The 279,845-nt window shown below is 44.5% G+C and overlaps 7 protein-coding genes across 15 annotated transcripts; 3 read left to right on the forward strand and 4 right to left on the reverse strand.

Annotated features, from left to right (window-relative positions):
* Positions 1-57,462: 57,462 nt before the first annotated feature.
* On the reverse strand, positions 57,463-60,309 carry im:7136021 (uncharacterized). Of its 2 annotated transcripts, none has more exons than XM_048974891.1 (4): positions 59,365-60,309; positions 58,959-59,165; positions 58,351-58,567; positions 57,463-57,792 (listed from the first exon to the last, which is right to left on the reverse strand). In XM_048974891.1, exons 1-4 carry the CDS (start codon positions 60,029-60,031, stop codon positions 57,591-57,593), a joined length of 1,293 nt encoding a protein of 430 aa, XP_048830848.1. In that variant the 5' UTR covers positions 60,032-60,309; the 3' UTR covers positions 57,463-57,590. The 2 variants fall into 2 exon arrangements, with proteins under 2 accessions (XP_048830848.1, XP_048830847.1); XM_048974890.1 differs by having other exon boundaries at positions 58,959-59,171.
* mis18bp1 (MIS18 binding protein 1) lies at positions 60,294-74,833 on the forward strand. Of its 2 annotated transcripts, XM_048974879.1 has the most exons (17): positions 60,294-60,314; positions 60,849-61,586; positions 61,683-61,850; positions 62,244-62,560; positions 62,853-62,926; positions 63,503-63,624; positions 63,738-63,828; positions 64,003-64,133; positions 65,070-65,230; positions 65,806-65,869; positions 66,223-67,585; positions 67,666-67,829; positions 68,409-68,548; positions 69,667-69,812; positions 71,828-71,915; positions 74,330-74,381; positions 74,519-74,833. In XM_048974879.1, the coding sequence occupies exons 2-17, from the start codon at positions 60,929-60,931 to the stop codon at positions 74,626-74,628; spliced, it is 3,849 nt and encodes a 1,282-aa protein (XP_048830836.1). In that variant the 5' UTR covers positions 60,294-60,314; positions 60,849-60,928; the 3' UTR covers positions 74,629-74,833. The 2 variants fall into 2 exon arrangements, with proteins under 2 accessions (XP_048830836.1, XP_048830835.1); XM_048974878.1 differs by lacking the exon at positions 60,294-60,314 and having other exon boundaries at positions 60,324-61,586.
* Positions 74,834-75,281: 448 nt separating this feature from the next.
* tpp1 (tripeptidyl peptidase I) lies at positions 75,282-85,296 on the forward strand. Its single transcript, XM_048974885.1, has 13 exons — positions 75,282-75,430; positions 75,926-75,997; positions 76,523-76,662; positions 77,220-77,370; positions 78,487-78,608; positions 79,046-79,224; positions 80,790-80,988; positions 81,534-81,722; positions 82,254-82,326; positions 82,779-82,899; positions 82,987-83,145; positions 83,926-84,051; positions 84,377-85,296. The coding sequence occupies exons 1-13, from the start codon at positions 75,420-75,422 to the stop codon at positions 84,512-84,514; spliced, it is 1,680 nt and encodes a 559-aa protein (XP_048830842.1). The 5' UTR covers positions 75,282-75,419; the 3' UTR covers positions 84,515-85,296.
* A 508-nt stretch (positions 85,297-85,804) lies between these two features.
* On the reverse strand, positions 85,805-99,692 carry yy1a (YY1 transcription factor a). Its single transcript, XM_048974899.1, has 5 exons — positions 99,020-99,692; positions 90,394-90,556; positions 88,442-88,502; positions 87,888-88,046; positions 85,805-87,518 (listed from the first exon to the last, which is right to left on the reverse strand). Exons 1-5 carry the CDS (start codon positions 99,555-99,557, stop codon positions 87,336-87,338), a joined length of 1,104 nt encoding a protein of 367 aa, XP_048830856.1. The 5' UTR covers positions 99,558-99,692; the 3' UTR covers positions 85,805-87,335.
* A 7,677-nt stretch (positions 99,693-107,369) lies between these two features.
* degs2 (delta(4)-desaturase, sphingolipid 2) lies at positions 107,370-119,981 on the forward strand. Its single transcript, XM_048974902.1, has 3 exons — positions 107,370-107,566; positions 117,025-117,767; positions 119,028-119,981. The coding sequence occupies exons 1-3, from the start codon at positions 107,485-107,487 to the stop codon at positions 119,169-119,171; spliced, it is 969 nt and encodes a 322-aa protein (XP_048830859.1). The 5' UTR covers positions 107,370-107,484; the 3' UTR covers positions 119,172-119,981.
* Positions 119,982-120,074: 93 nt separating this feature from the next.
* Positions 120,075-184,852, reverse strand: evla (Enah/Vasp-like a). 3 transcript variants are annotated; one of them, XM_048974896.1, is made up of 13 exons: positions 184,386-184,852; positions 141,656-141,889; positions 140,732-140,909; positions 131,434-131,497; positions 128,538-128,605; positions 126,188-126,435; positions 125,010-125,113; positions 124,512-124,572; positions 123,125-123,158; positions 122,513-122,573; positions 121,653-121,713; positions 121,171-121,228; positions 120,075-120,925 (listed from the first exon to the last, which is right to left on the reverse strand). In XM_048974896.1, the coding sequence occupies exons 2-13, from the start codon at positions 141,788-141,790 to the stop codon at positions 120,888-120,890; spliced, it is 1,110 nt and encodes a 369-aa protein (XP_048830853.1). In that variant the 5' UTR covers positions 141,791-141,889; positions 184,386-184,852; the 3' UTR covers positions 120,075-120,887. The 3 variants fall into 3 exon arrangements, with proteins under 3 accessions (XP_048830853.1, XP_048830852.1, XP_048830854.1); XM_048974895.1 differs by lacking the exon at positions 184,386-184,852 and adding an exon at positions 172,254-172,389 and having other exon boundaries at positions 141,656-141,824; XM_048974897.1 differs by lacking the exon at positions 184,386-184,852 and adding an exon at positions 145,390-145,820.
* A 6,663-nt stretch (positions 184,853-191,515) lies between these two features.
* eml1 (EMAP like 1) lies at positions 191,516-268,105 on the reverse strand. Of its 5 annotated transcripts, XM_048974592.1 has the most exons (27): positions 267,984-268,105; positions 267,180-267,299; positions 266,251-266,415; positions 229,237-229,419; positions 228,667-228,690; positions 225,707-225,836; positions 221,591-221,629; positions 219,032-219,166; positions 218,847-218,875; positions 216,283-216,309; positions 213,686-213,815; positions 211,000-211,149; positions 208,061-208,130; positions 206,589-206,699; positions 205,724-205,819; positions 205,107-205,241; positions 204,304-204,403; positions 203,772-203,926; positions 198,782-198,907; positions 198,018-198,149; positions 197,735-197,802; positions 197,299-197,387; positions 196,850-196,947; positions 196,160-196,247; positions 193,168-193,263; positions 192,824-192,954; positions 191,516-192,730 (listed from the first exon to the last, which is right to left on the reverse strand). In XM_048974592.1, exons 2-27 carry the CDS (start codon positions 267,181-267,183, stop codon positions 192,605-192,607), a joined length of 2,637 nt encoding a protein of 878 aa, XP_048830549.1. In that variant the 5' UTR covers positions 267,184-267,299; positions 267,984-268,105; the 3' UTR covers positions 191,516-192,604. The 5 variants fall into 5 exon arrangements, with proteins under 5 accessions (XP_048830549.1, XP_048830550.1, XP_048830552.1 ...); XM_048974593.1 differs by lacking the exons at positions 228,667-228,690; positions 267,984-268,105 and having other exon boundaries at positions 267,180-267,470; XM_048974595.1 differs by lacking the exons at positions 266,251-266,415; positions 267,180-267,299; positions 267,984-268,105 and adding an exon at positions 256,282-256,429.
* Positions 268,106-279,845: the final 11,740 nt, after the last annotated feature.

The following is a 279,845-nucleotide window of genomic DNA, read 5'->3' on the forward strand; positions in this document are numbered from 1 at the left end:
TAAATGTATCTGGATATACGTATTGGTGTGTATATATGTACTTTCCTAATTGTCCTGGGTTGTATAGATTGGCACCCAAAGTGGTGTTATAAACCTGTACTCGAGCTTTGGAAACCATTCTGCCTTTTCTGTGGATGCTGATTCGGTGCCAGAATAGTCCGACTTCTTGCTGTTCTTTAGATGATTGTTTGCTTAGGGGTTTTGTTGCATACATGTGGAATTTCAGCTCTCACAGCTCGGCGTGAGGATGTGAGATATTTGTCTTTCTCGCCTCTTAAATCAGGCACATCGAGCAGCCGTGCTTTCGACAGCAGGCTTCTCAGAGCCACTCTCCCAACTAATGCGCAACTTTTAGTTCGTTGTCTCACGGGCAGCGCACAAAGCATCGAACCTTTCACAATATTGATTTCCTGTATCTTCACAAGGTCTTTTGCACCACCTTTCTCCACTCAGGGAAATTTCCTCGACATTTTCCATTTAAAAGGGGGACAAAATGTAAACTAACAGCATTATGGTTAATCTCCTAAGTACTTAATAGGCATTAAAGGCGCGATTGACCGCTTAGTGCACGTGACTGCAGCTCATTATGTGTTATTGTTCGTGCGCTGACCAAGCAGGAAGCAAAAAAAGATAACCTGGAATCTATTGCCTCGTAGAGGAAGGTCATCATCAGGCTATTGAGAATCAGTCCAATTCGGGCACCTTCACACCTATGGACAGGAATCCAAGTTTCCAGCTTTTAGATGGAAAGATCTCTGGATGGACGGCAAAAAAAACTGTAGCTTTTAAGGGGGGTGCAGTGCATCATAACCTGTAAGAAAAAAGTACCAATTGCTTGTCACTGGGACTGTACCCTCAAGGTCTGCCAGTTATACTCTAGCTGCAGGTAAATGTACCTTTTAGTGTAATTTAAGGGACAGAAATTAGTAACATTTTTGTACCGTTGGGGGAACATTAATGTACAGGAGCTGTACCTTTTTTTCTGACAGTGTAGCAGTAAGGCGGAATTCTCTCTCTCTACCCTCCAAAACATAGCAGCAAACCTGCAAATGAGTCTTTCTGAAGTTTGTTTCATAAGATCTACACTGAGGTGTCAGCCTAAAACCCGCAAATTCAAACCTATGGATACCTCCTTATCCCCAATACATAAAATATGCATCAACCACGCCGGATTACCACAGCTAGAATAGTTAAATTTACTTTTTTTTCCTTTTCCCCACAGGTGGAGGATTGGCGTGTTGAAGGTGCAGAAATGCTTTGCTTCTCTTTACTCCCGTGTATGACTTACGCTCTGTACCCTCAAGAATTATCCTGTTCTTCTGCCTCAAGCAAAGACCATCGGAGGCTTCAGATTTTTTCATTCAGTTTTGATGGGCTGCCAACTCAACTGCAGCAGTTGGTTCAGTTTACTGATGTTACTCCTAGAAAAAAAAAATACAAAAAAATACTAAGCTAATGGGTATACAGACTGGCTCACCTTCCCTCAGGGCAAATTAGATCTGGTGAAATATTCAGCTCCTTATATATCTCTTTCACTGCTCATTGTCTCATTTAGGGAAGGTGCACGGTTTGAGTTATTTTGAGGAAAGAGTGAGATTTAATATTCATCGATCTTCTAGCCCTGGATAGGGTACTGGTACACTCCTGCCCTCATATACTGAGGGCAGTTCAGAGCCAGCGCTAGGAATAACCACGCGTCTTTTGTTGGAGTGCCGCCGTTCAAAGATTCCTCATGCCTGCCTGCAGGGGTCGCCACCTTCCTCTCTCTCCCAGTCATACTGCCACACTTGGTCCTGCTGGAGCTTCTCTGAGCCCCTCAGCCTGCCATCTCCTATTGTTGTTCGTCTGTTCCGCACTTGCTGATGTACCTTCCTTATCCCCTCCCTCCTTCTGGGTAAACCACTTGGAGGTCCATATCCAAGGGAGCCCCCCCGCCTGGCTGCCATCCTGCATGCATTTCTGCCTGCCTGCCACCCGCCTGTGGATCCCCACCTGCCCGCCTTCTGCCTAAGCCCCCTCACCTGCCCATCTGCCAGCCTACCTGTGCTGTCTGTCCATCTGCACGAATAACCGTGTCGTCCAGAGCATGATGGGCTTCCTGCTTCCTCCCATGGTTTCTTCCTTCTCAGGGGGTGTGTTTTTGCCACTATCGCCTCAGGCTGACTCTCTGGGGACCTTAGACCTGGAATCAAACTGAATTCTTTGCAAATGCAGGGAGCCCATGCAAACCCCACACATAGAGGGCCGAGACAGCAACCGAACTCACCAACCATTTTCATTCTAAGAACATTTTCTGAACATTACGATTAAGGTGTGGAAACGTTCAAAGTCTGGGTGTCGTTAAGTGCAGTCGGTATGGCCCCGAGTATTTTAAGCCTAACCCTAAATATTTTAGCCCCGGTGCCAATCTTCAGTCAAAAAGACAAAATGTTAAGCCCCAGGTAAGCTTGACTGATTCAATAGCTAGAAACTCACTTGGTTCAAAGTGTCAAGTTTTCCTGATGTTCCCAGAATGTTATCCCACTACTTCAATAAGTACAACTAAGACGAATAATGGTATAGTATAACTACACTGTACTGTATTGTGTTCTTGATGGCGTGGTAGAGCAGTGGGAAATACTGTTGCATTGCATGTCCAAAGTCATGGGTTTAAGGCTGGTTAGCCCCTTTGTGGTAAATACATACAGGGCTTTTATAAAATAGGGTTTTATTATCATAAAATATTATATTTTATTATTATAAAATTATTTTCAACAGTAATTTCGTTAAAAGAATGTTCAGTTATAAATAAAAGATTCTTATAATGTTATTGTGCTTACGTGGAAAAACTTTTGTTAAAATGTAAAACGTGGAAATAACGTTCCATTATCGTCACAGTAAGAACCTTCTCTGCCAACTTTGAGAAGACCTTCACGTAACGTTAGCTAAAGTTCTGGGAGCGTTCCCAGACCCACTGAGCCACCTGGTAGCATACTGTGTATATATAACCGTATAACCATAGTAGCACTTTTGCTATTGGGCAGCCATGGCAGGGCCTGACCTTTCGGCTCGTTCACAGCAGGCAGTCACACCAATCACATCGCCAGCTGGCCAGGCAGCCGTAGAGACAGTGAGGACCATTGTCATGCACACAAGTACAGGAAGTCACTTCACGTCAAAATATAACACAAAAAGATGATTTATGTGTTTGCAGTACTTAAGTATTTATTTATCATATGCATGCCTCTTTGGTGAATTTGTTTCTGAAAAATTAATCCATAACTGTCATGCCCGGCTCGTCCGCTCCTCGTGTGTGCCACGCCCCCTGATTACCCACGTGTATTTCCCTGATCGTCTCCAGCTTTGTCCGTTTCCTTTGATTAGTCCATGTGTATTTAAGTCCTGGTCTGACCTGTTCCCCTTGTCCGTCACTGTTGTTGTATTGCTAGGTGTTGCTAACTGTGGTTAGATGTTCCTGCCTGATGTCCCTTCTTCCCACGTACCTGATTAAACCCCGAGTTTACCCCGATTCTCGCCTGTCTCGCCTGATCTGTGCCCGCCTGCCCGCACAATCGCCGCTCTCCCCGCCGTGATCGTGACAATAACAAATTTGTGTCTGAACAATTATTTCACAGCTACCGCTTTACAGTGTAGGTTACCTCATACCAGTGCTACTTACTGTTATTCCAGTGACCAATATCAGAAAATCAATTATGGTTAATTGAGCAAATAATTGTTTTACTTTACGGGCAAAAAAAAAAATAGACTACTGCTTCAGATCATTCATGAAAGACTTGACAATTAATGTAATGTTTACAGGAATGTTCCCTTGGCTGTTGTTCGAAACTGAAAGTTATTTTTAGTAGAGAAATTGGCTTATCGGTTTCTAACAAGGACATCGGTCAGAACTAAAGAGCACATGCACTCTGGTGAATAAGAGGGATGATTGTCCTGTAAAGCGGTACCTGCAAAATTAGCCATACTGGTAAAAATGAAAACGATACCTGATGATAAGGACACTGGGCTCCCAAGACCACACTAAAATGGATTTCCAAAAACATGTAGCTAAATTGCTGGTATTGTTTGTGTGTGATCCTGTGACAGATTAGCATCTAGGCTCCAGACTCACTGGACACGTATTATGGATGGATGGATTTCAGCATTTCAATATCAAGAGTTCATCCTTGAAAGGCACAAGAAATAGTACGGTTAAGGAATCCATAAGGGCATATTATGCGACTTCAAGAGGCATAGGCCCTTGAATTGTTGGAGGAACTGGCAGTTTCCCTGAATGTCATACTTAACCCCAATCACTCCAACTGTATAAATGCACAAAACTGTCATTTGGATACAAGCGGTCAACAAAATCATTTCAAATATCCTATCACTGTTTATATTACTGTAACACTTTCAACAAGCCCTGGCTTCCGCTTAGTTAAGAACTGCGACTTTGGATTCCTTGATGTGTTATTTATTTTGCATTACACCTAAATACTCCTCTGAGTATGTTTGTTTAAAAAGAACACAATAGAGTCGTCTCAGTTATACAAGCTCGGTTATGACAACATGGCTGACATCTCAGTTTATAGAGTCCTAAGAGCTGGAAGAGAAAGGCCTGGGCTGGTCATGCCCTTCAGGAATTATGGGATGGAGGGAGGGTGGGTTCAAGAGAAGCCAACAAACAGGGACTGTAGCTATTCCTTCAAAACTGGGCTGTTGCCTCTGCCAGCTTGGCCTGCTACGGCACCACGTTGGCCAGAAGAAGCAGGTTATTCTGAACCTGCCTCCTCGCACTTTCCTGAAGGTGGAAGAGCATCAGTATGCTCATATCTATATAAAAAATTTAAAAAAACGAAACAAAATAATACCCACTGAGATTTGGGAAATTCCAGTACAAGGTACTTCAAGGTATCAAGAAGGAAAACACACGCATGTATTTCCACTGAATCCACTTGCGATGGTGAACCGTGTGATGTGGGCAGAGAACAGGGGTATATGTAAACGCAGGGGTAGGTGGGGTCTGGGACAGTGTGCACTGCTGGGACAGCACACAGTAGGTACGATCTGGGATGGTACCCAGGGGGTGCAGTAAGGGATGGTACGCAGTGGGGTCGGTCTGGGATAGGAAGCAGTGTGTGTGGTCTACGATGGCACACAGTAGGCATGGTCTGGGACAGTGCGCAGTGGGTGCGGTCTGGGATAGTGCGCAGTAGGTGAGGTCTGGAACGGCGTGCACTGGGTGTGGTCTGGGATGGTGCGCAGTGGGTGTGGTCTGGGACGGTATGCAGTGGGTGTGGCCAGTAAGCACAGTCTGGGATAGCACACAGAGGGTATGGTCTGGAACAGCGTGCAGTGCACAGAGTCTGGAACGGCGTGTACTGGGTGTGGTCTGGGACGGTATGCAGTGGATGTGGCCAGTAGGCACAGTCTGGGATAGCACACAGAGGGCATGGTCTGGAACAGCGTGCAGTGCACAGAGTCTGGGACGGCGTGCACTGGGTGGGGTCTGGGATGGTGCGCAGTGGGTGTGGTCTGGGATGGCATGCAGTGGTGTGGCCAGTAAGCACAGTCTGGGATATTACACAGAGGGCATGGTCTGGAACAGCGTGCAGTGCACAGAGTCTGGGACGGCGTGCACTAGGTGGGGTCTGGGATGGTGCACAGTGGGTGTGGTCTGGGACAGTATGCAGTGGATGTGGCCAGTAGGCACAGTCTGGGATAGCACACAGAGGGCATGGTCTGGAACAGCGTGCAGTGCACTGGGTCTGAGACGGCCCGCAGTTGCGCCTTTGCTGGGAAAAAAGCAAACCACAGGATGGTAGCAGGAGACCTTTTCCTTGCTGTAATACAGCATGAGCGACAAGCTTGCTGGTCCCAGCTTCTTCTAGGCTACTAGCAGCCGCAAAGAACAAAAACATCAGTCATTAATATTCATGAGACAGGAAATGAGAGACAAGTGGAAGTAATCATTGCATACACCCTGGTCACCTAACCTTTTTCTTTGATAAATGTACTTCAAAACTGCTGTTAATAATGAGTTGTAATCTTGCAATTCATATTTTTTTTATTGCAGTGTCTCTAGATTAAAGGACAAAATCATTTACTTCAGTGTGTTATTAATTTCTCGCATTTATGCGATAATAAAATGTGGTTTTGCAGTTATTACTTGGGAATATAATTGGGTATTGTAATATCAGTCAGTTTTTGGTGGGTGTTTACCTGGAAATTCTCTCTCCCCAAGATCACATGACAAATACTTGTGCAGAGGTCACTAACAGGCAAACTGTGGTCCAGGTCTGGGTCCGGACCCAGAAGCTGTCCCATACAGACCCAGACTGATAACCAAAACAGAAAGTTATGATTGAAAACTTGACGAGGTGCTTCTATTTTAACCGGCGCAGCTTTTGTAGTCTTTATGGTTTATCACTAGAACTGCATTTTCCATGCCAATGAACGTCAAATGCCTTTGACCGCCAAGCAAGCCGCAATTTTGCGTATGCAGCCCTTTGTTTGCGTTAACGTGCCATTAGTGTTAATAGCAGCAGCGAAGCTAACGCCGCAACCAAAAAGCCGTAATGTTCCTAAGAGAGTGGCCGATCTGTCCTGAAATCGTAAAGCTGAAAAGTTTTCAAACACAGTATGTATTATATAACATGATGGATAAATACAGTAGATGTAGTTTGTTGGTGATTTCATGTTCATTGAAGTTTCTGCTTTTTAACAACTATATAAAGTAATGTTTTTGTTATAGAAATCAACTCAGGCGAAACAAAAAAAATAATGTACATTTTCAGGGTTGCCAAATCTCATGAATCTGCCGTGACACTTTCAGACTCACGCAGGAAATCCTACAGCAAATTTATATTGTTCCATTATAAACCTAAAATTACCTACGTCAAAAATGTATTTACACAGTTAAATACCTGAAACAGTTAGGTATTGATTACATGCAATGTTTATACAACTAATAGGCTACTTAAATATATATCACACTAAATAGTGAGACATTATGATCTTCCCGACCTTTGCTTCAAGAAATTTAATCTAACTGGACCCCTCTAAATTTTAGTTGAATACCCCTGATATAGTGAGTGTCGGAAACTATGGATATCTTAGCTGGCTTTTCGGTGGATATCTGTCAGCATCTCATCTGTTAGCGCTGGAGGCTACGCCCAAACCAACTCCGACAACCAGTTTCCATCGATTTCTAGGATTCGCCCGTCAAAGCGGACCAGCACGGGTCGTGATGGACCTTCTCATACCTTTTGGCTTAAAGGGCAACAACACACATGGCATACCTTCTTGGCACTGCATAACCTTCACAGCATGCCTTCAACTTATGAGACATCACGTTCCTACATATGATTTCTTTTGGTCTCTTTTTGCAAAATGTAGCTCCGGTAAATCCCCTGTAACTTTTCTTTCTCTCTCTCTCTCACTTCCTAAAATGGATACCATTTCATCAGCTGAGGGGAATGTAAATCAGGAAACAGATGATCTACGCTATCGCATTGTCAACTTTTGTACGACTGCGTAACAACCAAATGTTGCCAAATACTCATGTCTCACCAAAGTCTTTAAAGAACTATGAGCTTGGTGCAGTGTTTAAAAATGTGAACTATTATCATCTATAATGACGATACACTGTGGGTTCTTCCTGACTGTTGCTCTGTACAGTATGCCCCCCTCCCCACCTAATTACACCTGGAACATAATCATTTTCCCCTTCCTTCCAAAACAACGCCATAGTTTCTACAAAAAAGTGAGAGAACATATCTCTTGTTTTTAATTGGCTGTCCCCTACATAGCTTAGATTTTCCATGCTGACTGGCTTAATCTGGAGTACATGCACCAATCATATTTGACGAGATGCTTTAAGTCAGATATGTGTTTTATCTGCTGCACCCATTTACACTTTAATTCGCATTATAAGCAAACAGGCTGTAGCATTAACTATGGCAATGACCATTATTGTGAAGAACCTCAGTAATACGGTACAAAGAGTGAAAGCCCTAGCATTCAAGTAATGAGTTAAGGGGGGGGGGCGTAGCTAGAAATTCTGGACCCCCTGACAGAATGTCCACCCCCTTACATTATACAGTTTTATACATATCATACTTCTTGCATATTCCACGGCTCCTGTAAAATGCTGGGCCAAGAAACTAGTGCAGTTGTAAAATATCAGCAGTGACACTGCAGCGTGTTAGCGATACAATAATCATTAGTGTGTGCATAAAAGGGTTAAAGTAGGTGTAAGAAATGTGTGAGTTCAGAGTGTTTCACGAGTAACACTTCAACTGTCAGGAAAATTCAACTATCCTGCAGTACTTTAGTCCTGATGTTACTATACCTCTTATCAATAGGAACATCTGACTCAGGTAGAACCTGATTGGATGATGCAGGAGACAACTGCAGTAGAGACAATATGAATATTTTATAATTCTAGCCCCCATTGCCCAGACAGTACCCATTCCACAAGTTTGTTATTTCTTTGTTGCATGAACCTGGATTCTGTTCACTGCACATTAATGCGTGACAAAAGTATGCAATGGGTCTTGGGTTTTTATTTAATCATTTAAAAAATTGGATTTGCATCATAAGTCGATTTACTATTAGCCTACAGCCCTATGACAACATAATTTGCCAGTTAAAAACTTAAAAATAACATAACAGGCTAAATTATCATATATAAAACAGGAATCTGAGCATTATAAATTACTTTTCAAAAATTTTTGTGACATTTAGTGAGAAGATTAGGGACTTGATATAAAAATCCTCTGTAAAATAAAAAAAAAAACTGACTGGAACCATGACGTACGTGTGTGTGTGCATGTGTGTGTGTGAGTGACATTTAAGTCAGGCATGTTTTACTGTTATTTGAGAACCTTAATTTATAGAACAGTCTGAACATATCCTCCTCAGGCAAACCTTCCCAATTAACATTGCGTTTTCCCAGACGGTTATATAAAAAAAATAAAAACAAAAAGCAAACCATCCCATGAAAAGCCGTCCAACTCTCCAATAATTTTAATCTGGGAAACCAGGGAGTTGTAAACAGATTTTATCCGGACCAACCAGCAGAAATTTTTCTTTTCTTCTTTCAGAAAGTCCCTCTAGGGCAGCAAAGCATGGCAGAGCACGTGCCCGACTGCAGCGACATGAAAGATGATGCCTTTTTATTCCGATGGTGGGGGGGGGGGGGGGGGGGGGGCTGGCTGGTGTCACACCTCCCTCCCTAAAGGATGGTTCCCATGCAGAAGCGCTGAGCCCCAGCCCCTCTCGCCACCCCATGATCCTGCTTGTAAATATTTCACATTAATTGGTATTAATTCCCCCTTCTTACCCCTCCCCCTATTTTTTCCCCCATCCTCAGATTTTCTTGCAATGGCTACATTTGCTATGATCTGCGCTACTGTGTCTTTTTATTTTTAATTTCTTTTCCACCAAGTGCTCCTCTGTTCATAATCCCTGCAGATTGCGGTTAATTGTCATTAATTCCCCATAAGATCCTTCCGCTTGCTTTTTTCCAAGCTCAGATTTTATTGCAATGCTGCGAGTTCTGTGATCATCACAGCCCTGCTGGCTTCTTTCTTTCTTTACCATTTTTGATAACTATTCCTGCACCGACTCTTTTGAATGTCCTTCACTGTGAAGCCACACGTGCCAGAACGGCACAGATTCAACTGTACAGTAACACAACCATAGTATTTGTACCTTTACAAAAAAATGTGCAAAAAGGATCATTAACTGGCTCGGGGGTGTGGGGGAGAAATTGTTAAGGACTGTGCAGCTCCAGTGCCAGGTGTCACATGATTTCTATTAGCACCTGAGCTCAGTAGCATTTACAGATGACAGGTGTCTGCTGCCTTGTGCCCAGTGCTGCCTGGCATCGGCTCCCAGTGTCCCCCACGACCCCGTAATAGAAAAGTAGTTGGATTATGAATGAATAGATGAATGCTGTAGAGAACCCTCAGCTTATTAATACTACATATGGCCACCATTGGACTCCCTCATATTGTGGAGTTGCGAGTTTGAGTCTTGCTACCTGTGTTTGTAGAGTTTGCATATTCTTCCCAAATTTGCATGGGTTTCATTTGCGTACTCTGGGGTCCGGCACAAAGAGACGTGCTTTAGGTGGATTGCCATTTCCAATCTGGCAATAATGCATGGCTGTTTGCCTTGCGATGGGCTGCTGCCCCATCTTTGCTGCCCCCTGCCTCGTTTCCCTGTGTTTCCTGGCAAAGGTTTCAGGCTTGCTGTCTCCCGGCACGGAACTAGCAGTTCTGAGCAGTGGACAGACATTTTCTTTTCCCCGAATCAGCATGTTGTATAACTTTATTTTTAAAATATCAAAAGGGTAAAGTGTTTTTAAATCACCAGAACTGGGCACTTTGTCAAGCAGTATTTCCGTAGCTTTTGCCTATCTCTGCATTGTGATTTCTGCACTATCGACCTTTAAATAAATTGCGAGCCTCGGACTGAGAATCCTGTAAACTTCGGGACTAATAAGTGGTTAATATACAGCTTTGCTGTTCTAGGCCCTGAGAGGGAACCAATAAATGCTGTGAGACTCATCTAAAAGATAGTCAAGCAAAGGACTTCATATACTAAAGCTGCATCCCTTAAGAATTGATTTTTGAAAGTGGGAAAATGAGAGGTCAGTTCCTACCCTAAGTTAGAAAGGTGAACCAAACAGCGATTGGCTGATGTCCTGTTGTCCCTCCAGGTCACATGAATAAGCCACGCTGGTGTGAGACACGGAGCCTAAAGCAGCCGGAGGACAGCCAGCCACTTGTTTATGCCCAGACATAACCGCTGCCCAGCTGCACAGATGCAGGCAGACCTGCGGTAATCACTCTCTGCCGTTCCAGTGGCATCTGATGTCCTCAAGCTGCATGAATGGGGGAGAAGAGGCTTTAGTTCACAGGTGACCCCATCCCTTTGCTTTGAGAATGAAAAATTCTAAATGGATATTCAGTACCAGTCAAAAGTTTGGACACGCATAGCTGCCTACAAAGGAGAGTGACAGAGTGTCGCATCGCATTTCCTAGCCACCTGACCTAAAACCAGTAGAAATGATTTTGGAGGAGTTTGACCAGAGAGTGAAGGAAACGTGGCCTACGAATGCTCTGCATAAACGTGGGACCTCCTGTAGGAAGGATGGAGAAGCTTCCCAGGAGGCCACATCCTGAAACCGGGCGTAGAGGAGACAGTAGGGTCAGACAGTCCCTGGGGCAGTTGGGGTTAAGGGCCTTGCTCAAGGACCCAATGGTAGGATAACTCTGCTGACCCAGGGATTTGAACCGGCAACCTTCTGAGCCATATATGTTATTTTATAGTCGTGATGTCTTTATAATCATTCTAAAAGGTAGAGAATAGTACAAATAAACTTTTCTAGATGTGTCCAACCCTTGACTGGTGCTGTATGTCTTTTAAAGATCCGATGGTGAATTATGACCGGTCAAGAAAGATCTCAAGACATCAAATCCTCAGCTCCTACTCTCACCTTTGACCACTCTCTGCCACTATGACCTTTAATCCTATAAGGTAGCCACCCCCCCACTTCTGTATTTTGTATGCTTTTGTGAGGGGGGGTTGCAGGCATATTCCACTGGCATTTATCAGTTTTTTGTCTCTTCTCCCCAGCTATATTTGTGGCAGTGCAGCACAGACATTTTGTCCTTGTACGCTCCATTTGATGAATGCTCTGACCTTTGTGAGATATTTCATATCTTCAGTAAACCGTTACACTCTCTGAGGAGACTTCAGTACATTACATTTTGAGGTGTTTCTTTGTGATACGATCCCCTGTAGGATAGAAACTCATCTTCCCGCTTGTCATCCTGTTGAGCGAATCGGGCACAACACCAGTAAAGGGAGACAGTTAGCAATTCTCTGTTCCTCCATGCTGCACCGAGCAAGTGCGAATTCACCAGTGCAATTCGCTGTTGTCTTCCCTACCTTTACGAATCATCTATCACTTCCTTTCCCCAATCTGTTCCTATCTTTTCCACTTTTTTCATAAGCATGTTTAAAAAAAAGGTTCACGTGAGACAGAAACATTTTGCTACCACTGTCGACTTTTTGATTCAGACCAAGTAATTTTTATTTATAATTGTTTCTCTGCACTTGCGCAATTGGTTTAAAAACGGCCATCCTGTGCAGTTACATTTATTTTTTCCATTTAGTGAAAGCTTTTATCAAAAGGGAGTTACTTTTGAGAAACCAGGGTCAGCCTGTCCCTTGTGCAAAAGCCCAACAGCAAACTACTCTGATGGGATTTGAACTGGGAACCTTCCAATCACAGATACCACATGTTACGCCACTGTACCATCTCACAACCTCAAGAGGGGATTCACCACAAGTAGAAGCTCACCCTGAAGGCTATAGGCACTACTGGGATGTGAACCCACGCTCACCTGTTTACAAGGCAGGTGCTTTGACCCACTTACCCACAGTGCCAAAGCATGGGAAGATGCTGGTGTAAAGGCCTCAAAAGATAATGCTTTGTTAGCTATTGTTGGTAAGCTGCCGAAGTCACCTGCTTAGCATATGGTTCAAGTGATGATGAGAGACAGCTGTAGATACCTGGCATGCACATACACACACACACACACACACACACACAAACATACACACGTGTACATGGACAATTTGGAGACACCAGTCAGCCTGCATGTTATTAGCCTACAACAGCAAATCTGCGCACACAGGGGAATCCTACACAATATGGGAAGACATACAAACATGCGAACTTTTCCCACAAATCTGCAATCATAAGTCAACAATAACTCTCATATTTTGTTTGGTTACTTGTGGGTAAGGTTAGTGCTGGGTAGGGGTTATGGTTGTGTGTGTGTGCGTGTGCGTGTGTGTGTGTGTGTGTGTGTGCATGTGTGAGTGACATTGGGCATTGCCACAGAGCAACCTATACTTAAGCTACACTCCCTGTCAATGGATTAATTTCAGGTTAGAGAACTGATTGCATAAGGATGAGAATGACTTTCACAAGCCACATGAACATTTACCGTTACGCATCAGTGCGCATGTCTCAAGTACTGATGCATGAATATCACTATATTTATATATCACAAATTACAAATTATGACATACACTGACTGCAGAATAACAGCCCTCTGTGTTTAGTGCCTGCTTCAGATTCCATCTTCAGACTGTAATCTGACAGACACGCCAGGAGATCTGATTCTCTGTGGTTGACTCTTGTCTGGGATTCACACAGCAGCTCCGATTAATCCCCTTTAAATTGTCGGGCTCAGACTAAACGCTTTGGTGGTTAGATGGAGACCCAGAGAAGGAGCTGGGGGCGCCTGACCGACAGATGACAGAAGGGGGCTGCGAGCATGACCAGCACTGCATGGAACTGTAACGTGTCATCACAGCGTGACGCACACCTCCCTGGTGTCCCGCCCCCATATTAAAAATGAATGAACATTAAGGAGGATATGGCTAATTATGGTACATTGTATGTCATTTGAAAAGTCTGATATTTATAAAAGTATTGTGTAATATAAATATATCCTGAGCTGTAGGATTATTATTATTATTTTCTGAACCCAGGACTTTTTGCCACAATGTTTAGCTTTTTTTTTTTTTTTTTTTTTTTTAAGATAAGCGGTTATGAACAACATGTTAAGAAATTGTCCACAGCAAATCCACCCATCTCAGTTTTTCACTGGGGCTATTAATTTCTCTTAAGGCTGCTTTCACTGTGTAACTAATATCCTTGGTAGCTACATAACTGAGTACTGTATGATTACATTAAAGTCACCTGTTTCTGCTTTGAATGGAGAGTAAAGGATGTAGTCAAGCCTCCTGGGACTGGTGAGTTTGATCCACGGTGCATGAGTGCTTGAACTGAACGAGTAAAACCAAAGGGGGCTTTTAAGGTGCGGCTCTTGAGAGAAGCATCACAAGCGTGCTGAGTGCTCCACACGGCTCCTGAACACACAGTGTGCGAGACGGAGGAGATGCTGTCCACCATGTGCAGCATGGAATGATCTGGCATCAGGTACAGCAGGACGATAATAGGATGACCCAGATCATGTGACCCAGATCATGTGACGCCAAGGAAGCGCCGCAATGCAAAGTATCATGTGACACCGCAGGGCCTGGAGGTAATTCTGCGTGGGGAATAAGGGGCGACTAGAGACTGAGAAACACCATCCTGACCGGGATCCCAGTTTTATTAGCTGGGGGGCCTCCTAATTGCTGAGCTGGGGGGTGGGTGGGTGGGCGCAACAAACAAAAAAGGAAAAGTGGGTGGCACATTCCAGCAGGGATGGGACACAACATGCACACATCACTTCTCCTTCTAAGTATCTCTGCCTTTAATATCAAACATATTAATCATTTTAAACATATAAACAATTCTTACAGTCATAAACATGGACAAGAGAACACAAAGTCAGACAAAAACAAACTACCTGCGGATGACAAACAAAGGTAATCTGGATAATACCCAGTCTGAATGTAACATGATTTTCATTTTAAATAAGCTGAACTTTTATGCAAGTCTGTAATCAATATATTTAAATGAGGTCAGGGTTAAGGCCATCATTCTGAGCCGGCGCCAGAGGCTCAACTATTCATGCATATTAATGTGCATGTAAATTATCAGCTAAAAGACTCAGAGCCATGAACTCACAGTTTTATGATATGTATCAAGTCTGTGATTACTTGGTCTCACCCCAAGCATTTAGCGAAACTACTATGGTTTTTTGTTTTTGCACATCCCACAAGTTTCAGGTCTGTTTGAAAGGTCTGGTTTTTCTTAACAGGAATACCTTAGGGGGGGGGGTGCGGTTGGGTCATCAATCTAAATTAATAACTCACTTCTTGTCCTGCATGACCTAACTGGAACGGCAACCATAGACCGGGGCAGACAAGTCACTCTGCATAGCCCCCAAAATGGCCCTCTGTGTCTTTAAAAAGCCACCAGAAATGGATCTGATTCACCTGGCTATCAAACGGTCCTGGGCGCTGGGTGTTGGATGAGGATATGGCAGATATGGCTCCGCATGACGCTGCCCTGGATTTCCTGTATAGGAAGGTCATGAATCAGTAAGATATACTGCTGACTGGCAGCTATACTCAGCGATGCACGATGTATATAAAGCTGCTTTTCAATTGTGCATATAGACCTCAATGCCGTTTCTAATCATACCAGTCCGACCAGCAGGTATAACCAGTCTCACATGTTTCCTTAATCCATACAGAGATAAACCCCCAGAGCGGGACTGCAGCAAATCCGCTCCAAATGTACCCCTGCAGATATCGTGTCCAAGGCCTGCCTGTAACCGAAAGAGCGATTGACACGGCGATACATCATCCCAGCCAGCAGTAAAGATCACTGTTGTTGTCTCATGATTTGATTCCATTGTTCATGGGCTACATCAGTTGTGTAATTTAATTAATTACTGGGTTGGTATTTCCACAGGAATGTATCGCCATCCCCTGTAAAAGATGCCGCCGTACCTTTAAGAAACGCATCATGACGTATGAACATGGCGAGTATAGCGTTAAGCCAACTGAAGGGGCATTTTGGAGTCTGTGGCTGCATGCTGATCAGATGTGCTTTGTCTCCCATCGTCATGAATAAATGAAGCCTGAAATGCAGGAATCCCCAGAAAAATGTGAGACTATAACCGGCCCTCACTCAGGGCAAGAAGAGGCTCCCTTTAACCCAGTCTGCCGCAACTCAGAGAGCTTCATAATGGATTGCTCCTCTGTGTGTGATTGTATTGTCACATGGCTAGAATGGGCAGCCGGGGGGGGGGGGGGGGGGACTTCCTGCCAAACCATCAGACGGATTCGTACCCTGGACCTGGAATGTGTTGGTGGCAAAAAAAGTCACAGCACAGAGATGTGTGAAAGTGAAAAAACACTCTCCGAGGTGCGCTTCTGTGTGTGTGTGTGTGTGTGACCTGTTATTTTGACATTGTGGGGACCTCACAAATAGCGTTGGGTAGTGATTAAGGTCATTGTGTTGGGATTAGAGTTTTCCCCATAGAAATGAATGGAGAGTCCCCACAAAGATATTACAAACCTGTGTGTGTGTGTGTCCGTGTGTGCGTCAGTGTGTGTGTGTGTGTGTTACTTACTGTATGGTTATGGTTAGGGCTGGGTGGGGGTTAATATTGTCATAGTTAGCATTAGCATTCTTCACATAGAAGTGAATGACGGGTCCCCATGAAGATATGTTTACCCAACATATGGGTGTGCATGTGTGTGTGCATGTGTGTGTGTGTGCACATGTGCATGTGTGCGTGTGTGTGTGTGTATGTGTGTGTGTGTCACATACAGAATACAGATAAAAAACCTGTTATTTTCATGTTATGGGGGGCACCTTTTAGGGCCCCACTGTGGGAAACTCAGTTTTACAAAAATCTGTGACTGCAATCAAAAAATAAAAAGACTTGCAGCTTGTTAGATACCTAATCTGTGAGTGTATATGTGTGTGGTTGTGTGTGTACATGTGCGAGCGTGTGTGTGTGTGTGTATGTGTGTGTCTGCATGCATGTGTGCTAGCAACCGGATTTCCGCTGGAGGCGATTCACAGTGGGACTCGATGCTAGCGGCCTGTGAGGGAGTCGTGCAGAAACACTTTGAAGTGTGAAAGTTGTGAAGTTCAGCGGCATGGAGATGCATGAGGCCGGGCCCCTGACAGAGGCTTCCCATCAAACCCACCACGGCTCTGTGAAACCTCACTGCTTTATGCCACTTTCATATTTCTCCTGTTTATGGGAAAGAACTGAAAAAGTGGTCAGTTTACAGGGCGGTGATGTGACCTTTTAGACACCACTGAGGGGGTCACCTCCCCAGGACTGTGTGCTTATCTCCCAACCCTGATACCTCGCATGTGTAACTTACAGTCAGGACCATAAATATTTGGACAATGGCACAAGTTTTACTGACCCCAATTTACTGAAATAAATTCCAATTGAAGTTATACAATGGGCATGAACATAAAGCGCAGACTCTCAGATTTCATTTTAAGGTATCCACATTCAAACTGGATGAAGGGTTTAGGAGTTTCAGGTCGTTAACATGTGCCACCCTCTTTTTAAAGGGGCCAAAATTAATTGGACAATTCACAGAAAAGCTATTTCATGGACAGGTGTGGGCAATTCCTTCATTCTTTCATTATCAATTAAGCAGATAAAATGCCTGGAGTTGATCTGAGGTGTCTTCTTTGCATTTGGAAGATTGAGGTGTGAACATGCAGTCAAAGGATCTCAGTATGCAGGTGAAACAGGCCATCCTGAGGCTGCGAAAACAGAAAAAAACTATTCGAGAAATTGCCACAACATTAGGAGCGGCAAAACCACTGATTGGTACATCCTGAGAAAGAAAGAAAGCATTAGTGAGCTCAGCAATGCAAAAAGGCCTGGACGTCCATGGACGACAACAGTGGTGGATGATCGCAGAATCATTTCCATGGTGAAGAGAAACCCCTTCGTAACAGCCAACCAAGTGAACAACACGATGTATCAATATCCAAGTTTCCCATAAAGAGAAGACTGCATGAAAGCAAATACAGAGGGTTCACTGCAAGATGCAAGCCACTCATAAGCATTAAAAAAAGGCTAGATTGGACTTTGCAAAAAAAACATCTAAAAAAGCCAGCACAGTTCGGGAACAGCATTCTTTGGACAGATGAAACCAAGATCAAACTGTATCAGAATAATAGAAAGAAAAAAGTATGGAAAAGGGTTGGAACAGCTTGTGAACCAAAGAACCAACATCATCTGTAAAACATGGTGGAGGCAGTGTGATCCAGCCAAATGTGGCCAAATTGATTAAGCTGCGTTTCATAATACAGATGACAATGACCCAAAACACACAGCAAAAGCAACCCAGGACTTTATTAAAGCAAAGAAGTAGAATATTCTCGAATGGCCAAGTCAGTCACCTGATCTCAACCCCATTGAACATGCACTTTACTTGCTAAAGACTAAACTACAAGCAGAAAGACCCTCAAACAAACAGCAACTGAAAGCTGCTGCAGTAAAGGCCTGGCAGAGCATTAAAAAGGAGGAAACCCAGCGTCTGCTCATGTCCATGAGTTCAAGACTTCAGGCAGTCATTGCCTGCAAAGGGTTTTCAGCTAAGTATTAGAACTGAACATTTTATTTGCAGTTATATTAATTTATCCAAGTACTTATGAGCCCCTGAAAGGAGGGGATTGTGTAGAAAAAGTACTTTAGTTCCCCACATTTTTATACAATGTTTTTGTTCTACCCACTGAATTAAAGCTGAAAGTCTGCACTTCAACTGCATCTCACTTGTTTCTTTTTAAATTTACTGTGGTAATGTAGAGAACTTAAACACTGAAAAACTTTGTCCGTTTGTATTTACGGTCCTGACTATACATTCTTTCATGGGGTCTCATTTATCAACCTTGTGTACTAACAGTTTTGTGTGTAAACCTTGCATGCCCACATTTTTACACTTTTCATGGTATTTATCAATTTCGTTCTGTACATAGAAATGTGCGTATATTTACAAATACTCCAAGCCATGCGTACATACAAACCTCTAGTTGCGAAGAAGCATAACGGATGGGCACATAGGATATGCACAGACTGGCACTTAACCAATTATCACCCTTGATAGATTGACAGATACAATGTTCAAACAAAACATGTGCCAGTGGGCCGTGCCAATAACAAAGAATCGTTGCAAAATCTTATGCAAAGAAAAAATGCATCAATGTCAGTAAATATATGCTTTACTGACGTGTCTGGCGCAATTCATTTTCGGCAACATTCACTTGTCGGTCTACTGCGGCGTACGACACGCATTACTTGCTGCAGCCAGTTAATGCAACCACAAAAATATCTCCTCTTTCTGATGGCCCGGCCCGCATCCATGGCTGATGGAGCTGCGCTGTCAGTGTCACCATCTGGAGTGGATCCTGTTAGGGATGTTTCGCTTATGGTGGCAGCGATTTTACCATGCAGAGGTGACACTGACATGGTGCTTGGGCCACCCCCTGTGGCACTGATGAGGGATCTCTGGGCTGGAATCCTTTTTTTGGGGGTCATTTTCACGTCGAACCATTTCTTCCTCTCCTCCACTGCCGTTCTCATTAGAGGTGACACAACATTATCTTCCCTTTCTTCAGTACCGATGAAGTTGCCAAACGATACCTTTTAGTTTTTTTTATATTATGTCCAGCAAAACTTGCACCTTGTTCCATTGTTTTCCCCAACTGCACAAATGTTTTTTTCTTAATAGCAAAATACAGTTACTTAATAACAACACAGGTGTATAATACAAAATATATTAAAAACAGAAATAAGGATATGAGCCTATAAGTCTCTTACCGATTTTCCTTTCTCCAGCACGTTCTCCTATTGTGCGGTTCGGCATGTTCGACGGAAGTTATATGCCCATATATGGTTAATTGAGGGAGTTTCTTTATTTAAATTAGTCTTGCCATGCATGTGTTGTCACATGGGAGACCCAGGGGTGGTGAGTCGTGTAAATGGACCGGTAGGTGGTCAATTGGGAATGTGTGTGTGTGTGTGTGTGTGTGTGTGTGTGTGTGTGTGTGTGTGTGCATGTGTGTGTGTGTGTGTGTGTGAGCGGGTATACCTATCCTTTTGGGGACACAATGTCCCCATGATGTGATGAATTCCCATTTTAAACTCAATTTAATAAAAATATGTGACTGCAATGAAAAAACTAATAATGCAAAAACTCTTGTATTTTGCTTGGTTACTTACGATTATGGTTAGGACTTATGGTAGGGGTTAAGGTTGTCATAGTTAGCATTAGCATTTTTTCCATAGAAATGAATGAGTGGTCCCCATGAAGATATGTTTACCCAACATGTACGTGTGTGTGTGTGTGTGTGTCCTCTCCCAGGCCTCCAGATGTGGTCAGGCTGCTAACCCTAACCCTAACCCTAAACCTAACCCTAACCCTTCACTGAATACACAGCTATTGAACATGATCAGATGAATCAAATTGAAAAGCTCGTCTGTGCTGATTAATGCTCTTTATAAAAAATAATATGACTGATTTGGCATATAAATTATTTACAAAGCAGATGAGGGTTAGTAAGCTCCATCCCTTCATCCATATTCTAAGCGACTCTCCAGGTCGGTCGTGGCCGTGGATAAGTTGTGTTAGCAAATAATGGCATGAGGATTAAGCGCTTTCAGAGTGAAGGACTACCAGAAGTACAATTCCTGTCGGCTTGTGACTGATTTGCATATTTGGACTGTATTAAAATTGCTGGAAAAAACGATTGTGTATACACTACCAGTATACAAACGATTGTAATTAGGGCAGATTCAGTTCCATGTGACCCAGCGCCAGGTGACCTTCACACAGGAACTTTGCATCAAACCCCCAAATCTTGAGGGTTCTGACTATGGGAGACAGAAAGCTCCTCATACTGGGGAATAGGACAGAACAATAAAGAATCAATGGGCTGGGGTGGGGGGTGGTTCACTCACCCACTAATCTTTGTGTAATCTCACCAGAGCTCCTTTTCTAAGAGGTGCTTCAGTAAATTAGTAAGGCAAGCAAATAACACCCCCCTCCCGCCCTGCCAGGTAACTCCATGCAAAACAAGTGCATAATCAAGGAAGCACTGGGAAATTCCAACCAGACAATCAGGTTTCATGAAATTAGAAATTCAGGCCAAGATGTTATTTCAACCAATCAGTTGTGTATAAAGAGTCACAGTCGCAGAGTACTCACCTAGTTGGTTGAAACAAAATTCTGGTTTGCATTTTTACTTTCTGTATGTGATCTTTCCACTTCTGATTTTCAAGAACATCATACTGGAATCGAGTGTCCAGTGTGTACGTGTGCATGCTTGGTTTTGATTATCTCTCCTCTATAATGCCTCTTTAGCTTTCGCATATCCCATCATGCTTCCCTTTGAAACAAACGCACACATATATACAGTTGAGAGCTTGAGGTCTGAGTACACAGACAGGTTTTTCCGGTGCCCTAGACCATTTCAGGGAGTTAAGGATTTTGTTCAAAATCCCAACGGAGATGTAACTATCCTGCCCAGAGGCCTAACCTTCACCCCCATTTTCTGACCAAAGCTACATTGTGAATTTAACTGAATTCTGAATTGTACAGTTGCCCTCATGTGATATTTTGAGGGTCACTTTCTATGAAAAATCAGACGTTAAAGAAGAATCAGAATCCCCAAACTCCCACTGTCCTCTCCTACTACCTGTTCTGTCTTTATCGTCACGGGTGATTAACCTTAACTAGCTCCTCGCGTGCCCAATTGACCTCCTACTGGTCCATTTAAAGGACTCACCCCCCCCCCCCCCCCCCCCATGTCTCCCACGGTAACTCCCATGCCAGTTCCCGAAATTAACAAGGCACACCGATAAAAGGTCACCCCTCTCAACCCACACACCTGCCTGGAGAGGCTTTCTGCCTGACAGTCCTTTCCTCTTTGGCAGATGAGCCTAAGTGTTCTCTGCTTGGACAGGATGGGGGTCTTCATCTGTGAGGAACGCAACTTTGGTGAGGTCACCAAAGAAGAGTTCATGGAACTAACCAAAGGCAGGATTTTGTGCCAACCAACCAGTTGAATATAAAGAGTCACAGAGTACTCAAACGCTTGGTTGAAACAAAATCTTGGTCTGGATTTTTACTTTCTGGACCTGAACTGTCTGCCTAACCAAGGAAACCAAAGCTTGTTTTACAAATGAATTCCGGCATTGTCCCATGATTTAGGTCTGGACATTTTCCAGAGTTTGCCTTTCACACATGCAGCACACAACAGAAGATTTCCCATGTCAAATGTATTCACACCTACTAGCAATACTCCTTTGGTTTACACAAGGTGTGGCGTTTGGGTAGAGCGTGCAGGAGTCAGGAGACACAAAAACAAAGCAGCTACACTATGTGTATGAAGTGTAAATGACGATTCTTCGTGTAAATGACGCTTCTTCGTGTAAATGACGCTTCTTCGTGTAAATGACCCTTCTTCGTGTAAATGACGGTTCTTCGTGTAAATGACCCTTCTTCGTGTAAATGACGCTTCTTCGTGTAAATGACGGTTCTTCGTGTAAATGACCCTTCTTCGTGTAAATGACCCTTCTTCGTGTAAATGACGGTTCTTCGTGTAAATGACCCTTCTTCGTGTAAATGACGGTTCTTCGTGTAAATGACCCTTCTTCGTGTAAATGACGCTTCTTCGTGTAAATGACCCTTCTTCGTGTAAATGACGGTTCTTCGTGTAAATGACCCTTCTTCGTGTAAATGACGATTCTTCGTGTAAATGACCCTTCTTCGTGTAAATGACGATTCTTCGTGTAAATGACCCTTCTTCGTGTAAATGATGATTCTTCGTGTAAATGACCCTTCTACGTGTAAATGATGATTCTTCGTGTAAATGACGCTTCTTTGTGTAAATGATGATTCTTCGTGTAAATGACCCTTCTTTGTGTAAATGACGGTTCTTCGTGTAAATGACCCTTCTTCGTGTAAATGACCCTTCTTTGTGTAAATGACGATTCTTCGTGTAAATGACCCTTCTTCGTGTAAATGACGATTCTTCATGTAAATGACGCTTCTTTGTGTAAATGACCCTTCTTTGTGTATATGATGATTCTTCGTGTAAATGACGCTTCTTTGTGTAAATGACCCTTCTTTGTGTATATGATGATTCTTCGTGTAAATGACCCTTCTTCGTGTAAATGACGCTTCTTCGTGTAAATGACCCTTCTTCGTGTAAATGACGCTTCTTCGTGTAAATGACTATTCTTCGTGTAAATGACGGTTCTTCGTGTAAATGACGATTCTTCGTGTAAATGACGGTTCTTCGTGTAAATGACCCTTCTTCATGTAAATGATGATTCTTCGTGTAAATGACGATTCTTCGTGTAAATGACTATTCTTCGTGTAAATGACGCTTCTTCGTGTAAATGACGGTTCTTCGTGTAAATGACCCTTCTTCATGTAAATGATGATTCTTCGTGTAAATGACGCTTCTTTGTGTAAATGACCCTTCTTTGTGTATATGATGATTCTTCGTGTAAATGACGATTCTTCGTGTAAATGACGCTTCTTCGTGTAAATGACCCTTCTTCGTGTAAATGACGCTTCTTCGTGTAAATGACGATTCTTCGTGTAAATGACCCTTCTTCGTGTAAATGACGATTCTTCGTGTAAATGACGCTTCTTCATGTAAATGATGATTCTTCGTATAAATGACCCTTCTTCATGTAAATGATGATTCTTCGTGTAAATGACCCTTCTTTGTGTAAATGACCCTTCTTTGTGTATATGATGATTCTTCGTGTAAATGACGATTCTTCGTGTAAATGACGCTTCTTCGTGTAAATGACGGTTCTTCGTGTAAATGACCCTTCTTCATGTAAATGATGATTCTTCGTGTAAATGACCCTTCTTCGTGTAAATGACCCTTCTTCGTGTAAATGATGATTCTTCGTGTAAATGACGCTTCTTTGTGTAAATGACCCTTCTTTGTGTATATGATGATTCTTTGTGTAAATGACCCTTCTTCGTGTAAATGACGCTTCTTCGTGTAAATGACCCTTCTTCGTGTAAATGACGCTTCTTCGTGTAAATGACTATTCTTCGTGTAAATGACGATTCTTCGTGTAAATGACGATTCTTCGTGTAAATGACCCTTCTTCATGTAAATGATGATTCTTCGTGTAAATGACGATTCTTCGTGTAAATGACTATTCTTCGTGTAAATGACGCTTCTTCGTGTAAATGACGGTTCTTCGTGTAAATGACCCTTCTTCATGTAAATGATGATTCTTCGTGTAAATGACGCTTCTTTGTGTAAATGACCCTTCTTTGTGTATATGATGATTCTTCGTGTAAATGACGATTCTTCGTGTAAATGACGCTTCTTCGTGTAAATGACCCTTCTTCGTGTAAATGACGCTTCTTCGTGTAAATGACGATTCTTCGTGTAAATGACCCTTCTTCGTGTAAATGATGATTCTTCGTGTAAATGACCCTTCTTCGTGTAAATGACGATTCTTCGTGTAAATGACGCTTCTTCATGTAAATGATGATTCTTCGTGTAAATGACCCTTCTTCATGTAAATGATGATTCTTCGTGTAAATGACCCTTCTTTGTGTAAATGACCCTTCTTTGTGTATATGATGATTCTTCGTGTAAATGACGATTCTTCGTGTAAATGACGCTTCTTCGTGTAAATGACGGTTCTTCGTGTAAATGACCCTTCTTCATGTAAATGATGATTCTTCGTGTAAATGACGCTTCTTTGTGTAAATGACCCTTCTTTGTGTATATGATGATTCTTCGTGTAAATGACGGTTCTTCGTGTAAATGACCCTTCTTCGTGTAAATGACGCTTCTTCGTGTAAATGACTATTCTTCGTGTAAATGACGATTCTTCGTGTAAATGACGATTCTTCGTGTAAATGACCCTTCTTCATGTAAATGATGATTCTTCGTGTAAATGACGATTCTTCGTGTAAATGACTATTCTTCGTGTAAATGACGCTTCTTCGTGTAAATGACGGTTCTTCGTGTAAATGACCCTTCTTCATGTAAATGATGATTCTTCGTGTAAATGACGCTTCTTTGTGTAAATGACCCTTCTTTGTGTATATGATGATTCTTCGTGTAAATGACGATTCTTCGTGTAAATGACGCTTCTTCGTGTAAATGACCCTTCTTCGTGTAAATGACGCTTCTTCGTGTAAATGACGATTCTTCGTGTAAATGACCCTTCTTCGTGTAAATGATGATTCTTCGTGTAAATGACCCTTCTTCGTGTAAATGACGATTCTTCGTGTAAATGACGCTTCTTCATGTAAATGATGATTCTTCGTGTAAATGACCCTTCTTCATGTAAATGATGATTCTTCGTGTAAATGACCCTTCTTTGTGTAAATGACCCTTCTTTGTGTATATGATGATTCTTCGTGTAAATGACGATTCTTCGTGTAAATGACGCTTCTTCGTGTAAATGACGGTTCTTCGTGTAAATGACCCTTCTTCATGTAAATGATGATTCTTCGTGTAAATGACGCTTCTTTGTGTAAATGACCCTTCTTTGTGTATATGATGATTCTTCGTGTAAATGACGGTTCTTCGTGTAAATGACCCTTCTTCGTGTAAATGATGATTCTTCGTGTAAATGACGCTTCTTTGTGTAAATGACCCTTCTTTGTGTATATGATGATTCTTCGTGTAAATGACGGTTCTTCGTGTAAATGACCCTTCTTCGTGTAAATGATGATTCTTCGTGTAAATGACGCTTCTTTGTGTAAATGACCCTTCTTTGTGTATATGATGATTCTTCGTGTAAATGACGATTCTTCGTGTAAATGACGCTTCTTCGTGTAAATGACCCTTCTTCGTGTAAATGATGATTCTTCGTGTAAATGACGCTTCTTCGTGTAAATGACCCTTCTTCGTGTAAATGACGCTTCTTCGTGTAAATGACGCTTCTTTGTGTAAATGACCCTTCTTCGTGTAAATGATGATTCTTCGTGTAAATGACGCTTCTTTGTGTAAATGACCCTTCTTCATGTAAATGACGCTTCTTCGTGTAAATGACGCTTCTTTGTGTAAATGACCCTTCTTCATGTAAATGATGATTCTTCGTGTAAATGACGCTTCTTTGTGTAAATGACCCTTCTTTGTGTATATGATGATTCTTTGTGTAAATGACCCTTCTTCGTGTAAATGACGCTTCTTCGTGTAAATGACCCTTCTTCGTGTAAATGACGCTTCTTCGTGTAAATGACTATTCTTCGTGTAAATGACGATTCTTCGTGTAAATGACGATTCTTCGTGTAAATGACCCTTCTTCATGTAAATGATGATTCTTCGTGTAAATGACGATTCTTCGTGTAAATGACTATTCTTCGTGTAAATGACGCTTCTTCGTGTAAATGACGGTTCTTCGTGTAAATGACCCTTCTTCATGTAAATGATGATTCTTCGTGTAAATGACGCTTCTTTGTGTAAATGACCCTTCTTTGTGTATATGATGATTCTTCGTGTAAATGACGATTCTTCGTGTAAATGACGCTTCTTCGTGTAAATGACCCTTCTTCGTGTAAATGACGCTTCTTCGTGTAAATGACGATTCTTCGTGTAAATGACCCTTCTTCGTGTAAATGATGATTCTTCGTGTAAATGACCCTTCTTCGTGTAAATGACGATTCTTCGTGTAAATGACGCTTCTTCATGTAAATGATGATTCTTCGTGTAAATGACCCTTCTTCATGTAAATGATGATTCTTCGTGTAAATGACCCTTCTTTGTGTAAATGACCCTTCTTTGTGTATATGATGATTCTTCGTGTAAATGACGATTCTTCGTGTAAATGACGCTTCTTCGTGTAAATGACGGTTCTTCGTGTAAATGACCCTTCTTCATGTAAATGATGATTCTTCGTGTAAATGACGCTTCTTTGTGTAAATGACCCTTCTTTGTGTATATGATGATTCTTCGTGTAAATGACGGTTCTTCGTGTAAATGACCCTTCTTCGTGTAAATGATGATTCTTCGTGTAAATGACGCTTCTTTGTGTAAATGACCCTTCTTTGTGTATATGATGATTCTTCGTGTAAATGACGGTTCTTCGTGTAAATGACCCTTCTTCGTGTAAATGATGATTCTTCGTGTAAATGACGCTTCTTTGTGTAAATGACCCTTCTTTGTGTATATGATGATTCTTCGTGTAAATGACGATTCTTCGTGTAAATGACGCTTCTTCGTGTAAATGACCCTTCTTCGTGTAAATGATGATTCTTCGTGTAAATGACGCTTCTTCGTGTAAATGACCCTTCTTCGTGTAAATGACGCTTCTTCGTGTAAATGACGCTTCTTTGTGTAAATGACCCTTCTTCGTGTAAATGATGATTCTTCGTGTAAATGACGCTTCTTTGTGTAAATGACCCTTCTTCATGTAAATGACGCTTCTTCGTGTAAATGACGCTTCTTTGTGTAAATGACCCTTCTTCATGTAAATGATGATTCTTCGTGTAAATGACGCTTCTTTGTGTAAATGACCCTTCTTTGTGTATATGATGATTCTTCGTGTAAATGACGGTTCTTCGTGTAAATGACCCTTCTTTGTGTATATGATGATTCTTCATGTAAATGACGCTTCTTTGTGTAAATGACCCTTCTTCGTGTAAATGACGCTTCTTCGTGTAAATGACGCTTCTTTGTGTAAATGACCCTTCTTCGTGTAAATGATGATTCTTCGTGTAAATGACGCTTCTTTGTGTAAATGACCCTTCTTTGTGTATATGATGATTCTTCGTGTAAATGACGATTCTTCGTGTAAATGACGCTTCTTCGTGTAAATGACGCTTCTTCGTGTAAATGACCCTTCTTCGTGTAAATGATGATTCTTCGTGTAAATGACCCTTCTTCGTGTAAATGACGATTCTTCGTGTAAATGACGCTTCTTCGTGTAAATGACCCTTCTTCGTGTAAATGACGCTTCTTTGTGTAAATGACCCTTCTTTGTGTATATGATGATTCTTCGTGTAAATGACGATTCTTCGTGTAAATGACGCTTCTTCGTGTAAATGACGGTTCTTCGTGTAAATGACCCTTCTTCATGTAAATGATGATTCTTCGTGTAAATGACGCTTCTTTGTGTAAATGACCCTTCTTTGTGTATATGATGATTCTTCGTGTAGATGACGGTTCTTCGTGTAAATGACCCTTCTTTGTGTATATGATGATTCTTCATGTAAATGACGCTTCTTTGTGTAAATGACCCTTCTTCGTGTAAATGACGCTTCTTCGTGTAAATGACGCTTCTTTGTGTAAATGACCCTTCTTCGTGTAAATGATGATTCTTCGTGTAAATGACGCTTCTTTGTGTAAATGACCCTTCTTTGTGTATATGATGATTCTTCGTGTAAATGACGATTCTTCGTGTAAATGACGCTTCTTCGTGTAAATGACGCTTCTTCGTGTAAATGACCCTTCTTCGTGTAAATGATGATTCTTCGTGTAAATGACCCTTCTTCGTGTAAATGACGATTCTTCGTGTAAATGACGCTTCTTCGTGTAAATGACGCTTCTTCGTGTATATGATGATTCTTCATGTAAATGACGCTTCTTTGTGTAAATGACCCTTCTTCGTGTAAATGACGCTTCTTTGTGTAAATGACCCTTCTTTGTGTATATGATGATTCTTCGTGTAAATGACGATTCTTCGTGTAAATGACGCTTCTTCGTGTAAATGACGGTTCTTCGTGTAAATGACCCTTCTTCATGTAAATGATGATTCTTCGTGTAAATGACGCTTCTTTGTGTAAATGACCCTTCTTTGTGTATATGATGATTCTTCGTGTAAATGACGGTTCTTCGTGTAAATGACCCTTCTTCGTGTAAATGATGATTCTTCGTGTAAATGACGCTTCTTTGTGTAAATGACCCTTCTTTGTGTATATGATGATTCTTCGTGTAAATGACGGTTCTTCGTGTAAATGACCCTTCTTCGTGTAAATGATGATTCTTCGTGTAAATGACGCTTCTTTGTGTAAATGACCCTTCTTTGTGTATATGATGATTCTTCGTGTAAATGACGATTCTTCGTGTAAATGACGCTTCTTCGTGTAAATGACCCTTCTTCGTGTAAATGATGATTCTTCGTGTAAATGACGCTTCTTCGTGTAAATGACCCTTCTTCGTGTAAATGACGCTTCTTCGTGTAAATGACGCTTCTTTGTGTAAATGACCCTTCTTCGTGTAAATGATGATTCTTCGTGTAAATGACGCTTCTTTGTGTAAATGACCCTTCTTCATGTAAATGACGCTTCTTCGTGTAAATGACGCTTCTTTGTGTAAATGACCCTTCTTCATGTAAATGATGATTCTTCGTGTAAATGACGCTTCTTTGTGTAAATGACCCTTCTTTGTGTATATGATGATTCTTCGTGTAAATGACGGTTCTTCGTGTAAATGACCCTTCTTTGTGTATATGATGATTCTTCATGTAAATGACGCTTCTTTGTGTAAATGACCCTTCTTCGTGTAAATGACGCTTCTTCGTGTAAATGACGCTTCTTTGTGTAAATGACCCTTCTTCGTGTAAATGATGATTCTTCGTGTAAATGACGCTTCTTTGTGTAAATGACCCTTCTTTGTGTATATGATGATTCTTCGTGTAAATGACGATTCTTCGTGTAAATGACGCTTCTTCGTGTAAATGACGCTTCTTCGTGTAAATGACCCTTCTTCGTGTAAATGATGATTCTTCGTGTAAATGACCCTTCTTCGTGTAAATGACGATTCTTCGTGTAAATGACGCTTCTTCGTGTAAATGACGCTTCTTCGTGTAAATGACGCTTCTTTGTGTATATGATGATTCTTCATGTAAATGACGCTTCTTTGTGTAAATGACCCTTCTTCGTGTAAATGACGCTTCTTTGTGTAAATGACGCTTCTTCGTGTAAATGACGCTTCTTTGTGTAAATGACCCTTCTTTGTGTATATGATGATTCTTCATGTAAATGACGCTTCTTTGTGTAAATGACCCTTCTTCGTGTAAATGACGATTCTTCGTGTAAATGACGATTCTTCGTGTAAATGACTATTCTTCGTGTAAATAACGATTCTTCGTGTAAATGACCCTTCTTCGTGTAAATGACGATTCTTCGTGTAAATGACTATTCTTCGTGTAAATGATGATTCTTCGTGTAAATGACGATTCTTCGTGTAAATGACTATTCTTCGTGTAAATGACGATTCTTCGTGTAAATGACCCTTCTTCGTGTAAATGACGATTCTTCGTGTAAATGACTATTCTTCGTGTAAATGACCCTTCTTCGTGTAAATGACCCTTCTTCGTGTAAATGATGATTCTTCGTGTAAATGACCCTTTTTCGTGTAAATGATGATTCTTCATGTAAGTGACCCTTCTTCATGTAAATGACGCTTCTTCGCTCTCAGGTGTTTGTTTTCTTCAGTTTCTGCACCAGTTGCATGACGGAAACATCATCAACATGCCCACTTCACACATGGGGGTCAGTCGTACTAGGGAGCTGTCAGGGTAAAGTTTGCTTAATGTCCAGTACAAGTGATTCGGACATTTGCGTTGACACTTACAGCCCCTCCGGCTAATGTCTAGACAAGTGCATGTCTAAAAGGGGCTTAAGACACTGAACCAAAACCAGAAGGCTTGCCAGTCACATCCCAGTCAGCGAACCAGAGAACAAAGGGATCAGGAGGGATCAGAAACAGATTCCAAAAACCCAGCCCAAGATACCCAAACATTCAGTCTGAATGAGAATAACCCAAATCCCAAGAGTAAGCAAAGACGTGTTCGGCAGAGGTAGGAAAATACAGACCAAATCACTCACAAAATTCACCATCACACTGCACAGATGGCCAGATCACACTCATGAGTAAATGAATCAACGGTGTTAAAAACCAGCAAAAGAAAACAGCATAAAATGTTAACATGTTGCATCTTGCACTCATGCAGTGTTACATTCCTTCCCAGAATTTGTCTCTCACAATACATATTCCCCTCCGTCTCTTAACGGGAATTACTTCTCTTCTCATAATCAATTTTAGTTTTTGAAAAAGGGTTTAATATTCCTTTATTTCCAAGACCCTAATTAATTTCTCTGATTGTTACAGGAAATGAAGAAGCTCTGAGGCAAATCCTGCATATTTCCTTGTGCATAATCTATCTTTTTCCTTAAGTGGCACAAAAAAGGCCACTTAATTTTTTTTCTCGCTCTCTCCCACAAATCAACCTTTCAAAAAGGAATGTTGTACCAGAACTGGCTGCTTTTTCCAGCTGGATGGAAGATAGCGAGCCAATCCGGAGTCCTTGATCGATTTAAATTGTGATCATCATAAATATCCGATTGACATAAAAAATCTGGTTGACAAACCGGTCAACAGGGGGCGGATGGTTGGCCAATACAACAACCAATAGGAACCCCGATTACATATTATGCGAGTAAGACCTTTTTACAGTGTCGAACACTGAAAAATGTTGGAGGCACATCTTCAGTTCCTTAGTCCGTCTTCCAAGTACTTATCCTGAGAATGATTGTGTTGAGGAGCCTGGGAGACTATTACTGGCAGCACAGGGCACTAGGCAGAAGTACATGTTAGATGGCAAACCAGTCCATCACAGGGTACATACACACACTACAGGTTCCAATAATCCAAACTACTGAGGCAACCCACATGACAGAAGCAGAACATACAAGTACCACACTCAGAGAGTGTGGGCAGGATTTAAACCCCCAATCCAATCCACTGTGCCACCACCCTCTTAATCCTCATATTTCTATCCATCTTAGCTTTGCTTTTATGGTATAAGTAGCAACCTTAACCCCTGAGCCAGATGGCCCAGGTTATGATGAGAGAGGATGAAATTGTATTTGCTTGCTTTCCACCGCTGGCCCCCAAGTGCTCAGCACGCCACAGGGGTGTGACTCCCCCTGCTGTGGCCTGGACCAGCAGCCTGGTAAGCTGTGTGGGTCAAGGAAGCATTCTGGGAACACGATAAGAAATAGGGATGAAAGGGGGATGAGCGGGCTGTGGGAATCCAGCAATAGGAACTCACCGATGTTTCATGTGACATCAGAGACAATGACCATTGGAGGGCCAAAGCAGATGTAGGCTGCCCACCGCGAATAGGCAGGGAGGGCAAGTGACATCACCTTAAAGGGGAGGGGGGGACGTCCTGGAGATTCCTTGACCGCTCCTCCCCTTCACTCGAAAAGCCTGACCTGACTGGCATCACAGAAAACCCATCTGTACAAAATACAAATATACGAACCTTTGACAACTGACGTGCAAACTGAATAGGTAATCAGTGAAGGGGAGATAATGAAGCAATTAAAAACTGATATTCTGACATGGTGGTTAGCACCTCTAAGGTTAGGGCTTTAAATCGAGCCTGCAGAGCTTGTATACCTGGACAGATTTCCTCCATGTACTCTGGTGTCCCACCCCAGTCCAAAAGTGCTAGGGAAAATGGATGGATTAATGGATGGAATAAGACACACCATAAGTCATGAAAATTCATGTGACACATCACTAGGTGGCATAGTGTTGAAAGATATAAGCTGTGCCCTAATTCAGGGGCTGCACCCTTTGAAGGACGAGGTCGGCTAGGGCTTTGTAGGCCGCATCCATATAAAAATCCACGCAATGAATCTTGGGAAAGGACCTGATGACCCTCTGTGACGTGTAAAGAGCAGGATGCTTTTCTAGGCTGTATTTAAAGGAGCTTTCGAAATGGGACAGCCTTGTCACCCCTTTGTGACACCTTTGGACTTTGAATGCAGCTTTAGAAGGGCACAGCTACGGACATACCTGTACAGCTTGAAACTTGCCAGCTAATGTCCTAGGAGGGATTCTGTAGTGCCTTTAGGACAGGAACTTATCCTGAATCGCTCCAGCTGAGCATAAATGTATGTCGCTTTAGGGGAAAAAGTGTCAACTAAGTACAGAAAACCATTTTTTTATGTCACAGTCTCTTTAAAGTTTTATCTTTGGAACCACGCAGAAGCGAACATTGTAAAGGGGCAGAGAGGCAAGCCGGCGTGCTGTGGCAGGTCTGCAGGACTCGTGTTCGAACTCAGTCTGTTAATGAAGCCCTTTCGCAGAGCCGTCCGTGGGTAAGCTGGCATATCCATCGGCCGTTCGCTTGCAGTCGAGGGCATTCTGAACTTTACTGCTGCTCAACCCGCCCCCCCCAAAGTCAGTACAACTTCAAGAGCTAGAGACATGAATAGTCTTTGGGAGCGGGGGGTGGTTACTTTTAGATATACAGTATATAATCCTCGGGTGAGGCAGAAGCACAAAAGGAATGATAAATTTGGTGAGAATCTGGAAATGGAAGAAGCCCCTTCTAATCATCTGCAGACAAACCCCGAGTCATTTATGAAACCCCCCTTTGCCGAAATCCATGTAACAACCCTGTGCACTTTTTCCGCAAGATAATTGCTCATCCTGTGTTTATTTCTTTTTATTTCTTGGATTTTTTTTTTTTTTTGAAAAAAGAAAAATCTAAGAAAGAAAAACATGTATTGCTATTCTGCACTTTGAGGTATTTTAAAATGCATTTTAGTTTAGTTTAGTTTAACATAGAGGCTGTTATACATGCAGAAAAATACAACTTTTAATAACATTTGTGTTGTTCATCTGCAAAAATCTGAGACTTTTACAGAGGCAGGTATTGCAGGAATAATTAAACGATCAATTAAATAGTCAATATAAAGTATAAAGTATTATCTTTGCCTAGTTTATATATATATATATATAGATATATATATATATGAATGTTCCCTGTGTGTTGCGTATTATGCAATTTAAAGTGATATTTTCAAAACCAGAGCTGAAAATAAAACAAGTGGGAGATCTTCAGTGTTCCAACACCAAATGTTAAACGGTTTGATCACTAAGAGCTTAACATTGACAGTTTGCCAATTCAGGAGTGGTGCTCAGGGAATCCGAACCGTGCACTTTTCAAAGCCAAAATACAACTGTTTCAATGATTTGACTGATATTGTCTTTGGGACAGAATGTTCTAGATTAAATGCTTTCACTTTAACCGTTGCTGTTTGCTGTTACAAACTTACCATCGTTTCGCTGATTGCAAAGTTTATTATGACTCATGAATGACAAGCTACACAATTCTGAAAAACTCCCTTTTACTTGATTTTTCTTTTATTTTTAATACTTGTAATTTTGCCAATAACAACCTATTCTTCACTGAAGAGCCTAAATTAAAAGCAAATATATAAAGAACTGCAGTATGCCATTGTAAATCCTTGTCTGACTTTAAAAGCTTTTCTGAAAAGGAATGGGTACCTTTGTCTGCTGTGTTGTCATATATCACCTTAGCGACATCGGGTCCATAAATCCTGTTTAAAGAGTTTTAAACTGCGGTGGAAAATTGGATATTGTGAGTTACCCACAGCTCCTATCGTTGTTCTTTTAAGAAAGCTTTAGTCTTTAATGAAATTCTTCCTCTAGTATTACATGTAGGCTTTGGAAAATCTCTATCTGCTGTTACACATTTTTGCTCGTCTGTTTCAGTAATTCTTTCTTTCTTGGATTTGATTTTGTTTTGTGTTATTTTAAATACAAAATTAGTCAACTGGCACATCAAAAGGGAGAAGAAAGTGATACAGGCTGGTCAAGCAGCACAACATGGGGCAGAGAGACATCTAGAACTGGAGACAGAACAGGAGGCAGAAGTATGGTTCAAAAGCCAGCTCCAGCATAGGCAACCAGAGAGAGGCAGGCAAGCAGGTGGGACGGAGTCCAACGCAGGTCACAGGACAGCAGGAGGGAGAGGCTTAGCAGCCAGCAGACTCCGTCCAGCTCAGGTCAGCAGGCAGCGGGAGGAACGAGTTAAGCAGCGGGCAAGTAGGACTGAGGCCGGCACAGGTCGAGGGAGAGCAGGAAGTGCAAGTTACTGAGGACATCGGCTGAGGAGCCTGTTTAGATGGCACTGCGAGACCAGGCAGTCATGTGACAGTGATGAGGAAGTTCTTGGGAATTTGGGTAATCTGAGTAGGACGAGCCACGTGCCTAAAGACCGATGGAATGTTATTGAGAAGAGACGCAGCCTCCTGCTGCATCAGAGGAGAGGTTCAGTCAGCAGTACAGGAAAGTGAGAAACAGATCATTGTCAAGCGGAGGACTGGCTGCTCCTCATGGAAGACGGAAAAGCCAGCATGAAGCAGGAAAGGACATGGCCTTTGTGTTTAGGGGTGCAGGGGCTCAAAAGCTCCCCCAGAATTAAAGTTCTATACATGGGTTCCTCTATTGAGAGGCTGGACTCGGACCCTATACTGTATGCATGGAATGTGGAATATGGCCTTCAGAACTACCTCAAATAGAAGTGGAAGAGATATGAACACAACTACCGGATCCATGTTTTGTGGAGACCTCAATAACATGTACGTGAAACACCAGCTGTGTCCTTCCATTGGAACAACAGGGGCTCCAGGGGGGTATTGCATGGGAGTAGCTAGGGAAAGCCAGACTTTCCCAAAAAAGTCAGACTCAAACTAGCGCCATCTCTCCAGTTTTAACTAATCAAGGCTCATACAAGACAGACTTGCTTGGTCTCGCTTAGGGTGCACATCCCAGAAATATAAAAATCCCAAATGAATAGATAAATCGATCAAATGAGTTGGAAAGCGTGTAAAACGAGAGTGGTGTTTTCTTGGAGCTGTATGAAAAATACAAAGATGTAATTGCTAAAAAAGGCAATACTGTGGCCATAAATACAGCCAGGGAGTTGGCTTGGCAATGAATTGCAGACAGACTAAATGCGTAAGTTACATAAATGTTGCAAGCACTTAGTGCAGTGGCATGGTGGTACGGTGGTTTATGCTGTCGCCATAAGCCGTGACAGTTTCTGGATTGATCCCCATAGCCAAGAGGGAGCCTTCTGGGTTGACTTCACGTGTCGTTCTTACTGTATAATGCTATACTTTATTATTTGATTTCTATAAAAGACTTTCAATCGCATCTGTGTGAAATGTCCTGCACGAACAATCGTATCTTATCTTTGTTTTTTACTAATAAACTTTCAAAGTAGACTGTGACTAAACAAAATAGAAAAATATCTTATTGTTCATATTATTTTATAGGATTTTTTAAAAATTTTTCATTGCATTTCATGCTTGACCTTTATAATATGGGTACGCTCCTATTTGAATTATTTTGTAATTAATTGGAATGCTGAGACATGATTTTTTAAAGGCTTTATTTTATTTATTACAGGACATGAGCAGTGAGAGCGCAGAATTTTGTCCGACGGAATAATCTTTTGTAAATCTGTTCACACACGTTCTTTGAGACAACGCTTAACTAAGTGAGGCAGTTAACCTGGTCAGACTTGATCACTCGCCTAAGTCACCTAGGCAGCTCAGCGGGGATTCATTTAAGACACGTTGATGGAATGGAACCCCCACTTAAATGAGCCAGACTTGATGAAATAACTCAGACTTTCCCTTAAGCCTGCTTCGTGGAACACCCCCCAGGCCCTGAACAGTACAGCAAAGGGAACCTGCCGTTTCGTGGGTGAGATAAAGCAGGCTAACGGGCTACAGCTTCCACAAATATTTGAGGCCTTTTTTCTCATTCTCCGTCTCCATTCTCCACATTTCTCCTTCACATTTTGTTAACTGAGCAGCACCTCGCATCTCCAGTGCGGCCAGTGTGCAGCCCATCCTGCTTCTCTGTGCAGCATGCTGTCCCTCCGCTGCCGCATCTTTACTCAGAGTACTCCACTCGATTCCTTGCTGCAGTTCAAAAGTATGCAGCGTCTGAGCTGCTATCCCTAAATTGCCCATCGATCTGCAATGGACGGGTATCTAATCTAGCATGTCCCCATGCCCTGAACCTCCTGGAACAGGCTCCAGGCTCATAGCATGACCCTGTAAGAGACAGATGGATGGATGACATTATTAACTTACTGGAATTCTTATTCAGAACTCGTTCAGGCTGGCAATAATAAAATACATTTAATGACACAGACAGAACAGTCCTTGCTTGCTTTTCTCATTGTTGGTAGGTTGCGTCTGCCCTGTATAAAGGATTACATATAATAATCAAAAAGCTTCACTCCTGGTTTAAATGGCTTATGGTTATGAAAAGTCTCTCCCAGATAAATTGAGATCTATATTTAGAGTTACTGTTTAGATATATTGTATGGCTTAATTCCCCGGTGCTCTCCATTACTTTTTATCCATAGGTTTCTTCAGACTGAAGGTAGTTAATATATCTGTATGTGTGTAGAAGGTGATGCAGCCCTTGTGGTGGTAATGTGTGGGGTAATAACACTGTATTAAAGGTGATCGATGCTGAGCAGTCTATCACGGCAGCTGCTTGTGTCGTGCAGGTCATGTGACGCCTGCAGGTCATGTGACGCCTCAAGGCACCAAAACTGACGCAGATGCCCTTTTCAAAGGAATCTCATGAGAGGCTGAATTACAGAAGGAGCTCTTTCCGGTTACAGCAAAAAAACAAAAGCCAAAAGTAGCTGCGGGAAGCCTGTTAAAATATATTAAGACATTATTTCATGAATTCTTTATTTAAATTGAAGGGTTTTAGTTTTTGGATGAGTGTATTAGTGAACGGACAGCATGTTTATGTACGGCCTTTAGACCTCATAGCTTTTTCTGAAGTGGTTTCCAGGAAACACCAGCAATGAGGTTCAGTAAGCTTTCGCACAGCTAAAAAAATGTACTTATTTCTCTCTCAAAGGAGAAATAAACAACAAAACCAACAATAACTTAATGCACTGTTGGTGTTTCGAGTCTGTTATTCAGCTCATTACATCTTAAATGCACATTTTAAAAAATGCCAGTGAATATGGCACTGGATAATATTCAGGAGGACTCTTTAGGCATGATGCTTTCGGTGGTCTAAAACTTCAGCTTTCAACCTGAGACCAAAAGCCTTGGGGGGGGGGGGACTTAATTAACCAACAGATTGTAAATGACAAATCACTGTCAGCCCAGATGCCAAGCCCCTGATAATTAATGATAATTAAGCTGTGCCATTCACTGGAGGCCTGGGTTAGAGTGATACAGAAAGAGAACCTGCAGCTTTGGCTGCCATTGGATTTGGGGATCTCTGGAAATCCATATCGGCCAGTAAAGGCCTGGATCATTTGGGTCAGAGCTAGAGCAGGCATATGCCACAGATCCCTAATTCTACCCTCATCTGGCAATGGCGGTGCATTAGCACCAGGGGGCGCTTGCCTATCGCTGAGCTCCTGATTGGAAATCAGATGGTACTCCATTGCCCACCGAAGCGTGAGCGCTTTATCTGGGGAAGAGCAGGCTGCAGTATCAGTGACGATTTGAGATGCCTGGTTGCGCGATACTGGCGAACGCGGCAGAGCAGATGATCGCCGGCCACAATAGGGTGCAGATGTGTGGAGCAACGCAGCGGTCTCACAGAGACGAAGAAATGGTGGGGGGGGTCCTTTGCTAAGCATTTGAGATGGAGGGGGTCGCGTTTTCCTGCAAGGCTTCTGGGAGAGTTTTTTTTCATAATTCAGCTAGCTGTGCTAAGGGTAATCACTCCTCTGGTCCCACGAAAAGAGCCCGAACTTCCCCCCTAGGGCCTGCCATCAAAAAGGAAATGTATGAAAAGCATGACGCTGGTATCCTGGCATGTCATTCAGTGTCATGGATAAAGGTGCGTTTGCAGATGGCACCATGCTTCACTGATCCTGAGACGCGGAAAGCAACCTTGAGCATCGAGACTAATTAAAGATCTGAGACGACTGGGTCCTCACTCGGCCGATCCTCACATCTCTCGACATCTAACTACGAAACAGCAGGAGGCGCTGCTGAGATGCTAGCACCCTCACTGATAGGCCTCAGCCTTTGATAAATAACGTGGTAAGGAGACAGTGTGCGGTGAAAGGATCCACATGGCACTGCAGGAGATGAGCAGCTTCTTTCTGACAATGGTTAGACCCTGAGGCACATGCAAGAACCATTTTATTTTTTTTCCTTCCACACTAATTTGTCTTAAGTAAAGTTGCTCGGGGATATGACAGAGATTTTATATCATAAAGCTCAGGTCCTCAGCAACATGTGTCCAGGCGGCAACCTCCGCCACTGGCTCACCGTCTTATAATGTTATGCTATGCGAAACATCATCTTAATATGCAAATCCTGGCTCCGCCGCCACTTCACACGGAGGACGCGGGAGCGCTTGGTGACTTTGATGTTCCTCAGGCTCTCCCCACCCACTACAAGGTGTCCTGCTGTGCATCCACAGCTATTACTGCTCCCGTATCTGTATATCGCTGAGTGTATAAAGCTGAGTATTAAGATCTCCTGCTCTCCCCCAAGCAAGACCTCTCGTGCGTAGGCAGCTGAGCGAGCTGTGACGGTGAGGCGGGGTTTGCGAGGATAGCCTTACGGCCATAAGACGCCACATGTGAAGACCTATAAGATGGTCTCCTCACAGTACCAGTCAAAAGTATGGATATACCTGCTTTTAATGCAGGAGAGCAGGAGATCTTAATTTATCTGTGTTATTGACCTTATACTAAAAGACCTTCAGGCAATGAAATAATACATATCAAATATTGCAATGTGCCAAGAGAAGTATTTCTCTAATTTAAGACTCTTCAAAATAGTCGTCTTTTGCTTCGATGACAGAATTGCAGACTCTTGGCATTCTTTCAACCAGGTTCCAGATTCCACCTGGAACGCTTCTCCAATACTCCTGAAGGAGTTTCCATAAGTTCTGGGCACCAGTTGGCTATGTTGCTCTTACTCTTTAATTCAGCTCATCCCAAACCAGCTCTTTCGACTTTAGGTCAGCGGATTCCCTGCTGACAGTTTTTTGTTCTAGGAATATTTACTGAATGTTACAATTAAAGTATGGAAACGTTCAAAGTGCCCAGCTTTCCTAATGTTCCCAGAACATTATATCAGTGCTACTGCTACTGGTATTAGCAGTAGGCAGTGGTGGCTTAATGGTTAGGGACGCACATTTGTAATTATGAGATTGCAGGTTCAAATCCCTGACCAGCAAGGCACTACTGAGGTACTGTGAGCAAGGTACTGCCCCCTAGCACTGCTCCCCGGGTGCTGAATTCCCCTGCTATATCACATATGGGATAAATGCAGAAAACACATTGTGCTGTGGTGTGTCAACAATGGCAATTAATTGCTAAAAATTAAGACTAGCAATGCAGATGTAGGTACAACCACACATAAGGCTGTTGCTTAACACCTCGAAGGTCATGGGCTCAAGGCTGGATGGCACATTCTCAACATACACGTATAGCACTTTTAGAAAATAATACTTTAGAACAGTTTTTCAACATTAATTGCATTAGAAGGATGTTCAGGTCATAATGTTATCTTGCTGACGTTGACAGAACCTTTGTTAAAATGTAAAATATGCAAATAACGTTTCATTAACGTTACAGTAAGAACATCCTCTACTAAGTTTGAGAAGACCTTCACATAACGTTTGCTAAAGTTCTGGGAACATTCCCGGTTAGCTGGGTATGGGGGCCAGTCATCTGTCACAGTTTTCCATCTCTGAATCAGAATCGAAATCTTTTTTATTCACAGAGAGTTATTGTACAGAGAAGCACAAGGAATTTCTTTTGGTGTGGGTGGAAGAGGTATCATGACATAAGCAAATTAAACCTACTAAAACTAAACATCTAAACGTGAAGATACAAGGACAAATATGTTGAAGGCAAAAAATAAGTCTCTTTCCTTTTTCACAGGATAATACAGTACTCACATAACCTCAAGGTGTGCTTAGGGTCATTATTTTGGTGAAAGACAAACAATTTTCAGAATATGTGTCCAGACTTTTGAATGATACTGTATGCTGTGGTCCATTACATAATACATCTTCCATAAACAATCATCTAGTCGAATGAAGCCTAATTAAATATGGAGGGGCCCATCCTTCCTTTGGCCCTGTATCCAGTACATGTTCAGAGCTTATCCCAGCAAACACAAAGCAGGGGACACCCAGGGTTACCATGAGGTCTAGAGCCCATCCAGGGCAGAACAGGGCACAAGGCTGGGGCAGAGTGGACAGAATGGCAGTCAATCAGGGGACCATGTGCTACACATACACCCAGTCACACATTAAGGCAATGGGGGGAGGCCAGTTAGCAAAGTGTACAGGCAGAGAGGGGGCAGCATTTCAATCCCCAGCACTGGAGGTATGAGGAAACTATGCTACCCGCCGTGGTACCCGAGAAGGACACTGATTTGTAATATAATTAAATTATTTTTAAATTACCAGAGGCTCCGAATCAGCTAGTTTGCTTTCTGGTAGTTTATGGGTTTTCTCCTTTAGATTGTCAGACTGATGCATATTCATAACCAAGCACTGAATTAGTAAAAAGAAAAAGGGATGCAGGGTAAAAATGAAACAGCATTTTCAGATGAATCACTTAATTTGAATTTATGGTATGCAGTGGCGACACTGCCTGCTCTCTTCTAGACGAATTAAATCCTTTCAATGGAATAAAATGTTAAAAAGGGTACGCAAGGGCAGTGAAGCCTTTAGAGACTATGGTTGTCATGGTAATAGGATGATACTGACATAACAAGGAAAAATGTACACTTTGCTGTTATGCTCTCAGAATTATTTCGACCATATCAAGGTCACAGTTTCAGCTCTAATCTGCTCCTTATCTTAACTGCAGGATGGATCATAACGAAGCTGTAACTATCTACACATTTTGGATAAATAAGAAACAAAGTCTAGCATGAAGCGTAATGAGTCTGGCTCGTCCTTTTCAGCTTTGATTTTTAGCTACTCTTTTAACGTAGCACTTCACAGAAAAAAAAACGGATAGAAAAACCATTCTCAGTTATCGTCAGACGGCTATCTTGACAACTTACAGACAGTCCTTATTCTAGGGATGCATCTCTGGAGACCCACCTTAATGTGAGAGCATGACATCACAGACACCTGTGGGGCAGCCTGGCTGAATCTTGTTATCATAGATATAAGCAGAGTGAGAAATTTCATATCAGACCACAGCCAAGGGTGGAAAATCATGCCAAGCTGTAACTCTCATTTATGGTCAAACCTGAGCCAAGAACATCAAGTTTTATCTCTGTAAGATTTTCTCCTATAGACTAAAAATATGATATTCTGGAGGAAGGACACCACAAGCTAACATCGACTTGATGACACGTAATATTAATAATAATAATAATAATAATAATAAAAATAATACTTTGTCCTGACAGGACAATGAACAGAACCACGTTACATGGGACAGGTGAAAGAAGTAGTAATTTTAATTTGGCACATATATGGACAGGAGGACAGCAAACATCAGGTGGGCAGTGGAAAGGTGAAGCATTTCAGGCAGCTGACCAACAGGTGGTGGCCTCACCCCCAACACAGAGATACGGGCAGCCAGGTGGGGAGCTGAGGAATGTAGGGAGTACGACTGAAGACCAATGGATGTCTGGTAATTCTCTCTTCCTGGCTACGCGACGGCGGCGGCTTCACTGAGGCGATCCAGCCATCTGCCGGAGCAGCCAATTTCACAGGCTAAACGGCCGATAATGAACATATGTGCATAGCTGACAAATGAGGAGAATTCAAATGACAAAATGAGAGGCTCATTCTGCCTGCTATTGTCATAGAAACTAATCCCTAAACCAGACAGGGAGTATCTAATACTGGGGACACATAAAGGATGTTGAGAAGCCAGGTATTGTATGTATATACTTATCGAGCCCTAGAATTCAATTTTCTCTTCATTGTTGTGTTTATCGGTACAGCTTCTCTCCAGATGGGTTTCTGACACGCTGGTCTTCATCAGTCAATTTCAAGCCTTCGTTTCTCATCTTTGAAACAAAAATCAGGAGTTAGATTGACAGTGGAATCGAGGCCGGCAGACCTGACAGGGGCGATATTAGAGAGCAGGGAAATGAAAACGGGATGTGAACAACGAGCCAAACATGAAGTGTTGGGAAGGCCCAAGAGCGTGTCTTTAAAATTCAGAGCTCATCCCTGTTACGCTAAACGGCTGCACGATACCCGCGATGACTGGGAAGACTGTCGTCCTGCCTCTCCATCGGAGGTCACAGTGAATTCAATTTCCACTGAATAAATACATCCTCGCCACTTTGCTCGCATAAAGCGTGTTACTGCACGGCGTGGCTGAGCTCCACGTCTAAATTGCCTTCGGTGTGTTTTGGCAGTGACGGCGGGAACTGTTATGGTATGGAGATGAGCGGCCCGCAGAAACGGAGGCTCACCGCAGAACTGAGATGAGATCAGAGCATCACTGAGGCCGGTGCTGGCAGGAAGTGATACGGATACTTCAGATTAGCATCTCTCATCGCCAGGGAACTGCTAGCTGGATGACTGGAGCGTTTAGACGTCCAACGTGGTGGCTCACCATTCCGAGACTCCATCAACGTGACACTGATGGGTGTAAAATTGCTCAGTCCTCTGCTGGTTAATCACCTTATAAACAGCCAATGAGCATGACATTTAACACCGTGACTGGAAAGGTTATACCGTAAGCGATGCGTCGACACGCAGTGGGGATTAGTCTCTGACTTTAACAGATGAACCCCTCATCTTTATGTAAAACATTTATACAGCCTGTGTAATGCTGACACTGTCCCAGGCGGCTGTGCGCAGCTGTTCGGCTTATAAAAAAGCAAATTTCACATTCTTGTTATTTGTGAAAAACAAGATAGAAGCATGTATTTTAGAATGTGCATGAATATATAAAACTTCCATCGACTTCCTAGCTGCTTAACTTGTCATAGATTGGGGGGGGCTTGAAGGTCTGTGGGGGTGGAGCTTAGGGGGTCCGTGGGATGGATCCTATCCCTGGCAGTATGGGTACAAGGAAACTCTTATTCATAATTCATAAATGAATGACCACAGAAATGAACATTAGCAATTTACTTAATAATAAGTTATGTATTACTAAAGTACAAATCATGAACAAATATGGAATTTGGAGATCAGTGGTCATTGTTAACACACCACAGCTTACAACAACGGGATGTGCCCTTTGCATTTAACCCAAATGTGACAATGTGACATAGCAGGGGGCAGCTAATTCAGCACCTGGGGAGCAGTACCACGCTCAGGGAACCTCAGTGGTGCCTTGCTGGTCGGAGATTCGAACCTGCAACTTTTCAATTACAAGTGTGCTTCCCTAACCATCAAGCCACTACCACCTAGAAATACAGCGGCAACCTGAGATAAAAATGCATCATGATTCATTAATGCTGAACAAATATTAGATCAGTATTGATATTGTGTTATTCATTACTTGTTCCTTCAGTAGTTCACAAAGATTTTACAAAATTAACTGATATAGTAACAAATAGAACCTGCTTGAGATAAAAACATCATGATTCATTAACAATGAACGAACATGAAGTCAGTATGTAACTAAGACTTAGTTCCTGGCTAATTAATTCATGAATAATAACATATTACTGCATTATTTGTGCCCCCTCAAGTAAAGTGTTACTGACATGAAGAATGCTGTGGGTAATGATAAATCTATACTATGACTGGAATAATCAGCACAGTTGTAAATATAAATGTCTGATGTATAGACTAAATTAAATTCAGTTGCTATGAAGGAAATACTTGTATTCACTCAATGCCACTCTATTACAGTTAATATGGCCACATTGATTACTTTGGTCATGTGTGATGTGGTGTCCAATGAATACGAAGCACTGCTTCCATAACAGGAATCCCCACATTAACTGCCAGGTTCGCTGCTGGTCTGGGAGGCTCTGCTTCATGAACCCCTGGGAGCCCTGGGTGCCATAACCAGAAGTCATTCAGGTCTTCCATGCTTGAGTTGAAGCTGAAGCTGACCTGAGCTATGCAGCAGGACAATGATCCATGATGCAGCTGAAGGGCTGAAGAGCTGTGGTGAGAGTCCTTCAAGTGCTAAGCACTGACCCAAACCCCGGGTGATGTGTGAGTGTGTGCAGCTGGTAGTCTGTGGTGGTTTACCCCCAGATGTCTGTATGAAGGTGAAGACCAGCAATGCTCCACAGCTAAAGCTAATAGTGTCAGTCAGGGCCACAGACACAATGCCGTGCAGCATATGTCAGCAACCCCAGGTGTGACAATCACAAGCTGCTGTACTACTCAATACTAAAAATAACTCCTAAAATTACAACAATGTAAAAAAAAAGTGGAAAATTAATTATGTTTTTCGATTTGAAAATGTTAATTCAAGTTAATTTCCAAATTTACTATGAGTCCTGTCTTTTTCTCTGTCCGGTTTGTTCTTGTCTCGTGTCCCATGTCAGGCCCTTTGCCCCTGTAGTCCACAAACCAGTGCTTCCACATCTATGAACCCTTTTTCCATGCCTCGGGCTTTGACCAGTCCGCCGAAAGCACGACTTTGAGACCCACCCCATCTGTGACAGGTGACAGAAATGCGACTTATGGCTCGAGACCAACAGAGAGGCCTAGTACCCCCACCCTCTGCTATGAACCTTCTGTGGCGTTACTACAACATCTGCTGTGTGCATTATTAATAATCTCCAGTTTCCCAAGGAGGTCAGGTGTCCGTGTTAAACAGGGTGCCACATCAGCCATGCGCCTGTAGGTAGATCCAAGCCTCCATAGCACTTAAACTCTTCAAACTTTGAAACTTCCAGTTAGAGAGTCCATTACAACCATAGCATATTATGTATTTGGCAACTGAACAGATAAACACCGTATGGTAAAGACTTGAAGAACATCTAAAATCCTTACTGGAATTTCTTTTAATATTCCCTTGAGATGGCCAAAGAAATTTTTTTGTGTGAGCATTAAAAACACTCCTTTGACATTTAGTTCATCATTTATTTAAAAAAGGCCATTTACTATAAAAAAAATCAATGCAAAGCATTTGATGAAGTCACATAGAATTCAGTTGAAAATAACCTTAAGAACTTGGGAGGTTGGGGGACAAAATGGTTGTAAACTAAGGTTTTATGTTTTTTCCTGTATAAGTTCTACAATGTTTTACGTAATTCAGTCTCAGTCATCACATGTTGTTAAAAGCAGTGTCTTTACCCCTAATCCCCTGGTGCAGAATTTTCCTTGAAGATCGTGAGACCATATGCTGTCCTTGTGTCCTTGTGGCAGACTTCCATGGGCAACATAAGGGAACAAGGGAGATCATATCAGGTTAGGGCATCAGGTGCCAGGATGCTGACATCACTATCAGTTGGCGTTTTTAAAAAAATCACTTAAAAATGACTTCCACGGTACCAAGTTCTGGGGTCCCCTGCAGTGGGGAAGGGACTCGAGCTGGGGGGGGACACAGAAAATGGGTACTGGGGACAGAAAGGAAGGGACTCTTTTGAAGCCCAGCCAGAGACTAGGAGCTCGCCCCCTCTTTCAGATTGGGGGGGGGGGTTAGGAGGGCGGAGGAGAAAAATGAACACCATTGATCCCATATGAGCCAGAGAGCCAGCTGCTGCCTGGGACTGGAGGCAGTGCCAGAGGCCCAGATGAAAAGGACTTCTTCCCCAAGGAAAGCGGGCCGTGAATCCTGCACCCTTTGAGCTCAGGGTGTGAGGATCTGCCCAAGGGTAGAAGATTTGCAGACGCTGGGTGCCAGGGAGGGGGGATGAGGTGGGGTTAAATGTAAGGACGTTACTGGTTAATATTACTGGTTCATGTTCCAAAAGAAGTCATACAATTACTGTTTTGAGAATTTCAGAATATATAGATCGGTACGATTTTACATTGCTTTGGATGAAAGCTTGTACTCAATCCCAATAATACAGTACAGAAATGATGAGGAAAATCTAAAAGACTCCGCATTCGAGTGTGAGTGCTACTCACCAATGGACAAGACTATGCTCTTTAATTTACATCACTGCTTTGGCCCTGGGTATCAATGCTGTGAAAGTGTCAGTTGGGCTGTGGACCTGGGTATTCTACTGTCATGTGTTTTAACTGTGCAAACTACCTATTAAAAAAAACTGAATATAAACAAAATACAGTATGTTCAAGAGGAGGACATAACCGCTGAAACACTTTACAATATATAAATATTAAAGGTCACCCATTGCCTTCAAAACATCTTAAATCCGTCTTGGAAAAGTGGACTGTTCTTCACGATACAACTTTGCAGTACAGCTCAGGTACAGCTCAGTTCTTGGTGGCAGTGGAAACGCACCATATGAGGAAACAGTATTTGCACTGCAGGGTGCACAAGATCCAGTAAAACAGCCAGAGTGATCATGGTACCACAAGGTGGCTGCCCATATCAACAGATGCTGCAGGCTGAATCACCCTTTGGCTTAACAGCATAAACACATGCAAACGCAGAAAAAAATCGTGAAGGATGACATTTCGGGCCATATTAACTTATTTCTATTGCTCAGGGTCCAGGTTGACGTTACACTAGTGGCCAAAATTGTCGAAACACTTCCAATTTTTAGAGACGGCAGAACTTTATTCCATTTACTTTATTTATATTATAAGCCAATATTCATGTAGTCATTTTGAAAGCATAATGCCAAAAATGCTAAGCGTTGCCACAATTTTGGCCACTAGTGTAAATGTAGTCTCGGATACATTCGGCTTCGGAAAGGCAGCCCTGCTATAAATTGCAGTTTTGCAAAACTCACAATGCACAGGCTTTCTGGGGACTGGGCCACAGGGAGCAATTCTGTGGTCATTTCCGAGGCCAAATTTCTGTGGTGGTTAGCAGCATCCTGCTAATCTCTCCCTCTCTGTGAGATTCGGCAGGGCTTCTCTCTGCTGATGCACTTTTGCTATATCTAGCAAATGCTACTATGATTTTTCAGCCTCCCCGCAATTAAATATTTCAATATTTCAAGAGGCTACATGCAGGAAGATATATAAAGCAACTTACTTATTCCACCAAGATAATCAGAAAGGCTAATATATACACTTAATACCAATATACTTAGCATGTCAACAACTGACACTGGTGGAATAATGGTACTACTTATACATCCCATAATTATAGGCCGTGCCACATGGATGAGACAGTTTTGACATGTATAAATCCTGAAGAGTGTCAAGTCCGTCTCAGACTGTGTGTTCGGTAGCAGGATCCCAGCCCCTGAAATCTGTGCTTCCACTGCAGGCTGCCAGGTGGTCGGCTGCCTTTGGTGGCAGGCTGGAATCCCCCAATGAGAACGAGTCGACTTGCCAAAATCGGAACAGTTTGGCCAGTGGCTCTGATTTATAGCTCATCTGTTATAAGTTGTGCATGTAATGACTGTAAACACCAGAAAGCTGGTGCCTCATGTCAGTCGAGCACAGATGTTTCTCTCCAGTGGACCGGCTCAGAAAGCGAGATTTATGTCTGGCAAAACAATAAAGAGAAACAATCCGACCAAAGGTGAATGCAAATCCAAACACATGCCGTACCTTCTGCATCTGAATGAGGGTTATGCCATGGAGAGCAGGCTGCCTTGTGGGACAGATACAACAGACATGCTCAATAAAGAGTCGTTTTACTGAGAAACCTTGTCGGGTTGATTTAGCTGGTTCTGGGATGCATTCTCATTTGCAGTATTAGCCATAGTGTAGCTGCAGTAGCCGAGCTGTATCAAGCGGCTTTTCTTCTCGTATGGTGAGCTTTGTGTGCCGCGCGCGCCAGGAGAAATGTCTCCTGCGAGATGTTCCCCTGCATTTCCCACTCTGTGATCTGTATTTTGCAGACCTACCTGAAATTCTGCCAGTTGTGACAAAATGTGGTTTATGACTGATAGAAAGGAAAGAAAAAAATTGAATAATACAAACTAAACAGTAGGAATCCTGCACCCATGTCCCCTGCCTAACAGGGGGTGGCCTGTAGGCCCGTAGACTGTAGTCCAAGCAACTAGAGGATGCAGGACCAAGATGTCTGATTGGTTGCTCCTACCTTTTCTAGTTGCTTGGACCCACCTCCTCTACAATCTATTTGGCTATCACTCTGAACCAATCATTTTTCTTTCTGCCCTCACAACTTTTTATGCAAGTAAAACTACCATGAACCATATTGATGGGAGTCACACGAAGGTGAACACAAAATTAAATCAGCGAAAAAGCACAGACCCAGGCAGGGAATTAATTTACCAGTGTTGAACCCCTAGCCAACATAAACAAAACATATTAATAAACAACCCATTTAGACAGGCAGAACCAATCAGGAGGAAAACCCAGTGTCATATGACTCTCCCTCTCACTGTGGCCACGCCCACTCTTCTCACACTGACCTTCATATGAAGGGTCCTAAATAATGGCTTCATAATTATTCCATAAGCTTACCACATTATCATTTCACAAAAACAGCCATTAATGAGTCACATCTTATGGAAGTCATATTATACAAAACTTTTCAGAGAGTTTTAGCTTCATCTGTATTCATTTTTTCTGTCAGGATTCCACCCTCTAGAATTCATGGAACATTTTCTAGGATCTTATGCATTTGAGACGGGGTATTAAAACCCGCCAACGAGGCTAATGACCGAGGACTGGCAGCTGGTGGCAGAACCACGGCAGTGACATTGTTCCTGCCTGGCGTCTGCCAGCGACAGTGGCGGAATGAATCAGTAATTGCCAATGTCAGTCGGCGAGATTAAAATATTCACCTTTTACGAGCAAATGGCATTTCATTTACTGCGGCACTCTGATGGGTATAATCAGCTCATGATATGCCACAGAGGGGGGATTGCAGGCCTTGCCGACCTGAGAGGCATGCGAGGTAATAAATGTATTCCCATGCATCAGCTCCATCCCCCCTCAGATACATTATCACATTTCATACCCATAATCCTCCAATATATTTCCTGCGAGCAGTAGAGAGAGGGGTGTTTTTTTCCAAGGTGTTATCAATGCGTCGGGTAGTCTGACACTGAGCCTTTTGGTGTTTTCCAAGACTGAGGAATGTTTTTTAAAATAGCTGCAGTTCCACGCGGCATGGAGGGAATAAAACGATGTTAAGAGGATGCATAAGTGTAAAGATTTGTGGAGTTACAGTGGGGCCACTGGCGGCCCAGTCAGGGTCAGCGTCCGTCCTTCCCTGCTCTTCACGGCTTTTCCCCATTTGGCCAGCAGGTGTCGCTGGCCATCCTGTTCCCTCCTCTGTTTTCATGCTAGTCCCTAATGTATTTCCCATGTTTCCTGGCTCACTGCATAATGCAGTGTGTTACGTATGTGGCGCAAACTGTTAATCCTATGGTCAGGGGTTCTTGTCTGTTACTTTGTATTTATTGGTTTTTCTGCTTCCCCAGTTTTTATTATCATTTCTATTTGTTTCTCTGTAATTGGTTTGCCCTTCTTCCGTTTTGATTTTCGTTTTTGTACCTTTCTGTTCGGCGTTGATTTGCTTTGCATTGTAGTGCTACTGTCAGGTGCTCAAGTTCTGTTAATTAGCCACACCTGTTGCTTGTTGTCCTGTACTTTCGTTGATTGGTTGTTTGGGTATAGTTCTCATGGTTGTGTGTATTTAAGTACCTGCCCCTGCTCTGTTCTCCAGTCAGTCATTGTATGTTGAGCTGTGAAGATGATTCTGTGTTGCTTTGTCCTTCTGCTGTGTCCTCCTCCCTTCTTGTATTATTCGACGGTGTTTGTTAGTTCTTTTCCCTGTTTACCTTTTACCCCCCATGGACCCTTTTATTTTGTTCCTTCCCCAGTGTGTTCAGCTTGTTTAATAAACCCTTTTGTCTGGAGCCATAAGTGTATTGTCACCTTCATTTCCAGCCCGCACCATGCCTCAGGTCCATAACAGGGCCCGCAACCAAAGTGGTGGGCAGCTGACATCACAGGGGCTCTCTGTGGAGAACGGGGACTTGCAGAGCCGCCCAGAGCCGGCATGATGGCCGAAGTATCCGGGGGGGGGGGGGGGGTCATCTGACGCTGGTGCAACACTGTGTGTAATCATAGCATCTTTCCAAAGATCCGGCTCAGGGCTGAAAACAGGAAATCAGGGCGACCCGAAGCATAACCACGCTTAAGGCGAGGATGAGCCAATGAAACGGAACACCGTGAGTCACTGGCCGATGCGTGACATCACACGGGCGTGATCTCGCCTCAGTGATTCCGATGTGTGTCAGCCGATGGTGCGTGAAAGTATCACAGCTACTGAGAGAAGCATCACAGCTCCCTCACCCACCAGAATTCATATTGGAGCTGGAGGTCAGAATCAGGCCAGAACGTTCCATCGTTTTTTGCCACACAGTCAGACTGATGTTGTTCCCTGAGAGCTGGCAGGTGCAAACGGAGGCCGTCTGTTTTCAGGACGCTTCTTAGTGTGACACATGACTGTGCCACCCGTATCCAAGCCGCTGGGGTCACAGCAAGTGTACGGGGCAGAGCGGACGGCAGCAGGCTTCTCTGTCTGCGAGATTCAGCAACACTCCTTGCTCTCTCACCTCCTTGGCTGGCAGCATGGCACGCTCAGATTGTGAGGTGTCTGCTTCCCTGCTCGTTACGCTGTGGCCTGGGGTGCAGCTCGCAGGGCTGCCATGAGAAGAGCAAAATTAATGCTAAACATGCGACTGTTTGGCAGGGATGCAAAAAAAAAACCACACCATGCCTTATTTCACAGAGGATCTGTGCCGCATCAATCAGGAGCAATGACAACAGAGGATCATGGCTGGAAGAGAGCTTCTGAATAAAACTTATGATAGCAGGTATCCAGAATGTTCTCCTTCCCTCCCACCAATAAACCTATTAAGGGGGTGGGTAAAACCTGCCGGCTATAATGTAGCAGGTAGAAGGCAGGTTGAAAGAGCTCTTCAGATAAAATTTACTTTTTAATCCGAGCAAGGCGTCTCGAGCGTGACATTGACAGATCCATTGCACATCTTCATCACATTTTAGGAAATGTCAGGGGGCCAGGAGGGAGGAGTTATTTAGTCGATTTTCAGCCGGAGATAATGAAATCAGCGATTATCTGCAACAGGCCGTAATTCCCTTCAAACCCGTAACAAATGGAAAAAGGTTAATAAATCAGTCAAGAGAGAAACACAAAAAAAGCAAAAGTGAGGTACACAGACAGGAAGTGGGAAGTACAGGCAGAAGTCAGTATACCAAATAGATACTGACCAGCTTCTGGTTTAACTTGTACACATCTGGGTGGTCTCTAAAAGCTTAGCTAGCAGGCACACACAACCAAACACATGTTCACATGTCAAGTTCAATACGATGATTCACACCACCAATCTGTTATAGGGCTAAATGAAAAGGAAGACAACTCAACTTCAATTCTGTCACAGTGCTTATACCCATCAGGCTGGCATGTTGACAGGGATCTAAAGGTAAACAAGAATAAATATCTAAGTATCTTAATTTAAAGTTATTCAGGTAGGAAAGATACTTGAGGACAAACAGAATTGCTTCGCAAAAAAAGCCCAGATTAGCTGTCGTCTTTCATTAGGACTGGAAAAGAAACAGACAAGAAAAAAAAATGCTTTTTTAGGGTGTTTGATCTGGGTATTCTTCGGCTTACTAGAAGATTTTAGGGATTCCTGACAGTTCCACCTATATTAAGTCCATCCAGAATCCATACCTGTAAATCCAGTGGGATACAATTACATGCGAGTGACATGCTGTCTTTCAGGCAACAGTTGATGTCAAGAGCATTTAATATTTTAACAGTGACAAATGTTTTTGTGACACATAGAGATTTCACACATGTCAAATGATGCATATTGTAGAAAATGGTCTGAAGGTCAGTTCATGATATCTCCCTCATGTATTGCTTCCGTAACCAGGAGATTTTGTTACCCATCATGCCAAAATCCTTCATACGTCTAACCTTTAGTATTAACGAGTGCTTCTGTGCATCATGGGAAGACTTTCTATTATTTTTTTAGAAAGCTGCAGGTCTCGTGCTCCACTCCTTCTGCAAGGAATCAACAGTGGAACTTATTAAAGGGGGCCATCTTACCCTTGTCAAGATGATGAATTCATCCCTCAGAATCCTTGTTACATTGATGCTGGGCAGATAATGCAGCATTCCAGTGTTACTCTCTGCAGACAAAAATACATTTTGCACTCGCGTTTTCTCGCAATCTGTAGATCTCCCATGTGGCCTGCTAAGTGACTTTTGGTAAGACAGTCAAAATGTGTTTACATCTACAATATGTTATAGAGTGAATGAATCCACACCATAATGCTGTAGCTGCTCATATTTGTGTATAAGCAGAACCAAAGGGACCTGGGAGCCATAGATACCATTTTTATGTTTCTCCAAACAATGAAAAAAACAGACAATCGGGCTTGAACAATTTTTAAAAACCATCTTGATTTCCAGCCTCCGAACACGAGAGGTCACCTCTCACAAAGATGCAGCGAATCAGGTTAACAGCATGCTATGACCCTTGGTCCTTCATGGTTGATGGGGCAACCTGAAGCAGCCGAGTGGGTTCTTGTGCTTCCCTGGTCGTCAGGAGCGATGGGCGGCGATGTCCACTCCAGCCCTCCCACTCAACACAGCCCAGAAAAGATAATTACAGGACATTCGTCTAAAGTCAGATCGGTCTGATTTGCATAGAGCTTCCCAACCCATTTAGACCCTGAGGTTCATCAGATTCAGATGAAAGTGAGAAGTGAGAACTTTGAGTGAGCCGATATAATGCTACTTTGTTTTTACGACGACTCCTCAATGCCCCCTCGCCTGTCAGTCCCGCTCCTCACCCAGACGAGCAGAAGCACCTCTTCCGGCGGCTCAGCCAGCTCCTCAACAGTGGCGTCAAAGTCTCCGCCGTAGGCGAGTGCCATAGCGTTCCCGTTCGCTCCCGGCGGGAGAAACCGCGGCCCTGAAGGCGGCGCGAGTTCACCTGGGACAGCAGAACCGTGTGGCGGTGCCCCCCCCTCCCCCCGCCCGTCTGTTGTACCTCCCTCAGGAGCACCCCCATCGAGAGCACGCCAAGCTGCCTGTTTCTGCCTCCCGCTCCACTTCATTGGCTCCCGCTGTCTGCGGGCGGGGTTAGTACGGCCAAAAACTGGGCCTGGGGACACGTTTCCTCCACCCCGCTGCGCATCCTCCTAATCTTCACATTTCAACGGTCCCCTTTAAATTCTGACCATGTCATCTCATCTCATCCAACCTCATACAGTACAGGGCCGCTGTCTGATCCTGGAAGCTGTCCCGGGAAGCACAGGGGAAGAGCCAAGGGACGCCTTTGACGGGCTGCCAGGTCATCACAGGCCACAAACCCATGCAAAGACACACTATGGGAGTATCAGACACTAATTCAGCCAACAATTTATTTATGGGCTGGGGATTCATACGGGAGCATCTAGAGGAAACCTACACAAACAGAAGCAAGGAATATGAAAAAAGGCCATGCTTTACATTAGCTGCACCTTCGTAATGCATTCATAGAACACTCATAAGCAGCACGCAATTATACCTTAACATGTCTTAAAGCATTGAATTCATAATACTGTCAATGAACAAGACACGATAGCAGTAATATACTTGAAAAACAAACATTATGATCGAATGAAATGATGTTTGTTGTTAATTTATATTAAAGCTGTTAAGGTATGTTAGGATGTTAAGGTATACTTAACTTACTTATACTTACCTTACATGCTGCTAATGAATGTTCTATGAATGCATTATGAAGGCACACTGAATGTTCTATGAGTGAATAATGAATGCATTATGAAGTTGCAGCGTTGCGTGTGAAGAGTTACTGGGGAAAAAAAATACATATACATGAAAAAAATTCTTATTTCCTGACTTTTCTGAGTTAATTAGATATCTTGGGGAAAAAAATCCCAATAAGGGCTCTCTGAACCAAAGATCACACAGACAAGCCCATTAAACTGTGAACTTTGTCCACTTTTGGAAACAATCATATGGAAAAATCAGACTGTTTCTTCTCAGTGATACTTTCATGTGCATGTGGATGTGGGTATAGTGTCATTTATTTATAATAAGAAGCGCTAGACTAAGCTGTCTTCGCAAAGCTTGTTGTATGTTCTTGGATTTCCCGTGGGTAATCTGTAATTGTCATGTTGAAAATGCACGGATGATTAGAGGTAATGGATTATCTTTTAAGGGATGATCTGTTTCAGCTTGATTTAGGCCTGCTCTACCTTTTTAAAGGCCCCAGGCAAAGCTTTACATGGGAGGCACCCCCACCAAGAAAACTGATGATCATTTCACTTCCTTCACAACGCAGGTAATTTGGGAGCCCTTAGGCAGCTTCCGATTTTGCCTATCGCTAGAGCTGGCCCTGGTGGGGGGTGCGTGAATCATAGGTATGGACTTTCAGAGACTTTGTGCGGTGTGAGACTCACTGGGTAATGTTTACTCATATTAGTTTGGAGGACTGGAGCCAAGCACCCAGGCGACCTTGTTCACGAGCAGATCTCATCGGAGATGACGGCAGGGAGAAATGTGTTCGTTGCATAATGTCTCTGGCACGAAGCAGCGCCTTTGGAATCAGCCGCGAGGGGCTATCCATGATGATGTCAGCGATTCCAGCTCCCATCTGCGCCAATCGGACCCTGAACCGTGACATGCACTGGAAGCCACCAGCACCACCCGTTTGGGGCCAGGATTTTTCTGTGAAGAATTTCTCCCAGAAGGTGTTAAGGTGGTACTCCAGGGGCACCCTCCAGTGTTCAGCCATCATAATTAAGGTCACCTGGAGTTGATGGTTTACAATTAACTAATAATGCACTTCCGGCTCCCACCCCTGTGCCAAAAGCTGCCCCAATCCTCCGTCTCCCCCGCTAATTCCAAGTCTCCCTATCGCCTCAGAATGTGTCTGGACCTTGTTCATTGCTTGTTCTCCCTGTTATACTGTTCCCTACACGTATTAATGGACCCTCCTTATTTGAAGGAGTAAGAGAAGGCATTCATTTCGAATGAGGTTATAATCCCCCACTCCTGCAGCTACATCAGGTGCGCAGATTGGTTGTGGTATCATTTCCCATGGTGTGCAGTGGAGGGGCAGCTATTGGACCTAAAAGCAACTCCGACAACCTCTTATACCTCGGTGGAAAAAGAGTAGAGTCTTTAACTCCCAAAAGCAAATGTTAGTGAGCATTCTCTGGGAGTTGGGGGTACGCCAGGTCTGGCTGGCTGCGGATTAATTACCGCAGGCACACATCTAAACTAAGTCACAGCACGATCAAACAAAAACCTGACATTTACATTAATAGTCCAGAGGTGCCATGGCTTTCTCTGGCTAATCTGATTGCTTGGCAGGTTAGATAAATACATTCGGAGCGAGTGGGGGGTGGATCTGGATGAAACGTTTATCTCTTGTAACTTCCATCCTTGCCAACCCAGAGGGGGAAATTTCACATGGAACTCTTGGTGAAAAGGGCCAAATTAGTTTATTTATAAAGATCACTATCTACCGGCTGACAATTTCTATTGCAGATTTTCTTTACAAGATCCATCAAAACATCGGCAATTTTTACAGGTATCTGTGGGGATAACTCTCAGTAGGGATAACAAAAAAATGTAGTCCATCCATATTTCATTAGTTTATCATGTACAGGCCTTGACTGTATCCCAGGAAACACCCTGCTTGAGATGCCAGTGCAGGGCAAAAAAATGACAAAAAATCACCAAATTTCTATACATAACAGATGGATGGAATTTTTATGCTTTGTTCCCCTACATGTAAGTGACTCAGGTTGATGTCATTGTTGCAGAAGTAAAAACTCTTCCTCTGAAGTGCTTTTTACTTCCAAATCTGGCCTCCAGGCCACCCCCCCCCCCACACACCTTTTGGTCACTCTCACACTCTTAGGAAAACCTAAATGCATCAGCCAGTCACTGCCTCAAAGCCCACTGACTCTACAGCTCCAAGGGAGAGAGCAATGGTGGTGGAAAAAACCAGTCTACTTCGTGGTAGCGGTACAGTCATGTGCTCGTGCCAAGGCGATAATGAATTTTTCTAGAGTTCGTTTTCTGCGAAACAACAGCAAAACAAACAAAAACGCTTTCAGCACTATTTGGCAGTGCCCTTGGGAAATGTACAGCGCTGGCAAAGTAAAACTTGGGATGCCTGTCATAGTAATGTAGTGCGGGGCTGGGCCGTGTTATTGTAGACAATGGATTGTGGCATCCATTACTTTCATGGACAACAATCCTTTCTCTGCTTCCTTCCATGACATAGCTGTTTTTGTGTGGCTGCGTCTGATGAGTGCTGTCTGTGCAAAGCAACAAAGCCGAACTTTCCTGCCCTCTGTGGTGTAAATGTAAACGAAATGCAGCATGATGAAATATGGAGATTGGCTGCTTGACTTGATACCTCCAGGTTGTGAGTTCAGTTCCCACCCCTGGCTCTGTACATGTTTTCATGCTCTTCCTATGTATTTGTGCGTCCCCCCCCCAGTCTTAGGTGTGCCCTGTATCTCCAGGATTTGGCTCCAGGTTCGAGACATTGTACCCAACTAATCTCAAGGCTGATTGGTCAGCTCCCAGAATCAAAGCACTAACTTGAACTAAGCCTGAATTGAACATGAGCTCTTAACATACTTATTACACTTTTACCTGCCAGGTCTGGAAAGTGACACAGACTCAACCCTAGGTATGTGATCTGGGAAGTCGAGCTGTACCTTCATTTTAATAGTAAGTCATGTTTGGTAATATCCACATAGCCAAGCCATGCAAGTATACCATGGCAGAATGAATTCTGCACAAATCTCTACGAATCGTTCTGGAAGGTGGGCAGGGCTGCGTTGCTGAGAGCCTCATGCAAATAAGCCTGTTTGAGAAAGACCCTCTTTTTTATCGTGAGCTCTTACCTCCCTCTAGTGGCGGACCATGGTCCGCTCGGCGCATCCGCATCCGAGATTTAAATTCACCCGGTAGTCTCCATAACCTCATCCTGGCCTTTTAGCACACGGGCTATAATTGGGTTCCTAGCCACTGCAACATTTCAGAAAATCCATTAGCGCCACGATTTTAAAACGCCCGTTATCTACACACAATGACTTACGCCAGTACAATCATTAATGAGGGGAGCACAACCAGATGAAAAATGGCAGGTTTTTATTAATGGAGCGAGCAGAAATCGCATTAGCAAACTCAGGATAAACAAAAACAAGCACGATGACAATAACAGAGTGCTTTCCCTCAGCCGTTTATGATCTTTCATAGCACTTAGTACAAATAGCAGCAGCAGGCTGCCGGGTCTCCACAGGGCAGAGAGTGGACTACTTGAACCTCGTGGTTGGTCCGTTCTCGGAACTCGCGGATCAGGCCCAGAAGCTCGGGACTGGGATTTGGGTGGAGAAGCACCAGCTTCTCCAGGTACCGCAATCTGGCCAAGCCCAGGAAGTCCATCTCTGTTATATTCAGGTCCCTGGGTGCAGAGAGAGAATCAACAGCTGCCTCAACATACTGAGCCTGGAATTTTACAGCTATCGGCAACACACTATTTAAGCCATGTGACAGTCTGACAACACGTTTTCATACTGTCTCTGAACCTAAATTCACCCTGAAAAACTGCACAGGATAAGCAGGTACAAGATAGGATAGATAGAACAGGAAGACAAAATGAATTGAAATGATGGATGAACCTAAATCAAATAAGGTGACCACTGTCAAAAATTATGCTGCCTAACCTATTCAAGAAAAAATAATAGGGCAAATTAGGCTCTATGATTTCTACTGCTGGTTTTCTGCATACTAACCAGTTTTGTTAAACCACAATGCATTGCCCTTAATGATACAATAGCGATTAGCCTAAATTTGTCACTGCAGGATCATTTTAGTGTCCTTCCAGCGGACCACGAAGCCGCAATTATTCCTTAATTATTCCACCTCTTATTTTGCCGTTCAAAGTGGTCGCAGTAGGAGTTCTTGAGCATGACTCTGTGAGAGGCTGGGGAAAGAAAGCCAACGATAAGGGGGATCTCACCGCAGACTGAGAGTGCGTAGCTGACAGAAGAGCCGAGGCAGCTCCCGCAGGCACGCATGGCCATCGCTGCTCCACAGGTCCGTGTGCAGGTGCTGCAGCCCAGGAGCCCGCCTGGCCACCACCTGCATCTCACGCAGACTTAGAAACACCAGCGGCAGGGAGAGGCTCGTCAGCGTCCTGGGTATCACACGCGCGTACACATTGAGGGGATAGCCTCCTGTGAAGACATACCAGCCCAGAGCATTTCTAACCAAGTTCTTAAATAGCATTTTCAAAGCCTGCATTGCATAATTGATTCCATTTGATATTATAGGATTCAAATCTGACTCCTAGCACTTCAAAAGTGAAGTTAATGACAAAATTAAGCATGTTGCTTTCTCAAAAAATACACTTAACGGCAGGATGCGTTTCCAGAGAGCATGCATTCCTAGGCCTGGATTCATTTGGTGTTTTTCTGAAAGACTAATCTAAGTATAGATACTTTATTTCTATTGAGAACTGTCAAAGTTTTAATAAAAATGATAAAAAGTAAAAATGAGGGCTTCAAAAATCAGCACAAAACATTATGGATGGGTTGACTTCAGTTTGACATTTACACAGTTATTTACTTGTGACTGTGAGCTCAGTCAGGCAGGGGAGTTTGCTCAGCCAGGTTTTCAGGTGACACCGGTTTGATTCCACAGCCCTGTCCCTATATTCAATGGTCAGACTCTGCAGACACTGGAGACCATCTAAGCCGGCGGGAGGCAGGATGGGGTCCATGTAGCTCAGAAGCTCGAGCTTGGCAAGTCCGAATTCAGCACCACGTGGTTCGCCTGTTACTGCCACACAGGAAAAAGACATTAAATCAAATCAAAGGCTTGTCAGAATTACTCTAAAGATCTGTTTATTGTACATTTGGGACGGGATCATTATCTGAACTGCTTGAAAAACTCAAGATAAAGGAACGATGTCACTTACTTAAAAAAACACACACATTTAAATAATAATGTATAATGGAACGATTTTCCTCACCACTGGGGTCCCGATTCACTTTGGGCAATATAAAATAGTCGTCGGGTAGAGTTCCATATAACACTCCCATTTTTAAAGACAAATGCTTCAGGTGAGGCAGTGATGACAGCATAGTGTGGAAGGCTTTCTTGGGTATAGGTTTATCACTCTCATGATATAACAAAGTGGTGAGGCTAGAGAGCTTTGACACGGCGCCAATCAGATCTGCAGGAGCTCCGCTGAGCTCACATAAACACAGATTCGTTAAGTGGCCCAGTGAAGCCAGAACACCGGCCAGTCCCGGTGGGCACTGAAAACTGCGGATCGCCAGTCGTCTCAAGTCCTTAAAACGTTCAATGGTGCACAGTGTCTTCGGGTTCGAGCACTGCACTATGGTAAGCGATGTCAAAAAAGGGAGCGCCGTCGCAAGCCGCTTCCACTCCTTCACGCCAGCCTTGTGCACCACCACGGAGGTAGTCCTCCTCCGACGCAGAGTGGCCCAGAACTGCGAATCATACGAACGGATATTCTTCAGGACTACCGTGTGGTTTCTCCAGAGAGCCGGGTGGTCTATCAGCACCTTGAAGAACTTGCAAGTGTTCCTAATGTTTCCTTTCTCGTGGGGCTGGAGAAATCGGAACACGTGGAACCACACCTCCTGGGGGAGCTGAAATGCTGAAATGGCCATTATTCATTAGCTAAGTTATTCTAATGATTTTTGCGTAATCATCTTTCATGTCAACATGCGAGATTTCAGTTAATTTGCCCAAAAGTCAATATTTCCCATAGTGTTCCTGTTGCTGGTCAGTAGGGGTCTGTCTTCCCCATTATCACTCCAGATGTTTAAATTTTAGAAAGTCGCTTTATAATGACATTGGTTTGTTGACATTTTATGACGCAAAGACGGTCGTGACGTCATATGTAAGCGACAACCAATAAAATCACTTGTATGGGAAATTCAAAATATGGCGGTGAGTTTTTCGTTTGTTAATAGAGGCTCGTTGCAAGTAAGCTTAAAATTAAATATAATTCCGTGGCAGCCAATCTAGAATTACAGTTAATTATTTATCTTATAATAATGCGAGATTACTTTTGAGAATGCGTCGTTTCATGTAGGTTACTATCCTCCGTTACCTTGCCGGTGTGTCCGTTTAGTTATTACTTGTGCTACACCTGCGTGTTCATTTCTAATAACTAATTATTAAAACTTGCGCGAGTGCTGTTGCTCATAATGTACTGTTAGCTGTTTCAAATACTGAAAATTAGATATCCATGACGCCGTTCTGTCATTTTGAGTTTTCCGTATTCGGGATTGATGCCGTCCCTTTGGTATATTTCTCACGTTCATAAAAGAAGGATGCACTGCTTTATGGTTGAAAATCCACACGGATTTTTTAGCATATGATAGTAAATTGCAACCTGGTAACAAAGTTCTTATTTTATAGTTGTCAAAAACAACTATCTTAACATGATTACCCCGTTTAAAAGACCATCGGTCCAAACAGATGGAGATTGGCAGTTTAAATATATACCAGTACATAAGATCTCGTCAAACACCATCACACCTGTCAAGGATTCGCCGAAGATGGCAGGAAGTAACCGAGACCGACATCCAGCTGAACCACTAGATTTTGTGAAGTTGCCGTCAAACCGTCATATAAAAGTGACGAACTCTACAGTTGCGGATGACGCAAACGGCTACGGTGAAATCGCTCTTGAGTTGAGCTCCATCTCCGCTGACCACAGCTCTCTATTTTTCCGAACAAGGAAAGGACAGAAAATGATTTCAAACGTGATGCACCCTAAATCAGTGGAATCCCCAGCCAAAATCTTTGCTAGGCTGAAAGCCAAAGTGCTGAGTGAAAACAAACTTCAGCAGAAACAAGGTGACACAGCCAGTGGACATCAAGCACCAAATAAGACCCCAAGAAAATTTGAACATCCCTGGATGAATGGAGAAGAGAAGGAACACGAGGAGCTCCACCAGGCTACGTATGATGTGGAGGCCCTTACTTTGTCACCCCTGCCTGCTCCCGAGAAAGGTCCCAGATTTCAAAGTAATCCGACATTAAGTCTGGACATGCAGAAGGAACTCAAAGTGACCCCCAAATCCACATGCCCTTCATTCAAGCTAGTCAGTGAATGTACACCATTAAAATGGCATGGTCCTCCAGCTTCTAGTATCCATTCTTTGGATGATGATTTGTCCACAAATGGGAATACACAGGATGGGCCTTTTGTTGGTAGGTTGCTAAGAATCCTGCAATCTTATTTGTTAGGAACTTCTGCTAGTGTTGGTTGAGTTCTCATTCTTCTCTTTAATGTTCTACCCTTCATAGTCCCCAAAGATCCGGTGAAAAAGGCCCCTTTTCTGTCTTCTCTGAGGCCAGAGTCATCGCAGAATTCTCCAGCCAAGATATTCGCCCTCATGAAGGAGAAGATGGAGCTCCGGAAGCGTCAGCAGGAGGTCAACCGAATGGATAGCATGGCTTATGCTATACGTGCAGGTTAGCAGATGGTACTATGCTGCTGGACCTGTGAATGCTTCCAGTGCATTTGCAGAATTGGGTATTTAAATTATGCATTTTAGCATCTCCTAGCGCAGTGTTTCCCAGCCTGGTCCTCTGGGACCCCCAGACAGTCCATGTTTTTGCTTCCTTCCAGCACCTCTGAGATCCTAGATTGGTGAAGATGTTTTCTTTCAAAATACAGCTTGTAAAAACAATTGCTGAGGTCTTGTATATGCACATCCCAAAGTGGATAAATTCAGCCATGAGTGACATGATGCTGGTATGATTCAGAGATGGTTTAAATTTTGTATGCTAATGCTAATCTGGCTAAGCATGAACGTTCTGGCTGTCATAATGAGTAGGCTTCCAACATTGATCCTCTGTTTGCAGAGGCTGCTCTTGAATCCGTAACACGAAGCTTAATGATGACGAGTGGCGATAAGACTGACAGCGAGGTTTCCCAGGATGTGAACGCTGTGTCGCTTGCCCCCTCGACCGCTGGCTCCTCCCTCAGCCCAGAGGAATCTATAGCCCAGACATTCGAGACAGCCCCCAGAGGCCCCGTCCACGGCCCACTTCCGGACATCATGGACGATGCCCTGCTGCAGAACTCGCCTCGGATCTGCATCCCCAAAAAGAGGGCCGCTATGTTCCAACAGAGAGCCAGAGAGGACTCGATAAAGCTGAAGAGGAGACAACATGGCACCGTAAGAGAGTAGAGGGTCTGCTGTTTTCAGTGGAGTTTGGCACATACGGTTTTCTCTAGCTGGCGTTCCTTGTAGATCTTAATGCCAGGGTTGTTGCCCTTAAGGAAATGACATCACTTCTGGGCAGCAAGAAGCAGTCCAACTAATGGAGAGTGCAGTGTAGCTAATGAAAAAGCAAGGCTGTGTTTGAAATTGCTTCTTATTAATAATAAAGTGCCCTATGTCATGCAATAAATATACCCACAATGCACTGCAAACTATAACAATGAAATGTTCACTTTTCCTTTTATAGGCGAATGAAATTCATTTAAAGGAATGGCAGGTTAAGATGGTGAACAATGGCTTCTTTGTTGATGGCGTACGTGTGTAAGTACAGCTCGGAGCTAATAGCTACAGTTGGTAATGATGAGAAATTATTTTAATAAATAATGTCAGAATCCAGGAGCTGCATTATAGAAACTTCTTAACTTGCAAATCTTAACTGTTTAACCATGGTATCTAGGATTAGCACCTGATTTAGGAAGAAAAAAAGTTAGATGAAAATCAATGTTTCTTTTCTAACCTAATGATAGGAACCTTGTAATCCCCTTTTCCTAACTTCCTAAAATATATTAACAGACCTAAAAGTTGATTGTATTTAGGATTTCTTAACCTGCGTTAAGATAGGATGAAATAAGATGGAATTCCTAAAGTTAGTTAGGATTTGCTTCTGTAATACTTGCCTTATACTCTACCTATCTTAAGACAGGACATTTCCTCAATGCGTCCCCAAGAGCCTGTTGTAACACAGTAGCTTATAAACTGAAAAACTGGGTTTGTTTTCAAGTCAGTAGTGTGTTTGGAAAACATTTAGGTTTTTCCCGAAATGCCAGTGCAGCGGTCATCAGACGTTCATTAGAAGTGCAGCTCTTGTTGACCCGATTTGCATTCTGTATCCCAAAGGGACGACAATATGCCTTGGCATAGCAACATAATCGCAGAGAGAATCTCGAGCAACACGCTGAAGACGATCTCTGGGAACATCTACGTGCTGCTGGGTCGGATGGTGCCCAGTGTCGATAAGTGTATGCTGTCGTCCTATGAAATTGATGACGAAGCACATCTAGATATTTTAAAGTTCTCGACGTAATGGTGACACCCCTACCACTGTGTGACGCTTGTATTTCACCCTGCGTAGCTTTGCCTGGATGGTTGCAGAAGAAGTTCCTCTTTGGCTTCCCTCAAAAGTGGAAGGTTTACCTGCAGGACTGTTTAACAGAGTTGAAAAGGTATGTATGCCTATTTCCTGCAGCTGGATGTCATATTATTAGAGAATGGTGGCCAATATGAAGACAGGTTTTGAAAGGTCTGTAGATGATGGGATGCTTCCATGTACAGGAAGGATAGATGTTAAGGGGTGATGGGCAAAGAAAGAGATCCCTCATGATTATTTCCTCTATCAGTCACAGTTCGGACTCTGACAAAAATAAACAAAAAGGCAAAGGTTCTCATTGGAAACCAGCCCAGAAGCAGAGCAAATCTACAACAAAGAGCCACACGCCCAGACTGTCTGTCTTGAAGACCCCCAGGACCTGTGAGTACTTTGAGGAATTTTGTTTTTTTTTTTCTTTTTCAATTCTTCCTGTCTTGCCCTAAATCTTTGGGAGAGCCAAAACTGGACAGAGGGATCTGAGTGCAGGGATCTGCCTGAGCATTTGAGAAGGCCGCAGGGCCTGCCAGTGAGCTTGTGCACTCATGCTGCTGTGTAGCCATCCTGCCTGCCAGTGACCTTGTGCACTCATGCTGCTTTGTAGCCATGCTGCAGTGTAGCCATCCTGCCTGCCAATGAGCTTGTGCACTCATGCTGCTGTGTAGCTATCCTGTCTGCCAGTGAACTTGTGCGACTCATGCTGCTGTGTAGCCATCCTGCCTGCCAGTGAGTTTGTGCGACTCATGCTGCCGTGTAGCCATCCCGCCTTCCAGTGAGCTTGTGCACTCATGCTGCCGTGTAGCCATCCCGCCTGCCAGTGAGCTTGTGCACTCATGCTGCCGTGTAGCCATCCCGCCTGCCAGTGAGCCTGTGCACTCATGCTGCCGTGTAGCCATCCCGCCTGCCAGTGAGCTTGTGCACTCATGCTGCCGTGTAGCCATCCCGCCTGCCAGTGAGCTTGTGCACTCATGCTGCCGTGTAGCCATCCCGCCTGCCAGTGAGCTTGTGCACTCATGCTGCCGTGTAGCCATCCCGCCTGCCAGGGACGAGCATTTGCTGCAGACGTGAGTCTTTATAAATGCAAGCGCAGTGTGACATAAGCTCCTGCAGTAAGCTGAAACAGTGGAGACACAGGAAGGCATGCCAGCCATATCTAATGTTTTGGACTTCTAGCGGTTGTTTTTTGTGCCATGATTAATTGAATTTCAACATGTATTAAATAAAACAAGAATGAACATGCTAGTTCGATATGCTGGGAGAGAGCCTGGCCTACTGTGTATTATCACTCTTAATGATTATAATAAATACTGTCCCACGCAGTGCCTCGCTCTGCCATAATCGGGAGCGATACCAAGGTGTCTCGCAGCGGCAGACTCCTCAAGCCCCCTCTGGAGTTTTGGAAGGGGGCGCGGGTGATCGTGGATTCGGACATGAACGTCACTATACAGGACAGCTATATGTCCGCTCCCACTCCGCTTGTGGTGAGTGTCAAGATGCCTTGTTAAGGCATCTGTGTGCCCCTTTACCAGGGTTACATGTGGATGGGGTGCTATGTATGGAAGGGGAATGTTTTACTCTGTCTGGTAATAGATAGATGTTTTTGTTTTCAAACATACTGTATATTCAGTAACGCTTTACATTAACAGCACCTTCATGATGCTTTTATATTGCATTCATAAAATGTTCAGTACACCTTCATAATGTATGTATACTTTAACATCCTAACATCCCTTAACAGCTGTAACATACATTTATATAATTAAGAAGCATTATTTAGTAATAACAAAGAATATAATTGTATAATCATGTAATGTTTCTTATTAATGTATTAAAGCTGTTAAGGAATGTTAGGATGTTAAGGTATACTTGCATGCTGCTTATGAATGTTCTATGAATGCATTACGAAGGTGTACTTAATGTAAAGCGTTACCGTATATTCTTTGTTAAATGTACCCACGAAATGTTTTTAGCTGAATTGGTACCTCAGAATGGCCCATAGTGCATATGTCCCCTGCGATGGACCGTTTTACTGTGCATTTTTCTTTTCCTCCTGCAGAATTGGAAGCAAGCAAAGTTTTCCACATCATCAAAGAGCGTAGAGAAGGCGCATTCTAAAACAGGTGTGTGTGTAGGCGAGGAGGTGCTAGCGTTCAGTACTTCCGAGATGTGGCCGTCACGTTTTAAAATATCTGGGCCCCTGCTGCAAGAGTGGTTCATCCACCTGCACCAGTGCCAGATGGGTGACGTCACCATCGACTGCAGTTTATGTAGTACCAAGGATATTTTAATCAGTTAAGTCACAGCCGGTTGTTTTATAATAATAAATTTGTTTAGGGCTAATGCTTTTGTATTCATTATTTTTGTATTTATATCCATGGAAAATGTTATGAAAATATAAAGATTAGGAAGTGTGTAATACATAATCCTGCCAGAAGGTGGCTCTAGGCATGAATTGAATGCTCTGTATTTGCAGAGCGCAGGCTGAGGTCAGCAGAGAGGGGGAGAGACAGGGCTGAGAGTAACTCTGACCTTGGTAGCAGCAAGAGTCCAGGCATTTCTCACAAGCAGCTGCCCGCCCACGACGCAGGGGAGGCGGCCCTTGCCAAGACCACGCGCCAGTTCACAGTGCAGCTGTTGCCCCTGTTCAGCAAGGGTCAGCTACAGGAGTGCTGCCAGGCGAACGGCCTTCATTTCTCCCCTGCTAAGTCAGACCCAGCCCCGGCAGGTACGCAGGGGGTCCACTCTACCAGCCTGAGCGATGCGTGCTTTACAGATGAGCACCAGTGCTGGTCCCAGTTGGAAGACAGTGAGCCATCCGTACCCCGGAGGCGTGTGAAGCAGCGCTTTCGGGCCAGGGACAGATCAAACAAGGAAGCACCACTTCCCAGGAGTTGCGCTGAGAAAGAAGCGACGGACCTGCAGCCTGCGACCCGCTCCAAGCTCTCGAGGGGCAGGGTGGAGCTCCAGAAGGCACGTTTGGATTCGGACACCGACTGCACCCCGGGACCCCTGACCCACACTAGCCGGAGAGTGAGGAAATGCCGCTATAAACATCCAGCAAGCGCTTTGCAGACTGATGACAGCAGCTTGGAGGCAGAAGATCCGGGGTGGCAACCAAAATCACAACTGCGAGCTAGAAAGCAGGCCGAAGGAAGATCGACTCAAGCAGGGGTCGTCAGGAGAGACAGCGGGAGCGACGAGTCCCAAAGGGCACTAAGGGCTTCTTCCAGGGTCAGGCAGGGTGCGATGAGCAGGAGGACCCCCATCCCAGCACTCCGGGGCCGTCCCCGGCAGACGTGTCTGCCGGAACCCGAGACCCGCTCCGGTTCTGCTGTTCACAGGAGCTCCCGTTGGAAGGCGGGAAGCTCCACCAATCCAGACACGCCCGAAGAAGGCCATTGGCGTCGCCTTCAGTCCCACGCAAGAAGCAGCTCAGATTTGGGGAGCAGCGCTGAATCTCCTCACAGCGATAGTTTAATGGATAGCCCCGAGATTTTTGCCTTGCCGAAGAGACCAGATACCAACCGAAAAGTGAAAGATGGTGACAGAGAGAGCTCCCCTGCAGCAACCGCCGCCGACTCCCAGTCTGAGCTGGATGACTTTCAGCCGTCCCCAGAGGACTACGGCCGTAGGAAAGTTACTCGCCTAAAGAGAAATGGTGAGCAGAATCGGCAGAAAGTCGGCGAGTCCCCAGAGAGGATTCGAGAGGCAAAAAAAAACATGGATAAGAGGAAGAACGAGAACGTCAAAGCGGCCAAGCAGAGGAAGGAGGACAAGGAAGAGGTGGAGGACAATGATGACGCCTGGACGGAAAAAGAACTGGACAAACTGCACAAGTAAGTCTTTAATAATAGTTTTAAGTGGTTTTAGTTTCTGAACTAGGCATAAGGATTTTGGAACTTTTCCATTGTATTAGGGCTGTGTCCAGCCTGCCGAAGCACCAGAGTGGATTCTGGGTAAATGTGGCCATGATGGTTGGCACGCGCTCTGCCACGGAATGCCAGGAGCAGCACACTTGCCAGCAGACCCTGAAGGTCCGGCCTAGCAGGAATAAGACAGCCCCCTCGAAGGAGGAACCAGGTACATGCTCCGGGTTTTATGACACACTTGCATAGTATCACAAAAGGACCCCATTCTGTGTCGAGAACCATGCAGAGATTAGCAAATTGTGCATTCCCTTGTCTATGCAGAACTTATGCAGAAAAATATTGAAGGCAGCAATTAAAAACATTAGAAGTCACCTTTTTGCATATCAATATTATATGACTTCATTACATTTTATGAACAAAGACTGCCTTGATAAAGTATTTGCCCCCAGATTCCCTTGATTGTTTCTGATCTCAGTAGAATTCAGCTACCCCCATATCACCCATGTGGCAAAGTAATTTTCCCCCTAAACTTAATACTTGCCAGTGTCACCTTTAACAGCAACAACTGCAATCAACCGCTTGCAGTAAGAGAAAATCTTTGTCAGGGCCTTGTAGGGGATTAGCTTGTCACGGATCAAATGGATATGCATTTTGAATGCCTGACCTGAGAGTGTATCAGTTGTTAGTTGGCAAATGCCTTCAATTCCAATACGTAATTAGCGATTTCGCGTAAACGGGGCGCTGTTACCTGAGGGCACAAACCGGGAATTTCCTTTCCTTTTCTGAACAGCGAAGGAGCCACTGCAGATAACAGCGAAAGTGGGAACGCTGAAGAGGAAGAAGCAGATGAGGAATTTCCTGGACAACATGCCGAAAGACAACCACGATGACGTGTTCACCAGCTCCCCCCTACAGAGCAAACGGGTTAAGGTGCGAAATAAAGTGTCCATCCACGCCATCCACACTGAAATGAGAGATAATGTATATCACATACATGACACAGTGACTAGTGAATTAGCCTTTTTGTGCATATATGTGCAGCAGTCACAGTGTATCAAGCTATTTAGTTGCACACAGGTCAGTAGCAGGGAAAGCGCCATTGAAATCAGCTGCTCCATGTCCGCCATGTTGGAATAATGTTTACGGTGGTGTAGGGTGACCAGGTGACCAATCAGGCAATGAGAAGGTGTAACTGGCGGGATGAAAGCAGGGAAGGGCCACATGATGAGTAGGAGCCTATTAGAGTGCTTTTAGAGTCTGCATTTTCAAATGTCTCCCTTTTCACTCATGAACGTTTAAGTTTTCAGAAGTGAACCACCCCGAAAGCACTGTCGAAAGGCTCAGTTTTTGGGGGCTGCAAACTGCAGAGCAGTGGATGAAATGTAAAAATGGAGACAAATCTGCATTTTTAAACGAAAACATACCACTGTAGACACAGCCTCAGAGGTGCATCTTTAAGCTGACAACTCTGACAGAGGAAATGTGCTACATCCAAGACACCGTTTAAGACATGCAGTTTTTTCCCTAAATGCCATGTCCGGTTTATTTATGTATTACACATTTTAGTATTTAGGTTTTAAAAAATAGAACTAAGTGTTTTTTGTTTCCCGCTCTAAAAATGTTGGATGGACAAATGGTTAATAAGTGTCTAAATACGAGAATTACAATCAGTGGGTTTATCTGTATCCTTCTGACATGCTTCCTCGTCTGATGAAGTACCATCCATCCAACTCCCAGCCACTTATCTGTTACTGGGTCGCGGGGGCCTGAAGCCCATCCCGTGCCACAGAGATCATGAGGCAGGTGGCACTGTGTTGGAGATCACAGGGCACGCACACACACAGTCACACACACACAGTCGCACACACACAGTCACACACACCGGCAGGGTTAAACGGGGCTCGACAGGCCAGCTTGATGTAAACCGTCCCTGGGAATCTTCCTCCCGCATTGCCTCCATCCGACCCTCATTCCCAATAGTGCTGAGTTCATCCAGCCCGCTCTTTTGCCTGACGCTCACTGCTCTGATCCCTCTTAACGACGCGCAGCTGCCTGCACTGTCCACCCACTCGGAGGACCACGTGTTCCAGCAGCTGCAGCAGAACCCGCAGACGCCCAGCTCCTCCGGCTTCCCCCTGGTGAAAACGCCACAGTGTCTTCATATCAGCCCTGGGATGCTCGGCTCCATTAACAGGTAGTGATGTCCTGCTTCACTGAATTATTTACTAGAGAGAATCTTTACTTTGGTTATCTTTTAAGTAAATTTTAGAGTACTAGTTTGTAGCAGTATAGACAGACAATTTTTTTTAAAGAGTCATACTTTGTTCAGTTACCACTGTTTAATAAAGGAAAAAAAATCGTATTGTTTTACCCCCGCTGTGACTCCAAAACCGAAGTATGTACCGACCCGCGATTTTGTGTACCGTTACACCCCTACTAACAAGTAATCTATGGTCCTGTCCACACCTGGCATTAACATGCGTCTCTGTATGCGTCTCGACCGGCTGCTTGTAATTGGATTTCAATTTCCTGCATCTTATTCAAATAAGCACATAAATCACTTCCATATTTAAAATCTGTCGAATATTAAAAGAAGGGAAAAATCAAATGCTATTTGCACATTTCAGGGTAACAAAAATTTTATGCAGAACACCATAATACTGAAAATGAAATAAATAAAAATATCTATAAATAAATGAATAAATACATATTTAAATAATTATCCTTTTATTTTTAAATAATTCCATAACAGGTATTGTATTTCATAATATATCTTTAAATTGTATTTTGTAATGTGATTTTCATTAGACAGTCGTTATTATAAAATTTTATTTCACGTAATTCAAATGTGATTACTTAATTCAAAATATATTTCACAATAAAGTTCAACTTTTCACATTGTACACCTGCATTTGTACCGTGTCAGCACAATACAAATGTATGTGTTAAAAAGCTCTATCAGTACTGAGATATACATTGGGCAGGCTAATACTTTTCTATTTGAGGGTAAAAGGTTCAGTCTGGGATGCATTTTTTTGGTTGCCATATGCTAATATTTTGGCTTTTAATCATAACCAATGAAGTTCAAAATTAGTGAATTTCAGCGAGGAGGTTTATTGTTTCACTGGAGTGGGACTGAAATTTCCCACCAGGAGTTCAAGCCCCCAGGCAGTCCAATATAAAACTATATAAACAATTATGCTATTATTATATGTTTCCATGGACACTTCCTTTTTCTAAGCTATTGAACATACATTGTTACCTACACGCTTCAATTTTTCAATTTTACGTTCATGTAATTTTTACCGGCACGGTTCACCAATATTAATAAAGTTTGGAGCAGCTTTGACGTAAATAAGGAAGCGACATCGAAGTTCACATTAGATATGATCTGTGCAAATTCCAAAACATTTTTAATAAATCACTTCTTACAGAATTAATTTTTCCCGAATTTGTACAGAACATTAATAATGCGCATTTTGACATTTTCATGCGAATGGGTCACGACAGTCTGATATTAAACCAGCATCCCAGCAGATTCAAACTTATTTTTTGCTGGTGTTTGGGGATAAGAGAGAATGACTTTGTCATTGCACATTTTCTTGCACAACGAAATTTGCAGAGCAGTTTCTAGGATGTCATCTAGACAATTCATTCATGTATCTAGACAATACAACTTAAAAAAAGTAATGCACAAAAAACAAAAACATCCGGCTACGTCGTCAGAAGCTCTGAGCCGCAGCGTCTGTATGCACCGCCATATCGCAACAATAATCTAGATGCGTCGTCGTTCACAATGCAGTTTGCTACACAGTGTCCCATTTCTGCACTGGAAGGCATTACGACATAAGTCATATGTTAAATACTGGTCCTGCGTTTAATGAGTACATATGTACTTCCACTCACATAAGGATGTCAGCGGAGTAGGTGGTCCTTCGATTCGCGTTGGAATTGTTATAAGAATGTGACCATATGCGTCCCAGATCACTCTGAATGTGGGGTAAGGATTCTGATCTCAATGCGTCTTAAATGCATTTTGCATTCGCACCTGTAATTAGTGCTGTCCAATTGTGATCGGATCACCCAGGACGTATGTTAATACCATGTGTGAACAGGCCCTCTGTGGCAGCTAATGACACCTAAGTGTTGCGACCGTCTTCGGTGTATGTTGAATTAACTGAGCTTGTGATTTTCTGCCTGTTTTTGAAGAAACAACAATGATAATTATGTGTACAAGCTTCAGAAGAAGATGGGCAAGGACTGGGTCGCGCTTCGTGGACCAGGCAGCCCCTTCCAGGTGGGTGCTGGGGGCCTGCAGGGGGCGCACAGCGCTGTGTGCTAAATACTGCACTTTGACATTGTGACACAGGGACAAATATTGTTCTTGCTGTCACACATTTTACTGTGTTCCACAGCCACTTGTTTTACTTTCCCACTACTGTTTGCGTAGCGTGACATGTGATCCTGCATAGTGAGCCAACACAAACCATTAGAGTAACTTAAATTTAAAGCAGTAGACAGCTCTATATGGCATCAAATAAGACTCACCACAACCTGAATTTGAATTTATTCAGCTGAATTAGAATGTGTTATTCTGAGCTTGACTTTTATTATCTGAATACCAGAACCTGAATTTGAATGTTTACCTGACCTTGAATTAAAGAACCCAAACTTGAATACCAATACCTGAACTTGAATTAAAGAATTCAAATTTGAGTTTATTTTCTGAATTTGAATTTGTTGCTTTTGTGGTAAGAAAATGTCATCATCATGTTGTAAAATTCAGCCCCTGAAAGCAGTAAGATTTAGGTTGAAAAGAGAAAATTTGGGTAGAGAAATTCAGATTCAATTCAATTTATTTGTCTGGAATACTCAGAAAGCAAACGAGCGTAGATCTAATCAAGCGCCATGGTGGCCAACCACAAGATGAGTCACCAGTCGTTTGAGATGGGGTTTTCTACATATGGTAGTGAACATCAAGATATGGTATTTGGTCCATTTTGGCCAGCCCTACAGACCATACAGAGGAGAGGAAGGACATGTGGTTTCCCAAGTCACAAAGTGAGACCCTATGTTTACATGTGACCCAGTTAAGATGTTCTTTTGTGTTTTTAACTGAGCTAGCCATGTAAACTCAGTAATTGGGTTATTAAAAACACACGTAGACACCTTGATTGTTTTATTGCATGTAAACACAGTCATCGTCAGCAAAAAAAAAAAAGTTATTTGCTACTTGGGAAATTCCATATCCCTCATCACTGCTGTATGGTCCATAGGGTTTGGCGATATTGACCAAAAAACATTATCTAGGTATTTTTAGGCAGATGACAGATACACGATAATTTCTGTCAAGTGAGCTAAATGCTCAGATTTAAATCAAAACCACACAAACAGATTTATTAAAATAATATGTGGTCAGATGCAATTGTAGGGCTACCTTACCTTTCGTAAATGTAGTACATAATGTAATATAGACATTTTCTCAAAATTGACAGGGATAACTGATGCCTGTATCTGTTGCCTGTTTCATATAAAAAAGCCATAAGCATTTCACTCCACAATGCCCACAAACAAACTTGTTTTTCTCTTTTTAATATTGCTGTCAAAACGCATGGACATTTTTTTTCTGTTCATAAACAATCTAAAACCCATTTCGCAAATGGCTCTAAAAACAGAAACCTGATGGTCATTGAAAGTATGTGTACTGTCTGGAAAGATCTTTATTTTAAAGCAATAGCCTTCAACAAAAGAAACAAAACTGCAAATTATGGTATGTTTAACATGTGAGCTGTTTGACAATGATTTAAAACAAAATCAACTAAGTAACAATGATCCAACAAATTCCGAGTAAGATGTTAACTGAATGGTTTGATTTTAGCTATGTTACAATTCTGTGCAACATCACGACCACAGCTCTCATGTTGCATACAGCCAGGAAGGAATACTATTAGTTTCTATTCAAAATCTTTAATTGAACTCCAGTTTTAATGCACAATAAAAGTATATAGATATAAACGGTATTGTCATCCACTGTCTTGTTTTGAAACTATATCGATATACTGTAAACAATCGGTATATCACTCAGCCCAAATGGTTTGTCTAGCTTCTTTGTCCTCTGGAAACTTCCGTTGTGTTGTGAGCAGATTTTTATTTTGCATGTGTCTATAGTAATTTGTGTCTTGAGTCTGCCACGTGGCCACTGCATTAAGGTGGTGCATGTAGAAAAACCCCATCTCCGATAACTGCAGACTGTATTGTGATTGGCCAGGATTGTGCATGATTAGATCTATCCTCATTCCTCATTTGCTCTTAGAGTATCCTGGGTGTTATCCCTGATTTTCTGAACTTGGAGTTTTCAACCGGCATTCTCAAGATCTGAATTTTACAACCTGAATTTGAATTTTTATTACTATTTAAGTAACAGAAATTCAAGTTTAGTTAACGAATTCAGTCTTTAATCTAACACGTTCAAGGTTGGGTTCTTTAACTCAAGTTCAGGTAAACATATTCGAATTCACATTCTGGTATTCAGATAAAGAAATTCAAGTTTGGGTTACATTCAGTATTGGGTAAATAAATTCAGATTAAGTTTCAATGAGTCTCTTTTCACGCCATGGCTGTAAATATCATTTACACTCAAGCAATGTAAGAGGCCGGCAGTCCAGAGGTAGTGAGATGTGAGAGGTGTTCATGTGTATGTAACCCCTACAGGACAAGTACACCGTAACACCGTCCACAAAACCGAAACGTGGCAGAGATAATGGTGAGCTTGTTCGAAGTAATGGAAAAGCTGTATGCCATATTAATTCTTGCATATTTTTTTCCTATACATATGGTGTGTATTCTGTGGCTTATAAATTTATATACATGGTAATTTTGCAATTTCTGCTTGTCTTGCAGCCAAAAACCAGTCCCTCCCTGTTTGGGAAATGTTCTCTGGCAAGGACCCAGCTCCTCTACCTTCCGATGAAAGTGGGGATGAGGATTATTACTTTATGGAAGATGACTAAGTCTATTTAAAAAAATGTATATGCTTTAAAGCGTTTTAGCCAGTATGAGATCTTATAAAACTGAAAAAAATGTATGTAAAAATTACTCCTCGTGTAAGCTTTCAGTATATTGGAATTGAACTATACATTTTTTAAAAATTTTGCATTTTCGATGTTGTAATGGAAACTGTAAATATGGAATAAATTTCATTCGTTCCAAATTTAAGTAGTATTGTGTTCAGGTGTGTGAATCTGTTGGTTACATGGACTCGTTTTATGAAACAACGATCTTAGTTCTTTTCGAGTTATGCTCAAAAGCCCATGTCGTCATGTTTTGTAATTGAATAAATAAACGTCTGTAATCCCTAATATTTAAGTAAAGTTTACTAAAGTTTACTGATTTTTATATGCTTTTATCCAAAGATCCCTGCGTAGGTAACATGCTGCCTTAATTCAAACGTTTCGATACGTAATTTTTGTTAATGTGAACAGTTTTCGTTTTGCCGACTTATTTTCTCCACCTCTTTGTCTGATCTTCATGCAACGCGGGAGCAAAAATATAATAATAACTTGTCCTGCTTAGACCGGCATTATAACAGCTTAAACTACTTTTATACACTGACACAGCCGATTGCGAAAGCGCCCCGTGACTGCCCCAATCGCTGGAGCTTTACTTCCGCATTCTGCTCGCAGCCGGCGTCACATGCTGAGTCACGTGACTCGTGGCTGCGCTTCGCAGCGTTCCTGAGTCCGCCTTGAAGTCAGGTTATGGTACCGATATTGTATATTGTGAGGTGCTGATTGCTACTGCAATGCTGCCTCTGTGAGTATCTTGTTTTAACTCTCTCATTTAAGAAATATTTTATGTTGGCTTTTTTAAAAATCCATGAATAAACAATCGTGACCTGAAATGAAGTTACAGTATGTTTAGCTATCAGTCTAATTTTATTTTGGTGTAACATGGAGAGTGTATATGTAATTTATTTATTTGTCGATATTTATTATGATTGATGACCAAGATTTTATCGTTGTCTTGTATGTATCTGCTTAAAATTAATGCATAAACGACAATGGCGCAGTGTGACCTCTTAGCGTGCTGTCACCTTACTAGACTGTATTCGGCATATCATTAAATACAAAAGGCAAATTAAGTGTTGGATCGAATGCTTTTATTGTGTTTTTGTACGTGCACTGTGCCTTAAAAGTCATTTAAATTGAATACATTGTAAATAGTATGGTTTATTTTTTTCCAGTGGCACTTTTAAAAGTAAAACGGAAGCATTGGTGCCTCGGTCGTTCTTACCGTGTGTTTTTCCAGGGTCCCTGTGTTTGTCTTGTTTTGCTGTCGTCCCGTTCGGAGCGCCCACTTGGAGCATGATCAGGACACTTCGTAAGGACCGGATCTGACCGATTTGCGGCATCTTTTCTGTTTACATCAGTCTGCGATGTAATCTGCGATAGCCGATTACTAATCACTAATCTGGTTTTTCTATTTAGACGATCGCCTGTAAAATACCAAACTGCATTAATTGTAGCGATGTTTTCTGTTAGACTGCGGCAAATATCGTGTAATTTAAGGATACTAACCATGTTTTACTGGTCAAATACTGATCCTTAATTTCCACAAAAGTATGTTTGATTATACTGATCTTACCGTAGGGAAAAAAAAAACGTTTGTGCTCACGCAAAATAAATAGCTGCCTGGATTGCTTATTTTGTCCTTAGACGAAGCTATTGGGTTAATTCTTCATTATCGTTCTCTTTATCCCGTTTATGCCTTGTGTGTTTAACATCCGCATTTGGGACAAAAGCATGCTGGGCTGCATGATGTGGAAACAAGTCACTTCCTCAGACCCAACAGGTGCTGCTCATACTGTAGCTCTGCTGAATTGTATATTACCCGGTTTAAATGTAGGATACCTGAGGGATGGACCCACGCTGGAAGGGTAGCCAGTTCAGATCGAGTGGAGCTGACCTTCGCTTTAAGGCAGCAGAATGTGGACAAGTTGAGGGGGCTGCTGGAGAGCGTGTCAGACCCAGATTCTGTACAATATGGTATGTTACACTTAATTTCTGTATCAGTTCAGTATTTTTCTCTTTGTGTAATTCAGCACATTTTCACAACATGATGTTATCTCAAAGCAATTTTTATTATCCCTGCCCAAAGCCCCCAGAGAGTAAGACATACAGGAAGAAACCATGGGAGTAACCAGGCTCAAAGGGAGCCACCCATCCTCCAGGGGAAGGGGACGTCCAAATTATCAAAGAACTGTTATATCTGCTACGGTTTAAGTCCGGGTGTAAATGCAGATTCACTGGCAGCAGGGCAGTCAGAAGCAGCTTCAGAGGCTCAGAGAGAGAAGTCTTATACCAGGCTTTCAGTTTAGGAAGCACACTGTCAGTGCTCTCACTCCAGCGTCACACCCCCATGTGGAGTTGGACAGGACCCCCCCACTCCTGCCTCTCCCACCAACTTAAGCTGCCATAGTCAGAACTTACATATCGCACTCGTTTAAATGTCTGCACTGCTTGTATTTTCTTCTACTTTGGCTAATGTACTTTGTAATCCCCTGACCCTCCTCCTCCCCCCTCCCCCCCCCCCCCCCCCCTAGGGAAGTTCCTAACCTTGGAGGAAGTGTCCTCCCTCGTGCGGCCCTCGGAGCTGACGCAGAAGGCGGTGCGGGGTTGGCTGCGTAGCCATGGGGTCACAGACTGCAGGACTGTGCTCACAGATGACTTCCTGCAGTGTGACATGACGACACAGTGAGCACTTCCATTTTCTCTCACGTACCCCCCCCCCCCCCCCCCCCCAGTCTGTGGTTCCCACATGAAATTGTGTTTTGTCAGCGTATTCGAGTGTCTGCAGTCATCACACCCGGTCACATGCTAGCACGTGAATGCTGACCAACCTAAATGCCGCATTTAAGACATTTTCACACTCTTGTGTTTTCAATAATCTCATATGCCATTTAATAGCATAAGACAACATTTTAAGTCCAGACCAAGATTTTGTTTCAGCCAACCAGTTGAGTTCTCTGTGACTGTGACTCTTTATACTCAACTGCTTGGTTGAAACAAAATCCTGGTCTGGATTTGTACTTTCCGAACCTTCTACTTTGGCTAATGTACTTTTTAAACTATCCCCCCCCCCTTGGAGAAAACAATGTGTAACCAAACCTGGATGGTTTGCAGTCTGTCATGGGTCGATAAACATTAATTAATATGCTGTGAATCCTGTGTTTTTAACCTGATGCAAAAAAAGGAGTCGCTTACTGCAGGTATACATCCCAAAAATGGCAACAAAACATACGCACTTTAGCTTTGATTGTTAACATCTCTTAATATATGTTTGTTTGGAAGCAGTGTAGTTTGATAAATAAGGATCTTTAACCTTAGCACCCTGTCCAGCCGCAGTAGATAAGCGACTTGTGGGAAACAGAACCAACAACCTTCTGTTCTCCGCAAGCTGCTTCTCTGCTGAGGTTGGACAGGGTGCTTAAAAGCGATTGCTCTAGCCTGAAATCCAGCTAAATAAAACGGCTGCAAAATCATAAATTGCTTTTGACGAAAGGTTTAACTCGACGGCCGCATTGTAATGGTAATGAAAGCTATCGCTATTTTTAGTGTTGCGTTTATTAAGCCCCGTTACGCAAGATTTGCAGCACTCGGTGATTATGAGCTTGCGTCAGTGGCCTCCGTGCCTTTTGTGCAGGATACCGGAATTTAGATGTAAATGTGATGATATCTGCTGTGATCGTGCTTCCTCGGCATCCAGTGAGAGCATCGCTGTCAGTGTTAACGCCTTCAGGTTCTGAAGGCTGTAGATCCCCTGTGCATCAGTGGTCCCTTCTGCTCCTGGTAAAGCTGCTCTTTCCGCAGGGTGGCTGAGGCGCTGCTCCCCGGAAGCCGCTTCTTCCGCTACGTCAGGGGCCAGCGTGCCTTGGTGCGCTCGCCGGCTCCGTACTCGGTTCCCGATGACCTGGCTCAGCACCTGGACTTCGGTGAGTGCGGAGGCCCGAGGGAGACGCCGTGAGCGAGATGCTTAAACGGGTCTCTGAAAAGGGCCTCTGTTGGCAGTCTGGGCTAATCGCTCAGAATGACCTTCTCCTCGGATACAGTCGGCCAGGCTGCCTCTTAACATTGCCCATGAATATCTTAAAGTGCAACTAACTCATAACCTTTCAGATTTTTAGCATTAAAATGAACAGGGACTTCTCAAACTCCATGCGAATGCAGGCAGAAAGTAATATATGTAAATCCTGGATGTTTTCCTCCTGGTTTGGGGGAATGTTCTTATCTGTAGAAATGCTTGTATTGTGAGAGTTTATTGCTATTCTTAAAAATCCTGACTAAGCAAGTAGCAGTTATTTTTAATGTTCCCTATAGCCCAAGGTGTCTCACCTGCCTAACAAGCCCCCTGAACTCCTTCTGCCTGCAGTGGGCGGTGTTCACCGGTTTCCGGCCAAGCTGGAGGCCGTCAGCAGAGCCTGGACCAATGGGCAGCGTCCGGAGGCGGGCTTCCACCTGGGGGTGACGCCCATCATTCTGAGGAGCCGCTACAACCTGACGGCGTCGGACGTGGGCTGTGCGGAGAACAATAGCCAAGCCGTGGCTCAGGTACCCGTTTGAGCAACACCGACTGTGAGGGACCCTGGGCATTATGCTAATTCCTATGTGTTTATGAAGATTAAAACCTTCCTAATTAATCTGATTATAGAATATTTACCCTAGAACTAGTTGCTGTAGTACTAAAGTGGATTTTATCAAGGAGGAATGTGTATCAGACATTGTGTATATAGTCGTTCTTTATGTGCCGCAATCCTACATGTCCCAGACCACAGAGGTCCGTGTGCAGACAGGCACCTGCTCTGGAATCCTTATCAGCCCTATCAGTTGAATGTTTATTTTTATTCCTTGCAGCAATAGAGGGCAACCAACGGCTTCTGCCCCATGCATAATAAATGCCACATTCCACCCCCAGCCCCCCAAATCTGTCTTAGTAAAATGCAGCAGTTACATGGTCGTATTGAATAGCTGCTAATTTGAGTAGTTTGGCTGGGAGGAAAAGCCTGGGGATGTAAATTAGGGAGCCGCTTGGTGCTGTGTAGCCCAGCAGGGGGACCCTGTCCTGGGCGGCAGACGGGAGTTGGTGCTGTGTAGCCCAGCAGGGGGACCCTGTCCTGGGGGGCAGATGGGGGATGGCGCTGTGTAGCCCAGCAGGGGGACCCTATCCTGGGGGGCAGATGGGGGATGGCGCTGTGTAGCCCAGCAGGGGCCCCCTGTCCTGGGGGGCAGATGGGGGATGGTTATTGGCATGAAGAGCCTTGCAGTTAGCGACCAGGGCTGCACGCCCAGCACAGGGTCACCAGAGCCTGTAAGTTTCAGGTCTTTGCTGCTCTGAGATGAGCTTGAACTTTTTTTTTCCAGCTGGCTCATTTTGCAGGATCAGTTTGAGTTGCCACCTTATTGCATCAGTAGGATTTTTCTTTTTTAATGTTTTATTCATCCTTTGGCCGTAGCCATGTGGGAAACATAAACAGGATTACAGAACGGGCGTCTGACACAGGCTTCCACGTTTATGAAAAATTCAGTCTGACGGGGGACAGGGCAAATAGGTGATGCGTCCTAAAGCTAGCCATCAGGCTAATCATGCATGTAAGATACATGCTACAGTAAACCAAATCCTATTGTAATAAACCCAGCTGAATTAACAAAGCAGCAAATATCCATTGATGAGCCACGTCAGCCTGCTTACACTCTGATGGTGTCACATGGCGTTAAGTTGTGGCTTCCACATGCCTGAAATGAACAAAATTAAGAATGCTAACTGTCCATAGCTAGTCACCTGCACTGGCCGGCCAGTGCTCTGCTGCTCTTACCGGTTTATGATAATTGGACTTGGCAAAATCTTTCATCATCATGGATGCCAAAACAGCGTCTCCTAAACCGGTGTTTCCCAATCCCAGTTGGTCCGTGTCTTCGTTCCCTCCAAGCTCTCGGCCAGACAGTCCACATTATTGCTCCCACGGGAGCTGGGAAGGACCAAAAACGTGGACTGTCTGTGGGTCCCTGAGGACCGGATTGGGAAACACTGCCCTTGAAGATCAGAGGGCGCGATGCTTTTTGTTAGAACAGACAACGTGGCTCAATGCTTGCAGCCTGACTGAAGCTTCCTTGCACAGTTCCTGGAGCAGTTCTACCACCCAGCAGACCTGGCTGAGTTCATGGCCCTCTTTGGTGGGGGGTTCAAGCACATGTCCCAGGTGGCCCGTGTGGTGGGCACCCAGGGGGGTGGCAAGGCAGGGCTGGAGGCCAGCCTGGACGTTGAATACATCATGAGCACGGGGGCCAACATCTCCACGTGGGTCTTCACCAACCCAGGTACGAGGAGCCAGTGGCTTCGTGGGTGTCTGATATGCAGTGACTTTATTTGCATTGTGTAATTATCATCTCAGCTATAACAAATTGAATAAGCTCTATTGTCCCTGTTCATTGTATTGGTAATAATGAAAAAGTAATGAATCCTCTCTGAAATAGCATGTTACATTGTAAAACTGCAAATTGTGCATTATAATCGCATTACTTCCCAAAACGTCTTTAAATTTTAGCCCGACTGTTTAGTAATTAGGAAAATCCAGCTGACTGGGCCCTTAATTGGACAGGCGGTCTGTTTAATTGTTTTCAGTGAAGCTACCTAATATCTTTCATTAAATTTCATCTCGGAGTTAAAATGAATGTCCTCTGTTAAATACCAGAATCCTTTAGTTGTTGTAGACAGGAAAGCACAGCCTCTCCTGCGCAGAAAGCCTGCCGCCACTCGCAGAAACGCAGCCTTCTGACTTTCCGTTCCTGCACTTATGGCGGAGATTCCATTTTGGCTCCGCCTCCCATTGAAAAGGCCTGCGGGCTGCACCTGCTTTTTCCAGGTCGTCACGAATCCCAGGAACCCTTCCTGCAGTGGATGCTGCTGCTTAGCAACATGTCGTCCGTGCCCTGGGTCCACACGATCAGCTACGGTGACGACGAGGACAGCCTGGCGGCCTCCTACATGACGCGCATCAACGCCGAGTTCATGAAGGCCGGTGTCAGGGGCCTCTCCATGCTCTTCGCTTCTGGTGAGCCAGACTAGCTGGTCTACGAACCATCCGTGTGTCGACCAGCGGCGCCAGGCATAATGTTCAGGTCGAAAAACCATCAGGTCAATCACTCCAGCTGACATTGGACAGTGACTTCAATTTAAAGTGAAAATATTTCTCTGTACAGATTTGTGGTTGTTCCTCCACCTTTGAGATATTAATTGTGACTCTTAGACTGGCGTCATAAAATGGAAAAATGGTATCTTTCCTGATTGGATGTTAGCTTAACATCAAGGATTTCTTTTTTGACTTGGAGCATAAATAACTGAATGGATGGTATTTGATCCTATGGCAACTGAATGTTACCATAGAAACATTGGTATCCTGTGATAATAGCATTGACAGTGTGTGACAATTATCTGCAGCATCATCCCTTGGTTACCAGCAAAGTTGACATGACATTTGTTCATAATAAGCACACACATTTGGGGGGAGCTTCTGCAAAATTTGGTGCCCCCACTGATTTTTGTAGAGAGCATGGATATAAGTCAGCCGGCTGTTTTCATGCAGGTGATAGCGGGGCAGGCTGCAGACACTTGTCCAAAGGGAGCAACGCCTTCAGGCCCAGCTTTCCAGCGTCAAGGTAACCATTCATATTTCAGTCTTGCACAGTTGACATATTATCCATCCATCAGTCTTCCAAAAGCTTATCGAGTATAGGGTTGGGGGGGGAGAATGGGGGTCTGCCTGGAGACTCACGGCACAAGGTAGCCCTCACGCCTGCTCCACCCATGATGATGTCTGGTTGTTTTTGCTAATTAAATAAAGGCTGAGATTCCATAGTCACTGGGCTTAAATAGAAGCTGAACTGACACATGGTCTCTTGGTAAACTTACTAAGAGAAACATGCACTCTTTTTTTATATCATTGCATTTCTCACACAATGTGAGCTGTAATTCAAGCTCAGAATCAGCTAAATTGATTTCTTCTTCAAACTAAATGTAGACTTTGTACTGGCTGCTCATAGACTTTCTTGTTTGCTTGTAGATGTTGAGCTGTCACGTATTATAACCACTTGTCTTGCTCTCTTTTCAGTCCCTATGTGACGACCGTGGGAGGGACGTCTTTCCAGAACCCTTTCAAAGTGACCTATGAGGTCACAGATTACATCAGCGGGGGCGGCTTCAGTAACATTTTCCCGATGCCGGATTACCAGGTTATACTGGCTTGTGTGTGTGTTGTGCTTGTATCCACTGATGTGAAATGGCAGCTGACTGGGCGTTACTCCTGCTCATCCTTCTAGGTTAATGCCGTTAATGCTTATCTGAAAGGCGTACAAGCCCTGCCTCCCAAAACGTACTTCAATACCAGCGGCAGGGCCTATCCTGACATCGCGGCCCTTTCAGACAACTACTGGGTGGTATCCAACAGGGTGCCAATCCCGTGGGTGTCTGGCACATCGGTGAGTCAGCCGAAGGGGGCGCTATGCCATGTTTGTCCTTACATCCTGCTTGCACTCGCTACACAGTCCTGTCTACTTTTGTATTGTTTTGTAATATTTTGTACAGGAAAAGGAGAAAGATATTATCAAGGAACACATAACAATTGCCCCTTCCCCTACCTCCATAATAAATACCTCAATGCTGTCGATAACTCACTGTACTTCCGGAGTGATGACTCTGAGGCTAGGGATCTGTGCCAGCAATCGGAAGGTTGCCAGTTTGAATCCCATGAAATCCAGGAGTGATCCTATTCCGTTGAGCCCTTGAGCAAGGCCCTTAACCTGCAATTGCTCTGTGCTGGGAATGACGTTAATCTATCCAGCCTTGCAAACAGGTCCTCCAACTTTGGGGGTTGGTGGCAGGATTGGCACTGCAGCCACTTCACAATGTTCTATGCCATTCAAACTAGTGTGGTGCTGCCACACAGCTACAGTTGGGTTCACATCTCTGAGGTGGTTTGTCGTGTGGTGGTTGTGGCAACTCCTAACCTCACTACTTTCTGTATTGTTTTGTACATACTGAATTTATACTAACAGTCCTTGTACTGACATGCACTTTTTATACATTTATCAACAATGCATCCACACTTTATAGAACAACCGGATTGTAATTGACTAATGATGTTCAAATCAAGGCTTCATGAAGCATTTGTTGTATTCCCTGACCCCACTAGATGCTTTTGGTTAGTTGCATCATGCCTGCTGCAGAGGGGTGTGCAGTTATGCTGTTTTGTGTACCAGGCTTCCACTCCTGTAGTTGGTGGGATGCTGTCCCTCATAAATGACAAGCGCTTCCTCAAGGGGCTGCCCGCCCTGGGCTTCCTCAACCCTCGCCTGTACAAGCTGAAAGGACAGGCTCTCTTCGACGTGAGTATCCCAAGAATGCCAGACCTACAAATGCATGTTTGTTTGTCTGCAGTTTGACATTTGTTTCTGTACAGTTAGCTGTTCTTATTTTTGGGCATACTTCATTCAGTCTGGCGTGCACTCGAATAACCGTTTGTAAACTGGCTGTTTTTAATGGTGAATCGCGCTGAAGTTTCATAGATCTACCACTAGGTGGCACAAGTTGTGAATAAATATAAAATTTTGTTGCTCGTTTAAAGAACGAGCACCAGATGGCAGCATAATCAACTAAAATGTCTTTCTTTGGTATTGCTGACTCTAGTCCTCCCTATGTCTTTCAATGTAGGTGACCGAGGGATGCCACCTGGGCTGTCTGGACGAACAGGTAGAAGGGAAGGGTTTCTGTGCTGCTCCAGCGTGGGATCCAGTTACAGGCTGGGGCACACCTAACTATCCCTCTCTGCTGGCAGCCCTCATGGACTAATAACACTGCCACCTTATAAAGCCTGAATGCTGCCTCATTGTATCAGACACACTCAGCCGGCCTTTTACATTGGTTTTCGCTTATTTTGCTAAACGGCCTCTGAAATGTCAGCACAGTCTCCATTACTGAATCACTGCTCGCAATTTTCAGTTTTCTAACTCTACAGCACTACTTTCAAAAATTCAGTCTGGTAACCACTCTAAGGGAGGGAAAGTGATCAATTGTTCAGCCTTTTTCATTGTTTTGTTTTAAAAAATGGACAAGGGCCTGAGTGAGCTTAAATACACAAATGGTCTGGGTTGACATCACCTTTTAATCTGGTGCAGTTTTGTCTTAGGCTTGTGTGAAGGGCAGTATGTGAGGGGGGGTCTGCAGATTTTCACTGCTGAAAGTAGCTCTTTGCCAGTGGGTTTTTGTGCTTGTGAAATTGTGTGGTGTGTCCACTGTATGATTGTCTTGAGAAGAGACTACATAAAATGATGGTGATTATGGCAGTGAGATTGATCAGGCTCTGCTTGGTTTTCTCTGATGCATTATAACCTATTTTCACAGACTGTGAAATAGTTACCCCAGGTAAAAATTTATATGTGATACTATGCATGTTAGACTTGGTGGCAGTTTAGGGGACTGGGAATAATGTGCATTTAATTCTCATGACATGTTTTATGTAACTAAAACTGGGATGAATTACAGTGTACATGAAAATTGGGGTTGGAATGGTTTTGGCAAGGATTCAGCAACTGTTCTTGTACTGCAGTTAAAATAAAGTCAGATTGATCTCAGGGCTGTTAGTATGTTTGACCTTGTCTGCACAGATAGCATGAAGGTGCCCAGACCGATCAATGCTGAGATAGCAGGGAAGTGACTGATCCAGCATGGGAAGGAGAGACAGAAAAAGGGTGGACGATGTTCTCGTGTGTCAGACATGCCGCTCATGCTTGGTGGTTCATATCCACGTGGCCTCTCGCCCCTTTGACCTATGCATGGTCCGTTGAGGGCGTCTTCAGAAACACCGCCCTACAATCTCTGTGCACAATCGTGTGAAAACCTGGCATCTAGATGGACTTCAAGGTTCCTCACAGGAACCACAAACTGCGGTTTTCATCTTGTTCCACTGTAGCAGACCATCACTTGTGACCCCGATGGCATTTCCAGGTAGAAAATGAAAACAACTCTTCCTCACTTTGCAAACAAGTACTTTCTGTACTGAAAATAATAAAAAAAACAATACCATTTAAAAACCTGACCACAGACCAACTCGGCATCATAATAAGTTTGATTTAGATTGGGTTCTATGGGAAAACATTTTATTGCCAATTGTGTGTACTTAAGCCTCAAGCAATCATCCATGTACCCATTATTACAGGATCACAAACGGCGTGCTTTTCAGCGCAATCCCAAACCAACCTACGAGCTGTGGGAAGCTTCAGATCTCTCTGCCTACAGAGTGACCTTTTCCATTGAAGGGACAAGCCTGTGACATTTCAGTCCCAAAACCACTACACTGGGCACCCAAAAAGAGGGGAGGGATCCTACAGGGTCAAAGAAAATCCCAGTGAAGGAGCAGGAATGAGTGTGCCTGCTGGGAGGGCACCTGGTCACACCACAGCATTTGGCTTCCAAAAAAGACCCCCGCCCCCCCCCCGCCAGCACTCAGCCATTTTTGTTAATTTTCATCTGTAACAATGGAACAGTCCCTTTTTATTTACCAACATTTTCAAACTAGGGCAGCAAGAACATCACAACAAACTGCACATTGAAACGGCATAAAAAAAAAAGTTACCTCGTCCATCACATATCTGTATCTGGGATTTTCTGTTTTTCTTAACCATAAAAGAATAGGCATCGTCTAAAATGTAAACTTCTAATAAGCGCTTTTAGGACCATCGTTTTATTGCTGGTCGCTGAAATACACGGGATGTACATATTAACACGGGTTAATTAATGCTGCCTGTACAATACATTCTAACAATGCAGCGGAGCACCACGTTTGTTTTCTTGTGATGTGTAACAAAGGACAGGCTTTGCAGTGGAGGGGGAGGGAAACATACACTTCAATTTTTTGCATCTGGCAGTACAGCAGGAGAAATAAAAGTGTCGTGACTAAAATGGTTTTTAATCGGTTAACACTATCTAAATCACATTGCTATTAAGTCTACATGATTTCAATACGGCTGTACGATACAATTATACAAAAATGAGTTAACGGTAAAGAATACACCCAAAGGAAAAAAAATAATAAAACTAACTTTTTACAGGGAAGAAAAAAAAACTCTCAAAGTATGCATGTAGTACAGTAACTGCCAATTTTCTTCCAAGAAGAACCATCACAAGCAGATTTCAATCTTTTCAGGGAAAAAATAAATCACACATAGCATCACTAAGCATATCCCAAAAATAAGTGTACAATATGCACACTTGGGAAAAAAAACTAAATTAAAAAGAAATGATCTTTCTATGCAAAGGGGTGACCAATTGATTTCTTTGGGAGGTGTAACCATCTGGGTATAGGTGCGGAGTCCATCACCATGGTGAATAGGTAACCAGAAGCGGTGGGTTTTGACGAACACCAGCAACGTTGCTTCTCAGAGCTAAATGGGAAGGTTAGCTTAATCTCTACTGTTCATTTTTCCCATTTCCATACTTATCAAAAAGTCTTTAAGGTAAATTTCTTTAAAACTTTTTTTTTTTCCTAGAAACAATGTACAAAGGGGATTTCAGACTTTTTTTCTGAACACTTGCGTTAAGATGCTGCTGTGTACAGGGTTCGACGAGCCTTGGCCACCTGCTCCTTCCACTCCTGGCCATCGCCCCGGCTGGCTCACTGGTTGTTTTTGGCTTTAGCGTGTGTTAGGATGTGGGACTTCAGGTTGGTGGACTGGGCGAACTTCTTATTGCAGCCGTCGAAGGGGCAGACGTAGGGGCGATCTCCGGTGTGGATCCGCACATGGGTGCGCAAGTTAAAGTCCAGGGAAAACCTCTTTCCACAGCCCTCAAACGTACACTGGAGAGGCAATGCGAAGGCGAATGAGAAGTGCCACAAGGTTCCATCAGAACTTCAGTTATTTCTGGATAATCATTAGGACTTCAGTATCACAATATATTATACTTTCTTCAAATGATTCCAAAATATTACCCAGGAGCAGTGCTCTGAAAGTCACTCCAACATAACCTGGTCTTAACATCTTGTTAAGAGCTAATCACCTACGTTCGTCTGCAAAACTGCCCCATTAATCGGAAGATACTATCATAGAACGGTTTTAAATTTGGGGTAATTAAAATAAATCAATTGTGCTTAATTGCTTGGGTGTGAGAAAATGCACTTTGGTAGAGTGTATGCAAGGACCCCCCCCTGCTCAGAGTGTACTCCTACCTGGAAAGGCTTCTCGCCGGTGTGAACAAGCTGGTGTCGCTTCAGCTTTGAGCTCTCCACGAAGGCTTTGCCGCATTCTGCACACACGTGGACACGTGGCCCGTGGGTGTGCAAGTGCTTCCTCATTGCCGAGTTGTCCCTGAACATCTTCGTACATCCCTGAGAGGCATAAAGGGGTCAATTACCCCAGGACACCTCAGAACCACCCAACAGTCGTGCTGTGCCAGGACTGAAAGCATTCTACCCACGGAAAAGAAACCCCACCATTCAACCTCCATTACTGGGCCCATCAAAACAACTCCACAAGACAGTACTGCAAAGACAGGGCGTCTCAAAATACAACATAAATGAAGTACACCACCCACTCAACGATCCAGGAGTTCTCAGGAGCACGTTAATGTGGTGCAGCGTTCCCACCACTTGGTGTCAGCTTAATTCAGCGCTAATCAACACCACCTTATTAGCGCGACGCTAACACGCCAGCTCTGTAACCACCTGGACACAAGCTCAGCAGGTTGAACCAGCAGGGGGCGCTGTAGGCGGGTCTCACTCACCTTGTGGGGGCACGCTATCGTACGAGGTGCGTCGTCCTCCTTTATTTTCCGTGGCTTCATCCTGTGGTGGAGGGGTGGGGTGAGAACGGTCAGTCTGCCAGCCTCTTCCAGGGGGGGATCTCCTGTCAGGCACCCTACCCCGGTCCTTTTTTTACCCCTAATATCCAGCCAGAAATTATGTCTGAGGTTATTTTATGATTAAGGCCGTTATGAGTGTCCACTGAAACAAGGACACTGGGAAAGCTGTTCCTGCGGCTTCACCTCTCATGTCTTGTGAATACCTTCACTTCTCAAACTTGGTCCTCGGGCCCCACTGCCCTGCTTGTTTTCCAGCTATCCCTGCCCCACACACACACAAGTCCCAGCTGTCTTACAGCTTCTGATTGACTGAACGCACCTGATCCAGGTAATCAGCATTGTGTGGGGCAGGGATAGCTGGAGAACAAGCAGGGCAGTGGGGTCTGAAGACCGAGTTTGAGAACCACTGGATTAAGTACAGCATTGCAAGACTGTGATGAGTAAACAAATTTATACGACTGGGATTCAAACGTATTTGGACATGACCATTATGTCATCAATCCAGCAATCCTAAAGGACGTTCTGGATTTGGACCAAACCAGTAAACGATAATCCTAACATACTGTCTAGTGCAGGGCTCAAATCTTAACCTCGATTCCAAATCCAGGCCTTGTTTTCAGTTCTCCCAGGTAGTTAGTTTAAAAAATACTGATTCTGATTGGTCAGAGGCTTCACACCTGGCTCACAGGTAATGGGAGGCTGGAAAGAGAGCAGTGATCGGACCTCAAGGACCATGATTTGAATAACCCTGGTCTAGTGTGTTTGCACTTCAATGTCTCTGTGGTCAGTAACATTTTATATTCTCACAAAGCTTAATCTTAATCATCTTAATCTGATGGTATAAATCATATCCGCACCACCCCAATCAAACAACTTCGTGTCAGATAGATGACTTAATGCCAATGATGGACAAATCCACCCCTATCCATCACAGCCGACATGAGGAGTCTGCGGCAGGCAGCCACACTTAGCCGTTTAAAGAAAATAAGCTGGAATGTGGACATTATTATTCTGGCAAAGAATTCCATCCGGGGAAACGGAGCCCCCCCCCCCGGGGACAGTCATCTGAAAATGTCTGCCCATACGTCCACTTTTGTCCATCTGGTGTGTGACTGGGTCACAAAACGCGATTCTGAAGAAGTGACACCCAGTGAGTTTGTTTCTAATGAAGTAATTAAACAGGCAGCAAGGTCTCACACGCAAAGTTTAAATGTAGAATGTAAGCGGTGGGTGTGACTAACGAACTGCACCATGCTATTCGTTGCTCCCACAAAAGGAAGATTTTCTCCTATTATGCTTTAGGAAATGCATGTTGGAACAGCTACAAAATCACTTGCACAGCTCTGCAGCACTGAGGCATGCATGGCAAGGTGGCAGAATCCAGATTGTGAGTTTAACACAAGTTCAGATCTGTGTCTCCCTTGCCAACACCTGATAAAATAACTCCATGGTTTAAGTTAATAATAAAGCAGGGTGAAGTTTCCCTGAGTCTGTTGCTCGCTCAAATTAGCCACAAACGTAGATCCCCTACTACCGTTCATCTTTTGCATGACACAAAGCCATTTCTGTACCTTAAGTCACTTATACAGACCCAACTGTGCCTTTTGAAGGGATTAGGGGTTTTCGTTTAGATAATCCTCCATCTTACAAGCAAGACCTCCTGACACATCCGTATTTGACATCTGAAACTGACATATGATTTGATTTTAAAGTGCCAATTTGCAAAAAACCATACAGACAATTCCCTTTCTCATCAATGAAGTTAAGGCCTGCCCCCACCAGCCCAAAAAGCCAACCTACATACGCAAACGACCCACGAGTTCCCTGACCAGGCTGCGGGTCCACAGTCCAAAAACGTTCCTACAAGAACTCACCTGGCAAACTCTGCCAGCTGTTTGGGGTCTGAGAGGTCGATGCCGGGGATGCCACCTGGGGGGAGCTTCTTCCCTGTCATGTACTCGGAGTAATCCGGGGGGGAGTTCTCCCCAATTATCTGCTCCTCCACCACAGTCTCATGGTCAATGTCCTTTTTGTCATCTGGAATAAGGTAAAAGTAGACAGCAGTGTTAATTACACCACAATTCAATAGGATCTCGATTGAGAAACACTGTTCTGCCCTATCTGGTCTTCAGGGAAGCCCAGACCTTGCTAAAGCAAAAATCATGGACCGTCTGGGGTTCCCCAGGTACCAGAAACACTGGGTTAGAATGTTGTTAGAACGTTTAAACCCTTAGAACTCAACACCCATTAACTGCACCCATCTATGAATGCAAAAGTATTTCAGAGGAATCCTGTACGCAATGAGGCATATATTAGAAACATTTTCCACCTAAACACACTTGTAAAAATAAACAAAACATAGATATTATTCAGATTAGACAGAAAACTGCATATTTGCTTCCACAATGATCCACTCACTACCCTCCAATTTCACAATTTATTACACGCCTATAAATAAAAGGATAGAAAAACACTAACAAAAAATAGAACAGGATGCTACATTAGGAAGCCTGATTTTTCACGATATTCACAAAAGCTTATGTATGTCTGATATCGAGCTCAATCAAAACAGCTGAAATAGAACGGATCCATTGTGTAACTGGAACCATGTAAACACAATGATGTGCTGCAGCGGGGACGTGTTTGAGGATAAAATGCAGACTAAAAGTTTCATTCTCAAATTTCACTTCACCAGTCGTAGTCTATGTAGGCGGACAAACAACAGTGATAAATTCAGCATAACACTAAAACCGTCTATTATGTCAGTTTATTATCCACTGGATAAACACAAAGCAATGCATTTCTATTTCTTTCCAATGTTAGAAAATAATAAAAAATATGTATAAAGCCATGCATTGCTGTCTATCAGATAACACCAACAACTTACTAAATGGATGCAAAATCGAAGACACTCATTTCCGCCTGGAACTAACCATGTATTCCTTCCCAATTCTAAGCTATAGAAAGGTCCCCAATGAAACCCCTGCATTCTCACATCACAGACATCTCAACATTTATAAGACTATATTTGTAATTCCTGCAAATGTTTATATTAGATGACACTTAAAATTGAGAAGTAGGCACAAGTAGTTTTTCCTCATAAAGGATGCTATGAAGACTGTCAACATTTACACATTAAATTATGACATTTGTGTAGCCCAGAATGTTCTGAAAACAAATCCATAAAGCACATGTACAAGTTATGTACAAATAATGTAATAAGTAGGGATGGGCCGATTCACATTTTTTCAGTTCCGATCCAAGAACTTTTAATAAACATATACAATATTTAAACTTTATACATTTAATACTTTTAAACCAGTAAATTCAAATTAAAAATGTTGGTCAAGAAATCCTTAGACAACCAGAAACATAACGTGCTCTTCCACCTTGTTTGTACATTTTGTTTTAAGCGTTTGAGACATTTGCAGTTCAGTTTGAATACCTTCCAAGAGAATACGCACAATTCTTCTCTTACTGACAAAACTGCCACTTACATTTTATTGCAATAGCAGCCCCTTGTGTATCACAAGCTGTAGCGAGTGCACAAAGCAGCCCAAGCTAGCGACTCCCAAAATTGCATTCACTTCGTTTAGTGGGGTTTTCCACTAAATGGTACATCCACCTCTCATAACTGTTTTTTTACAAAGATCGTAAAATCGCTGTGCTATGAAAGTTGTTCTCAGGGTATGTCCACACTAATATGTTTTCATTTAGTAGCTAGTTTTCTTCCAAGTTCCAAGCCTTCTGTCCAGACTACTGCGTATCTTTTTTTTCTCCCAGAAGCGGAGAAAAATTTCACCGTTGTCTGATAACTAATCTTCCTGTAAATGCATCAGTGTGGACGCATTGGTTTACACATGTGAACATGGAGGATGTACAGCACTTTCCGTACCTGGCATATGCCGTTTTGCTTACTTGTGTGCAGATAAATCGTGTTTTGCGTACTGTGTATGCTGTTCACAACTATTGTGAGGCTCAAAACAAACTTGGCTCAGCTCCAGTCTCAAGTGCAGCTCTAACTTGTGATAAAGATACCAGCCATTGAACATTAGAACAGTCAAGTGTTTTGGTTTGCAAAAAAAAAAAAAAAAACGTGCAAATGACACATTGTGCTCAAGCTACAACAAACAAGATATAAAGTGAGCCACTTCTAAAAATGTTATAAAAAGTTTGGTTAAATGTGCAAACGGAAACATCAAATATACACATTAACAACCCCTCATATACAATATATACAATTCCGCAAATGCTAAAGCTAATTATTTGTGTAGTTGTAAGCTACGTCATTTGCCTTTGCCAAGTTTTTTTTCCAACACTAATAACAGTGGTGTAGAAGCAGGTCTTTTTTTTCAGAAACTCCCGTAAAAAAAAAAGAAATAACTCATTAGTGCGGACGTAGCCTTAAAAGTGTAAAACACTTCCAGATCATCACCCTCTTATCTAATGTTTTTACGCTGCTCCTATTGCAAAAGGTATGCGCATGACGTCACAGCGGGCGGAAGTCACTGTGCTCACAACCGCAGAGTGGCAGCCTTAGCATTCAGCTTGAATGCCGCAAAAAGAAAATTTTAAATAGGATTGTTCAAATCGATTTAAGAAATGGGAGCTGTCTTTATAGACTGCTGAAAACTAAAGTAAGTATTGGATGTGGATTGGTCACATATACGTGATCCATCTGATGGATTAGTGTCGATACCGAATATCGGATTGGTGCATCTCTAGTAATAATCCTAATATCAAAGGAATAGAGACACGCTGAAAAACCAATAGGGTTCTAAGGCTTAGGGTTACATTTACTGCAATGTGTCCATGCTGAGAAATTATTTTCACAATGTGAGAGCTTTAGAGTCACGTCCAAACATGTAAAAACTGAAAATTAATCTATTTGTATTTAGACCTCTGATGAATCTAAACAGTCACTAGTTTTGCATCACCAATTACTTAAAAAAAAAAAAAACTACATTTCATGGCTGACAACCTGTCTACTGAATTGATAAGGCATAAGCAATTACAAAATTCCTTGTTTGATACTGTTCCCCTGTAATCAGCTTGCCAGTTACCAGTTGATTCACACATTGGTCCTAATAGTACCCATATGATGCCGGTTTATTGTCCTACAATAAAGTTACCCATGAAATATCATAGTGTGATTTCACATCAACCAAGTCATCTATTGTTGTACAGCAACCTAAGAAGGCTCTATGGAAATGAAAGTTTTCAAGATTCGAACAAAACGCAAATTCAGCATTTTACACTTAACTTGGGCAAGTCAAAACCCATGCAGATTTAAGAACCCCACCTGCTTATCGGCAAAATTTGTTAATATTTTTCATGCAATATTATGAAATTTTTGCTACCAATTTAGTCAAATGTATTTGAACTATCTATATTCATTTAGTTACACTGCTACACTACTGTTTGTTGTTATCTAGATAGTTGGGTTCCACTTGATTATATTAATTGCATAATTAACAGCCATTCAGACGAAAGACTTCACATGCTGAACACGGTTGGCTGCCATCACCTCCTTAATGCAGACAGACCATCTAAGGAAACCGTAAAGGCATGGTGAGAGTGTGTTGCATGTTCCAATTGGGTGAGCAACATTCAAATACTAACCCTTAACAGGACTTAGAATGCAAAGAATGAAGGCGACCAACACCCCAGCTCCAAATGACAGAAAGGACTCAGATCATGTGAAGGCACGCACACGCCTGGCGCAGGTCAAATTAAACCTTGTCCCTATTCGTACAGCCAGTCAGATATTTGCACTGTTTTAAAATGGGTACAGCACATGACAGACAAGAGTTATTAATCTGCATCTTGTGTAACTGATGATAATGATTTACATTTAAAAATATACTATTGGAAAAAACAACTATCCAGCTACACGCACATCTTATTCTGGACAGGTTTTGGGGGGGGGGGGGGGGGGGGGTTAAAGGCAAAGGTAAACCTGGATGTGGATGCCAGCCACACTAATACAATACAATAAAATGCCTTGGCCATTAAAATAAGAGTCCTCTTCAAAAATATCTTACTTGGTATGAGGTTTGTCATGCTTTATACAAATAATGGGCAAATTATTATTTTTTTTACCACTGAACATCAGACCCTGAGAACCCCCCACTAAAGTTGGCAAAGATTGTTTTGTTTCTGATAAATGAAACCCACAACAGGAAGTGTCTGGTGTCGGTTATTGACACTATATATTGGCATATATTTAAAGGCCTGAAACAGGTTGAGTATACATGTAGATTTATCAGAAATTTTTATTAATTATGCATCTATGTATGATGTTTTTTGTATGTTGTCAGCACCGTGGAGGAGTACCATACACTAAACACCATTCTACAAATGTGCAATGACAAAGGGTTTCTAATTTCTAACAGACCTGCTTAATGTACAGTAACATAAGATGTGAGAATCAGTGATTTTATTCCAAGTGTTTTTTTTCATAGTTACCAAACACGTGTGAGAAACTCATTACTCACAAACTCTGCTACATCCTAAATATGTACAAACAGCCACAAGACACTGACTAAAAGAAAATTCATTTGGGTGGGGAGTGATCTGAACTACACTTTATCAGACACTGCATAAATAGTGCTGTGAGTGATTGATTCTACCACACCGAGAATGATCCTCCTCTTAAAACTACATGGACCATGATGCTTGACACTATCACAACTCCTGTGGATTCAGTTTACTCAGCAGTTACAAAAAAAAAATCACTGGCTTGCAACTGCATCCTGTTTGCAGTTTGGCCTAAAGGAGGACTTGACACTACTCATCAGCCCCTTCTGCAAAGTGGAGGCATTTCTAGCTTTAAAAATCTGCAGCCACATGCAAAATGTTACAGGGAAGCGAGTGAGCCAAACCGGGCTATCTTGCTTTGCTTGCAAGGTCTGGAAACACCACAAAGCCTTCAGGGGCTACTGGGCCAGGCTGAGGCCCTTGCCATTTTCCACCTTGCTAAATTGAATATTAGCACATTTTGAAACGGAAATTTATGTTTACACCAGACAATTCTTACACTGGCACACATTTGGAGAATTTTACTCACTGCTAGAATTGCCAGCTGACTTTTACCAAATCCATAAACAAAAATGCAGTGGCCGGTTTAATATTTTTCAGCATCTTTGAAAGACAGTGTTTGCAACTACACATTTCTGATTTTTTTTTTTTTTACACTTCACATACTACAGCAAGGAACACTAAAAGCAATACATGTCATATCAAATACATCACAAATGCATTTATCACTGCATAACAACTTGCATGGTTATTTATGCCAATTCTAGGAATAAAAATAGCATATTACTCAGGAATGTCAGCAGTTGCCCTTGCACAGTTACGCACATGTGCAGCTCTATCATTACTAAACCATGCCGCTGAAACATTTAAGTTGCAGCAAAACAAGATTTTAGTCATTTTAATATTGTGCATTTCAAGATAAACTGATACATATTTTTTACAGTAAACTGAAGAACACATACAAAATGCCAATGTGAAAAGTAAAATTACCACCTGGCTTATTCAGAGTTGCCAAATGAGTACAACTGCAATTTAATACTTGTCACCATACAGCTTAACACCCTTCCTGCCAACAGCGATTTAGCAATTTTGCTTTACAGCTGTATTGGCCATCCAAGTGACACCCGAATGAAAAAACACCAGTAGGAAATATTAGTAAAAAGCTGGTAATGAACAGTACACCCCCCCACCACCCACACACACACACACACACACAATAAGCAGGTTCTCACGGCGCACTGCCAACTACAGCATTCAGCACACTTGAGCAGAAATTTAGGGTAACCAATGAGCTTGTTTGACTTCCTCAAAACATATTTCCTACATTAAAAATGGAATAAGCATGATTTGTTAACTGTGCAGAGTATTACCCTAGCTTTATTTTTCAATGCTACTTTATGTTTTTAGCATACTGCAACTCTAATGTGTTTTGATGCTGCGCACAAACTATTTTGCAAGCCCAACAGGGGAAATGAAAGTGTCAGCTTGAAAGAGAAACCAAAATTCTATGGACAAATACAAAACAGCAGAGAGGCTCTGTACCTACTGAAGATACAGAAGTAATTCACCAAAATGACCAATCACATTCCATAGATTTTTTGAACAAAATAGTGGAGGAAAACATTACTAGTTAATATACGTTCACTTTATTACCCATCACGGAGTAATCTGGCAGGGACGTTAAAGATAAATTAGATTAAATAATAAAACATCGGAAAGGGACCTTTTGTTCATTAGTGCAATTTAATAATCACTATATTGTACTACCTTTAAATTACTTGTTAACTGCTGCATGACCTCTTTTCATAACATACAATGAAAGAATCCAATTATATCCAAATTCTGCATATATCAGAATTTCTACACACACTCCCTCTTACAAACATGCATCTTCTAAGCACTTTTCCTGGTCAGGGCCCCAACCAGGCCTGGAGTCTAGGTCAGGCAGCATATGACAAGTGTGGGGAATACCCTGGATGGGGTGCCAGTCCTTTCACATACACAGAGACTGCATTCCTACTTTTTTCCTTCTGCAAATATAATCATTCCATTACAAGTCCTATTAAAATAAAAGATATTGTTTTCAGCATGTACAAAAAAAATAATCTATGTATCCAGCTTATCAACACAACCATTCTACTGCAAGCAGCACAAATATTCTTCAAACCGAGGTCAACTTTAGGGTTTTTTTTTTTTTTAAAAAAAAAGATCTTTGACCAGAGATTGAAGGGGAACAACCATCCAACTGGACACAGAAACAACTAATTAACTGTTAATCGCTCATCTCCTGCTGTGTGACAGGCACTACAAGCATGCCCAGAAATTTCATAGCACGACAGGGTAAATCAAAATAATAATGGACATCTATGACATTATTAAAAAGCAGCAAAGTAGACCTCTAGACTTTCAAATGTTATATTACAATGACAGGGGGCAGCTTTACATATAATAGGCCAGAGGAAACATGACAGGCGCAGCTTTAAATACGCAAGAAATCCGTAACAGAACATAGCAAGAGTGTAAATAGAATGTCCGTAAGCTGAAATCCTGAACTCCAGCATGGATGCATGCCAAGTCCAAACCAAACCTGTTTTCTGTGAACGCTCACGCATGCACACCTCTCGTGCTTAGAGCTGATCTGACGCAGGCAGCAAAGTGGCACAGAAATATTTCAAACTACCAACATTACGGTATTTCTGACCGGACCAAGGAGTGACTCATTTTAATAATTATTATCCCATGCTAAAAGGAACAGCACAAAAACAATTTGTTTCTTACCACGTCAGAGTTATCACCCACTGAAATACAACAGCTTAATCTCCATTTTAAATCAACGAATTATTTGGAATAAAATCAGTGGATTCCACGATTAAGTTATTTCCTCTGAGACTGGTCTTGAAACACACCAACGTATTATTTAAGATTATGTTGATCTATTAAATGACATACAAAGTCACTTTAGGACAAAGTTGATTAATCTCCAAGTTTATTAATACGTAATGCCCAATATAACATTTGTTTATGCTTCATTGGTTATAAAATGAAAATTGTGTTGGCGTTCGCAAATACATTTCTTACTTCCGGAGAAAAATCCAGACAAAAAAGCAATATATAATATTTCAAATTTGGCGGTGATTTATCCGCACGCCGTCGAATGTACAGACGCTCAACCAATGCTAGTTAGCAGGGTGACACCGATAGAAGAAAAACAAAAACATCTAAAAATGTGTAGGAAAGTGTAGACATAAAACATAAAACTGCTAACCAGCTGGCAAAACATAACTATAACGGTCACCCAACCGCAAATACACAGCTAACTCAGTTACCCGTGTAGCTAAGTATAGGACCAAGAGCGTCGCGCGAGTCCCCTTTAAACTGGTCATATAGTGCTAGGTAGCTAAACGCTTACCTATGAAATTAACCTAAAATATTCTTTAACATACGTATGTATATAAATTTCAAACTCCGGTTGAACTGGGGAGGTTTGAAGGCTACCCACCGCGGTAAGGTTACGTTAAAGCCCCGCCGCCTTTCCCGCTCCTAGCTCCCCCTCCCCCCCACTAACCGTTATCTCCCTCTGCGTTAAACTGCGCCATTGCGGCCTACCCCGCGAGCCAGCAGCAGCGCGCTCGCTCGCTCACGCACCCGCCGCCATCTTTCCCCCGGCCGCACCAACGCCATTTTTTCGGGCCGCCATACTGGACCGGGGGGGAACATGGCGGCGCCCATCAACGCATAAAAAAACATGGCTTCCCTTCAAAACAAAAACATTTCGAATCGGGCGACATTAAGGGCTGCACGGAGAGCGTTTAAAAAGCACCTGCCGACGGCGGCCTAGCCCACGACATCAAAAGCCAGTCTCGCACAGGAGGACAACGCCCTTGCAAGGCCCGCTTTGTTAGCGTAGACGGAAAACAATGTGTGGAGAGAGCAGGTCTCCCAATGAAATCGTGCACTTACCTGATGCCCACATTGTAACTGAAAACTCCCCTTCCAGAGTCTTTATTTGCACTTGTTTCTGTTCCCATTTTCTTCCGCTGGCCTCTGCTGCACTAAGGTAGCTTTTTTTACCCGCTTTCTTCCCACTGCCGCCTCCCCCTTTCTTCATTCTGCCCGCCGAAGAGCTCTTCCCGGCTACGGTAACCAGAGTCTGCTCGATATATTCCTCCTCGGCTGCAGGGACCGGGACGGGTATAAGGATTTGGTCCTCGAAACCGTCATCCGCACGGAGGTCTGAGTCGTCTCCACCGACTACCTCTTCCCGTGTCTGCACTAAGATCACCTCTTGGTGATGGTGAACCTGGTTCGGATCGTCTGTGACTAGCGGCTGTAGGGCGATCATGGGCTGGTGGTGCTCGTCGTCATCGTCTCCACCGACCACCGTCGTCTCGATGGTCTCCACCGGTATGGTCTCCACTTCTATTTCGTGGAGTTCGACTATCTCAGCCGGCATCTCTGAGCCGTCTGTTTCGATGTAGAGCGTGTCGCCCGATGCCATATTGGATTCCCCCGATTGCTCTCACACTCGCACTGTTCTATTGCCGACCCCCCCCCTCTCTCTGATCTCTTTCCCTTCCTCCTTCTTCGACAACACAAACTAACTCCGTCCCACATCAACTCTCGTCGCCACTATGCTCTGGATACCAGATCTCGCGAGACTTGGCGTTATGCCCATGGGACATGCAAATGCAGAGGAGCTGCTCTCGAGGTGCTTCGATCGCGCAATTAGTCCTTTGATCTTTTATTTTAATGACTATAGGGATATGTCATACATTACGCTTGCATTTTATGGGCTGTCGATGCAGATGGAATTATCCAGATTTGTGGGTTAACGTTGCGTAGTGCCCTTCTGTTTTGGGGTTGCTTATTTCCGTATGCTTTGTGCTACGCGTTAACGACCGAAAAAATAAATTGCATATCATTTTTATTTTACAATGTAAGGATGAATATTAATATTTTAGTATATTACTATTTTAGTATAGATACTGTGTTATATTTGCATTCATTCGATTTTTATGCCGAACGCGTCGTTTGTCATTATCAACCAATAACCACGACTGGCCGCTACTTAAGACCATAACAAAACGCAAAATGGGATTTGTGTGATAGACCACTAAGTGCTCTTCATTGACGGTGGGGATGTTAAATTGCCACTGATTTCACTCTTCCCCGTGGATTGCATTCTGCTTTGTGTGACGTGACGAAATGGGTGTTGAATTGTTCTGTTTCAGCTGAAAATTGTTTATTGCCGTAGCTAGTTTATATACTATTGTGTCCAGAGTTTGTCGAAATGTAATCGTTTTTTTCTGTTAAAAAAGGACACGACATTTGTTTTTTAAGAGTTTCCTTCACTTTTTTTTCAATAGAGAGGTACCTTATTGTACTAGGATGACTATCTCTTTTTGTGTGTTGTTCCTATTTCTTATTTATTACTTTAACTTATGCTGCTAAACTTTTTCACTATTTCTGTAATAGTGATAATAAAGATCTGTCTTATCTATCTTATTGTGAAGCGACTAGAATTAAGTTTCTAATATCTGTCATTTCCTAATTGCATTTGGTTAGCTGATATTTCTGTTTATTTAGTTCACTGTTTTCCTGGGATGTTTCATATTGAGTCCTTTCCTTAAGTATGACAGCAGGGCTCTTCCTGAAACTAAAACTTGTAACCATCAGTCAAAAAGTAATGTCCTACACTGTTACGCCACCTGCTGGTCTGTTTATTAATTCATTATGTCTTCTGCCAGATGCTTTTACCTAAACCAGGGCTTTTCAAATCTGGACCTCGATTCTAAATTCGGGCCTTGTTTTCAGTTCTTCCAGGTAATTAGTTTAATAATTACTGATTCTTATTAGCCAGAGGCTTCACACCAGGCTCACAGGTAAAGGAAGGCTTGAAAGCCAGCAGTGCTTGGCCCTTGAGGACCATGATTTGAGTAGCCCTGACCTAAACCTTTCTTCCCAGATTGATCATGAGGTCTAGTGTTAGTACAGCCGGATCTAGAAATTAGCAGGGGTGGGCATTGTCTGCTCTGCCCACCCAATTGGTCAACTGCAGCCTCTGAATCTGCCAATCATGTTTATTTCATTCGTCCCATCAGATATTCTTCTGCGGATCATTTGTAGTCACCTGTGAAAGAGGGAATGGAATTTGACCTAGTTCTTATTAAAGCTGCTCCCCGTTAAAATGTATCTTTTGCTGTTGTAGTTTGTTATAATGTTGTGTTGAATAAAGATCTTTACTAGTTGTAGTTTAGTTAACTGTTAGATAGCTAGCTAGTTAACATTACTGTTGGCTACAAAGCTCAAGAGAAAGGTATAGTGGAATCCCCATATCCGCTGATTTGTTAACCATGGTCTCAGGGTAATTTATAAATGAAACTTTACCATAGTTATACAAGTACACAAAAAACAAGTTATTTATTATGACTATCCACAGTTTTGAATCTCCATAGTAGGTTTTAGGATGTATCTCAAGTGGATATGGGGGCACCTACTGCATTCACAGTTTGCTAACGTTGATATCAGCGCAGGGTTGCCAATTTTGATCAGCTGCCTGGAGTGAAATTTTCAGTTTGAGACATGTCTGGGCACACATTTACATGCATTTATTTACATGTATGTAAGTTTTATTACCTTGTAAGTAGTCTGTAGGGTTTGCAAACTACCTGAATGCTTTTGATGTAGCTAATTATGGTTTATAATGGAATAAATGTAGATTTGCCATAAGATTTCTTGCGTGAGAGCCTGAAAATATGAGTGTCATGCCAGATGGGTGAGAGTTGGCAACTCTGTCAGCGCTCGGTATAAATAAAGTTGCCCGGCTAGATAGATTACCTGTTATAATTTACTTAAATTAGTCATACACAACCAAAAACAACACCCAACAATTTTTGATTCCCAAATCAAAGCTTACTGCCAGCAGTTCAGTTACAGCTGCTCTTAGCTTGAAGAACAAGCTTCGGGTCCAGTGCCTTTCGAACCAAGTGGGCTGCTACTGCAGGCAGTTCAGGCAGTAATGTTACACCTTTCCTGCCCTCTTTGCACCAGCGCAGTGCAGGTCGCTTCCAAAGTCAGTTTGTTTATGGTTTGGTAATTAGCTTTTAATGTTTTTCCTGTTTAAGGAGCATCTTTCTAGTACAATAGTGTTCATATTACATATGTTACGGTCTTATATTCTTTTATACCAGTTCATGAGTTTGAGTTCCAAATTTGCCTTTAATATGCTTGTAGATACGCTTATGTTTATGTTAAATTTATGTTTGGTTAGCAGAGATTTAAATCCAAAACGGTACAGAAATCGAAATATTATTATTAATATTCATCTTTCCTGATCATACAGATGACTATAAGAGTATGTATAATGAAGAGTTCATAAATAGTTCAAATATAAAATATAAACATACTCATGTGAACCCCCTATTTCTCTGGTACTGTAACAATGCGTTACTGCACTGCAGTGTAGTCCATTGTGTGAAATGCTGCCCACCCAAAATTTCTAATTGCCCCCCAACCTGAGCAGTCCAGATCCAGACCTGAGTGTTAGATGGTTCAGTGAAGGAGGTGGCATGTACAAAAGGATTTCTGTAAAATACTTTCCACATATAAAAGCAGCTGTTAAGATTTCAGATATTTTAAATCAGACAATGCATAATTTTACATAAATGTAAGCAGGATAGATTAAAATCTCAATAACTTTTAAATGAATTTGAAATCGCTATTACCGGTAAAAGTTGCTGACTGACTCAAAAACCAGTCCCTTAATCCATTGTTTCCCAACCCAATCCTTGAGAACACAGACAGTACATTTTTTTGCTTCCCCTAGCTCCTTGCCAGGTGGTCCCTACTGGAGCTGGGAGGAAGCAGAAACACAGATGGTCTGGGGGTCCCCAAGGATGCACTGCTCGATGTGTACTCTGGAGTTTAACCAACCGTGTCCTTGAAGGTTAGTTAGTGGCAGCCCCACAGTGCACTTTAAATAACCTATGACATACATAGGAAACATGACATGCCATAACTTCATGACTGTGAGTGTCCCAGTTGTCTACTGGTGATGGGGTCTGCTTAGCATTGAGGGCTTTTTTTTATTATTTAGAAAATTCTGAACTCATCATTATTAGTTGATCTCACCTTTGCTTTCAGTTGTAAATCTTGTAGGTTAACATAAAACCTGTAAGCACTGCAGCCCTCTGCATATCACCATGCAGTGTTCCCCAGCCAAAATCACCCATAATCAAATTCCTCAGAGCTGTGGTATTTTGCAGTGGTGGATAGTTCTGGTCCTGAAAGTAAAAATTCAGACCAAGATTCTGTTTCAACCAACCAATTGACTATAAAGAGTCAGAGTCACAGGTACTCAAGTAATTGGTTGAAACAAAACACTGGTCTGGATTTTTGCTTTCTGAACCTGCACTATCCACCACTGCACTTTTTTTTTCCTCATTGCAAGTCGGTGGATAATGCTAAAAGTGGTGGCCATTTTGGCTCAGATTTGCTGCTCACTGTAATATTCTAATTAGAGGTCTTGGTTACCAGTGGCTGCTAAGTGATAAAACAGGCTGACAGAGAAGCCACTTTTGCATGTCCACCTTGTACCCAGGGGGTTGTGGGTAAGAATTCAGATCAATTTGTTATCCTCTCCGTGAACCTGGTTATTCCTCTCCAATTTGTTATCCTCCGACTTTCTTTTTATTTGCTTCATGTTATTGTATTGAATGCTGAATTCTGTCCCTTAATCCACTGACTAGCGAGTCAAAAAATGTTCATAAACTCACTAAATGTAAAACACCTCTCGAGGGTACTAGTATCAATTTCATGTTCACTCTGAAGGAGAGTGGTGTTAGAATGTAAAAGAAACGTGCATATGATTATTTTTTTGATCAGTGGTTTAAAACCTGGATTGCACTTAGATGTGGAATTTGCTGGAAAAACTGGAACATCTGAAATGCATAAGTAACTTTATTTAGCTTTAATACCCAAAGGCATGTTTTTTTTCCCAGTGATTTCATAACTCTGGTTCTGTGTGAGCACTACCCACAACATCACTAAAATTCTTAGCTGAGCTAATTAGAGTTGCAACGGGAACAATTTAGTCTTTCTATGTGGTGTTGGTGTTGCTCGGAAGGGTTTACGGACAGCTGCAAACCAGCAGGATCTGGGCTGATGACTCCTAATCATCACAACCAAGACAATACCAGGGGTTTGCTATGCTCTTCAGCATATTATTTGTGATGTGTTTATTGTCCATTTCTGCAATTTTTATTGAAATGCAGAAAATATCAACTGAACCACTAGATGGCACATATCTCCTGTATATAACTTCTTATCACAGCGGTGACCAAAAGCTTTGAGAATGACACAAATATTAATTTTCACGAAGTCTGCTGCCTCAGTTTTTATGATGGCGATTTGCATATACTCCAGAATGTTATGAAGAGTGATCAGTTGAATTGCAATTAATTTCAAAGTCCCTTTTTGCCATGAAAATTAACTTAATCCCAAAAAAACCCATTTCCACTGCATTTCAGCCCAGCCACAAAAGGACCTGCTGACATCATTTCAGTGATTCTCTCGTTAACACAGGTGAGAGTGTTGATGAGGACAAGGCTGGAGATCACTCTGTCATGCTGACTGAGTTAGAATAGCAGACTGGATGCTTTAAAAGGAGGGTGATGCTTGAAATCATTGTTCTTCCTCTGTTAGCCATGGTTACCTGCAAGGAAACACATGCAGTCATCATTGCTTTGCACAAAAAGGGCTTCACTCACAAGGATATTGCTGCTAATAAGATTGTACCTAAATCAACCACTTATCAGATCATCAAGAACTTCAAGGAGAGAGGTTCAATTGTTATGAAGAAGGTTTCAGGGCGCCAAAGTACGTCCAGCAAGTGCCAGGACCGTCTCCTAAAGTTGATTCAGCTGCAGATCGGGGCACCACCAGTGCAAAGCTTGGTCAGAAATGGCAGCAGGCAGGTGTGAGTGCATCTGCACGAACAGTGAGGCGAAAACTTTTGGAGGATGGCCTGGTGTCAGGAAGGGCAGCAAAGAAGCCATTTCACTCCAGAAACACATCAGGGACAGACTGATATTCTGTAAAAGGTACAGGGATTGGACTGCTGAGGACTGGGGTAAAGTCATTTTCTCTCATAAGCCCCCTTTGCGATTGTTTAGGGTATCCAGAAAAAAGATTGTCCGAAGAAGAAAAGGTGAGCGCTACCATCAGTCCGGTGTCCTGCCAACAGTAAAACATCCTGAGGTCATTCATGTGTGGGGTTGCTTCTCAGCCAAGGGAGTGGACTCACACAATTTTGCCTAAGAACACAGCCATGAATAAAGAATGGTACCAAAACATCCTCTGAGATCAACTCCTCTCAACCATCCAAGAACAGTTTTGTGACAAACAATGTCTTTTCCAGCATGATAGGGCACTGTGCCATAAGGCAAAACTACATGGCTTGGAGAACAAACCATCGACATGTTGGGTCCGTGGCCAGGAATCTCCCCAGACATTAATCCCATTGAGAACTGGTGGTCAGTCCTCAAGAGGCGGGTGGACAAACAAAAACCCAAAAATTCTGACAAACTCCAAGCATTGATTATGCAAGAATGGGCTGCCATCAATCAGGATTTGATCCAGAAGTTGATTGACAGCATGCCAGGGTGGATTGCAGAGGTCTTGGAAAAAGAAGGGCCAACACTGCAAATATTGACTATTTGCATAAACTAAATGTAACTTTGAATAAAAGCCTTTTGACACTTATGAAATTGTAATTGTAATACACTTGTAATTATACTTCGGTATACCATAGAACCATCTGACAAAAGATCTACAAACACTGAAGCAGCAACCTTTGTGAAAACCAATACTTGTGTCATTCTCAAAACTTTTGGCGATGACTGTACAAGGTGGCAGTGAGTCTGAAGCTTGTCTCTGGAAGCACAGGGCAGATGACACTTTCCAGGCCATCACGGGGTACAATTTAAGATATCAGTTCACGTAACTGCATGTTTTTGGCCCGTGGGAGGAAGTCATCATGTGCATTGATAGGAGCACAGGAATGTAGGACGTGAACCTACAACCTACGAGGTGAGAAACTGGTAGTGTTACTATGGACTCATAAAAAAGAGGACTAAGTCTTTATTGGAGGGAGCTGATTTTAAGGAAAACGAGTGAGAACGTACTATTTTAAATAATTAGTGTATATTTGAACAGCCCGTGTAAGGCCTCTGTGTGATATCCTGGTCCTGTCCATTGAGCCACCGTACTACACTTAACTCACGTGACAGCATACTCTGGTATGGCCATTCAGCCCATATTTGTAGCTTCCCCTTTTATTTTTGTTGATTTATTTGCAGCAAAACATTTAATTGAGCTTAACTGGACAGCTGGTCCAGTTAATTCTGATTGTAATTTGACCTGTTTGTATAGGATGTTTTTTCACGTCAAAGAATTAATGCATTAATTATCACATTTTAAAATTAGATTATTTTCCAGAAGTAGGTCACTCGAGGTGAAGGATACTTCAGAAACCGTAAATTCAGTAACATAAGTTTTGTGATTGTAGGCTATTTCTGTATGAGTTTGCTTTATAATTTTTCTTTTGGTCTCATCGGATTGTGTGCGCAATACTGGTACGGTTAAAAATGTTCTTGTAGTAAGTTTTATTGCATCCATGGCTCATAAAAACCATCAAAATCAGTGTTAATGTTATTGCCCAGTACGATATAATGCACCTTGGCAGAAAAAAAGATCGAAGGTAAAGCGAGTTGGGCAGCTAGGAGGGCAGTCAGCCAGCTCGATCCAGCCCCGTGAATATGTGCAGCTGGGAAGTAATTGAAATAAAGACAATAAACCAGGCACGCAATAAAATGATTACCCTAGAACAATTTTGTAAAAGTCAGAAACACTGGGAATGAACATTTAGCAATTTAGATGTGCGCTTTTATTTTTTTTGAGCACTCAACGCTTTAGGACCATAGACCAAGTAAACGATTGGATGGCGCCCTCTGTCGGTAGACAATTTTGTGGTATCAAATTAACTGATAAAACCGGGCCTGTTTGAATAACGATAATAAGTCCAATGCAAGCATACTAGGTACGGTTCTGTCCTTAAAACATGATCCCACTTTTTAAGTATTTTAAATTATACATTTTCAGTGAATAGAAGCATGCACACACCTAAAACATGTTCATATCAGAAGATGATGAGAAAGAAGGAAAAATTGCGCGTTGGTTTTTATACCGATCAGATTTGATTTGATAGGATATCTAGCACCGCTGACATTGCAGCTGGGGAGGAGCTTTTAAGTCACACCTTGCGCCGGTGCCTTGAGGAGGGTGTGTGCCTTCGGGCGCAGTGTATGTGCGTGCGAGAGTGATCGCTGTGTCTTCCACTCTTTGGCACCCGTTGCGGGAGGATAGCCATGGGGGAGAAAGCAGGACGGGTGGATTTTGAATGGGTTTACACCGATCAGCCGCACACGTCAAGGAGGAAGGAGATTCTAGGTAGGACACCGTAATAGCACTTTGATTTGACGGTTTGGGTTCCCTCTGATCACGGTTGGAGTCCCAGAGTCGGAAGTTTCTCTCAAGCAGATGCTTGAGTGTTGTATTATTTATAGTGTTGTATTATTTATAGGATTTAAAATAACTAAATAATCATATGCGAATGGGGGTGAAAACGCTGATTTTTGTCAGGCCTATTACGAAATGACATTTCATTACGATTACACTGCCTGATTAGTATAGATAAAGTGGTCCTGGCGTACTCCTTTGGTACACCTGTTGTAGAGCGCAGGGACATAACGTGATCGCAAACTTTAAACATTATTAGTATACCGCTGAAGTTTAAACAAAGGAGGTGATGGATATTTAAACTGACGATTAGGGCGCTTCACTAGTTTTTCTTTTTGTACGATGTTGTCATTTAAGTTTGGGGTCTTTGGTAGACGAAATCACCGCATTTGAAACGATTTGAGGACAGGTATCTCCGATTAACTCCACAACGCTACTGTAGGATTAGGGGAACCTATCGGGCAGTTAGACCGGTACCAGCCATATAAATAGTGTGCAATTAGCGTCTGTTGGTTTGTTATAGTGTCGTGTTTTAATGCTGTGTGTTATATAGCGTGTATCTGCCCACTGTGTGTAGCTGCTGCAGTCGGGACGGTCGGGAGTTGGTGCTTGGGGGCTGTGTTTGGGCAACAGCGCTCCTGGTCAAATAAACCGCCTGGTCCAGCTCCTGCAGTCGCGATGCCTGGGTCTGGCAGGCGCTTACACTACGGAGAAATAATACCCATATAATGGAGCTCTATGCGGCGTCTCTAAAAATGAGTTGCGATCATTTCACGAATCGGTCCCGACGTGTTTGACAAGTTTTCTGGAAGTGTACTTGCAATATACAGCGATGTGTGTAAAGTTCCGAGCTGCATAGTTATGTTATTTCTTTTATGTGGGCATGAGTGTGATGAATCAGCAAGCGCAACATCACGCTTTTAAATGCGGATTTTGAAACGCTACATCTGAAACGCGTTGTTATAAGCCGGATCTAAAAGCAATACGCCGTGCTGTTTAACTTAAAGCCTAAAGTCATAGTTTATGTCTCCCTGATGATTGCGTAGATAATCTGAAACGTCGCCAGGCTCAAGTAGGGGAAAATATGAGTGTCCTGTTTCATTGAGTTAAAAGCCACCGGGATTGTTTATCTACTTTTGGGAGAGTTGTGCAGTAAATACAAAAGTCATGGTTTGTCTTGTGTTGGTTAGAAACACGACAGAGTTGCACAGGGGTACCGTGCTATAGTAAAAACAGATGCTTGTGTCTCCACATAGGAGGTTTGCTATAGACAGGGTCACGTGCGCTAATTGCGTTGCATGACTTGAATGCGCCACCTCAATAGGATCCGCATGGGGCGCATTCAGCCTGCTCAGCGATAGTATGTGCTCAGTTAGTGAGCCAGAAACTCGCGGAAAGACGCAATTAAGTTGCCCTGAACTCGTTAAAAAATATATATAAATCTGTTTGGCTGCAGGTGAACAAGGAGCTGGTTAAGGAACTAGACTTGTGACCAAAAGGTTGTGGGTTCAAGTTCCAGAATGGTCCACCTGTACTGTACCCGATTAGTATTCAAGACAAATATCCAGTTCTTTAACCCATAATATTCAATTATGATATTAGCGCAATTAGGTAAAATGTATGATCATTATTTTATCTTGAAGTCTAAATTAATAATAACAGAGAATTTAATAAACACACTCCCTTTATTTTCAGAATACACAAATAAAGCAGATTGCCTTTGCAATGTACTATGTAATCGGTCCAGGCCGCTGCCCCCCTTTCCTGTCCTATCCCTACATCTCTGCACACGGGTTACATTTTCATGAATTGTGCATGAAATGTGAATTCAGTCCAATTCAGGGTTTGTAAGGAAAATTTCTGGCTCTATGCATTATGTGGAAGTTACATCCGGCTCTGTTTCAAACGCACCTTCTCAGAACCCGGCCCATTGTTGCAATTGCTCAATATTACACAAGAGCAGAATTGCAGATGTCACCTGGAACACTGGGAATGTAGTCTGACACACCTTGGTGTATTGGGTAAATCATTCACCCAGTCCTGGTTAATGGTGTGATTTGAGGATAGTGTGGAAGCTCCAAATGAATGGCTTCCCCCCACATATCCATTTGAACCAATTACTATGTCATATTTACCCATGAGCTTGTACTGGAAGATGTATAAAGGATTATTTATTTGTATTTATGTACACTCATTTGGCTTTTTTTTTTTTTTTTTTTTTTTTTTGATAATGCGTAACAAACATACAGATATTGGGGACCCAATTTAGGTATGATTGCTAGGCGAGACCTCCAATACGTGACCGGTAACAATTGCAGCAAAACAGTTGTGGGATCAAGAGGTAGAATAACACAGTTTAGAGCCTCGCATTAGAGAAGCCTTCTCCCAAGAGAGAATCTAGTACAAAATCAGAGCATCTAGCAGTACCAAGTAAACCATGTCAATGGAACTATTGCGGGAGACCAGTGAGAGTAGGATGAGGTTAGTTGTGTTCCTGGAGGAGAAATATTTAACGCATTTCTTAAGCGTTACGGACATTTAAATGAAGGCAAATCAGAGCATCCTATATGACATTGTAAAGATCCGTGGCATTGTGGTACTACGGGCTCTGCGAAGAGAGAACAGGAAGCCATAGATCCCATAGCATATGCTGTGTGAAGTGGGAAGCTCACAGCCTCACTGGTACCCTTGAGCAGAAGCTCGCTGTCTGTTGATATTTACATACCAGAAGCTGGAATGATATTAACGATGCTGAAACTGACCAACCCAGATGCACATCAACATGGCCCGAGGCCCCTCTACTGTGTTTCTGTGCTGGGAGGGGGTATAAAACTGTCAAAATCCCCACCTTGTTAAACATGGCTAGAGGAGGTCCCTGAGCTGCAGCCTGGATAAACACGTTCTTCTTCAGTAACGCTGCCTTGCAGCCTCTATCTAGACACTAAATTGTATGCCATTTAATTTCCCTTTTGCCACAACTACCTGCAAATGCTGATGGTCACCATTATCCTATCAGCTGGCAAATTTCCACCTAACAACACAGAAGGTAGAAAGCCTGGAGGTAGGTAAAGATGACCTTGAATTTATGCTAAAGGTAGTCTTTGCATAATATGATTTGTTTTTGGGTAAATATTGGTGCTAAACAACCTGCTTTGTCTTTTTTCTGTGCTGTGAAATGCATCAAGGCTGCCCAAAACCACTGAAGTATGAAATGACACAGGATTTGGAGGTTAGAAGTCAAAGGTTTACTTCCCCCAGGGTGATTTACTTCCTTTAGGTGTATCTTCAAATTTTTCTGACCCTAGGATACTATTTTATATAAACGGAAATTTTAAGGAGGCAGGAAACTTAAACAGATCTCCTTCATGATCAAAAAGATTAGATGAAGTGTACAGTTTTTCTGCTAGCAACCATTTCAGGTGGCGTGCTTTACTGATGAGCGTAATAGCGGAAATGTATACACAAAAAGAGGCGGGTCTTATCCCTTATCTGTGTCGATTTCCATGGGTATTACTTGTACCTTCCCACCAAGACAAAAGGAGGCGGCCAAAAACACTGAAGCGGGGGTAGTTCAATTTACACATCGAAGGTGTTAATAATTTATCCCTTCTTAATTATAACTGACGCAAGTGCTGCATTCATCAGGCGTGAGGTCATATGTGGGGCTTCCCAGGTGACTATAACTGACCATAGCTTTTCTGAAGCAGTACAGCCACAATGAGCTGTGTTGCGAGAATAGCCGTCTCTGTGCTGATTTAGAATTTAAACGAATGCATTCCTGTATTTCTGCCTGACTAAAGATGAAACTCGAGTAAGAGAAGCATCTATGAAAATCCAGAAAAAGATCATAAAAAAAACCTAAGCACCTGAAATTCCTTAAATCTGTTTGTTTTGCTCAGATTTGCTAAATGGGTCAGTGTATTAATTGGTTTCCTATATTTAAATACAAAGAAAAATAATGAATATTAATTAGCTGCCACAGAGTTCAAATGGCCAGATGTGGCCACTGCAAGGAAGGTTGAAAAAGGGTGACTGATAAGATAATTACTTTTATTTAGCAGTTACTTTTGTCCAAAATGACCCAGAAGTGAGACAAATGGCACATTGCGAACATGCATCTGTCAAGGAGTCAACTGGTGCTTCTCAACACTGTTATTGGCTGATTGAGAGGTCATCCCAAAAACCCGCACCGGCCCTCCATGGAACAGAATCCCCACCCCTGATGACAGCATTTGGGATAACTGCATTCCAGACGTGCTGCCATGTGTTTGAATCATCTGCAGCGGTTTCACAGCACAGACTGGTAAACCTGACAATAGAGAGTTGCAGTGGTCTAGTCAGGAGATACCATATGCTGGACATGAAGGTGGGCTGCAGACAAAAGGTGTAATGTTCCTGATGCAGATATTACCGACCAATGGATATAAGTATATTTTAAGCAGACGAACTATTCGCAGTGATCACAGTGGAGGTTACTTATGAATACTGAATACTAATACAGTAAAAGTTCTCCCTGCCGAAAGCCTCACCTTAGTACAGTGATCGAAGCTTAAGCCCAAGTAGGTCATTTGTAAGCCCTTTCCCACCATTAGAATATTTTTCCAGGAATTTAGGAACGTCTGTCACCTTCAAAATCTTATTGATCCCTGAAGGGAAATTATTTTTTGTTAGAGATGCATTTTTCTTGGCTGGCTCAGACATCCAGTTTGTTTTGGGCCAATACCGATTTTTGCCGAAACCAATTTTCTAAGAACTATAATTGACAGCATATACAAACAAAAATCAACTTTTCTTCAATGCAAAATTTTATTTTGATAATACATTTTTAAACTTTATAGCTTAACTAAGTTACAGATCATCACTTGTACATGTCTCAAAGTGCTCTGTGACTGTACTGAGGTACAAATGACTGATCACTGAAAATGAGTTCCTATCCCGGGCCGGTCGATCGGTGCATCTCTAATTTTTGTTGCAGCTACTCAACGACCATCTAAGGGAGGAAATAGTAAAGTAAAGCAAGTACAAGTACAAATACAAAAATATTACAATAAACAATAAAAAACAGTATAAAATAATAAGTTTTATTTATATAGCGCCTTTCATACACTCATGGGCACTTTACAAAAACACATTTAACAAAAGGATAACATTTTTATTCCTAAGATTTTAATTAGGTTTAAGAGTTGTTTGCCTATCAGTTGTCCCTGTTTTAGAGTCTTAATGTTTTGTTTGTCCAGTTGTTTCTTTCATGAACATAAGAAATTTACAAACGAGAGGAGGCCATTCGGCCCGTCAAGCTCGTTTGGGGAGAACTTTAACAACTCTGAGCTATTAGTTATCTTGTATAGCTCTGACTTAAAGGAACCCTGGGTTTTAGCTTGCGCTACACCAGGGGTCACCAACATGGTGCCCGCGGGCACCAGGACGCCCCCAAGGACCACATGAGTCACCTGCGGACCTGTTCTAAAAATAGCACAACTCACCAGTGAACAGCGTCTAAAATTTTATTTTATCCTGTTGTTATTCTTCAATCACATTTGCATTTATATAGATTCGAAAATAACTATATAAAAAAGCATTTAAAACATGTTTATTATGCATGAAGTTTAGATAAGTTTAGGAGGGCGTTTCAAACTGGTAGCCCTTCATATGGCCCAGTAGCCATGACGTAGCTCTGTTTCAAAAAGGTTGGTGACCCCTGTGCTACACGAACAGGAAGATTTTTTTCCATGCTCTAACTACACGCTGTGTAAAGAAGTGCTTCCTCAAATTCGTTTTAAAATATTCTCCCCCTAATTTCCATTTATGGTTCTAGTATTTGAACTAATATTGAAGTAGCCATTTGGCTAAACAGCATCCAGTCCTGTTAGAATCTTATATACCTGGATCATGTCCCCCCTTAATCATCTTCGCGTGAGGCTGAACAGATTCAGCTCAGCTAACCTTTCGTCATAAGACATTCCTCTAAGACCAGGAACCATTCTTGTAGCCCTACGTTGCACCTTTTCCAAGGCAGCAATGTCCTGTTTTTAGGTATGGTGACCAAAACTGCACACAATATTCTAGGTGGGGTCTTACCAAGGAATTATATAATCGTAGCCTCACCTCCCTTGACTTGCATCTCTAGGTGTGTGGAATTTAACCCAACATCCTTTTGGCCTTTTTTATTGCTTCCCCACATTGGCGAAAGTGGGACATGGAAGCATCAACATACACACAGAGGTCCTTCTCATAATCAGCTACCTTTATAGTGGAACCCATAAAATATCTGTAGTTTTATATTTCTGCTCACTGCATGGATTACCTTGCATTTATCTATGTTAAATTTCATCTGCCAGGTATCAGCCCAGTCACTAATTAAATCAAGATCCCGTTATAGAACCAGTTTTCGATCCAAGCTGCTACAGTAACTTAAATCCCTGCAGCTTTAAACTTAAGCAAGACCTGCTTGTGGGGGACAATATCAAAGGCCTTCTGGAAATCTAAGTAAATCACATCGTAGGCCTTTTTGCGATCAGTTTCTTTTGTAGCTTCCTCAAAGAACTCAAGTAAATTTGTTAAACAGGATCTACTTCTCCTAAATCCATGTTGGCTATCTTTTAAGTTCTTCTTGTTACATTATTGTGTCATTTCATGTTGTTTTTAATGGTATATCATCTGTACAGCACTTTGGGTTCAACTCCTGTTACTTAAAAGTTCTCTGTAGATAAACATAAACATATACCATGTGTGCCAACAACATGAAATGTGCAAGTATATTTTGAGCTGTATTATATGTTGTGAAAAGCATGCTATACACTATACTATACACAGTAAGGTGTTATCCCTCTGACGCCCATGACCACAAGAACAAGCGTAGAAATTTAGATCTTTGTTACGGGCTTACCTAGCAAACTTCAGGTACCTGGTTCCAGGAATCTCTGGGCCAGGACGTCTTGTAGTTTAGTTTCATCCTGGCATGTCATCAAGTACATGCCTGTTATCTTGCAACATGATTACCTGCACTGGCAGCTTGCAGCCCCCATGCAAGCAGAGGATCTATTGATATGTCAGAAATGGTTTGGGAACCAGTGACTCTACATTTGGCTGCATGGACTGGCTTGCTGCCATTGGGCTTTTGGCTTTTAGTAGCGTTTAACAGCTGGATACGTGATGTTTAGTATGGTAATAAAATGTGTGTGATGTGCGGAAGGTCACTCTGTAAAGGGAAATGAAGGGACATTTATGTCTCTTAGTTACTGATTAAAACTGTTGTATTTGTCGTATTTGGTTGTGACTATGGGTTTATTCTGGGTTATAGGATACTAGGTTTCACTTGATTATGGAAACTTGTTGGCCAAGTTCGGACATCATTGCATGTTTGGTGTGAGACGGCAGATCTGTCACTCAGTGGACAGAATATTTTTGTGTTGTGACATTCGGCCAAAACTCTTAAATTATTTTAAGAATAATTATTAATGCTTGATTGTGAGTATATGACAAGGTAATGGGGTTATTTTCATACATAAATGAATTAATTTTGAGTGGATAATTACACAATGAGTTATTTATATTTGATTGAATGACCTTCTTTTTACTCTTTTACTGTCTGGTACTTTATGGCGACAATATCCCCCTTTATCTTGCAATAAAAAAAAAAACATCAATGGAAAAGAAAGATCAGGTGAGATCAGTGTTCAGCAGTTACCTTTTATGAAGGCTGTAAAATGTAAAACCATATTATATTCTCTCATTATAGCAGAGTACATGAAGGACTGGGAGGCATGGAGGTGAATGAGGTCTTGGGGAAGGGATTCATGCATTAATAACGGATTTCAGAGCATGTTATTGCACTTGCAGGTTTTTTTAGTGTATTGAAAGATGGCTCCATCTAACACATCTGTCACCTGTATTCCCATCATAAAATGCAAATTAAGGGATTTACCAAATGTCATAATTCCCACAGATACAGAATAAACAAATGTTTTCCTGATATTAGAATGTTTTAGTGGCATTTTCTTTAGTGATTGACGTTTGAAAAGCAATTTAAAAGCCATTGGTCGGGTGCTTATGATGATGTTTCATTTCCAGTATTGATTATTTAGTCATAAATGATGCATCACCAAATCGCCATGGTCAAATAAAACACACATGTCCGACACAACCCATGGGCACTGAATGCAAATAAGGTAAAATTCTAGAGTCCAATTTGCATAACGTAGGAAAATAAAGAGAAAAATATTTCCTGTCATAGTAAAATGTCTAGTAATAAGGTAAACAGGCGTGCCAGGGCACCTCCTCCGGGTTAATCGCCATATGCTAAATAAATGAATGACTCATAGCATTTGACGTCTGCTTCTGCAGATGTATACGGTTCAGCGCCCGGCCACAGGGAGAACCAGTCAGACCACAAGTACAAGCCTTCCAGCACACTTACATGCACACCCCAGCTGTATAGCCTAAAACAAATACGTGGTCAGGGTCTTAGTGGAGCTTAAAATTACTGCTCCCGCTTCCCAAACAGTTCCTGAGAAAGACATGCCTTTACTTTACAGACTTTAAATTAATTGAGTATTTCAGAATTTAAATAGGTATTTAGGACAAAAATTTAAGATTTTCTAAGTAAAACAAAATCCTAAATGAAAATTCTTTAACCTTTTTTGTTTAATTTCCTTTTCCTTCCTTGCAGCACCTACTCCTACAATATCCTCTGCCTAAAAAAAGACGCCTACAAAAATTAATAAAGAGAAAATGGCTCATGGCAAAACAAAATGCTAGCTAATTAAAAGCACCATTACGGAGAGAGCTTTCTTCCCTAGGGGGAGACATTTAAACATTGCTTGAGTTGCGTTAATCACCGCGCTGCCTGCAAAAACTAGTGGTCCCCTTGTCGATTTATGTTTAAATGGGTTTAAATTATGCTTAATTTAGTAGTACTAATAGCAAGAGTATCAGTGAGCGTAGCACTTCTCAGACTCTTCAGGCATCTTGTACATACGTCTAAGCAAACTTTCTGAAAAGGTAGCCATTGTTAAAAACCAGTTACCGTGCGGGTAGAAAGAATCGCATTTGTTTTTCGTCATTATTACACACATTCCCCAAGTTCCGGTTTTGCTTGCTTGACGATTTGCTCGTAAGCCGGCAAAGTTTCTTCGGTGACCGGTTTGGGCTGTTCTGCAGAAACCTTAGAAGCTGGTTTTGGTTTGAGCTGTTTGAAAAGATCGCGACTCTCTTCGGATCTTTGGCCTGGCGTGGATGTTGTGGAACATGCAGGAATTTGGCCTGTTTACCAGGGTTCCCATTTTATTCCTGGTATTTATGGCTCCTGATAAGTTAATTGGTTGACGTTATAGTGTCCTGGGGGAGTCAGGTTATAGCACTAAACCTGTTGTGTGTGTCTGTTCACACAGCAAAGTACCCAGAGATCAAGTCCTTGATGGGTCCTGACCCTCAGCTGAAGTGGGTTGTGAGTGGAATGGTGCTGACCCAGATTTTAGCCTGCTATCTGGTACGGGACATGTCCTGGAAGTGGGTTGTCATCTGGGCCTACATCTTCGGCGGCTGCATCAACCACTCGCTGACACTGGCGATCCACGACATCTCGCACAACGTGGCCTTTGGCAACAAGCAGGCTCGCTGGAATCGTTGGTTTGCCATGTTTGCGAACCTGCCCATTGGTCTGCCCTATTCGGCCTCTTTCAAGAAGTACCACATCGACCACCACCGCTACCTGGGTGGCGACGGCCTGGACGTGGATGTGCCCACCGACCTAGAGGGCTGGTTCTTCTGCACCCCTTTCCGCAAGCTCATCTGGCTCTTTCTCCAGCCGTTCTTCTATGCACTTCGCCCCCTGGTGGTCAACCCCAAACCCGTGTCCGGCCTAGAGGTGCTCAATGCCGCTGTGCAGTTGGTGGCAGACGTCTGCATCTTTTACCTGTGGGGACTGAAACCTATCGTCTACCTGATTTCCGGCTCCATCCTCTGCATGGGTCTGCACCCCATCTCCGGCCACTTCATCGCCGAGCATTACATGTTCCTGAAAGGCCACGAGACCTACTCCTACTACGGTCCCCTGAATCTCATCACCTTCAACGTGGGCTACCACATGGAGCACCACGACTTTCCCAGCATACCTGGCAGCAGACTGCCACTGGTGAGTCTGGCCTCGTGAAAGGCTGATTGCCTTGGAAGAAAATCTTGTTATTCATGTTTCTTTATACGTGCAGACATGCATAGAAGTTATTATTATTATTTATTATTATTATTATTTATTATTATTATTATTTATTATTATTATTGTTAATAATAAAATCGATATAATAACATTGATGACAATATTCATAAGAAACACACCATAGTGGTTTTAGTTTTTCATTTATTAATGTGACTGTTTTTATTTTGTCGGAAGGTAATTCCATCTTAATTAAATTCCAGTGAAATTAGGCAATGGTATGTGTTGCTTTTCAGATAACTCTTGTAACACTCATCTTATTTTCCTCACTTAGTTTCGTTTGTTAGTTTAGTTTTTTTCTCTAAGTGCTTTGTGACCATCTCGATCTCTTACAGATTTTGCATTAAGGTGCAACATCTGGAAAATGCTTATGAGTTACAGGGAGTGTAAGTTCTGGGAGGGAAAGAGAAAAATATTCAGGTCCTTGATCACTATGCTGCCGGCTTTCCTGGAGGATAAAGGAAAAAGCTTTTTAATCTAGCATGTTTAGAATGGCAAAATGCCCATTATATTTAATGGATTACTTATCAAAGGACCCCCACCTGAAAAAGACACACACACGCATGACACAGAGATGTTATACTGATACGACGGCCTGTGCAAACATCCACAGTGCAGGGCAGCCTTTGTTTCACTTGTCCCTCCACGGTATGTGCTTGGATCCATTTACTGAAAAGACTCCCTTTATATTTCCATCAGTTACATCATCAAAGCTCAGTTGGGTATATTCCCTTGGCGTGTTTGATTGCTGGAGCCCAGGTGTAGGCTTCTGACTAATGTAACAAATGGCATTATACCTTATTCTTCATTAACAAGTGTTAACAGTGTACTAGGCTTAGCTGCTAGTTGCTGTTCAGAGGAAACTCATTATTTAGCAGAGTCATTAGTCTCAGACAGCAAGGGAATTGGCACAAATGAGGCAGACGTTACTGTAGGCGTTCTATCCAAGGCTTGCCTCAACATAATGTGACTTGTGCCTTTTCAAGTCGTATTTTAACAACGGGATGGTCACAGGGTACTGGAGGTGAAATATTAGATGTCAGTGGTGAGCATTGATGTTGTACTGTAATAACGGGACCTGCTCTGTCATTCGTGCCAGACAACTCCCTTTTGGAATCACTCCCAGGAATCCTGCTTATGTCCCAGCTAACCTCCTCTCCCCTCGTTCCCCCCCCCCGGCAGGTGAAGAAGATAGCAGCTGAGTACTACGACTCGCTCCCGCAGCACACCTCCTGGGTCCGCGTGCTCTGGGACTTTGTGTTCGAGGACAGCATCGGCCCGTACGCCAGGATCAAGCGCGAGTACAAACTGGTCAAGCAGGAGTGATCGCCGGCCGCAGACCGCGCTGTCCGCAGACCGCACTGTCCGCTCCTTGGGAATTTACCATCGCTTTCCTGTGTGTTTTTTCTTTCACGCGGGCAGATGCCCTGCCAGAGTCCTGGAGACAATCTTAATGGGGAAAAAGGTGCCCCTCCCTCTCAGTATCTGACATGATTAGTGGCTAAAATGGGACCACTGATTTGGTCATCCAGGACTGTCAGTGCGATTTAATGCAGAAGTACTCGAGGAAAAGGGCTCGTCAATGCAGCCTCTACAAGAGGCGGCGTCAAAAAGTAGTTTAAACTGGAATCTAGCCATTTGGGAACATCCACTTTTCTTTGCAGTAAGAGGACTGCTGTGAGAATGCTGGGAGTATGAATAGATATTAAGTGTGTACCGGGTGAACGTACTATCTGGAAGTAAGAATGGGATCAGACTGTAAAAACACCACTCCTGTCTTTCTTTTCAGTCTCAGTACCTTCATGATCTTACTGCAACTGTAAGGTCATGGACCGCAGAGAAGAAACATGTCATTTCAGCATTTCAAATAGCAGCGAATGGCCATTTCTTCAGTGATGCAGCACTACAGTATTGTGCCTTAACAACAATGCCCTTTGACATCGTTAGGAAATGTAATGTTTTGTTTCAAGCAGTCGGCCTCGTTATGACATTTATTGAAATGGCTCAAAATAATTTCAAAATTTAATGTTGATGACACTGCATTTAACTTTGGGAAAAATACCTCGTCTGTTGTTGTTGGCTGTTTTTGTATGTTTGTTATCACCAGCAATTTCTAATTAAAATGACGTTTAGATATGTTTTGCACAATAATTTGATCCCTGACAAGCCCCAGTCACTGTCCTGATGAAAGATTAAGAAAACCTCAGTGTAAGAAACTGATTCAAGCCATTGTTGTTCACAGTTTTATTTAAATGGATTTAAAACTTTTCTTCTTTTCTTAAACCAGGAAGCACTTGGTTAAAAAGGGATATATTAAAACGAACGGTACTTCACCATATCTTGCAGCCAATAAACGCCCGAATAACAACATAATCACACATAACCATGGTCTTCCTTGCATTTTTTAAGGTTAAGCAATATCCAAACACTTTCTATTTCCTTCACAACAAACTCACATTCAAACTTCTCCTTAAGTTACTACTCCAGTGAATTCAATACCTCCAAGTTGGCAAAAAAGATCTGATCTGAAAATGGTGCTGAGGTCAGGTGACTATAAAGCAAGCCTTTCATTTAACTTTATTTACCAATAACCAAAGGAAAGAAAATGATCAATATAAAATATAAAAGGCTGACATAAAATGGTGTGCAACATCTGTCTGAAAAAAAAATCAATAGATAGCATAATAATAAACAAAGAAAATCCTAGAAAAAGTAATAATTCAGCTTCATCAAAATTCTTTTAAGACTTGACAGAGAACAGCAGGCTGCCATGGGAGTTATATACAGGGAGGAGAAGAGAGCACAGGCTAATCAGTGCATGGCCCTCCATCCGTTTGCCCCCATCTGTCGGCCCCTGTCCTCTATGCCCCTCCCTCCTTGCCCCCACCCCCTTCCCTTCAGCCCCGCTGTCTTGTGATGCTCGTGTGACGATCCCCCGGAATGCTGTGGCAGTGGAGCTGAGAGACCCTCATATTCGGGCCCCCCTCCGCTGCTCCTGGGAAACCCCGGTCCGTCCCGCTCTCTCCGCAAGCACTCGGAGCATTACGTTGTGCTGATTCTGCTAAGTTCTTGTCTAATGGCTGCCGAAGGGAAACAGAACACAGACTGAGAAACACCATCACAAAATATTACTGAAGGGAAACCATATATTTACATTTTTATGCATTTATTTCAGGTCTGCAAACATAATTATGCATATGCAGGTTCTAAAACCACTACAACTTTGCGTAAGAATTGTGTGTAGTATCTACTTGTGAGAATTAAAGCTTTGAATGTAATTATAAAATGATGTACATGTGATATTCGTGGAACATAGAGCCCTTACCGTCAATTATCTCATCCTTCACCTTCTGTAACTCGCGTACAACCTCCTCCAAGATTTCCTGTTGAGAGAGACCTCACCTATTCAAGCCTGTGTTGTGTTTATTTTAAAGCAATACATTTGAAAACGTTGATGAATCTTTGGTGGTCTTTTTCATCAAGTGTACTTTATTGTTCATAAAATGTCTGACGTTCATAAATATATTAATATGCCGCAGGGAGGGGGTATGATCTTTTAAAAGGCTCTTTTGTAATCAGACTGTGGGACTGCTGGCCAAACACTCTCCTTTCTTTAGAGAATCCATGGAATTACGCAGAGATGATAAACGTGACATTGACTATTGTTAGTGAACTTTTGTTAGGGAGCCCGACTTAGCGGCAATTACGTCAAAAGCTTTGTATAAAAGACCCTGTGAGAAATCAAATGTCTTTGATTGTACAGCATGAATCTGGCATGGCTGATTGATAAAAGGCGAAGGTTCCTACCTGCTTCATTCTGTCAAAGTCTAAGGCATCTGTGTCACTGCTACTGCCTGCTGTTCTCACCCTGAATAAGCAAACACATGACATCAGCGACCTCCTTTGTTAAAAATCATAGTCACAGAGTGTATCATATTCTGCATGCACCATATAATATTTCCCTAATACTATCCCCCGAAACACTCTCTTGTGTCTCCACAATCTTGCTCTATTATGCAACCGTTCAAAAGTACAATGGCTGGCATCAGGGTTGAAGACGTGGCCCGAACAGGCAGCATAATTTATCTGCTACAGCTTTGAGATCAGTTTGAATCTTATAATTAGGGGTTCACACTGTTTTGATGTCCGTGGACTGCTTTACATTGTAAGACAATTTCGCAGATCAATAAAGCAGCCTGGTTGCCAGCAGTGTTTCCATTTTTTTTTCAATTGCAAATAGAACCAACCGAATGTGAGGGGTCATAAAAAATGTAAAATATGTGGTGTGTGGGGGGGGGGGGAGCAGTTGCTCATGGCCAGCAGGGGGTGCCAGAGAGCTCAACTGAAAATACAGTTGCTGTACAGTATATGAGCAATATCTAGGGTTTCTGAATAAACGGATTCTGAGTTTGCTTACAAAACAAGAAGTTCTGGATGAAGCGTTAAAGATTAACAAGGTTCTAAAAATAAAAAGCACAGGGGGTCCTGATGCGGCGGGACGTTCTCGGAGAGGGATGAGAGAGCACACAGCGTAGCATTTCATATAGTATTTCAGGTACTGGAGGACCTGGATCTGGGTTTCCTTGCTGCTCAGAAGACGTTCTAATGACATAACTGCACACATTTGCCCTGTGCTCGGCTTTTTCATGTTCATTTTACAGGCTGACCTTGATACCGCTGAGGACTTGTCTGCAGAATTGGCTCGGTCCCACGGCTTCTTGACCGCATCTGTCGGGTGAGGAGTCAGAGTGAAGATAGCAGCCAAGTCCTGCTTAAAATGACCCCCTCGTCCAAAGCCTGCGTTTTAGCTCCTAGTTACTGCCCTCCGTTTAAGCTTCATATGAAAATCAAAGTGGGGATTCCCACATGGATTCTCCTGATATTCCCAGCAGACACTTCGAACCTGGGAATCCACAGAAGTCAAAAGAAGCACTTGCCCCACTAGTTTCACATGATACTTGTTAAGGGACTCTGTTAGCACTGGGCAAACCCGCCATCGGCCTACAGCCTGTTTGAAAATCAGCAAGCTGCCTTTAGTCGTTAGCCTGCTGAACAAAGAGGTATACAACTGACATGATACTATGGAGGCATTGTAAAGAATACTTCGTTGATTTGTATATTGTGAGTGATGCAAGCTAGAATGTGGCCAGAGGACAGAAGAGAACCTGTGGAATTCCGCTGAGTAAACTGGGCGACTGATTGAATAAACAAATGCGCATCTTAATAAATGAATACTGAGGCTGGCAGGAGAAAGGAGGCACCTGTGGAATTCTGCATACCTGAGCTGCGAGTGCTGGGGGAGTTGGGATCATCCTGAAGGACAGAGATGCCAAGAAAAATCTGTCAGCATCCTGTTTCCACAAGTGTATTAAGGCTACCATAGTGAACATTTCCAACAAGTCCTGCGTGACTAATTCCTCACTAATGAATAATACATGATGTTTCCTTATAGAAGACAGATTACAGAAACCAGAGCCAAGTCATTATTAATCCATTGCTGTTTTGCAGTTAGCAATTAGCAGTTAATACAATTAAAGTGTCTGCTAGACAGATTCAAGAATTGTTATTGAGATAATTTTCATCATACCACCTGTCCCTTACTTGACAGTATGTGAAGGAATTTATCGCAGTTAAAAGCGAACATTTTAGAAGCACAATTCAAACTCATTAGCTGGTACTATGTACGTACATACAGTACTGTGCAAAGGTCTTAGACTTACTAGTTGGATAGTAAATGTATATTTTCTCAGAAAAAAAACAATTTAATATTAGAACATGTGCAAATTAACAGTAATACGATAAAAAGCAAACAAGAGTTTCTTCTGATCGCCAAAAAGTTACTGATATCTTGGTGGATAGCTAACCGCTTTGGTTCCCAAACCTCTGTTCAGGGGCACCTCAGCCATTCCATGTATTTATTAAATTTCTCCACTATCTTAATTCATTAATTAACTTAATTCATTAAATAATTCCATGTGGCACTGATTAGCCAAACAAGGTGGGGAAGTGGTAGAGTAGGGAAATATGCTGGTATCTTTGATGGTCGCTGCAAATACTGTGGTGATTTTAGGAGCGGTTTTGAAATGGCTAAGCTGACACACTCTTTGACTGATAACAGTAATGTATGTAACCACATGTTTATGGACACTTGTGAGCAGAAATACATATACTAGTGACATTAGTAAAATAATCACTAGTAAAATATCACCACAGAAGCTATGCAATAGTTTAGCTCAGAGATACACAAATAATATATGGCAAAGACATGGGACCCAAACTATGAAACCTGTATCTGGGTTATCTCTGGGTATCTATCAGTATATATTCCCATAAAAGAGGGCAGGAGAAAATGTAGAGGTTGAATCATTGATCAGGTGACCAGAGTCTTTACAGTCTGTGACCCTACTCTTGTACCATTGAGGAGGCTGGCTGTATGATTGTGTAAGTACCCGTTACACATAAGGCCCATTGCATAAAAGAATAAAATGTGATGAAGATGATTTTCTGTCTTTTGCTTTAGCACAGGACATTTATAACCTTTTACGTGAACAGGAAGGCATTCTCAGATGACGTAATCTCACTGCAAGTAACGTGACGCAAAGTACAACTTTATGTTCTGAAGGTCGAATCTTTCCCATGCAGGATGACACGGTCACAGTGACTCACGCTTTGGCCGTCTTCCTCTTTCTTGTCCCCAGATTTCTCTGTCTGTGTAGCTGCTTTCCTCCTGTCACATGCAAACAGATACATTAGATACATGGGGGGGCGCTCAGCTGATAAGCGCCCATTAAATTCTTCTCATAAAGGCTTTTCTGGCTAAAATGTTAGCTTATCACAGTGTAAATATATCTGCAAATGGTGGATTCTCTTATACCGTTTAACCCGTTTTGCCCTCAAGAGTGTGTTTGTGCTTAAAATGCAATAACAGTGGCACCATGTCTGGAACAACCCATGACCCAGGAATGTGACCTTTCCTGTTTCCTTATTTCACATGTCGTGACACGTCGATAAGTATCGAGACCACAGGTTCCCCTGAATGCTTTTGTCTGAGCAGATAATCTGGGCGCCTTAGCACTGATAACCACGGCTCTGACAACATGCGAGTAAGGATGAGGAGGCCCTCTCCCCCCCCCCCCCCCCCCGCTGCCCCCGCCTTCCTCTCACCGTCGTGCAAGAAGGGCGTTCATCTCCTGCATCAGGCCGCCGTTACTGCCCCCGCTTGTTCGGTTGGCATCATTCTTGGCACCACTAGAAGACCCGTCTTCAGACTAGTGGAGATTGCGCATACACACACACACACACACACACACACACACACACACACACACAGGTTTGTAATTATCTCTTTCTGGGGACTCTCGATTCATTTCTGTGGGGAATACTCTAATCCCAGCATGCCAACCTTAACCCCTACCCACCCCTAACCTTAACCATAAGTAACCTAACAAAATACAAGCCTTTTGACATTTTCAGTTTTTTGATTGCATTCACAGATCTTTGTGGGGACCTGAAAAATGGTCCCTGCAATGTCAAAATTACAGGCTTTTAAAGAAAAAAGAAAAAAAGTGTGCAGTGGTGGCTTGATGGTTAGGGACGCCCACTTGTAATTGAAAGGTTGCAGGTTTGAATCCCCGAACAGCAAGGCACCACTGAGGTTCCCTGAGCGTGGTACTGCTCCCCAGGTGCTGAATTAGCTGCCCCCTGCTATGTCACATTGTCACATACAGGTTAAATGCAGGGGACACATTTCGTTATTGTGCACTGTGTGCTTTGTTTGGTGTGTCAACAATGACCACTGATCATCAAATTCCAGAAAAAAAAAAAAAAAACATTTGTTCCCCACAATGTAATATAAACATAATCTATGATCCACACACATAGGCTGACAGGCTGTAAAGGTCTTGCTTGGTCTCTTTCAAACTCCCAAATCAGCCACTTCAAACGCCATCACTGTACAGCCCCTTGTGCAGGCTCTGTAGCCTGACAGAAACCCCCCCACCCCCACCCCAGCGAATGCTGTGGTGACAGAGACCTCATTTATGCTTTGTGTACAGTAACCATGACACCACCCAGCTAACAATACGGGGGGCGTACAATAGATGGAGGTAATCTACACTGCCAATATAGTTCTACACAGGCTAATTGGTGTTTCTGTACATCTCTTTACTCTAAATGGCAGGTAAATATGTAACCCAGTATATAAAGGAAATCCCCAGGAACTAGGAAACGATGTTAGCTTTCTCTGCATCGCTAATCTGGTCTGTAGTCTGTGCCACCTGAAGCGCAAGGAAAATCTTAGCAGCCTGGTCAAACTAAGCTGGGGGGGGGCGGCGTGAACTCACCCTCTGCACCCGGCGCAGTTTGGCTCCAGCCAGCGCGGCAGCCAGTCCAGAGGGGGCCCCCTCACCGTGACCCCCAGGCCCTCCGCCAGCCGGCAGCGGGGGCGGGAGCGGAGGTGCCCCGGTGGAGGGCGGAGGGGGGCCAGGTGGGGGCGGAGGGGGTGGGGGCCCCCCTGAGGGCACGGGTGCCGGTGCCACTGCAGGGGGGGCAGCGGAGAGGGAGGACGGGTGTCCTGCTGGGATGGGGGGACCTGCACAGAAAGAGCAGCACTTTGTGAAGGGTGGGTCTCAGTGCCAGGCCCCCTAAAGGGAAAAGAGGGAGGGGCTTAATGAGGAGGAGCGTTCATATGCATATGAAGCATGCCACAGCCAAACCGTATGGGACATGGAAGCCATGCTGTAGGGCTTGGAGTTGGGATACCGCCTCTGCACCCCAAATATGTGTCAGTCACAGGAAAGCGGAAAACAAGCAGATGTTTCTGTACAAATTGATGCACAGCCTGTTTTTTGGTATATTTATGTTCACATTTATAAATTTCCAAAGGTTTCAGCAGTAAGGTCCCGTGCTCATTGGAAGTGTTCATGTCTAAGTTCTACGTCACCGGTGCCCGAATAAACACCTACATTTTTTTCTAAACAACAGTGTTGGGATGTGACAAAATACGGCAAAATCTGGCCACCTTCCTGACCGACGTCACATGTCGCAGCACCTGCTGTTGCCAGAGACCTCTTTTGAAAATACAGCTGGTGACAAAACAGATCTTCAGCTCAGTTTCCCCAATGATATGTAGGAAATAAGCAGGAGGATAAGAATTCAAATGTCTCCGTTTTTCACATGAGAACTGAGGTTAGAAAAGCTTTCTCACCTGGATCTAAAAAACAGATCCCCGCAGAGTCCTACAGAAGTCTCACTTTACTCCCGATATCTCAGCACTCCTTGAAATGAGTCTGTAAACCTCAAAGAAGTCTTCTGACTGATCACATATCTAAGCCTAAATTCTTGATAAACTGGCTCTCTTGCATTTCTTTCCTGTTAATCCCAAAGTATCTTTATGAGAGAAATATTGCTTTTTGCAGTAAAATCTTCCTGTGTTCATTTTCCCTGTGGAATGTGTATTGGAAATACAGGTCTTGTTAGTAGCTGGTGTGTGAGGCTCAGTATGCCACTGCAGAGTCACACTCGTATGCGGGGGGGGCACCTCTGACCCATCCTGCCCCACAAAGCTCCGGTTTACTTACCGGAGTTGGGCACAGCAGCCTGAGAGGCAGGAGAGGGGCTCTTCTTGGGCAAGGCCACCCCAATATAAGAGGGGGGTGAGGAGCTGAAGGGGGGCATGACCTGGTACTGGATCTGCTGAGGGGGGAAGGAGGACGTGTACTGGGACTGGGGGGAGGGACCCTGAGATGGGTGGCCGGCCATGGGGGGGCAGGACAAGGCTTTGCAGCAGGGGACAAAGACACTTTCAGGGCTCTTGTAGATGGTAGCGAAGGGGAGTGGGGACTTCTGGGATTGGTAATAGTCCTCCATGTTGCCATTGGAGGCAAGGTCAGTGGGAGGGGCTTTGCCACGGCCGTTTTGGAGGGGAGACAAGGTTTGGGTCACAGGGATGACTGGCTGAGGGCACACCTGCTTGACGGTCAGTGCCGTCGTTACTGGGGGCGAAGATGCCAGAGGGGTGAAGGTACGAGGGGAGGACCAGCCGTGTTTGGCATGTCGAGGGGTTATGGGAGGGGAGAGCGGATCTGCCGCACCTGCCGGGCCGCCGAGCCCAGCCCAGGCTGCACCGGGTGGAAAGCCGACATCAGCGAGGTGGAGAGCTGCGATAGTTGGGCTACCCGCTGGGGGGGGTCAGTCTCCCTGTCCTGAGGCGAGGCTGAGGAGGAGCGGGACACAGAAGGGGAGGAGGCGACCTTGGCAAAAGAGGGAGCCTGCAGGGTGCTGGGCTTGTGGTGCTGATAATCAGGAGGGGGCGTGTCAGATGAGCAGGGGGAGGGGGACACCTTAAAGTGCAGCGTGGAGACTAGGGGGACACAGAGGAGTGGGTGATAGAGAAAGACAGCGAGAGAGGGGACACTGAGAATGAAGACAGCAAAGGAGAAGGAAATAGACGGGCACCAGCACACGTGGAATGCCATGTGGGAGGCACTGTTCGGCATGCAGTGGCTCCAGTGAGGCTGTGCCAAGCCGGCTGTCGGCACACTGAAGTGAAACTAAGTCTGGCACAGATCGCTCTGTCACGTTTGGATCCCCACGTGGATAGCATCCACACCAATGTGAGTAATGTGGAGCAAGCGGAAGTCGCTCTTCCTCCTGCTCTGCCTTTCCCGCTGCTTGCACGCTCGCGGGCCTCACCTGAGGCAGACGTCCGCCGCTCCCTCTCGAGCTGCACCTGCATCTGCTGCTGCTGCTCCATCATCTGCCTGCGGACAGTGAGAGAGACGCTTCAGCGTCCCGTACGCCACGGTGGCCCCGACGGGCCGCCAGCAGAACCTCAGTGGACCCCCCCAGCTGCTCTGGGTGAGGGATCTGTGTCAGGACGGCTGCTGCAGGGGCAGCCAGATGCTGGTCCGCTTAGCCCTTAGACCACAAGCTTTCCTCTCTTGTATGTCATTTTCGAGAAAAAAGCATCTGCTAAATAAACGTTAATTCCTAGCCACAGGTGCCAGGACTGATGGCACGATTTCCAGTTCCAGACTGTTTTTGATGGATCTAATGAAGAACTGCTGCACTGCTTCCACCAGACCACAACCGATGAGTCTCTCTCAGATTCGTGTAGCTGACACGCCTGGTTTAAGGACAAATAAAGGCCATTCTGTCTAGTTTTTGAACAGGATGGCTGGCTGTAAAAAATACACAGACAATAGAAAGAAGGACAGCAAATGGAATTCTTCAGCTGTGTCACGGTTGCCCAGAACACCAGCTGCCAGCTCAGGGTCACACCACATATTAGAGACCTTTAATGTAGTAACTCCACTCACCACTAGATGGAGGCCCTGTGCCAGGTCTCAATCGTGGCCACGTGGGATCATAGCAATGTGGGACTGGGTGACTATGACTGCCAAATTTCTAAAGCATTTGGGACCAGATGAGAATTTTTCCAACTCTGCCACAAAGCATTTCCGTTTATAGTTTTAACCTATGAAAAACTTTTCAATCTTTCAAATAAAATTACTGCCATACAGGGCATGCCTTTATCCAGGCTGACATTGATCTTTATTGAAGTTGATCTTCTTTCTTGACTCATCTTCAACTGAAGCCATGTATGATCAGAGTGGTCAGATTTGAGAGTAAAGCACTTTCTAACTGGTGTTCGCCGTTTCTTTTTGTGAGCAGATGGGCGTTTGCGTCACGGCTGTTTACATGCTCTGTTTCACCTCTGATAACCCGGATTTTATTGCACAGATTCTCTCTTGTTGTACCAGACTAACATGATTTTGTAGATCTGCTCCAGGCAGGATGGAGGATGGAATCAGTTTGACGCAGGGGGGCAGTGTAAGGAATGGGGACTTCGCTTAGGCACGAGGGTGGAATGGGTTTACAAACCGATAGGCGAGAAACCAAAAGGGCTCCTTTTTCTGGCGGAAGCCCAAGAGGACACAGAGCAGAAAGTGAAATGAGCTTGGGAACTTGCGAGGGGCTCCAGGTGGGCATGGGATCCAAATCCATCTCGGTCTGTGTTCATGGTCCAAAGAAATAAACAGAGGCCAGGTTTACATCAACACTAACAAGGTGCAGCTGAATGAATCAGCTGGTCACCTGACTTCACCCCGCCCCCTACATCCTGCCCCAGCGTCTGACGGATCTCTCTAAAAACCAATCAGTGATTAGGACAAAAGTAGAGGTATTTTGTTTTCTAACCAGGGATGGTGGAGGCCCATGTAGTGGCCTAGGCAACCTCAACCTTCACACAATACAACACAACAAAGGTGTAGGACTGTAAGATTAATTTAAAAAGCAGAGCTGTCAAAGTAAAGACGTTAACACATTATTGTTAATCTTAAAGCCACAATGCTGCATTATTTCTTTTCTTGCATTAACTTTAATTGCATTAATTTTGATATGGCAAATCCTGGGATTGGTGTCAGTGTCTTAGGCCATAGGCAAGATGAATGCGCGCGTGTGTGTGTGTGTGTGTGTGTGTGTGTGTGTGTGTCTTGTGCTAACCCTGAACCTGGAGCTGAAACTGTTTGGGAAGATAATCAGAGCTCAGTGCTACAGGGGAAGATAACGGGAAAGCAGTGAGAAATATGGAGTGGAGACAAACAGCCTGACGTTCTCATGTGTTTGCTAAATTGACCTGTTTTGAGGATCACATGGTCTAATGAACATGTTACAGTATAGATTAATGGACCAAATATATAATGAGATATGTTAGTTTAGTTGCTTTATTGCGTAGTTTGATTTGCTTGATTGCATAGTATTGTTCAACATGGGGACATGATGTAAGGGGTCAGCAAGGGTGGAGGGGAAATGGTGGCGACTGGCTGACTGGCCATGAGCCTAAAAGGATGCAGAGACGCACAAGATCATCACCTTTGAGGTCATTGTGCACTTTGCTCACGCACAAGAGCCCCTGACTTCACCAACGGGGCAGAATATTGCCTTTTAAGGGGAGTTTCAGAAATACGCAAAACCTGAGCATTTTCTTTGTTCGGGGGTTTGCTTCTTTTCAATGGGGATACTCTGTTTCTCCGCTGTCAACTCTGGCCGCACCGTTCCTTAATAAAGAAATTTCATCTTGCTCAAGTTTTGTCAGGCAACTTTACTTCATGCCTGGTGCTGAACAGAATTTCGAGAAGAGAAAAGTGAGTACAGGGTTTTTACTTCCACAGTAATTGCTGTAGCTGTTCTGTGCCGGTGCTGCAGAGGGCGCTAGTACTACTAGAGGTGCCCCCACATCACAGAGGTGTCATGTGGCGACACCATAGAGTGTGCGAGGACTTCTAGGGGCGCCAGCATAGCCTGTCAGTTTCACTCTGTCTCAGAAGATGCATGGCACGTGCTAATTGGCTGGCTAAGTCAAAACCCGTCAGAAGATGGCGTCTAAGGTGTTTACCAGCCCCGGTTCCTAGCGTTAAGCGTTAAGTCGTTTTGTCACGGTGCTGTAATCACTGTACTGTTTTCTGCCCTTCATTGTTCCATCTTTTAGTAATTGATGTAGTTTTCAAGCTACATTTAATCTACTAATAAATTATTCTTGCCAGGATTTTATCGCACATCCTGATATGGGTAGCTATGGGTATCTCACCTTCTCTGGTTCTCCGTGTCGTCTGCGGTGGGCCCGTTCTGGGCAGGACGCTGGACAGCTGGACCTGAAGCACAGAAATAGCATTGTTATAGAGGACCCTAATCAGCCTTTAACTGGAGCTGATCTCACATGTAGACATGAAGGATTATTACACGGCACATATGAAGAAATATGATCAAACACTTATGAAGAAGCATGATGAAAGACACTAGCAGATAAATGTCTGAAGAACTATGATCAAATACACTTACAGGCATACACCAGCAAAGAATTTATCATTGCTAAGCACCAAAGAACATCAAGTGTCACAAAATCATTTTATTTAACGGTGTAACGCACAGTCTATTTTCTCTGTCCAGGGTACTCTGTCTCCTCCTATACGGTTAGTGTGAGTGGGCGGGGCCAAAAGTCCATTCTGCGGTGACAGCAGCAGGATGACATCACGGCTGTGCTGTTGCCATGCAGACGTAACACGAATCTGCTCTCCTCCTACCCAAGCCGCTATGATGCCACTAACTCAGAGCACACCCCACACAGGCCTTTAACAGCAGCACCAAAGCTTAAGTACAGTGGCCTGTACAGTGAAGCGGGGTTACTGGCTTATCGGGGCAACTTGTCGGATTTAAGGTAGTCTGGGCAAAATGTAAGTGAACGAATATGAAGTCCATTTAAACTGTGGTAACTTAAATCCGACAGTTACTCCGATAAGCCAGTAACATCGCTTCACAGTACAGGCCGCCGGTCTTCCAAATCAAAACCCATTCTTTAGGCCATATGATTACTGTTGTTTAAACACTATTTCACATGTTTTCGACTTTCAAAGACAGAATCAAAGTTATGACCCAGTAATGAAATAACAAATTAGTGTCACATTAGTAAGTGTGATTTTACTACAGTCAGAACAGTATTAAAATGAGCACCTGCACTTGTGTTTGCACAGGTGAAACCCCCCCCCCCCCCCCCCCGCTACACACACACACACACACACACACACACACACACACACACACCCTTGCCCAGTTCGGACACTGATCTGTTGCCTGGGTCACCTAGGGGTGAGCTATCTCTATCCCCCCGCAACACCCAGCACCAAAAAACAGCACCTTTCTCATGACATGACCGAAACGCTGGCCTGTTCTTGCAAACAGAAAATCATGTGGAGGCCGCTCCATAAATAAACAACACAGACGCGCTCGAGAGGCTCAGCTGCCATTTGACTCGACATCAGAACGGGGAAGACGCCTGGAGGAGTAACCGGGCCGGGTGGTTCTGGCGTGTGAGAAACAGCCGTCCTCCTGGGATTGTCACACACTACAGTGTTAGGAGTTTACAGACAATGATGTGATAAACAGAAACACATCTCTTCAGCGGCAGTTCGGTGACTGAAAACATCTTATTAATAGCAGATGTCTGAGGAGAATGGGCAGACTCACTAAAGGTAACAGGAAGGCCACAGGTTAAAAAATAACTCAGAACAACAACAGCGTGCAGAAAAGCGACTGCAAACACAACTTAAACTCGGAGACGAGTCCTACCCGGTGCTGCGTAAAAAGTGGCCCTGGGGTTTTCATTGCGAGGGTCTTGATGTAAAACCACCATAAGCATGCCTTTGCCGTAAGAGTACAGATAGCATTAGGTGCAGACCGCTTGGGCCAGGACAGCCAGGCATTCCCGCTGAGTTTTCCCAGCATGCCTCTGGGTCCGTTGCTGCCTCCATGGTCGTGGTGGGAAACTTTACAGCCAGAGTGTGCAGTGAGCCGCAAGGGCTGTGAAAAGGAAGTTTATTAGAGGCTAAAGGGTGCCTTTCTCAGAATCAGGCTGAACAGAATAAGGGCCTCACTGACTTCCAGGACCTCCAGCCCTTCAGGGTGTACGATCGTGCAATCAGCTCACCACCAGGTCGGGTTAGTAACCAACTCCGTCAAGCAAATCGCTTGATGCAGAGATGCACCAGAATTTTCCAAAAATGACCTTACCCTCTGTCCCTCACTGAATCAATTCTCGACAAAATACTTTCGCACTGGGACATTTGCACAATAATATTATGTGAAATATATCAGTGGTTCTACACAAAAGGGCACGGACGTTTTCCTGAGGCACAGGAGCACATGGAAGTCTGGACGTACCAAGAGAACAGCGCTGCACATGGGGGAGCGTGTACCAGGTAAGGCGGCCACCCTAATCCATGTCAGGAGGGACGCTATGAGCTACGACGGGATTTGCAAACTACCTTTTCGCCCATTTCAATTAAAAGGGCTTGGATTTCATGTTAGTCCTGAGTTCTTGCTGTGTGCTGACTAGTCAGTGTCATACAATCATGTGTCACTAATTTTAATCTTTCGGTTAAGGAAACAAACCAGTGTACAAGATGAACCAAACAATTTAGCTGAACACAGGAGCCTTTCAGGTTTAAAGTAGCTTTGTAAAGCCTGAAGTTAGCGCCCAAAGGCGCTATGGATTTCTGTTAGACAAGACACAGCATGGGCCGTATTCCCGCAGGCCTGTGGCAGGTCCGGGTCCACGTCACCGCGACGGGACAGCGAGCCCGTCTGCAATGCGAGAGCGTCAGTGACGCATGAACAGCGTGCTGCCTTCATGTGGTGAGGACGAGTGAAAGTCGATGCAGCCGCACGGGGCAGCAATGCAGAAATGCACGCTCCCGGCTGCGCGCCTTGACGTCCGCAGGCAGACGTGCGCATACACACCAGCACGAACAGATGGCAGATACATGTTCTTTTTTTGGAGCTGCCTCAGCTCATCTCTCAAAAGTGGATTTGATAATTTGCCTGGGATTCTTGATCAAATCCTGAAGATGAATTGCAGTTGGACTCTAGACCCTGATACTTCCACTTGACCTTTAAATTTACAGAAAAAAGGGACAATCTACGCGAGTTACCTTACTTAAAAAGAGTGTCCTCAGTTTGTGAATTATTCAGATTTAATAAGGTGTGAAGATGAATTGTTACAATAATATTTCTGATCAGCCATCCCATCAGGTACTACTGGCAGCATGTGATCACACACAAGAGAGGGGGTATCTCTCAGTATTCATACTTGACCATACTCGTGTTCTCGTTTAACCATTTTACATCATCTTCCACGGCTGAAGACCAGTTTCAAAACTGTAGAACAGAGGTACAGAGGACAGTAAAAATCCCCAGATGTTCTTTCTGCCACACCCCAAATATCATGGATACATTGGTTTCATCCTCGCCAAACGAGACCAATCCCATGATTCAATGCGGCCCACATACATTCTTGGGAGGCAAGTTCTGGTGACCAGTCCTGCCCAAACCGCAAATACAATCTTCGCGTTCTTGGTACTGAGTAACACGCAGGGTTAGCTTCTTCAGCTCAGTCACTCCCAAACAGAATCAAGCCAGTCATCCGGCCAAGATGCCTTTTAGCTCTTCTTCCCAGTGTCATTACACATGTCAGGCATCACCAGGCCAGTCTGAAGGGTCCTGTGGTTATGAAAACAACCAAGCCTGTCTGAGTCTCCCTTAAGATACGGATGAATAAATCTCCACTTGCTGACTGGAGACTGCTGATGGATGCCGGGCAAAGGCAGACTGGCTACGCTCAGGTGGCACTGGATCACACAAGGTGGTAGAAGCTCTTCCTTAATTGTGGCTGTTACTTAAATTTCAGCTTTGGGAACAAAGCGTGAACAGAGCGGAGACCCAGCTCGTGTGTCCGCTGGACAAAGGTGCCCCATCGGCTCAAATTTACCACCATACATGTGCTGTCATGTCAGCAGCAGCACTGCAGCCAAATTAAGGAGAACTTACAGTATATGTGTTAAACCTTCACTCATAAAAACCAATAGGAAATCATACATGATCTTCACACACATGAAACAAAACTAGGTGAAAAGACACACGAAACACAAATAACCATAAAGCTGCAATTACGAAGGATTTAAGTTAGTTAGTTGAGCAGATAAGCTTGGTTTCTTGTATTTCACCTCTTTTTCAGATCAGCCCTTTGCAGCTCCTGGAGATCAGGAAACTGCAAGCCCCTACCTCAGGACCTGGGTTAGACAGGAGGAAGCCGAGGGCTCAGACAACCGTGAAGTAACAGATAACAGAAAGTCTGAAGCACCCTGGAAACCTTTAACGCCCAATGGTCCCGTTTCTGAGCCGTTTCGGGGACTGAGAGACACACAGCTGGAGAGGAATGGCGGAGTGGTACCTACAGGACATCCGGCAGAGGAAGAATCGGCTGAGGTGGCAGATGCACACGCACTGGCAAATCCAGTCCCGGCAGAGCATAGCGTGCGGGCTGCTCTTCCTCCTCCTCCTCCCCCCTTTTCCCGCTGGGCCCTCTGGGTCTTTGGCCTCGCCCACCTTGGGGATGGGGGGATTAATTATCGGGTTCCCCTATCGCCTGTCAGTAACCCACACTGCCACTGCAGCCAGGTACCATGTGCCGGGGCCTGAATATTTTATGATACCCCCCCCCCCCCCAAATCCTTAGTCCATCCCCACCAGCCAAACCACTTCTCCCCTTCCTAGTCTGGACAACCCTCTATAGCTAAGAATAGACATTAAACAAAAGCTGCATTGTAATATACATGATTTGATGTCTCTACTTTGTTACAGCAGCACAAATTGTGCAGATAAACATGACAATCTTGTTCAATTAGGGAGCAAAAGTGAAACAGCAAAAACCGACATAAGTCATTAAAACATGTTCTGCTGCTTCAGTTCCACACTCAGACCAACCATAGAGTGCACACATGCTATTTTAATGCCATTTATGTGGAATTCTGGCTTTGAGACTTTAATTAATGGGTTTTACCTATTTATCTGGTATGATGGCCTTTACTAATAGCAGATAGACATGAAGAGACAGTCAGTAAACTTGACCCATGAATAATAATTATATGATGATTATTAACTGGTTTTCTCCACTCCTTTAAACAGACGCCTTTGAGGGGTGTGGCTTTATGGTGTGGGTGACGCTGTCCTACCCTGTATCTGTAAGCAGACTTTGAGGGGGGGGATTCATGGTGTGGGTGGTGCTGTCCTACCCTGTATCTGTAAGCAGACTTTGTGGGGGGGATTTATGGTGTGGGTGGTGCTGTCCTACCTTATATCTGTAAGCAGACTTTGAGGGGTGTAGTTTTAGATTGTGGGTGGTGCTGTCCTACCCTGTATCTGTAAGCAGACTTTGAGGGGGGGATTTATGGTGTGGGTGGTGCTGTCCTACCCTGTATCTGTAAGCAGACTTTGAGGGGGGGATTTATGGTGTGGGTGGTGCTGTCCTAGTCCCACTTGGTGGACCAGAGGGTAGATACTGAAGTCTATTCTGAGTTATGCTTTTAAAAGTGACATCAGTTTGAAAACTTATTGCCGATCAAAATAGTGACCAATAACCTTTCTGGTCCACTGTAACATTAGAGTACCTCTAACGTGTTATTTCTGGGTGAGGGGGTGCTTAAAGCACGAAGGGCATCCTGAAATGAATGCTGCTCTTCAAAGAGAGTCAAAAGCACTTCTACAGATGAAATATTTCTATAGGATTGAATGAACAACCATGAAAAATAAACAAACATCGGTAGTCAGTATTTTCGATTATTAATAAAAAACGGAAAGTTCCCATTGTGACCACTGCTAATTTTGTGAATTATACTTTAAAAATTGTGCTAACAACAGAAGAGTGGGGGCAGCGCCTGAGGATGGGATTTCTACAATGGCTACAGCAGCTGCACCTGCGTCAAGCCGCCATGTTTGAACTGCAGCCATTAAAAAAAAATCTGCAGTTAAACATAACTGTCCTCTAAGCAACTCTAATATCAATTGCTAGAAATGGCTACATGAAAGTATGCCTGATGTGCGATATCCAAGTATGTTTGTACACAGCCACGAGGTTGCCTTAAAATACCTACCGTGGTATAATACAGTTTGTAAGGGATTCCTAGACGTTAGCATCAGCTAAGTGGCCACCGATGCGAAGACTGTGGTAACAGAATCCTTGTTAGCAGCTGACTAAAAACCCGTTAATAGGGCAGCAGGGGGGCCACTGTTAAGCAGAGTAATGAATCCTAGGCTTACACAATCTCATTACCCCCCCCCCCCCCCCCCCCCCCCCACACACACACACACACACACAAGTTGCATCCACCCATGTGGCAGCAGCACAGTCCCATCCCTGTTCCCTGAGTACCAGATGTAGCCTCCACACAAAATGGTACAGCAGCCATTGTGGCGGGAGAATGAGAGAAAGAGGAGTGATGGGGAGCCATTCATTCTGTAGGAGGACTGGCCTGACAGAGGGCTTATCTGCTGTAATAGGTATCCATCATAATGAACTACCACAAATTTCATACTTAGTCAACCAACAAAGCATCAATATTACAGCATGTTTTGTTACCGTTAAACCTTAAGAGATCATTAAGATCTCTGCTACTGTCCTGGTCATGTGAACTGCAAACTCCCCTGATGTTGTAAAATTAGCCGGATGCTTTGTGATGGCCGAGCACAGGCCCTGTACTCACTGGAATGCACAGAAGGCCTAGCCAAACAGCTAATACCAGCAGTTTTTTATTAGCTTGGCCCATCAGAGCTGCCCCCAGCAGAGATTCATACTAAGAAGGCTGCCAGTAAAAACACTCATCGGTTTCCTCATAACTGCAACACCCAGCTGATGACCAGCAGATGGCGCACGGTAGCCGAGGGCCCAGGAAGCGAAAAACTGCAGTGGACAGCAAAAACACGGGACGAGAGGCTGCTGAAACAGCAGGACGGCCAAAGCCTTGCTGACAGTTAAAGCCCTTCATCCACAAAAGAAATAAAACAGTGTATGATGAGTGTGGTTTTTGAATGCAGACCCCTATTTGATTAATATGTAATATTATGACTAGCTTTGCCGTCTTGATCACCCCATTGGCCTTAGACACATCTTTGCCTCTCTATCTACCTCTAATCTACAACTTCCTGTCAAATAACAGTTTAACAGGCCTGCTGAGGTGTTTAAACCCCGAAATAATGCCAACACACACACCCGTGCCAGTGAAGCGAGATAAACACCTCCTGCTTCATTAGCTTTTCCTGGGGCCTCGCTGACAAGCCCGGCTCGCCTCATGCCCCAAGCACATGGGGGGTTTGAGTACCTCGCTGCCTATTTCGGTCATAAACTACAAGCAACAACAAAACCACACCCCCCCTACCCGGCCAAGCAGTGCCCCACAGAGGTTGGCGTGTAGCTACTTGAAACGCTCACCTACACGCACGCTCTCTTAATCTCATACTCACTGCTCAGGCGGATGACTGTGGAAGTGAGTTTCTTGCTTGACTCTGGGGGACTCTCTGAACTACGCATTTCACCCGCACCTTCTCCTCGGTCGACGTTTAAGGCAACCCAGGGTTGCCAGATATTTACAGGGAGCGTGAGGGTCCCCCCCCCCACCTCCACTCAGCCTCCCACCCACCAAAGCTCAAGGGTAGAAGCCCCCACCAAATTCACTTGCTCAGAACAGCGGTCATTCCTTTGCCAGTCACCCTGCCCGCCATCCTTGCATATCCACCAATCAGAGAGAGAGGCACTGAGGAGGACAACTTACGAGACACGATGGGACGGGAAGGCCCCAGACCACGAGGCTCCATGGATATTTTGGCCGAGCCCTGAACCAGTTATGGACCCAAGTGATGTCAAGGGTTGACACTGGACCCCGTCGTCAGTCTTATAAGTAGCATCAGGCTGAAACCTGACTCGCATCCTTAATGGCACGCAGCAAAAGGTGACACTGCCTTTACCCAACAAACAGAACTTCAAGCCTGTTTAGTTCATACTGCATACACCCACCCATCCATTCTACAGCTCAGTACAGGGCTGTCACGGGCCTGGAGCTTAAACAAGCACCGATCGCAAGATTGTGAATATTTATTTTTGCTTCTCAAATGGTTTGCCCTAAAATGCCCACAAGTTCAGCAACATTGTGAGGAATGAGTGATTTTAAGCAAATAGATTAATAAGAACGTCACAGAGAGACAGAGTAACAGTTAATGTTCAAAAGAGTCAGTATGGAAACAGGAAAAAGACGACAGAGTAGAGGAGACAATGAAGCTAAACTGGATCGCTTTAAGTACTGTCTTATTCAAACGAGGATCTGAAACACAAAAACATACCCGAGAACACAGGAAAGCATGCAGCACTCAGTAGGTATGCCTGCGTGCCAAGGAGCTGGTTCATTAATACACACCAGCAGAGAGGGACATACGGGAATGTGTTGGGAATGTGCTGGATGGACGTCTCACTCCCCTTCTGTTATTAAAAGACTCAGAAAGTGTCACGCCAAACACAGGAAGAGCTCTAGAAACCGTATCGCTTTCATAGAAACAGGGACAATGTGAAAATTCATACAGCACTCAAAACCCAGCAAGCCCCAGTGCTGCCTTTTGAAATGTCTGGGAGCCATACTTTCGGAGTGACACGAGGCAAACGGAACAGGCGGCGATGTAATTGAAACCGGTAAAGCGTGACTTTTTACAGCCTTCAGGAGGAATGTTCTCATTGTCTCAACAAGCCGAGACTGACGCTATGACTGTTTCCCCTCTTTTCCTAGTCCCAGATGGCGGCGCTAAGCTGCATAAGAATCCGCTGCATACAATCAACGGCATTCACGCTGGCGCATGGCGTCCAGTAGGGGGAGGTACAGTTCAGATGTAGCCACATCAACGCTCTGAATGAACGAACAGTGATGTCATACCTGATTCTCATAGGGCTGTCACACAAAAAATATTACAGATGCAGGACTGTCTGATTTGCTGGTGGAAGGTATAAATGGAAATGGCCTCTCAGATATCGAAGAAAATACGCGATTATACTAAATGGTCAAAAGTACTCAAAACTGTTTCCCATCTTTGCTTATTATTTCACATGGATCATACGGATACTGTACTCAGTTGATTCAACAAAGGGAAAGAAATCAGCAAAACAAAATATTAAATCATACGGCACGCCAACAATCAACAAAACTAAAACTTTTGTTGGGACATTGCTTAGCACTACAAAACAAAAGTTAGCAGGGGCTGAGGTAACTGAATATGCTGTAAAATAATGTCAGAGAATGAAAACCGAAGAGTCATCCAGCTGCTGAATATGAACCAAATCCAAACAAAACCTCTGTGCAGCACATAAGAACCAAATGATAAAAGGCTTTGGTAGCCTCCCTAGTAAATCCCACAATTCTCAGAGGCCTGAAAACATCTGGAAAGCAGCCCCTTCATGGTACAGAGTAGAGTGGGCACAGTGCCAACAGCTGGCGAGGTCCATAGCGAACATGGCTGCTCACCTCCTTCCTGAGTGCTCAGCACGTTGAGGGCAAAGAGCATGGCGTTGGAGAAGGTGGTGGCCTCCTCTTTGCTGGCGAAATTCAGCCCATACACCTGCCTGGCATCGCGCCATTGGTGGAAAGTGGGAGTGGCCTGGTTGTACTTCAGGCCTTTCACAATAGAGTAGTTTATCACCACCTGGGAGGGGCGGGGGGGCAAACATGCCATGTTGTGTATTACAGAGCAGATGAAAGACCGAACAAGACCAAACAGCTCTATACTAATCAGAAATGACGGCGGAAATTAATATTAACCTGTCAGTATATGGCAGTACTTGGAAGCACAAAGAAATAAAATGGAGGGCAATTTACTATTTTATTTTTATTATTATCTATTTAAAAAGTGGGCAATGTGTAGCCCGAAGTGGGCAGGCTAAGCCTCTGTGTCTGTGATCATGGGCCTTTTGAACCAGGCCTTTAACCCCCAGCTCCAGATCTCCAGAGACATTGTACACTAGCTGAGCCTGTGCTGTAACCCCCAAGCTGCTCTCATTTCCCCATGGGGATTAATAAAGTATCACTATTCTATTGTATTCTATTCTATTCTCACTACTAGAGGGGGCCGCACATGACCTCACACTTCCAGGGCTGGAAGTTCAAATCCCCCCTCCCATGTGTGAGGGGTTTGCACGACCTCCCCATGTTTCACGCCTTCCCTCTTGGTTCTCTGGTTTCTTAGGTGAGCTAAACAGCCCACTGTGTGAGTTTGTGTACTTGCCCTACAATGAGCTGGCCTGCTGTCCTGTGGAAGCTCTCCTGGGCAACTTCGAGAGCAATGCTTCATTCTGATTGCAGCTCACACATCTCTGACAATCTGATCTAGTGATTATGACAGCTGGTCCTGCGGTACAGCTGAAGCGACCCCTGGCAGTCCGCACGCCTTACCTGCTGGTCCTGCAGCTTGACACCCACCACGCGGAAGCTGTTCTGGCCGGTATTGTGGTAGATGTTGATGCGGCTGAAGCCCTGCTGTCCTGGTTTGATGGGAACCCACTTCTTGCTGCTGTCATCGTATATCATGACAGACGCTCGGGCCTGGCAGATGCTCTGCTCGCTGTTGGAGGGACAGAGTGCCGTCAGTCAGGCCATATGAACGGCAGGTTCACCACACCGGAACATCTGGAGAGCACATCACGATCGTTTTCAGGTCTTATAACAGCTGCCGTTCAAATAACTCTGTGAATATGATTAACTTTTAGTAATAACAAAAATGGCTGATCCATACATGCATGTTCAGTGAGCATGCTATACCATCGCTTTCCTAAAGCAGCACTGACGTTCTCCTACATAGATCTTCCTCACCTTTCCTGGTGTTTTTATTCTTGACCCTGTAAGGGGCTGGTTGCCCTGGCGACAAAGGCTCAGAGCTGCGGCTGGGTCACACAGAGGACCACATGGAAAGAGCCGTCACGTCTTCACTGATTAATGGATGAGTCCATTCTAATTTTAGCCGTGCAGTGTGGAAGGATGATTTAGCATCGAGATGTCTCAGTCCTAGCATCAGTCACTGTGACTGGAAGAGATGAAAGCTGTAGTAATTAGAGAAGCCTTCTCTACATCCTCCCTTCCTTGCTATGACGGTGTGGCCAGGATGCTCTTGGCACATATTCACCCAAAATGCCCTCAGCTATATGAAATTTGCTGTAGGTCATCGACTGTGTACTTCATACTAAAGCCCTGTATCCCTGCTACATCAGCGATAGTTCAGCTGCGAGCGAGATATTTCCCATGATGCTCGTGCCGGCTTTTCCAACAGCGTCAAGGTCTTGAGGTCCCTGAGCCGAACAGCTCGCGTTAAAGTTTATGGCTGCTGAATTCCTTTAGCTTTGGCTACATTACCCAGCAAAACTACTCCAAAAGTAAGACAAATAAAAGGCCAGACTCACATTCTAGAAATAAATGAATGGAAATACCGCCCCCCCTCAGCTTAGCTTGATAATCAATAAATGTGAGCCAGCATTTAGAGATAATGCAGTGGTAGACAAGTATCATAGGCTGGCTTTCTGAGGATCTGTTTTTTTCTGTACAAGGCAGAAATTTTAATTCAGTAATCCTTTGGCCTATGACACTTTACTAGGAAAATCTAGATTAATCTATGGAGGCTCCCACAATGGGACTTTAACAAGCTGCATTTTGGGTAGGGTGCGGGCAACATGGGAGAGGGTAAGTACTGTAATACAGAGGTCAACTCCATATATATCTTATGCTTGCTGGGTGGCTGCTGCTATGTTCATATTTACCCAGTCGTTGCGGCAGTGTGGTCACATGAAACATCCATGTGCTACTGTATAAACAGAGAGCAAATGAAACAGCTGTGAGCATCCACTGACAGTGCTCAGAGCCTCCAGGCTACAAAGCAAAAGGCACGCTGGCCAACAAAAGACACCAAGAGCCTTACCTCCTTTTCAGAAAGACCAAAAACCCACTGCAGGGAATGATATACACACCAGAAAATAAACATAATGATCTAAGTAAATATCTAAGGATAATGCTGCTAAAAACCATCCAAGCAGAGTTTCCCTTATTAACTGGGGAGATCTTGAGTATAATATCCCACTGGCTTATAAGAAAGAAAAACATTCCTACTGCAGGCACTGCTGTAAAGTAACAGGACCCACAGCTGGATGGTAACGGACCAACCCAGAAACCAGTGGGGCCTTCTCCCTGCCGTAAGACATGCCCCCAAGCCTAAAAATCACACCTGCAATGCCTGAGATGCCTTCAAAACGGCCACCGGGGACATATGGGGCCATAACAGAAGTCTGAGCAGAGACTCAGAGAGTCTCAGGCACACACACAAAGACAGGTTTGCCCATTTTTTGCTTGGACTGCATGACTGTTACGTGTACAACAGGTATGTAATGTTTAATTAAGCCTCCTGCACCGCATCATGATGCAGAGTTTGCCACGTAACTTGATAGGAATTTTCCATCCAAAGCAAACTAACCTGTATCTTGTTATGCAACAATCAACATTTAAAATTTAGGATGTGACACAATGCATAAAATAGTACTAAGTAACTAGGTCAGACGTGGCAGACGTATTGCAAGAGTCTTACAAGTAGCATATTACAAACACACAAGTAGCACATGACAAATACATTTCTTTAGAAAATAATCTGGCTGGGTCACTCTGAATAACATAATATGTGAGTAACAGGAATCAATGTGATTCAATACAGAGATATGCAGTGATCATGGTCAACATGCCCTTGATTATTGAAAAGCTTGCCACATATAATTCATAAAAGGAATAAAAGGCCAGGAACTGATTTTTCTGTACGTCGAATGAGAGCCTTCATTCACATACTTAACCAATCTCAGTTAGTCAAGATTGCAAAACACTGGAGAGAGAGGAAAGATTAATTAGAATGTCAATTACTTCTCATAATGATCCCAACGTAGCTTTTTAGGGTACCATCAAAAATCGAAGAAGTAAGTCATCTCGCGTTGCCCCTCCTCCTACGAGAAGGAGAATTAGTCCCCAGTGATCCCCCTGTGCAGCCGCAGGGGGTGGGAACACAGAGATCCAACCACAAGCCTGTTAAAGGCGGCCTGCGAAGTCTGGCCCGCTGCCCCCCCCCTTCCCCCGGCCCATTTTACGTCCCGCTCGGTGCAATTACAGGGCAGGGCACCGGATCCCGCTTCTGCGCCGCTTAATTACTAACCCAGAATCCCACTGAAGCTGGGAAATGGGCAGCACTCTCCCCATGGGCGCCGGCCCCAGCGTGCACCCAGTGCGGTCTCCATGCGCAGCATTTAGCAGCGACACCCAGCCCAGGCCCCCTCCCCGGGGCCCTTAAATGCAGGGCGTCAGCCTTGAAAGCAGCCCAAGCTGCCTTAAAGCGGCACCCAGCCCTCATGAGGGACATGCAAACATGCCAATGTCCAAACGCCAGGACTCTCAGGATTAACAAGGAACAATGTGCAGGGCTTCTAAGCTGGAGAAGGCCGATCATTTTGCCCCATTTCCTTTACTAAATATTTATCGTTCACTAAAAATCAACAAACTTTTATGGTGCACTAGATGATATTTAAAGGACCTACCCAGGTCCTTACATATTGTTTGTTTATTAAAACATCACAAAATTCCAGACTATGTTTCCTGTATCTATCTCACTGTGTGTTTAATTTTAACTGAAGGAAAAAGGACACTAGATAATAACAAAATCAAGCAGGATAGCCTGAAAGAATGACTGTATAAATAAAGTGGGAAATGACCCAGACCCAGATGACACCAGCAAAGGATGCATCAAGCTACACTTAGTGTTAATCCAAACACAGACACTTTCTGACATTCTTTCAGCCTTAGTTATTCAAACTGGAGCTAAGTTTAGGGATAGCCCTGGTTTGGTTTCCAAAGCCTGTCTGTGTTTGTTTAAAAGAGCCGTCTTCAAACACCAAGAATGCATCAGGTCGCATCAGGTCCAGCTCTGGGTGTCCGTACTGTTTTCACAAATGACTGATAAAAGGTCAACATTTCTAACAGAATCATTTCATCATATTCCACACATGGTTGCTATGACCCCATACAAAATTAGCAGGACAGATATACTGAAGACTAAAGCAAGAAGTAAACTATTACAAGTTACTTTCATACAAAGAATAAATCTGCCTTACCTTTTGGAGGCCATTTTCATAGTTTGTTACCACTAAATTTCGTTAAAGAGAACCAATTCTGAACAGAAGAAATGTCCTGTTGGAAAGGTCAGACAAGGTGACTGTCACGGACTGAAGTGACAGAACAAGCTGACGAAAGTTAAAAGGAGAACAGGAAACTCATTTGGGTGTCTTTGAAACTGGTGAATTGATTGAGGGGGCTAAATACTTTCCAGTGTTTTTGTTGACGGGCTGTCTTTGATAAATAAATGCATGAGTGATATCATCCAGCTGGCATAGGAGCAGCGCGCAGTCGGGCTCCCGATCGCTGCGATTACCGGTCCGACGCCGTCGATTCTGCGGCAGCCCACGGCAGCACAGCCAGCAAGATATAGAAACAAAAAACAAAAGCCCCCTGCCCCATATCGCTGCTTAACAGCAACTTCCTCATTTTCATCTTAATGAAAACACGTATGATTTCCGTGCTGCGCAAAACAAGAAATAGACAAGACACTGAGTTTCTAGGGAACACCTTGCATTAACACTTGCAAATCTATATAGAAAATCACTTTCAAACTAATATGCACAGGGTTGCTGACTGGCTGGCGTGAAATTGTGAATTCGAGTCGAGTCTGCGCACGAATTTACATGCATGTAGTTTTATTGCCTTGTAAATAGTCTGTAATGTTTGCAAATTTCCCCAACTCCTTTGAATTGATGCAGCTAATTTTAGGTTTTTAATTGAATGATATAGATTTGCAGTAAGATTTCTAGCTTGGGAGTTGGCAGCCCTGTATGAGCGTAATACCGCATCAACCAACTTCTTGTCTAATCGTTTTAAATATGATGTGATTCATTTTTGTTTAATTTGCAGGTAAAGTGATAATAGCAAAAAAAACGTACAGTTTTTAGTCAGGGGTGTTAGTAAATAATTTGGCTGGAGAGGGTGGCATGTTTGCCCGCATGATTAAGAGTTTCTCCGTGACCCGTCAAGTCATCTGATAAATATGCGCAGGTCTCGAAATAGCGCTTTATAAATACCTTCTGCTTTAGACAACCTGCGGGGAGAGGAACCACAAACGCTTAACACTTGGCAGGTTCGGTTCCCCCTTAAGAGCTGAAACAGCTTGCCGGAACAATAACTGAGGAAATGCTAAGATATCCGAATCAGCATTAATGGTGCCACTGGAAAAGGGGATGCGTATTGGGGCAATCTGGGGGAGGGGGGACTTTATGTTGCTCACTCAGGAGGAACACCTTGTTATCCAGTCAATTTCTGGTGTCTATATAGATAACTAACATAACATTAATTCGCATACGTTATAACTATGTACAATTGTTATAAACGGTTCTGCAGCTGAGGCAGGAAAAAGAACTTTCTGCTGTCTGACAGCAATTTCCAGATTAGCGTTAGTCATGATCCATGATCTTCGGGTTGAAAACAGACCCGGAGGAAGCAGCTGCAGTGAAGGAAAGACACCAGCAAGCTGTAGGTCTGCATTCCTGATGGTAATTCAAAAGCTGGTGGTGCAGAGGTGAGAAAGCAGGATAACAGGCAAACGGCTGCTGCTCTGCTCTCCATCTGGATCACATGCATCTGCACAGCTGCATGTGAAACAAAATGATGCAATCGGGGATTTTGTAGCTACAGCTGTAACTGAAATAGATTTCAGTTGCTAGATGTAAATGAAGATTTCAGTTCAACTGAGATCATACTAAACAGTAAACTATCCTGTTCTTAAAAATAACAGGCTAAAAATGGGAGCACATTGGAGATGGATGGAGGCAATGGCGGATTGACGAGTTCAGGGGCCACTAGACTGTACTTTCCATGGGCCCCTCTTCTGCCCCCTCCCCAAAATGATACAACAATTAACTTCATAGCTATAAAATATTAGTGACCATTAGATAATTTCTACAAAGTAAAAAAAAGACCCTGTATCAAATGAGAGCAGTCACATCTGAAGAACAACTAAATGACACGCTAATGTTTTCACACCAGTCGTGTGAAACAACCAGAAAACGCGAAACAAATAGCTCATTGAATAAATGCATCTCAGCAGAGGTAACCTTAAAATATTACACTCTGATCCAATGCATATCAGCTGCATCATAATGTACATTTGTGTTACTTCTTAAGGAAGAAGTGCAGCAAACTGAACGCAAGAACAAAAGAAACGCCAAACCAGGAATAAAGTGAAATAAAATGACAAAGCAGGTGAGACTGGTCTCAAGCCAGCATGAAACACACAACACGAAGAAATAGAATCTGAGCTACACACTCAGCCCACTGACCTATGCAGCAGCCTAGGAAACAGAGAAAACACACTAGGAACGAGGCATACTGAGGCAAGGAACAGGGAAGAGGACAGGATGGCCAGCGACACCTGCTGGCCAAAACGGGAAGGGTACAGGCAGGGTCGGACAGGCGCTGACCCGGACACATTTCTCATAGATAGCATAGACCATAGATAATTTTTCAGAGAGGGGCAAATTCCAAAAGAAAATAAAACAAGTTCTTACTATGAGAATGTTTTCTTCTGAGCTCACCTGGCATAAAACTCATTGATCAGACTTGTAAAATCCACTTTGCATAGGAAACAGACCTATGCATATATATGAATATACCTGAGGGTATAAAAAGAGCCCTAAAAGTAAGATACATTTAGGACTGATTCTCCCATCAATCCCATCAAACACCAACTCGCAAACTAAAAAACGGTTAATATAGGATCACTTTAAAAATGGTATTTGAATAATAATAACTATACAGCCTGTAGGGGCCCCCGATCACTCTGGCCCCCCAGGCTGCAGCCTAGGCAAGGCTGTTCATTAATGCACCCCTGGATGGATGAGTTTTGACAGGATGTGAAAAGCCGGCATAAAGGACAGCCAGGTCTATCGTTTTCGGACAGTTCCAATAACAGGCATAAGAGAGCTAGTATTGTATGTTACGGAAAATGTTTTACCAAATGTAATCTCTGAAAATGTCTAGTGGGGGTTTTACTATGCCAATGCCATGCCAGTCATTGATAAAAATCATCTACATTCATGCACATGGTTTATAAATGTGGGGGGAGGGGGGGGGGGGTAGAGAACTCTTAAACAGCTCCCACCTTGAAGCCATTTGCACTGTGATAATGTGATTGTAGGTTTGGATGTGGCCCACAGTGCGATAGGAACTTATCTGGTTCAGAATCATAGGAAGAAGGGAAAATGAGGCAGGGGACACCCTGGACAGAACGCCAGTCCCTCACATGGCATTAGGCGGGGGACACCCTGGACAGAACGCCAGTCTCTCACATGGCATTTGGCGGGGGACACCCTGGACAGAACGCCAGTCCCTCACATAGCATTAGGCGGGGGACGCCCTGGACAGAATGCCAGTCTCTCACATGGCATTTGGCGGGGGACACCCTGGACAGAACGCCAGTCCCTCACATGTCATTAGACGGGGGACACCCTGGACAGAACGCCAGTCCCTCACATGTCATTAGGCGGGGGACACCCTGGACAGAACGCCAGTCCCTCACATGGCATTAGGCGGGGGACACCCTGGACAGAACGCCAGTCCCTCACATGGCATTAGGTGGGGGACACCCTGGACAGAACGCCAGTCCCTCACATGACATTAGGCGGGGGACACCCTGGACAGAACGCCAGTCCCTCACATGTCATTAGGTGGGGGACACCCTGGACAGAACGCCAGTCCCTCACATGTCATTAGGCGGGGGACACCCTGGACAGAATGCCAGTCTCTCACATGGCATTTGGCGGGGGACACCCTGGACAGAACGCCAGTCCCTCACATAGCATTAGGCGGGGGACGCCCTGGACAGAACGCCAGTCCCTCACATGGCATTAGACGGGGGACACCCTGGACAGAACGCCAGTCTCTCACATGGTATTAGGCGGGGGACACCCTGGACAGAACGCCAGTCCCTCATATGACATTAGACGGGGGACACCCTGGACAGAACGCCAGTCTCTCACATGGCATTAGACGGGGGACACCCTGGACAGAACGCCAGTCTCTCACATGTCATTAGGCGGGGGACACCCTGGACAGAACGCCAGTCTCTCACATGGCATTAGGCGGGGGACACCCTGGACAGAACGCCAGTCCCTCACATGGCATTAGGCGGGGGACACCCTGGACAGAACGCCAGTCCCTCACATGTCATTAGGCGGGGGACACCCTGGACAGAACGCCAGTCCCTCACATGGCATTAGGTGGGGGACACCCTGGACAGAACGCCAGTCCCTCACATGTCATTAGGCGGGGGACACCCTGGACAGAACGCCAGTCCCTCACATGGCATTAGGCGGGGGACACCCTGGACAGAACGCCAGTCCCTCACATGTCATTAGGCGGGGGACACCCTGGACAGAACGCCAGTCCCTCACATGGCATTAGGTGGGGGACACCCTGGACAGAACGCCAGTCCCTCACATGTCATTAGGTGGGGGACACCCTGGACAGAACGCCAGTCCCTCACATGTCATTAGGCGGGGGACACCCTGGACAGAACGCCAGTCCCTCACATGGCATTAGGCGGGGGACACCCTGGACAGAACGCCAGTCCCTCACATGTCATTAGGCGGGGGATACCCTGGACAGAACGCCAGTCCCTCACATAGTACACATTCACAGTCACAACCACAGATTAAGGGCAATTTCAAGGCACTGATCCGCAATCAATACTGCTCAATATCTGGACTGAGGAAGAAAAGCCACATGAACACAGACAGAAGATGCAAGCATCACACACACAGAGGTGGCCAGGATACTATACTAAACTGTATATAACCCGATGCGTACGAGATTACCGTGACACACAAAGGTAAACATTCTTACTTACAGGTAATATAAGTAGCATTATGTTTGTTTTTCTGCCTGGTGGTGTAGCTGCCTTGTGTTTGCTCTTCTGTGGTATTTTTACCTATCTCTTCCCCACCCCTTAGCACGATGAAACGTACTTCCCTGTCTAAATCCAGAGCCACGTGCTTCTGTTGGCTGTTCTGACTGCAGGGACTCTCCCGTGTTTGGGAACATCTGAGGACAGGAGAGGGAAAGCGGGCCATGCTTGTAAAAAATCAAGAGGAGCGGGAAAGGCGAGGCAGAGAAAGCTGTTACCTGTTAGTGACAACATTGTGGGAAAAGGGTAGAAAGCACTTGGAAAAGGGGGGGGGGACAAAGGGCGTCCCATCAACAGCCAAGTCACCAAGCTATATTTACCCAGTCCCCCCCCCTCCATACAAGGCAGCAAGACCTGAATCAATGTATACAGCAGGCGAAGAACATGGGGGTCGTAGGGAAGGGGAGAGAATTAATTTGGCACATGTATGTGGAGAGCAACACAGGAGAGAGGACAGCAGACCCACAGAGTGTAAATAATCATTTATGGCAAGGGAGCCCAAGCCTACAAAAATTACAGGCCTCTTTAGATGGTGAAACAGCATGAACACCTGAAATATCCATCCATCCATCTTCTACCGCAACAGAGTCGTTATAACTACAGAAGGGATATCCAGACTTCACTCTCCCCAGCCACTTCGTCTGGCCCCTCTGGGGGAATCCCGAGGTGTTCCCAGGCTAGCCAAGAGACATAGTCTCTCCAGCGTGTCCTGGGTCTTCCCCGGGGCCTCCTCCCAGTGGGACATGCCCGGAACACCTCACCAGGGAGGCGTCCAGGAGGCATCCTGACCAGATGCCCAAGCCACCTCATCTGGCTCCTCTCAATGCGGAGGAGCAGTGGCTCTACTCTGAGTCCCTCCTGAATGAGGAGTCCCTCCCTCGCCCTATCTCTAAGGGAGAGCCCAGCCACCCTGCAGAGGAAACCCATTTCGGCCGCTTGTATTCACGACCTTGTTCTTTCGGTCACTACCCACAGCTCATGACCATAGGTGAGGGTAGCAATGTAGATCGACTGGCAAATCGAGAGCTTTGCCTTTTGGCTCAGTTCCTTCTTCACCATGCCAGGCCCGTGCAGCGTCCGCATCACTGCTGACACCGCACCAATCCATCTGTCGATCTCCCGCTCCATCCTTCTCTCACTCATGAACAAGACCCCTTGATACTTAAACTCCTTCACTTGGGGAAGGACCCCATCCCCCTACAGCTGGAACACACCCTCTGGTCTCCCTTCTTGAAGAAGGGGACCACCACCCCAGTCTGCCACTCCAGAGGCACGGCCCCCGATGTCCACGCGATGCTGCAAATGCGTGTCAACCAGGACAGCCCTGCAACATCCAGAGCCTTGAGGAACTCCGGGTGGATCTCATCCACCCCCGGGGCCCGGCCACTGAGGAGCTTTTTAACCACCTCAGTGACCTCCGCCCCAGAGATAAGGGACTCCACCCCCAAGTCCCCAGACTCTGCTTCCTCATTGGAAGGCGTGTCGATGGGACTGAGAAGGTCTTCGAAGTATTCCTTCCACTGACCCACACCTGAAATAAGTTAGGATAATTCTAAGCATATTAATGGCTTGAATGGAACAAAAGCTGGGGTCTCAGAACTCTTGAGCTACGGCGTGGAGTTTCCACACTGCTGGTGTGAGAGGTGTCCGATTCTACTGGCATCATCAGCCGCCAAAATCAACCTATGGGGCCTATAAGAAGACCTGAGTCGCTGCTGCCGGATTCACTTCACTCGTCATTAATTCTGTTTGTGATGGGGTTTGTAAGGGCAAGCCATCAAAAGCATGAATAAAACCCTTAGCGGGCAGCTGCCCATTAGTAAATGAACAGCGATGCCTCATTGTTCAGTTCAAGGTCTCGACCACAAATCTTGCAGCATGTATTAAATGTTACACAGTCCAGATCCATAAACCAAATGATTTCAGCAGCTGAGGTTGAGTAATTAACTGGGTGACTGAAGCAGATGGCCTACAAGAGGCAGGGGGATAGTGGTACTGCGAAAAGCCAGAGCCTCGCAAATCCTGTTTTGTTAGCCCCTATTGCCCTGTTTAGGCTAAACTGCCCAATGCCTTTTCAGAAATAATTGCATTAAGAAAACCCATTAGCAACAGCAACTGGAGTTCACATAGAAAAATCACAAAGTACTTAGTCATTTTGCAGCTGCCAATCCATTTCAAAAACTGCTTATGCACTTGGAGTCAAGGTGACCTGAAGTGTACCCTGGAAGGTGCAGCTTGAATAAGATACACTCCGGACACTGACCTCCGAGACCGAAAACGCACCCATCCACTACAAAACGCTGCAGCTTTCAAAAATCAAACAAGCCATGTTATAATCATAAGCGAGTTCAATTAAAATGGGCACCCCAAGGCACTAATAAACATGGACATGCATGCACATTTATTAGCCATAAATGTAGTGTCAAGCAATTGGCTAAAAAGGACGTCAGGTGCTGTTATGTGTCTATAAATTCCAGCTGAAGCTTTCCTGAAGGTCAAATTTTAAATCACCGGAGAGAACACAGTCATCACCTCCTCTGACAAACAGCCAGCAAGACAAACTCAAATCTAAACATAAAACCCAAATGTGTAATGTGTGGCCACCATGAAGATCTATGACAGAGAACAATGGTACATTAAAGTGATCTAGAATGAAAAAGGGCATGTTCTAATTTTAGGCACATCAGATACTAAAAGACTTTTTATTGGTGTTATTTTCCTCAACATCAGCAGAACTTTAACTAGCTTTCGAGCAATGTGAGCAAAAGGGAATTCGCCCGAGCAGCTAGTTCGACTAGCGCCTCTTATTCTCACTGCCAGTGTCATGTTTGTTTTCAGAAATTCAACCTTAAATCCGCAGAAGGATATAAGTTTCAACTCTCAAAATGAGTCCAAAAAAATCCACCCAAAACAAAAGGAATGTAATTATGAGGAAAAGTCTCATTTATCAAAAGAGCCCCTGCAAATGGAGAAACTTTGTGGGTGCTAATCTGCCACACGTGCAGTGAGAACTGCACCACAGTGCACACTGTGCTGGACGCCTGCAGCCCATTCTTACACAGTACGCTGAATCTGTTTAAAAATGAAGCAGCACTTTCAGTGTCAAAGCCATAAATATATTTTCTTCTAAACACATGCAAGTGGAGGTTCAGTGGCTACATTTTTGTATGACTGTGGTAACATTAAAAAAATAAAAGTAAAAAAAATCTACCTCAGTAGACAGTGACCATGTAGTACAAAATAAGATTCCTGCTCATTGTCAACCAATGTGTCACAGCTCAGCTCTATTCTGGATATTCTAATCGCATACTGTGTACTTTTTAATTTGCTTGGATGATGTTCACTTGCATGCACTCTTTGTACTACCTTTACACTTGGTCTCTTTTCTGTCATGTGGATGCTCATCTGTGTTCTACAGTCTTTACTGCTGTATGCAGAAGAATTTCCCCCTGGCATCAAAAAAGTTTATCTTATATTAATTTAGATTCACCCTGTGCCGTAAACTCTAAAATGAGTCAAGGAGACTGCAGTAGAAACATGAATAAACATTGGAAGTGCTTCGGAAATGGAATTCATGTCCTAATTTAGCATATTTACTTAAAACTATATCCCATTAGCAAAAGCATTTTAACAAGGCACTAAGCTAACATTGAGGATTAGCCTGTCTGGAATGTGTACACCATAATTGCAGTAATCTTCTCAATAACAGACCCCTGGGTAGAAAAGTACCCCAGTGTCATGCTGACTTTACTTCCTACCACCCATGCCACACTACCTCTTTGGGCAACACAGAGACTGACTGAGTGAAAGGACAGGTGCGTGTCAATAAGAGCGAGACACATCAATAATATTCATGTATTCCTACCCCACAGTTAATTATATGTGGTGTAACGTAAAGCTGAATTTAAGCCAGGGCGTAGGAACTGGGAGGATGGATACCTCCAATATGTAATTTGGATTCGTTCACCCCCTCCTGCCCCCCTCCCCACCCCGGCCAATAAACAGACCTTTGTATTTAAATTGTTGTGTTCCACCGCAATACCAGACTTTCTCATATGCCATTGAATTTCACCCTGTTTACATTTGAAACATTAAGTGGTACCAGATAATGTGCAGTCTGAATATCAACCATCACTGCCGGTCTGTGTATAGGATGACACCTATTTTCCGTATGACTGTGTTTACACTTACATTGAATCATAGCCTTCAAATCACTTACAGCATCATTATCAGATTTGTTATTTATTGTAGAGTCTGTACAAAGTACAAATGCCTTTGGAAATGGGTGCCAGTTTACTCCCAGCATGATGCCTTCTTCATAAACAGCACTACAGTGTCCCATCAGAAATGTACAAACTGTTTACACTCACTCTCTCCCCGCAATGTCACAGTCTTGGCCCTGTTTAAAAAGAATTCACACTGCTCCAGTTATCTGATCTGGAGATGAGGATTGAGTAAACGCAGCAGGATTTAATTTATTTAAGAGCCATCTGTTGTCAACAATTCAAAGGAAAAGTAACGAAACCACTTAGCTTACTAGTCTCTTACATATATCACTATATATATATATGCCTAATAAATGTATATCTAAACATATATATTTTGAGCTACGAGACGGCAAACCTTCTGCAAACTTTCTCTAGAAGCCGTCTCTGTTCTTATTTTTCATTTTACTTTCACTACTGGAGTGACAACCAGTGTTTGTTTCCTTGGGACTAACATCTGCAGGCAACATGATGCTTTTCATGGAAATAATGCAAATATCCTTCAGGGAATGGTAGGCAGAAATCCATTAGGGACTAGGAGGGGGAACCTCCTGGAAGGAATAATTGCTTCCTGTAAGAGAGTGAAAATCGTTTTTGTGGTTTCCAACAGAGTTAAGTGTAGTCCTGCGTGATAGCCTGGGTGGGATCTTGCACAGAGGAAAGGAACTGAAAAGCATCTATGACTAAAGAGGGGAGTTTTGCTGCTGTAAGCACACATCCCTGCTTTTTATCTTCTACTCTGCCTGTGTCCCAATAACCTAATGGTGGTGTCCACTGGCGTACAGGAGCTGAGCCTAACCTGAGCCATCCCGTAAAAACAGACTAGTTACAGTGTAGTTCCAACTCATTTAGGTTTTCCACTGCAGAAGGGTCAGCTTAGTAAAGGCGTTGCCGGGTTTGGAGAGCAACAGTTACGTAAAACCAAAAAGATGCTTATTTACTGTCCAAACAGTATTCATTCTAATATTCTATTTGCAATTATTATTTTATTATTATTTTTAATTATTTAAATTATAATTTTTAATCTATGTGCTAATTTCTGCTAGCACACGTGTGAGAATCCCTGTATTATGTTAGCATCAAATGCTAGTTGAATTAGCATTTGTTTACATAAATTAACATTCTGAATCCATTCTGTTCAGTTGTTCTATAGTATTTTTTAAGTAGCAGGTTGAAAAAACTTTCAAGTTCCAAGGTACCAGGAACACATAAATACATTGCAAAGTGCCATACTATTAATAATGTATAATATAGAGAATATGACCTTTTTCCTTCAGATAATCCATGTGCAGAACACCGGTATCTCCATGCAGTTTGACCAATCAGATGGTGGTGATACCAGCTCAGTTTAGTGACTCTTTGGTCCTGCAAGTATGTAGGGCCATGCCAGCATGGGTACAGCTCATTTACTGTTTGGGTACGACTTCCATCACTTATAATGATAAACCAGCAGTTTGCAGTACGGCTCGGGTACGGCTTGCATCACTTATAATGGTAAACCAGCAGTTTGCAGTACGACTCGGGTACGGCTTGCATCACTTATAATGGTAAACCAGCAGTTTGCAGTACGGCTCTGGTACGGCTTGCATCACTTATAATGGTAAACCATCAGTTTGCAGTACGGCTCGGGTACGGCTTGCATCACTTATAATGATAAACCAGCAGTTTGCAGTACGGCTCGGGTACGGCTTGCATCACTTATAATGATAAACCATCAGTTTGCAGTACGGCTCAGGTACGGCTTGCATCACTTATAATGGTAAACCAGCAGTTTGCAGTACGGCTCGGGTACGGCTTGCAACACTTATAATGGTAAACCAGCAGTTTGCAGTACGGCTCGGGTACGGCTTGCATCACTTATAATGGTAAACCAGCAGTTTGCAGTACGGCTCTGGTACGGCTTGCATCACTTATAATGATAAACCAGCAGTTTGCAGTACGGCTCGGGTATGGCTTGCATCACTTATAATGATAAACCAGCAGTTTGCAGTACGGCTCGGGTACGGCTTGTATCACTTATAATGGTAAACCAGCAGTATGCAGTATGGCTCGGGTACGGCTTGTATCACTTATAATGATAAACCAGCAGTTTGCAGTACGGCTCGGGTACGGCTTGCATCACTTATAATGGTAAACCAGCAGTTTGCAGTACGGCTCGGGTACGGCTTGCATCACTTATAATGGTAAACCAGCAGTTTGCAGTACGGCTCGGGTACGGCTTGCATCACTTATAATGATAAACCAGCAGTTTGCAGTACGGCTCGGGTACGGCTTGCATCACTTATAATGGTAAACCAGCAGTTTGCAGTACGGCTCGGGTACGGCTTGCATCACTTATAATGGTAAACCAGCAGTTTGCAGTACGGCTCGGGTACGGCTTGCATCACTTATAATGGTAAACCAGCAGTTTGCAGTACGGCTCGGGTACGGCTTGCATCACTTATAATGGTAAACCAGCAGTTTGCAGTACGGCTCTGGTACGGCTTGCATCACTTATAATGATAAACCAGCAGTTTGCAGTACGGCTCGGGTACAGCTTGCATCACTTATAATGATAAACCAGCAGTTTGCAGTACGACTCGGGTACGGCTTGTATCACTTATAATGGTAAACCAGCAGTATGCAGTATGGCTCGGGTACAGCTTGTATCACTTATAATGATAAACCAGCAGTTTGCAGTACGGCCAGGGTACGGCTTGCATCACTTATAATGGTAAACCAGCAGTTTGCAGTACGGCTCGGGTACGGCTTGGTTCTTGTTGACAGTGGAAAAGCGCCATAAGTGCTTCAAGTAAAGGCTTTGGGAGCCACTTGCAGAGGAACAATGGAGCAAATATTTTTCATATATCCCATATTTCTATTCATACACACACACACATTACAGCTGAGAGTGAACCTTGGGATCTGAACACTGGACAAATTAATAAATGAATGAGAGATACATTTATGTAGCATTTTTAAGACTCCCAAAATGCTTTACAGAACCAATGGGGAGCCACTTGAACCACCAACACTGTGTAACGCACTCCTGGATGACGCGATGGCAGCCATTCTGCACCAGTACACTCACTACACAGTAGCTAAAAGTGGTGAAGGGGCAGGAGAGAATTCACCAGTTAGATGTAGTGGATAATTAGGAGGCCAGATCTGAAAAGCCCACAGAGGGAAGTTTTGGCCAGGACATCAGGGTACCATCCCTACTCATTCAAAAGATGCCCAGGGATCTTTGCTGATCTCAGGACCTTCATTTTACATCTCATCCAAAGGACGGCACCGTTTGTAAGTCACAATGTCCCCATATCTGTACTGGGGCATTGGCATCCACACAGACTTCAGAATGGGCTGAACTGCAGCTGGTATGGCTGCTGGTAAGCTATAAATCCAGCTTCCCTGTTTATTTATTTTCTTTCAGGGAGATGCAGCTACTCTGCCAAGCACAGGATTCAAACTGGTGACCCTCAAATTACAGGCACTGTGGCCTGACTCACCAGACTAACACCACTTAGCATTCACAGTCTCCCATCCAAGTTCTGTCTGACCCCAACCCTGCTTAGTGGCCACGGTTAGGCATATTCAGGGTGAAGTACCATAAGTATCACTGCTTAACTGGCTCGGGTATACAACCCGAATATGCCAGCTGCCCTAGAGTAGTCATACATCAAGCCTATGGCATGTGAATTTTAAGTAAGCTTTGTGCTCGTGGGGGTATTAAAGCAGGACTGAAATGCTGATGTTTATTTCTTTGTACGTTGCACTGGAGACCTATGGTGGCTCTGGGCAGCCATTTTTGTTGCTATGATAATTATTCCGGAAAGCAGGCTGGAACTGTGGAGAGTCACATGACACTGGAGATTAGACAGCACTGTTTGTTATAAGGTGGGACAGGAAGGGGGTATAACAAACATGAATGCAAAAAAAAAAAAGAAGTCATTTCGCTGGAGAGGAAAAGAACCAAAATTCAGGCAAGTATTCAAGGTATAAGTGTCTAACCTGCATTTGGGTGCTGCCCCCCTACACAAAACATAACGCGCTGATTAATAATAAGGAACAAGGAGGAACAAATCAACAACAAACCCTGTGACCTGCCCCCCCATCTAACCTTTGCTATTTTCACAGGCTCTAGAACATACTGAATGAGGTCATTTACCCAGTTCAGTCTCCAACCAACTGCAACACAACAATGCATATTTTCACCAATTTCACATGAAACGACAACATATATTTTTGCAGTTTACAGAACTTAAACACTCAAAGGCGACCCTCAGCAAAAATATGAATATTAAATATTCAAAAAACACAGAGTGCAGAATGATGTACCAGAGAAGCATAAACAGAGAGATGTTGATGACAGTTACACTAATCGGCCATTTCAGCTTAATAAGTATATTTCCGAAGAACAATATTATACTTTGTGGGATCCTAGTATAAATGAGTAACATATGGGTAAGCCAGCTGGTGGTTTGTAAGGAAAAAATAAAACAAGTTACGGGACAAAATATAAAAAGCAAGCATGGAGCTCAAGACCTCTAAGCATAGCGTAGCTATCCTTCAAAACCATGGAAAACGCAAAACGCAAATTTCCCACCCGTGGGACTAATAAAGGCAATCTTAAAACTGGTCAACAACAAGTCAAAAAAAAAAACAGTTGTCAATACTTTAGTAGTCTTCCAGAGCATCCAGCTATAGTGGAGGTAAAAAAAAAAAAAAAAAACTACAGGCAACCCCAAGTAACTTACAGGCAATTCGTACTTACCAACAGACTGCCAGAAAGCCTACAGTATAAAAAAATTTGGGTTAAATGCAGTGATCCGTAATAACAAACGCACGCACTACTTTTTTACGCTCATAAAATCAGCTCAAGCTCCGGGTGAATACCTACTGGCAGTGTAGAATTGGTGCCGAGTGTAAATTATGTATAAATTAGCAGTTCGGTTTCTGTTTGGGAAGGAATGACATAGAGGGATTGGTTTGGAGTTTCTCCTCAACATTGTTAAACACGGGCCTCTGTGCAGAAGAAATAAACACTCTTTCCCCATCCAGCAACAGTACAGACACCCAAGCAGACCAGAAGGCCTAATTTAACCTCAGTGTCATTTCACTCTTGCTAATCACCCCCACCATTATCACAAGCTCCTCCGGATTCTGACAGCCTACCTTATTTCAGCGGACAGACCTGAGAAGAGTGATGCAGTGACTGGATCAGAACTCGCTTCACGTTGAGAGACAGAATCTCTACTGAAAGGAAATCAGTCTTGCCCAAAGTGCTCTACTCTCTCCTTCCCTGCTGATAGATGATAGGTTCGGTTTTGAGCTTTAATTCATGCCTGGTTTGAAATTTGTATGAATATTAAATTAAATATAAAATTTTACCAAAATCCATTGAAGAAAAATTGACCGTGGTGTAAATCAGCATGCCTGGAAACTACAGGTGCAAGGCAGGTAACAACCTAGGATGGCACTCTCACGCGTCATGCACTCTCACACACCTATCTACAGACAATTTGGTAATTACAATTAACCTCAGAATGTTTTTCTACTGCAGGGGGGAAAGCTGAGTACCCAGAGGAAACCCCACAATGACATTCAGAGAACATGCAAACTCCACACACATGGAACCATGGCGGGCACTCAAACTCCGGCCCCAGAGGTGCAAGGCAGAGTGCTAAGCACCACCATGACGTCCCTGAAATAATCCTATCAAATACAAATGACTTTTTATTCACATATTGTTTTATTTATTTTTTGTTGGTTTGAAACGGTAACTCAATGTGTCAACAAATGAACATACTACATGTGTACTACTGTGATCATTGTTACATGTGACAGGTAATTGTCATGTCTATCACGCAGTGACGGACCCACCCCAGCTCTGGCAGGTCAGCTGGAGCTGCTTTGCCCATTTCCATTCTGTCCGGGGCCCAAACACACACATTAATTATCTGGTTTACACAATGGAAAAAATATTCAAGATGGACCTCCCCGAAGTGAAAAATATTAGCCCCCAAAGTTCTTTTTAATTTGGAACAAAACAATAATGTTAGGGGGTCCCTAGATCTTGCCTGATTTTATTTTATTTAAGAATGGCTGAAAACTTTCAGGTGCAAGGCGGGGAGGAACCCAGGATGGCATGTCAACCCATTGCAGGGCACACTCATACACCATTCACTCCTACATGCACACCTACAGGCAGTTTGATGACAATAGTTCACCTGGATTACCTGGAGGAAACCCCACAACAACACAGGGTGATCATGCAAACTCCACAAGTCTGGAGCCATGGCAGAAACTCAAACCCTGGTCCCAGAGGTGTGATGCAAAAGTGTGAACCACTGCACCACCATGCCACCCCCACTGAGAAATATGATGCTCCTTTATAGGAATATGATAAAACCATAAACATGTGGGGATCGTTAAAAACCTCCATGGGCGTGGGCCTGTTCCTAACTCATAAACTGAAGAGCCCCAGAGCATTTTACTCTCTGGTAAGCATGTTCTAGTACGACATCTGTGAGACTGACTTCAGCAGATTCCCATGCTATGTCAGCTGTGGAGAACACAGGTCCCCAGCCAATCATGAATGATAAGACAAATCATGCTCTTGATGAATCGATGAAACGCTTCCGGCGCCCTTTCGATCCTCTTTGCTGCAGATATGCTGGATTGACTTGGGCAGAAGGCCTGACATTGCAGAGGGCCCATTCTGGCACAGACGGCACAGGCCCTGCCGCTTCCCGTCCTCCGGAATCATCCTTGCCGTACGTCATCCCAGCTGCATCTTTGGCCTGTTCGGGGCTTCCAGTAGCAGCCTTGCTATAAAGCAATATGTGACAAATGTTCCTTGGATACCCTACTTAACTACACAAGTATTTGTGCTCTTTCGAACATTTTTTGGTGATGGGGGCGGATGCGCGGGATTGGGAAGAGCAGTGAGCCAGCACATGCCTGAAAAGACTCCAGGAGGAGAATGAATTCCAGATGCTATTGCAGTCCGCTACCTTGCATACAGGAATGTTTTGGCTAGCCGTAAAACATCCCTGCTTTCTTCGATATCCTTCGAATTCCACAGTGCCGTTTTGTCAACTACCTCTCCCTCCCAAGGGATTACTTCTCATATCAGCAAGATATCATGGCATTGGCCACCAAGAGTGCTGAGAGAGACCAGGAGAATTCTTCATCTAGAATATACTTTGACCTAATAAGTATGCACCGGAGTTAATGGCTTCTTAGAGGAGGCTAAATTCGGCATGCTCATGAAATATTAAAGTTAATATGAGCTAGGAAGGTAATTTTATATTTCACACACTTATACTTCCCAATCTGAAAAACCTTTCTGTAGGTTCACAGCAGAGCTGGGACAGCATCGTGAGATCATTGGACATTTGTCCATCATTCTTAATTGCAGGATGTACCTAAACATCAGAAAGTTGTGTTGATAGATATATATATGGATAGATAAATAGATAGATAGATAGATAGATAGAATAGGATAGTACAGTCACTATTTCTGCTTTTAAAGAACAACAAAAGATCCCTGTTATACTTGTCAGACCTACTCCTTCAGATGTGCATTAAAAAATGCAAGAGAACATTTCCATAGCGTCCCAGTTCCGAAACAGCCAGTGTTGATCTTTCCACAGTCAGTTGAAGTGTCTGTTTTTAGACAGCTGGCTTTTTCAATGAACTGCTTCTTTCTTCTTTGCCACTGCAGAAGGCAATACCACTCAGCATCTCCATGTGGCATCATGACGTCGAGTGACTGCCTGATGGTGAAAGCAGAGAAGGCCCACCCTAATGCGCAGCCCGCCTTTTCCCATCAAAAGCAACCGTCTGGGAGCCATCTAATTAGCCTACAGTGGGTTTGTGGCCCTGCCAGTCACCAAATAAAGTATTCTACTGATTGGTGCCTTAACTTACCCAATCACGGCATGGCTTGAAAAAAATATATGGTATAACAGAACTAAGCAAAACAGTCCATTTTGACACTGAACAAGAAGATCCTAACTTACCGATTACTGGTGCGATGTTTATTATTTCATGAATTAATTATGCAGACGCCAGCCAAATTAAGCAGTCAAGTGTTGAAATAACGGTATGATACAATCATATCGAGCCTGAGGAATTTAATTTCCTTCCCTTCCGTAGTTTCAGGCTTGTGACATAACCTTGCCGTAATTGCTTTCAGAAGCTCAATAGCAAAGCAGGCTGGACCTCAACAATAGCTAGCAGATCTCATCCAATACAATGAAATCTTACAGGCTAAATAAACAATGGGCAAAAGCCAATCAGTGACTGGGCCTGTGGTTCTGTTGGAAAATGAAACAGGTAGCTTATTATCACCTATAACTCAACAGAGTATGAGTGACATGGGTTATTTATTCAATTGCCGTGTTATGAAACACTAAGAATAGTTAAATATGCCACACTACACACTGCAACAATTGTACAACTGTTGTTCCTCTTCGAAAATTACATTGCTAGTGTAAACTGATAGTCTGAGGTATCGCTTGTGTTTCCAAATTTACCCCACACATAAATTCCCCGAACTGATCATGATTTCCAGGCGAGTTTATCCCCTTAATGAATCATCCGAATAAGAGTGCAATGCGGACAGAGGGAACGACAGGATGTGAAGATGCTAGGCTTAGGGAACCTCGGACACTCTACTAGGTGCAACACCAAGCAAACGTGCATCATTTCTGGATCTGTCACATGACCTGATTTATTATGTTGTATATATAAAAGCCGCATGACCCTCGAGCAAACGATTTCTCCTCACGAGCCGCAGCCTTCGAATCCACCATCCACGCCCGCCTCCGGCATCATCTCCGCTCATTGCGGGCAGCTGAGCAGCGCAGCAGATGCCAAGGTAAATAGGAAAAAGCCTCATAAAACGGGCCCGCTCCAGAAAGACATCTGAGCCAGCCGCTGTTTAGGATTGTTATATAAAGGCCATGATCCCCTGCCTTTCTGTGGGTCGGGTACCATGGGAAACAGTCCTGGTGGGAAAAGAAGGCACCATTAAGAAAATATGTTTAAATATATATATCAGAGAAATAAACTTTGGAGAAGAGTGCTTCAAAAGGAGGTTTCAAAAGGAGGTGTTATATGGAGAAACTGATTGTACATGCTTGAAAAATACAGTAAAATTGAATCACAAGGCGTACAAGAACAAGTGACGTTTGAAAGTTTTCCACTGTTTCCAGCTACAGCCACAGATCGAGAAAATCTATGTTTATCTGACTGTCCGACACGACCACTTTAACGTTCCCTCGTTTGCCTGGAAGTAACCATAAACTCATCCCATAATTTCCAGTAAGGCTAAAAGCTAACTGTCAGTGCCAGCTCTGATTCCAATGACACACGCTAATATTTGTGTTAATTATCTGTTAGAAATTTTGAATTTTTTGTTAAATCTGTATCATAGACTATTTCCTTGAGTACATTTAGCTGAATAAAAGTGGCTATGGTATGCAAAGAATAATTGAGTGTTTTTTAACCCATATTTCAATGTATTTACCAGCTGTTAATGCTAATGTAAAGTAATCATCCCCTCCCTTGATCCTGATTGATGTAGAAACAGTTTCTTGTGACTTTTAAGGGGCTGTTCTAAGATAATAGGACATCCGGGGCTCAGCCTAGAGTCCTGTCGATGAGTTGAACTTAAATAGTGGAAAGAGTAAAATTCTATTTGTCTATTCTATTCAAAATATATTAGCTCTGTGTCCATGGCCGCTCCGAAAAACCACATTATTCATCATGCATATAATAAGCAAAACATGACTAAGAAAGCTATGCTAAAATATTCCAGGCTTAAGCCTCATTAACCTGACCCTGGCACCACCACTGGTCACTATGCCTTAGTTTTCCTGCTAGCAAATTAAGTTTGTATACATCTGGGGCTCAAGTGGATGAGCATAGGGGAGGGCATTAAATGAGGAAATCTTAGGAAATTGGCTGGAAACACACTTTACGTGAGATGTTCTATGAAGTGGCAAATGGCCATTATGACGGCCGTATTCTCAGAGTGTTTTCGGGTCTGAAGAGCAGAAAGATTTGCCTTTAATGCACTTCCCACTTCACTGGGTCAGCCCTGCAGAACCATGTTAATCTATCGCCGTGACAACAGAGTGGGGTCTCCAAGCAGCCTGGAAAATGAAGCCACCAGAGACGGTAGTGTGAGCTTTGCACTGTAATAAGCACTGAACCTCTATGAGTTCTGAGCTTTCAGGCTCAGGCTTTTCAAATGAAGGCATATTTGAAACAGGAAGAGGTCAATTATGAAAAGTGCTGAATGAAGCACTATCCTACGATCTGATTACACGGTAATCTGATGGTCTAAGCAGACGCCTTGTATTTCATATATTGAGTCCTTTTATATATATTGATATTTCACTGATACCCATGGAGATATTTTGTTCTCTTTACCCCATTGTGCTTTCCATGAGACACACATCCAGGTGAGAGTAAGACTGGGGGTGAAAGCAAAGGGTCAGCCACCAGCAGCTGGGGGTTAAGGGCCTTTCTTACTTGAACCAGTAACCTTTTGATTACAGGCACAGAGGTTTTACCTGCAGAGTCACACACTGCGAATATATTGGTGTCATTTACCATCAGAAGTATATGATTGTATTATACAAAAGCCCAAGAGCCTGTTAGATTGTTTTGGTACAAGAGAGGGGTGCTTTATGTCCTAGGCTAGTCTAAAGCCTCAATCTCAGATGATTTACTTCATTGGTACATCCCATGTTAAGCATGTGTATTTGAAACATAAATAATCATTAATAATTGGTTTTCTATGAAAAGCTTCAGAGTAAGAATATGTGCCATCCTGGGGGGGGGGGGTGGACTACCTCACACAGCAACCTTTTTTAGGAATAATCTGATTATTATATCCAAGGCTACCAATACATGACAATGAAAACACATGATCCTTTCATGTGTATTTTGTCTTTATTGCAATCATTTGAGATTTTCTCCTGCTGCACTCTCTCTCCTGTCAACCCTGTCATCTATCACCATGCATCTGACAGAACAAATAAGGCTGGGAGTAATAAGTAAATTAAAAACCCCTGGCAGATCTAGTGATGTAACACATGGTAACTAACTGCCAAAGCCCATTAACAATAAAGTACCCCTACCATTATACTTGGCACTGTTGCAACGTAAATCACATGCCCTTGTTATAGAACCTTTGAGAATATAGTATCCATTCTGATGCCCCGTTGCCTTATATATCTTATTCCTGAGTGATGTCACTTCAGTGTTCTTCCCAGAACTACGCTGGGGCATTTCGGTCTACCAGGAATGCATAATTCCGGAGTCTCAGCCCAAATAAACTTTGCACCGTGTCCCGGATGAGTGGAGTCCCTCAGCAGGCATCCAGAGGAGTATCTGGGATACCGTGGTGCAGAAGGAGGCCAGGTCTGGGTGCATCCTCCCTGCTCCTGCCCAAACCTTCACCAAGGTGACCTCTGCCCCCTCTCGTACAGCACTGGCTGTGGCTCACTGCACTGGCTGTGGCTCACACCCCTCACTGCTACCTCCGCTGCCTTACCCATCATCCCAACACACGTAAACACCACACACTCTGGCTATGACATACCCCACAGACTCAGAGACAATGAGATACGCACACAAGGCTTTTTCAATACTGAACATCCCCCATAAAAACCCCCCCTCCAACAAAAAAATCTATCCACATCACTTATTTACGTCCTGCTGATATTTGCGAAATGTCAACCAGCAATCATTCTGGCTCCTCGTACTGAATTAGCAATTCATGAGTACAGTCAAATTTGGTTAGTATTGGAGGTTTGTCGACAACAAACATATATTAAGGGAAGGTATCTGTTGTAGACTGTAATGCATTATAGGCTGCAGTCACAGATGATGATGCCTTCCTGGGCCCATGCCGATGAAATTTAGCCCCTCCCACTGAGCCTTCACAGCGAGCGATACAGTACGATAAAACCAATCGCAGGAAATGTGCTGCTGAGAGGCAAATAGCTTTTTATTTCTCTTTGTTCATTTGGTCTTAGTAACGCCACAGGTCATTTCCAAACTGATAAAAATATATAAGTGAGTCTGTAGTTTGATTTTCTCACCAAGTTAATTGTTCTGGGACTGGCCCGCCTGATTTTCTACTGGCCCACCCACGCTATGATCTCTAGCTCTGCTATTACCCAGCAAAAGTAGCTTTAGTTGTAATGATAACTCCAAGGTGTGAGACCCCAGACATACACATAAGCCCTCAAAACTAACCCAGTACCCTTGAGGTTATGCCTGAATGACCCATAACTTTACTACCTGTCCTATTAACAAACAATCAAACTTTCCTATGTTAAATGAACTAATAGGCTGTGGTTTACATGGTGCATCCTGGCCTAATTGGCTGACCACCATTAGGCCTGGTGATGTGATTGGTGCAAAACACATCAGGTGGTATGCCAGCAGGGACCCCTGGTCTCTCCGTATCCTGTGTTAGGTAACTAGTCAATGTGCAGGGCAGAAATGCCAAAGCCAGCTTCATTGTCTCCTGGAATACCACTGCAGAACGCCGGGTTCAAAAACACTGCAGCTAACTGCAAACGTTAAAGGCACAGGAAAGGAGACGGCCCTTGTGAAATGATCTTATCTTTCCAGGTAAGCTGCCCCCTACGTGCCAGCATGGATGGAATGAGTGCAAGTTTAATGCTGATATTTCAAAAGGCCAAACTCAATGGAAAGAAATATCAGGGAATGAGCCTAGCAAAGTCACGTAAAACATGTAAATAAGTACTAAATGGGACAACAAAAAGAACTGGATTTACAGTATAATAAGTACTTAGTCTGTTTTTGGCTGGCCCGGCAAAAAAGAGATTACTGTTCATTTACATTAAAGAGGAAAGTCCAGGAACGTTAAGGCCCCTGTTATTATTGAGGAGAGGTCACAGAACAACGAGAATGCATTATAACATTTTAAGCTGCTATTTTTTTTTGTTACAAACCAGTAATCATTTTGGAGTGAAAGCTCTTGCCGTGGCGAGGGGGGGGGGGTTGGGGGGGGGGGGGGTGTTCCGGCGTGCGGAAGAGATCCCTGAAGCGGGATTAAAGTGGACTTCCAGGAAGATTGTTAACCTGCTCCACCTTAAAGCCCGAATTAACTGGGATTTAGCTCTCATATGGGCAGAGAGAAAGTAACATACAGGGGCCACCCGGACATCCATGATGGGTGAGAACAGCCAAAACCATGTTTGTGCCTTGGAATGTAGAAACAGAGAGACTGCATTCAACATACTCCACTGCATTCAAGAGGGACTTTAACATCACAGAATCTGCTTCTGAAACTCCACTGCTGCATATAGGAGCTGCAGTCCACAAAGCTCTGTGAGATTTCTGTGATTTGGGAAGCACTCAAACTAGAGCTAGAGACATCATATTGCATACTAACGCTTGTTAACTTACTGATAATGGAAAACATGGTGCTTCAGCAATAACTGGAATTAACGTTTCCTAGCCTATACTTGCACAATTATTATTAACATCTACAATTACAGAATTAACCTTTTCTAGGATATAACAGAGGTGCTATTTTTTTTTTTTATTTGGGCCTATTTTGCTGTGAAAGCGTGTATCTAAATATACAGGCTTGACAAAAGTAATTTCAGGCTTGAACAGCTTCAGATGTCATCAAACAGTAATCATTTTGGTTTAAAATAGTCCCACTATATTTAGTCTTCTTTGTGAAGAGCACTATTATTTCTTATTATTATAAAATTATCTTCAGGACGCTAAAGGAAAGCAGATGAACGGCATTCCTAGGCTTGCCGAGATGTGGCACACCCGACCGAGAGGCGCGTTTTCCGGAAACATCCACCCAGACGTTACGACAGATCGCAGCCTGACAAGCTGTGGCCTCCCAATCCGCTGTGGCCATATTCCATATGACTGGTCATTGTCAACCTCTTTGTTTGTGTGCTTGATTTAATTGACCCTGTGTCCCTCTCCTATACTTTGATGATCAGAAGTCCATCCTTGTACATTGGATAAGCTGTAGATTAGCCTCAAAGGGAAAGCAGACCCGCTAAACATGAGGTCTTAGTGCTTCTTGCTGAGGAATTAATGGTCTTATGGTCTTAGCAGGGAGGGATGTGGCTCCATGAACAGAGATGGGGCCCGTTGCTGCCAGTGTCCCTGTTGCTGTGCACCAATTGTCCTCTGAATGAACACCCACCTCTTAACCTTGGCCACAGTGGGGCCTTTCTGAACATAAAGGCTTCCTCTCACTCTGGTTTCAAAAGATGACTCCTCTTCTAAATTCGCCCACACACACACACGCACACAGGGAAACAGCACCACTGATCCCACCCCCAACACAGATAAAACATCTGCTTTGTCCAGCTGTCTGACAGCTCTATAATATCAGGCCTATCTGCCTATTAGCTTCATGCTGGAGGTCTCCCCATTGCGTCTCCCGGAGCCAAAAAACCAGCTGACAGCCCAGCTACTCAGGGACTGAGTTTGTTCAGTTGTGGAGCCTGCAGTTCTACCACTGAGCAAAAAAACATAATCTGCACAAAATCCCACCGTATAAATGGGTAGGACTGTGCTTTTCACAAGCAGCATAGGGCAGCATCCACTCCTCATCTGCTCTGCCCATTTCCCATGACCGTGCATCCAATACAGGGCCATTGTGAGGGGGGGGCGGGGCAGCTTTGGATAACAGCATCTGATAAACGGCTGAATGACCTAGTAACGTAAAGTAGGAGAGAGTCCAGCCAATGCAGACAGGCTCCAGGGCCGATGACTCAGCCAAGCTGCCTACTCCGCATCCCTCGCCCACGCATCGATCCCTCGCCGTGCGTCCAAGGCGATGTTTACGGATAAACAGGCCAATTAGCCCAAGCATACGGCGCACCCGGCTTTCCTATGGCGGGGGCGAGGGGGGAGCTGTATCACTAACCGACAGGGGGGCATTCAGCCCCCTCAATAGCTGGCAGAATACTGCCGCTCGGTGCCCAATAGCTGAGCAGTGTCATGTGCTGAGGGGGTCATGTCCTGGTGGTTGCCCCTCCCTCAGTGCTCCTGAATAAGCTCTGCCACCCTCTCCCCTCGGTAACAGGAAACCCTGTCGTCTCTCCTGGATGACAGCAGTCTAAAGGCCGAACGCATCACAGACAAGTGCTTGTAAATGGCTAACTGTAATATATTCTGATGTGCTTTGCCTATTTAAACAGCTTATCATAATGCAAGAACAGGTTGGACCCATGATTCTTAACCTAGTCCTTGGAGACTCCCAGACGTTTGCTCCATCTCGGCTCCCAGTATAGCTACACCAGGTATTTGGTGTCCTTGATGTCTTGGTTCATTCTTCATTGTTTGGTTCAGCTGTGCTGGGAATTGGGAGGAAGCACTGTCTGGGGGTCCCTGAGGACTGGGTTGGGAAACACTTGGTTATATAATATGCTAGGATCAGAAAATTAAGCATACAAGGCTCCAGTCAATCAAGGCTTATTATCAAAACTTTTTGGGCATCATTACTGGGATTATCGACATGTGCGTATAGAGAATTACCCCCAGGGACAAGAACAATCATATCTGAGCACTGTGAAGAGGCAAACAGGCGGCCTCTGAAATGTTCAACGAGTATGTCTACTCTTCAGTTCCTAGAGGCACCGTCTTAGTGTTTAGCTCCGTTGTAAATTATGCATTTGCCCTCGCAGGTCAGAGTGAACATGCTGCTGTCAGGCAGGGTCAGATCACTGCACAGTCAGTCACTGCCTGCTTTAGCTTAATGGGAATCGATAAAGTGTTCAAGGGGGAAGCAGATGCGACCTGCTGCTGACTGCCTGACAATCCCACACATGGTGGATTTTGAAGCCTCATTTCCCCCAGTGTTAATAAGTACAACCCTAGGGTTGCTGGAGGGAGGAGACAGCTCATTACCAACAGCGCGCTACTGGGGAACTGCAGTCAAAAGCCACATTAATGGAATTGTTTCGCCCTGCCTTCCTGTCCACTGCCCTCGTCCTAAGACTCCCTCAAAGCCATGCGGGCAGTGATCCGTCTCCCTCACTCCACCCCACACCCCCAGTCTCTCTCCCTCCCTGCCGAGTTCCCTGAGTACCAGGAACGTTCCCAAAACTGTGCCGGCTGACTCCAAGCCTGCTTCCAGCACAGATCCAGCCGATGTTCCAGACTGAAACCCCAACTTCTGGGCATTTCGCCACTAATCACAAAAGCACAAAGATACTAAGCAAACAGCAAGCGAAATGCAAGTTGCAAGTAATAGAAACTGAGAAATGATTAACATTTTTCTGAAAGATTCTATACTCGGTCTCTGAAGGATGTTAAGTGACTGCAAAGATGTAAACAATCTGCCAAAGGAATGAGAAAAATGAGTACAGAGATATATGTAAAAAAATTATAAAATAGAATTAAATTAAATAAATCAGCATTTGATGACAGTCAGTCTTTGTTACGGCAGGGTAAATCTAGTCCTTAAAGGGACCTAATGGAAGCATCACAATGCAGTTAATTAAATCAGCATTAAAAATGCGATAAACTAATAGAAGAAAAATATGTACCTCGTCCCATCCTGAGATTTCCAGACCACTTTAAATAAATCTGCTTGTCACAGTAACCATTGAGCTTATCCATCCTGTAGCTATTGTCTACATACTGTTCCTTCCCTATTCTCTAAAGGTCCATCCATCCATCAATAAATCCATTTCACATAATTGCTTAGTCATGCATTCATGCAGTTTTTTATCTTTCCTGAGGAAATTCTGTGCAAGCACCTTGCTCAAAGGTACAACAGCAAAGCCTGTGTACACACACAACCTGACCCAGAAACATTTTGGCCCTTAAGCACTGACCTACCAGCACCTACTACATCTGTACTGTGAACAATAACGGAATTTGACAAACCTGTCTCACGGCAATGACCATCCCACCTTAACAAGCATCAGGAAATCTGTAGAGCTGATTAAATCTGTGGGCAGTGGATCAAATGAAGGCTTTCTAAGCTTCCAGTGTCCACTGGCTTCCTTTGCCATCACTATTAGACAAACTGAATAGGCTTCCAATTGAAATGTCATTTAAACCATAACCCAGTAGTGCAGAGCATAACCCTGTGTCTGGTGTATAATTGCACTGTGTTCAATTAAATAAGTGGAATTTGATGTAGTTCTGATCAAAGACAACAAGAGTTAAAATCATGTTTAAAATTAGAGTCAGTAATTAAATTGACATTTTGCATCACAATATTGGTTCAGACGGTTGGGCTCAGTGCAAGACAGGCATGTAAATGCCTTCAACAGCACGAAAACACAACTGCTCCAACTGCAGCACCTCCGTTAGGGACCGTCACACGCGAGGCTTGAGGAGAAGTCCGTAAGCCGGGAGGCGACAAGCTCTCATCTCAGAATCCCATCAAGCTCAGCTGACACAAAGACGCTTTTGTGCACAAGAGCATTTCCCGGCAAACAGACACAATCCGCCACCTAAACATTCACAGACCCTTTCTGGCTACATACCGTTTGTTTCCCGTTAATCCTTGTAGTTCATTTACTGCATTAACTCGCTAACACACGTCCTCAGTGATTCTGGGGGGGGGGTCAGACAACGGGCAGCGTTCAGAACGTTAGACAGTCAGCATTCCGCTGAGGACGCTGACCTGACTCTTCCTATCTGAGGTATCTCCGGAGATCCAGGCACCTACCTGCCTTTGTGGTCCTTGAGCTGAGCCCCCAAACTGTAGTATATCTGGGGGAAGTAGAGTCGGTGTGACTGCAGATTTGTGTCCATTTCTCTGGACTGTACCACGAAGCAACAGAAAAGCAGATTTCTGTCCTCCTTTCGGGGATGATGTCAGCACTCGATTCCGCTCCTCCCATGTGACAGTGTGACCCGGACACCCTGCCCCTCTCCTGAGCACCTTCTGTGGCTTCTTACCTCATTCCAGGCACACTAACCTATATACCTATTTCCAAAATTTCTGCCAGAGATTAGACTAAAATAAAAGCATGTTGAAAAAACATGAGGAAAAGAAGAAGGTTTTCTCATTTATTTTTCCTGTCGTTTCTGCCACCAGTGTGGGAGAAGAGAGAGATGGAGGGCAGATGGGATCCCTACAAGAGAGAATCTGCGCAAATGAAAATGGGCAAGAAGGATATTCATCGACAGATGACTGCAGGTCTGATCACATGACCCTTCGGGGTGCTGGCTGGTTGAATACTGCCAGGGGACCACAGCTCCTGCCTCCCCCCTGCACTCCCCAGGCTGCCCTTCCCCACTCCAGTTGTGGCAGGAGAGGCAGCGAATCAAATAAATTCATCCCCCCTATCTCCTCCCCCTATCTGTCAGGCCTTAGCTTGGTCAGATGCTCTGGAACGCTAGGCCTCCCGGCACATGCCAGACGGAGCGATCCGCTTGTTCCCAACTCCCAGGGAGGGGGCAGGGCCTACAATTGGACCATGATAATCACCGGGGTGTGCACATACGCACACATGGAGACATGCAGGTCTGCAGAGCAGGACAAATATGTGTGTCGATTTGCTGGCAGGGCCTGTGCGTAGCCACACAATGGCTGGAATGTGGATGGATTATGGTGAACGCAGGTGCATTATGGTGAATACAGGCATGATTTATTTCATACAAGGGGCAGAAAGTAAAGAAGTTCAGGAAAGACTGGTGATCTTCCAGCCTTTCACGCTGGACGGAGGTGTCAGCATCTGTGCAGACAGTAGCATGGAATTCAAAGAACAGAACCAGTAACTAAAGAATCAATTAATGGCATTATTTGGAGAGGTAAGTGACATGTGGAGCCGGGTCAGCGCTGGAAGGGAACCTGGGTCCCCAGCTCACTGAACCATTGCAATGGGCTAATTGGAGGAATGCTCACTATCTGCCTGTAGCCACTGAATCATGTGTCCATGGTGAGAATATGTTTCGGGACACGTGGATATCCGGTCACAGTTCATTAACACCCCTTATGGCCCATCTGGCCTTCGCTGGAATCCCTGGCTTCTGTGGGAAACACTGATCAAAATTCCCTTCACCGACAGCTCCGTTTCCACATTATAAAACATGTGGTGGCAATCGAATTAAAGCATTGTGTCCCAGGGAACTGAAAATGCCTGCAGTGGAGAATGAATATTGCATACAGGTGGATGGAAGTTATTCTGCAGACAAGGAGTCATTAGATTAAAAGAGAAGCTGACATAAGCTCATAACTCGTCACGTTAGAGAGGGCAAGAAGGAGCAGAAAGACAGGCAGGTAGGAGACACGGACACAGGTGGGGCCACCATGGCGAACTGACAGAGGGGGCACTGAAGACACATGGCAACAGCCCCTCCCCCCCACGCGTCGCCAAGCAGCGGATCGCATTCTAATCCTTAAAGGGGAAAAGCACCTCCAGTTCTGAGCATGCTCAGTGAGGCTCTGTGGTCAAGTGTTACCTGTCACTGGATTTATAGGGGCCGGCCCAAGGAGGAACGAGAGGGAGAGAAGCTAGCAAAGAATGATGGAAAAGAGGGGGACAGACAGAGGAGGGGAGGGGAAAGTGAGGGGTGTGGCAGAGGCCACAGAGAGAGGAAGACAAAGTGCGAGACACTGCCTGGAGGGCAGGGGGCCCTACACAGACTGTAGCGCACATTTTGTCAAACGATCCCCAATCTCCTTAGAGATGGTGCTACTCATTACACTGCTTATACTGAGCTTGCAGAAGTCTCTGGTGGGGTGAGTGAAACAGGGGCACTGTGTGAGGGAAGATGAGCACGCTGTGAAGTACACACACACGCACACACACACACACACACACACAGGAATACACAGAGACACATACATACACACACACACACACACACACACACACACACACACAGAGACACACACATACACACACAGGAATACTCAGAGACACACACACAGAAATACACAAATACAGACACAGACACACATATACACACACACAGGAACAGACAGACACAAACCCACATAGATACACAGGAACACACACACAGACACACACACACAAGAACACAGACAGACAGCCAGACACACAGGAACACACAGACACAGACACACACACACAGACACACACACAGAAACAGACACACACACAAACACGCACACACAGAGGTTTGTAATTATATCTTTGTAGGGACTCTCCATTCATTTCTATGGGGAGCACTCTAATCCCAACCGCTCTGCCCTCATTGATTTACATTGATTCTGTTAACCCTACAAGGCGCACGTCTACCTTCCAACTAGCCTACACATCCAACAAGCTTACACACCACACATTCCAACCTTCATCCACCCTGACTGCCCAACAATCCAGCTTATTCACGATGCTCCCATCCGCATCCCGAGTGCTATCCCAGTTCTGCTCTGTCTTCCTCTGCCACATGACCCCCTTCCCACATGGTCTGGGCGCTCAAGGAGCGCCTGCTGTGTCACGGCAGGATGGCAGCAGGAGAGCAAACTGAGAAGCAGCTTCAGGTCTGTGGATGTGAGTCGACTCCTGCACAGGTCTTCGGCCTCCAATGAGATCCACGCAGCCACGTGACGAGCAAGAGACCCAACACAAAGAGCCGTGACAGGGAAGCAAGGCGCCAACAATGGGAGCAGGAGCCTTACCCAGGTTCATCAGCAGAGTACATGGCAGGCATCAGAGAAGGAGCAGGAAGCCGATGAGGGAAAAAAGAACAATGGGGAGATAGTTAGGCGGTGGGGGAGGAGGTGTAGTAGGAGAGCTGGTGCTGTCAGCGGGGGTGCCCGGGGCCAGGTGCCGCAAGTTTTATTTTTTGATAGAAAAGGCACGGAGCCACACTATAGGTAAAGTGGCTGTGAACAAGTGGGGGGGGGGGAGGGGCATGTGACCTCCATTGGCCAATCAGCATGCAGCGACTTCATGCACTCTGATTAACTCAAAGGATTGGAAGGTTGCTGAACGGATCCCTTTAATTACTGCACACACTCACATTTCACCAGCACGCACTACGAGGAACAGGCTGGGGGAGGGGAGCACCATTTTAACACAAATAGCTGTATTGATCCGCATTCAGCTGTTGCCCATGGTATTTTCAATAGCGATTGCGGTGCCACAGCTGCTGCCAAACAACCTGTCATGTGACTTCCTCACAGCATCCTTTTAGCGTTCAATAACGCTCTCCCTGTGTGAACTCTGTCAGTGAGGAACGCCTTCGAAACTGGCTTTTAAGCATGGCGAGATGACCACGTGCAAACACGCCTGGACAGGGCCGAAAACAGCATTTACTCTTCAGACTCCCCGTCTGCCAGTGTTTCTAAATATACTCTGTTTCTTTGCTGTGCTCAGCTCTCCTGTTCTGCTGGCACTCGTAAATATGGCAAAATGTATCCACATTTCTAGCTACCGAAAAACAGATTAAACAAATATATAGTCAGTCATTCGATCCACGAAGGGACCAACAGTATGGACCTACCTACCGACCTGGTCAAACATAATAATCAACCAAATAAAAGTATGTATTAACAGGTGCATATTTATACTGGAAACAAATATATTACTGACCATAACTCATGTATTCCATAAACAGGTGAGTTTCATCAGACTGATTCATCTGATTATTCTACTAATGGGCTTCATAAGTGGGGAGGAAAGTCTAAATGATTCTGCGGGCCGGATATGGACAGGGGCTCTGGAACAGGCCCGCAAAGATAATATTTTACTGTGTCATTCTTAATTAATAGTGTTACATAAATTTGACATGTTAAGATAACCAAATAGCAGCCTACAGTCTTAATAAAAATGTCTGGAAATTTGTTCAGAACCTGGTAAACATGACACTGCATGTAACTAGATATCGTGAACACTGCTAGATGGTCTAGCAAGTCTACTGCTTCTCAGCACCTTAGTTATCATGCCTCCGCTGTGTAGAATTTGCATGGCCTCCTTGTGTTCCGGAAAGTGGGTCCCACATGTTGGACTGGTATCCCATCCACAGTGTCCCTGGTCGCCCATAATTGAATAGTACCCCATTCAATGGTACGCTGTTGCCTGTGATGGACTGTAATCCTAATCAGTGCTCCCTGTCCCCCATGATGGACTGGTACCCCATCCAGGGTGTTCCTTGTCCCCTATAATGGACTGGTACCCCATCCAGGGTGTTCCTTGTCCCCTATAATGGACTGGTACCCCATCTACAGTGTCTTCTGCCTCCATAAAGGACTGGTCTCCCATCTACAGTGTCCCCTGTGATGGACTGGTCTCCCATCTACAGTGTCCCCTGTGATGGACTGGTCTCCCATCTACAGTGTCCCCTGTGATGGACTGGTCTCCCATCTACAGTGTCTCCTGTAAAAGACTGGTCTCCCATCTACAGTGTCCCCTGTGATGGACTGGTATCCCATCTATAATGGCTTCTGTGCTCAGTGCTTCCTAGGATCACTAGGCTTATACTAGATATGCAGGCTATAAAACTGGGATGGGTAATACGCTCTATACATGCACCTTCGCCATCTTTATTATTACTGCTTCCATACATGTAAAGTATGTATAGGCTACTCACTATCGTATATTTCCTGTATGTAACACAAGCATGAATTGTATAATTCAAGAGGCACACATATTCCAGGCTGATTAAACTCAAAGAAGACGGTCGTCAGCAGCAGCCTTATCAGCGCTGCAAACAGAACTGAAATGCACCATATATGCTGTATGGAAATAAAGAAATCACTGCAGGGCTGTTCACCATATGGACTCTGGGCGGTACGACAGCCTCCTATGGCACCGAAGGAGATGCCTCTCTGAGACGACGCGAATTGCCAGCCTCTCAACACAAACACTGACCTATATTTTTATTCTCCCTCAAGTGCTTCCAGAGAAACGAGTCATTCAGCACATGTCTGTGCTCCTTTGTATTTTGAGCAGATGTATAACCAAGACATCCGCTCCAAAGAGGAACCAACCAGCGGCCCGGTTTTACATTTCTGACCCCATTACCGCAGCCAGCACTAAGGTACAAATCACGTAAAGATGGATTCACATTCCAGGAGGCACTGGGGGGGGGGGGGGGGGGGGGGAACACGACTGGTGGCCTGGTCATGTGTCTGACTGAGGACTTCCTCTTGGACTGACACCAAAGCTTCAAAGAAGACCTGCATGCATCACAGGCCTAAAATCCATCAAAGGATGAATGAATACTTAAAAAGGACGTAAGATGAGAACTTACTGTGCCCAGAACTACTTCTGCTTCAAATGGATTCAACAGACAATACATACAAGTGCATATATTACTGAACTGCAGGAGGGTGCGTTTCATAGGATAGACACCAGTTCACCCAACTGCATGTCTTTGGACCACTGGAAGAAACGGTATTACCCAGAGAAAACCTGCATGACATGGAGACATCACGCAACCTCACCATACGCAGAGCAGGGATATCCCACAACCCCTAGCCCTGCAGGCATGAGGAAACAGGGTTACCTAACGAGCAGTATTTAACACATAAAGTAACAAAAAACATGTATTTCGAGGTCATTACTATTTTACTAGTTCTGCATTGTCTCCTTCCCAAGCCTATGAAGTATGCAGGCACTCTCCCGACCTGCTGTCTGCTGCAAAGCTGGGTGTGTTCGCCTCAGTGAGACTAGCCTGCCCTTCACTGACGATGCCATGAGGAGAGAACACAGAAAGCCAGAGGGTAACGCTTCTGCCCGAAGCAGCATGGAGTCCCATCTCTGGTCGCAGGTGTGAAAACGTCACATGTATTTATGTTGGCACGGCCTCACTTTTCATCACAGGCAACCGCAATAACACTTTCAAGCCTCACAGAAGGTGTCTGTGTATAAGGCGGGAGAGGAATCAATCATTCTTTTCAGTCCCGAGGGTGCTGACATCTGCTGCCTCCCCCGTCTCTGGAGTCTGGTACGGGGACCACTCCCAGCCCCTCCGCAAAAAACCCCTAACCCACGATGCACCAGCCAGCCGCTTCCCAGGGGACGACGAGGAGGAAGGATGAGATGGCAGGAGGAGCCGTCTCCGGGTCGCGTGTCACTTGGTTCCTCGCCGCACACCATCCAGAATTCAGCAGATCAATATGTGCCTTCAGAGATCGTATTGGTATGGAGCAGGATGTGTCAGCCGACAGTGGGACACAAACACGGTGAGGCTCTTTAGCAACAGATTTATTATAGGGGTAGGATACAGGACCAGTCAATGGTAGAATGCATCCATTAGTGCCGGCATTACAGGGCATCGCATGGTGGTCTCCCCATCAATGAAGAGGCAGGCAGCAAAGATCTCTTTGTACACAGAGAAGAGGAACTAGGATTCAAACCCACAACCCAGTGGTATGAGGCACCAGTGCTGACTGGTGGATCTAAAATCAGTAGATACTAAATTCATTAAATTTTAAACAAATTAACAGAAGACAAATCAACAGTGATTCAAAATATATTTTTAACATTTTTATTAATAAACCCTTGTCAGCTCTATGCCTTGCATGAACTGCCACCTGTCTCATTATGCCACAAATCTTTCAAAATAAAGTTTAAATATACCAGGTTAAATTTAATAATCACTACTCCCCAGAAACACAAGCAGTCTTTCTGTGCTTTTGCCATGATCTAGATGGATGTGATTTATCTGTCGGCACTGCCTGGTGGCTACGGAATGGAATTCAACAGCACCCACTGCCAGAAGCCCGGGAATAATTACCCCCAGCAACATTTAAGGGCAAAGTGAAATCAGACCAATCAGTCTCAGTCAAGAGGGAAATTAGACGTCAATTGGATTACGGTGGTCAGAGGTGGATAGTCCAGGTCCAGAAAGTAAAAATTCAGAGAAAGATTTTGTTTTAACCAACCAGTTGAGCATGAAGGGTCACAATCATAGAGTGCGCAACTGACTGGTTGAATCAATATCCTGGTCTGTATTTTTACTTTCTGGATCTGGACTATCCACCAGACTGTGTACCCCAGCCGATCACTCCAGCAAAGGTGGTATGAAGAAGGGCGTATCTTCAATAGCAGTTCAAAGCCTGTCTGCTACCCTTTTTGAATGAAAACGCATTTATAGCAACTACCCGCATGACTAAAGTGGAGTATTTTACGTCACTCTATCACTCAGCCTCCCTGTAGAACACAACACGATAGCAAAAAAGTACTGACTCATTGGTGTATTATAAAGGACCAGTTAAGGCAAATAGACAAGCAGCCACTTCTTTTGCTTAACTTTCCATGAACACAAACCAAGTATATATTCAAACTAGATGGACTAGCAGCAGGTCGGAGGTTCGAATCCCCTTCAGCATCCTTCCTTCCCATTGTGTGCACTCTGCTTGACATCTGTAAACAACATGGCTGGCACCTCACTCTCATTTTCCATTAGCCAACAAATTTAATTATATATGTGGCCAAAAAAAAGGGTTGGACATATTTTAAGTATAGCTGTCATGCATCATAAACAAAATGGCAAACCATTTACTCAGCCGCTGGCTTGGATCTCTGTCTGGATATAAATATCAATGCACAGCTAGCATAATAATGCCTTTACGACATTCCTGGGTCCATCTCCAGATTGTTAAGGCAACCTACCCTGCAACGGCTCTAAGTTTAACTTAGGCATAAGTCAGGGTAAGGGGTCACATAATCCACATGCTCCACATATTTCAGTGAAAATATTTAGCGCTGCTAACACATAATATGCTTTGGATGAAAGCTCTGGGCCTACAAGTCAATGCAAATGTTAAAATAACAATGAAGAGACACTGAATAATTGTTGTACGCGTGATGCTTTTTCTGTTACATATAACTGAAATGAAGCAGAAGAAAAGCCCCCTCCCCCCAAATTCCTAACCTTGGTTTACACTTGGAGATTCTGCTGGAATAAAATGTCAAGCTGCGCCTGCAAGACAGAGGGCTGACAGGTCGGCTACACACTGCCCAGAGTGGCAAATAATTAACAGTGTCAGTAAGGCAGAGGCTAAAGCCTCCAGTCAAGGTTATTTGTACAAGCGTTCGACGGAAAGCTGGCGCTATACCTGTGAAGTAATGGAAAAGCTTCAGCTAGCAGGCCAGTAAGAGCAGCTTGAATAAAGGCAGCTGCTAAAGCATACGTTAGATTATTATTACTCTATTTTACGTTTATACAGCCAGACACTAACTTTAGCAATTTGGTTTCAGTACTTCTCCAAAGGGTCCAAGTGTGGCACCCTTCCTGAGATCTAAACTGGCATTCTGCTGGTTTCAATATGTTCAAATGTGTGTTAAATAGGTCTTACAACCATTAAAAATAAACAAAAAGTTCACTTTAACAGGAATAGCATCAGTACTGGTGGAATTTGCACCCAGTGGCTAATTTATTAGGTACACCTGCTTGCTAATGCTGACAGCCTGGTCCTCAGTACAATGAATCATGTGGCTGCAGCTGAATACATGCAGCATGCAGACAAGGTCAAGTGGTTACTTAGGTTCGCTTACATCATTCGACTAAGCATTGAGGTGGCCAAGACGTCTGAGCTAAGTGATTTTGAACACTGTATGATTACTGGTGCCAGACATGGTGATTCCAGCTCCTCAGACACAGCCACCTTGCTGAGATTCTCATACACTATGGTATCTCACTCACTCATTCAGTGTCACCCCCCCTCCCAGCATACACATACCCTCCACATCCCTTTAACTTCCCCTCCCTACACTTGTCACTTTAACTCTGTAAACTTTAAAACATGTCCAGTCAGCAGCAGTTCTGGGGGTGAAAATATCTTGTGCATGAGGGAGGATGGAGGGAAAAGGACATAACTTCAGGTGAGAGGAAAGCTAAGGAGTCAAAGATAACAGGAATAATGTAAGGATGTCAGCTCATTACAACAAGGGTGTGCAGAAAGGCTTCTCTGAATGCACAGCTTGTTTACCCTTGAAGCAGTTCTGGAGGCAAACGTGGGTCCTACCCGGTACTCACTAGGAACAGCAAATAAAGTGGCTCTTTAATGTATCTGAACCACAAAGTAAAGGTTCAAAACGCTATTCACTCTACCTCTCTATGGTATCAAAACCACTCGAGTGCAGCGTGACAGTATTTAAGATGCAACAGATGTCAGACCAAAACAGGACGTTAATCTGGTCACAAATTTGCATTTCCATGCCTTTACAGCGCAATACAGGTGATAACAACATGTTTCAGGGTCCTTCTGCTCTGCTGTGGGTGCTGCATTGCTCCATAACACCTTATCTGAATGTATTTGTATTTTGTTATAACCTTGCCAAAATGTGTTTATTATGCTGGTCGAAGGTCCTTGTGGGCTTGTCAAGGAGCCAGACATTTTATGGACTAGCGTATCATCTCACACCTTCCCTGTCAAGTCGGTGTCGGTCCCTCACTTCAAACTGGAGACTTTATAGGTTATTTCTTATCCTACATAAATCGATATGCTGTTAGAAATACTGTGCAAGCCCTAAGTGAAGTCTGACAAATAACTTCACCCACATCTGTACTCGCTAACAAACCTCAGTGAAATTACCTTGGAATCAGGTGTCTGCTCATTTCAAATGTACACTTATAGCCAAAATTGTGGAAACACTTCCAGCTTTTAGAGATTGATGAAACCCATTCCATTTACTACAGTAACTTAATTAATCGTCCAATATAAGATAGGCCGATTTGTAAACATTCTTTGATTGTTTATAAACATTACTGTCACAATTCGGATAATTTTGAAAGCGTAATGCCAAAAATGGTAGGCTTTTCCACAATTTAGATTATAAATCATATACATTCCCTTGACATCTGGTAAATGCAGTAGTTTGCGCCTAAAGAGGCTCAGCACCGACTTCCGTTTAACCTCTGGGGCGTTACATGTATTCTTCAGGACAAGCGATTGAGGTCTACTGTCAAAAAAAACAACAATACAGAAGTTGTAAAATGTATTGTACTACTACTATATTAATTATTATTATTATTATTATTATTTTCTATAGTTAGTGCTTACATAAATACTTTCTGGGTCAAATTAAAATGTCTTTCATGTGAATTAAAAGCAAATTTTCTAATACTCACCACAATGTTTCAATAATTTATTCTTGTTACTGTAAAATTATGTTTAATAACGGTAAAATAAGATCAGAAATTATTACATTAATTAGATAGGCCTATTATATATCTTAGTGTAGATTATCATACAAAATTTCATTGAACTTTGCTCTTTTAGCTAAGGAGAAGGAGCAGGAGCCCATGGTGGTAGGCCGCCATCATTCTTACAGGCACCAGGATGCTGATGGACTGTCAGGGTTTATGCTCCAACCCGGCGATTCGAGCTACCCGGGGACCTCGGGAAAATGAGAATATGAAGCCGGCCGCCGTGTAAAAGCTCCGCACGGAGCTGGGGGAGCTCTCCGGTGACAGGCTAAATATACGGCTGTTTCCCATCGAAGGAAACCTGCAGTGATGCATTTGGAGGAAACCGGAGATGTCTGCACATCGTTCACTTTCCTTATGAGAAACCCGTCCCCCCACCCTGGATAGAAGATGTGGTCTACTGTCTCTGCTGCAGATTTCACACCCAATGGGCACCATATTAATAAATTGGAAAGCTTCCACTTAATAGGAGGAGACCCACTGCTTACTATAACAATCTGGATTTTCAGCTTCTGCATCTTCCAAATAAACCCCTTTTTTTACGTTGGGTACGATAAAACGGGAAATCAAAGCACATGTCTTACTGGCTTGGGCTTTGCTAGAAATTGAGCTCCTGACCATCATAACCTTTGAAGGAAAGCAAGGGAAATATTTCATAAATTATATATTGTATACATTAGGACTGTGATGTACGGTGCACTTATGACGGTAATGTCTTTCTTATAATAATATCCATTTAGATATTAACTCTCTAAGATAAACGATTAAAAACACCAATCAGTGCCAATATGTACATCCCCATAATAGCACGTGGAGACTAGATCCTTGGCTTTACTAGACCATATACACATCTAGCGTATGCATTTTCCCTTGTTGTTCAGTAGCCTCTCGCACGGTGTCCTCGCCCCTGGGGATTGGCGGAGGTTAAGTGCGTCAGTGTTGGGAGGAATGGGGGGCCACGAAGACCAGGAGGATGTTTACGCAGCACGCCCAGGAGGGGCTGTGCTTTTAATTGACCCGTGACGCTGACGAGGAAGCAAACAGGACCCACGCTTCGTCGCGCACCGCCTCTATTGCCGGTATATCGTTCCACGTTCATTCAGCGACAGAAGGCCGTCTTAATGAACATGCCCTCTGGTCGCGTTGTTATACTAAATCCAATGAAAACTTTTTAGCTTATGAATAAGAAAATTATCTTAATATCCTAAAAAAAAATCGGCGCTCCTTGTAACCTTTTTACGGTTTACAAACGTATGCGTAGCCTCGTTTCCATGACAACGTGGTCTCTCGCCGCAGACCTCGCTATAATGTGACAGAATAATGGGCCGGTTGTTTATCAGTAAATCTCGATTATAATACAATAGCATACTTATTCAGTTTTATTATTGCTTAATATATGTGCCGCTCAATTGCATATTTCTAAAAGTGTGTAGTAGATAAACACAATTTACTCTGTTTAAATTACAGATACACACTGCCCCACCTTCGAAATTATAGCGAGAAACACCACACTAGTACCATTTGAAAATGCACCCGGCAAAACGTTGCACTTGTTTTCATTAAAAAACTAAATACATACAAAAGGTTCAAAATATACCCCACGATCTGGAATAAAATATAAACGAAGACTAAATTGCAGTAGCACGAGTCTGCCGCGTGCAGCAAAACCACATCGCGCTTTGATAATAAAGACCTGATTCAGAGCGATAGCATGCTTGCTGTTGCTTACCTCATTTTCCTCTTTTTAATGAAATGATGAAATGAAGGATCAAGGGATAAACTGTTTTTCCTCCCCCACAAACTTTTTGGAGTTGGTCTGAATCACAGCAATGATAGTAGTGTGATATTAATAATTAAACGATTAACACACCAGTATGCCTGTCATGCAATGTACTGTTAGTCTGCTGCTGATGCTGAAGCGGAAAAACTACAGAATGATCCCAAGCATTTCAACCGACTAAAACTCCGTTCTCTTTCGTCGTTCATGAATCTCTTTAATTCCATGGTCGGGCGACGCTGACCGTTGTCTCTCTGAAAACGCAGGGCATTGTGGTTGACAGCTGCTCCAGAGTTGCCATCTTTTCTCCTTCCCCGTAATGTTTCAAAGAGAGGTACAGATCTAATGAAAAATCAGCACAAAGCGACCAGCTATCTACTGCCCACTGGCGACAGACAGCAGTCGCCACCGCTCCTGAGAAATCAATGCTGCGATTGCCCGGATCTCTCTCTCTCTCTCTCTCTCTCTCTCTCTCTCTCTCTCTCTCTCTCTCTCTCTCTCTCTCTCTCTCTCTCTCTCTCTCTCTCTCTCTCTCTCTCTCCCCTCCCCGCCCACCACACAAACACACACACAGAGACACACACAGTCGCGCACGCAAACACACAATAAACACATGCTCATTGTTTGGTGAATTGTTGGGCATATTTTTTATTAGAAAGTTTTTATTTTTTATTTGTCCCACGAGGTCAAATTCACAAAACCAATCTGGTAACACTTTACTTAATGCCACGTTTTTAGTAATGTGTAAAGACATTCGTTACAAATAAAAATGCATTCATAAAGGTATGTATAGTTCGTTATAGATGCGAGCTGCATACAGTAGTCATAAAACATAATAAATATGGTTATAAAGTGTTACGCCTTTTGATAAATATTTATAGCCATGTTTATACTGCTTTATGAATGTGTTATAATGCATTATGAATGTGTTTATAAATTACTAAAAACATGGCCTTAATGAAAGTGTTACCATCAGCCTTTTCATAGTTGCATTTTAGCCCAAGTTTGATGCTAGTCCAGAACAGGCTGATGTCTTTTACAGGCTGCTGAAGACTCAAAATGGTTTTTTTTACCAGGCAAATGAAGATCTTATTTTCGTATTTTTGGGACCTGTGCTGTTTAAGATATGTTGTTTGGTCAGTGCGTAAAAAACTGGCCCAGATTCTGCGCTGTCAGGAAAAAGTACCAATTTGTACGTTTGGGTGTACAATGACTTGTCACTAGGGCTGTACCCTCATGGGTCTGCCAATTGTACCCTAGCTGTAGGTAGATGTACCTTTGAAAGTCTGATTTAAGGCACAGAAATAAGGAACATATTTATATCATTGGGGGAACATTAATGTTGTTCGTACCCTGTACTGAACCCTTTTCTCTGACCGTGTGTTGGGTGAGTCAGACAACTGGTTCTGCCTCTTCGCCCTTGTATATGCTGAGCAGGGCTGGCCTGCCGAGTTGTATGCCGGAGCTTGGAGCAAGGAAGGAAGCTAGTGAGCAGATAACACACACTTTGGTGTCGCTATGGGTGCTGTCTTTTGTGGCAGGGACGGGAGACCTATGACAGATGGGGAAATTTGCCATTCCGTACTGGGAAAACACATGGGGTTAAGGGGAAAAGCAGAAGGTCTGAGACGAGGCACCTGGAACTGCTTCTTCTGAAGGAGACTCCCCGACCTGCCACGAGTGATCTCTGGAAAAGAAGTCTGGGATTCTTGGAAGCTCAGCGAGCCCTCGGTGGATTTCAGCACAAATACACAACCTGGGGAATGTCTCGTGCATTTCCAAGCTGTACAGATTACCTCTGCTTGAACTCTGCAGCAAGCCACCGAATAGCTTTAACTACTAACTTTACTCTTTTAATTTAAAGTAATGCAGTTTATCTGTGAACAGTCCTGCACTAGAAGATGTGTCACATCTGTAGAAAAGCTTCAATGTATAGAAACAGCACTGTGGTATCAGGAATTTTCCCTTTTAATGTTCATTAAAGACACCAAATATTTATCTGTAAGGAAAAAGATAAAAGTTTTACAAAGTAACTATTCCAAGTACTTGCTATACTAAGTACTATCTATACAAAATAATAATTAACCTGCCGACTCTTCCATACTGTAGACTCACTAGATGGACAAAAATATTGGGATACCTGGCCATTACCCCCACAGGAACTTTTATCACATCCCATTGTAAATCCATAAGCATCAATATGGAGTTGGTCCCCCCCTGTGCAACTATAACAGCTGACACTTTTCTGGGAAGGCTTTCCACAAGATTTTGGAGTGTGTCAGTGGGAATTTTTGCCCATTTATCCAGGAGAACATTTGTGATGTCAGGCACTGATGTTGGGCGTGGCTCACAATGAATACCAAGACATTTTGGACAATTCTGTGCTTCCAGTTTTGTGGGAACAGTTTGGGGAAGGCCCTTTTCTGTTCCAGTATATCTGCGCCCCAGTGCACAAAGCACCTCAACCCCATCAAACACCAATTGGATGAACTAGAATGGAGATTGTGAGCCAGGCCTTCATGTACAAAATCAGTGCCTGACCTCAGAAATACTCTTCTGGATGAATGGACAAAAATTCCCACAGACACACTCCAAAATCTTGTAGGATGCCTTCCCAGAAGAGTGGCAGCTATTATAGCTGTAAAAGGGGAACCAATTCCGTAATGAGGCCTATGGATTTAGAACGGAATGTTAAAAGAGTTAATAGTGTAATGGCCAGGTGTGCCAATACTTTTGTCTATATAGTGTTCATCAGAACCCTCTAACGTAAACTAAAACCCACATAAGTAGCATCTCAGTCTTCCATAGAATCAATACAAATTCAATCTCCATCAGAACTATATGAAGTAAATTACAACCCCCCTTAAGCAATAATTTTATATGCACACAAATAATTACAATATAAATTTACAATATTAAAAAAAATGCACTTTTACATGATTCTCCTGTCATTCTAAATTTCATAGGCAGTTAAATTTTTTTTTTCTTACACTATTTGAGCCATCGACCTCCTGATCTGTTGCACTATTTCCTGATCTGTGGTACTGTCTCCTGACCCGTGGCACTGTCTCCTGACTTGTGGCACTGTCTCCTGACCCGTGGCACTGTCTCCTGATCTGTGGCACCGTCTCCTGACTTGTGGCACCGTCTCCTGACCCGTGACACAGTCTCCTGACCCGTGGCACTGTCTCCTGACCTGGGGCACCGTCTCCTGACTTGTGGCACCGTTTCCTGATCTGTGGCACCGTCTCCTGACCCGTGGCACCGTCTCCTGATCCGTGGCACCGTCTCCTGACCTGTAGCACCGTCTCCTGACTTGTGGCACTGTTTCCTGATCTGTGGCACCGTCTCCTGACCCGTGGCACCGTCTCCTGACCTGTGGCACTGTCTCCTGACTTGTGGCACTGTTTCCTGATCTGTGGCACCGTCTCCTGACCCGTGGCACCGTCTCCTGACCTGTGGCACTGTCTCCTGATCTGTGGCACTGTCTCCTGACCCGTGGCAGTGTCTCCTGACTTGTGGCACTGTTTCCTGACCCGTGGCACTGTCTCCTGATCTGTGGCACTGTCTCCTGACCCGTGGCACTGTCTCCTGACTTGTGGCACTGTCTCCTGACTTGTAGCACTGTTTCCTGACCCGTGGCACCGTTTCCTGATCTGTGGCACCGTCTCCTGACCCGTGGCACCGTCTCCTAACCTGTGGCACCGTCTCCTGACTTGTGGCACCATCTCCTGACCCGTGGCACCGTCTCCTGATCCGTGGCACCGTCTCCTGACCCGTGGCACTGTTTCCTGACCCGTGGCTCTGTCTCCTGATCTGTGGCACTGTCTCCTGACCCGTGGCACCGTCTCCTGATCCGTGGCACCGTCTCCTGACCCATGGCACTGTTTCCTGACCCATGGCACTGTCTCCTGATCTGTGGCACCGTCTCCTGACCCGTGGCACTGTTTCCTGACCCATGGCACCGTCTCCTGATCTGTGGCACCGTCTCCTGACTTGTGGCACTGTCTCCTGACCTGTGGCACCGTCTCCTGACTTGTGGCACTGTCTCCTGACCCGTGGCACCATCTCCTGACTTGTGGCACCGTCTCCTGACCCGTGGCACCGTCTCCTGACCCGTGGCACTGTTTCCTGACCCATGGCACTGTCTCCTGATCTGTGGCACTGTCTCCTGACCTGTGGCACCGTCTCCTGACTTGTGGCACTGTCTCCTGATCCGTGGCACCGTCTCCTGACCCGTGGCACTGTTTCCTGACCCATGGCACTGTCTCCTGATCTGTGGCACCGTCTCCTGACCCGTGGCACTGTCTCCTGACCCGTGGCACTGTTTCCTGACCCATGGCACTGTCTCCTGATCTGTGGCACCGTCTCCTGACCCGTGGCACCGTCTCCTGACCCGTGGCACCGTCTCCTGACCCGTGGCACTGTTTCCTGACCCATGGCACTGTCTCCTGATCCGTGGCACCGTCTCCTGACCCGTGGCACTGTTTCCGGACCCATGGCACTGTCTCCTGATCTGTGGCACTGTCTCCTGACCCGTGGCACTGTTTCCTGACCCATGGCACCGTCTCCTGATCTGTGGCACTGTCTCCTGACTTGTGGCACTGTCTCCTGACCTGTGGCACCGTCTCCTGACTTGTGGCACCGTCTCCTGACTTGTGGCACCGTCTCCTGACCCGTGGCACCGTCTCCTGACCCGTGGCACTGTTTCCTGACCCATGGCACTGTCTCCTGATCCGTGGCACCGTCTCCTGACCCGTGGCACTGTTTCCTGACCCATGGCACTGTCTCCTGATCTGTGGCACCGTCTCCTGACCCATGGCACTGTCTCCTGACCCGTGGCACTGTTTCCTGACCCATGGCACTGTCTCCTGATCTGTGGCACCGTCTCCTGACCCGTGGCACTGTCTCCTGACCCGTGGCAACGTCTCCTGACCCGTGGCACCGTCTCCTGACCCGTGGCACCGTCTCCTGACCCGTGGCACTGTCTCCTGATCTGTGGCACTGTCTCCTGACCCGTGGCACTGTCTCCTGACTTGTGGCACTGTCTCCTGACTTGTGGCACTGTTTCCTGACCTGTGGCACCGTCTCCTGACTTGTGGCACTGTCTCCTGACCTGTGGCACCATCTCCTGACCCATGGCACTGTCTCCTGACCTGTGGCACCATCTCCTGACCCATGGCACTGTCTCCTGACCCATGGCACTGTTTCCTGACCCATGGCACTGTCTCCTGATCTGTGGCACTGTTTCCTGACCCATGGCACCGTCTCCTGATCTGTGGCACCGTCCCCTGACCTGTGGCACCGTCTCCTGACCCATGGCACTGTTTCCTGACCCATGGCACTGTCTCCTGATCTGTGGCACCGTCTCCTGACCCGTGGCACTGTTTCCTGACCCATGGCACCGTCTCCTGATCTGTGGCACCGTCTCCTGACTTGTGGCACTGTCCCCTGACCTGTGGCACCGTCTCCTGACTTGTGGCACTGTCTCCTGACCCGTGGCACCATCTCCTGACTTGTGGCACCGTCTCCTGACCCGTGGCACCGTCTCCTGACCCGTGGCACCGTCTCCTGACCCGTGGCACTGTTTCCTGACCCATGGCACTGTCTCCTGATCTGTGGCACTGTCTCCTGACCTGTGGCACCATCTCCTGACTTGTGGCACTGTCTCCTGACCCGTGGCACCGTCTCCTGACTTGTGGCACCGTCTCCTGACCCGTGGCACCGTCTCCTGACCCGTGGCACTGTTTCCTGACCCATGGCACTGTCTCCTGATCCGTGGCACCGTCTCCTGACCCGTGGCACTGTTTCCTGACCCATGGCACTGTTTCCTGACCCATGGCACTGTCTCCTGATCTGTGGCACCGTCTCCTGACCCGTGGCACTGTCTCCTGACCCGTGGCAACGTCTCCTCACCCGTGGCACCGTCTCCTGACCCGTGGCACCGTCTCCTGACCCGTGGCACTGTCTCCTGATCTGTGGCACTGTCTCCTGACCCGTGGCACTGTCTCCTGACTTGTGGCACTGTCTCCTGACTTGTGGCACTGTTTCCTGACCTGTGGCACCGTCTCCTGACTTGTGGCACTGTCTCCTGACCTGTGGCACCATCTCCTGACCCATGGCACTGTCTCCTGACCTGTGGCACCGTTTCCTGACCTGTGACACCGTCTCCTGACCCGTGGCACTGTCTCCTGATCTGTGGCACTGTCTCCTGACCCGTGGCACTGTCTCCTGACCCGTGGCACCGTTTCCTGATCTGTGGCACCGTCTCCTGACCCGTGGCACTGTCTCCTGATCTGTTGCACTGCACCAATCAAACAGTAACACTGACCAGCTTACTTATGTTCTGCTGCTAAATGAGAAAAACGCTCTGTGATCAACAGGTTACTCAACAAAGGGGAAAGATCGAACAGGACAAACTCTCCACATCACAACCATGCATGGTTTCAGTGAATTTATTACATATTTACTCCCAAACACAAATGAGTTGAACAATATTAGTGTTGATGTGTAATGAAAACTACCATTTCAATCCATTTTCTTTCCTACGTACATTTCCCACCAATAACAGCACATCGCAATCACAGGTATTTCATTTTTTGCTTCTTTTCTTTTTTGACAACCCAGCCTCCCTCAACCCCCCCCCCCCCCCCCCCCCCAGCGCAGCCCCCCCCAACAATCATCACTGCAAGTTTTCCTAATTCAGTTTCGTTTCACGCTTCTCAAATAGTAACCTGCATCGTCCTCTACACGCAAGACACGTGACAAGAGCAGCAGTCATTTTAAGCTGCACAGCTGTGGACGCTCACATGGTCACACGTGAGAAACAACAGTATGTTTGGGTTGGAAACACACAGTCACAACCGAGCTGAATTTATTCTACTTGTTTCCTGCCAGAGAAAAAAACCAAAACAAAATAATGTATAAAGCTTATTTATACTGTCTCAGCAAAAGCACCTCTGGCTTTTGCGAGAGTACATTTCCATAGTGGATAGACTTATGCTTGTTTGACGTGCTTAATCGTTGGTGAGCCTGGTTAATAAAAAGCCAAATGACACCACTGTGAGCAAAACTAGACAATGTAGCCATTATAAGATTTGCCTTTATTAAGACATGTGGGCCTGCCCCATGTTGTTAATATGTACCAAACCTAAGTGGCGACAGATATGAAAAATGCTTATTTTTTAAGGTTTTTCTCACATCCATAAAAATACCAAACCGCAAGGAGCCTTGTGAACTGCATGCAATTTCCTGTTATGATATATGGGGTATAATGTGCTGCTTACTTATTCAGAGACCGGATTACTGTTTAGGAAATGTATAATGTAAATTACAGCATTCAAATTTTCAGAAACTGAAAACATTATCCTTCAGATGTAGGTAAGTGCAACCGGTAATGAAACTAACTGCACTTTTACTCTTGGTTTAAAGGAGTCGGTGAAATACAACGTCCGACATAAAGTGAAAGGCAGCGGGTCACGTGCACTGGCTCCAAGTTTACATTTCTTATTCCACATTTAAGAGATTAGCATTATAAGTGTGTTTAAAAAAGGGACTAAAAAAAGAGGGAGAAGGGGTATTAAACTACGAAACAGCACAGTTGACTCGGTTGAGGCAGAGCAGTGCAGTTCCTCAGTTGATCAGAGGGTGGCAGTAGAATTGCAGCTGAAGCCACGTATAAGCAGGAGGAACTATACTAACCTCTGAATTGTAAATAGCACAGAGAATGTAATAAGAGTTTACAGTCTCTGAAAGGCATTATTGTGACAGCTGAATTCAGAACAGACTGTGAGTTAGGACTCCATTACCATAAATACGTAATATTTTTTATGAATTCTTGGTGGTCAAAATCCATGCAAATTAGTCTGTAAAAAAGATTTTGCTTGCATTTCCAAAGCAGAAAGGAATTCGGAGGCCAGATGGTGTCACTTTTGTGAGGCATAAGAAGCTGCGGCAATTTCAAATATCACGGTTCTTTAGTTTTCCTGAGCAGTGAAATACAAATATAATATAATAAAATACTACAAAACACAAGAGGGCGCTGCAGCCGGTTCTGTCACCCATGGGCCGTTGCTGTGTCATTTCTTTGCTCTCATCTTTGGAACTCTGGGACAGCCCCACCCACGCTCGGTCCAGAGCAGACACGCTCGCCACGTGCCCGGGGAGTCCTTTTATACCACCCGCCACTGCATGATGCTCATGTCCTTCCCTCCAGTGGAGATTAGGTAACTGTCGTCAAACAGGAAGTTCACGTTGGTCACATGACTGCTATGTCCACCGTAGACATGACTGGGTGCCTGGTGACACAGAAATAAAGTAAGTCAGAAATGAAATGCCCTGTCTGCTCCCCCCACTGCTGTCCTTGTCACACTTTTGGTCCAGAGGCTTACCCGGAATTGTGAGCAAGGGTACGAGAAGAGATGCACCTTCCCAAAGTCATCTCCAGTGACAAGCAGCTTCTTCTCATTGGATCTGCAAACAGCATTGATGTCTGTTCCATCTGAGCCCTCTGGCCAGAGTCCTGAGTAAATACAAGGCGATTTTAATTTACATATGACTGTTTGTGTTCGTTTTCTTGCCAAGCCTGAATACTAAGCAACTAGCTCTGTCCTACTCACTATAAATTCAATGCACTATTCAATTTTATTTGACTAAGAATCTGTTGATGCGTATCAGATCATAGAGGTGATATCGGTCGTTTGGACCAAGGTTATCTCCATGGGGACAAGCTCACCAAACACATGGAAGCTCAGCGTGCAGGTGCAGGTGGCCCAGAAGATGTCCCGGGTGGTTTCCACGCTGACCACCTGCTTGCAGACCGAAGGGATCCCTAGGGACAGAGGTAATGGCCAATCAGTTTCCAAGATGTGTCATGGAGAACTATCACAGTGAGTGTTTTTGGTAACACTTTACTTTGCGCAGTCATCATAATGCATTATAGATACCTTCATTCACAAAGTACTGTATTATAAACACAACTATAGCTATTTATAAAAAAGGCATAACACATTATAGCCATGTTTATTACACATTATGAATGCTCTATGTAACTCTCATCTATAAACACCATCATAATTCATTATAATGGTTAGTACAAGAATTAAGTACGCTTTGTACTGCATTATGAAGGTATTTTTAGTGCATTATTCACACACTATAAATGCTCTCTAAGCATTATGAAAGTATAATGCTTTATACATGAGTTCTTTAAGTAAAGTTTTACTGTGTTTTTCTTCTCAGTTGTGCTTTTTCAGGTAAGTTTTGTGTAAATGTAGCATTGATACAGTTGGGTAAGTTTCTCAATTGTCCATTGTACATTCAGATAGAATAGCCTACACAAAAATATATAAAATAAGTAAAAAAAAAAAAAAAAAAAAAAAAAAAACTACAACATTTAATAATTTTTATTGTTAAACCAAGAGAAAAGTAGAACTGATTATATACTGTACTGACTTGTATTTAGATACATGTCACTAGTCTACGATCAGCTAATAACTACAGAATGGGTCACTGTGGATAGGTTTTTAATGAATATAAAATTTCCATCCATCCATCCATTTTCCAAACCGCTTATCCTGCTGGGTCGCGGAAGCAATGGGCACGAGGCAGGGAACAACCCAGGATGGGGGGCCAGCCCATCACAGGGCGCACGAGGCAGGGAACAACCCAGGATGGGGGGCCAGCCCATCACAGGGCACACTCACACACCATTAACTCACACATGCACACCTATGGGCAATTTTGCAACTCCAATTAGCCTCAGCATGTTTATGGACTGTGGGGGGGAAACCGGAGTACCCGGAGGAAACCCCACGACGACATGGGGAGAACATGCAAACTCCGCACACATGTAACCCAGGCGGAGACTCAAACCCGGGTCCCAGAGGTATGAGGCAACAGTGCTAACCACTGCACCACCATGCCACCCCTAATAGAAAATTTAAATCTAAAATTAAATAATGACTAATTTGGTTACTGGCATTAGCCCACACAGGAGAAAATGTTCCAAAATACATGATAATTAACAAAAATTAGCATTAACTTATACAAGAGGTAGGCAGTCTTATCCGCAAAGGGCCAGTGTGCATGCAGGTTTTTGGGATAACCTTTAGGTCAGCTGTTCAGACCCAGGTGTGAGGATTCTTCAGCCAATCAGACCTCTAATTAGTAATCCAATTAGGGAGACGCAGTGAAAACCCGAATACCCAACGGCCCTTTGTGGATAAGACTGGCCACTCCTGTGCTGGGCTTTCAGCTCATTTCCCTTTTGCACTAGCTGCGTAACTAATAATTAAATTTTCTGTTTTTACAAACCTAATGCACAATCTTCAAGCTCAAACTGAAAAGTGGCTATTTTTTAACAAGGCCAGTAAACAGCATGATGAAGACATAAGGAAATATTTAAAAAAGCTTAAGACTTAATTAAAAAGACATTTAAAATGAATTATCACCTGGAAAAAGGTTTCATACTTCATAAATACATCATTTTATATTTATGAAAAGCTTCAGAACCCCCTGCCCAGGTGATCATGTACTTGAGAAATGTCTGGAAGATGGATGGAGATTACAGTCGCCTGGAACTGACACCTGACCTCATGATTGTTAGACTGAGGTTTTACTCTGCTTGAATGTGAACTTGCCTAGGAATGAGTCAGGTGTTCATAATGTGGGAATGTGTGTGTTTTGTGGAGTTTGCAGAAATACCCCAACAAAAATAGTACCTCCTAAATAACACAGTATGAATGTCCACTCAAAACAGATATCTTTATTATTTAAAACTTTATGTTCTTATAAGAAAATACTGTTTTCAGAATTTTTTTTTTTGAATTGGATAGGGATTAGTAATGAAAATGCCAGCCAATGGCAGGCCAAAGAAAGCAGTGTGTGTCTATGTGTGTGTGACTGAAGGGTTGGTTGCCTATCCAGGTTCCCAATATACACTAAACTTCACAGAACTTTGCATTATGAAACCATAAACTATTGCTGAAAGGTCATAATCACATTTCTTAAGGAACAACCCTTAACCGGATTCCCTATACAATCAAACATGTTAACATGCAGTCTAGCTCCCTGCAGATGGCGCTCAATTCCTAAATTCTGGAAGAGATCGTGCCTGAGTACCTCCAGCTTAATTCTGACTCTCATTCTCCATAATTAACATTAGTCTGATTTAGTATTAAAACCCTAGCAGTGGAATATCACTTTGTATGAATCGTACTAGTATAAGAGATTAATGGCTGATGTACAGAGTCTATTACATTTTTAAAATCTACATATTCAAAGTGCAAAGAAATACAAGCACTGCTGATATTGCCCCCTGCTGACCATCTTGTGTCATTTGTTTCCAGAGTTGACAGGGTATGATAAACAATAGCTCAGAACATCCATGCATGATGCTACCAAATCAATCATAGTCTGAAGGATCCACATTTTCTCCCTGTGATTGCCCACCAAAATAAGCCTAAGCCATTATGAAGGTCCTTGTGCTCTTCTGTGTGTAGAATTTCTCTGGCTTTGCTCAGGTCTGCCTCACAGCTGGACACAGACACGTCACAGTCGCTAAAGTCTTCATGTATCGTTTAGCTCAGATGTTTTAACAACCATTCTATCAGTTTTAAAACTCTGGGCTCAGCCCCGGATGTCTTGTGATCCTAACAATGGCCCTGGCTGGACACATGCTCTTTAAATAATAATATTAAGGGGCAATTCATGGTAGACATACTTACAGTAAAGTATTTCGTAGTCCCCTGAGTTGGACATGAGATACTGTGAGTCCACCGACCAGTCCAGGTGGGTAATGAAGCTTGAGTGACCCTGAGAGACACAAGGATCAAGCTAACAGGTAAACAGACTAAAGAGGACCCTAAGCTCCACATCCATGAGATCAGTACCGTTATAGTGAGCAATGTGATAATTAATTACATTTAGAGGTCTGGCCCAATAACCAAATAGTTTTAAAAGAAGCACTGACATTAGTTAGTGATGGCCAAATGAAGCTTCATGAACCGCTTGTATTTTCTGACCCCACTAGATGGTGCTGTCAGTTCAAAAAAGGGCTCAAAATATGCTCAAAAACAAGCCAAGAGCACCATCTAGTGGGCTAAAAAATACGGCAAATGGTTCATGAGGCTTCATTTGACCATCACTAGCTTTAGTTAGCCAAGCCTGCTGGAAAAAAACACTTGCTGATGTGGCTGTATTGGAAATTCTTTGCATCAAATAAAAGCTGTTATTTGGCTGAATGTTATATGTGGTGATTATTTTTCTTCATGAATTCTCATTATAAATCTTGTACCGATTAAATTTTTACTTCCTACAATTAAATAACCAAGATTCTAAACGCAGACAGACTGGGTTTACACGGACGTATTTGGATGGCTCAGGGCGAGGTTTTGGAAAGGTGGGCTCAAACTTACTGAGCACTTCCCTACGCGGCTGTACTTCCTGCCGTTCTCTGTCACCGCATAGATGTAGATGTAGTTGTCGTGGGATCCGATTGCGAGGAAATTGCCATCTGAGAACAGGAAGCATTATCTTCAGTTGGCTACTGAAATTGATGCATCTCAACAACGTATTTTCCGTACATGAAGTGGCCACCCAGACAACATTTGATTTGATTAAGAATGTCAAATATGTCAAGAACAGCTAGATTGACCACGTTTCAAAGAAGCAACACCAGACCCATTGCTGGAGATAATTTTGCCAGTTTCCAATGAAGTTCGGGCTTATAGTAAAAGTTCTCATTCATGTGATACGTACTAGCCGATCAGACCATGGGTATGTAACGCAACTTCTAACTTAAATAACAGTTATTGTGGATGATGCCATTACATTAGCGGAGCCGGGACCCTATCAACAGGCTAACCTGGGCTATATCGCATGACAGACAGCTGCTCGTTCCCGTCTGTATGCACCGTCACCAGGTCCTTCGTCTCGGTGTCCAGGACTAGCCATCTGTGCAAGGTAAAGATCCCTCATTGATGACTCATAAATAAAACATGGTAAATGGATGCAGGTTTTCACCACAAATGTCAGTTGTGAGGATAAAAGCTATGGACTATGGACACAGTTAATTTTTAAATACATTAATGCAACATCTCATGGATTTGGTCTTGCTGTAATGTATGTACACAGCAGAAGGCCTGTACCAGACTGTAAAAGAAAAATAAACATTCCAGGGATGTTATATCTGGTTTAAACAAATCACATGTAATGTGGGCGTTGAATTAACTTGTTTATCATACAGGATGGGGGTGAGGTGGAAGGTGAGAGGCCTGATGCCATTAGACTATCATACTCACCTGCCGGTCTGCGTTCCTATGGCAACCACCTCTCCGGAGGGGTGGAAACCGGCAGACTGGGCTGCATCCTAGCCGAGCAACGGAACAAAGAGCACTTTAAGCAGCCCCGTGGGACACGCCTTCATTAGCATTCTGTATCATTGTCTTTTTTGCTTTAATTCCTGCAAACACTGTCGTAAAAGCCATTATTACTCAGGCTGGAAGCTAAAGATATAAACAACTTTGGACTGTTTGCATTTCAGAATGCATGTGAGCGGCATGCCCCCCAGGGGGCGCTCTATACCTCCATCGTCTTGGTCCACAATGGCTGGTGGGTGGAGGAGTTCCACAGGCTGACGTGCTTGTCGTGGCCACCGGTGAGAAACTGCGGTTCTGAGGGATGCACAGCCAAGCCCCAAAGCTCATCCGTGTGGCCCTGCAGGGACATCGCAACCATATCTGGGCCAGGTCTAAACAACCATCCACTCGTTTACCTTGCATCTGCTCCCTCCTCTCAGGTGTAAAGCACGCGAGAGAAGAGCAAACTAATAAACAAATCTGCATAAATATATACCCTACTGTAAATATATGCTATACTGTAAAACACATCTGCCCTCAGTTTCACATGTTACAAACGTAAATGCAATGCAGTGGTAGTTTTCTGTGTTTTTAAGGAGCATCATGCTAAATGCTATTATCCATCCATCCATCCATCCATCCATCCACTTATCCAGTACAGGGTCATGGACAGCCAGGAGTCAGGAAGCACCCAGCACACAGAGTCCATAGACAACTATCTAGTCTGACTAATGAACTGCTTACATTTTAATAAAAAAATTTCATCTAAAATAAAGTTACCACCAGCATTCTGCAGTCTGACACGTCTGTTTAACAGTCCAGATGGACTCACCTATCAGCACTCCCCAGGTACCGCAACTTCTATCAAAAATAGCTGTGGATGCTGCAAGTCTCATCACAAACCTTACATTAACACACACGTGGCTTTATCTCAGATTTTCTTTTTTAAAGTGAGGGGTCAGACACCTCCCCTCCCGCTACGGCACGCACCTGGGTGATGGGCGTGAAGTCGCCGGCCAGCGTGCCCCGCAGGACGTAGTTCCGCGTGGTTCCAACAAGCACGCTGTCCCCTTTTCCCTCGGCCACTGTACGCACTGGGCCGTATGGCTCTGGAATCTGCGGGTGACATTTAAAAGAAGCAGTTGGCTAATATGTGCGCGCACACACACCCCGAATATGCTCCCGGACTCAGGCGAGACCCGTCCCGTGGTGGTCTCATTTAAATAATGTCATAATCCCCTCTGACAGAAGCCTCACATGTGCAGACACGATGGGCATTATTAAATACCATGGAATGCACACAATTAGGTAGCAGCAGCAGCCGGCTTGTTAATTAACCGCCAGCTCAAAGCTCGTTAGAGTAATGAACTTATCCCAGCACAAGCATCACGCAGCCACAAATCTTCCTTGATGGCAGATTTAATGATGGTGACAGCAAGAACACTTGACACAAAGATCTCCCGAGTTCAGTGTTGTGTTGCTGTTTTTTTTTTCCCTATGTTATGGGATGTGCTTTGAAATGTGATCCTGGCTGCTTGCAATGCACTGGAATCCTATGTTCAACATCCAACTCGTCAGCAGATGCCTCCCGCTTAATTAACGGCATTTGTTAGGCTGCTGGGGGAGGGAAAGCAGCAATAAGCTACAGCAGACTGTATTGTAAATAAAAATGAACTGACTTATTGTGTCAGTCTGAGCTGCTAGCCAACATGTTCAAATTTTTAACATGTAGCCAATTTCACGTAATTCAACCATTCATCTTCCATGACTGCTTATCCAGAACAGATTTATGATGGGCCTGGAAACCATCCAAGGAAACAGTGGGGGACAGACCCTGCCCGGAACAGCAACCAGAAAGCCCAGACCGCTGATTTACATCTTTAGACGCATGTTTTTGTACTGCAGTAAGAAGCCAACCCTAACACAGGAAGAGCACGCAAACTGCACACAGAAGAAATCAAACCTCAAACCCTGGAAGTGAGAGTCTACTGTGCTATAGTGAGGTAAACACCAGATTAATGTTTGAGTGCACATCACACAACACACTTTAAAATGTGGAGCATAGGTATCAGCCTGGGGCTACGCAGTATGGCGGAAAATTTGTGTCATGGTATAATTTGAACCATGGATGTTTTTTTCTGAAAATTTCATATTTGAATGCTTCTGTACAAATGTAACAATTTTCAAATAAGACAAACCTTATTGGCTGCATTTGAACTTTGAAGCAGGACATTTTACACCAATCACAGTACTGTGTTAATCCTTTGAACCTTATCCATTTTTGAGCATTTTTCTATCCCTTTGATTTTAGGCTTATTACATTATATGTACTGTATATAAGTATATAAGCATATGAAAAACATATGCTTTATGGTTTTCAAGACATTCTGGGCTGCTCAGATATGTAAAATTTGATGTGTAAATGCTGACATAGTCTTGATATACTTATGAGGAAAAACTACTTGCACCTATTAAAAATTCGTAATTTTTTTAATTTAATATAAAAATTTGCAGGCACTACAAATATAATCTTATAAATCTTGAAATTAGAGTCTTTCTATGGCTTAGTATTATGAAGGAATACATGGTTAGTGCCAGGCGGAAATCAATATCTTTGATTTTGCATCCGTTTGCTAACTTGGTGAAGTAATCTGACAGACAGCAATGCATGGCTTTATATATACAGTGGGTATAGAAAAGAATCACACCCTTTGAAATATTCCCTTTTTTTGCTTTACAGCCTTAAATGAAAACACACAAAAAACTATTTCTTTCCAGCTTTACTAACTCAATGCAACCTATAATATCCAAGTGAAAGATATCACAGCTACAGTTCAGAAAAATTATAAAAAATAAAAAACAAGACATACTGAGATTAATAAAGGATCACCTCCCCAATGTCAATATTTTGTTGAACCACCTGTTGCTTTAATGACAGCCTTAAGTCTGTTGGGATACTTCTTTATCAAATTTGCACATCTAGATTGAGCAATATTTGTCCACTCTTCTGTACAGAACTGTTCAAATTCAGTGAAATTGGATGGTGAGTGTTGGAGGGCTGCTCCCTTCAAATATTTCCACAGATTTTCAAAGGGATTTAGGTCTGGGCTCTGACTGGGCCACACAAGGACAATCACTTTTTTCTCCTTCAGCCACTGTGTGGTCAGTTTTGCTGTGTGCTTCGGGTGGTTGTCATGTTGAAAGGTGAACATTCTGCCCATCTTCAACTTCCTGGCAGCGGGTAGTAGGTTTTCCTCAGGAATTTGACAGTATTTTGCCGCATCCATTTTTCCTTCTACCTTAACCAGAGCCCCAGGCCCTGCGGCAGAGAAACACCCCAATAACAGGATGCAGTGACCTCCATGCTTTACTGTGTGGCGGGTTGCGGGTGGTGAGCTGCATTGAATTTCCGCCAGGTGTACCGTTTGGTATTGAAGCCAAACAGTTCAATTTTGGTCTCATCTGACCATAAGACCTTTTTGCACTTGGCATCAGAATCTTCAAGGCGCATTCTGGCAAAGGTCAAACGAGCCTTAATGTGACCTTTCGTGAGAAGTGGCTTTTCCCTTGCGACCCTCCCAAACAAGCCACAATTGTAGAGCACTTGTGAAATTGTTGTCACGTGCACACAATGTCACGCCCGGCTCGTCCGATGCTCGTGTGTGCCACGCCCCCTGATTATCCTCGTGTGTGCCACGCCCCCTGATTATCCTCGTGTGCTTCCCCAATCATGCCCAGCTGTACCTTGTTATTTCGCCATGTCTTCTGTCTATATCAGTCCACGTCTTGATCTGTCCGATGTCCATCATTGATGTTAGTTGATGTCCATTATGTCCCATTCGGCCCGTAACCGTCTTCCCCATAATAAATCCCCAGTTTTCCCGCTTTTTGCCTCCCTGCTTCGTCCTTCCCTGCCTCCTTCCTGCCAGCCTGCCCGTCCACACCCGCGAAACCTGGCACACAATGACCACTCTTTGCCCTAAAATCCTGTAACTCCTTCAAAGTGGCCACTGACCTCTTGGGAGCCTCTCTTACCAGTTTCCTCCTTGATCTTCCATCCAGTTTGGAGGGAAGCCCGGATCCAGGGAGGGTCCTGATAGTACCAAAGACTTGCCACTTCTTTATTATGGACCTTACTCTGCTCCTTGAGATTGATAAAACCTTTGAGATTTTTGCCTTTTATCTGTCCACAACTCTATTCCTGTGATCTTTTGAAAGAGGTTTGCCACCCATAGTCAGTTGTTTTTTGTGTGTTTTCATTTAAGGCTGTAAAGCAAAAAAAATGGGAATATTTCGAAGGAGGTGATTCTTTTCTATACCCACTGTATACACACACACACACACACACACACATATATATATATATATATATATATATATATATATATATAAAACGCTTATAACGGACAAACAATTTGGTCCCCAGGGTCGCTTTTAGCTGTAGTTTTGTTCGCTATAACGGACATGCAGGCTCCGCCTACAAGGCGCGTGGCGTGCCGGTGATATCCAGCACAGATATGGAGTCGGGATTATTAATAGTCACGCATCAGGTCAGGTAAAGTTGGATTACTACATATACAGTATAATAATCTATACCACAAGTGTGTCTGCTGGGGTGTGGCATCAGTAAATGGTGGCCTGTTGTTGTGTTCTGGGCATACGGCAACTCTGGATATAACAGACTTTGGATATAACGGACTGTTTTGCCAGGTCCCTTTCAGACCATTATAAACACAAACATAACAGATGGTTTTAGAGTCTAATGCTGAATGTTTATTGCTATTGTTTTTTACCCTACAGTATATACAATATGATTAGTAAAGTGAAATCGGAGAAGGAAACTTTTAGTCGGCATTTTTGTCTCAAACATCAAACCAACGCTGTAGCACATCATTGTGTTTACAAGTAGGACGTGTTACACAATGTGCACGTTATACAGTATTTCAATTGTTTTGATGGAACTCGACATTAAACACACATATACAGACTTTTGTGAATAAATATTGTGAAAATATCAATTAACTGTCTTCCTAATCAATAGACTGCTGTGTTTTGTTGTTATTTCTAGTAGATCGAATAGCACATTTTTGAATGTTTGTCCATCCCTTTATTAATAGGCTCATAATAAACAAATTATAAAATAAATATTTTTTCCCAGAAGGGTAGTACGCGGATCATTGCAGAAGCTAATATGCCCTTTGTTTTTCGTCGAATGAGAATGATACAAATGTTTTATGGATTATTAGGGGTACTTCTTCATGAAAAATGCTTAAAATATATGCCTCTTTTAGCAAAGGATTACTCTGGTATATTTTAGCACACAATAGTGTAATGTGGACAACCAGATCCAGTAATTTCACTTGGTTGCAAAGATAAACAATTAATGTCCGTGTGTTATACCTATCCAAAGTTATAAACCTGAGATTAATGGGTGCGAAAACCAGCACGTTTTGCGTTTGTCAGGCTCTAAGGGTTAACAAACAGATGAATATTAAGATGTTGTGATAAATATTGAAGCGTTTTGCTCTTGAATGGCCTTTATGTCAGAGACTGAGACAAGACCGAGTCAAAATAATGTCAGTTCGAGACCAGACCAAGGCCGGTCTCAAGACCAAGACTGGTTTCGAGTACTACAACACTACCGTGCTACAGTGCTACTAAATCGGTCCTGAACCCATGCAACTCTAAACACACGTGGTACTTCTTTGTTGTACATGCTATATGTTAGGGACAAATACCTACCATTCATACCCAAATCTATGCTCTTGACCACACTGCTCAATTTTTGGTCCTAAAACCTCTGATTTTAGTATTTTAATTTCTTTGCATTTATTAGTAGGCCTATTAGTATTTTACTTTACTTTCTTCCTGGGCATTATGTAAAGGAGTAACATTCATGCTGTTATTTGAAAATTATCCCTGTAAAAACTAGCAAAACAATGGCTACTGTTTAACCCGGCAACCCTGTCTCCTATCTCACCTCCACCACCTGGACTTTCTGGTAGTTTCCATCCCAGGAGATGAGCTTCCGGTCTTTCCCCCCTCCTGACACCAGCGTGCCATTGCGCAGCATGCAGAGGGCGAAGATCCCGCCCTCGTGGGCGCCCTGGATGGCGTAGCTGATGCGGTTAGTACCTGAAAGACACGGCAGATGCGTGTTCATGGCATGTCGATCCGTGTGGAAGCCGTGCATGAATATTCCGAAAAGCAAACGGCAATGGAAGGACAGTCATTCCTTTGGTAAGACGAGCAACAATTAAAATCTACTTGTGTTCATCGTCGCTGCCATAGTGAGGGGCAACTCAGGTCCAAAAAAGTGGTATATTTTCTGGATCGATTACTTTAGACGCCATTGTTAGAATAAACAGCGAGTTCTTTTGAATGCTTTCCCTAGAAGCACAGGTTTGAAAATGACCTGGATATTCGGTAATCCCCGAGTTTGTAGATAAACTATACCTGTTTGTCAAATGGAAAGCTCGTAGTTTTTCGGCACATATTCCTATAGTTTTTACCTTTGCCCCAGACAAGAATATTTCCACTGGAGTCTCCCGTTAGTGTGTCACCATTTTCTGAAAAAGTCACACACAAGACAAACTTGGGCTTCTCTTGTTTCTGAAAGAAACGTAAACATTGATACTTTTACTAAGGCAGCCTGTTGCAGGTAGAACAGTTAAAAAAACACACACACACACACACACACATCGTGCAGACACAATCTGAGCTCGACAGCTAGACAGTCCTCTCTGAGATCGTGTTTTACCGGATAACGTTAAAATTCCCTTTCTCATGGCAGGGGTCGAGAACTCCAGATCTCCTCAGAAATGCAGTCATTTGGCAGACTTTCCATTTAACACGTCTTGATCTGGCCCGTTTGTATTTAGGCACCGTTAAGTATGGAAGTTCAGGAGCCAGTGCTCAGATCGACCACGGCTCACACTGCGGTGCTTGGAGAGCGGCAGGTAATGTGACACAGTAACAGGGCACAGAGGAGTAGAGCACCGGCTGGAAGGTTTAACTGTATGCAGACAGTGATGACTGTCAAAGCATGAAATGTGCAATGGATGTGTAACATGCACTGGTGAGAAAGGTTTTACCCCTGGCATGGGAAAGAGTTATTATTAAACCTACAGTACTTACTTAACAAAAAAAAATCAAATCCTTCAGGTTATAATACTAACTACAGTAATATAAGACTAACATGCATTCCTTAAGAAACTTGGTTTTCATCTCTGTGTTGTGTTTTGCATCTTTCTGACTGTGGCACGGCCGGGTCACGTGATTGTGTCAGCTGACTTGCGTGTATATCATACCGTACCTCGAAGAGGCCCTGCTTCTTCACAAGAGAGCTGCCCTCTAGTGTCCAGAAGTAGAGGTGGGACTTCCCCCAGGTGACGATTATGTTGGTGTCAGTGGGGTGGAAGTCGACCCCGAAGACTGGCTCATTTGAACACTGCAGGACACACGTGGGATTGGGTGAGGGGTAGACTGTCATCTGACTACCTAAAAAACTGTACATGAACCCAAAATCTATGTTGCGAATGTCTCCTACTGTCTGCTTTAAGCATCAACAAACAACACCTAAACACATCTAAACATACAGGGAAATACAAATCAGTTGAGACATTTAAGAAATTAATCTAAAAACTGGATTCCAAAGGCTGCACCAAACATCACTTCAGTCATGCGTCATGTGTTCATCATTATTGCATTGTAAGCTTGAGGGATTTGTACAAAATATAGATAACACTATGCCACTATAAACCATCTCATATTGGAGTCTTTGTTAACACTAAAAAGCTTGATTTTGATCTGTACATTTCTTCTCTTACCGTAGAGTTCAGAGATCAGCTTCAGTGGCATTTTAATTCAGAGTAGCTAGAATAATACCGGCACCATCAGAAACAGCTATTGGAACGCTAATGGCTAACAAACCTTGACATCAGCCAGCTTCTCCTCTCTCTGCCAGTCCCACACGGAGAGGACGTGGTCGTTGGAGTCGTCGACCACGCAGAGTGAACCACCCCCGTTCTACAGTGACAGGGAAGGCAGTTAGATTTGACATGGTTATAAACCCCCAACACGTCCTGAGTTGTTTTCAATTCTGAGGTCCTGGAGCATGACGTTTTCTGTATAGATCTTGGTCTGAACACAGCACAAAGGCATAAAGAATTACACTGACAGAGGACAAAAAAGCAGTTTTATTTGTTACATTCATCACCAGTAGTAGCACAATCGGCGATGTGAGGTGTTATTTTGCTTTTGTGACGCTTTTGTCCAAAGCAAAACACAATTTTGCCCATTTCTATAAAGGCAGAGATTTCAGCAGAGCAAATCGGGTTTGAATGGGTTTGCAAGGACCTTGCTCCCGCCGCGATTGCTATTCACAGCGGGCACGTGGAGTGGCCACAGAAACACACTCGTTTGTCACTCATGTAACCTTGACTCTTCTGGGTTATCGCAACACTTCAGCAAAACCTCAGATGTTATCTTTAAGCAAAGAGTAAAGTGTAACTTAAATGTGACAAGATATCCATCTTCTGTACTTATCTATTACAGCTGAACAGTGAAACACCTTGTATGGGATGGTAGTCCATCACAGGGGACACATACAGACAGCATAATTTAAGGAGGGAACCGGAGTACCCACACAGAACCGGGAAGGGTTACAAACCCCCCGAAACCAGGAGGTGCGAGAACAGAGTGAACCACCCTGAATGTCAAATGGCACCGAGAAACATAGGGGTTCATGTCTCAGTCCCAAGGATGAGATTTCAGTGATTAAGTGTGGGAGGCTTACCGACTTGGAGAAGGAGAGGCAGGCCAGGGCGCGGTCGAAGAAGCCGGAGCCAAGGACGTGGAGCGTGTTCAGGCTCACCGAATCCCACACCCGCACGTGGGGGGGCAACTGCTGTCCGGGAAGAGCCGAGAGAGTCAGCCGGACACCACTCCTGACATTCAGATCCAAAGCGGGAAGCTGCCCTCTTTATCCCACAATATCACATGTGGATTATGTTCTCTAAGTCGTTCAGTTTTACGCTTGGATCAGCAGCCTGGATTCCTATTAAACACACAGGCTACAGGAAAGCAGATGGCATCTGTGTTTTATGGCTATGGACAATTCCATATGTTCCATGCGGGATTAGGCACAAACGCACATCACAGATCTTCCCATAAGAAATGCAGAAACTGTCAAGAGCGTGTGTGTTTCATAACTACTATTAACAGAAATGATATAAAAAAAAAACATACGGCAGAATCCTGACAAGTGAGATGCTTTTTCCTACTATAGTTTGATCTGTTTACCAATTTAGGTAGATATCTCAGCATTAATGTCAGACTCAGCATTAATATCAGACTCAGCATTAATGTCAGACTTAGCATTAATGTCAGACTCAGCATTAATATCAGACTCAGCATTAATGTCAGACTCAGCATTAATATCAGACTCAGCATTAATATCAGACTCAGCATTAATATCAGACTCAGCAATATCAGACTCAGCAATATCAGACTCAGCATTAATATCAGACTCAGCATTAATATCAGACTCAGCAATATCAGACTCAGCATTAATATCAGACTCAGCAATACCAGACTCAGCATTAATATCAGACTCAGCATTAATATCAGACAGCATTAATATCAAACAAAAAAGGCCAAAGCAAGGCAGCAACTAATATAGTGCCCTGTTTAAAATGCGTCTCACCGACTATGTCCCCAGCCCACAGGACCAGGGACACATGAATATTGGATATGCTTCAGCGGCGATGGCAATGCTTCAGTCCCCTGCGTTTTACAAAAATTCTGGTTTCATGGACACAAGAGCCACATCCACTCCATAAGACACTGCAGGAGACGCAGGCAAAAGTGCAGGAAATGCAAGCAAGCCGCCTGCTGATTCAATTATCTCGTATTACCACACGCGCCCGCATTCCAGCAGGGTAGCAAGAATGACCTGGAATCAGATTAGCGGCATTGAAGCGACAGCTTCCAAGCGCGTGTCTTCTTCATCACCTGCTTCCAATCTGTCACGGCGGGTACGCATTATAAGCTGGCTGTAACTGAGGGGGCAAAGAGCATGCTGGGTAAGCACGGCCAACACCAATGAGGAGGCCTAAAAGTTTCACGATCATGCAGGGACTAGTTTTGGTGCCAGGCAAGGTTGTCAAGGTCATTGGCGATGCTCCGGAAGTACTTGGCCCTGAGGTGTCACCGTGGAATGGGTCATAGACCCTTATGCAGGACAGTCATGCAGGAAGTGCTGCTTACTTTGCCATCGGCGGAGGTGCCAGCCACTTGCCCTGTCGCTATGGTGATTTTGTCAGGGTGGACGGCCAGGCTGCAAATGACATGGAGAGGAAGAAGTCAAGAAATGCATAAAAAAAATCAAGAAAACGATGCTACCGTGGGACAATCACCTGGAGCTCTCTATATGTACATTTCATGCTGCTAGTTATTGCAAAGGCAGGGTTGGAGCATATGTTCTACCAAGGTATTGTTGCTACACATAAATGCACCTTCACACACACACACACACACACACACACACACAGTCGTATAATCTTATCTTTTTGGGGACCACTCATTCATTTCCATGGGAAAATGCTAATGCTAACAGGAAACTTAAAGAGTTGTACTCCATAAGGTTAAAAAAAATACCGGTATTCATCACGTTGTGAGGACATTTGGTCTACCTTAGTACACTTTGACCACACACACACACGTGCACACGTGCGCACACACACACATACAAACATGCACACACATAAACAGACACACACATACACATTAGATTTCACTTTTGCAGCTGTAAAAATTAAATCAGGCATTTGTTTTAATGGCATGTCATTTGTTTTTAGGTGTCTCTACTGCTGTGTGGACAACTCCTCAAGACCTGTCCTAACAAAGGCATCAAAGCCCACACACACAGACACACACACACATGCACACACACACACACTGACACACACTGCTTTGTTCTAGCTCAGTGACACACCAGCGAAGTCCATCAAAAAGTGTGAGGTGTACTAAGATGATAAGAGCACAGCTGGGGGGCCAGGGAAGGGGTCGCTAGAATGAGCAGGAGTGACCCTGCAGCCTGGCGTGTGGGTGACTCAGACCTAATTATTCCCACCTTCGTTATAAGGTCAGGTCATCAAACCCTGAACCCGCCACTGCTGCTTGGGCCAAATCCCCGATCTGAAACCGGGGCAGACGGTTGTCACAGCGTGGGACACTGGGCAGTGAAGCCTGCCTATGGTGACACTGGGACTTCGAACGAATGGGTGGGTGCATGGATGGATGGATGGATGGATGGATGGATGGATGGATGAATGGCAGACAGACCCTTGGAGCCATCTTTACTACATTACTCTTGACACAGGGTTCAAAACTATTAAATTAGCCTTTCATATTCCTTTACAAAGACTTAAATTATATTAAGTGATTTGCAAAAGCTGGATTGTGCATCTTTTAAAGATGCCAGTGCTGTCGTTGTTTTTCATCTACGACTGTAAATAAATCGAGGCTATTAGACTAAAGTGAATGATCCCACACGCAATTTCACGTTAATGGTTTTGATACCAGCTCATAGCAGAAATCCAGTAATTTAGCACTAAAGCATTAACTGAAAGGGCATAATGAAAATTAAGCCATTTAACATTAAAGCATCAGTCATCAGTGTAACAATAATCCAATAAATTACCAACAAGGATTTAGATATCAGTTCCAAACATAAATGTAGCAATTAAGCACTGAAGCATTGGCTTTCAGAGTATAATGCATATAAAAAACGAAGCATTAAAATTACCTAAAAACCACCGGCACACACATGTACAGATTATAGCACATGGACGACTGATGTACTGCAGATAGAAGACAGTAACACACAAAAATGGGTCATGTGATTAGATTTTCTGGTCTCTACCAGTGGTGCATAGTTCATGTCAGTGGAGTTTCTATCTATTGAAAAGATGAGGGATTAAGTCAAGTTTACCTGGAGCCCCCAGTGATTGGATTTAATGATGCCCATGGTTCAGGTCCAGAAAGTAAAAATCCAGATTAAGATTTTGTTTCAGCCAACCAGTTGAGTTCTCTGTGACTGTGACTCTTTATTCTCAACTGGTTGGTTGAAAAAAATCTTAATCTGGATTTTTTCTTTCTAGACCTGAAGCTTCCACCTCTGGTCTCTGCAGACCACCATCCACCAGCAGACAGGCTACAGAGTACATAAGGCCACCGAAACTGGTTTCTTTGCTGACAAAGGCCTGCATATTCGTAGCTGTTTGTTTTTTTCTTAAGCATGTACGTATCCAACAAAGTAAGAGCCTAGGTTGGGGAGGCACACCAGCCAGCCATTCCATCCCACCCTAACTGCTCCCAGCCAATGAGGAGGCTGGGTCTCAGAAGCAGGTCTGTCTCATGCAGGCAGGGAGCTTGTGGAGAAGAGAAACGAACGAGGGCAGAAGGACTCTTTGTGAAGAGCTTTAACATACTGTGATCACATGCGAGCAGAAGCCTTGGAGATGTGGGTGGAACAAAAAAACGAAAGAGTGAGTGAGTGAGAGAGAGAGACAGACAGAGAGAGATAGAGGAAAAAAAGACAGGAGGTTGAAAGAGATCCAGAAATGAGGGGGTAGGGTGGGGCGCTGCCCTAAATTGCCTTTCTTCCCCACCCATCTTCTCCCTTATCTAATTTTAATGCAAGGAACCCTTTGAAGTTCTGCCATAAAGTGTATAATCAATGTTTTGAGCTCCATGACCTTAAATAACTAACACAATATGAGCTACGCGTGAGCCAGATATCCACCAGCCTTCTTCATTAGCTTGACTTCTGAAAATCCTGCTCCACAAGAGAAAAGCGAGGAATGTCTCTCCAGCTTTCCGACGTGTTAACAGCTATAAGCGATATTAACAGCTCCTCTAAAACCATTTAATTGGGTCCCTTGATTATGCTGTTTGATCAGAGTATGAGTGCATCGAATTTTATGCTTGCTACAGCCATAAATTGCTGTAACTGGGTAATGAATTATGAATTACTTTTTGTTGATCTTTGTACACAAAACCACTACTGTATGTATGTCCTTAGTGAATAAATATTAGCGGTATGAGATGATATCCTTGAACAGTGATGTCAGGTGACCCCGCTCACCCCCCCCCCCCCCCACCCGCCCTCCAGCCCTTCGCTCACGACCCCTGACCCTTCTTACCACTTGACGTCATCGGTGTGACCAGTGTAATGGCGCTGGAGCTGCTCGTCCACATTGTAGAGCACCACCACTGAGGCGATGAAGTAGACCGTCTCTCCCGTGGGCAGCAGGTAGAGGTTGGAGCGGCAGTCACGCCCACGGTACCCATAGCTAGGTTAGGGTCAAGGAACGTAGCAGCTGCTGGAGGACAAGGCCCTCTGGTGACAAATAACTACTTACATTCCTTATTTAAACAACTCTATATTCATATAACAATGATACACATCTTCTTCCTATTTATATCAGAACTCAGAGGTTACTTTAAATAAGATCTTTTTTTATGGTTCCGTGCCAAACATGGAGTTCATAACAATCAGTGATGTAACATGAAATGTAACAGGTTGCAGATCTGGAATTACCCCGTTACAAAATTTAAAAGTAATGTAACTATTTCCATTACTTCATCAAAGTTGTCACGATCGCTGGCGAACAAAGCGGCGATCGTGCGAGGCGAACGGGTAGGAAGCAGGCAGACAGGCGGAAGTCGGGGTAAACCAGGGATTTAATAAGGACAGGGAGCATGGGACATGTAACGCCAACTAACATCAATGACAGACAAGGCAAACAGGTAAGACCAGGACTTAAATACACAAGACTAATTGAAAGCAAACGGACACAGCTGGGTACAATCCGGGAAACACACGTGGGTAATCAGGGGGCGTGGCACACACGAGGAGCGGACGAGCCGGGCATGACAAAAGTAATGTAACTTATTATATTTGATCATGTTTTGAATACTTTTCTAACAAATGTTTTAAACAGAGCAATAAAGCTAAAATGTCCTAGCAGCTTTGCTGACCTGCGTTGTCAGGAAACGTGTCAAAAGGCCGTGTTTCTAAACAGCGAAAAGATGCAAAGAATGACAAGAATGTAATATTTTACATACAAGATTTTTTTTACTGAAAAGAATATATTCATGTAACCCCTTTGTAATCACCAACATGATGATTAGAAACTGTAATTTAATTACATATTTTTTTTCTCAATAAATGTAACAGATTACAGGTACATTTATTGATACTTAAAGACATAAATACAAATGACACAAGAATATATTCAGTGTGTGTATGTATATATTATATAAAAATATATCCAGCCTATATAAATTTATTAAAAAATTTCTAAATATGGATTTTTATGTATATCTTGTATATTGTTTATTTGCCGTATATGCCTGCTATGCTTTAGACTAACAGGGTGGTCTGCCATCTATAAATATGGTGACAGGGGAGCCTTCTGTCTGTCCTCTTACTGGAACCTAAAACAGAAAGCACTGAAACCTAGAGGATGTTCAGTGCAGAACCCATTTTACCGGGAGCGAAAACGTGGACCGTCTGGGAGGCCCCAAGGACAGGGCTGGGTTGTTGGGGCCTGAATAATTTGTACTGAACAATTTGTGGAAAAAGATGTTCTTTGGGTTGCTTCTTGCACAAAATCTTGTGGGGCTTGAAAAACACCATGGAATTAGATAAATCAAAATATATCAGCATGTTTTTTTTTTGGTAATTCGGCAATTTCCTTCGCTGGCAGACGAGGTCAGGGACCAGATCAAATTTAATAAATATTCAGTAGGTACGCAATCTCGGAGGAATGTGAATCCAATTCCAATTCTGTGAGTGAGCTTGAGTCTGGGATTACGGTGAGCGGGAAGGCTGAGTGGCGAACGACGACAATATCAGCCCCCGGAAAACACCATGCCGGTTTCAGAACATCTCAGTTTGGTTTAGAGCTAATTTTATATTGTGGGAAATTCGATTATGTCCTCATTTTGGTTACAGGGAGGGATGCATCACAGGCATCAGCAATTCAGAAGTAGTGTGTCCATTTCTACCAATATACAGGTGAGACACAGGACTGAGACACAAGAGACATTCCAACTAGATACGTAAGATCTGCACTTTTGTGTTCATGCAGAATAATAATTTTGCCAGTCATTCTTTTCACTTATCAAAAAATGTTTGACCGATTTTGATAAGGAGGATTTTGGCTGTAAAAATGAGCACGGGTTCTGTTCTATCTGACTAACACATAATAAAACATAGAATGGAGCAGTAGACCTTGACGGCAGCCTAATTAAACAGCCGCTGTGTATTAAAATGACTGATTCCACTCAGGCTCAGTACTGTTCGGTATTAAAGTCACAGATGGAAAAAGGCCATTTCAAACCTGTATAAAAATACTACAAAAACAATTCTGTGCTTCCTGAATGGAATTTTCCATTTGAGTGACACAATAATGAACCGAACCAAACACACACATGCCCGCGGTGATCAAAGTCGCGGTGATTCGGTGTGTTCCAAAATACATCTGGGAAAATCACACGCCGTCGCCGGCTTTGTGTTTATCTACCAGAGCCTCTGAGGCGTTGCGGGCAGCTTCAGAAAGCCATCACATCAAAAAAATGAAGAAGAAACAAAATATAAAATGAACTGGAAAGAGCAGCGTTTGGCATGGGTCATTTCTGTCAGCTTTTCTGAGAACCATTTTGGGCAACGGGAGGTGTCCATGGAAGGGAAACAGTAAGAAAAAACAGTACAAACCTCTGTGGTTTTCGGAAACTGCATGGCTTCAACAGTGCTGCTGATGATGATGATGCATGTGAGGTGAGTGAGAGAACTGCCCCCCCCAGCCTAACAGGAAAGGATACACCCAATCCAATTTCAGCTTCTTCGATGGAAGCTCTGACTTTGTCTCCAGGCAGTAGGTTTCCACCTGGTCTTTGGGCATGTACATGGTGACGGGGCGGCCCTTCAGATACATTTTCACATAGCCTTCCTCTAAAAAAGGGAACAGAGAGCTTCAGAACACAGTCCCACAGGGCTCAGGACTGTGAGTGTGCTGGAAAAGATACATGAACGTATGACACGGAGGATAAAGGACAGCTTAGCCAATGTCAAGGTGGAGAATTTCAGTCGATTTTATTAAAAAGCCTTTCACGTTACAGGCTGGAGTTAAGAGGCTAAATGACAAGGTGAGATGAATGAAGAGGCAAGATCTCCCAGTGAGCAAAAAAAGAGGGAGGAGGAAGAAGAAAAGAGTACACAGGAGGAAAAGGAAAGTACACAGGAGGAATGGAACATACAGGATGGAACGGAGGAGGAGGATGAGAGCACACAAACAAGGCTCACGTTGGAAAATGAGGAAGAGACCAATCAAAAACAAATCAAGCATCAACACACAATAACCCAAACAGTGGCAGAAACTAAGTGTGATACAGGTTATCATGCAGAGGACAAGCATGCAGGAAGAAACACCAGTAACAAAACAGCTATTTAGCATTCCAAAACACAATGTATATATTCTATTTATATACATAATATTTATACACATAATTTTATATATGTAAGCCTTAAATTTGATAGTGGGTGGGGTTACTGTGCACTGGAATCGCTGCATGGTTTCCTTCTGTCTAGAAGTGGGACAAACCAGGCCTGTGACTGACAAAACACAATGATCACACCATCGCTCCCATGAGCTCCAGTTTAATAACAGATCTGTAAGTACTGGTTGGGGGATTTGATCGGGCTTTTGTCAGCGGGAGCCCCCGAAGGGGTAGATGGGGCCTGGGCAGGGGGGGTTCTGAAGGGCAGGACGAGAGCAGAGGCCATGAAGAGCCCAGGCTGGGGCGTCCTGTTGGACTCTGGATTCGCGGTCAGAGCAGGGGCGGGCAGCGGCGCCGTGTGGGACGTGAGGGCCTCCGAAGATCTGGTGCGATTTGCTGGATGGTCCAGATATATCTGCATGGTTACTAGGCAGAGTGTGGCAGAGGGCCGGTGGGGTCGGGAGAGGCAGATGGGGGGAGGGGTGAGCCAGTTAGACCACAGTAAAATCATGGCCAAATGCAAAGGATTCTCCCCTTCTCAAGCACTACGCAGAAGCTAGGCCAGGCGGGCACAGCACCGGGCAAGGACAAGCTACTGGTTACAAAGAAGAGAAGGAAAATTCTGGAACTGTAACTGCGAAAGACACTAAATCTCACTTCTGTGATCTAATTATACTGGGGATGGAACAGGGTTTATACGCTACAAAGCCGGGCTTGCGAATGATCAGATACTCCCGACTTCCCCCAAATTACTCCTCTGCCCTCATAATTTCACGATCTTCGTCTAAAGGACACTGATGCTGGGATCTTTTGCTGCTCAAGTCTGCTTCCAGCAGCAGAACTACAGAAATGTCAGATTAGATCCGCAGTGCTGACAATGGACTCTAACGTGGTTAAGTCAGCTTGAAATGAGCATGTTTCAGTCCTGCCTTATCTCTCCTTCGAAGCTGATGTTTCTCTTTCCTAATCCAAAATGACAGCATGGTAAATTTGTTCAGTCTGAGTTGCATGTTCAGTCTGCTTTAATATAGTTTCAAATATACCTATTTCACAGTGCCTGTAAAAACAAAGTGGGAGAAACTGGGAACAGTGCAAGAAGTAACTGCTGGAAAAAAAAAAAGTTCCCAGAAAAAAAATTAATTTGTGCACGCTCATCAGCCGAAAAGAGATCCATCTTTCAATGAAGTCCATGAGAAAAGCTTAAGAATGTCTCTTTTCCTTTACCCTGAAGCTATGAAAGCCAGGGCAATTTAATAAGCAACCAAATGAACGTCTTGGGGCTCTGTGGAAATCCTGTGGCGAACAGGACAAAAGTGTGTCGGATCTGGGAGAAAATGAGCATATTGAAGGTGGCGGTACCCCTCTGGTATAACCAGCTAGCGAACATCAACCGAAAGCGTGGCTAACGTCAATCATAGCTAGCCTCGACAATCCATAAAAATTCATGGATAACCCATAAAAACCAGTATGATTTAAGCTTTCCATAGATCAGGAAGCACCTGAAAATGCCTACATTGTTTACTACTAGCACTTTCATGGTCGTTCTTTATGCTGTATGTTATTTTCCATCCTGTAATTGTATTGATGGTGCACAGTGCAGGTTAAAACCTGGATATTACTCCAAAGGGGGCTCGTGCTGGAGATGATGACACACGCATGCTTTACCACTCCACCCCATTCAGTCCAACCCAAACCCATGTGGCCATGGCAGCTCTTCATGTGACCCTGTGACTCTCTAAAAGAGTTGAGAGGGGCAGAAGGGTGCCCCTGTCTGTCCAACATGCGTGAAGGTGACTGCGTGCCCACAAGAGGCTACATCTCTCGACCTGTCAGCAAGCCGGTGGTTAGGTTAGGCGTGGCAGACAAGGCAGCCTGCTTGCATAGCACATGGCACCCAGACAGCATGGAGTCGCCGGGCCTACCTGTGCAGTGCGTCACTCGCCGCATCCCTTGCGTGGTCACAGGGGACAGACACAGAAGACCACGTGAGTATGTGGAAATGGTACCGAATCGAGCCCGGAACCAGCTGAGCCTGTGGGGGCTGTCCCCCCCCCCCGTTTGTCTCCCCAGAGGATCTTGAGCACCGATACAGCTGTGATCCTCCCTCGGGAGGTCAGTGTTCAGCTTATTTTCCTGCAGACTATGCTGAAGCTGTCATCGGCGTCCTCCACACCCAAGGCCACAATCCCTGACTCTTAACAAGGACTCCAGGCGATGACTCAGGGATTCTAATCACCTATCCTACTCACTTGCTACATTCTAAATTCAGTCATTTAATCCATGAAATGACAGAATAAGCACGGCCTATGAGTTTCTCAGGCTCCTCATAAGCTGTCTGTTAAGCCTGTCATGACTGTCCTATTTCTACAGGAAGGAGTGTGTGTATGTAAATGGCTCCCCCCCCTCTCTGCACCCCTCCTGCTGTAGCTGTGGTTTTTTCCTCTTCGGCACCAGCGACAGCGTCTCTCCTGGTTAAGATCTTCCACTTCAATGCTCCTCGTCTTCGTGGAGAACAGAGCATGAAGCGAAGGCTGGGCAAATCCTGAGCCCTGGATACCACTTTTCAAAAGGACTGAAACAAAGCTCAGCCCTTTGCTGTCCCCCCACAAACCGGGGGAGGGGTGCTGCTCCAGTCTCAGCCACCCCCCGCCTCCCCTTTTATAAAGCATGCCAGACTGGTGCACATTTACCAACGAGGGGCTGGGGATCCGCTCCCCCAAAGCTATGATGAAGGGACGGATGCCATAAATGTTATCTCCCATTTTTCATGGAAAATTCTGAGCCTGTACATTCTGGCACCTCCAAGCTATATCCCAAATATCACAACCCTGCCTACCAGCACCTCTCTCACCCGGGGATGGCTTCAAACTCCAGCCTCTTCCTTCGCGTTCAGACAAATTTGAACCCACACATCGATCATCTGCTGCCCCATTCATTATTTTGCAACACTAACATAATTAACATGAAACTATGGTAATTTATTTTAGGTAAATACCAGGTAATAACTCCCTCAACGCAAGAGAGGCCCAAACGGAAGATAAATGTCAACATTCTCCCTGCTCGCATTATCACAGCTATGATATCCCCATGCGGGTCTCTGGTCCGCCAGCACGTGACTTAAATACCCGCCACAGTTAGATGTGATGAGCTGCTGGTGTCTGTGTTACGTCCCAGACAGATCAGCATCAGCTAAGTACAGGCTTAAGGATCTATCCCCTTAGAAACATTTAAAGGCACAGTCACTGCTAAATAGAAGGATCACTTTTACAACAGCACCTTCATATGCCTTAATAATGCATTCACAGAACATTCAGTGTACCTTCATAATGCATTCATAAAGCATTCATAAGCAGCATGAAACTATACCGTAACATCGTAACATACCTTAATAGCTTTACTCTACGTTAAGAAATACTATATAATAATAACAAATATTATAATCGTATAATGTTCATTATTAATGCATATTAAAGCTGTTAAGGTATGTTAGGATGTTACGGTATACTTAGACACTGCTTATTAATGTTCAATGAATGCTTTATGAAGCCATTATGAAGGTGCACTGAATGTTCTGTGAATGCTTTATGAAGGCATTATGAAGGTGCAGTTACAGTGAAGTGTTAGCAAATGGAATAACAGACTGTAGTAGCCATGGCAAAATCACAGCTTTTGGCCGGATTTAGAGCTAATACGCTTGAACAGAGCTGATTGCCCTTTTTATCTGCCGTTTTGATGTCACTTCACATTAGCTGGACACATTGTCAGCTACTGATTACTTTTTATTGCTTTTGTTTCTTATTCTTCTGTCCATTATGTTCATTTATAATAAGGACAGTATTATCTAGGGTGGGTTTTAAGGGGTTATCTCGGGTCACGGAATGCTTAAGTTTATTCATTTTGAAGATCAGCAGCTTAATCTCAGCTTTGGGGGGTGGTCTTGTGGATGATTTACATATTTATTGGGGAAAACCAAAACGAGAGCTTGTGCTGCTTATTTAAACTCCCTGGCCTGCAGGAACCCATTGATTTTACAAGGCAGGCAACCAAGGGGTGATTAATGCAAGTGGTTTATTGTGAGGTCTCAGCAGAATATACCATATGCCTTGTAGCCTTAAGCAGTAACACCCCCACCAACGCACACACCCAGCCCCACCCTTACAATTAAGTACGGATTCCCTTAAAGGCTTACCAATAAAATTAAGCAAGCAGATTCATTTCATTGCTAATCAATAACATCAACTGGCTTCCCGCAGTGGGGTGGGTTTTGATGAATTTGCGAATGAGAGCAGACTTGCTTCTGACACCTTTCTGGATAAAGGGAAGCGATGTGAAAACAGACGGCAACAGAGAAAAAACAACTGAAGCGAAGAAAGGAAATGAAAATTGGGAGCAGTGGTTTGCGGAATGAGCGAGACACTAGCGACAGAGCATTACAGCGCGTGAAGGAGGGGGGGGGGGGGCTTGCACTGCTGGGCCATGTGCTTACCTGCGCTGAACACGGGCTCCTTCGGTTTGCTGCGGCAGGAAGGAAAACAGACAGTCACATAGCGGGGACGGGGTGCCATTCTCAAATCATTCAAAAAGTGCAGTGAGTTTCATAAGGTTTCGCGCAATCCTGCATATGAAAGTGCAGCCCGTTCTCCTGCAGGAGTAAGCTGGGCTGGCTCCTACCTCTCGCTGGTCCGCTTGCCGCTGGAGTTGCTGCCTGTGGAGCCGGCGCGCGTGCGGCTGCTCTTGGCATCGCCGGTGCTCTCCTTGCGTGTCAAGGTGCCCATGCGCTCGGTGGAGCTGGTTCTCTTCACAGTGCTGGGAGAAACCATAATACCTCCATGAGATCACCAGCCGCCAACATATAACTCACATACAAGTAATGTCACCATGAGGCTGGGGGATGGAACACCGAGGCTAGAAGAAGGATGAACCCTTCATTGTTACATGTGCTTTGCTCATACTCCACAATACTATCTAAAGCATATATTGATTCCGAGAGTAATTATTGTGTATTCTATACTATGGGTCCCAGGACTGATCCGAGATGCACTAACTACAACTGGATATGCTGACATCCTGCCAAGCACCTTTTTTCATCATACTGCAGCTGAATACCTATAAACTTTCTTAAACACAGAACATCATGTATGTTACTTTTAGTTCTCCTTCTGTGGACTTTCCTATCGTGTTCAATGGTCAAACACCACAATCGTTCCCATGTGTGTTGCTCATTATTGTTGTTTGTCCTTCAAGTATGTATGTATTACTTATCTGGTATATAATCCATGTATTGTTTGTATATTGTGTATTGACTGTAAATTATATGTTCATTTTCTTCATAACTTGAAAGACACCATCGGCTGGAACCAAATTCCTTGTGTGAGATGCTCGGCCAATAAATCTCATTCTGATTCTGACAACACAGGCCATTTAAGGTCCCACAGGTGCTGAAATTGAATCTTTCCTCTGGTAACAAATGGAAAAGTGCAAAGCCCACATCCCAAGCAACATAAAGAAAATAGCCCTGTTCTTTTGATGAACTGTGTTGTCCACCTGATCTGGAAAATTTCCCAGCATAAACATTTGTCTCATCCAGAGGAAATGGATTTACAGTGATAGACACAGGCTGCTTGGGTAAATTCCACACCCTCCTAAGCAATGTGAAAGATAAGCAGCGTTCTGCTTCAACATTTACAAACTGAACAGTGGAAATGAATGGGAATGTGAGGATGGGTCACCAACACCGGCGGGAAAATATTTTATTTGCTTTTTGAGTTATTCTGAAAATGCTAGCATCTCCTTTAGAGTTCATGGAGAAAAGCAGCAGCCCCGTCAGCAGCTGGCTGGGGACCAGACGACAGCCTAACGCAGGCTGGCGGGGGCATCAACCCATGCCGGTCCGCCATTAGCCAGGGAGGTTATCCTCTTAAAATGCCGTGTGGGTCTGCTGCTGGTTCAGATGGCATGTGTTAGGGTGCCGTGGTCGGGGCAGGAGTTAATCAACACCTAGGGAGATGTTAAATATACAGGCTGGCTGGAGAACATGGTGGGGGCTTTTCCCTTCACCGGCCCGGTGCACCGCGGCAGAGAGAGCTGGCAGAAAGAGCGAGGAAAGAGGGGCTACTCCCACAGCCAGATGGCTATATGGTAATAGGAGACTTATTTACTCACAATCCCAACTTAAACAGCAGCTCTACAGCTGGACGCTGATCCATTTTCCCTTCTCATTTCCTCCCATTATTTTATAATCAAAATGTTTAAATTGCTGAATCATATAGGAAATTTGGCCCTGCCCTCTCGTTCACCCTTCAATTTTCCGAATGCTAATTCAATCCGGCAAAAGTCAATTCCGTGGCTCCTAGTGAGGAGTCCGCCCGCCCGTTCTCAGCCAGCGCTCATCCAATTAAGGCTGTGCCGATTCCAGAGCCGATCTGGGAAACGGACCGCATACGGCAGGATTCTCCCCGGAGGGGAGGGGGCCCCATCACGCAGCGCTCACACAGCCGTGCACATCCAGCAAACCAGAGCCACCGGTTCACCTGGACTTCAGTCAAAGCCTTGCAAACATAACAAAACAGAAAGAGCACATTGGGCCTGTGAGAGAACGAACCCCTCCTTTAGCCATTATGCTGAGTTAGAAGCGTGGGGTGAGATTTTCAATTACAATCAATTACAATCACTTCAGTCAAGCTGAATTTCTCCTGCTGATGCTGTGGACCTCATGTGATGCCATTTCTGGGCTGATGCCCCAGAAGAGACAGCCTCTCAGAGAAATTTTTTTGATACCATAATTTGATTATGCCCGTGGCCTCATATCACGAGTCAAGGTCCCACTTGAAATGACCGGCAGAGAGGCTTTTAAAATTGTTTTCAAATCCCAGGTGTAGTCATGGAAAAAAGTGTGCTTTGATTCTCTGAGCCATGTCAATGTGGAAAATCAAATCCACTGTGCAGAGAGGACGGGCAGCTCATCCTGTAACAATGCATTATAATCCCATTTGCGAGTATGAAACAAGGCTTTAGAAGAGAAGCGTCATTTCCTCTCTCATCATCAGGGGCTAATTTCTTACGCAAATTGAAAGAAGGAATGTCTAAAAGCGAAAACACAACACAAAACAATACGCAATATAAAAGGATGCAGCAGGTTACTGGAAGCATGACAGGTCACAAGGGCAGACAGAGAAGCAAAAGAGGAAATGATGTCATAACCGGGACCCTTAGCCAAGGCCGCGCCCTCACCTGAGAGCCACTCGGAAGAGTTGGGGTGAGCTGGACAGACTGGATGGACCAGGACAAGGCAGACATGTGACACGGGCAAGACAAGGAGAGACAAACAGTGGAAGGAACAGGACAAGTTAAACGCGTAACACAATGGACCATTGGTTTTGTATGGCAAACAGGAGTTTGCAGAGTAATATTATTATAATAGCTTTTCTTAAATTAGCGAGGCAGCAAAGAAATTTCAGGGCTGGAAACTAAAATCTAATATACTGTAAAACAATTTTAGCACAGAGAGGCACAGAAGTATTTCTGCCACGCCTGCCATTGTTGCGTGACTTAGAGAAGGATGCATTGTGTTTCTCTGTGATGCTGGCCCCAATCTGCAGAGAAAGAGACCTTGTTTGAGAAACAGCAGGCTAACGAGCTGCAATAGCCGCTGCCCTGCCAAGGAACCTCGCGTCTAAGCTGCAAACGTAAGCACATCTACATTTTCAAACCATAACAATTTACATAATTGCATTCCCCTTCATTGCGTCTTGCATCTGATTGAACGTAATGCTTTGTACTATAACTGTTGTCCCCCTGCCATTATAACACTGTCTGAGAATGCATCTCGGAGAGAGGAAAAAAATCACGTGGGGTTAGAGGCACACGTTTCATTCTTAAAAGCGATTAGGCCGGAAGCGTGACCATCTTCTCAGTCGTCTTTAACCTCCAGGCTGAAGTTTGTCTGTTAGCCCGCCTTCCTTGATGCCACAGTCCTCCCAGCCATGGAGGGCTGACCAGCTGCTGGGGATTATGGGCCAGAACCAAACAGCACGGCAGGGTTCCGTGGATCAGAGTGGGCTTTAGATTAGCAGGGGAAGACACTGGGGTGGTGGTGGTGGTGGGGGGGGGTGTTCTCAGTCCAGAGCACCTGGTATGAAGGACATGAGAGGACCACTCATATATGATAGATACCCATAATATCCCTTAGCTAGAAATTACACGACACCCCAGTTCTTCCCCTGCTGAGCTGTTGGAGGATTACCCTGCTCAACCTTCATATAAAGCTGGATCCAAATAAGCAGTCCAGCTAACGTGGGAAGAGCATTCATTAAGTGTGGCCTACCCTTCATATCCTGAAAAATGAGAACATAAGTAAATGACAGGGTGCTCCAAAGCTCCCCCTAAAGGCTAAGCGAGGATTTATGGCACCTCAAAGCCCGAATATTAATCCATACTTCATAGCAGAATTACAAAATGATGCTGCTCTGAAATCCCTGAGCCTACCTCAGTGCCATCATTGAGTTGGATGGTTGGATGGAGGTATGGAGCTGTCCATTTCTCAGTCCTCTGCAACTGTGCCCATCCATCACCATAGGACACTTTAACAACAAAATAAATAGCAAGCACATGCTGCCATTGTGCTTCTGACAGTGGGTAGTAGGAAGAAGACTGATGAAGGTTCGTCTCTGATATCAGGCTGCTGAGCCACTTTATCAAGTTCAGTACGGCACTCATTGTTAGTTGCTAACCTCAAATGTTACTTTTGTTTCCCTTGAATGAACCAATGAGATGCAAGAAAGGTGGGCATGTGACCCACCCCTATCTCTTCTCTTGGCTAGTCTCCTGACTATTTGACTATGGCACTATTCTTTAACAAAAAAAAAAATTGTTTTGTTTATTGTGTGTTTCTGGATGGGCGCTGGTTTTCAGAATCAGGACGATGATGATATTGAAGACAATACAGGTTAAAATTTGTTGAACAGCAATGACCATTGGACTTTCATGTTTAGCTGTACATTAATTATTACCAGTTTCCGGGCTCATCCGTGTTTCGTTAATGCAGCACTGTTCAGCAGAAGTTACCACATGTGACTTAAAATCGTTCACCCGCACGGTTGTTAGGGGAAAAAAAAAACATTTGCAAAGTACAGGTGTTTGATTACCTGCAGGGAATACAGGGGCTATTAGGCTAAGTAGAGCCAATTTTTTTACAGTGATGGATTCCAGGTTTAATTAGTCAGTATCACAATCGATGGCTCTGTGGGACCAGCAACATGGTCAACATTAATCTACTACTGATGACTCCAGCCCAGCAGCAGGGAACAGGGGCGTGACATGAAGCAGATATAATAGATATAACCGTTCCCCTATAAAGCGGCTGCTTATCCAAGTTCTCCAAGGGTCCCAGTGAGCTTGAGAAGGAGGAGACAACACTCCTACGACCCGGGATAAGCAATCTGTAATCGACCGACTACAACGAGCATAATTAAAGCTATTAAATGGGGTTGTCAGTGCAACCTTTGTTTCATTTACCCCCTTGTGAGCTGTGCATGCAGGTAATTACTCAGTAGAGACAGTGGTCATGCAACTAGTTCAACTTCAACCTTGGTTTACTAGCCCAGGATTTAGTGTATATGGACTGTTACACACCTGAAGAAACATGTTTTATAACTTATCCTTGAGAGACCTGCAAACACATAAATTAATAAATGCTTTCAATAAATAAATAAAGATAAATAAAAAATATATAACACTGTGGGGAATAGCGAGATGTTTCAGGGAGTTGTGTTGCATCTGTCAGGTAAGAACTAGCAGACTGTGGTCACAGCAAATGGTTCCCGATCGCTGGGGTTTGGATTTCAATACTGTAATTGAACACTTCAGTTATTCGATAAAAAATCCATTTATAATTGGCTACAAAATTTCAAGTCTTCAATGGGTGGTATTATGTACCAAATGCCTGAATAAGAGGAGCTCAACAGCTAACAAATGATAAAAATGAATTGATGCTCATTGTAATTACAATAAAAGGACAGGAATTCTTAAACAGCACAGTGCCTCCAGGCCAGAGTGGCTTTGCTGGGCGTGACTAGGACAATGGGCTGGATTAATTCCAGTAAACAAACAGATAGGAGAGCCAAAGGCAGCCGTGCATTTTGCAAATTAGCAAACCCTCCATCCAGTGTTAATGACCTCACCACTTCTGCAGTGAGCAGCTTTGTTAGCCTGGGCACCAGCTGTTCACAATGTCCGTTCAAGTGCTACACTGTGCCTGACAACCGAAAAAGCAAACCAGGTCTTGTTTCACACTGCCCAGTTTCCTACCAATCCAGGACCCAACACTGGTGACAACAGAACTAAGCGGCCGTGACCATGGTAACATGTGGCTCTCTGCAAAGGGGAGAACGGCTGCTCCTTCTCACAGTTGACGTGCTGTGGGCCTTTTCTTACTGCTACCCCTTCTGATGAGTGTTTATACCCTTTAACAGACGGAAACTCAAGCACCAAGGAAAGACAATGGATCCCGCCTTGCACAGGACAAAGCTGAAAGTTAGGCCATGCGACTCCCCAAACAGATGTACAGTACAGGCCAAAAGTTTGAACACACCTTCTCATTCAATGTGTTTTCTTTATTTTCATGACCATTCACATTGGTAGATTCTCACTGAAGGCATCAAAACTATGAATGAATACATGTGGAGTTATGTACTTAACAAAAAAAGGTGACATTACTGAAAACGTTTTATATTCTAGTTTCTTCAAAATAGCCACCCTTTGCTCTGATTACTGCTTTGCACACTCTTGGCATTCTCTCGATGAGCTTCAAGAGGTAGACACCTGAAATGGTTTTCCAACAGTCTTGAAGGAGTTCCCAGAGGTGTTTAGCAAGTGTGCAAAGCAGTACATAACTCCACATGTGTTCATTCATAGTTTTGATGTCTTCAGTGAGAATCTACCAATGTAAATGGTCATGAAAATAAAGACAACACATTGAATGAGAAGGTGTGTCCAAACTTTTGGCCTGTACTGTATGTCAGCTACATCAAAACTATTTACTTGTCCTATTTCACGCTCTCTACTAAGGAACGCCACCAATATGAAAGACCGGCTATAGTGTCCACAAAGGGCCAGCTGGTCTTGGGGTGGGGGGGGGGAGTGAGGATAGGGAGGTTTGCTTTGGGACACTGAAAGAAACTAACCACATCCACTGCTGCTTCAGTTAGCTGTAAACGGTACATCCCAGATACACCACAAACAGGCCCAGCAGTAGAAACAGCTCCCAAATTCCTGGTGTCCCCATCACAAACAGGCAGGACATATATATCATCGATGGGTCCTTCTTGAACGTGGAGGACGGTGCCTTACCTCTTGGTTGCTGGTGCTGCAGCATCCTTCCGAGAGTTTGAGGGGGACGGCAATGTGCTGGGTTTCTTTGGTAGGACTGTGCCGTTGTTGACCGTGGGCCGCAGGGGTAAAGCCGGTATCAGGGGCCTGGCTGCAGGGGAGACGGAGAGAGAGTTGGAGGGTGAGAGAGAGCTGGAGCCAGAACCCACTCCACTCAACTGGTGGGGGGGGATGCGTCATGTCGAAAAGTGACACCCTGTCACAAACACGACACTTTCCCGAGGAACAACTGTGTCAGCTGCCGCTACAAGACAGATGAAATTATTCTCCCTCATGGTCAAAAATCCTCAGCTCCTTACCAAACTGCCACACATATCACATGACCTCACTGGACACTCCAGCCAATGAGATGGCAATCAAGTGTCTCAAAGGGGAAACACCAATCTGCTCACAGCCAAATGTGTGCAGGTCCATCTGTGGTGTGCAGACTATGAAATTATTTCATTGAATTCAATACAAATTATTTTACTGTAAGAAATTGGCAGTGATTCAGGGATTAAGGTCAGAGATCTATAAAGAGCAAATACCTGTACATTAGAATGAAATGAGTTCCTGAAAATTCCAATAAAAAATTTCAAATGAAAATTAAATATCATAAAAACCAGTAACCAATAAGATTCTCTGGCATCTCTTCTGCAATCTTCTTCATTCCCGTCTGCACTACAAACAGCACTTCCAGTGCTTTTCATAACTGTGTTTTACTTCAAATAAAAATGTATGAACAACAGCTGCAGATGAATGGAGACAGACGACAGTAATGGCTTTCCGATGGATTTTTGGTTTTTTAAATGATTTTTTTAACACGTTCGCACATTTAAGGGCCATGATCACACAGATAAATGCAGATAAACCCTGAGAAAAACAGTCAATCCAATGGCCGCCAAAAAAAAGTACATGCTAGCATAGACCAATTAAATCGCTCAGGCTGATCTATACCCTAACCCCTTAAATGCCCACGGAATGCATGTGCAGTCTGGGTCCGCCATTCATTATCAAGCAGGGAACTAAACTGAAGTACCAGGACCAAATGAGTTTGTAGAAGGAGGGATGAATCTACTGCACTTAATTAAAGCAGCACTTGGAATGCTTTCTTTGTTCTATAAATCTAATTATAAAATCCAGTGATCTATAGCTGCTGATCTTAAAATTCAATTATAAGACACCCACTTCATATTCTTCAATGGGACCTGCTGCCTTCTTAGGTCAGTCAGACAGACACATGGCATGTGCGACCATTACATCCAAAACAGGCTTGAAAAATGAAGTCATTAATATATCAGTAGCAACTAAGTATCCATCACTGGGCATTGCTAATGCAACACTGACCAAGGCAGCCCCAACCTCATCCTCTGAGTGTGATCAGGTCAGCGAACCACGAGCAGATTCTGCATGGAAACCATACGAGGGCAGAATTAGGGTAAGCTCTGTAGACGCCCCATTCGCACATGAGTGCTGAAGGCACTCAGCTTCTGCTGAAGGCCACTGGCTTGCCAGGAGGTCCAGACTCGCCTCTTTACAACCCCTCCCGTTGGAACATCCCTCAGTCCCTCCCTCGGACGGAAAAATGCTGACACACGTTTCCCTGCAGCAGACTGCTGCAGAGGGAACAGGGGAAAAAAAGACAAGAATTTTTTTTCGTATCATTGTTTAAAATATTTATCTATTCACAGCAGGGCCAGCTGCGGTTCGAATCGCTAGGCCTGCCTTTTAATGAGCTACTGAACTGACAGACATTGCTTCAGAGGGGAAGAAAAAGACAGGATGGGGAGGGGGGGGGTCTGGGGGGGGGTTATAGTGGCCTCATGCGCAGAGAGGCACACCCTGGCCCTGTCCCAGCACCCCTGCCAGTGACTGAGGGCCCGGCCAGGCGGCTGTGGATGCGGCACGTTGTGCAATTGGCAACGCAGCGGGCCGTGAAATTCCTGATGGCAAAGGGCATAAATAATGTATAGGGTGGAGAAAAAAACAGAAGGAACAGAAGAGAAGCTGCCACAGACACCAGCAGGAAGAGAGGACTTTGAATTACAGAAGCCAACAGGCAAATATGTAGAGCAATCGGCAAACAGGGAGTCGCTAATAGACCCCCAGTCAGGAGACTAGCTGCTTACACAGGACCTTAATCAGAACAGCTATTCGTCTCAGGGGTCAGAGGCCGGCTGTCAGTCACAGGGCCAGCTCAGGCAGCCTCTCTCTCCTGTAGTGTCCTGGGATGCTTTACTGGTAGTCAGATGGGCCTCTCCAGTTTATTTGCTGTGTTTGCTTTAAATTAGGAGGCTGTGACAAAACAAATCAAACACATGCAAGTTTTTGGGTGGGGTTCCATAAAAAGTGTTTTCCCCCTGAAGGAGTATGAGGAAAAGAAAATGGGTGCCCTGTGACATCATAACAGAATACCTTTGGGTGCCCTGTGACATCATAACAGAATACCTTTGGATGCCCCATGACATCACAGCCACACACCTTTGGATGCCCCCACACACCTTTGGGTTCTCAGTGACATCACTAACCGCACACCTTTAGATGCCCCATGACATCACAACCACACACCTTTAGGTTCTCAGTGACATCACTAACCGCACACCTTTGAGTGCCGCGTGACATTACAACCACATGCTTTTTGGTGCTGCATTGCATGACATCATAACCGCATACCTTTGGGTGCCCCTTAGCGTCATAACCGTATGTCTCTGGATGCCACGTGACATCACAACGAAACACATCTTTGGGTGCTGCATGACAACACAACTGCACACCTTTGGGTGCCCTGTGACATCACAATCGCATGCCTTTGGGTGTTTCAGGGCAGCCCCTGTGCAAATTACTGGCCTTATTGTGCCACATCAGAGTGGGGAGACAGTGAGGTCACGTGAGGGTGAGCATGTTTACCCCGGGGTGTGTGGAGCAGGGGGCTGGCAGCTTACCTGGCTTGTCAGCATTGCTGCTGTCTGAGGAAAGGCAGTAATGAGTGAGCAAGAAAGATGGAAACAAGTGAAAGAGGAGAGTATGGCGACGGAAAATCCCTGACTCAGGGAGTAAGGCTGTCCGGTGGGGGAGGGGATTCTTCTACATCACTGGCACTCTGTCGCTAAAGTCCAGCTCTGCCCATCACCCCCCCATCCCACGGCAATTTTCAAATCCACATTTCATTTCAATTCAGACACACATCAACAGATGGACTGAACCTCCCTAACCCGCATCACTGGAGCAGAGATAAACGTACAGTCTGTTGGCAGGGTTCAGCGCAGTGTTCAGCCTCACCCTGAGCACTGTGTGCTGCTCACGCTCACTTCATTATGAAGTATTTAGCGGGAGTGATATTAACCTAATTCACAGTGTCCCTGGATGGAATCAGAGTGTGAAGAAAAGAGCTTTCGGGGGGCTTAGTAACGTGTGTGTGGGTCTGTGTGAACCATGTGTGTGGGTGATGATGATGATGATGATGATGATGATGATGATGGTGATGATGGTGATGGTGAGGGTCTCGGGGGTACCTTTGGTGGGTCCCTTCCTGTTGACCATGGCTTGCTGCTCCTCAGAGACGTTGAGCCTCCGCACCACGTCAGCCAGCGCCGACTTCAGCAGCTGGATCTCGTCCTCCTGCATCTGCACGCGCTGCTCCAGCGAGGCGATGCGGTCAGTGACCTCCATGCTGCTGGCTGCCGAGGCGCTGTCATCTGCGGGGCACAGACAGGCTCACAGACCCGCGCACAATGACAGGATTTCTCTGCTATCGTCAGTCCGATTTCGCTGCTCGGGCAATTTCACGGTTCACACCTTAAACGGCAGATCCGAGACCCAGACTACACGGGCGGATATTGAAAATGGACAGATAAAGGGGTCGTGTATGACCAGCCATTTCTTGCACGTAAAGAGCAAAATAGTCTTTTGCTTTATTTTATTACCAGGAGGATGACACTTGGTAAGAAAGGGAAACGGTCAGGCCTGGATCGGGCCAGCGGATCCACAGTGAGACAGCAAGCGCAGCCCAATCAGCCAGGCGGCTGACAGCTTCATCGGGAAGAGATAACAAAAACCCAACAGGGATCTCTAAAAGGAGCGTGGGGGGGGGGGGGGGGGGGGTGCTGTGGGGGGGAGGGTCAGCGACGCGCGTAATCAAGCAAGCAAGTTCGACTTTGTTACTGTATGTGGGTGGAATGGTTAGACATGCGGGACATGATAATGTACAGAGTGATAGTGTCACATCCCATGACCTGGCCACCAGACATAAACACAACAGAAGTAGTTTTGGAGGAGTTTCCCCAGAGAGTGAAGGAAAAGCAGTCAATGTGGGATCTCCTTCCGGAAGGCTGGAGAAGCATCCCAGGAGGCCACTTCATGATACTGGCGTAGAGGAGAGAGTAAAGTCAGCCAATACCTGGAGCAACTGATTAAGGGCCTCACTCAAAGACCCAATGGTGGGATCACTCTGCCGACCCAGTGATTTGAACCGACAGCCACAAGCTAGTCACAAGCTAGAGAGCTATTCTAAAATGCACAGATAATACTTTCTATGGGTAGGTCCAAACTTTTGACTGGCACTGCATGCAGTAAAAACATAAGCAGAATGGGGGTAGTGAAGGAAAACCGAAAATGTTTATGTGTCATGGAAAACAAATTTTCCCTAAAAAAAAAAAAATGAAATGCATGCAGGATGTAGTCTGCATCTCCAGCAGTCCACTGGCGCTGCCATTTTTCCACTGAGTAACGCAAACACTAAAAGGTTGGTGCTGCAGCGTTCATACAGGGCTAATGAGCTCAATATGTTTCTAACTAGTGGCAGTGAAGCACGTATGTAAGCAGGCCTGTGATGACTGTATCAAAGCCACATCTCAGCTGATAACTTTATTATAGTGACAGAGAGCTGAGGCAGTTCTGTGAGAAACGCAGAGGCCTCAGGCTCTGATGGGCAGCACAGCCCTCCTTGCCATCCAAAAGCATGCGGTTAGCCGAAGCCGTGTCTGAATACGCTGCTGCCACCATGGCCCAGTGCCTTATGGGAGAGGCCCCTGTATCCCTGTACGTGATGGGCGGTTATGGAAGATGCATGAATTAAACCAATGCAAAGGATATAAGGGGCATCAAGGCCAGCAATACTGATCATCTGTCACTGGCAGAGGTCAAGCTGGGAGACCGTGCCCAGAGGTGGAAAGTGCAGGTTCTGAAAGTACAAATCCAGACCAAGATTTTGTTTCAACCAACCAGTTGAGTATAAAGAGTTACAGTCACAGAGCACTCAACCTGTTGGTCGAAACAAAATCTTAGTCCGAATTTCTACTTTCTAGACCTGAAATATCCACTTCTAACCAAACCCAATTATTACACAGCATCATATGTGCAACTTTACAGACAGACCGGCAGACCAGCCAATTGGAGGACTTCTTGGGAGCAGACAGAGGAGGGGGAGGGGTTGTGTAGACGTCTGTTCCCCCCCAGCTCCCACAGAACAAGTAAGCGACAGACCCAGCGAACACCAACCCAAAGGCGCGCTTTGAAGTGGTAGTGATGAAATATTAATGAAGAACGATGCGCTATTCCCCCCAGAGTCAGTCAAGAACATCAGCATGAATAATGCAGTGGGAGACTGCCGCTGATGCTGCCCGATATTACTCTAATGCCGCCCACATCCCATGCTGATGGATTAAGAAGTCTCCTCTCGCATGCACGCAACTGATGGATTAGCTCATAACTCGCCAGTAATCGCGTAGAACTGCACCTTATTAATATTAACCGATGGCTTGATAAACACGTGTGGGAAATGTTTACACAGGTTAAGAAAATAGATTATACAGAACCCGTGTCCAAGACAAATGCACCCAGAGAAGTATCAGACACCTCTAATGCCTTCAAGATGGGGCAGGTAAATGATTTTTAGACTGGATCTGAAACTGTTAAGCTGCAGGAAATGGATGGTAAATGGAAATCTAAAAAAACCATTCTGGAGGTGGCTGCTTGAGGCCTCGGTACATGGACACAATGTGACAGCAAGCTAACAGGGGTCTCTAATTGCTCGGCAGGATTCCGGCACCATGGGGAATCCCTCTGATTCGGATCGGTTTGAGGGACAAGGATATTACAGTGGCGGGCTCCTCCGTCGACAGTCCCATGGAGGTTACAAGGAGGATGCAAGTCGGCTGAGAAAACAGGAGTACAGAGACCAATCAGCGGGTGCAGAGCCAGTCTTTCAAGCTAAATAGATCTGTTGGGACAGCAGTAAAGATAGAGATCAATGGCAATGTAACAAAGGAGTGAGGGTGACGCTCGGGGGAAGCTTACGGCATGTCTGAGCTCTTCCACATCTCAGGGTCATAACACCATTTCATTATCAGAACTACCAAAAACCAAAGAAAACTCCATTGCTGACCCCAACGGCTCCTCTGCAACACACGCTCTGGCTCAGCTATGCTCTGAATTATTTACCTCCTCGGTGTCAAATCAAACAGAATGCGGGGCCCGATCTATTTCTGTGGCTTATGTGAAATCCCGGTCATGCAAACCGCGGTGTAATTCGCACGGCGAGACTCTCAGCAGCCAGCACGTCGCGGGAGGTGGACAGCTGGATGGACATGACTGTCAAGCAGCAGGCGGAAGTAAGAATGTAGGCAGGAATCCAGCCGCATACTCAGTTTGATGTGCTGGTAATTAGGGAGTCGTTACCATAAAACACACATGTGGTGTTTTACTCAGCTCAGCACATCTACATATTTATTAGATAGATGGTACAAAGTGATGTACGTATGAGGAAAACCTGGGACTACCAGAGGTTAAGAGTCACACTCAAGGTGACTCTAGTGGTCACTGGATTCAAACCCATGACTGTCTGGGCATGAGCACAGCCACCTAAATCACCAAGCTACAAGCCTCCATCGATCAGAACTTAAAAATATGAGATGAGTGTTTACCTTGGGTTTGAATGAGTCTTGGCTGGCCTCCTTTAAAAGGTGACTATAGTGAGAAATTAACCTTCCGCCTGCATGACTTATTCTACAGTAGGCATCCAGAGAAATGTCTGACACGCGGACACTTACACACGCTATTACATGCAGACTGCTTCCTTTCATCCTTTCGATACATCCATATCCCAGATATAATATTACTATATACATAATTAATATAACGGCCATGCACTGCAGTGTGATTAAGCAAATTGAACAGGGTGCAGACCAAACTAAGAGGCTTCCTTGTTTCAATGTTTTCATTTTGCATAATCAGATCAGCCGTGTCAGAATATGGAAATAACAGGCTGCTCGGGGTATGGCACTAATTACAGAATAATAACCAGGGGATTACCTGCTTTTAAGAATATGGACTATAGAGGGATGAAGAAAGCAGGAACGTCAACAAGGAATGGAGAGGAACAGCAATAAGGCAGCAGAGAGCAACGGAGAGAAATAAGCGGACGGCAGTAAGCCAGCAGAAAGGAATGTCAAGGAATGGCACTAAGACAGCAGAGAGGAATGGAGAGAAATGGAAATAAGGCAGGGGAGAGGAATGGTGAGGAATGGAGAGGAATGGAAATAAGGCAGCAGAGAGGAATGGAGAGAAATGGCAATAAGGCAGGGGAGAGGAATGGAGAGGAATGGAAATAAGGCAGCAGAGAGGAATGGAGAGAAATGGCAATAAGGCAGGGGAGAGGAATGGAGAGGAATGGAAATAAGGCAGCAGAGAGGAATGGAGAGAAATGGCAATAAGGCAGGGGAGAAGAATGGAGAGGAATGGAGAGAAATGTAAATAAGGCAGGAGAGAGGAATGGAGAGAAATGGCAATAAGGCAGGGGAGAGGAATGGAGAGGAATGGAGAGAAATGGAAATAAGGCAAGGGAGAGGAATGGAGAGAAATGGCAATAAGGCAGGGGAGAGGAATGGAGAGGAATGGAGAGAAATGGAAATAAGGCAGGGGAGAGGACTGGAGAGAAATGGCAATAAGGCAGGGGAGAGAAATGGTGAGGAATGGAGAGGAATGGAAATAAGGCAGCAGAGAGGAATGGAGAGAAATGGCAATAAGGCAGGGGAGAGGAATGGAGAGGAATGGAGAGAAATGGAAATAAGGCAGGGGAGAGGACTGGAGAGAAATGGCAATAAGGCAGGGGAGAGGAATGGAGAGGAATGGAGAGAAATGGAAATAAGGCAGGGGAGAGGACTGGAGAGAAATGGCAATAAGGCAGGGGAGAGGAATGGTGAGGAATGGAAATAAGGCAGCAGAGAGGAATGGAGAGAAATGGCAATAAGGCAGGGGAGAGGAATGGAGAGGAATGGAGAGAAATGGAAATAAGGCAGGGGAGAGGACTGGAGAGAAATGGCAATAAGGCAGGGGAGAGGAATGGTGAGGAATGGAGAGGAATGGAAATAAGGCAGCAGAGAGGAATGGAGAGAAATGGCAATAAGGCAGGGGAGAGGAATGGAGAGGAATGGAAATAAGACAGCAGAGGAATGGAGAAGAACTAAGAGGAGCGGCACCAGGCAGAGAGGAATGGAGAAGGATGACAATATGGCAGCAGAGGGGAATAGAGAGGAATGGAAAAGAACGGCAATTAGGTAGTGGAGAATGTTGGAGAGGAATGGAGAGGGATGGCACTAAGGGACTGGAGGGCAATGAGGAGAAATGAAGAGGAATCCTGTCATGTATCAAGACCTCAACCTTCCAGTGCACTCCAACAGGAAGTGAGCACCTCAGATAACAGCAGGCAAACACTAGGTCGTGGTGTCTCCGTCTACGCCCTCCCCATTGCTGAGCAGACACCCCCTTTCCTGGCAGTCTCTGCCCCCCGAGGCCCGCAAACCCCACTTAAAATTCAGGAGGCGTCTCTGCTGTAATGATCACAACCATTACTGTAACCCTAGTGATTAATGCCCGGCTTGAGACAAGATGCTAAATGGAAAGCGGCTTCTTCGTGGTGGATGCACTTCGCTGGCTTGTGGGTGCAGAAAGTGCACTGAGACATTATTAACCTTGAAGTGGATCAGAAATTTGCACCCTGGTGCTGCTTTGCACAGAAAGCCTTACAAAGACCTGGCATTGTGTGTCAGTGCTGGTTTTGAAATCCTTTTCGTTCTTGAAAACCAATCTATCACTTATATTATTATATAAAAAACAATACATGTTTTATACAACTATATAAATGTACATACATGCTCTGGAATATGCAATAAAAGATAGACGGGGGCATATAAATCTTAATTTTATTTAGCATAGTTTTCCATAATCTTGAGAGAGCTTTCAAATTCTGCAGACGAACAAATTAAATTTTAATATTAATCAGAAACTTCTCATTTCAGCAGTTAAACACTAAGCTACAAAGAACAGGCCAAGGGAATGGAGCAATATAAAAAACGATAATTAAAAAAACGTTAGCAAACCTAAACATACACACAGTGCCCTGTCCTGCATAGACCAGGGACTTCCAGCGGTTGTGGTTGTAGATTACTGGAATCCCCCCAGCCCCCCCCAGCCACAGAGCAGGTCCCTGAGGATGGCTCCCTACAGGAGACTGTCTTAGGGCTGGATCTCAGCGCTCTCTTTATAGTTTCCCATCTCGGAAAAGGAGCGCCCAACTCCCGCAGGAAAAGGAATCGCTGTCAGAGCTCGGCAGTTTTCCGAGCTCCTGACCACACCATGTCGGAAGGAGTCTCTGTTTGGCGGCATGCCACGGGCCACAAAATACCAAGCTGTGCCACAGCCGGGGACAAAACCGTGAACGGTAGGAGAGGAGCCCACAAACATGGCAGGATGCCTGCATGTACGGCATTAGAGCAGTCATCACCATGTCTGCGTGAGACTGATGATGATCCAGCGTGTTAAAATTACCATGAACACACTACTAAAAACGGAACATGATACAAATGCTTCACCCTTTGAAATTTGGACTTTTACTTTTCCATGATGGACCATGAGCCCAATGGCCAAAACTGCAGAACATTCCTGCTGAAGGTGACAGAAGGAGGAGCTCTTTGGTAGAACCGGAAAACAAAAGGCAGAAACACACGATGGGACTCAGCACTGGCGCTCTCGTCTTGATGAAGGCTTGAGTTCACGGCAGTAAATTTGCCTCTTGAACTGATGAATGCTGATCACGCATCGGGCTGCTGAGGTTTGAGAATCTGTTCAGGGTGACCTCAAGCTCCCCATCGCTGAAAATTTGGAATGTTATCTAAACGCTGATAATACAAAGTATTATATGCAGGGATTGACATAACTGGTACGTAAGTACGCATTCACCTTTTAAAGTGATACATGTGGCAACTGATTGTTGTAACAGCATGAATGACTATGTATTATTATTTGCATTTATGCCGGTATGACAAGAAACTGTCGTGCATTTTAACCTCTCTTTTCCAAATGAAGTACGAATTAGCACATAAAGGTTAAAATGCACGATAATTTCTTGTCATATCGGCGCAAATGCACATGAAATTCGTACACATTCATGCTGCTACAACAATCGATTGCCGCACATATCGCTTTTAAAGGTGAATGCGTACTTGCGTACCAGTTATGTCCATCCCTGATTATATGATCCATCTATTCAAAACTCTTGGAGTTTATACCAGAAAAAACAGGGCACGAGGATGGGGAATACTCTGAACAGGATGCCATAGGGATTGTCATTTAAAAAATCCACCCACCCATCCATCCATCCATCCATCCATTCATCCATCCAACCATCTTCTAACTGTTGATCCTGATCATAGTTGTTGAGTTATTTAAAAAAAAATTTTTTGAACTGCGCATCTAAATAAAGGCATTTATCATTTAGTAATTTAGTTCATTTTCCTTTACTGAAAACCAAACCATTACGAGCTAAATTTCAGTAGATCCTGCAGCTGTGGTCAGCACCTCTGGTGTCATGCAATTTTATTGAGCGTTTCTTTATTTTCCTATAAAACTGCACATATTACGACAGCCCGGCACCAGATGCCTTCTGGGGTAAGATAATAATCCCCACAGTTTTATTAGGATGTTTGGGATCGCTTGGGGTCCTGGCGGAGGCCTGGGCTGAGTTGCCATATCCAAACAAAACCCGAGGGACATAGGATAGCACCACTTACACAGTCAGACACCAAGGGCGGCGGAGATGGTCATGTGTAGCTGCAGCCACAGCCAATCGGATGGGCGCAATGATGCCATGCGTCCCTGCTGTCGACTTAGTTTAAGGCATATGTCTGGAGTTTTTTGGTCCCGGGTGGCATGTTTACGAGGGACAAGACGGCAATGGGGCGTATTACTACCATTAGTCTGTCCCGTGGCCAAGCTCACAGATGCAAAACTCCATGCAAGAAGACGGATGATTCCCCAGGGAAATGAAGGCACTCCGTACACAATGATCCGGGGCTGAAAGGTTAATACAGTCCGGCATGACTTATATTCATGCATGACATCCATGTGGTGCTGCCTAATTAATAGGAGCTTTACACGGGCTGACAGGCAATGGGTCGTCCCTTAAGCATCCTCCGGAATCTTTCACCTTTAATTTAATTCCCGATGACATTCCAAAAGGCCTAATCTTGGAGGAGGATGACCTCAGAAAGCTCTGGGAACATGAACACCAAGGTCACCAAAGGTCGTCCCACGACGCAGCTGATAACAAAAACAATCCTTTTGGAAAATTGAACTTTTATATATCTTGCTATGGCAAATAAAAGAAATCAATAGCTATAAGTGTGCCTGGGGTCTGGCGGTCCCCGCAGACTGCAGCTTTCCAGGCTTTAGCTCTGTATTAATGGCTCCAGTAGCACCAGGATGGGAGACCCCAGCACCTGTATTATCATTTCTCTGCACTCTTCAAATAAAAGGTGGGGACAGAGCAGCCCCTGGTGCCTTTCAGCCTGTGTCTTCCTCAATATCCCATCTGAGGTCACTATGAAATGTCACTATGCTCCCCCCCCACACACTTTATGACTTGTTTTTTTCTCTTTCCTCCCATTTCCTTTCCCATCCTCCTCTAATTTGGCTTAATCCTCCTTTTTTGTACCCCTCCCCCTTACTTCCTCTCCTTCCTGCGCTCCATTCTGCAGGCTGGTTACGCCGCTTGCCTCCCCTCCCCCCCGGCCTCGTCCCTGTCCGTCACATCTATCACTTTCTTCAATTACACCCCCCGCTCAATTTGCTCTTGTTAATATCCTGCTTAGAATTACACTCTGGAATAGTGAATTTCTCAGCTAATGCAACCTCAACCATTAACCTCATCCTGCTGATGGACGTGCTTCACTAATTCGCGTTCACTGATATCCAAAGGCCACCTCTACCCAGAAGGCCATTTCCCCCCAGTTCCCATTCCGGCCAGTCGGTACCCCCACCCCCCCAACCCAACAAGGCCCTTCCCCTGCTCCCCTACCTCCAGATGACCCCACTGTCCTATCACCTCACATGGGTAGTGCCAGAACACGCAGTGAATTCTGGGTGCTGGGCTGTGTGTTTGTGGGTCATGTGATGATCCTGTTTAATGGCCTCTCACTCTGCTATGTGATTTTATTGCAGCCTCATTAATAACACATTTCCCCCAAGTCTCCCATGACTGCTGATGCCAGCTGGCTTATTCTCCTATATATAAGGTGAGGTGAGGATCAGGGTGAGAAATGTGGGAAATTTGATACAGAACCGTAATGTTCCCCTATCTTCGGGTTTTTCCTGTCCTTTAACTCATAACATCAAGGGTGCTCTAAATTTACTCCAAACATATTAAAATTCTGTTTGTTCGGGGAAAAAACTAAATATAAAGTTATATTTCAGTCAGTGGGAGAAAATGTTTCACTTGCTTGGTGATAAACAGCATGAACCTTCTCACAGTTTTGCTGTTAACCTCAGCACACTGCGACTGTACAAAAATGCAGACTCCGGGAAAGGCACCTGAAAATAGCTAATGGCATCGTAATCACTTTCGCCTCTGTGAAGCGGCTTCGACCTTCATGACACAGCAGCTGCGGCCAGCTGGTTTCCCAGGCTGGCTGAGCCATCCGGAAGCATCGCAGGATGCCCTCGTCGTGTCTCCACAAAGTGCAACGAATGAACAAACACCAGAGTCACAAAAGCGTTTTTGCTAAGCGCCTGCCAGGCCCGTCAGCCAGACCTTTCTTTTCCAAATCAAAGCTGAGGGATTATGGTCCATTCCCCTTTGAACAGTCAGGGTCAAGGGTCGGGGGGCAGTTTGTAGCAAGAGCCTGTTTACACAAGGTGTTCTTCTATGATAGGCCAGTCACCCCACCTTAACTTCAGGAAAACAGTGATTTAGAAGATGGATAAAAATGCACGCTAATCCCAGCAGTCACAATGAGGTGGGCTCCTGCAAAGAGGCTTAGCCGCTAATGAACTAGTGGATTACAGGGACATTAGCAAAAGGACTGGCTCGTGGTTCAATAGGGCTCACGGAACATTGATGTGCACGTGAGCTTCACATTCACCTGCTGCCTCTGCAGAAAATAAAAATATTGAAAAATGCAGACACAGGGTATGCAGTCAGGCCGTCTGTATCTGTGCAGAGCACAGCCACACCTCTCAGCGAGTCCCTTAAGGCAGTTTGACTTCTGAGCAAAGGGATATCCCTGCAGATGTTATGGAACAGAATACGGCGCTGTGAGACTGGTCATGGTAGGCTTAGGCAGCGTCTAATTCTCCATACCATTCAGACACTACAGTGCAGTATATGGTATTTTGACACTGTTCCAGTATTTCCATATCGTGGCAACACGGGATGGGGTGGGGAGGTTAATGGCAGATTTTGTTGCCAAGTATTCTCAAAATACCGCGTATTACCCATAATACCATGTCTTGGTCAGTGAGCTGCTTTTGCACTACAGACAGCATAGTACCTACAGTAAAGTGCCCCTGCAGAAGGAGCGTCTGGCTGTACGGCATGAAACCTGCTCAGGCTGCTAAAGGAAACACATTCTGCACACATGCAAAAGTGGAAACTGAAGAGGTTAAATCAGAGTAGAAAATGCTTTGAAGGTTTTGTTAATCTAACCAAGCTACAACTGAAGCTTCACTCTGCTTCTGCTCTGCATTCAGCTGGGGAAGTATGACCATTGTTCCCGGATCATTCCGGAGCCACCACCATTATTACTGGAATCAGACGGCCTTGCAGCTCCGTTCTGCATCTGATTGGCCGCTTCACACTTCACAGCTGAGCTGGATTCCTGTGGCTTTCAGCACGAGGCGGCTCATTCTGTGGCAGGACCACGCATTCCTAGAAGAACAGGACTAGGAATCAAAATGGGACTGCTGAGGGAGACCTGACTGACACCATCTGCCTGCACTAGAAAGCTGCCAGGGTCCTAATATCAAGCCTGAATATTGACACTCTCATTTATTCAATGAACTTACTTATCTGAGGCTTTCGGCCGATTGGATGCATCCATCTGCCAACCACATCGCCAGTATGGGTTCATGGTGAACCTGAAGTCCAGCATCGGGCTCAAGGTCGGGGTGCGGGAAGCCAGGTCATCACATGGCGCACACACTCACACACACTCACACACACACTCACACACAACCACAAATTCTGAGAAATGCTCTCACCTCCATGTTTCTGAATTGGTCAAAATGAGGGTGAAAATGCAAACTCCAATGCAAAAAAGCCCAAACTAGCCCCCCATACAATGCAACTCAATGAGCCGCAACTCCACCTGCTAGTGAAACACTGCCTCTACTGTACTTGTCAGATGCCTTGGACTGAGGAGTCTAATGAACAAATGACAGTGTAGCTTGCTGGATATCCTGCTTGGACTGGCAGCCCCTTCAGTCCCACTTGTGGCCGCCTGTGGCCGTTATTGGCAGTGCCAAGCTTGGAGGTACGCAAACCCATGCCGGCATCACTCCCAATTACCATCACAACCGTCCTGCCATCAGATGCACCCATTGAGTCCTGAAAAAGGCCTGGGCTTTTGACATGTGCCTGGACAGCGTAGTGACCATTGTTCCCAGCTAATCCTCAGGCTGCTGCCAGAGTGGTATAAGGCACGGTCCGAGAGCGCTTATTGCGGGCTGGTCGCAGCCTCTGCATCCCATAATGCCGCTCCCTTTTCAAAGCCGCTCTCTCAGTGAGCACAGGCGTAATGCTCAACGGGGATTAGGTTGCTAGTCCTCACGCTACGCTGTGGACTGATTAGCCTTCCTCCTACACAGGTGCTCACCCTCATTGAGTGTTTTGGGGACAAAGACAGTAACAAGAGCAAATCTGATGGCAGCGAATATGGAGAAACGATGGTTCCACTGTCAAACTTGACCCAATGTTTATGAGTAGTAAGGGGCATTAGTCCTCGAGCAAGCCCCAGGTGGGCCACTGTTATTGAAGAAAGACAATAAAACCAAAAATATGTTTCCTTCCCAATCCTATTTTTGTCTGAAAGCCACAGAGCAGGTTTGACTATCATTCAAGCGGAGAGACTCCTGGCACCCAGCAGGGAAATGATCTAATAAATGTACTATTTTATGAAGGAGAAAGAGCAGAAAGAACATTGTGCTTCCAAACAGGGTCCAAAGCCACCCACAGACGACACACACAGACATATTAACCAGCACTGACTTGCATTCGACAGGTATGATTCCGCGAGGAGCTCTTTAACCACAGTATAAGAGATCACTTGAACAGGTTGCCGGCTTCAGTGGCACCTGACTTGCCCCCCCCCCCCCCCCTGCCAGTTAGTGAATCGAGAGGATTGACTGCGCCAATGACCACGGGGAACATTGGGAAGTATAAGAGGAAGTCCCTTGCTTGAGATCAGCCCTCCTTTCCTCCTCCCTTTCCTCTAGTAAGGGCACAGTGAACCTATACTGATACGGACAAGCTGCAGTGAGTGTGGCAAGGCAGCGTGGCGATCTGGATGGGAAGAGAGTCCATCATTTCCAGGCCATCTGTATCGTGGGGGCAGAGAGGACCCCGGTGAGTGAATCAGCAGCCACTGCCTGTACTCTGAAGCATTGTTTACGCCGCTCCTATTTTCCAAGCAGTCCCTCTGGCCTCGCCCCCTTGGTCCACTCGGCCCCTCAGCCCCGTATAACACTCCCTGCTGTTTCCAAGAGACTGCTCCTCTGTTTTCTTTTTGCTCAAATACAAAATCGACATTGTAAACCAGTGACAAACATCTCGGGAAAAGACAGCATGGACCTTCTGTGTTTTTTTTTTTTTTCTTTAAAAAGCCACTATTGTTCCTTCGCGATCCTGTGACCCGCCTGGGCGCAGACCCCAAATGGCAGGCAAGACAATCGATAATCAGACAGCATTCGGGGGCAGCGTGTAAGTCAGCCGCTTGCCTTCGGGGTGAGGCCAAGTTTCCAAGATGGTATGCGACATCTCAACCCGAAGATAACAAGCCTATCCTTTAACTGTGATCATTTACAGCAGAGAAGCCAAAATCTGAACAAGGTCTGAGTGCAAACCATATTTTCCAGCAGTCATATAAAAGGCGAAACTGGCTTGCTGCACTTTCCAGTACAAATTTCCCCGCCTTGCCTGATAAACGCTGATCTCATACGATTGACCGGCTTCCCTGCCACCCGTTTGCTGACGGATGGCAATCAAATTTAATTATAGCACTCAGCACGAAGGACTTTCAGGCTGAGAAACTGAGCGCTCGGATAACGGTTAAAGGGCCAGTCACATGACATGAAATAAGACACTGGCAAATCCAGATAAGGCTGGCAGACGGAACAAAGATGAAATAAACACACAAGCGATTGTACATCAAAGCACCAGTTGTGTTTCATTCTACCACTGATCCATTTTTGTCAGCATATGAACCTCAAATAAGCAAACTAAAAAGACCAGCCAAGATACCATTTTGCATATCTACCCGTTAAAGGCAACAGAAGCGACATCTGTTACCGGAATGCGATGACATGCCCTCTTTATGATTAAAAAAAAAATCAACGGAATGTCTCACAACCCAGAATTCTAGTTTTTCCCGCATCTGTGCACATTTCATCAAAGGGCGGAGCGTGAGCCGCACCCTGTGAGATTTCGCTGTCTCTTTCCGCCTTTCAAGAAAGGATGCTTTGTTCTCCCACACCAAGAGAGAGAAACCCTTTGGTCTTTATGTAGGAGAGAGGAGGTGACAGCCCCTCCTGCACAGGGTCCTCCGGTGCTCCATGGCACCACCCAGGAGAATTCCATCTCTGATCAGAAAAAGTAAAGTTCAAATGCCCGACCTTGCCACCCCCACCACATCTATATATTCTCTCTGAACTACCCCATTAACAAATCACCCCAGTGGTACATTTTTGATGCCATTCATAGTTTAAGTTCTGTTGGTCTGGTAGCAGTAACCCATGGACCTTCTGAACGACGCCCGTGCTGGATTCATTGCTTCTGGCTCGTTTAGACCTTGTCGGTGCCCCCCCACAGGGAGACTATGGCTATATGTCCTGCTTGTCCCCTGGGACAAATCAGGGCGTAGCGAATTAGCCACCATTAGCATCTCAGGCCACAGTCGAGAGGCAGCCTGGCCGCTAGGTCTTAGATCCCAGTCTGAAATCACTTCAACAATCAGAACCGGTAATTAGGGTCAGGCGAAATCCACAGCAGGTCCATCCGCAGGAAATATTCCCATTAATATGCTAAAAGCTATGCTACTGCCTGCTGATGCTTCCCACATTTCTAATGCCCTTCTAGAAAAGCCTTCGCTTTCCGACCACTCAGGCTAAGCACGCCAGTCATGATAATCAACTTTAAGCTGAACAGAGTGCTTTCTGCCCTCGCTTACATGAGTCTGATTACTGAGATTCTGGACGTTAGCCCCGGTCGAGCAGTGGTGAAGCAAAAAGATCTACGACGGACAGATGCTGGCCTTGATGTGTAATATCACGAAAAATCAGAGGAGAACTGGGGAAGTATAAGCACAGCCAGAAGGTTAAGGAGACAAACTCCCTGAAGCTAGAGATAGGCCTGGGGCTTTTAACAAGGTGCCAGCTTCACAGTAGCAGCCTTGGGCAGGCTTCCAGCAGCCATCTGAGGCCCAGGGGTCAGGCAAAGCTCTGGTAGGGCGCCAATCGGAAAAGCGGATGTCATTAATGTTTTGTGGGTCCTGCAATGGTGCCCTATTGCTAGGGTGGACTGGGCCTATTACTGTGGGGTCCCATACAATAAATTCGTCAAGCAGTAGAGGGTCCTTTATGATGAATTTTGCCGGAGGGGGGATCTATCATGATAAATCGTGCTGGTCCACAAACCCACTGGCCCATCGAGAAAGCATGAGGTATGGTAGATGACCAGGCCAGGTGTGCCTGAAGCCTGAGGAGTCACATGAGTGGGTGTGGGGGTGTGAATGTTTTGAAAATGAGGGCAGGAGGATCTACGGCAGACAAAGTTGGGGGGAATTGCTGCTGCATGGGAGGGCCTGCATGACACCTGTGAAGACCCCAGGCAGTGCTCCATGGAGGCTCTTCCCATTCCTGCAGCTCATTACCCAGCATGCCCTCCCACTTCAGCAGGCATTCCTGGAGCTATCTGTCCAGAAGAGGACAACATGGGGCCAGCTTCTGAAAGCCACCCTCATCTACGATTCAGTGCTGTCTCATCTGGCTTTGGATCTACGAGGGGGAATCAAGAAAACAACACAATATTGGGTGCTGGGGTCAGGCCAGGGGTCAACAGCATGTGGGGAGACGCACAAAGAAATCCCAGTGTTTGCGCAGCCCAAGGGGGGCAAACACAGGCTCCATCTGGGCCAGAAGGGTGCCTGGGCTCTCAGGCATTTCCGCTTCCTTAAATCAATGCCATTTTATCCCCTGTTGTGACAGACAAAGTCTACAACGGGCAAAGTTAAATGCCGATAACAACACAGATTAGCAAGATGACTTCTGTCGCTGCAATATTTAAGTGTTCATTTCCTGACAAATTTATATCTCCCTCACTCCCTATCACACATCCTGATCTGCTGCTGCTGACACCACACATATGAAGAATGGCCGTGCCTTCAAAGGCAGGAGATACACACAGTCACTTCAGATTTGCACAAGGCAGCTCATCCTCCGCCCTCCCCTCTCCTCGGGTATCAAGTGATGACAAGCAACATCGAAAGGCTGACAAGGGTCTGCCAGCAACAACATCCTCCTCCGCAGAGTCACCAGCGGGAGTGCCGCTGTGAGTGCTCCTAAGTCCTCAGCTGCCTTGGGGCTAAGCGTGTATGCCACAGATTTCCATGGTGCCAAAAGGAAGAGGGCAACCAGAGACATAGCTTGGTCTTGCACGACTGCCAATTTTCATCCTCGATACACTGATCCCCGGAGTTGTCCTGGTGTTACATGACTGGGGGTGAAAAATCAACCAGCAGAGTGACAGAAGCAATCGAGTCTCCGGTCGCTTTTCAAACAAAGGTTGGGAGATAAGGTGTCATCGGGAGGCTGGGGGTGATGGATCTGCAGGCTTTTTAGCAACCTGCAATATTCCACTGAGAAAATGTTGCTCTGTACCGCAGGAGGGGTTAGGCCATCAAACATGGGAGTCGGGGTGACCTCAGACCCCACAGGAGCCACATGGCACCAGGCCCCCCTCTGGTCGTGGGGCAGAGAGGGTAAGAGGACCAGCATAGCGGAGAGGACCAAGGTTCGTTCTATCCTCCCATAACCGCTGCTGCACAAAGGGTGAACACAGCTGCGGGGGGGGGGGGGGGGGTACTGCTTTAGAAGTGCTCCTGTGCCGTGGCAGACAGAGCCAAAAGAGGCTAATGGAGGGCGACGTTCCTGGGGGGGTGGGGGGTTCTGCAGCAGACCACAGCCAGAGGCGTAACTCCGGGCGACACGGGCCTTAGCCACAATTAGGCACGAACTCTGCCCCCCACCCAGTCCCGCTACAGTGCATTTTTCTGTTTCAGGTTGGTAACGAGGGTGGAGCTTTCTAGCTAATCCCAGTGCGAGTGTTTATTGGTGGCTGGATGTACAGACTGAGGATTTTTACCCTGCCACCTGTCACTCTTATGAATTTGCCTGGCAGTATCACTGTATAAGCGACCCCCCCCCCCATACCACCCCTGCCTGTCCCTCCTAAGTATCAGTTGAGAGGACAAAGCAGTACATCAGCACAAACAGCCCACCGTTATTATTCAGAGCCAGACGATGCACACAGCAGCGGGTTACATCTTTGTGAACAAAGCATATCAGCTGTTGATGCTCACATGGATTTTTACGGTGTACTATAAAAATGCATATGCTGAATTGTTCTTCATTTCATTGGTCATGCAATCTATCTAGCGTATAACTTTTGATTTTCCTTAATTAAAAAGCACGCATTCATCTTTTTATTTCTAATGCATTCACTACTGAAATGTCACTGACCAGTCATATCACCCATTTCAACCGGGCGCCTAGAAACAGCCTGGAGACGTGAAGTCACGTGACAGGGCACTTTGAACCTTCCGGAGGATCACAAGGGCTCTCGTCTCTGCACGGATTCTACGTTGTTTCCACTGGGCGACACGAAAGACAATGGAGCGTAATCTGGAGGCAGCGGGAAGATTAAAACGCCTGGCGGGAGAGACGAGCCTTAAAACTCCAGGGTTATGTCCGGGCTTTGATCACAGACTCATCCAACATTTGTCCCTTGGGACAGCCCCCCCCCTGCTCCCCCGGGACTGAGGGCCCAGATCGTTTGATCACACAGATCCTGGCCACCGACGGATCTAACAAGCTTTCTGGGTGGCGGTAGCAGATTGAGAGACCGCTCCGCTCGCCACTACCCATGGCACCACCGCGAAGGGCGCAGTGCCCATGCCAGTTGCCCGGCGACAAGAGGGGATAATCCCTCTGCGATATACACATCCAGAAAAATCAAGAGGAGCGCCAGAAAAAACAAGCCGAAGCGCAGATCGGATTGGAGATAAATTCACAAAATCCTCACATCCTCATTTTTTGTTACCATCTTTGGGGAGGAGGATGAGCGTTCCACTGGCTCGCAGTACATTCCTGACCTCTGTAGCCAACTTGGGCTGGTATTGATCTCTATCAGCCAATCAGGGTCCACGATACCCCCTCTCCTCATGGAAGACAATATCCAGTGCATTAAAGCAATGACTGAGGAGACATCCATCTCTTTAATAGGGTAACCACGGCATCTGTAGTGGAGCTAATGCCACAGATCACACTGCTCCGGTACTCTGTGCTTTCACTGCGCGGCTGGGGGGAGGGCTCTGATAAATTGTTGCTGAGCCCAGATTAGGCAGTTCCTCTCTGGGTTTACTGACCCGGCAGTCAGTCCGGGCGCAGAGTGTGTCACGTGTGCAAGGGCAGGAGACGTCAACACGAAGCAGCCATCGGACAATCTCAGAGCGCTTATAAAGAGAAATCACCCAGTTCATCAGGGGGATGGAAAGATTAGGTACTGGAGATGGATCCAGCCGTCTGCCTGAGTGAGAATCGCTGGCCTCTCTGAATCACGGGGGCTAGCCTAATGCCAGCTTTGTCCTTGCGGAGCTGACTCACCATGGATAACGTGAACCCCCCCCCCCCCTTGCTGCCATTTCTTCTGGTCTTTTCAGCCACACCCACCAGCAGAACATCTGACATCACTGGGGAAAATTACATTAAAAAATGGAGACCCACCAAACTGGTCAACAGAGCAGGAAAAACTGAAGATCGTAGCTGGAGACCCACAGGACGATCCTTGGGCTCAGGGAGACTGGGCTGGCATTAGCCCATCTAGCACAACATGCCACCCATTTCCCCGTGCCAGGCAATTTAACACCTTCCTCTGAGCAGAGTGTGGAGGTGGGGGGGGGGGGGCAGACCAGCCCAGTATGAGTGTGCACAGGGGAACACCCAGCCCAAATGATGACTAAGATTTCAAAGTGTTCCTGGTTCTTCAAATAACATGCTAGATAAGCATCTCTGGTTTTTCTACAAGAACGAGGAAAAACAGCAGCAGACACATTAAATATAGCAACAGCTTCCAACTGTTAGGTACTGATCAGGCTGATATGGGAATCCAAGACTGGAATGGAGACTAAAGAAATGCCCATGCAATCAAAGCGTGTCATCCATCCATCCAACCTCCAACTGCTTATCTTGAGCAGGGTCACAGGGGTCCTGAAGCCTTTCCCAGGCAGAACAGGGTACAAAACAATTCCAAATTTATTACTATGTGTTTTTAAATTTCTATGTCATATTGTAATGAATGCATGTTATGTTGTTTTCTAATGCATTGTGAAATCATTGGTCAGCCAGCAGGAACCAGTCCGATGACTCCTGTGATATGTACAGGCAGCACCAGTCTGTCAGCTATTTACGCATCCTGGAATTCCTGTGCCGAGCCTCACCGGCCCCCTGCCCCCCCCTGCCACGTGTCTTCACGGCAGCCTGCTCGATTCCGCGTCGCTCGCCAGTGAGCCCTCAGCCTCGACAACCTCTCTCTCGAGAAATGTTCAGAAACATTCGATTTCAGTGGGAACCCCGACTTCCCTCGTTCTGAATTTCCTCTACGGCTTAAAAAGCCAGAGACAGCACGGTGCCCTGGGGCATTAAATAAGATAAGGTTAATATAGATTACAGGATTTCTATTCACAGATAACGGCACTCTGACCAGGCAGAACTTCAGCTACAGTGGGCAGACTTTGAACCCTCAACAGCCTTCACAGCCCTATCCGACTGCACCGCTCTGGCCTCGGTCTGAGGGACGCTGCAGTAACCAGGGCAACAAGGCGGGGAAGCGAAACTCAGAAGGTGAATGCAGCCGTAGCCCGAGCCGCGGATAAAGGGGCTGAACAGCCTGGCTTTCAGTCCGTCCTGCTGCCATTAATCTCTATAAATATGTAAATGCACTACCTGCTAAGTGACATTTCTGCACTGACATGATAAGGGTGTGAATCATCGCCGGGCACGCGCTACTTCCAGCTTGCACTGCGATTCCTGTGTCCCCCTCATCTGTGCCGCTGACAGAGGCACATTTACCAGCTGACACTCCACTTAAATGCCAGCTGTTGCTGTCGTCCCTTAAACGTAGCGTTCGTGAAAACAAAAGCCACTGATAAGGAGGGGAGGGGGTGTAAACCAAGCCCCTAACCTGCCGCGTACATTACTGCAGCAAGTGAGGATGACAGGCTTATAATTAAGAATGAAATATGGGGAAAAAACCCAGCTGAACAAAGGTTCAAAGCCGGCAGCTGACTGAGGAGAAGGCAGAGAGTGCAAAAAGCTGCAATAAAATGCCTGCCTACTCAAAACCCTGGGATGAAGCGAGCACCTGAAATCAACAGTTTCCCAGCCCCCGGGAAGTGCTCTCTCCACGGAGAGATTTTCAGATGCGCACGAATAAAGATCAATGAGAAACTTTCACTTTTAGTCGAGTGTACGGAGCTTAAGAGTGCGAGGGAGTCACGGCCAGGAAATAAACAGAACAGCGGCCGTAAAAAGTACTTTGTAGTTTAGTTTGAGCGCGTCTTACAAAGGGAGCTGAGGTGAAAGCAAAACAAAGCGCGTGGCCGGACAGAAAAGAGCGAGACGCGGCGTTTATTTACCGTTACAGAACTGCAGCAGCGACGAGGTGTCATAGAGGGTGCTGAAGCTGCAAAAGCCGTCTTCCATTCTCCCTGGCTGGCCCACTGCCTCCTGCTGCCTCCCGCTGCCTCCCGCTGCCGCCCGCGACTCTCTGTCACTTTCGCTTGCTCACCACGGCAGCTCTTCCTCCATTCAACATCCAGTTGTCTTGGGTTGGCCTGCCAGTGTCAGTTACCATGGCAACCCTTTCACTCCGATTATGTCATGTGAACACAGCCCCCCCTTCCTCCTGAATGGACCGTCGGCGGAGTCAACGTGGAAAGAGGAGGAGACTTTTGCACAGGAGTTGGAAAAGAATGTTTTCATTTGTTGTATTTTCCTCCTCGCCCTGCCTCCGGCTTCCCTCCCTCTCTCCACCTTCCTCCGTGCCGGGAACGGCGTGCCATTAAAGCTCGTCCTGATCTCTGTGAGAAAAACAGCTTAGGAGGAGTTGAGCTGTGAGAGGAAGGCCGGCCCAGGGACTTTGCCTGAGCGTGAATGTGTGTGTGTGTGTGTGTGTGTGTGTGTGTGCGCGCGCGAGTGTCATTCCTCACAGGCCATAGAGCTGCCAAACTGCCTTCTCCAGTTCCAGCTTGACAGGCAGTGTGAGCCAGTAATAACTCAGAGGGCCGAGCTGCATTCAAAATGAGACCCCTCCCCTATGCTGGGGAGGGAAGAGCGGAGCACAGAGCATAAAACTGAGGAAAATGGCAAATCAGGCGGCGGTGGGGGGTGAATAGATGTGAGGAAGTCAGGTAGAAAACAACATGGGGGCTGGAGACAGCAAGGGAACAAAACAGCCAGTTTTCCCAGCTTCGGAAGAAGCTGACACATCTGATGCTAGTTCGAAGCCGACAGATACTGCAGGCTGTGAGCCAAGCTGACGTGTCAGACGTAAAACAGCTGGTGAAAACTTGGGACAGGCCTGTAGACTGTGACTAGCCCCTGCCTTCCTGCCACCCGAGCCAAAAGCACGGCAGCACCGCGAAAAGAGAGACGAAGCATCAAGCCTTACAACAGCAGCATGGACCCTCGGCTGCCAAAATGGTTCACGGTTGATTCATACCCTGGGCGGGGGGACGAGTTTATAGTCTGCAAGTATGGAAGTGCTAGTGGGTGGGAAATCGGCCAGAATTGGGTGCAAATACACAGCATCTTAAACTGCAAGAATGAAGAAAGGTTAGCTGTTATAGGAAGACTCCCATTGCATAGAAATCCCAGACGGGAACCCCCCCGGGGAGACACAGTGGGGATTTAGCACTTTCTGTCTCCCCTCATGATAAAACAAGTGACATCACATGCCCAAGCACCTCCCCCCCCACACGCCCCCATAGCAAAGACCCCGTCATAGCCCTCTCCCACTTCAAATGAGCTCCAGCAATCCCAGTTTCAACGCGTGGTTATTAGCCACAGCCTTATCTGTCTTTAAGCAGACAGCTCCGGCCATGTAATCATCAAAGGCGGAGGGCGAAGGCAGGGGGGCTCCGTGGGTCTGGCAGGGGGGCTTCTGCGGTGGCCACGGGGATAACCACCCTCAATTATTCATGTGCCTGCATGGAAAAAATATGCATAGTAATGACTGTGTGCCCTATATTTACTTCTAGAGCCCTAAAGGTGATTTTCTCAGGCTGGTGCTGGGTGGATACTGGTGAGATGGGAGCTTAGTGGGTGGATACTGGACTGGGAGACAGGAACCTTCCGGAAGAGGGGCTTCCCACGGGCTGCCAAAGCAGCAGAGCATGCGGCTGGCATTCACTGGGCAGGTCACATACGGCATGACATGAGCCGGTGCCCAAGCACGCTTATTACTCAGGTGCAGGGCTGCTTCCCCCCGACATCCCTCAGACCCTCCTCCACTCGGCAGTCCTGACTTCTTACGGCATCTCAGCAGCCCCCCCCCCCCCCCACATTCATTTACAAAGACATCCCCCCCCCCCCGAAGCCGTTCACATTCATTTAAACATTTGCACATCATTCACGCTGACAGATTTGTCTAAATGGGTTTGCCCAAAGATACCGAGACGCCACGATGGCATAACAGCGACCTAAATGAGACGTGTTACTCGTAAGGGATCGTTCACGCTTCGCGGACCACTTGGGCAAATGCTCCCATTTGGAAGCCAGGGGCAGCATGTAAATGACGGCTAATTTCCTTTTCCCTGCATGAAAATTAAACTGTTTCCTCAGACAACAAAGAGCGGGTGCCGGCTGCGCTTGACGAATTGTCTGCTGCTAGGCACCTGATCTGTATTTGTCTCCAGAGGATGAAGATCTGTGATTTTTCTTACCTGTTTTGCCATCTTGATAGTCTCCCTAGTCTGTGAAACATTTGGGGTGAAGTATAAAGTATTGAAATGCAGGGCTGCTTGTAACATCCTGCGAGTCGCTACGTGACAGATGTATGAATTCATCGCACCTTTCGGAAACACCTGTCAATCCACCAATCACATCAGCCCTGTACGGGGGCCACACCCATACAAGTAAGCGGCAAGTCATTTCAGCTTTTGTGGACTGGGGGTGAAAAACAAAAAGATTTGTTTTGCCGAATGTGAAAAGAGCATCAATTTACGGTCTGTAATCCTGTTATACACAGTGTAACCAGGCTCACACATCATAAAATGAAATAAAATACAGAATCTCCTTTATTATTGAACTTTATTGACTCCTTATTAATTCCTATCATTAGTATATTATATGACCAAATTTCCAAAACTGCAATGAGATAAAAATTGGTGGATAGCTGGGGGGGGCACTTTAAACCAGCCTAAAACCCGGGTCCCTCATCCCATTGTTGGAACAGCTCCTGGTTGCCCTCCAGTGCCTCAGTGCAGAGATGCAGCCCCCCCACCCCCGCAAACTCTGGGGGTGGAAGCAACAGCACCCAGTCGGCTGATCACAGCGGGCAAACAAACGCGGCCCCCTTGGCGAACCCTTAATGCTGTAGCTCTGTGTTCATGTGGACTTGGCACCACAGGTCGCCTGGGACTGGTGGGCGGGATCGGGGCCCCGTTAAAAGTCCTGCCAAAGAGGTTTAACCCCTTCCTATGCCATGCCATCAATGGTGATCACCAGCGTCGTCAGAAACATCCTGCCCGTGCTCCAAGCTTCTGTAAGCTCAGTGAGGACACCGACAGGAAGCTGTCCTTGGCTTTTTTCAAAACTACAACACGGTTATCCCACAGAGCGGCAAAAAGTCACTCCTCGTGTGACTCGTCACTCCCCGGATCGCTGCATTGGGCGGGAATGCCTCCAGGTGCAGACGGCGTTCCCCGTCGCGCAACAATCCACTTCCAACTCCGCCACAGGAGGAGGACGACAAGAAAAATAATGCTCTTGGTGGGGGGGTATGCCCCCCCCCCCGCCTGCATATAATCAGCCCTGGAGAGGAGGAGGGAGAGTGAGAAGGGGCAAGCTGTCACTGTAAGTGACAGGCCACCGACCCTCCACTGGTGTCTATTCTAAAAGAATGGGGGGGGCCCAGGTTCCGGGACATTCTGACAGGCCTCGAGCCTCGAGTCACACTCCTTACAGCAGAGCGCTGCCGTCTGTCACGCCTCTGCGCTGAACTGGGATAGAAGTTCCGGCCTCATCTCCTCATCACTTGGTGATCAGTCTCAGACCGAGGGGCCATCATCTCATATGCCGGATTTGCTACCGATCTGGTTCCCTTAAACCGCATTTTGAATGAAGCTGAATCCCGGGATGATGGGGTCACAAAATCACATGAAGACTAACACTCACAAAATTTGGGGCTCCTTAAAAATCATCGCACAAACTGCTGCTATTGGAAATTCCGGAGTTTTCCAATACTCTCAAGAAGGTATCACCGCAATTAATTCATCTAAAGCAATTAGCTGCTCTGTGTTTCCTCTCTATCTAATATTAGCATAAAGCTAATGCAATGAAAATGAGGCTTTGAAGAGGCTTTCTGATTATTGGTTTTTTTCCTCTCATAAGGTCCTCTGTGGACCTCCTCGTGCGAGCGCCTCGCCAGACGCCGACCAATCAGCATGCTCTCCCCCCCCACCCCCCCACCCTGCAGCCTCAACTGTGATTAAACAAAATGAGGTGACTCAAGGCTAGCGATCGCGCCGCCAACGTCCTTGATGGCGAATGGAGGAGCCGCGTGCGGAGCTGGGCTTGCTGGGAAGGCGGCTCACAGGTGACCAGCCCCACCCACGTGGTCCACATGCCCCAATGAACGCTGGATGCTGCAAAGGCTAATTACTCATGTGTGGGGAGACCTACTGTACCGCAACCTAGTGCACTTTTTAATCCAAATACTCATGACATACCCTGCACTGTCAAACCACATTTTAAAGTCACAATGGCAGATCAGGCACCAATATTCATTTAATGTACTTTATTTACTTATTGAAAACCTCGAAGCATACAAATGAAAAACATGACAGGTGGGAACTACGGATGAGTTCAAGGGAATATATTTATATTCTCTTTCTCAAATGAAATCCAGAACCCGACTCTGAAGTCCCGGCTCTCAGATAATCTTGCTTGAGGCACTGAATGTTTGTTGTATGTGTTGCTTAGCAACAGTCACTGTCCATAAAAAAAAAAAACTGGAGAAGCTATTGTCACTATGGATATTGCTAGGTGAGAATGACATGACCTTCAATCTGGAGAAATGAAAGGCTAATTATCAGCTTGCGAATCCTCAAGATACATAAACACAAATTAAATCTACTGCACCGCACAAACCGTGAAGGGACAATAAATGCAAACCAGTGGCAACCCAGGTACTAAAAAACACCTAGAGGCTTCATCTGTTATAGGATGGAGGTATTGAGAAACCCTTGTGGTGCTGAGTCATCAACCCGGAACCCGGAGTCAGAAAGCTGGACGCGGACTCACATGTGTGGGATTGTTGGTCTTGATGGACATGGGGGACACACTGCCACAAATCATGTGCAGATATCCTAGTCTGCCCCACCCAAAGGAACGTCCTTGAGAGTAATCGAAAATCTGTTTACAAAATTACGCCCGTAAAACTCTACAAGCTATCTAGCTCCCACTTGTGATATCCACCTCCGGACTACTGGCGAGGAACATCAGCCGCACAAACAGCGGTGGCGTAAGAACATCGCCGTAAATCTCCCCGACACGGCCTTTCTGACTCTCCTTCCATGCTCCTCCTTGGTCCACTTGTTCTGCTGTTTTGCAGCGTTTATAAACGCCATGGCCGGCTGCCAGAGAAGCAACAGAGGCATTCTTCAGCAGACACAGGCTCTAAAAACACCATAATTAAAGTTTTAATCTTAAGCTCCCTTCACCGCCTTCTTCTCCTTTTCACGTCGGCCAGCGTGGAGACCACAATCCCACTACTGCTGCTAGCTGCCCCAAAAATGCCAGCGATTTCTCACAAATAATTCTCACAAACGATAAACAGCAACAAAGGAGCAGGCACCGTGTCTCCGGCAGGATATACGACATATAAGCAGCGTCTCTTCGTTTGTCACTCTTCACATATAAATGAAGACACTCTCTTCTTCATTGCTCTGCTACCTGATTTTATAGAACTGTTACTTTAAAAGCTCCGTTGCACTAGTGCTCTGTACGGTGGTTTTGGAGGATTGATGAATGGGTTACAAAATATAATTAGACTTTTAATATGGGGCCTACTATGACTTATATGACTTTTTCCTCTCATTATGTTTTCTAAGATTTCCGTCATGAGCTCTGCGTGCTCATTGGTCACATTTCAAAGCAGACAGCGGTGTTTTTTTGCCCGATGGGCCATGTATTCGGGGCGACTCGCCCACTTCGTTCTCTCTTCCTGCATCCCCTTGCAGCTTCTGACTCAGCTGGGAAGAAGTGGATCTCGCCCTCGGCATAAAAGTGCCAAGTGACCCCAGGGCCGTTAAAAGGGCAGTGATGGGGTTAGGTGCTACATTACGAGGGTGTCAACAGGCGAGGTCACAATTGCCCACAACGCAGACGTGTAAATGCAAGGCTCAGAACAACCATCAGACAGGGGCTTTGTGTTTTTTTTCCACTTGGATGTATAAACACAAGCCTGGAAAACTCACTCACAGTAATAATATCCCGTACAAACTTACCTAAAAGCTAGTTTTAAGAGCCAACTATTACATACCATTTAGCATATGTAGTGATAAGTATTATACAGAGCACCTCCACCTTTGCCACGATGTTATAGTGGAATTCCTCCCCCCAGCAGCCCTAAAACTGGGAGCCTTGGTTACTTGCAGTGTAGCAAGAAAGGTACTTTAACCAGCTTCTTCTGCTCTGACTCCATGGAAGGGTTTTCACTTCGAGACTCTCAAGCTATATAAACATTGAAAGACACGGACCGCCTCGGTCCACAAATCTTATCTTCCCAAACACTGAAATATGTGATTTCCTCTGCCGTTAAACAAACACCTCAGTTTAATCTAGAACATCTCCCCTGTGTTTTTATTGCATGACATCATATGGCCAGCAGTGTCACATGGTACGCTCCATTACACAGGAAGATCTCTAATGTTGGACTGCCGTTTTCCAACAGTAAGACTTTACGCCATAATCTGATATTCGCCTCAAATCTTTCTTCAGAACAGTCAACCCTCTCGTCTTCTGGGACAACGCCGTGCAGTAACAGAGACGTGAAGATAACGTTCCAGATAGTACATAAGGGATGTTGTTTTTGCAAACGTCTCCCAGAGGTCACTCAGAGCAACAGTTGGCATGGTGATCTAAGTGGATTGGCTAATAATAGCCAAGCATGATACACCGTGTGAATTTCTTTTTCCTCATTTTTGGATTGTAAACAGATAATTTCAGGTTTTTCGGGATTTGTCAACGAAGAAGTCCAACAGTTGAGACCATCTTAGAGCAGCGCTATACAAAGTGTGTATATTAACTGTACACAGTGCCAACTGTAAGTCAATAAACATGAATGGAAATACAACTATATATGAGCAAGGCAACTAGGCTGAAAGTAAATCCCAAATCTGAGAGCAGATACCTGCAGCTCTCCTTTGACGCTCTCCTTCCCTGCACCACGCCCTTGCTTTCTCTCGGACCCCCGTGAGAAGCCACGCCCTCCCCCCGCGGAGCTGGACGACACTGACCCATGGTGATGGCGGCCTTGGCAGGGAGCAGGGTGGCGCCGCAGAGCGTCTCCTCAGGGATCGGCTTCATCGGGGGGCCGGAGCCACCGGGCATCGTGACAATGGCCTCTGCTTCCGCGGGAACCTCTTCGGTGTGGGTGACTCCTCCTCCTCCTCCTCACTCTCCCTCCCGGCTCACCCACACAGGCCCCCGGGGCCACGCTGAGTAGGATCATGATGTCACTAAGGCCTGGATTAAGAGCCGTAAGCTATCCCAAGAAGGGGGCGGGGGGGGGGGGGGGTGATACACAGACTAGGCAAGCAGAGGCCGCAGGGCCTAATGGAGATTAAACAGCCTGTACAGCCCAGCTCTCCAGGCCCAGGCCCAGATGCTTATAAACGTCAAGTTCAAGGGTGGTAAGTGACCGGAGACTCCTGGGGATGCTGGACCAGCACCACGCTGCCTCACCAATACGACCCACTGAAACATCCAGCTCTATAATAGGCGAAGAATTACATAAGCAGTGGCTCTGGGCAACAGCTTCTGCTAAACAAACAAAACGTGAACTTCCTATATTATGATTCAGGAGAGGCAATAACATTTACATGAAGATAGTGGAAATCCTAATGAAATTGGCGGAGTGGGGGGAATGAACACTTAAGATTATTAAGTCAATAGGGGAGGATAAGAGGACCCCCCCCCCCAGCAATAAGCTTATATTTCTGTTTAGGATGCGTTGCTGGTGTTGGCCCGGTATGTTCGGCGGGGGCTGGTCCTTGCTCCTTGCACATGGATTGTTACTCTCTATTCAACGACAGTCATTAGCAGCTGCTGCAGGCTACCGCATTAATGTTTTAAACATGTTTTTTGTTTCACTTCGGAAGTAACGCAGGAAGCACGGAATGAAACTCGGAGCTTGACAAGGAGTCCGGCCGGCACAAAGAGCTGCGCCCAGGGATAGGTCTTTCCGTCTTCAATCTCCTACCCACCAGCTGAACACTCCATTGCCTCCCAATGTGACCCCCATCCTCTCAGTTATCACCTAAGTAGTAACTGGAGATTACATTACTGTGCCACCGCCACCCACCCCCGCCTCCCGCCGACCAATGTCCCTCCCCTTTGTAAAATTCTCACAGCCCAGATGCAAAGCGCTCCTATAGCATTACTAAGTTTCTTTCAATGGAGTGTGAATGATTCGCATCATCGAGCAAATTCAGCGACTTTTCCTGGTATAAAGTGCCACCCTCAGCTCTGTGCTGTACTTGTCTAGTGACAGCCTGGTCACTGATGCAGACTAAGGTTTTTTTTTTTAGGATAATGTGATAAGACCATGCAGCCGATTGGCTTCCAAGGACAACAAGATATCCTCGGATATATGCATTAAGCACGTGAGCAGCAGGGATTAGGTTTCATGGACCCTCATCGCTAAAAGACGGGAGGTTGTGTGATGCATCATGAATATCTTACAGTGAAATATTGCTCAAAGGCGAAAAAAATACATTTTGGTTGAGCAACTGATGTTCGTTCACACATATCATGGACTGGAAACCGACAAAGTGGTCCCCTGTGCTATTTATAAGCAGCATAAATCTGATTGGAGCTTTTAATGAGACCAGCTGGTGGACTTCTTACAATCTGAGCCTTCGACACGGCAGTGACATCATCTGCTTGGTGATTTTCCAAAGGACAGTCCTCATGTAACAGCACTGACGCCGCTATACCCAGAAGCAGACACATCCTGGGACTTGGGTGCCTTCCCGTATTTAGTGTGCTGGACCAAATGGGCCGGATACCATTTATGTTTTCTAAACAGTTCATGGCGTCGCGCTCAGTGAATCGCAAACGACATTAATATCACATCAGACTTGGCTGCAGTTTTCTGAATTGCTCCCCCCGTAACAGACGGGTCTGCGCGCACAAACACACACACACACGTTGTATTCATACCTTTGTGGGGACTGTCCGTTCATTTCTATGGGATAAAGCTAATCTCAGTAATGGTGACCTTAACCCCTTACCCAGCCCTGACCTTAACCATAAGTCACCAAACAAAATGTAAGACTTGCATTTTAGTTTTTTGATTGCAGTCACACATTTTTAAAAATCCCAAAAATTGGTCTCCACAATGTCAAAATAATAATAGATACTTTACTGATCCCCGTAGGGAAATTGTCTATATGCCTCCCACAACTTGCTCTTTTTTCATAGAGGAAGGCTGCCACCCGTAGCAGCGCCCAGGGAGCTGGGGGTTAAGGGCTTTGCTCAAGAACCCGCAGTCTGAGGCTGGGTTTGAACCTGCGACCTTCTGATTACAGACACACAGGCTTAGCCCACAGAGCCCCCGATAACAGCAATATATAACTAAAAATAACAGGTGTTTATCACATTGTGGAGACATTTGGCCCCAACAATGCAAAATATACATGACCTCCTCCCTCCCCCACCCACACAGCAGTGGCTTCCCTCCGCTTGCTGATCTTTTATGCCTAACCAGGGTCATTCTCACTGATACCTAGTTTCTCAACCACTTTGCTCCCTGCTGGTAGGTCCCTTATTGCTGCAGCATTTTGAGAGAGCCTGGAAACTGAATATATATACCCTCTGTCCATATTTGTATACCAATTGAATCAATACATGAGTAATACACATATCACAATATCACACCCATCTCAAAATAAATCAAAATAAACTTGGAAAACACCAAAGGTTGTTCATCTTACAAAAAAGCTGATTTTAAAGTAACAGAACAAATATTCATTATGATGGACTACAATGATATATTGTAACAAAGAATGGGATTTATTACAAAGGATGAAGAACTTATATGAAGACTCACACACTGCCACCCAGTGGAATTTAGCTATTAAAACATTTTTTTGGTTTAATAGGTGTCTGCTCCTATTATACATCCTATTCCTGTTTTATCTTTTATTTTTATGCATCTAGTTTAACTGCAATTACACTGTAGTTGCAGTTAAAGAACCCCACACAATTGTTTAGCAGATGTTTCTGCACATATAAATGTTATTACATTTATAAATATAAGGTGTTACAGGTTTACAAAAGAACTTCTCTTGTTTGACACTGTGATGTCTGAGAAACAGGAAGAAAGGAGGTTGCCGTAACAATGACTCATCGCCCAACAGCTCCGTACCCACTCTTAAATTATTCAGATGATAATTACAGGTAGCAGGACCACAATGAGCCCACCAGTAGTTTTGTGAGTGACGCACGAAATGCCCAGAGCTGTTTGTTCCTCACAGGCCTCCATAGCAGATATCTGGGCCGATCCTTTCATAAGTATGGCCGCAACGTTTAGAAAAAATCAATGTGGCAGGCACTTCCCGGACAACTCTGAGGATCATCTCAATCGATTAATGGCACCGAGGTCGCCAAAGGGGGGGGCACGTCTCGGAAGTTAAAGAATGTCTATGAAATTCTTTGGCCTCATGGACATATGTTTTGGTGTCTAATAATCGCTGTACCAGTCATTCTTGCTTCTTCTGTTGTTACCCTCTTGACAAATGCAAAGAAATGCAAAGCGCAGAAGACGATCTTTGAATTTGTTCCATTTCGAAAACACCTTTCCCATTTTTTTCCAGTACGTATCCAGTATCCACTTTCTAGGGAACACTGCACGCTACATAAGTTATAGTGTACAAAAGCACTGCCCAAGAAAACTCAATTAAATGCCTAAATAAACAGTAGCTATGCCTATAGCCCCTCCTGTTATCTGAATATCAGTTTCACTAAAGGAGACATAGAATGAATTGCATCTCTTATTTTCTGTAACCCAATGCTCTAATTACATTGATGAGAGCTAAAAAAAATGACAAAAATGTATTTTGAGATGCACACATGCGATTTTTTGGGATGGGCAAATACCTAAAGAAGCACCAGTTAAACTGTGACTAATTATACAAAGAGAGTATATTATAAATGCAGCTACAACATGAACCAGAACTTTCAATGTCAAAAGCCAAATGCAACCAGACCAAATCACTAAAAATAAAAGCCAATCTGCAATCGAGCCGGGATCATGCCAGCCTGGGAGGGTATATGCCTCTTTACCCTCCTGGCATGTGCCGGCCAGGGGCAGGAACTGGGAGAGTGCAGACGGCTATTTTAACCTACTGGGATAACCGGAGCATCGATTTCAGTCATGAAATGGACCTGTGACCCTCATATACCCACAGAGGTATATAAGCCCGACCCATGGCTCCTCAGTGCTGGGATAATGGAGAAAAGGGACTAAGAGAGGGTCTGCAGGCCCAGCATGTGCCAGAGCCGACTGCAGAGCCAATGAGCTTACAGGAAAAAGCCTTTAAAAAACACCAGCGGGGTATTTTTAGAAACCTGTGATGTCCTGAATCTTTGCCCTGGTGATGCGTTCATAAGAACCACCTTAAAACTCATTTCTGGTACAATCTCAGGTCTGTCACCCATTACATTCATCTTTCCGCCCGTAGTCGGTAATGCATTATGGAGCAGGAGTCTGCAGGGATCTGATGGCTGTGCCAGACAGGGCACGTCCTGGGCAGCGCGCCAACCCAGCGCGGGGGTCTCCATAGACACGCCAGGAGAGATCCGTCATCCACCAGGACCCCACGACCTTGTGCAGTGTCAGAAAAAGCACACACTACCCCCCCCCCCCCACTACCAAAGCATGGCATTGAGTTTTGACTAGTATGTCACTCAGAGCCTGTCCATCCTGCCGATCGATCTAACAACCCGACATCTGAAATCCACAAACGTCGCGACACACAGAAATGCCCGGAGAAGCTTTCCTGTCACCATCCCTCAGGGTAACAGGACACTCTGCGGCAATCAGATCCAGGGGCAACCTAGGAATTCCTTTCTAAACATAGGCATCACGGTAACATTTTTACAACGGGGCGTCCAGCTTTACAGATTTATAATTACATCTCAGTTACTGCCAAACTGCAGCTTTGTGTTTTAATAAGGCAGAGACACATTATGATCAAACACTCCCCCCAGTGAAAGTCGATTATTACTCCATCCAGCAGCGTGAATGTTGTTAATGAACAACATTACACCATTTAGAAATGACTCCCATCAGTGGGCCTGGTAATATAATTAACCTGCAGGTGATTCAATTACAGCTCGGTCCTTTTGCTCTGCTCTTAGGGTGGTGGGGGGGGGGGGGGGAGAGAGAGAGAGTACCACACACTGGGTTGATTACAAGTTAGAAAAAGTCACCTGAAGTGAAAAGTCACAGACAAAAGAAAATTATACAAAACAACACTGTTCTCAACAGGATATAGTATTATCAGGAAGATTTTATATTGTGTTTTATAAGTGGCGGCTGCAAAAATGATCTCAATCGTGCTTAATACCATTAAATCTTTTGAAATATATCTTTGAAATATATTTTTTAATATCCAAAACTGAATGGCTTCTGTCAGAAGCTATAAATACTCTGAGCTTGAAAGTTTCTATTTAATTTCCTGCAACACCATCATCACATACAGTGAGCAGTGCATGGGGGGTTACAGTATGAATGTGTCCACCTGATCGTTTTCAAAGACACTGCTCGTTTAGCATTATAAAGACGGCTTCTCCTTGAGACTTGCCAGACCAAGGGTGTATTTGAAAGGCGCGATAAATCAGCCAAAGAAACACATTGATCCATCCATCCATTTTCCAAACCGCTTATCCTACTGGGTCGCGGGGGGTCCGGAGCCTATCCTGGAAGCAACGGGCAGGGAACAACCCAGGATGGGGGGCCAGCCCATCGCAGGCCAAAGAAACACATCTGCAGCCTTAAGCTCCCCAGGAAAGACGGTGTTGCTTTTTGTCCTGGGTCCTGTCACACTCCTCACCGTTTACCTTAGCTGGCTAACTGATGATTTGTTAACACAGCATCGGCCATGGAGTCACTGCCCGATAATGGGGAGGGTCAAATCCTGAGGACGGGCCAGTAAGGGGATACAGGGAAACCATTTGACACAGATCGCCTCCCACACAAAGCAGGAAGCCCAGAGCATAAATTTCCACCAATAGGAATTCGTAATTAGGGTCCAATCCCAGAGTTTACCGACACCCCAATACAGCAGGGAGGACGATGCTGCCATCCGAGCCTCCACATGTCTCCCCAGAGACCCTCTTTTGGTCTGTCTCTGTTTCTCTCCTGCAGGTACATTGGGACGAGATACTCTGCATTCAAAAATAACCTATATGGTACCACAGAAAAACGATGACCCAACTAAGCTCTAACTCATGGCCATAATGTTCAGAGAACTCATAGGAAGAGGTTTCCCTTCAGGGCTTTCAGCGTAAGTGGTTCTTCTTCAATGGGCATAATTGCCAGCCAAGAATACTTTCCATAGATCATACTGCATCCGGCAATACAGCCCAGCACAAATGCATTAGTAGGAGCATTTGAAGCACAAATGAAGTTCCTCCGCCCTGTAATGAACTAGCATCCTGTACATGCTGTTTGTGCTTCATGGAAGAGGCTCCAGCCTCATGATGTGCCTGCACTGGAAAGCGGTACAGAGGATGGATGGAGAGATGGATGGATGGATGAATAAACAGACAACACTCCAGTATTCATGGGCTATACTGTAACAGCTGAAGCTCAGTTATTTGTCAAGATTCACATTAACAACCTGTTCTGTTGAGTATAACATACTCAAGCATGAATGTTAATCTAAAAATCTGCGACACGGGTTTTGCAATCTGTATTATTAATCTGTTGTTACTAGAGTGGCTCAATCACGCACACAGGCCTTTGAGGCAACATGCTCAGTGTTTGTGTGGGTCTCCTCCAGCAAACATGTGACATCCACCTGACAATCAGATTATATCTATATCGAATCACTCAGTCCAGGACCACATCTGTATGTCTGCACAATGTGCAAATCATGTTCAGTATTTGTACATCTGACTACGCCCCCCCCCCCCATTGGATGTAGATAAGCAGTTCAATATTTGAATATCTGGGTAGGGGATGTGCAAGATGGGTGTTGGTGATTGGACATTCATCATAAAAATGTCATAAAAACTTTTAATGTCAACAAAGAGTTGGATGTTTCTTTGCTCAGTAGGTTGGCTCCACTCCCCAGGTAAAAACACAAGCAGATCATGTGAATTAGTGACTATTCTGCCCTTGTGACTGAATGTATGCACTTCTATACACAGGGTATAGTTAGAGTATGGAACAGTCTTCCTGTTAGTGTAGCTAAAACTTTGGGTCCTTTATATTAGAGCTAAATAAGATTTTAACAACTTTAAGTAATTAGTTGAGTTCCCCCCAAATGAGCTTCATGGGCCGAATGGCCTCCTCACGTTTGTAAATTTCTTATGTTCTTATAACCATTTTTTTACAAAGCCGTAAATTCAAGAAAGTGATGCATGGGGAAGAATGAATGCCAATCCTAACATTAACCCTAACCCCCTTCCCTAACCATAACCATAACCATAACCATAACCATAACCATAAGCCTAACCCTTCCCACCAGCATATACTCCAGTGCAGTTTTTCACAATCCACCATAAAATTTGAGATATAATGCCATGCAGTTGACCACTAGCATGCTGTCCTACTGCATGAGTTAATGATAACTTTAGTAACTGTTCCTTGCATATACAGTACAGTTCAGTGTTTCCCCTAGGTTTACAGCTTTTTTTTTGGGGGGGTAGAGCGGGTTGACGCGACATATTTTCCGATGCACGCTCTCTGTCCGCTGGTGGGAGTGTGCTCACCTGTGTGTGCATGCCCGTGTCTGTGCGTGCGCATCGCGGCGGAACTCCGCCATGCGTGATACAGAGAGCAGAGGAGAACTGTAAGCATGCGACCGTGTACAGACAAAAATGACAAGCTGTTGTGTAAATAAGATAAATAACATAAGGCTATTTAGTTTGTTTAATAAAAGGACAATGTATAGACCTGTTCTATAGGAAAGGTAACCTTAAATCACTTCTGTTGTGATCTGGCACTATATAGAAAATAAAATTAAATAAAATTAAATAAAATTAACTTGACCTTCAAGGGGTGGCGGGAGGTGCTGTTGGGGGGGCGGGGCGCCCCCTAATATAATAGTAGGGGAAACACTGCAGTTATTGAGGTAAATTGCCCTGGGCAAGATCATGTGACATGGGACAGGAAGAAGGAACAGGAACTTTATTCTGAGAGCGAAATTTCTTCTTAAGGTGAGAGTAAAAACAGAAGCTAATTTGATGGCTGCTAGAGGGACACCTCTAAAGTGGCACACGCTATAATGTCCAGGCACCACCAACCCCCCCTTGCAATTCTGCACCACAAAATCCCCAAAATAACACATTTTACAAAAAGAAAAAGTACTTATATACACACTTACACAGCAGCATCGCATTTATTTTATTTAGTAGACATTTTTATCCAAAGCCTACACAGTTGAGAAAGCAGCTAGTCCCTGATGCGATTGGGGTTAAGTGTCCAACAGTGAAATCTTTCTATCCCATTGAGCTGCAGACTGCCTGCACAACTACTGCTACTTCACAGCTCATATGGAATTATCTCTCTTACTAATAAGACAAGGTGGCTGAAATGGTAACAGTTAAAATTCATCTAAACACTGCTGTAGGTCTCTCTTACTGCTGTATAATTCTTCAGCATTTTCCGGCCAGTGTTTACTCCCACTGAAGGTCATTCTTTTCCCCGTAAAACTGCCAGCAAGTTCAAAGGCAGCTAACCCGGGATACAAGTGTCCATTCTGAAAGCCTTCGCCCCCTTGCAGGCTCGCATCAACAGCTGCCTCTATCGAGATCTCATCTGGCAACCATGCTCTGCATGCATAAACAACAGGGTGGATCATGTTCTCGAGACCTCTGCGTAGCTTGCAGCCAGGCTTGCACGACAGCTTTGCAGCCAACGACTATCCCATGTGAGAATGCATTGTTTTCCTCTCCGAAGCGATTTCCTCATAGTCTGATCCCCGGCATGTGATTTTCCTCTGACTGCAACACAACTGATAAACACCGCGCCGCAGATCCGGCTAAGGGCTCTGGAATGACGTCACACAAGGTCGCCCTGGCATCGGGCCAAGCCATCCCAACCCATGATCGATGGGCACAATGAGTGGTGCAGTGTGCACAGCTGGCCACACCCCCCGCATGGAGGATCTGGGCTGTCAGCACTGTGTGTGCGAGCTGTCGAGTCAGCTCCCAACCTCGAACGCACTCCCAGCCTCCTGAGCTCCGCCCTACACTGACACGGCTTGAGAAAGCTGTTACAGGCTGGCTGTGCCTAATGCCCTGCAGATTACTGCGTGTATCGTAGGATAACAGGATTTGCAGAATTACTAAGGATCCTACGAAATCAGTCCCACAGGTCTGCGCTTAGGCAAAAGGAGGGATGTGTGGGATATCACAATGTCAATATCAGCCCCTGTGAGCAAACACCCTGCCCCCCCTACTCTCAATGACACACTGCCCCATCAGCAGTCCCCGCAGAGTAGGAAGCTAAACATGTGGCCTGTGACCGGACTTTCCCACTGCCTCAAGCAGGAAAGGGGGGAGCTATTTATATCTGACTGTCCCCTTTCCACAGCCGGTAACCTTCATCTCTCTCGGATCCAGTCTTCAGCTCGTGGTACGCTCCTCCGGGACGGAACGCAGCACAGCCCGGCGCTGACTCCATGACCAGGCTGCTGTAACCCTCCGCAGAACCGGCACGGGGGTTATGGGCGCGGACTGCCGTGCCTTATATGAACACCTCTCTGCGTGCTCATCCGTGAAGCCTCTGCTAGACACTGGCGCATTACGAAGCTCCACTTAGCTCAGAACCGGGTTCCACACTTGAACGGCAGCTGTCTTACTTGTTAAGAGTATCGGATTATAGCACTGAGCCCTGAGTGGGCACTCAGGTTGTGTAGCTGCCCTGAATCTCATAACTCTTCCAGAATGGCACATAGGAGGACTCCTCACGCAGGATAGTGGTGCCATGAGCTGTCATCAACACCGGACAGGGTATCGGGGGCACTCACCCATCGGCAATCCCTCGCAGTCGGACATGATGGGATGATGGGAAGGGAACTTCTCGTGGGACCGAGGATTCCTGGGACAAGCTGCTCTCCGTGACCTGCTGCGAGCGGCGATGCACTTGGCCTGTCGGACCTGGTGCTGGTTCTTCCGCTCTGGGCCGGTCCTGGCTGTGGGAAGCTAAGAATGCATCTCAGAGGCACTTAGCCAAGTTGCTATTGGAGGATAAATTTGTTTGCTCTGGTTCCCCTCCCTCCGTTTGTCCCTCCCTCCCTCTCTCTCTCTCGCTCTCCTCTCTCCCCTCCCAACCAGGACTGCTGCTTCATTAATGCTGAGATCAGTAACTCCGACCAGCCAAGATCTGCCAGCAGCTAAAACTAATACCATCCCACTCTAACACTCCAGGGACTCTAGGGCCCAGGGGGCACCAAGGCAGGGGAGCTGCCTTCAAAACAAAGGAGATGCTGGTCTTTCCTGTCCCAGCCAATGACCAGCAGCGGGTTTGTTGCAATGGGACAGCATGTCAGAGTACATAGGCGGTACACTGCCGGGGGAAACTGCATGCAACGGCTGCTGGATGTTTGATAACCAGGGTTGTTTTCACTCTGCTGGTGTTTGTCACGCAATGTATCTCTAAGGGCAGAGTAAAGGACTTTTAAATACAGATCTATATGTAAAATACCTACAATTTTAATTTCAACATGGACAGAAATATCAGCAATTTGTTATAAATAGAGAAATAAAGTGTCTACTAAAAACACTATTTCAATATATTTTATCTGTTCTAAAATCATGTACAATACAGTTCTTTTTTGTAATACTGTACACAGATGCTGACATTTTAACTAAACTACAGTTTTCGTCTTTGTCATTTTTCTGTGACACCAAACAGAGAGACTTTATTTGGAAGACGAAGCTACTGAGTTCTACTTACGCATTTAGCCCAGTCATCCACTGGTGTGAAACGAAACTAGGTCAGATGATGAAAAAGTTTTCTACTCAAGGATGTTGAACTTTGCTCTCCTTTCTGCATCCCATAAACGTCTGCTGCTTCCTTTGGAATTGAGAGATATCTCCGGTGTCAACACGCGAGAGATGGCAGTGGATGTCACTGCTGCAGGGATGTGCAGTCAACTTCACAGAACTGAGAAATGGGACCCTTCTTGTTCTTTATGAATTGCCCACATCACATACTGGATGCGACTTTTGATTTTTACAAGCAGAGAGCTTCATTATTTCTCAAAAATTATATCTAATATATTTTATATGTTATGTGAATTGAAAAAAATTGTTGACTGTGGAATGTGCATTATGCGTCATAAACAAATCATGGGATTCATAAATACTGCCGCATTGCACTGTAATAAGGACTTACAAGAACGTTATTACAAGGGATTTTTCCCTCCATTACTGAAGAACTTACCCTCTTGGTCCCCAGCCAAAAACTTTATTCTCAGAAAAAAGGGGGAAAACTTCTATACCAGCTTAATGGTATGATGCAGAATTGCCGATTCTCTTTTACAAAGCTTTCTGTTACATTTTATGGTAAACAAACAAATAATGATACATTCTGAAGGTCTGGCAACTACTTATATGAAACTATAGTTCGCATGTTGTACACAGATATGGCTGAACCTTGTTGTGTAGCCGCTGTGTGCGAAAAACAGCAAACTGTGCGCTGACACATGAAACAGCATTAACATCTAAAATTAAAAAAATCTGAAAACGTGTTACGTACCTGATTAACTTATACAGCATATATTAAGAAGAAGAATGAGAAAGATTGGTGAAGATTGTGCTTTGGGTTTAGATAATGTTAATAGCTACGTATTTTCTATTCAAAGTAAAAGTACTATGTATTTGCAGTGTTTTCTCTAATGCGTATATAATACTGCCCCCTCGTGGATTAAAAGTAAAACACTACATTCCCCTGAATTTTGTTTATCTTTGAAATTCCTCCTTGTGAAGGAGAGATAAATACTCCCTTCCGTGTTACAACTATTTACACGAGTCATTACTGCTGTGTAAAAGACGTCTTGTAAATTGAAACGAGTTAGCAGACCTTACACCCCCTGTTTAAAATATTCACGTTCACACTGGAATTTTAGTAAACTGTCCCCATAATAATTCCAAGTCAATTTACTATACGGTACGCTTTGTCCTGGCGCAGAAAAGCAGTCTGTTAAAAATAAGTTTATTTTATCCCCTACACTGTATGTTGTTATGGTTTCTGGCGCTGCCGCAGTTTAACATAAACACCGCTGCTCTAGTTTTAACAAAGTACCTAAAAAGCATCCCTGGCTCTCTGCGGTTGGCAGTTTACCTAACATTATCTTAAAGAAAACCACTTTAAAAAACGAAACTGCTTTCATCTCCGTGACTTAAGGTCTGTTTCTTGCGCTAGTAAAACAGTCCAGGTTATACGTCATATTTTAACAGTGCATTGAACTGTCCGATTATATTTGCGCTCGCGTAGTGTAAACGATTTTAAGTAATATACGCATATCTTTTCAAATGAAATAAATCAGTAAAATTTTGCAAAAAATGTTGTGCTTTAACTCAGGGCTTTAGAATAACTTCTTCCACTCGCAGCCCAGCTGGCATTTGAGCATTTATTCACGGGTGAATCAAAATTATGGATTAAGGTTAAATCACTGTTGAATCCTCATTCCAGTTTGAAAATCAAATCAACGTTGATATTGCCACATTGTTTCATCGTTCTACTTTTCAACATGGATGACTTTAAATCTGGCCTTAATGTTGAGCTCACATTGAATTAAATGTTAGTTTTGGAAAATGAATCACCCTTGAAAGTGCAGCTCAGGAGTCTATCCCAGACAGCATGGGGTCCGGAGAGGCAGGAGAAGACCTGGCCCAGAATCCCAGGCCGTCACAGAGCACTCAGACGCACCGAGCAAATGTACCTGTCTTTGGAAGGACCCACAACAGACGATGATGGGATTCAAACCCCCAAGTCAAGAGCTGTGAGGCAACCATTCTGTCCACCCAGCTGCTGAAGTGGAACCAGTGTTAACGTAATGCCTGTTAGTGTGGTACTTTATTTTTCCAAACCAATGAAGTCTCAAAATCTTTTAGAAAGGAAGTCATGGAGACTATATTTCGGCTTTTATTATAGATTTTAATACATGTTGAGATAATAAAAGGAGAAGCATGAACATAATATATAAATATGCTATATAAAACAAACAGGGCCTATATGTAAATGCAGTGATACACACAAAGACACATCTAATACACTGACAGCACTTACAAAATCTGATAACAAGCAGGAGACTAAGGCATACAACACTGACACTTAAATGGGCTACATGAGGGACAGGTGCTGACCACAACAATTAAAACTAACATGATACAGTTGAAGGTCATCATCACTAAACATTCAGGACTCAAACACTAGGAATGGGACGGCTGGCGACACCTACTGGCCGAACCTGGAAGACAGACAGGGCAGGGACCGGTCCTGACACTTGTGAATCTGTGCCAATCATAATACACTACAGGTCTAATTAAAATGAAAGACAATCACATAAGCAGGCTTTAGCTTTTTAGATATGAATGAGGAGTCAAAGCTGTCTGATTTCGAAGGCTCCTTCAAATGCGGCCTAGAAATGTGTCCTTCTTTGCAAAGTGGGTGTGTCCCAGATGAGTGATGGGAGGGGCCTTTCGTGACACACAGATAAGGGCAGGAACAGCTGGCAACGCAAATGGGAAATTATCCATTGGTCAGACCGTCCCAATTTACGATGATTTCGGTTCTAATTTTGAAGGATGCTGCCTAAAAACACACCGCCTTCATAAATCGTATACGTCAAAGGATGCAGCCAGTGAGTTAGTGAACCGCTTCAGCTGGACATGCTGAAGTCATGAACTTGCCGATTACCAAGAGTTGTGAGTTGGTGAGCAACAGTCACCATGTGGTCAGACATGCACCTACCACAAATACAATGGATTATAGTACGTGGAGGGGCACTGAAGGCAGTCTAGCCACAGACGGTCTACAAAAAGCAAATGTAACTGAATTATATTTTTTGGAATCTAAGACTTTGACCTGTATAATGCATGTATTTACAAAAAGTTAAATCCTTTTAGATTTCAAAACCACTGAAAAACTGAAAAAAACTGTTTAAAAGAATGATTTGTTCATGAATGAGATGCTATCACTAGCATGCATGGCAGAGGCTTGCAGTTTGCAATAAATGTGATGTGCTGCTCGTGCAAGAATCGTGTTGCGGCAAGGCAAGAGTTCGCCCTCACTGAGCCAGGTGAACACACCTAAGGTAAAGTTAACTAATGTTAAGTTACGTTTATGAATTTTCTTAGTGTTTTGTTTTTTTTTTTGTAAACCAACTTCAACCCACCGTGACTAGTCAGCATGACTAAGCTAGCTGTTCTTTTATGGGTAACTGGCTAACATTATCTAAACATTGGTTTCAGTCATAGTTAGCGTTATGAGCTAGCCAGGGATATACACTGTTCAGCCACAACATTAAAACCAGTTTCCAGTTTAAATGTTTGTGGCTGATCAGTGTAGCTCGTAGTGCAAAAGCTGGGAAGGTGGGATGTACAAGAGTTTGAAACCTTGATATTTTTTCATACAAATATGTATATGATTTCCTCCGGGTACTCTGGTTTCCCCCAAAGTCCGAAGACATGCAGAGGCTAATTGGAGTTACTAAATTGCCCGTAGGGGTGCATGTGTGAGTGACTGGTGTGTGAGTGTGCCCTGTGATGGGCTGCCCCCCCATCCTGGGTTGTTCCCCGTCTCCTGCACGTAGCTTCCGGGATAGGCTCCAGTCCCCCCGCGACCCAGAAGGATAAGCAGTTTGGAAAATGGATAGATGGATGGATATGTGTATGACTATCGTTTGCCTTTTGCACATTTATAATTTTTTGTCTTTTGTAACTTTTGCAGCTGCAGTAATAAAATGGAGCAAAGACACAGCCACAGAGTTGATCAAACTGCATGCTTCAGAGCACCTTAATTGTGTACCAGGGCGAAAGGGAGGGAACACACACACAATGGACTTTAAAGAACTTTATATTATAGAAATTGTGAAGCAATTATGAAGTAGCATGTTTGCTAGGTGGAGGACTCTTTTGGTATTTAATTGTTTTCCACTGCAAAATTAAGTTTCACTTTTGTTTTCATGAGTTTTGGACTCGCACTACTAATTGAAATTACATTGAAATAAATGAAAGTGAATTTTAATTGAACGCAGTGTGAGATTGTTATTTGCAAATAAGGCCAAATTTTGGTCAGAAGCAGTAAGAATGATGCGTAAATAAGTCTGTGTAAGGGTAACCCAGACAGGAAGACACGGATCCAGGAATGCAATCCCACGCCTTGTTTATTGGCGCAATCGGGGCAGAGGTACAGGTAGGGACAGGCAGAAGTCGTGGTCGTTTGACGGGCAGAGAGGTCGGGATCCGGGAAGTCAGTCCAACGAGTAGGCACGAGACGAGACCACACAGGGGGGCGGGAACGGGACGTGTCAGTCTCGGCGGGGAAATCAGGTTAGGAGCGGGTCTGGGGAAGGAAGGGGAAGCAGGTAAGGAGAAAACACTGGGTGAACAGAGCAGGCGAGGGAGATGAGGGAGACTATAGACAAAGTAACGCTCAGTACGGCTCGGAATCATCGGCTCAGTACTTCGCGGCATGCTGGGGTAATTCGGCCGTATTTATACTCCCTCTCGTTACCCACAATGCCACACACCCGGTAGTTCCCGCCTGCGTGGGCGTGACAGTCTGCAGTTGATGTTATAATTTTGAAAAGACGTCCATATTTTTCGACTATTTTTTGACCTTGTATAGAGGTCCACTGGACAGCTGGAAGGCGTAAAAACTTTTATTCTGGAAGACAACTTTTCAGCATATGACAAAGACGTTCAAAAGACATTGACAATGACCATATTTGAACGGATTTAATTTTAACCTTGTACAGAGGTCTTGTGGATGTTAATATTGGATGGTCGGATGAAAAAGACCTCACAAAAACTTTCGTCCTGGCTCCTCGTGGAATGTCTTTTCAGTGAGACAAAGACATTCAAATGACACCTTTTAAATGTAAAAGGTAAATATTAGCCCCCTGTCCTAAATCGAACAAAACTTAAATTTTTCTAAGAAAAATTACTAGCATTTAAAGTGTTTATGACAATTGTTTCCAAAAGAACAAAAACAGAATTTCCCAGAAGTTTGATGAAAATATTTTACTGATGCACTTAGTTGAAACTGGGAAAACACAAAAATAGCGGCCAAAATTAGTAGCACTCCGGCAATTAATAATCAATAGTGTAGCCCAGCCGACTCACAGCTGATAGCAACCTCTGACCACTCACAACAATTGCTTTTGAGATTTCAAATCCAGAAGAGACCAGTTCAGTGACAGTGGTCTTTGCACTGAGCTGGGGGTTCTTGTTGACATTTCTGATTATTCTCTCCAAAGTCTTTGAAATCTTGTGCTTTCAACCACACCCAGGTTTGTTTCTGACAGAATGGGTCACTTTGTATTTTGCAATGATGCAACTTACAGCTGTTCTGGACACAGTGAAATGCTTGCAGTTGGCCATATAGACATCCCTCTTAAGATGAGCATCCACTAACTTTTCTCTGACATTCAAACTTATAAATAATAATAAGGATAGTACTTTATTGATCCCACATTGGGGAAATTTGCATGTTAAAGCAGCTCCAGACAGCTAGGAAGAAAGAGTTGACAAGAGTAATAGAATATAAAAATACAAGAATAAGAATACAAATAAAAATAATATGAAAAGATAGAGCACTAGTACTCTTAAGTTGCATTTATATAGCGCTTTTCACAATCCCAAGGTTGCTTTTAAGTTGGGGGAAAAAAGAATCAAGCGTGATGAAATTACTATTTACAAAGCATGTAAGTGTGATGCCTCTCAATGTTGCTTTTAATTACCACCAGCTCTGCTCATTTCAGTCCATTTATCAGAGTGTGGTGCTAATTGATTGAGCCAATCAAATCTTATGGGGTTCAGTTGTGGTTTGACACCAGAATATTTAACTTTACTGCAATGCAAATTCACATGGGGCTAATCATTTTGACCACCCCAATTTTCATTAGTTGTATACAGCAATAAAGAAGTTGTTTGTTAAATTAAAAAATGTACCAGTTGGAGGTGTTTACATTGATGAATGACTTAACATAATGTTTTCAAACATAAAGTAAGTTTTATTTAATTTAGATATAAATGTAGGAAGGTTGCATTTCACATAGGGGGTTGATAATTATGACAGTACTTGTGTCTTTGCTCAATGGGGAGTATAGAAGATCTCGCCAGTATGTTTCCTCTAAGCAAATTCAGCTGTATATAGCTGTGTTCAGTGACAGAAACAACCCATTAAACAACCCATGATTTATAATTTAACTGACGAAGATACAAAGAAATTTAATATTTCAAAAAAAGTAAGCCTAAATTTCTTAATTTTAGGTAGTTCAACACATGTGTTTTTAATCAATTGTAAGTCATAAAACACATTTTCAGCATTATGATTGGGTCCTTAGTACAGACTGAAGCATCCCTGCTTTTTCAGTAGTGAGATATATTTGGTTGTATTCAACCTCAATATTTAAAGTCTGCTACCAATGTAAACTCCATAAAGACCTGTTTGATTGCTAATGTGAAGACACAGGGAAGCAAATAGCCTTTTGTTGGTTCTGGGTCACAAGTGAATTATTCGTGATAATGATGCATAATTTATTGCATCCCGTTTAGCATTGCTAACTTCAGCTGTCAGAGTTCAGCTCATTAGGGACATAGCGGGTGTCCCTTCCACCAGCATTAGCCCGGGACCTGAGGCCTCGCAGTCCCCAAAGTACCCTTGCTGGCTTTATGTAAATGTCGGAGCCTTAAGCTGTCCCGAGACACCCCCTTCATCTGACATACTCATTTTCTGCTCGGTCACACCCCCGATGTAATCGACTGCTGATACGTTTAGCAGGTTTTTGATAAGGCATCAGCAGGAATACCCTGATTTAACCAGATCTTAAGATAAAACTACATTCAGGTCAGTTCTGTACCTATTGTGCTGGAGTGTAAATATATAACAGAGGGCAACGGTCGGTGGTGGGATTGTCATTGATGACGCCGAACGGCAGGGTGTCCTATTCAGAGCAGCAGCAGTGCCAGCAGGGAGCCCCCAGCAGGCTCTGTTCTGGGGGGGCAGGGGGAGTTGCTGCTTTGTGAGCAGGGCTGACATTCACTGCCCCCAACGTTTCTGTCTCCTCAGGCCTGCTGACAGCCTGCTCTGGGAGTCTGATTCCATTTGACTCCTCAGTCTGTCCTGAAAATCCCCCGGAGGCAGTGGCTCGATCACATGGTGCGACACACGTACAAATTGTATTATCCCCCTGGGGAAGGATAGGTCCTGCTCGCTGACTGAGATCATTTTAATGACGTGGTTGGGGGGTGGGGGGGGGGGCAGTGTGAGCCGTGTGGTGCAGGCAATGGAGAGCTAGGGGGCAGGAAGGAGAGGGTCACGCGGGAGGGGTCTACATACCTGCGACAGCGCGGCTTGGATGAACGTGTGTGACAGGCACCTGTTCAATCTGTGGCTGAGAATCCGAAGCCACGGTCAAAAAGTTCAGTGTTGAGAGAAGGAAGAAAAAAATAGGTCTTCGGTATCTGAGTCTGGTGTTTTCTCTTCAAGCTAATTTAATGTTTCACAAGGGGGGTTTTGTGACATTTTTCCCCATCCTATTACTGTGCCTAACCCCATGCACAATAAGCTGTCGGGGGGGTGATTCTCGTCCCCCCCCCCCCATCAACACCACCATCAGCCTCAGGCTGATGGAATTGAGGGAGGGGCAGGCATGAGTTGAACGCATGGACCTGGTTGCTATTGGATTGTATTGCTAAGTTGAGTGGAGGAGAAGGACACAGACAACGAGGGGTTGAACTCTTCACCCTTTCGGTACTGTTTTTCTCCTCAGCGTGCTGCAAATGCTCTTGACAGTGTGAGCTTAGGCCTCCCAGGTCAACTGTCCCATCCAGTCCAATCACTGCAGATTACCCCTGGCATGTAGGGACTCAGATTCCTGCCCCCCAGCTCCATGTCTCTGGAGTTTGCATGTTCTCCCTGTGTTCATGCAGGACTCCTTTGGCTACTCTGGTTTCCTGCTATAACTAAACTAAAAAAAACCCGCAGTTAGGTGAATTACAGTCTCTAAATTGGTTGTAGCATATGAGTGTGTGTGCAAGTTCGCTCCCTGCAATGATCTGGCACCCCCTGCCTTGTACCCCGTGCCTCCTGGAATAGTTTCCAGGCTCACAGCACCCTGTACTGGACACGTGGTTATGATGAATGGGTATATTTATTTGCATTCATTAGTGAACTTCTTTTGCAGTAAAAATTTTGAAACTTCCATCCTAGTCATTTATAAAATCACGCAATCTTCTTGCAATCAGGCTGTGGAATTCATATTCTTATAGCAGATCCCAAATGAGCATCTTAGTTTACCCTTTACAGTATTTTGTAAGAAAAAGCCGGATCAAGACAAACAAACATCATCTTTTCTCCCATGACCTCTGAACCAAATAACCCACGATGGAGCAAGTTACCTGAGATCAAGTTAGTGGAACCAATGAAAAGTTAATGGAAAGGTTTTTCTGACAGATGAAGAGTTTTAGGCAGTCACAGGCAGCGTGACCCTTGACAGATGAACTACTAACCAGATGGCCAAAACCCAAGGGAAACATCATTAAAGATAGATAGATAGATAGATAGATAGATAGATAGATAGATAGATAGATAGATAGATAGATAGATAGATAGATAGATAGATAGATAGATAGATAGATAGATAGATAGATGAATAAAACAGCCAAAAGAAGTAGGTGAAAATAAAATTTACCCACAGGGATCAATAAAGGATCATCATTTCATCATTGCAAGACACAAAGCTAATTAGGTTGTGTGAAAAGCACCTTTCATCTGTTCTTCCTCCTCTAACATCTGGATTTTGGGAGGCTTTTTTGTGGCTGAGGTTCCCAGCAAAGAGGGCCCCAAGCCAAATCCAGGAGTGGGGTGTCTCCGATCACCCTCCAGGAAGCAGTCAGAGTGTTAATAATGCTCTGATCACAAGCCAACAGGAATGAGGAATCCTTAATTTCCCCTTTACCTCTTTGAGTTGGTTTTGTGGTCTCAACTTCAAAGACATACTTGCAGTATGACTTTCAATTACGTCTTGACTCTTAACAGCCAGAGTGTGAGGAAGACCAGCCACGGGTGCACTATGAAAACGGAATGCTGCTCAGCATTGTGTTGGGACCCGATAGACTAGGGCGCCGCTTGGCCTGTCAGTGTGGTGATAGTCATCGCAGTTGGGACCCCATAGACCGGGGCTCCGCTTGGCCTGTCAGTGTGGTGTCTGTCCATGCGGTTGGGACCCTGTAGACCGGGGCGCCGCTTGGCCTGTCAGTGTGGTGATAGTCATCACAGTTGGGACCCCATAGACCGGGGCACCGCTTGGCCTGTCAGTGTGGTGATAGTCATCGCAGTTGGGACCCCATAGTCTAGGGCACCGCTTGGCCTGTCAGTGTGGTGATAGTCATCGCAGTTGGGACCCCATAGACCGGGGCGCCGCTTGGCCTGTCAGTGTGGTGATAGTCATCGCAGTTGGGACCCCATAGACCAGGGCGCCACTTGGCCTGTCAGTGTGGTGATTGCACCTTCGTCCTGCAGTGGACTGGAGCACTGCAAAGGTAGCTTATAGGATGTAAGTGACTGATCACCCGGGAAGCGGGGGGGGGGCAGCCCAGGGGCAGCTGGCCCCCATGGGGCCTTTCCTCTTCCCAGGCCCTGTCAAGCCCCAACTAATAATGTCCACTTTGATCACCAGGCCTTGTTTGTTGAAGAGTTCAAGGATGTGTTCTTTGCCTCTCCATCTCACTCCCCCTCTTTCTTTCTTTCTTTCTCTCTTCCCACTCTAAAACTCAGTACCAATCAAGCTTCACTACCATAGAAGGGCATTTCTAGAATATTCTCTGGTGGGATTATTCAGCATTTCACCAAAGAAAATGAGTAGTTATTCCCAGAGAATGTTTGAGAGGGATTTTTGTTGTGAGGAATGTTAAAGGTGGTCATTAAGGTGTTGGATTGGTCTAAATTGGTAACTTCTTGAAGTGATTTTTACATTTACGTTGTTTAGGAATAAATTTCCAAGGTCTCTTCTGATGCCAACTGTGTGACTCATTAACCATGATAACCAGCCGATTAACATTCATGCTCATAGATTCCTGGCACAATGTTAATGATCTGAAGGCACACACTCAAATTAACTCCTAACAGCATCAAAATTTACAACTAAACAGTTTCTTAACTGTTTAATGGCATGCGGTAATTAGCAGCTCGTGGTTAAAGTCAGCCCTTCACAGGTTTGCCAGTTAACAGAGGCTATAAAACCATTAGACCCTCAACTAATTTTGTGAGGGTACAATCACCGAAAAGCCAACAGAGAGAGTTCCAGCCTGTCTGTAAAAAATAACAGCAATTTCAGAGGCTTGGGACTGGACACTTCACTGCTCCTTGGTGGTAAATAAATAAGGTTTATGGGAGAATGAGCTCAATGCTTGTTACTTTTTCCTAATCAGGCTGTTCCTGAACAGAGACATAAACACACTCGATTCTGTGCCTCTGTTTCAAATTTGGAACAGCGCTAACCACAGGCTGTGTCAAATTTGACCCTCCTTTCGATGTTTATTCCTTTAGCTCCCGGCGTATCCAGCTTAACCAGTTTCTTCAAACCTGGTTAAATTAACACGAAAAAACAAAGGGTACTTGCCTTGCTTCGCTTCCAGCTTTTGGTTTCCAATCCGCTCTGCTTCCCGCCAGGCGGCGTCCCGCTCTGTCAACGGCCACAGTTGCAACAGTGAAAAACCATAACGTTTGTGCCTTTGTTGCAGCGGAGCCGTCAAAAGCAGCAAGGCCTCTTGCCAGTGCGCTATCAGGGCTGTGTGATCCCTTGTCTTTGTCACAAACGAGTGTGCAAATTATATGCATGCTATACAGTTTGGTGCAATGAGCTTGTCACTCTGTTATAGGGTGTAATGGTCTGCAGAGTGTCACCCCCTGGCTGAGATGAGGTTGTCACCCCCTCTAGCGTGGGGGGTGTCTGTATCTTCACTATCTCCGGCACCGAGTAACATTTGAAAAAAAAAAACATGTTAACAGAACCCAGAACAAAAGCCTTTTTTTTACATCTCTCCCATTCTCCAAGCCAGATTGTTTGACCCCCTCCCCCCACCCTAGCCCACAGGCAGACCCCTCCCCCTGCCCGAAACAACAAAAAAAACCAAGAACACTGATATGATTTACAGAAGCAGTTTGCTGCACCGAGCTGGGGGTGGGGGGCTTAGCCGATCCGTCTCAGGCAGCCTCTAGGCCATCCCAGCCTCGACATGATGGATTATTGGTGGTGCAGGGTTAGGACTGGGGGGGGGGGGGTGCCTTCAAAGGCAGAGCCGGCTGGAGAGCGCACTCATACCGTGGAAGCTGACTAAAGTATTTCGTGACTTGGATTGTATAGCTTTGAGCTCTATAAGTCCCCCCTGGTGTGTGGCTGGAGCAAATCGGGGGGGGGGGGGGGGTGGGCTGTACACAAAGCCAAAGGGAGTTACTCCCCCTGCCCCCCCCCCTACACATAGACCTGAGAAATTGCTGGCTCTAACGCCAGGACACACATTCTCCACACACATTCGGCCGCTCAGACGATGCTTTAACTGAAAGTGACACCTTTAAATGTATGCTGGGTGTTTATACCGCTGCCGTTGGGGTTAACCACCTTTGTCAAGGTCACACTGGGAGACCCTCCCCCCAGGGACTTGAACTGCAGCCTGTAGCATTCACAGTCTGTGCCCTATGCCTGCTAAGGCCTGCCAGAGCTATTAAATTGTGCACATGAGAAGGGCATCAGCTCTGAGAGTGAGAACGCCTTCGGGGGGGCGCTGTGCCCCTCACATGGCTCCCAGCCACTCGACATAAAAGGGTGGTGAGTGCCACTGGGGGGCGCTGTGCCACTCATACGGCTCCCAGCCACTCGACATAAAAGGGTGGTGAGTGCCACTGGGGGGCGCTGTGCCACTCATACGGCTCCCAGCCACTGGCTTTTTGAGTATATTATTTCCAGATGGATATCATGAATAAAAAAACAGTGAAACTGGAAACTAAAGAAACAGAAAAAAACATGTGGAAAGCCAAGCTAGTCTGGGGGGGGGGGGGGGGGGGGGTTAGTAATAACAATCCCGAAAAAATTGAAAATGCCCCCCCTTGCTTGTCGAACATACCTGGGTGACACAGTGGTGCACTGTATTAGACAGGGGAGGGGGTCCTAAATGGAATCATTATCTCAGAATCAGTGTGACAGGAACGCCAGCCAACTCCCGCCCCCCCCCCCCCCCCCCCCCAGTGTGCCACACACAGGGGAACCAACTCTGCCAGGACTAAAGGGAACATGGCGTGTCCTACACCAGCCCTGAGTCCTGTCCCACCAAAAAGTCGATCTGTCTCCCCATATAACATCCCCATTCCACCATGACCTCGCCAGCATCTCCC

Source organism: Brienomyrus brachyistius, chromosome 14, assembly GCF_023856365.1.
Source record: "Brienomyrus brachyistius isolate T26 chromosome 14, BBRACH_0.4, whole genome shotgun sequence".
Classification (NCBI taxonomy): domain Eukaryota; kingdom Metazoa; phylum Chordata; class Actinopteri; order Osteoglossiformes; family Mormyridae; genus Brienomyrus; species Brienomyrus brachyistius.

Bases quoted from the DNA above. Each gene is read 5' to 3' on its own strand.
- evla (XM_048974895.1), bottom strand. From the start codon at position 172,339: ATGGACACAAATCTGCAGTCACACCGACTCTACTTCCCCCAGATATAC. The intron at 131,498-140,731 runs GTGAGCAGCCAT...TCTGTGCTTCAG, and splicing joins GCTGAGCACTCAGGAAGGAG to GTCCAGCTGTCCAGCGTCCT. The intron at 125,114-126,187 runs GTGAGTTCACGC...AATCTCCACTAG, and splicing joins AACTGCGCCGGGTGCAGAGG to TCTGAAGACGGGTCTTCTAG.
- im:7136021 (XM_048974890.1), bottom strand. From the start codon at position 60,031: ATGGCCATTTCAGCATTTCAGCTCCCCCAGGAGGTGTGGTTCCACGTG. The intron at 59,172-59,364 runs GTGAGGAAAATC...CCTGTGTGGCAG, and splicing joins AGTGAATCGGGACCCCAGTG to TAACAGGCGAACCACGTGGT. The intron at 58,568-58,958 runs GTAAATAACTGT...ATGTCTTCACAG, and splicing joins GACTGAGCTCACAGTCACAA to GAGGCTATCCCCTCAATGTG.
- eml1 (XM_048974592.1), bottom strand. The intron at 229,420-266,250 runs GTGAGTGCCCCC...TGTGCCCCGCAG, and splicing joins CTGCGAGGGATTGCCGATGG to ATGACAGCGCCTCGGCAGCC. The intron at 203,927-204,303 runs GTAAAAACTATA...CGTGTCTTTCAG, and splicing joins TATTCTTGTCTGGGGCAAAG to GTACTAACCGCATCAGCTAC.
- mis18bp1 (XM_048974878.1), top strand. From the start codon at position 60,812: ATGATTACCCCGTTTAAAAGACCATCGGTCCAAACAGATGGAGATTGG. The intron at 61,851-62,243 runs GTTAGCAGATGG...CTCTGTTTGCAG, and splicing joins GGCTTATGCTATACGTGCAG to AGGCTGCTCTTGAATCCGTA. The intron at 62,561-62,852 runs GTAAGAGAGTAG...TTCCTTTTATAG, and splicing joins AGAGGAGACAACATGGCACC to GCGAATGAAATTCATTTAAA.
- yy1a (XM_048974899.1), bottom strand. From the start codon at position 99,557: ATGGCATCGGGCGACACGCTCTACATCGAAACAGACGGCTCAGAGATG. The intron at 88,503-90,393 runs GTGAGTTCTTGT...CCTCCACCACAG, and splicing joins CAGCTGGCAGAGTTTGCCAG to GATGAAGCCACGGAAAATAA. The intron at 88,047-88,441 runs GTGAGTGAGACC...TATGCCTCTCAG, and splicing joins CGATAGCGTGCCCCCACAAG to GGATGTACGAAGATGTTCAG.
- degs2 (XM_048974902.1), top strand. From the start codon at position 107,485: ATGGGGGAGAAAGCAGGACGGGTGGATTTTGAATGGGTTTACACCGAT. The intron at 107,567-117,024 runs GTAGGACACCGT...CTGTTCACACAG, and splicing joins AAGGAGGAAGGAGATTCTAG to CAAAGTACCCAGAGATCAAG. The intron at 117,768-119,027 runs GTGAGTCTGGCC...CCCCCCCGGCAG, and splicing joins CTGGCAGCAGACTGCCACTG to GTGAAGAAGATAGCAGCTGA.
- tpp1 (XM_048974885.1), top strand. The intron at 76,663-77,219 runs GTATGTTACACT...CCCCCCCCCTAG, and splicing joins CCCAGATTCTGTACAATATG to GGAAGTTCCTAACCTTGGAG. The intron at 78,609-79,045 runs GTGAGTGCGGAG...TTCTGCCTGCAG, and splicing joins GGCTCAGCACCTGGACTTCG to TGGGCGGTGTTCACCGGTTT.